Source organism: Tursiops truncatus, chromosome 16 (genome assembly GCF_011762595.2).
Source record: "Tursiops truncatus isolate mTurTru1 chromosome 16, mTurTru1.mat.Y, whole genome shotgun sequence".
Lineage (NCBI taxonomy): Eukaryota > Metazoa > Chordata > Mammalia > Artiodactyla > Delphinidae > Tursiops > Tursiops truncatus.
The window spans coordinates 68,813,542-69,101,899 of NC_047049.1; the positions used below are offsets into that span (position 1 = coordinate 68,813,542).

The 288,358-nt window shown below is 41.9% G+C and overlaps 1 protein-coding gene and 2 long non-coding RNA genes across 7 annotated transcripts; 1 reads left to right on the forward strand and 2 right to left on the reverse strand.

The window, feature by feature from the left end:
* Positions 1-3,307: 3,307 nt before the first annotated feature.
* Positions 3,308-192,933, reverse strand: ARID5B (AT-rich interaction domain 5B). 4 transcript variants are annotated; one of them, XM_019935849.3, is made up of 11 exons: positions 192,847-192,933; positions 192,167-192,421; positions 162,197-162,422; positions 100,896-101,126; positions 48,664-48,776; positions 42,364-42,568; positions 40,357-40,409; positions 30,510-30,607; positions 12,785-12,983; positions 9,206-9,371; positions 3,308-9,034 (listed from the first exon to the last, which is right to left on the reverse strand). In XM_019935849.3, exons 1-11 carry the CDS (start codon positions 192,865-192,867, stop codon positions 7,218-7,220), a joined length of 3,384 nt encoding a protein of 1,127 aa, XP_019791408.1. In that variant the 5' UTR covers positions 192,868-192,933; the 3' UTR covers positions 3,308-7,217. The 4 variants fall into 4 exon arrangements, with proteins under 4 accessions (XP_019791408.1, XP_019791406.1, XP_019791407.1 ...); XM_019935847.3 differs by having other exon boundaries at positions 3,308-9,371; positions 192,847-192,932; XM_019935848.3 differs by lacking the exons at positions 192,167-192,421; positions 192,847-192,933 and adding an exon at positions 190,525-190,659 and having other exon boundaries at positions 3,308-9,371.
* Positions 192,934-222,925: 29,992 nt separating this feature from the next.
* On the reverse strand, positions 222,926-241,637 carry LOC141276689 (uncharacterized). 2 transcript variants are annotated; one of them, XR_012326621.1, is made up of 6 exons: positions 241,501-241,637; positions 232,052-232,609; positions 231,661-231,787; positions 225,273-228,722; positions 224,000-224,083; positions 222,926-223,079 (listed from the first exon to the last, which is right to left on the reverse strand). It is a non-coding gene; the product is annotated as an uncharacterized lncRNA (long non-coding RNA). The 2 variants fall into 2 exon arrangements; XR_012326620.1 differs by having other exon boundaries at positions 224,000-228,722.
* A 23,396-nt stretch (positions 241,638-265,033) lies between these two features.
* Positions 265,034-269,613, forward strand: LOC141276756 (uncharacterized). Its single transcript, XR_012326748.1, has 5 exons — positions 265,034-265,165; positions 265,890-265,970; positions 267,567-267,616; positions 268,692-268,771; positions 269,560-269,613. It is a non-coding gene; the product is annotated as an uncharacterized lncRNA (long non-coding RNA).
* Positions 269,614-288,358: the final 18,745 nt, after the last annotated feature.

Here is a 288,358-nt window from a genome sequence, read left to right on the forward strand (position 1 = left end):
TCTTTCACAGCTCCCTCGCTGGGGCACAGGTCCTGTCCCGATTCCTTCTTTCTCTTTTCCCTTTTGTTCTGCCCGGTTACGGTGGAGGTTTTCTTGTCCTTTCGGAAGTCTGAAGTCCTTCTCCTACCTGCCAGCGTTTAGTAGGTGTTCTGTGTGAATCGTTCCAGTTGTAGATGTTTGTTTTTTGTTTTGTTTTGTTTTGTTTTGCGGTACGCGGGCCTTTTAAGTTGTGGCCTCTCCCGTTGCGGAGCACAGGCTCCGGACGCGCAGGCTCAGTGGCCATGGCTCACGGGCCCAGCCGCTCCGTAGCATGTGGGATCCTCCCGGACTGGTGCACGAACCCGTGTCCCCTGCATCGGCAGGCGGACTCTCAACCACTGCGCCACCAGGGAAGCCCTGTAGATATATTTTTAATGTTTCTGTGGGAGAAGGCGACCTCCATGTCCTACTCCTCCGCCATCTTGATCCCCTCTGTAATCACAGTTTCATTACTTGTGATTGGTCTGTTTATATTTTCTCTTTCTTCCTGGTTCAATCCTGGAACGTTGTACCTTTCTAAGAATATGTCCATTTCTTCTAGGTTGTTCATTTTATTGGCATATGGCCTCCCAATGGTTTGTTCATTAGTAAGTATTTAGATGTTTATGATGTGTAAATCCTGAGTGAAAAATAGCGTTAAATCTGTAGTTACCCCCAATGGATTAATGAAGTTTTGCCCAGAAGAGATACAGTGTTGCCTGCTTTAGTGTCTATGTTAAAATTCATTTGCAGATTTTGTCCCATCTGTACTTGTGTCTGTACGTATGTGCTCACTGGCCAATTTCACATTCTAGGGCTGTGCTGTTGAATATAGTACCCATTAGCCACATGTGGCTATTTAAATTTAAGTGAATAAAAATTAAACAGAATTACAGAATCAGTTCCTCCATCATACTAGGCGTGTTTCAAGAGCTAAGTAGCCACTTTGACTAGTAGCTACGGTATTGGAAAACTCTGCATTGTAAGACATTTCCACCGTTCTAGGAAGTACCATTGGACGGGTCTGTTCTAGAGAGAGTTTCAACAATATTAAAGCAGTAGTAGTTCTTGTATGGATGCCTCAGGGAGCAGATCACCTTGTCCTTACTAGGTTGGCTGAACGCCTGTGGTTAGAGCTAGCATGATTAAAACTGTTCTTTTAAGCAGGTTGAACAAATGCTTTGCAATGTTGTTTATCCCAGGAGGTATCCTGGAGATTCCAAAATTCAGGAATTCTCTATCAGTGGACCCAAATTAGTGTCATTTACTCTACTGTCAAGGTCAACCCTGAAGGCTATGCTTTTTCTTTTACATTATTCCTGGCCAGAGGTCACCCCACCCCCTACCCCACGCCCACCTCCTCCACTTACCTACTTGTTGATGTAAATGATCACCCATTTCCTGGTCACTATCAGCCCTCAAACATTTGTCAACTTTGGCCACTTTCCTAGAATAAATCATTGGGCAGTTTTATTGCTTTTGCACCATGAGTGACATCTTTAGCAAAAGCACCCTCCTTCCCAAAAGTATTAGCCAGCCAGGCCTGGTAAAAATAGATAACTTAGTGATGCTTCCTGTTGTGTATGATTCAAGTATCAGATCTATAAATGCTGAATGTGTTGTAGATGGAAGAACATTCTTTTGATGTACTCATAACAATTCACGTGATATGGTGAAATACACATGAATCAGCATGAGGGCAAGGAGACCACGGGGCTAGGTGTTCTTTCTGTGTTTGGTGTGTTTGGATTAACAAAGGGATGAGAGTCGGGGGGGGAGAGGGGGAGAGCTCTAACATGTTACTGTAACTCCTGCTGGCCTGAGAGGGGTGGGCAGGTCCTTCAGGGAGTCAACCATGATAAGAAAAAGGGTCTTAGGTCTTTTATCAAAACATACTGATATTTGTGGCTTTCTTCCCCCAGAGTTGTGGTGACATGCTGGTTAGCAGTTTACTCTCACCTGTCTATTCAAAGTCCACCCTGACCAGATAAACTAAGACACTCAGCAGAGTCTGTCCACCCTCTCCCCTGCCCCAGTCTCTGGGACCCATTAAGAAGGGAGCACACAGGGTGCTACTTTGTGAATGCCTCACTTCAACTAATATTAAGCTGAGCAAAACCAGGAGGAAGCTTGGAGGCAGTGGACCAAGGGGATGAAAGACCAGAAATCTTTGTCCATGATCACCAGACATCAGAATGTGCTGTTTTCCTAGCTTTTCAATCCTGAATATACATCAGTTGTTCCATTTAACCCATCACTAAGTCTGTTCATCCTTCCTTCCAAGTACTTCTGAAATGTATCCACTCCTCCATTCCACCACCGCAACTGAAATGACCACCATCTTTGCATTAGATTGCTCTCAATATGCCTTCACACAGCAGCCAGAGGGTGATACTGAAAAAGACAAATCTGAACATATCACCTCCCCACTTAAACCTCTTCTTGCTTAGGATAAAGACCAAATGCTCAACCTGGTCTCTTAGGACCTATCTGGCTGACCCCTGCTATACTCTGAACCTCAACTCAACCTCATTCCCTGGACCTTATTAATTATGCTTCTGTCACATAGGCTTATTCGATTCCTGTAATAAGTTAAGCTTGTTCCTGCCTCCCGGCCTTTGCATATGTGTTAGCTTGTGCTTGGATAACTCTTCTCCCAATTCCTTCTCACCTGGTCAACTCACACTCATCCTTCACGTTATAGGTTTAGTCACCACCTCCTCTTCATGTATCACTTTTTCTCCCCTGGAACTAGGTCAGGTTGAACTTTTGTTATTTATGTGGGTGACTATTTGATTAACTCTCTTTCCCATAAGATTTATAAACTCCAGAGACAGTATTTTTTATCTTTTACTCACCATTGTAATCCCAGCTCCTAACACTATGCCTGGCAGTTGAGACATGAAAAAATCTTTGTGGACCAAATAAGCAAGTAGGTAAATGGTGACTTCTGTTACCTGCCAGGAGAGGAGCATGGTATACAAAGGAAGTTGTAGACTTAAGAGCCCTGGGTTCAAATCCTAACTCTGCCAACTTGTTAGCCAGGTGATCTTGGGCAAGTTGATTTACCTAAGCTTCAGTCTTCTCATCAGTAAAATGGGCATAACCACATTTACATGGGGCTGTGAAGAGTAATGCCCAATGGGCACCCAGTAGGTTCTCAACAAACATACACATCATCATCATCATTGTTATCGTTAGTATCCTATTTGGGGACAATGGGGTAGAAAGTACTCTGGTGAGGTCACAGGGCTCCTCAGGAGGAAGTGACAGATGACACCCAAAAGGAAACAGATAGTAACATTTTTTATTAAATATTACAGTGGATCAAAAAGTACAAAATATCTCTTGCCTGCTATGTGATTGGGAAACTATTGGCACGTAATACAGTATCAAAAGCAGTAATAAGTACAATTTGGAAAACATACAAAATTGAGTGTTTATAGTTGGCTCAGCATTCTTCTGGTAGTGTTTAAACTAATGCAAAGGTTACTCAATAACCTCTCCATTGGGAAACTATATAGTATCACTGGGCCATGTTGCTATATACAAATAATCACCTTACAGAAGAGCATAGAGGTTACAGAGCTGGAGTCACCAAAAGTATACAATATTTACAACACAGGAAGGTTTAAAAAAGTATAAACAGCCAAGAGATTATGCTGCTATTCTTCAGACATATTTCAACCATGAGGAGACAAGCAGAATATCAAATACATCAACAGCCAACACTGGAATTTAAGTGCTCAAGATACTCATTGCAATGGTGTGGGTCTCACCAGGGCAGACTTGTTCCCATTTTTCTTTAAAATTGGGACAAGAGTAAAACTAGACCAGATGGGACTTGGCTGACCACGACCAAATGTGACTTGTGGGACAACAAGTGAAGAGAAATAAATGGTTCTCTTTGAAGGCACACTACATAAAATATTTTTGTGGGATCACCTCGAAATTTCCATCAGACACACCAACACAGTGAAATACAGTACTTGAGAATTCATGCACCAGGTCAGAAAGTTGTAAAGTCAATGCTGAGTTTTAACAAACCCTTCTGTATATGCCCTGATAAACAAGTGAACTTAAGAGCTTCTAGCTAGTAAATAAATAAGTCAGTCCTGTGGCAAAGATTACAAGTTCCAATCACTTACTAGAATACTTAATTCTGAAACTTGGTTGGGCTGGGTTTTGTGGGGTTTTTTTTTTTCCTTTAATGTTGAGTTGCCAAAAGTTAAGCCAGAAGTTTTTCAGAAATATTATTTAGAATCTCCAAATCTCCAGTAAATCACGGACTTAGTGCATTTTGAATTGCAACATTTCTTGGAAGCCACACTTCGTAAATAGATTTATGACTCCACTGCCAATTAGATTCCACAGTTTCCTTTACAGAACTACCAATAACAATGGTTTGATTGCACAAAGAAAGGCTTGTGCAATTCCATTCAATAATAAGGCCCCTTGAACTCAAACAATGCAAACAAAGCCCTATTTAAGACTTTTTAAAATGTAGTTCTCAGCCAATGAAGAATTCAATGGTCTTTTTGAAGGATTTCCAAGATCTCTGTTCGGAGTTTTAAAACAACACACTGCTTCTGTTGGGAATGTATACCCCCATTTCTCTTTATTTGTCCTGCTGTTTTGCCAAGGGTATGAGCTTCCTCAGACAGAAACAGTGAATCTCCTCCTCGGAAGAGATGAGAAAAACAAAAGCTGGACTATGTTAACATTGTTTGAAAATGGTGTGATCGAATTCCAACATGATGAAACCAGACTGAAATCATTGCAGTGGGGAAAACAAATGCCCCATATTCAAAATGGATAGGTGAGCTCCACCAGGGACAGATGCCCCCATTTTCTTTGAGAAACGAGCTCAGAGAAACCATGTAGGATCTAGCCCATGTCAGCTGCAGAAACACCGGCGTTTCCTCCTTCTTCCATGTCCTCTGATTCTGTGACTTATTCAGTCTAGTGCAGCTTCCTTCTGTGTGTCCTGGCCAGCATTCTGCCAGCTGGAATTGAGATTTGTTTCCGCCCTCTATCTTGTGCAATAGCAGGATAATCTGCATTCACACATTTATAATCTAAATTCTACTAGTCTATCTATGGTTCTATTAAATATATATATATATATATATTATTCCACAGGAAGGTAAATAATTAATTGAAGCAAATGGAACTCTTAACACTAGATCTCTACATTCTCTTGTTTCCACCTTTGGATATTAAGTATGCTACACTGAATATTTGGCTTCGTATCATAGAGACATTTCAGTACAAATGCATGGCATGCATGGCTTGGTTTAAGAGCCACGGTTTCATTGTTTACCAGTTTTGATCATTTTGCAGTCAGGTTACCTATTTAGAAGTTGAAAATGGTTATCCATTTTCATAGAATTAAATATCTCACAGGTAAAAGACTTGGTTAACTATGGTCCTAATGTCTACCGGTAGTGGTGGGGGCAGGGGAGGGTTGACTGGGGAGTTCATCAAAGCAGTCTTATCAGCAGGGATGGGACCTGGAAGGAAAATCCACTCTCTGTGTCGATCGACTTTTAACACACTTAGAAAATGCATCCACCTTGATGTTACATCTCGGCAGCAAACGAATGAAGTGGCAAGAATGACAGTATACATTCTCTGCATCTTTCGACTGCTTGAACAGCTTGACCATTTCTTCCCAACAGTGAAAGAAATTGTTAAGTGGGCCGTATTGCCAGGTGGTTAAAAACATGACACAAATCACCCTATGTGTGTGCATACACACAGAAGTCATGCCCCATAAACCCAAAGAGGATGGCTTTCTTTTGAACCGGGTAATCAGTTTGCCGGCCACCTCCAAAGATGTGGCCTGTGAGGTTCTTCCTGGGAACAGCGAGAAACCAACTCGATGAAGGCAATGTGACTACCTGTTACTCGAAAGACCACGGCCCTGGGCAGGTATCTGGTGCCTGGGCCTCCCGCTGTGCACTTTCTCCTGGATAGTCAAGCTCTATCTTCTTCCCAGCCCCCCTTCCCAGACTGTTTAAAGGGATCAGTGCCAACACGAATGTAAATCATTTTGGCTTCTATTCTAATTTCTGAAATTCCTAAAATATGTGTGCAGCCCACAGATATGTCCTCTAGACTCTGCTGTTATTCAGCAGCTCGCTGACAGTGAGGTTTTTGTTTTTATGATTCCTCTGGTATGTAGGACAGTTTCACAGCCTAGATAAGGTAAGTACAATGCTCGATATTTTCACATAACCCAACACTTCAAAGCAAAGCATTTGGCCGGGTAAGCAGTGTATAAGCTCTTTCAACTATGCCATTTATGAGGAAAAAAATCCTTAAGTTGCAGATTTGCAAAGGAACGTTCTTTGCACCATTGTGTGCTCAACTGTTTCTTTGATCATTTGTTCCACTAGAATCAGTTGCTTCAATTTGTAAACAATAACATTACCACCCAAAGCTGCTCAAAATGATAAGATGTGGAAAAATTACAAACACACATCAACAACTAAGGACAGTCAGCCTTTAAAACAAAACAAAACAAAACAAAACAGAAACAAGACCTGCAAACAAAAGCGATACTGTTTAATTAAAAAAAAAAAAAAAGGGACAAGAAGGAACTGGGAGAAAATAGGACTACCTGTATATAAATTAGGTGAGCAAACAGTGATACGGGTAGTTTTAAGAAGCAAATATATACAGTCAGTTTAACAGTGTTTACTTCTCTGGATTGTTTAATAGTGTCAAAATGAAAGATCTATTGAAGTTTCACTATACATTGCATTGATTGAACCTTGGAGAGTTTTATGAAGAGAGGGGCATCCCTTGGCATATTTGCCAGTCTTCCTTGCCCCTTCCTCTGAAATATCTGCCCTTTTTTGCCCAGATTGTTTCCTGACCATCAGAACTCAGACGGGGTCCTCTAAGTTCTTCCTGGATACACATGAATCCCCTTCACAAGATCCCCGTGCAAAGTGGACCATCTGAGGTGCGAGGGCATCTGTGTTGGCAGGGGCTCAAGACTGACCAGCCAGGGCTAGAGTCATCCCGGAAATATCAGGTATGTTCACCTCCCCTCTGGGCCCCTTTTGGCCGGGACTGATCTCACCCCGGATTAGAAGAATACTGACTTCTAATTCTACAAGCCGCCACCCCGAGGCTAAGGAGTGAAGCTCTGTTATCCACGCCATTTGGGATGCTGGGCAGAGCCAGGCTTACAGTTTTGTACTGGGGTGTACGGACGACAGCTGAGAAGGTGGGAAGGCGGCTTGAGGATTTAGAGCAGCTAAAGGGTAAATGCTGTTGTGCAAAAGGTCCCCATACGAACTTCCTACAGGTGTGGCTGCAGCCAAGTGTCTGTATAGCTGCTGAGAATTTGTTGGCGACGTAAAAATTCCTCTTTGCATCACAAGTGAGTGGAAAGCCAGGGGCTGCATGAGCGGGGAAAGCACAGTCTGGTTTTTCAAGTACTGCAGAGAATGAGAATACCCAGCCGGGAGCCTGGAGTTGAGGCCCGAGTTACACAGGCTTCCAGAATACAAACCTGGGAAGATGGGGGAGGAGAGGGGCAGCTTGTGGCTTTCGGAGGCGCCCCCGGCATGCCCACCGTGCGTGGCCTTGCTGCCTTCGCTCTCCTGCTCTGAGGCCTTCTCCTTCCCAGAGACCTCCTTGGAGGGGTCCAGAGGAGACACGGCCCGGGCCTTTTTCCCGGCGATCACAAGGTCCAAATCCTCCAGGCTGCGCTTTATGGGACGCGCCGCACCAATGTTCTGGGGGCTCATTTTCCGGTGCAGGATGGGGTGGACCATGCCTTCCATCTTCCTGAAATTCTCCAGTCTCACGGGGTGAGGCTTTCCCGATCTGGAGAGCGATTCAGGGTATTTTTTAGGGGCCGACATGGTCATGGGCGATACCCGACAGGCCTTGGGGTGACAGTCTCGACTCTGGCTGTTTACGACCTGGAACTGGGAGGCGCCCTTGCTCTCCTGAGGCCCGGGCGCCGCGTGGGCCAGGCCCAGGGCCTTGCCTGTGGGTTTGTGGGGGTTCTTGGGAAGGCTCAGGTCGGTTGGCTGCTCGTCTGTGAGGGCTTCCGCCGCAGCCGACTTTTTGTCTTGCAGATGTAGAGACGCCAGGTAATTCACGTGGAGCTTCTCTTGGTGCTTGTGGGAGGGAAAAGCACTGTTTTCCGACTCCCCGTACATGTCCCTGCAAGGGTACTTGCATGTCTGTTCGTTATGCAGGTGGCGCTCAGTGTGCCTGTAGAGGCTGTGGAGATGAGGCGACGAGTAGAAATCGGCCAGGCAGCTGGGCATGTGGGAGTGGGGAGGAGCCCTCCTCTCCAGCAGCTTCTCCTTGCCGTCCTGAGCATCTTGCTTGAGGGCACAGGAGTCGGCAAGGGGGCTAAGGTGATGCTTGGAGAAGCCGCAGCGGTGGGGCTCCGATCGACCCAGCTTGTCGTGCTTCCAAATGTCATTGATGCCCTTTCTCTCCTCTGAGGGCTTGCTTCTGAAACTCTGGACGTGCTGAATCACCGACGGCCGGCTGACTGCCACGTGGTCAGTGCTTTGGCCGTGGTGGGCCTGGGACAAACCCGAACAGCGGTCGTCCCTCACAATCAGTTTCTTTCTGCTGATCAAAGGGGGTGGGGAGCCATAGGGGTAGCTGCTGGAGAGGCCGGCCCCGCTCACTTGGGACAAAAGTTTTTTCTTGGCCAACGGGGACATGATGCCTGGGTTGCCCCTTGAGTAGAGCAGGGGCGTGTAATTAAGTCCATGGTTCTCATTCATGGGCCCAGTCAAGTCTTTGTCTTTGAACATGTCAAATGACTGGACCACAAGGACCTTCGGGGTCTGCTTGAGTGCACTGTGGATGTCGTCACTGCCCAGCTGGTCCACCTTCACGGTGCAGTTGGCGATGTAATCCGCCATTGCGGGGAGTTTGTCATCCTCCATTTCACTCTGGTTTGCCAGTGGTGGCTGCGTGGTGGGGAAGCCGGGGAAGGACGCTTCTTGGAGTTCATTTTCAGGGCTCTCTGTAAAACAGCAGGGCTTGGGTTCTTGTTTTGAGTCCAGGAGAGCCCGGGGAGAGGTGCGCGACTGTTTGCCAGCCCCAGGGATCGGGGCTGGATCCCTTTCGGGGGCCAGAGGGGCACTCGCGAGCGGAGGGGCAGGCCCCTCCTCTCCTGCCTCCTCGTTGCTGGTACCTTGATCTGTGTCGTCGTCCTTTTCTGGGTCTGCTCGGGACACGGGGGGCCTTGCTGCAAAATCCTGGTACCCTTCCACTTTTTTCTTTGTGTCTGCTACTGGGAGAGGCTCAGCGATGCTTTTCTGGTGTAAAGTCTCTTGTTCCTTCTCTTGCTCTGACGAAACCTGATAAAATATTGCAAAAGATAGTCAGAAGGAAGCCAAATGCGTTGACGCTTTATGCTATGAAATAAAATGTTACACACAGCCGTTGTTTGGAAACAGCCTTTTCAGTCAGCTCGTGGAGTCTCTGTAAAGCTTTATTACTCCCCAATCATGGCTCTAAACAAAGAAATATAAATCACAGGAACATTAGGGGAAACATGCATATTCACTCCAGTCCCTTATGAGATACCTATCAAAATAGCAAAGTAGTATGTACTGCCGGTATACAGTCATATCACTCCTTGATTCTAATATATAGTTTAATTCTGAGGTTGTTTTCTTGTCAAATCAGTCAATTATCCAAAAGGGTTTTAAATTACATGTTGCAGTTTACGACACTTTGGAGAAAGATTTTTTTAGAATCTCTCTTTCAAAAATCCAACCCCGTCTCAACAACAAACTTACTAAAACCCCTTGTTTCTTCTTCGAGAGCAAATCCCGTCCTAACGTGTTCAGTATGATGCGTTACATTAGCAATGCTTAAGTGTTAATCATTTCTACCCAGTGCCATATGACATGCAGATAAAGCTAAAATATTGAAAAATTTATGCAGATGCCATGGCAGCCTGTCTACCTGAGGGGCAGAAGGACTCCAGGTCCTTCTAGGCTGCAGCAAACTACATTTCCATTAAAGCTGAAAATGAAATTGTCAAAATTCAAGCAGTGAGTGCCACAACACATACAGCTTTTCTGTTCACTGAAATAAGTTGTAGTCGATGAGATGGATGGTCTCTACGTGTCCCCACTGACAGAAGTTGTGGGCACAGTTCGACTCATTCACTGCATGACGTAGCTGTGCAGACTTTGGCCTTAGAAGGTCATCTTAACTTTCCATCTGTGACCCAGGGGGACTGGCAAGTTCTTTCAAAACTTCTGTCGTTCTGCCCTGATGTGTCTTGGTGGAGAACAGTCACAAAACGGTGATATTGAGATGGTCTTCCCCCACCTCCCCGCAAACTCATCCCTTAAATATTTTTCTTCTTTGTTAAGGAAAGAAGCGTCTACCACTTTAGCATCTTTGGGCAAGATTGAGGATGCTGGTGTAGGGATGCGTAGGAAGAAAAGTTTTAAGGAACCACACCCATTTCATAGATATTTCTCCTTAGACCCACTTCAAGATAGCCCTCTGTTTTAGGGATACTTATCATCATTCTTTTCCTTTCTTTGTTTTTGTACTAATAGCTGCTTTTTCCAGTACAAATATCATTACTTGTTCTACACTAACAGTCATCATTGGTCTCGTGAGCTTATACATTACATGAAAGTATAGAAAAATGACTACGGCTAGGGAAAAAGGCATATTGCATTTAAGTGTTAGTTTCTGATGGCGCTGTGGGGGAGCCTCAGCCCCACTGATGTCTCTATGACCTAGGCCTTCAGGTACATGGAGTTCTAGGTTTTTGGTTGTAAACAGGTTTAGGAGGTCATTGAAAGCTAGGCAGGAAAAAAAAAAAAATAAAGGAGCCTTTTCGTAGGATGGCATTTGATGATTTGCCTTAGTATATTAAATGGTACCTTCCCACCACACAGCTTATAATCTGATTACTTGAAGATAGTGGGTTTGACTAGAAGGGCTTTTTAAGCCCTCCTATCTCCAAATTAAAAACAATGACAATAATAACAACAACAATAAAATTCAACCCCCAAACACACAGTGAGGAGAAATATACTTGCTATGTATAGAAATAGCAATACAAAATATACTATACACAGCAAGTATACACAGCAATATACTTGCTGTGTATACTTGCTATGTATAGTGTATTTCTATATATAGAGAGAGAAATATACTTGTTATATATATATAACATGGGTCTGTGTAGGAGGCGGGGAGCGATTCTGATCTTTGGGTCAACCTTGGAGAGAGGGTGTTGGGATTCCAGGTAGTTTAGATAACATGATCATAATGACCCCGGTCCCTTAGATACCTGCAGTCCCTGAAGGGAACCTGTGGGGGCCTATAGGAAACAGGGAGCCTTAAGGCTTTCAGGATTTCTGTGGACTGCAGGGCACCAGGCTCTACTCCTGACAGCGGTCGCCTCCCAAGCTGACGGGCTCAGGGCAATGGCTTGAGGATTCCTCCCCCAACTCACAAAGCAGCCCTTTCAATTCTCACGCCCAGAGTGGAGCCATTCAAAGGCCAGCTGGCCTCCTGGTCCTCAGTTTGTCCCCTGGTGCTTTGGCAATGCTGTACATATGGTATCTAATAGAACTCACTGATCCCAGGCCCTATGATAAATCACCAGACCAACAGGATAAAGGGAGAATGGAATGTAAGCCTTCACTTGGAATTTCCTTGCTTTTGGCCATTTATGTTGCAAGCTTGCAGATGTTTAGAAATCTCTGCATCATCCCCCCCCCCCTTTTAATTATTAGAGCTTAAAATAATTATGAAACAAAAATTAAAGCAAATTTCTCTTCTTGGTACTAATATTATCTTCTTACACAGGACTCAGTTGGGTAAGTTAATTTCTCGTTAGGTGGCTGGTGTGTGTGTTTTAAGCTGGTGTTTAATTAGAGAGTCTCTTATGTGTTCATTATAAACCTGATTTTTAGGGGGTGTTTAATATCAGCACCAAAGTTCCCTCTGGGGTTGAATCTTAGGACGTGCTGTCTTCAAATGTGGCTGCTAAGTTTTTTTTGGTTTGGTTTTTTTTTTTTTTTTTTAATGGGCGGCAGAGATTTTTTATTATTCATCTTGAAACAGAGCCCAGCTCATCCCCCATGACTGTCTGGACGATGGTAGTAACGGTTTCTACCAGAGAGCTGTTGGGGGCTGTGGGTAGCTGGGGCCTGTTTTAAAAGGTTCAGAAACTACCTGTTAACAAGACAGATAATCATGGCTTCAGAGGAACCATTTCAAAATTCCCCTATAAATAATACGTACTTAAGATGTTTCTAAATTGGTCTTAACCCAAGTCTGGTACACAGAGGTCAATTAATGGAGGCAAACAAGTCTCTGAAGTTTTTAGGACAGTCCTGCAGAGACACAGCAGATCCCACAATGCGTGCTTTAAAGTCACACCAACTCCTCAGACAGGCTGGCTGTGAAATGGCAGAGAAGCCACATCTTTCACATGGGAGTCCCTTGGCTTTCAGAGCTGAAGCTCTGGCTCCTTCTACCTCAAAGTCGGGTCTGCTCTCAGTTTTCTACAGAGTGTTTGCTTCCTTCTAGACCCTACTCTTGGCCTATCCCATCAATCCATGTGCTGCCCCGAAAGGCCCACTCCTCAGGGAATGGTGACGTTTAGGTGATTAGATTTCTTAGCCTGGTGGTGTCTCTGGCAGGGATGCAGCTACGGATGCAGGGCTCCAGAAGACCCCGAGGCAGGACCGACCTCACAGAGGTATTTCTGTGGAGGAGCCCAACTCACCTCTGATGCATCCTGGGGCTTCGGGGCATTCTCTTTTTCTTTCTTGCTCTTAGAGATTTCGTGTTTGATGCGTTTGCCTCCTGATACTTTTGTTTTATTCTCGTTTTCCTGTGAATTGTTCTCCTGTTTTCGAGGTTTGATTGGAGGCAGGGGCTTATCTTCCTCTCCTTTAATAAACCTTTCATACGGCAGGATTAATCTACAAGGGTATCAGAAGAGAGGATCGGTCAGGGCAGGCAGTTCCAGTAGTGTCGATGCTATGGGGGTTTAACTTTCTTGTCTCCCCGGTCAAAACCAGCACCTGGTAGCTTACATCCTGCTTTCTTTGCAAGACCTCTTTCTTGTTGTGCGAAGCTGTACACCGAGGATACCAATGGACACATCCAAAGTCACATCATTATCACTGCCCCTGGGACCTGGCTAAATGCTGATAACCACATCACAATAATAGCAACTATAGTGCTAGCTGCCATTCATTCATTTATCATTCTGCCAGCAGCTGTTTATTGAGCACTAACTATGTGTCAGGCAGTGTTCTAGGCACCAAGATACAGCAGCGAGCAAGATATTCAAGGCCCCTGAGGCTTACGTTCCAGTAAAGTACTAGTATGTGCCAGGTGATGCCCTAGGTACATTATATAGGTTATTTCACGTAATGTCCACAACATCCCTGTGGAGTATTTACTATTATTGTTGTTGTTATTATTATTCCCTTTTCAACAGATGAGGCAACTGAGGCCCAAAAAGGCTAAATAATTTGCCTGAGTCACCCCATTTGTTAGATGTGGAATTTGAACCTAGTTCTGCCTGTCTCCCAAGTTTGCATTCATTCATGTCAAAATACAGACCAGACACTTAAGATAAAGAGGTTACGGGAGGGGAGCGCAGCACAGCGGGAGACGGCTGTCTTACCCAGAGCTCTTAGGGGGGCAGGTGCCTCCCACAGGAGAAGCTCTGTTTTGGGGTGCCAGGTTAAAGAGGGCCCCAGAGAGAAGGCAGGCAGACAGAACGTTCAAGCCACAAAAATCAGAGGGCTGAAAAATTCAAGCATTTTAATTATATAACTTTTTAAACAAAGTACATAAAATTGCTCTAAAAAGAGAAACATCAAACAGCTCTTGTTTTAATCTGTTTTCCCTTTGCGATGTAGCGCTTGATCTGAAAGGGAAAAATAGCTGATGTAATTAAACGGGATGGATTGCATTACAATCTCAGTTTCAACTTCAGTGATTAAAGTTTTTATAATGCATTTGGTATGATTAATGACTCACTGTGGGATTAATACAAGACTCGGCCTTAAAAATATGAACTTTAATACAGCAAACATAATTTGTTTTAAATAAGACAAGTTGACTCAATGAAGAAAATGTACTTGGCTTATAAACAACATAAATCTGTTCAAATATTGGGAACCATAATTATTTTTAAACTAAGACTCCCAGGCAAAAACTTCTTTGGCTTGGATATTCATTAGCTATCCTAAAACTGGTTTCTAACTATGCAATCTGGATCACAACTACTTAAACGTACACAACTGTTCAGGTTTCTGAGTACAGACGTGGGGACATTTGCGATCGTGATATTTCACTCTTTAATAAAATACCAAGTAAATTATGGGAAAGTCAAATCTCAGTGTATAGCAATTAGAAACAAAAGTCATCACTGAGCATGCTCAGGCAAGGTATGTGCAAGAAGGCGTGAATAATAGTTTCGAGCCCTGCGTCTGGCAGTGGGCCAGCCATGAAGATCAACACAGCCCATGGGGAATAGTTATCTTCAGATCCCATTACAAACTGAGTTTAAACATGTTACAGCTGCTAAAACTGGAAACTGTTCTCTCTGTGTAGACTTACTAAAATAATATATGGCTGCCAAATACCTGCTTCCCACTGTAATATTACAGTTAATGTTTATATAATAAAAAGCATAACTAAGCAGAAGAGAGAAAAAAAGCAATCTTGTTCATACTTGAATGTATTCCGTCTCATCTGTAAAGTCCCCAGCATTCCCCCCAGTTGCTTTTATCTGCATGGTTCTGCCAGGGACTTTATCCCCTTCAGCAGTGGCAGGTTGGGGATTTTTGTCCGGGAGCAAAATGCATTGAATATTTTAAATTAGGAAAAATATGTTAAATTGACTTTAATGAAAACATATTTTTATTGTTAGGACAGATAGGTTTGTTTTACTTTTGTTTGGTTGCCATGGGAACCCAAGGAGCATTGAAGTCTGGGGATTCCAATGGTTATTGTTTGTTGGTACCACCCTCCCCCCAACTCCACTCTCTAATTGAGATGGTGGCACCATGAGGGAGGGACTCCCTTCACTAAGGATGACAGCATCACCTCTGAGTGTGGGGAAGGGGGTGAGAGGAAGCAGAGAGCTGGCTGGGAGAGACACCCAAGGTGAGGACCCCTCACCTCAGGTCCGGAGAGTCCTGGGCCAACCCAGCTTTCTAGGTGGGTGCTAAGGAGACTTTAATTTCCTCGCACAATTTTGCAAGTTCAAGAAGCAGGGCAACACTTCTGTTTCATTTCTTTCTTTTTTCCTTTTCCTTCATTTTTTTTTTTTTTTTTTTTTTTTTTTTTCCCTTCCCTTCACTCAGCTCAGCAGCTGGCTGGCTGACAGCAGTAAAAAATACATTTCACTTTGCTGGTCAAAGGCCTAAAGCCAGAAGCAGGAAATCTGGAATTAAATGTTTCTTGTATCTGGAAAGAGGCATGACTAAGGTAAAACTGAATCCAAACACAAACCCTGCTTGTTCAAGGCTTCCAGAGGGAGAGTGTGTGTGAGTGTGTGTGAGAGAGTGAGAGAGAGAGAGAGAGAGAGAGAGAGAGAGAGAGAGAGAGAGAGAGAGAGAGAGAGAGAGAGTGTGTGTGTGTGTGTGTGTGTGTGTGTGTGTGTGTGTGTGTGTGTGTGTGTGTGTGTGTAAAGGTCAAGTGAGTGTTTTTTTTCCCTTCTAAATCACTGAAAGATAATTATAGTGGCTCAGGGAATAAAGGCTCCCGAAATAAAACAAGAAAGGCAGCAGCTAAAAGGAAACAAGTAGAAATATGACCAGCTAAGCCCTGAAGAGCAGAGCTCTTCTCACCCGGCACACAAACAATCGCTGTTCATATAGTGATTTCCGTTTGGTACGATTTTCACTGAATGTTTTTTCAGTTATCCTGTCATGGTACAACACAATTACCCCACAGGATATGATCTTATCATCTGATTATTAGAAGTTTTTACACAGTACAGAGGACGAAAGCTATTATAGGTTTCTGAACATTTAAACGTTTAATGTACATGCGATACCATTGAAAACAGGTTAGCCAACATAAGGTCAACATTGCCCAATGCAGCAAGCGTTGTATAAAGAATTTAGTATAATGCAACATGACTGCACCTTACAACAAAGATTTAATCAGCCTCTAAACTGTGCAGATAAAAGCAAAAATGCACCCCAGCCCCTAAGAACTCATTACACAGGAGAAATATTTCCAATGGGCTGCAACTCTAAGAATGTGGTTTGGGTTTCTGGTGGATGGAAGTAATAGGGAAGAGAAGCAATATATTCATTAGAAAATCCAGAGAAATTCCCCCTCCCACCCCCCCAATCTAATGTAATCCGAGGATTGAAAGCTAGGCAGCTAAATGGGCCTTTACTATTATCGAGATTTCAGATTAGCAAAATGCTTATTTACGATGCCATTAATGGATCTGAAATAGGTAAGCCATCATGTATTAAAAAAATAACATCTTTCCATAGGCATAAGAATTGTAGCAGCATGAGATTTTATTTTTCCCTAGGAATAATACAAGAATAACATTTTCCACCCCAAAGCAGAAACAGTAGGGGAGCCTTTTTCTATCACAGAGATTCTTACTAAATTCAGTCACTGTGAAAAGCAAGATTTTTTTCTCCTTCTTTTTTTTTTCTTAAATAAAGACAACTTAAAACCAACCCAAGTTAAAATGAACAAATCAGTGGCATTATAACCTTGATTTATCAGCGTCTGAGCCACTAAATTATCATCATACAAGAAACTGCTGGTTTGAAAAGATTTCTGCTTTGTTAAATCTCAAGTTAAATAATGGTGCTCAGTATACTAGGTTTTTAGATCTGCCTCATCTGATATTATGAAAAATTCAATACATTTCTCTTCAGCAGAAGTCAAGGGTCAGCAAATCTATTACTGTAATGTAAGTAATCTGGCAACCTGCCAACTCTTTCTCCCTTATTATTTTTTTAAACACGAAGGCAGATAATTTTATATTTACAAATTCTGAAATCCTCCAGGGCCCTGCCTCTCTTTCTCAACAAAAAGCAGCAGCCTCATAGTCAAGAAATGAATATTGCACATGTCCTCATCATTTGCATTTCATACAAAAGAAGAAAAGACCCTTCATCTTTATTAGGCAACATTCCCCTCCCCTCCCCATAGACAGAGGAAAAATAATGTCAAATCTCATCAGAACGAGTAACCACTAATGTCTCCCGTATTGACTAATGCTTTCATGGAATGACTGACTTTTGGGGCCAAAACATTTAGCAAACAGTGCTTAAGACGGGAAATGAGAATCCATGTATTTATAGAGCTCTGAAAAATGATATTAGAAGAATGTCTAGGACTGATTCAGTCTGAAGAGTTAGAAGAAGTGGCAAATCTTTTTTTTTTTAAATTAATTAATTAATTAGTCTTTGGCCGTGTTGGGTCTTTGTTGCTGGGCGTGGGCTTGCTCTAGTTGCAGCGAGCAGGGGCTACTACTCGTCGCGGTACACGGTCTTATCATTGCGGTGGCTTCTCTTGTTGCAGAGCACTGGCCCTAGGCGGGCGGGCTTCATTAGTTGTGGCACGGGGGCTCAGTAGTTGTGGCATGCAGGCTCTAGAGCACAGGCTCAGTAGTTGTGGCGCACGGGCCTAGTTGCTCCACGGCATAGTGGCACATCTTTAGGGTTGTATTTGAACCTCAAACTTACCCTAGTTACTTCATAGGCACTTTGATGCTATCAAACCAGTGAACAATTCCAGGCCCAGATTTCTACTGGTGCCTTTGGAGCAGAATGTTTTAGGGGCAGAGGGGATAAAGTTGGCGTGCATATTAGGGCAAAAATGCTACTACTATTCTTTTAACTATTAGGTTTTATCGTGGCATTAGAAAAGAAATGACATATTGGTTCCACTGGGGCTTCAGACCTGATCTGATCCCAAACGGAGTTATTATACCTCCAAGTTGATTCCAGGGTCGATAAATTCTAAGGTTTGGCCAGACATTTCCCTTCTCAGCCAGAAACTGAAAATATATAACTTCGCTGTGAAGTGCGGGGAAGCACTCTTTCACCAAATATGGAGCCAATAGAAGGTATGTTTTTCTTTTGTGAAGATGAAGTACACACACTTGTTAAGGTTCCAAGAAACATGGAAGGTTCTAATCTCACATACTGTTCACCTCCAGCTCAAGGCACCAGACCATTACTCTAAAAATGTCTAAAGAGCATTTGTTGGGGGCGGGGGGGGGGGATGCGTACCAAAACAAAAGCCAAATACACAAATGTGCTGCTATGTCAACGTGCGGAGCAGCGGGAATGTTTCCTCAGTGGGCACAACGCTGGTTGAGTATAACGGCCATTATGCCGCTTTGTTCCTATTCTTTTAAAAGCCAAACTCCATCTAAGAAAAAATGTGGGCTCCAGATGAAGATCTCCACCAGCTTATGGTATAAGTTTCAGTGGAGCAGAAAAAAGATCAGTCACAAAGAGAGCTGAGAAAGAGGACTTGAGTGTCAGTTTCTGACAGACGAAGATGTGAACTCAAAGCTTTGAGCACCGAACCACGGAGGGAGATGCCATGCTGACATGTAGGCCACGGAGAATAAGCCAGCGGCAGGACCCACCTGAGCCAAGAAGACGGTGGGAGAATGCGACGTGGGTTCTGTGTGAAAGACTTAGCTTGCCCATGAGCTACCAACGGTAAACGGTACAGAGCTCTTTAAAAAGGAAGTAGGTATAAAGAGTACCATTTGCATTCTACTCGAAGATACCTAAAAGGCACGTGGCCCATTATCATCAACGACCATGATCAATGGCCACTCGTCTTCAGAAAACCTCTGCCTTGGGAAAATCATCAGCTCACTAGGGGCTTCATTACCTACTCAAGGGCAAGCAGAAGACGAACAAGAAAACCTTTTGGAGGCACTAATTTTCTCCCTTTGCCCCAGTCGTGGGAGAGTTGTTTCTGAGGCCCATTGATGACCCTTGGCCTTCCCGCAGTCGTGGAGTAACTGTGACCCTAACTAAGCAAAGAGAGGAAAGAAAGGTGCTGGGATCCCTGGCTCGATGGACGGTGGCTTGACTCCCATGAAGGAGGGTCAGCGTGAGAGACGCAGCTCCAGGATGACAGGCCCCTGAACTGAATACATGGGCTGTGGGAGTCAGGGTTAGAGGGGTGGTGGGGGGGGGGGTGGAGAGAAACTTCTGGGTGTTCTTCTGGATCTCTTTCAAGGGCAGATGAACATCCTTTCAAGAATAACAGACAAATACAACTACAGTGTTTTCAACGTGCTGTGCACCCCCAACATGAAGGGTCCATATGTAGAAGCACAAACAACTGTCGCATTCAAGTCCCACGTGAGACACCACACATCCCAGAGCTTCTGAAATGTTCAGCAGTTTCCCCAAAATGTATCACTTTGATCAAACTCTGTAATAACTTGCACAAAACCAAAATGTTCCAAGAGGTTTTCAGTGGAAGAGTTAAGGATATATTTTAATGGTAAACAATTACATTCTTCTGTCATCTGATACTTTTTTTTTCCTTTCTTTTTTGGAAACATGCTTTCTGAATTTTCAATAGTTCCTTTGTGAAGGCATCTGTTACTCACATAATTGAAAAGATGTTTGTGCAGTGGCATGCTTGAGAATACAGTTATTTAATCTTAATGATAAAGCCCTGAGGACAGAAAATCATAAGTAGAAACCTCTTGTTATTTATCAAGAAGAAAAAGGGCTAAGACACCTCATCTATTCTCAAATTTAAATTCAGGCTGGATGAAAACTATCAATAAAACATGGAACCTGCAAAGTTTCTTAAATACTATAGCAAGGTTCAAAGGGGGTTGGGTAGGGGGAGTGGGAAGAAAACAAAAATGAGACAATAAGGGAGCTCGACAAAGAAGAAACTGCTGTTTGGCAAGCCTTTTTTGGGTCAAACAAAGAACTTGCTGTAGTTTACAGCATGACATACACACTTGATTAGTTTGTGCCTGAGGGTGTTTTTACACTCAACAGTGTAAACTCCAACTTCTATTAATTACAACTTGCATTTAGAGGCAAATTTAAGAATTTTTAAATAGAGATTTTTCAAAGGCTGTTGTTTATTTTTTTTTAAACAGAAACCAGTTTTTCTACTCCAGGGCCTGGCTGGGGTTCTGTTTTCCTTTTTAAAAGTTTCTTGAAAAATCCAGGCATTGGAAAGTTATGAGAGCATTTTAGGCATGCTGAGTGATACGGAGGGAGGCTCTCGCTTATGAAATTACCTGACTGTTCTTTGGGGAGACATCCTCTATAGATGAGAAGCTGCTCCGGGCATAGGGTGCTTACATCCACCCAATTCAGGTGCCTTATAAGAACGAGCCTGATGGGGTATCCCTGGAAGAGCAGCAGCAGTACCTTATTGAGTCTGCCTAAATCTCAACACTTTGTGTTAGATTTTGGGGGTTGCTGGTTGCTGATAAGGGCCAGGTGGCCTTCTGTGGGTGTGGGGAAAAGGGAGATGAGAGCGCCTGGGTGGCGGTATTACAGAAGCGTTACCAACAGAGCGCCCGTTGGCCAGAGTCCCCATTACCAAGACAGTGTTTACAAAGGAGATGCAAGTCCATAGATTGGTCGAGCCCACCATGGGTGAGGATGGGGTACGGTCTACCCACTGGACCTCAAGGCAAGAGACTGAACAGACACTGAGAGGATAAACTATAATACCTGCATCCAATTTGGAAATTCAGCCTTAGACCCCTCCTGACTGCCCCTTCTACCAACTCATTCCCTACCTCTTGGTACACATTTCCTAGAGAAAGCTGTCCTTTTGGTTTGGATTTAATTTAATTCATTCAACCCCTAATTCTTGAGTCCCTGGTATGTTCACGACGCAGTACTGGGTGCACTGGTGAGTCTCAAGGGAAGCAATACCACAAGGTCCTTGCCCTCAAATATAATTTCTTTACTGTTTCTGAGTTCTACAACTGAATTATTTTAGGCAGTGTACGATGATCTATCTTAGGTTCTAACCGAATCTCTTTAAGGTCCGGTTCATAAATCGGTACAACCAACTGTGGAGAACAGTATGGACGTTCCTTAAAAAACTAAGAATAGAACTACCATATGACCCAGCAATCCCACTCCCGGGCATAAATCCAGAGAAAACCATAATTCAAAATGATACATGCACCTCATTGTTCACTGCAGCACTATTTACAAGAGCCAAGACATGGAAACAACCTAAGTGCCCATCAACAGAGGAATGGATAAAGAAGATGTGATACATATACACAAAGGAATATCGTATATATATTGCTGTAAGAAAGAACAAAATAATGCCATTTACAGCAACCTGGATGGACCTAGAGACTGTCATACTGAGTGAAGTCAGTCAGAGAAAGACAAATCTAGAACATCACCCACATGTGGAATCTAATTTTAAAAAATGATAAAAAATGAACTTATTCACAAAACAGAAACAGACTTACAGATATCAAAAACCACTTATGGTTACCAAAGGGGAAATATGGCGGGGAGGGATAAATCAGGAGCTTGGGATTAACGTACACACACTACTATACATAAAGTAGATAACCAATGAGGACCCACTGTATAGCACAGGGAACTCTACTCAATATTCTGTGATAATCTATATGAGAAAAAATTGAATATATGTATATGTATAAATGAATCACTTTGCTGTAGACCTGAAACTAACACAACATTGTAAATCAACGATACGCCAATAAAAAAAAATCCAGTTCAAATTCTAGATCCCCCCCCCCCACTGGAAGACTTTGCTTATTCCATTTGGAAATTCTCTCTTCTTTCTCTGATCTCTGTTGAACTTATTATTTGTATCTATTACTTCCTTACCTAAGGTTTTTATAGCCTTAAATATTTAGCTCTCTTTCACGTATGTATGGAGTATGAGTCGGATCACACAAGATAGGGTCACACCCAGCAACCCCACGACTGGGCACATACCCATAGAAAACCATAATTCAAAAAGACACATGCACCCCAGTGTTCACTGCAGCACTATTTACAATAGCCAGGTCATGGAAGCAACCTAAATGCCCACAGACAGACGAATGGATAAAGAAGACGTGGTACATATATACAATGGAATATTACTCAGCCATAAAAAGGAACGAAACTGGATCATTTTCAGAGATATGGATGGACCTAGAGACTTATACAGAAGGAAGTCAGAAAAAGAAAAACAAATATCGTATATTAACGCATATATGTGGAATCCAGAAAAATGGTACGGATGAACGGTTTGCAAGGCAGACATAGAGACACAGAGGTAGAGAACAAACGTATGGACACCAAGGGGGTAAAGCGGGGGTTGTTGGTGGTGGTGGTGGTGGTGGTGGTGGTGGTGGTGGGATGAATTGGGAGATTGGGATTGACATATATACACCAATATGTATAAAATAGATAACTAATAAGAACCTGCTGTATAAAAAAATTAAATTCAAAAAATAAAAATTTTAAAAATAATAAAGCAAATTTTAGAAAAAAAAAAAGATAGGGTCACAGCACCTCCCAGTTCTAATGAGTCGGTAGTAGTGCGTACGGGTGCCATATTGAGAAGAACTGTGAAGCTGAGCCTGGGTTCTCGGGAAGCAGCATCGTGTTCCCTTAGCGGTCTCTGCCATGAATGTGGTAGTATGGGCACCTCCTCATTTTTTGCCAGCCCTATTCTTGATAGACGTTCCAAAAACACCAACTGGCTCTTGAGGGCAGCAGCAAAGGAAGAAGGCAGTGAGTCAAATGGCGCATCTACCCGACCCAAGAAAAAGAAACTGGCCGCCAATTTCAAAAGTAATCTTAGGCTCTGCTGATAGACTGACACTGCCCACATCCCAAGAAATACTATATGCCACATCTGGGATAGCTTTGGGTATTCTAAGTGACACAAACGGGAGGCATTTACATGAGAGCAAGCCAAACTGGTGAAAGTCCATATATCGTGCTCTGAGGCTTGAATGAATGGATTAGGAAGACTTGAAGTGAGAGAGGAGCTTTGCCAAGTGTATGGAGGCCCATCACCGAGAAAAAAGAGCATGTGGAATGAGTCAGCCCCAAAAGGCAAGGTAGAGTCAGTGGGAAGCCACAGGTGTGCTGCTCAGTATGGGAAGAGCGTACAGGTGAAGAGTGCCTTCAACAGTGGTGTTTCTTCGTTGCCTTCCCACTGCAGGGCGATTAAGCAGAGACGAATTATAGCCCGATGCCAGAGACAGTTCAGTCCTCATGGCACATAGCAGCCCACAGGCGTGTTTAGTTTAGTTTACATAAAATATTTTCAGAAACTATTGGAGCCAGTATTTGTAAGTCGGGTGATTTCACATAAAAATTATCTCCAGAACACGGAAGGCGTGGAAGCACGGAGACTATATCCTTCTACGGCAGTAAGTGTCGCTGATCCCACCGGGCCTCTCTCGCGCCCGGCTGTGTGTTTTGCACTTTCCAGCCTGGCCACACCTGTGCTCACCCATGCTACCTGCCCCCATCAACATCTGCGTGTGTGACCACTGCTTCTCCAGTGACCGGGTGAGAGGGACCAGCTTCCTAAATTTCCTGTCTGTTGCTGACTGATACTTTTCTAAAATACCATAAAAAGGAATTAACAGGAAAATGAGAAATTTTAAAAGACATACAAAATGCAAACCCCCATTAAAAAAAAAAGTCAACAGACAAAAAATTATTCTGGCAAACTGCCATGTAAGTGTATCAGTGCTTATGCATAGCTGCCCCATTCACAGAGCACAGATGGGCCAGAAGAACCTCACTTGAGTAACACTGTCTAGAGGATTGCTAAAGGATCCCCGCAATCTGTGAACCCGGCCTGTGGCCTCCTCAACCGTGTGCTGACTAACTGAGTCCCTTAGAACCTGGTGTATGTCTGGCATTTACCTTGCAGCACATACTTATCTTATTTAAAACGTGAACCTCTCACACACCGCCTTCCACCTTCAGAGAAAAAAAGGCCGAAGCTCCATCTGACTATCACTGGGCTTCTGCCCAAACGCATGGGGCTTGGGTGCAGCTCACCCCACGTCACTGCCCAGGAAAACGCCTCAGCCAGGTGGCAGGACAGTCTCACCCCAGGAATGCTTGTGGGAAAAGGGCAGAGGGTAGACTTTGAAATTGGGCATTGAGTACATAAGAAGGTGAGGCATAATTGTTCATTTCCCCCACAAACAAATCCATTTGTTTATGATTTTCTAACTACTCAGAAAAGCACATCATAAAGTACTTTTGCCTTAATGCTCCTTTTAAAATCCCTAGGAACAATTTCATGTGCTCCACAGACACAGACCATGTAATTTATTCAGGAAAATTAAAACCAGTAATCTGGTATTCTGTGTAAAGATTTTTTTCCCCCTTGCATGTGCTTAAAAAACATTAAAAAAAAGAAAAGAAAAGAAAACAAATCTGCATGTGAAAACAGTCTTTAAAGTGAATTACTATTCCAGAAAGATCAAGCTAAGAGAATTCCACTAAAGTACCCATTTTCCTTTTTGTTCCTTTACTGATAAAAGAAAGTTATTCGGGGCATCTTCAACGAAGAGTTGAACGAGAAAGAAAATGTTCCACTGAGAAGTGTCCTGCACAGAAGGAGGTGGGCATTTTCCTTTGCATTATAATCTACAGTAACTTTATCTATAAATCCTGAACAAGAAGTGTCCAGGATAACCACACTTCATAAGCTTTGCTGAGCTGGAGACATCTACATAGCAACAGTCTTTCGATGGGGAAACATTAATGCTTTTTATATTGGTGATCATCTGTAACATGAGCAATTAAGTACAGTACTAATGGACTGTGGCCAGGAGCCTGGTACTAATATTAAAAACTGACAGAGATGAATAGGTTTGGAAGCAAAACCAGGCTGACAAAGACATTTTTATGAAGTGCTTGGACCTATTTGATTTAAACCAATCAGAGGCAAGTTTGGACCCGTCAGGCCTTCAGCGACAATGATGCATTCACAGGCATTGTACCTACCATTCCTGCTATGCCTTAAATAAAAACAACATTGATTCTTTTCAACAACTTGCACTTTCATTATTACACTCATTAATAAACCAAAAGTGCCCAACTAATATATACAAGTAACATTTACTGAGGGAACCGGCTACTTTTTTCTTGTTGGAAAATGAAAACATTTACTGGAAGCATGAACCACACTGCATGAAAAATAAATCAGTGGATAATGCGTAGTAGATCACTCATTGCTTCTTCATCTTCTAGGAAAGCAAAGCTGGTGGTAGGGAGACAGGAAAAGGAGCCAGTCCCTATATTAGAGTGAAAACGAGAGCCCAGGTGAGCCGGCAGCAGAGGGGGAACTCCAGTCATTCTCATCAAGACTGGAGGGGGAACTCCAGTCATTCTCATCAAGGTTTGGAAGGCTTTAAACATTGCCAAGGGCATCTCCAGACTAGATGTTTGCTCACAAAACCCTGGCCCTTTAAAACTCCCTGAACCTTCTGGAAGACAATGGCCTTTCACCATTCTAGTCACCTCTGTTTTCATTGTGTTAGCACAGCCTGTAAGTAGCAAGAATGAGTGAAGTCTGCCAAAATCACTCAACACAGTTGCAGTCAAGAGCTTCAGCCTTTTCTCTGACCAAAGCGTAACTGGTTCAAGTCCCTGGACAGATCTGAGTGTATACTCTTCCCTTCTTCGGTAGAACCATCAAAGAGAAGTAAGACATCTAGCGCAGTCATTCCCAGACATTTCTCCCCACCACAACACACAGGAGTGTGGGTGACTCCTTTAGAGCGTGGTTCAAATGAGTGAGGGTGGCATTACGGTAAGTAGAGTCTGATTTCTTTAAAAAAAATACCAATATTTGCAGATGATTGATTTAACTATTAGAGATTACTAATTATTCATGACATCCCTTGTATCTGACCACACCAATGCAAGAGGGACTTAGATGGCGAAAGGAAATGCCTACTGTAAAACTCTTAGAGGAAAACACAGGCAGAACACTCTTTGACGTAAATCGCAGCAGTATCTTTTTGGACCCACCTCCTAGAGTAATGAAAATTAAAACAAAAATAAACAAATGGGACCTGATTAAACTTAAGAGCTTTTGCACAGCAAAGGAAACCATAAGCAAAATGAAAAGACAACCCTCAGAATGGGAGAAAATATTTGCAAATGATGTGACCGACGAGGGATTAATCTCCAAAATATACAAACAGCTCATGCAGCTCGGTATCAAAACAAAACCAAAAACAACCCAATCAAAAAACAGGCAAAAGACCTAAATAGACATTTCTCCAGAGAAGACATACACGTGGCCAAAAAGCACATGACAAGATGCTTAACATCTCTAATCATTAGAGAAATGCAAATCAACACTACAATGAGGTATCACCTCACACCAGTCAGAATGGCCATCATCAAAAAATCTACAAACAGTAAATGCTGGAGAGGGTGTGGAGTAAGGGGAACCCTCTTGCACTGTTGGTGGGAACGTAAATTGGTGCAACCACTATGGAGAACAGTATGGAGGTTCTTTAGAAAAACTAAAACAGGGCTTCCCTGGTGGCGCAGTGGTTGAGAGTCCGCCTGCCGATGCAGGGGACACGGGTTCGTGCCCCGGTCCGGGAGGATCCCACATGCCGCGGAGCAACTAAGCCCATGAGCCACAGCTACTGAGCCTGTGCTCTAGGGCCCACGAGCCACAACTACTGAGCCTGAGTGCCACAACTAATGAAGCCCGTGCGCCTAGAGCCTGTGCTCCGCAACAAGAGAAGCCACTGCAAAGAGAAGCCTGAGCACCTCAACAAAGAGTAGCCCCCGCTTACTGCAACTAGAGAAAGCCCGCGCACAGCAACGAAGACCCAAAGCAGCCAAAAAAAATAAATAACTTATTAATTAATTAATTTGAAAAACACAGACTCTTTAAAAAAAAAAAAGATGCATGTACCCCAGTATTCACTGCAGCGCTATTTACAATAGCCAAGACATGGAAGCAACCTAAATTTCCATTGACAGAGGAATGGAGAAAGAAAATATGGTACATATGTACAATGGAATATTACTCAGCCATAAAGAAGGACGAAATAATACCATCTGCAGCAACATGGATGGACCTGGAGATTATCATACTAAGTGAAGTAAGTCAGAGAGAGAAAGACACATATTATATGATATCACCCATATGTGGGATCTAGTTTTAAAAAAATATAAAAATGCACTTATTTTACCATACAGAAACAGACTTACAGATATCAGAAACCACTTATGGTTACCAAAGGGGAAATATGGCGGGGAGGGATAAATCAGGAGTTTGGGATTAACGTACACACACTACTATACATAAGGTAGATAACCAACAAGGACCCACTGTATAGCACAAGGAACTCTACTCAATACTCTACAATGGCCTATATGGGAAAAGAATCTGAAAAAGAATGGATACATGTATATCTATAACTGAATCACTTAGTTGTACACCTGAAACAAACAACATTGTAAATCCACTATACTCCACTGTAAAATAAAAATTAAATTAAGACAAAGAAAGGAAATGCAAATGCCAAGAACGGGTTAAGGACCATGCTAATCACCCTGGAACAGCTGTGCTCCAACCTGGGTTTCAGGTTCTGTGCAGGGATTTCTATGTTGGGGGCCCCGTGGGGTGCCCACAGCTGACTACTGTCTCTCAACTCCAGATCGACTCTTCTGTGCTCTGCTTGGTGATGCTGGGACCGGGACAACATAAATTACATGTCTCTCTTGTCAGCTGTCTTCCTATTGGGGTTCTGCAAGTGGGGCCCTAGCAGGCCAGGGGAAGGGAGAAGGGACCACCTTCCCTTTTGCTTGCTGTTCATTTCAGTGCCAACCCAACAGTGACGTAGCAGCAGCAGTTGGTTCCACCCTGTCGCGTCTTTCAACAATCCCTGAGTAGTTTCAGTGCATTTCCTCTGAGGTCTGGCCCCAGCCACAGAGCATGCCTCTTCAGGACTGCGCCCAGCTCCACGGTGCCTCTCCTCTGAGACCCTGAAGGACCAGTACTGGCTGGGCGCCTCTACCTATGAGAGATCTGAACCCCAGTTTGGTGAAGTCCACTCTCCAAACTTCTGGGTGGTGATAACCTACCTTTTCTCTATTCCTTCAACCCTAGGAAACCTATAGTTACTGCCTCCATAGTAGTGGACTGCTTCACACCAACGCTTGTTAAGCAGTTCCCTACAGTAAATTCTCTTTGTTGAATACTTAGTGTGGATTTTTATTTTCCTTCCTGGATCCTGACTGATACACTGACCGAACAAATTCTAGATTTGGAGGAGTAACCGACATAGCTTTTCAAAAAATGTATTCCAGTGGGAGACTAAACCTTTATGAAGTCTGCTCCCAAGAATGAGAGAAGAAAAATCTCTAAAAATCTTTAATAATGTTTTCAGTTGCTAAAGTTGGAGGTATCTCTATTAGAATTTTCCATTTTGACTGACTGAAGGCATGTGGGATTCTACTACTCCAGGAAGAGGTAAATCATAAAACAAAAGTACACAACCTTCAAAAGAACATATCTTGGCATTTCATTTAAGATTGAAGCTATTTTTATCCACACAACTGCTTGAGTAAATTAAACACACAGCCACACACACACACACACACACACACACACACACACACACACACACACACACACACACACACACACACACACACACACACCTAGTACTATGGAATCCAATCCTTTTTCTATCCCAAACCGTATCTGTTTTTTGACCATGTGATGCTTTCTAATACATTTTTCACTCTAACTAGGTGAGCCAGCTCCCAGCTGAGATAACACTCCTTTTTCAAATTTTAATTGCTATCTGGTCCTTTAAGTGTGATGGTTCACATGCTGGGGACGTTGGCACATGGAGCTAAGGGAGGTTCACTATCTGAAAGTAGAGACAGTGTTGCTAATGAAAATGTTTTGATTAAAGCCTTGACTCATAATCAAAACAAGATGACTGTGGTACCTCAGACACTACAGAACACTCATGCCAGGTACCAGTGCCTTTTCATACTAGAACTTCAGTGCTGTTAAGTGTTAGGTACAGTGAGGGTGCGGGCTTTTGTATTAAATACTGCGAGAAATAACACATTTAAAAAATTCGTGCAGTATACTGCAAACAATGCTATGAAAAGTAATAATTTGAATTCCTGTTATCAATTTTTTAAAAATCCTTCTGCATTATAACACTGTCAAGTAAGGCAATCTCTTGGGAATACTTTGTGAGAATTTTTCGTAGGGTACTAAACCCAGCTCAATTTTCTATGATTATACCTATAAAAACATTCCAAGTTTCACTGAATGGCCATGCTAAAAGAGGCTCTGTGTTAAGTGCAATGCAGATAAAAATATAATTGGGCTCAAAAGAAATATGACTAAGAGTTGATGTGTGAGGTGACATTATCTGAAGATGCATTTGTATGATCCAGAGACGGGTGTTAAGCATGTGGGTTGAAGTTGGAATGGGAACTGACTATGTGAAGAGCAACCATCAAATTTAGCACTTGTGTTTTAGTTTTCAAAGGAGGAAGCTAACTGGCCCATTTGCTCAGCTGACCGTGTCTTGACTTCATTCCATCCATGGCCATCATTAAAACACAGACACCTCTACTTGGATCTCACAAGCTCTGAATCTGAAACCGTGAAGCCAAGTCGGTCAACACTACTGCAGGGAAATGCCAGTGATAAGGAACTTGTTATGACCTAAAGAAATTAAGTAGGGGCTGGAAGTACAGAGCAAGGATAACGCGTGATTTATGCTAACTGGTCTCCAGCATTGTGGGTAACACAGTCCTAATGCAAAGGGTAAGAATTCCTGAGGATACAACCCTCATAGGAGGCCAATTTGGCATTATTTCTTGTTTGCATTATCATCACCTTTCTAAGAGAAGCTGAAATTATTAGAAAACCAAACCACACAGAGCTTGGCAAGAAAGGATTTCCTGGGTCGAAAGCATTAGAAGAAGAACACCAAGATGGGAAAAAACAATGGATCTTATCTGGGACCAATTTTCTTATTAAAGAAATGCTTACTTTTCAATATTAATACAGTCAACCTTAACACTTTTCAATATTAATGCAGTTACTTGCCAACCTCATAGTAACACCACAGACCCCAGAATCTCAAAGTTTTCCAGAAGCTGAAAGGTCTCATAGTAAATAAACCTACAGAGTACAGAGAACATATTGAATAATGTACGCTTGCGGGGGGGAGGGGTAAGTATTATCAGGCAGGTGGTCACAGGATAAAACCAAACTAAACGAACTTAATCTAATTTCATCCCTTATAACCAGAGAAAGCCATGTTCCCTAAAAATCACAAGGCAGTATGCAAAGTAAAATGCCAGAGGGATATTTTCTGTTTCCTAAAAGGTCTTATGCTTGACCAATTAACTTCCAATGAACACACTTGTAATTAATCAACGACTTTCCAAGAAAGGGTGCCTTACCTTTCATAATGTCTGCGGGTACAAGTGGCGGCACTGGTGCTCCCAGGATTACCGCCTAATTCATCATAAATATGTTTCCATTGACGGCGGGCTGTTATCTGAAAAAAGTGGCAATGAGAAATTTAATCTTGCATCATAAGAGATTCACAGTGCCAGGATTCAATACATACGCAACAGTCTATTCTGGAAACCCAGAAACAGAGAGTCCACATGAGTACATGGGAGACTTACGGGCTTATAGTAAGATCTCACTTTTAGCATTTTTCTTTACAGTAAAAATGGAATTCTGCTCTGGGCTCTACATTTTGTCACCCGTAGCACATTTTTATCTGAGGCATCTCCCTGGACATTCATGTAGTTATTTGCCCCCAAGGTCCCAAACTTACACTCTGTTCCTTTATGTCATGGGATAAAGCATCAAAATAAAATAAGACTTCAGCTAAAATATATCTTAGTGTACCAGCTGAAATGAATCAGAATTAACGTTACTTGCTTAAGGGATATGGTCGTGGTGGCTGAGTACACAGGTAAAGACAGAGTTTTCATAAAACATGCTTTTGTATCTTCTGGTTTTTCAACTACTGTGATGTGTTGCCTACTTTAAAGACTAAAAAAAAATTCCTACACAAATTAATTAAAATGATCAAGTTGGTTATGAAATGTATGGTCATCTCAGGCTGTATTTTTACGCCAGCTCCTCTAACCATCAGAACAAAACCAAAATCTGAAACTGTCTATGTCACAAGCTGTTTATTTTTCTTCACTTAGGTCAGGAAAATGGGATATCCATCAAATCCTATGAAAATTAACATATTCCAAAGTCAAAATGTAAGCTCTGTATTTTACTGAGTTGGGTGAATAAAAACAAACAGCTTGCAACATACAGAAAGGCATACTATGGTCTTGGTTTTTTTTTTCCTTTAATTTTTATATATAAATTAAGATTTTACAAAATAACAGATGCATGATCTAGCAAATGATTCATTTGGAGAAACCACGTCACTTACTACATCTGAGCAATCTAGTGTTTCCTTGAAACTGGGAAGACCGAGCAAGTTCTGAGATCTTTGTGAACGTTTCTAAACAGGGCTCCAGGAAAAAACTCTGTTAGTGGAATGTGCAGGGGGCAGGGCGTGGCAGAGGTGCCAGTGGCATTTAAACAGTCAGAACAGGAGGCTTCTTTTGAAAAACACCCGCAGAGCTGCCAGCGGAGTTCACTTAGGGGCTAGAGGCAGCAATGCGTGAAAAAAAATCTCAGCGTGCATCCAGGGGCTCTGTGATTGCGATCTAAGGAGGAGAAGGGTGGTTACATATCATAGGGTAAATGGTACCCTTTCCATTTCAAATAAAAAGAACCCCTTCATTTCCATAAACCCTTCTTAACAGACCCAAGTAGGACCTCGAGACAGTGTGAGTTTTGCATTGTTCAATTTCCCATGAAGCATTCTTGGACCAATTTGTTTCAATAGTTCTTGTTAGCCTGAGCCACCTCTTAGATCTACTAGCAGCTATAACTAAAAATCCTCCTGTATTTGTAGCTTGGTTTAGATTATAATAATAAATGTTTTTTCAAGCCCCTTTAAAAATACTGAAAATACATATTTTGGTAATTATTTTATATTTAGTTACAATCTCCCTCCAACCTTTTAAATATTACCGTTTCAGGCTGATCCATTCTAGACCTGTGTATCACAGAAGAATGAACAGGTTCCCCTTCTTCCAAGTATCTACCTTATTCCTCAAAGCCCTTAGAATACTGAGTCCCTTGAAACATATTCCCTTCCCTCAGGTGAGGTGCGGGCCCTGGAAAATAGCCTATGTGTGTTCCTGCAATCACTTCAGAAAGAAACAATCACTCTTGTCATTCTTGTATCTCTTGTGTACACTGTATTTTATATTTTGTAAAGAGTTTTCATATCCATGATATCATTTAATCCTCCTGTCAGCCTGTGAGGCAGATTATAGGAATCTCATTCACAGACCAAGGAAACAAGTCTCAGAGAGGCTGCACGACTTCCCTAAGGACACACAGCAGCAGAGTGGGAATGTCAGGATTCATACCGATGTCTTATGGTCCCAAGAGCAGACTTTTTTCCACTACATCAAAGCAGCCTCCATATCAGAATGACCTGATGAACAGTGTAGCAGGGTGACAATATAGAACTCCAGGGGCCTTTTGCTTCGAAGGAAGGAGATAACTGTGGGACCCATAGCTTCTGCTACAATTTCTCAAATTCTCACTAGTGGGAACATAGCATCGCTACTGCGAGGTCAGCAAGAATGTAAGGGGGTGGGTTGGGTTACCAATGCTCTGAGATATTACTCTCTTAAAGTAAAACCATTAAAACTGTGGTTCCTGCCACCCTGCCCACTTGTGTCTCTAGTTAGAACATAGGTTCACCATTAAATCACGGATAAGTCCCAATTATACCAGAATCCATCCATTCACTCATCCATTCACTCACCAAACATTTATTGAATGTCTCCCATTTGTTGGGTACTGTGCTAGCAGCTGGGTGGCAACAGTAAAAACCCAACACCCAAGATGACTGCATCCTAGTGGCAGATACCCAAAAATAAACAAATGACCAAATATATAAACAGTACTACTGACTGTGAAAAATATAATGAACAAGAGGCCACTGCTGACAGGGATATGTGTGGAAACTGGCCGTGTTCCCTACCCACAACCCATCATCCAGACTAGGGGATGCCCTGTTAAACACATGCCTATGACAGAAATGACAAAACTTCTTGGAGAATAGATAATGAATTATCAAAAGGAAAAACAAAAACTCTTCCTGACGCTAGGACTGAAGCTGCGGCAGCGGGAAGCCGGCATCAGTCACCACTTGGCATTAGTAAACCGTATGCGGCTGGCTAGGGGTCTGTGTCAGCCCCCCGCTAGCAGGTTCTGCTGTTTCAATACAGTTTTTACCAGTGGAGAAAAGACAAGGGCCGGGCCTTCAAGGAAGTGGGTTCTCAACTGTTTACTGAACTTCCACTGGCCAGCCTGGATGAATCAGGCCATTTTGAGATATTTTCTTTCCACAGGAAAGTCATAAAATGTGCTCTTTCCAACTGCTCAACGCCTTTAAGTACACAGTTCTCCTGGGTATACATCTCTTATTTTTTGTGCCCAGATGCGCTTTCAATTCAAACGCTGACCATAGGCTGTACAGCAAAGGAACGTCTAAATCCTCGCCTTGTCCAAACCTACAGGGGGTCTCAGAGCCCTGTGAGGAGAGATAGGAGGACGCAGCTGGGACAGCTCCTGGGCATCATGCCCCCACCTGTGTACATCTGCCTTCTGTACTAACAGGCTTTCGTCGTGCCTAGGCATGCATTGGCTTTGGGTTTTTATTCTGTTGTCCTCTCTGGATGTGTGTAAGCTTTAAACCCAGTCTCAGGCAGAAGCAATGTCTGCCTCCTGGTATCTGGCCCCCAGCCCCATTCAGCTGGAAGGTTTGATCCAGCCATGGGGTTAGCTTGATCAACTCTCTCATAAAGCCTCAGGCTTCCTGGACATGTTCATGTTTCAACCTGGCCTTCTATTATTTTAGGTTTTTAAGGATACAAAGAACTCTGGCTGTCTGTTTCCTAAAGAAAATTCATCCAAGCAGTGGGATTCCTGACATCAACACATCTGCTGCTGCTTACCATTCTAGGACACTACCAGGTACAGAAGCGGAAGGGAGGGTGGAGGGTTGAGGGTGGGGTGATAGCATGAGAAGAAAGAGACGTCACCGCTTTTAAGGGTTCACGATCTAGCAGGATTCATAACGCATACCATTAACCATAAAGCAAGACGGAAAACCGAGTGGACCACACCCAGGTAAAGTAAACCAATGTAGGTGCATATGAAACTTAATCTCACTTTGAAGACACTCGATAGTTACTTCTTTCCCTAGTGTGGATAAGACCCAAGGAACTCTGTGAAAAGCACTCTACACCTATCATGTTCATGAAGTTTTCACTGCTTATGAATACAGTCGCCTCTCTGCATCCACAGACCCCTGCAGATAGCAAAATTTGCGGACGCCTAAGTCCCATATAAAATTTGCATATAACATATGCACGTCCTTCTGTGTATTTTAAATCATCTCCAGATTGGTTATACTACTGAATACAATGTAAATGCTATGTAAATAGTTGCCGGTACTTGGCAAATTCAAGTTTTTCTTTTTGGAACTTTCTGGAATTAAAAAATTTTTTTTTTCCGATCCAAGACTGGTTGAATTTTCAGATGTGGAACCCTCAGATACAGAGGGTAGACTGTACAGTGGTTTTCAAACTGCTTTTTAGAATTCAGGTGGTGTTTTAAAAGGTGGTGTGAAACTAACTCTCAACAATGCTAATCCCTGCCAAGAAAATGGGCCCAGTGAGTGGGAAAGGAATCTGTCCCTCCCATGGTTTTATTTGATGAAAATAGTCTGTCGGGCTTCCCTGGTGGCGCAGTGGTTGAGAGTCCACCTGCCAGTACAGGGGACACGGGTTCGTGCCCCGGTCCGGGAAGATCCCACATGCCGCGGAGAGGCTAGGCCCGTGAGCCATGGCCGCTGAGCCTGCGCGTCCGGAGCCTGTGCTCCGCAACGGGAGAGGCCACAACAGTGAGAGGCCCGCGTACAGCAAAAAAAAAAAAAGTCTGTCACTTTAAAAAAAATTGGAAAACTGTTTAACCCAAGATACAGTCTTGGAGGCTTTATTTTCCTACCTTTGAGGTCACTAGGATGAAATAATTTTGGTATTTTTGTGGACTGGTGAGGAAACAGTCATCAGAAATCTTTTAGGACAACAGTGCTTCCACTATTGTATTAACTGTAAGAATGTGTAGGACCTTATGAAGTCAGGAGAGTTTGCCTGCGAGCAGTGTTGCCCCAGCTGCTGTGAGAAAGCCTTTTTCCTCAGGACACCTTGAGGGTGGACTGAATTCAAGGAAGATGACTTTTTTTTCCTGGTAGTACTCCAGGAACTGGAGCCTTTCAAAGCGATATGACATCATCTTTGGCCTCGAGAATTTTGAATTAAGCGAGAGGCTTTGTCTGTCCAGAGAACTAGGGTTAGATTCAGAGGATGCCTTGAAATGATGTCAAAGCCAGAATCTGATGTCAAAGCCTAATCCTTCCAGCAAGAAGACAAGTGACTTCTTCCAGTTGGGAAATAATGGTCCGGTCTCACCCATGGGGCGAGGCGGGGCTGTGAGCTGACATTCTTAGAAGGCAGCACTTGCATGGTCCTCTGCCTCTAGGATAAGATTTACTCAAGACCCATTTCCCGACTCAACCTCTCTCCAAATATTGCCTCTGGCTTGCCATCAAATGTTTAGCCAAATGGAAATCACTTTAGCAAACCATCATCAACACGCTGCATCCTGGTAATACCCCAAGCTACTCTGCAAGCTTTAACTGCTTCACCAGACACTGAGGTGAAGACCTCCTTAGCTCATCAGCAAAACTTGATTCAGTTCTGCCTCTTCCACTGCAGGTGACCCAGACTCTCAAACGTTTGGAAGGAGAAATTGGATATATGACTGTTAAAGAAGGGTCCTCATTGCCAACCAATCAAAATGCCAGTATACTGTTCTTTAGGAAATCAAATCCATTCAATACATTTATGATCTCTAAACCTAGGGGTGCAGAGATACAATACACATTTCTAGCAGAGGCAGAAGAGGCCAAGAGAACAGAATATAGCCATTAGTTGCATGCTGTAAAGGCTTAAAATAGAACTTGTGCTCTTTTTTTTTTTTAATTCAATTTGAGGGTTGTGAAGGACTAAAATGAAATAATCCGTAATCCTCAATTCGAACCAGAAGGTTTGGAATAGTTTATAACCACAAACAAAAACAAGCCAATTAAGATGGCCTCTTTTTATAACCCGAAGGAATTCCAGAGAGATGTCTTTATCCAATCACAAGCTAACAGCAGAAGAAATATATCTACACATTTTAAACTTGCAATTTTTTACTATTACTGAGTATTTACATCTTCCAGACTTCCTGACCCATCTTCTAAGGTCACACATTTTTTCTCAAGAATCAGAAAATCTCAGCTAATAGTTAGTATATCTGGTAAGGTTCGTATTAAGTACAAAGAAATGACTGAAAGATGCTACCAATGAAGGTAGGTTATTAGATCTTTTTTTTTTCCCCAAAACATCACCCCAAATACATAAAAAGATACATAAGAGACTGCTGGGAATGGAAGGCACAAAGAATTTATAAATCTCTTTCTTCTCAGTGATACCATGGAGGTTGAAGTAATTATGCACAAAATTCTCAGCAATTCAGAATGTGAAGAATGCCACGGTGACCCCATTCAACTCATTTCATCTCCCTGTGCCTCAGTTTCATCTGCAGCAGGGCAAGGATCTTTTTCTGCATAAAGGCCAATTTGCGAAAAATAAAGTTAGGGGGCTACACTTTTCCTTATTCAAAATGAAAATGGCTTATTGAGTCCCAATTTAGATTGCCACTTTACCAAACAGAAAAATATTCGTTGGAAACTTTGTGCTACTTCTGAGCCAAGGAATGTTAATATTCTGGCGTGTTTATTTAGTACTAGCATGAAGACAACATTCTAATCTTTGATACTTGACTTAGATGGGGGCTTCTGAAGCCAGGAGTTGTGAGGTCTAGTAATCACTGTTACCATTAGCTTTGAATTAACATAATCTGGGCAGCTTAAAAAAAAAAAAAAGGATTCTCAAATTCTCAGGCCAGGCCCCACCCCAGAGTTAATATGTCAGAGACTTAGAAAACTACTTACACTTTAAAGTTCCCCATTGAAAATTGGAGCCCCAGTTCTTGAGTAGCCTCTGGGAAGCCTTTAGAATCTTCTTCACTGATCTGGAAGATTCTAAGATCTCTTTTGAGCTCTAAATGCCAAGTCTACACTTGCTTCCGACATCAGATAATCTCACAGATAAGTATCCTCTAGTAAGGCTGCGATGACAAGGTTAAGTCCTCAGACTGTGGATATCATTCATACATCTCCTGGAGTGACTTCAAAACTGAATCCTCACCGAGCATCTCATAGTTTTATTAGTCAAAATATACTAGAGAAAAATGTCTTCTGTACTTCACAGGTTCAAAAGCTTAAAGGTAGAAACAGGAGTGGCAAACTTAAGTGCCTGCAGGGCCAACAGGTAGCATGAGGCATTTTTTTAAAAAGGAGGGAAGGAAGGAGGGAAAGAAGGAAAGAAAGAAGGCAGGAAAAATCCCACCAGTTGGCTTCATTCAGTTCATGGCCCCAAATAGATTTTACAGTGAGATAGCCACGTAGATTCACTGCTTGAGACAAGATGAAAAAATATGGCGTATTGTGAAGAGTGGCAGGGACCCGCCAAAGGATGAAGAAGTTGAAGGGTGAGTGGAGAGGGAAGGAGGAAAAGGGCCACCCCACAGGTCACCTGTCCTCTTTGTGGCTTGGCTGAAGAGACGTGAAACACATAACCAGATGGAAAGCAGATGCCCGTCTGGTCTTGCCACGTTCACCCATCCCAGTCACTCTCTCCTCCACTCCATCCAGCACAACACAGTGCAGGAAGAGTAAGTGGCAAAACATGACACTCAACTTGTTATCGATCTTCATAGCCCCCAGCCCCATCCCTCACTGCCTAGCATCCAAGGGCCTTCTTCCCTCGGGCCCATCCTTCTCTCTGGATTCCCCTTCACGGTCACTTATCCCCACCACCTAGTGACTCTACTTTAAGTTACAAACTCTCTATACCCAACTTTATTCTACCTACATAGTTTGTTTCCCCATCTGATTTTCTCTTCCAAGAAGGCCATGATCTTTCACGTCTAAATTCCATCCATTCTCCAAAATTCTGCTCAACTGGCATCAGAGCCACAAGTCTTTCTTCCCCATCTCTAAACGAGGAAGTACTTTACCTGAACCGGGCGCTGATCTTTTTTTCCACCTTGCTTTATAATTACTGCCTTTCCTGGATGGTAAGCAACTGGAACCCCTGGCCTAGATATTTTTATGTCTCCCAGAGTGTCTAACACAATACCTTCTACACATAAGACACTCAGTAAATATGTGGTCAGGTGATCTGCTGATTGTGTCATTCATTCATTCATTCATTCATTCAACAGAAGAAGAATAATCACTGTTTGTTCAAAGAGTATTGCAAATGCCTTGAGGCTCATCAGAAGTTTCTTTTGTATTTTCAACACCACTTTGCTATTGCATGTTAAAAAAAAAATCCTTGTGCAAATACAGAAGATACAAAAGCAGGAAAAACGGATTCTGTGAAATTTACTGGCACTCTCCCTATCAGTGAATAACAAAAAATTCCTGGGTTTAAAAAGACATTCATAATGTTGTGCAATATCATGTAACTGCCTGCAGTCACGGTCCATGAGAATGTGTATTCCTACTCTGATCTTTAAAGGTTAGGCTTAAAAGTCTAGGCTATGGGGTTGACTCCTAAATTTATGAGACTAACACTGAATAAGTTATCAGCTTTTTCACATGCACAAAAGCTATAATTAGCTCAAGATTTTGCAAAACTATGAGCCACAGTGGGAAGGAGTCAAACTCCCTGTCCTATCAACAGATCCAACCAAGTGAAAAATTACATTATTTATTTTTCAATAGGGCACTTGGTAAAACAAGTATTTTAAGCAAATTCATGTCTATGAAATGCACCTTTAAATGTAGTTCATATGAGTATTCGATTTCCTTATAAAAATCTATGTATGCCCATATATTAAATAAGCATTTTACATGTATATAGACTCACATCAAAGAATTTTTAGTCAGAATTCACAGCAGGTATCTCTACATTAATACCAGATTACATGAGTCACATAACACTTGCTGTCTTTTCCCATCCCAAGCCCCTGACATCACACCCTTACATTAGTTTGTGGAACAATATGCTACATCTGGCAAGAAACACTCATTATTTTGGGTTAAAATGAATTTCATTTTCTTGACTCTGTGTCTCTCACTGTCATTTTACTACGATACAGGGATATACCCCAGGTTACTCTGTGAGGAAAGAAAAAAAACAATTTCTTCTTCAATTGTAGAAGAACCTGCACAACTCAATCTGATCATTGTGTGGAGGAGAAAATCTTTCCAGTGACGACATCTTCCTGTGTCACTTGATTTTATTACAGATGTCATCTCTGCGTGCTGCATTAGTGCAGCTCTCTCTTCTTCTTTCAAGATTTTAATCTGAGTCTGTTGCTCTAACATTTTATCAGTTCAAAATACATGCTGTAAACCTCCCTGGCCATCAGATTTTCCTGTGAGCTAAAAATAACCCGTTCCTGTCAGTTAGAATTAGCTGATAAAGAGTGTCAGAGCCTGTTCTGAATAAGTTTGATAACTTCCTGTTTATGTGGCACTGACCCTTGTCTAATAAAGCTTCTTTGCCCTAGAATGAGAGGAGATTCTGCTGCATTCTATTCCTTAATGGCCAATACTGATTACTTTTGAAAGCCTTTAATACATTTCCCATATTAGACATGAACAGATGTCAGGTATGTTGCCAAGGGAAATTTCTTTTATGCAATCTTGGCTTGTTGTACAATAATAGCCCTTTCTCAACATGGGAAAAAATTACAGACCCAACTAATTTCCCTGACAGGGGAGAGTTACATATGTTTTCCACTTGTAGTTTTTACGACAAGTTTACAATTTTGCCAAACCTGGAACTAATTGGGACTGTTTCCAAAAGCGGCCCAATAAACCCCCAAAAGTGTAGAGCCATTTGAAAAGGTAAGTCAGCGATGGTTTGCTTTTTGCATTTTCTCCATTTTGGTCACAGCAGGGTGCGGGTGGGGGGTTAGATTGCAAAACTATTTCATTTAAGTCGCTTAAACACTTACTGTTTCATATCCTCCCAGTTTTTGAGCAGCTTGAAACATAGTCCAAAGGTTAACTGTTAGAGGGACAATAAGTATTTAGATAAGCATTGCATTAACATATTTCCAAGAAATGTCAATTAAAACATTTTGCTTTGTTTTTTCAATGAGAAAGATAAAAAAAAAAAAAAAAGAAATACTAACAGTAACCCAGAGAGCTAAGTTCTTAGGAAACAATTTGCCAAAGGGTGTTCAACAACAGGATATATTAGTACCACTTAAAATATTTCTTAAAAAAGAAACAGTCACAAATACGGAAACAGTTCTACTTTTAGGATAAAGGACAAACACAATTTTTAGTCCTATTGCCATCAGCAGACCAAGGGAAGCTAAGTTACAGCCTCCTTGGGAAAAGAGGGGGATTTCAAAATGGGGGCTGTTCTTGTAGGACCCTTAGAAAGAAGCCATTGACTAAAGGGTAATATCTAATGCCTCCTTCAGATAAGAACTCTCCATAATCAATAAATAACAGCCACTTTAATATATGATTAGCTTCTTAATAGAATGTCTGATGGCAGCACTATATTAAAAGCTCATAGCATATTTCACTAGCACATGGTACCTTGCACTGAGCAGGGAAATAGATATTTCACCCTTGAGGCTGCAGTGATACAACAGATCAAAGGAAAGGAAGATACTGGTTCACAGAGCAACTGAGTCATTTGTCCACTCAGTCCCCTAACTTGCCTGTGTGATGTTGCACATATGTATTTTTAAAAACAATTTTCTCTTCTCAGGACATGCATGTGTTTATGCTATTAAACATCTACGCCAAATTGCTAGCAACCCTGTTCATTTGTACTAAATACCATGGAATGGGACTGCTACGGATTTGATTCTTTCACAAGAGGGGAAAATTGAACTTCAAGTAATTCCTTGGTAAAGGAAATGAAGAATAAAATTAAAATTTAAAAAAAAAAAAAAGGCTCTTTGACACAACACGTTCGAAAAGCCTCATTGAACCCTGCACTGTTTCAAAGCTATCAAGAGCCCTGCCTCAGCCTTGATTTAATCTGAACCAATGCATAATGCAACAAAGCTGTTCATAGTACATTAATTTTACTTCTATTTCAAGCAACCAGTTTTCAGACAAACATTGTAATCATTCGTAGTTATATAAGTTTATAATAGCTGCAAGTGTTCTCTTGCAATCAGTGCCAGTTGCCATTAGGTATGTAAATTGTTATGTAAAACATACAGGTTTGACATTCTTCATCAAAATGACACATGGTTTTAATCTAGGAAGATACATTTGGAGAAAATACTATTTCAAGCCAGGGGCTCATCGCTTTGTGTGCCACGAAGTCCAGACAGAGGCAGTATATATATTCAGTTGTGAAATCAGGACAGGGTCTGGGTTTCTTCTCTTTTTATAAGGAATTCTGCTCAGCTAAGAGTTCCCTGTTCTACTTTAAAATATATGATGACGCTTACATGTACATGTCAAAGTAATTCAAAATTGGGCCCTCGGTTCAAATTTGTGTATTTCTTGTTTCCTCTGAAGTCATCAGGTTTTTGTTATCTCCTAACAAATTTGGGGCTTAGGAAATATGTTTTCTCTTTGTGGTTGTTTTGTCCATCTTTTAATGTCCTCCTTTTAAAAGCTGTCTCTTCAGGCAACATCTGTGCCTGATAAATCTACGTCATATTATTATCTCAGAAGAAAGGCGTTACAGACACTCAAGACTGACAAAACAGAAAACGAGGAACTTTCAACATGTCTATTTCCAGTCATAATCAGTGGATTCGAGCCTATAAATATCTCACTGCAACTGCCCCAGAAGGGAACAATATCGCGGAAGGAGGCAGGGGGAAAAATTCCTGGCCTGGATGATTTGTCGATTTAGTACAAACAGAGAACATCATCTCCAGAATAGGATTTCAACATAATCCTGAGTCAAAATTCTTTTCCCCCAATTCAATGAATCTGAGCGGTTTTGATATTTCAGAAATGAAAACAAGTATACTTACTCTGTTTAAAACCTAAATACGGTATTCGTTCTATGGGCGTCTTCCTTTCTTTCATGTATTTATAAAGTGCCACCAGGAAGGCCTGCTCATCTGCCCTGCACTCTTCGCCAATTCCAACCTTTGGTTTTTCTTCATTGGAGACTTTTTTACAGTTATTATGGTTATTCTTCGGCTTGGTCAAGGCTGACCTGGCCTCACATTTCACCTGGAAAAGGGAAAAAAATATGCCACATCAAGTCAAGCACCGCTCTGGAACACTTACAAAGACACAGCTAGGACAGGAACCAGTAAACTACCCTTGCCCTGAAATAGCTCTTAGAGGCACCGCTGGATAGGAATCGTCTTAGACCAGGAGATGGTAAATTTCTGTGAAGGGCCGGATGGTAACTATGGTAGGCTTTTGGGCACTATTGTCTTGGTCACAGCTACTCAACCCTAGCACCGAGAGCCATCCCAGACAAAATGTAAATGAATGGATGAGGTTGTGTTCCAATAAAATTTTATTTATAGAAACAGGTGGCCAGTGGGCCATGGTTTGCCAAACTGTGCCAGCCTCTTTTAGACTCCTTACAAGTATGTTGATATGAAACCAGAAACAGTGTTTGCATCTACTAGGACCATTCTCCTGTCTCTTTATACACTTTATTTTCCTAAGGGGCACCATCTGTTACTATCATTCAAGGAACGTTCTTAATAACAGTCCCATGTTTCGCATTTTGTATCAAAATGAAAGGCAAGTGTATTTCTTCATAGTAAACTTATCTTGTTGCCACTCTTCCCAGCAAACTGGAAAAACAGGTCAATGCTGGCAGATGTTGGCATCAGGAATACCAGCAAGGTCTCTGCTATATGTCACCCGAGGGTGATGCCCAGATACACCCTCAGTAGGAAACAAAACACCCCACTCTTTAAGGAGAGTGTCTCGCTTTTCAGTCAGCTCTGAGAATCTCATAGATGTTAAGTTGCCACAAAAGAAAAAGTAGAGGTCAGCTAAAAACCCAAGAAGAGTAAGTGAAAAGCTCCATAATTAATAAATAAATGACAGTACATGGGCCAGATGTTCTTCCCTCCATGCTCCAGGCAAGTACGGAGCCCGCCACACGGAGCGGCCAACCTCATGTTCCCTCCTCGCTGCCACGTTCTACAAGAGGCCTTTGATGGTTGTTAAATGTAACGGCTGAGCTGCTGAGCTATTTTAATTGTCAAAGGGGGAAGTACAAAGGGTCAAGCTGCGAGTTCAAGTGAGCCCATGGGGAATGTGTACATTCCAATATTCGTTACATCTCCCGATCTAACGTCTGAGAGAAGAGGATGACTGCCCAGGAAATGTTACAAATTAAAATGTCCCACACATTCAACAAGGTTTTCCATTTCATATTTCTGACCCCTCTTATTCTTTCCCTTCAGAGTCTCCTTCCCAAGAGCTAAGAACATAAAAGGCCTCACTTATTTACCAAAGGGGAACCTCTCCTCTAAGAACATAAAAGGCTACATTTATCTATTAAAGGGAAACAAACGTCTCCTCTGCAAGGGTCTTCTTTATTGTTTATTCTCTCAAATGCACACACTAGTTTAATATCTTTAGAGTCCTGGAAAAAAAATAAAACTTCCTGCACAGCTCAATCAACTGGGCCTCTAGATAAGATTTTAATTTTTAAAGATCGGTGGAAGTGGGATGAAAACATTTTTCCATATAGGATTTCTTCTTACAGTATTTTCAAACTTTAGTACTTTGTAACATTATATTAAGGCAAGCATCCTGGGAAACTTTATATTGTCATCATTTTTCACTGTCAAATTTCAGATTGTTGAGTCTAAAGTTCTGATGAAATCGATCATTTAACGGCTCTTTAAAATCATAAAATCACTCCAGTTCTAATCTGTCTTGCTCTCTGGCCTTTTTTGAGCGCTTACTATGTAGCCAGGCTCTATTCTAAGCCCTGTGTGGGCCCTATCTCATTTCATGCCCACAACCCTAATGGGGCAGGTTATTACTCTATGAGGGAGGAGGAAACTGAGGTACAGAGAGGATGGGTAACACATCCAAGATCACAAGATCATGTCCAGGTTAGTAAGTGGCGAGTCTGGAATTTGAACCCAGGTAGTCTCACTCGATGGCTTGTGGTTTTTTAAACACTGTATTTTACTGACACTCATAAAAATATTAAATTGATAGTCAAAACATACTTCCAATTAAAGACCATATCTTATCACTAGGCATTACAAAACCTACAGCTTAGAAATGTGATTTATCAAATGAGAAGTTGAAGATAAAACTCGGTGGTTTCCAAAGTGTAAAAGGGCTCCATTCCTTCCATTGTGTGTTGAGCAGAGGGAAGGAAACCAGTATCAATGGAGCAGCGCGCCCTGGGCTTCACACAGCCTACCTAATGTTCACAAGAATCATAAAAGGGACGTTTTGAGCCCCATTTTACAGTCAAGGAAACTGAAGCTCAGCGGTATGTATTTTAGTATGTGGCTAGTGTCGGGTAGAGCTCTGAGTTGAGAACTCAGGTCTCCCACACTCCAAACCCATCTTTTAAAACCAGGAGTAGGTGTCAGTTTTGCATATAAAATAGGCTGAGGTCTTAAATCTGCAGTGATAACGGGCCACTTATTTATATTGTTAGGTCAGAAGCGCCACTGTTACGGGAGTGTGAGGTTTGCCCCTCAGTGTCTAGGGAGCTGCCTCACCCATGCAGAAACACCCAGAAACAGAAGGAAAGCACAGAGGGCGTGCACAACCCCGACCCAAAGTCATTCAGACCCCATGATCACAGGGGAGGCTCCAGGTGATGCTGGGCTGCCACCTACTGAGCTGCATCCTGAAAGTCAGGGGGCTTCCCTTGGGGGCCAGGGGCTTCGTAAGACATTAACAGTGGTTTCTGTCCTCAGACTAGCTCCTACGTTTCTTCACTTAACATAAATGAGCCCTTTAGGGTATTATTCTGTTTCTGGATAGGACCAGGCCAAGTTCCTTTCTACATTTTTTTCACACTTACCGGAAACATTCTCAGCGTTTTAAGCTACTGAAATATGACACGGGAGCTAGTCTTCATGCTGACCTTGAGAAAGCCCAGCCTTTTGATGGTAACAGTTAATTACTAGATCTGTTCCCCCCCACTCCGCTCCCCCCCCCCACCAGACCTGAACACCTTACACTTGTTGAGTTCACTAAGAGCTTTGGGGTTTCCAAAGTGATTGAGGAAGTGCTAATTAAAGAATCCACATTTAACATTTTCAGTGAACCACCATCTATTTGATATTAACCACATCCTTTCACTGGATTGAGTTGTAACTAATTCAGCCTTCAACTGGGGCAGCAAGATGTGCTGAACCAGCAGGAAAGGAACTAGAGTCTTATTTCGATTTGGTCACTAACTTCCTAGGAAACCCTCATTTTCTTCCTCAGGAAAGCAAGAAGGATAATCCCTGGGGTGAATTCTGCGAACCAAATGGGATGAAAAATATTGAAAATAATGGAAGTATCACATTTGTGAAGTATCAAAAGTATGCTTGTGATTTAAAGGGAAGAACCTATTGCAGTTTCCCTTTTTAATGTTCCTTTAAGAATACAAGAATATAAGCCACCTGTTAATGTACTTCTGGCCTTTGGAAAGTGCTTACAGGATGTGAAAAGTCATTTGCCTTTTATCAATGGAGGCCTTTCATTAGAGAGCCAGGCTGAGAAGACTTCTCTTGTATAGGTCGGCATTATGAATGGGCTTTTGCCCCAGACCTGGATTTGTGTTGGACACATTCATGACATCTTCAGAGAACTGGTAGCCTCTTCTCCATGAGACTTTTGCTATTGTTGGAAAGCCATGAAATTCTCTGTCCCTTGGAAAACAGAGTCTTGCAAAGTTAGTTTTCATGTTCTCACTGAAAGAGGGCAACCTTTGGATAGCAACAGGCAAATTACTTGACTTGCGTTTCCAGTCATGCACACAACAAAGTGAGTGGGTTCTTACTCTAAGAGCTCTGCTGTGTGGAGCTGCAGGAAGCTGGTACTGATCCACAGTTAGAAATGGTCTGTTTGAGGCACTTTTGAAAAAAAAACAAACAGTCACACAAGTCTTGGTCATAAAGCCAAACTATCACCTGAAATGTTGCTTCCGGTTCAGCAAATGATCAGATGGTCACAGACTTGTAACCTCTACGGTAGCGTTTCATGAGAAAAGACCACTTTAAGTCACACACGTCTTTTTAACGCTGTCCCGGCCCCAGATGTGGCCTGTCCATTCAGCAGGGATTTTACATCCATTTGTTGGGGCCAACAGATAAGCCCGCCATACTTCATACCTACCAGTCTCTCTCTTCTAGGTGAAGCGGTCTTTCCAGACCCACTGGAAGCAGACAAAGCAGGACTGTAATCCAAGACTCCGAGAGGAGCAGGGCGTTTAAACCAGTCCCCGGGAGCTGACTGCAGCATGACATTCATCAAGTCACCATTGAAACGAATGACGGAAGGATGACCCTCCTTCTGGTAAAGATGCTAAGTGGCAGTGCTGGTGCAAATCAAGTGGAGAAGGTCACTCAGAAAACCCAGGCTTCACTACTGTCCCTTCTGAGAAGGGTAAGTCAGCGAACAGCAAATACAGACTGCAGTTCTCTTCAGTTCTGTGGGTCCGAGTAGGAGTCCTGAGCTGCCTTCCACGGAGGGTGATATTCGAGGTGCTGTTCTTTCAGATCAATTGTATGAGTTCCTGTAAAACTCCCAGAGGCACTCTTTGGTGGTGGCTCCAAATGACATGAGAAGGAGCTTCCTCCTGCTGGGCTCAGGTGCAGAACATGCTGGGATAAACACGTGATGTCACCTTAGAGGTATGGGGCAGGGCGCCAACACAAGACCTTGTCAGGACAAGCTCTGCTGAATGCCACGATCCTAAAACCCTCTCACTGCATTCTGCAGTATCTTGCAAGCCATGTCACAGGGAACAAACTGTTCCCGCTGACATCCTTCAAGACCACAGAAGTCGAAGCCCTAGATAGGTAGTTGTAGGGCCAAGATGTCCGAATTACTAGAAAATTCATTTTTGGTATCCACACAGACTCACTTGGCAGAAGGTTAAAGGAACAGAACAAAAATAACTTTAGGGAAAAACAGATTTGTTTTTAGCCAGAAAACACACATTTCTACTGGGTGGTCTCTTTTTAACCCCTTGCAATCTTGGAAGCATGAAGAAATTTTAACCCATAAGTCCTCAGAACTTCCTGATGAAATAATCCTTGAAGATAAGCTATAGAATGTGAATGTCTGGGATTTGCTTCTTTTCACTGGGAGGAGAAGAGGAGGCCATGGCAGAAAAATAGTAGATGGTCAACAGAGAACTGAATTCATGTTTTCCTACTTTAGGATCTTCCAAATTCACTAATAATGCTCCCATTTTCGTAAGCTAAGTCCTTGGATCTGGAAACGTGGTATCAGTTGAAATCCGGGCTTCAATTCAGGTCCTAAAGGGGCTACTGCTGTCTTTGGCACAGAAACAACACCTAAACGCAAACACCCCGTAAACGGAATCATGGAAACACGATCCAAGCCACAAAAGTAAAAAAAAAAAAAAAAAAAAAAAAAGATAAGCCTAAAAATATGAAGTGACACTTCACCCTTCATGGTGCTAAATACTTCAGGCATGCACTTTCCAGATTCCAAAGACTGCTTAGGCCCCAGGGCCTGAAAAAGAGCCTAGAGTTTGGACTTTCATTCTGCATCAAGAGTGATCTTTAAAAACATGTAAATCTATATATGAGTATATGTATCCACGTAAGTACTGGGCTACGTGTCTTTAATTCTAAGGTAAATTAGAGGTGACTTTGAAAAAAAAGTAACTTGAAAAAAGATTAATTATAGCCATTTCTAATTTCATCCTCTGTTAACCGCTGAAACATATTTAGACGAATACATTCAGAAAGAGGATGGTTCAGCTTGTCTATTTTTGATACAAGCAGAGTAAACTATGTCATTGTGTCATCTACTATGAAATCTCAGCCTCAATGACGTGGGCGCTTAATCATCTGTCCTTTACCCAACAGGCCAAACAGGGAGGTGGGAAGTCTTTCTGCTGACTAATCAAAATGCCTGCACTGCCCCTCCCCCACCCCCACCCCCACCCCCGAGGGAGGGGTGGGGAGGGGAGGGGAGGGGAGGTGGCGGGAACAGGAACAGCAGAGAGCTGTGAATAGCAAAGTCAGACTCTGAATTGAAAACTGCCACCAAGACACAGGAGCAGAGAGAGAAAGAGAAGAGGGGAAAACAAAAAGATGCAGCAAAACGAATACCATGGAGCCGAATGACTGTACCTTGGCAACGGATTTGCCATCGGAATTGTTGTTGGAATCTTTACCACCACTGAATGAATCTCTTCTCTGTGGGCATGGTTTCTTTTTGCGTGGTCTGCCTTTAAGATTTGGCGCTGAAAACAAATGGAGAACAGATGAGATACATTTTCATTTGCGTGGGTTTCCTTATGAAAAACCAAGGATGTTAAAACTCCAGTGGCGCCCTCTAATTGTTCAGAGAAACATACACATCTGTGGTAGCCAAGCCTCCTTTTAGGCGTCTCTCTCTGAAAGGCTGCCTCTTGGTAGACTGTACACTTCTGTCCATGTTCCCCAAAGCTCATCTATTGCACTGGAACGTGTCTAATTAATATAAATAAAACGAAGCCCTCAGCTTTAAAGGGTTAGGATAAGGAAAACGCACTTCCCCACTGTTATCAAAGAAACATGTTGGGCTGAAAGACAGCCCTGAGCCTGGCTCATTCTTTGTTTTTTGTTTTGCATCTTGTTTTCAGAAACCCAAATGATATGCCAGCCCATTACGGTATCATAGTAATGTAACGTTTGAAAACATCTCTCTTCAAAAGTGGAGACATGAGTGTTTTCTCAAAGTATGATACAAATAAGTAAGGAGAGAGCTGTAAAAAAAAAAAAAGAGGCATTCAAAATAACAATCTGAAAAATATTATCCCATGTATTTACTATTAATATCGCGACCAGCATGCTTCAAATCTCAACAGATCTGGCAGATACATTTAAGTCAGCATGTTCTTTTTTCCTTTTCAATATATTTTTTTTATGAAGATCTTGAGGGTTACTTAAAATAACTTCCAAAGATCACACTGGAGTTAGCCTGATTCCGTGGAGATTATACTTTTTAAAAGCCACAGACAAGACACAAATCAAAGTTATATTTCATCTTGGATGCTGAGTTTGAATCCCTTTAAGATCCATACAGAAAGAAGGAGGAAAAAAAAAAAAAAGGCTGCTGTTTATTGAGTGCTACGACTCTCCGGCATCAGCTTTCACATTTAACTTCATCAGTCACCGGAGTCAAGCAAAAATAAAACAAACCAACTAACCGACTAGCCCTTGAAGAATTCCAAACTAACAAATTATACCCCAAGCAATTTCTTTAGGACCTTTCAAGGTACCCACACTTCTTTATTGCTTTAAGGTATGATTATGACCATGGAAAATCTGAACAACTCAAACCCTCTTAACTGTTGTTAATCTTACTCATGTCATGCCACTAACCAGTGCTTTTAGGGCACTGTACACTGGACTCCTCTTAACAAACACAATTAATCCCACTCATTTGATTTTCTACTGTGGATAACAGTCTTGCTGTTGACAAAGCACAATAAAGCAGAGCTGCCTTTACTTTCAGGCAAAAGTTTAAAAAGTGGCTTTGGGGCTCAGACTCCCCCCCTTCCCAAATCCGTTCTCCTCTCATTTCCCCAAAACGTTTGTCTTAAAGTCCATCTCAGAAAGCCAGCCTGGAATCATCAAAGGCAAACAAACTCACAAACAAAAAAATCAAGCAAAGAGAAAGCGGCGATTACCCATTCCAGTCGACAAACATCTGCCTGATGATGTCTGTGCGCGTGAAAGCTACAGCATGTGACTGCTTCCCGGCCCTGTGTCCCTGAAGTCTCGACTTGACTTGGTGTGGATGTCAGCTTCCCTCCGAATGCGAGCTGCGAGGCTCAGCGCTCTGCTTACAACTCCCCTCCCCCGGCAGCTCCATTACTCATGTAAACACACAGCAGTGACTAGCACGGGGGTGTGTGGGATGAGCTCCGAGGACTTGGCTTGAGTTGCCAGACTGGCAGGCAGGGCTTGCCTCTCTCTGAGACTACCACACGGGGTTGGTGATTTCATCCGGCCTGTTTTGTGGATCCTGGCCTCCCGTTCCCCTGTCAGAGCCCGATGCCACCTTCCTTCCAGGCTCGGCCTGGAGCCAGGGCGGGGACCATTTTGGTTTGAGGACGCAGTGTAGCACAGAAGTGTTTCCACAACTGACCCAAGGGCTAAGACTTTAATGACCGCGAGGGAAGGATGTACTTTCAAGTCCCTTATCATAATAATAGCAGAACAGAAAGCTGACAGAAACCCACAGAACTTGGGGTAGGTCTGAGGCATTTCGTTAAAAGGAAGAAAACAATCTTGCCTCTGTTCTAAGACTTGTTACTGTGATCGTTCCTTCCTAACATGTTGGCAAAAAGCATTTAAACCTAAAAGGCATTTATTTCCAGAAAAGCTTTCAAATCCCAAAGGCCTTTTAGATAGAGAGAACTTGCACTGAACAGGCTGTTTTGAATAAAGGCAAAGGTTCCGGGAACTGACAATAAGTCATCCCCAAATCGGGTCTATTTTCTCCATTCTCTGAGCTGCTTTCAGAACCCAGAGAGGCACATGCCCTTCCCCAGCAAATTCTGAGAATTGCAAATTTAGAACAGACTAACACCTAATAGTCTGGTCGCACAAACTTAAACTCTAAGTGGAATCTGATCAAGAGAAAAAGCCTTCTGTCCCTAAGAAAGGCAAGTACACTGATGTTTCAGGCATGGTTAGGTAAATCTCACCAGTCACCAAAGCCTCAAACTCAAATACCTCTTTTAGCCTCCCCTCTGAACTTCTTTTCTGACCTTCTCTGATGGAAGGTATCACTGTATTATTTGTACTTTAGCTGTGTCTCATAGCTTATTATTATACGAAGTTGGAGAGTCCTTAAGGGCAGGACCATGTTAGATTCATTTTTCTCTGCCCCAGTATCCATCCAGGGGCAGCACTGCCTAATATACTGTTGAATAATCAAGTGACTAGTGGAAATACAGGTGCCCACATAGGCCTCCTTGGTGTCAAGAGCTGGGCCCGCCGACCTGACCACATGTATGCCCGTCACACTGGGCACCTGAAAAACGGCACTCACCTTTCCTGCTTACCTGTGAGCTCTGGGAGCACACACCAGTGACTTGAGTTTGCTGTGGGAAATGAGACAGGAAACCTATAGCCTTTGGTTCCTGCTTAGGGTAATTGTATCTGGCATCTCAGTGGGACCACGATTGTCCCACATGCAATGAACAAATGCCCTGAAGAGCGGACGTTCAAAGTCCTGGGGGAATGGAGCGTGCAGGACTCCGTGTATTACTCCCGTAATACAATTGGAGATTTTTTGGATCCACAAGACCCCAGGTGAATCTTTGGGACCGAAAGGCTGGCTTTTGAGGAGAGCAAATATTCTTGTCCCCAGATTACATTTTTTTTTCCTACAGGGTCAAGAAGACAAATCATTTGCTAGGCGGGTGAACGAAAACAAATGCTTTATGGTGTGGTGGGGTCAGGGGGGCGTGGCTCTGGCCTTTAACTCTTCCCCACCTCCTCCTAGCTGCCCCGGACCCACCTAAACCCGCCCTCTTCTTGCCAGCTAAGGGCCGCACACTTCCTGAGAGAACCGGAATCCTAAAACTCCAGACGCACACCAGCTCCCGTGCTTTAGATGAGATCAGTCTCTACCAACAAAGCCATTCTTGGAAGCCAGCAGTACATTTACTGATAGCATACCTGGTGCTGGTGAGTTCTACTTCAAAAAAAAGACATGTAGTGTATTTTAGTGTGAAGCAGGAAATGCACAGTTACTTTGATATGTGTGTATATCCACTGGCCAACCCTGGCCCGGCTCAGAGAGTTCAGTCAAAGCCCTCTGCACGAATGTTTTCAATATTATTCACACATAATAATAATAGCTGATGCTTACGGAGCACTTTTTCTTGCCAGTCAGCACTCTGCATACAGTAACTCATTTAAAACTCAAAACAAGCCAACAGGAAGGCACAAGTATTATCCCCATTTTACAGACCAGGTAACTGAGATAGAGTGAAATTACTTTTGTCTTAGGTCATACCACTGGTTACTGGTAGCAGAAGGCTTCCAGCCCAGGCAGCCGGACATTGTCCAGAGCCCCTGCTTTAAGGAACTTCTCTCTAACAGAGGACATACACACTGTGTCTCATAATGAGGGATCTATATTATTAACTTGGGCTGGCAGTCTCCAGGGCGCTTTCCCCAAATGAAAAAACTCTCAAATACCACACAGCACGAGGGCGCTGCAGCCCATCTCAGGCATCACACGGTATCCTACAGCCCTGAGGGCGAGCAGGGGTCCCCATCAGTTAAGTCACAGGGTTCCAATAAAACTTAGAGCACCAAGTACATTACCCCCTTGCAGTGAGCCACTGACTAACTCTTCTGCCTAATCGTTGAAAGATCTCTGTGGTTTTTTAAAACAAATCTTCCCTCTCAGACTGCCCATCTGTTCCTCTTACTCAGCCCCATGAAATTAACAAGTATTCACCATTGTGACGTCACAGCTATTTCTATAGGTGTTAATCCCAGGAGAATCGGCACCCACCAGTGCCCCAGGCTACTTTGACATCTGACCCATGTGTTTTGTTGTTTTTTTCCTTTTCTTAAAAACTCCTTCAACTATTACTGAATCACAGTCTTTTTTTTTTTTTAAACAGTATAGCAAAACATGCTTTGTGTTTTGTTTTGTTTTTCTTAAAGAGTCTAGAAGCTCAGAGTTGCAGGCGTTCATGTACGTATTTACTTCACTGTGGGTTCAGATAAGTTATGTGTCAGGGCAGCACAGGTGTGGGAAACTTTCATCTTGCAATAATAATAAAAACAAAGGAAATGTAACCAGTTACTGGCAAAGTAAATTGCTTTTGGCTTAAATGTTCCTGTTTTTTTTCCTACTGTGTTCTTCCTGTCATGACCGTCTCTTTTTTTTTTTTTTATAACATTTATGCTCTTGGAAATGCCATGAAGATAAACTGCTATAAAAGCTGGATTGACTCATCAGTTAACAACTCTTTCTTCTCGTTTTGCAGAGAGGATTTTGTTGCCAGCACAGCAACATGTTCTCTCGAGAAATTCTTTGTGAGCTTCCACTCAGAGATAGGACTTGCTTGTTGGTAGGGACTGGAATTAGGGGAATGGAAAACCAGGCATCATTTTCCTAAGAGTTTGACCCCCAGGGTCAATGTCTAGAGGAAGCTGGCAGAGCGTTAACTCAGTTGATTTGCAAGTGTGTGTGTGTGTGTGTGTGTGTGTGTGTGTGTGTGTGTGTGTGTGTGTGTGTGTGTGTGTGTGTGTGTGTGTGTGTGTGTGTGTGTGTAACACTAAACACAAGTCAGAAAACTAAACGACACCGATTGAAGGATTATGGACTGGCAAGCATTGTTCTATGCATAGCGTGCATTACTGATAATACTTTGCATTTCTTCAATGCCTTTCCTCTGAGCATCTCAATTCTTTGGTACATTGTCTTTACAGACAATAATCTTAAAATACTCTGGCAAGTTTCAGCATGGAGCATTGCTCCTGCTGGGGGAAAAAAAAAAACCTATCCTAATTTAGTTATCATTTATTGTGTTCTATTTTCAATGTTTCCCTTTTGACTCCTTAGAAACTTCCTCTTGCACTACAACAAAAATAGGATGAGTGTTTTTAAAGTTATTAACGTAATGAGTAAAAGATTTAGAAACCGAGAATGGCAGAAGAAGGCTTGATCAAAGCCACTCCTGAAATTTATGGGTGTAATAAAAGAAAGGCATTTCACAGATAATCTCTTACAGAATTTCAGTTTTCAAATACTTGGAAAAAAAGAAAAGAAAAACAGAAGCTCTCAGCTCTCATGCTGGCTTTAACTTAAAGCCAACATTTTTACTTTTAAATTCATAAATGATTCCCTGAAATTTTATTTCAAATCCACGGTTACATTCCATATACTCCCCGCTCCACACCTCACAGAGCAAGGCCAGAAAACTGCAGCCGCTGGTACTCAGCATCCGATAATTGGTTGAATCTTTCCATGAATTCACAAAGAATCAATTATATATAGATTTAAGAACATGCAAGTTTACTTTTATTCTGTTCGCCTATAAATAATTTCCCACACCCAGCAGAAATGTTTGAGAAGCAACTGCGCTGTCTGAGAGAAGAACACACCGGGCCATTAACAAGCACAATTCCATCCTGAGGGGCTTGCTAACTTAAATGATGACTTTAAAGCAAACAGGCACAGTTTAAAAAAAGCTGCAAGAGTGTTATCATTTTCTGTCATTGTTCTGACAGTTTCCTATTTAAGAGTAATTTTTTCCCTCAAATAAAGGCATTAAAAAGATGAGTCCAGACTTGCAAGCTGAGACCAGAGCCAGCCTCAAATGCCCTCACTCTCAAATGCCACCAAGACGAGGCAGCCCTGCACAGGGAGCAAGGGGTGTGCCCCAGGGGAGTGGTCACACTCACTACTCTGGATGTCACGGCTGCTTTGAGTTTCCAAGGTTGCTTTAGCCCAAGCCATACCTTGATGTTGCTTCAACCACCGTGCCTATTAACTACAATTTAGCATTTCCAATGAACTATGCTCTCACTGAATCCAGGTCCTCTCCTACCACCTGTAGAAGGGTGCGCGGTAGTGTTATTAGAAAGAGTGTGGGGGAAAAAAAATGAAGCAGGCTTTCTATGAGGTCAAGCCACTTAGGGTCTTTGTCACTGAGATCCCCAAGAGTCACTAATGAGAGTGGAATGTATCACTGCATTTGTCATACCTGGACTGGTCGGGCAACGTAAGTCCAAAACAGCCGTGGACTCCATTGACTGCTCAACAAACCATGTAAGTAAACACTTTTGTAATGCCTTCCAAATATGTCCTGTCTTACTCACTCCTTGTTTCGTACTTGCGAATGCTCCAGCAGTTGTTAATGCCTCTGATCAAAGTCTTAGTAATTTCATAGGCATGTGATTTGCATAGCTATTTCCTGATCCGCCTTCTCTCTGCCCTGGAGGTCTTCATTTCTCAGAAACACTTAACAACACAGATTATTTTACTTCTCCCCTTCCCCCAGCCTATAAATGGAACTTGACTTGCTAGCTCATCTGTATTGCTAATTGGTTTGAAAGCATGTGACTCCATGCATTCTTGCCATTAATACACAATCAAACCTCTCTTTTAGTCAGTTTTTACCAGCAGTGATGGGCAGATCTCTATCTTTATTTCCCCTCTGTGTCTTGAGGAGGGAGACAAATTTAAATGGCCAAATGTTATCTTATATCATTTCAAAATGATGTAGGGAATTCCAAAGGCATTCAGAAATGTTCTAGAAGTCCATGATAGGCCTGTCTAAAAGGGCGCTGGCAAAGAAGAAAGGGATTGTGGTTGCTTTTCACTACCACTTGCGGAGTAAGAGGGGAATCGGGGAGCTAAATTGAGGTCTAGAGTGAGGAGAGATTCTGGGTTTTCAGAGGATTGACTCTTTAAGGAGAGAATTCTGGAAGAGGGGAAGGAGACTGAAGCCAATGCCAGGCCTTTCAAATTTGGGTCTGTTCTGATTACTCACAGCATCCTCCAACCATCATCACAGTATCCTTTCAACCATCTCAGATGAAAGATCCCCTTCAGGACCCTGGTGGCTCACAGCTGCTCTGCAAATGCTTATTCGTCTTTGGGGTAATGAAGTCTATAGGCCATGGCCTCAGGAACCTGCGGAAAGACTTTGGCCTTAGAATTCCAAATATTTTGTGAAGAGACATCAGGGCAGCATGGATGCCTGAAGGCTTAGCTTGGATCTTAAGGTACAGGAGGCAGCACCGTGTAGGTGCTCAAGGCTGCGCACAAAGGGTCAATTTCCTCCCCAGCTGCAAAGTCTTGTGGAGAAGTCACAAACTCAGCCAAAGCAAAAAATGGATTCTAAAATGCTATCGGGGCTCAAACTTCACTTTCACATGTACCTGGCAACTCATTTCTCCTGCTGTTCTTCTCCCCAGATGCCAGGTACCCACCAGTCATTTCCAAGCCCCAGGAGCCTCAATTAATGAAGATCCTGCTGGATGTTGAGAAAAAAAAAACCCGCATCAAAACTCCTACAATTAGAACAAGTGTGTCGTCTCAATGCTCACTATGTACTCTTTCTTAAGATTTTGAAATAACTCATGTTTCCATTTTTTGAAAACTATTCAGTATACACAGATTTCGTTTTTCTTAGTATGATTATCTACAATACCAATAGAACATCAACTTAAGATACTTGTCCTTTTTTTTCTTAGGCTATTTAAGGATCCACTCTGGAAATGATTTTTTAAGGACATTTTGATTTCTGTAATTTATGAAGTTTATAAAGATAGGACTTGGGCTTCCCTGGTGGCGCAGTGTCCGCCTGCCAATGCAGGGGATGGACACGGGTTCGAGCCCTGGTCTGGGAAGATCCCACATGCCGCGGAGCAACTAAGCCCGTGCGCCACAACTACTGAGCCTGCGCTCTAGAGCCCGCGAGCCACAGCTCCTGAGCCCGCTTGCCTAGAGCCCATGCTCCACAACAAAGAGTAGCCCCTGCTCGCCGCAACTAGAGGAAGCCCCCCCGCACAGCAACGAAGACTCAACACAGCCAAAAACAAACAAACAAACAAAAAGATAGGACCTCTTAAACATAGAGAATTAATTTTTGTCTCTTTTTTTGTTATAATCAATAAACCTGTTTATTCTAGTCCATGATTGATATGTTCTATGGTGTTACTATTGTACGTGACAGCACAGAAGTGCAAGCCACATTTTTGTATTGAATAACCTTGCGAAGATCAGTAACTATCAGAGCAGTTCTTAAACTCGTGTATAAATAGAACATTCTTGTTCAGCCATTTCTCCAGGTTTGGAAATGAGATATTCCATTTTCAACATTGAGGATAATTGATTGCTGCATCTCTAAAGAAAATGTTGGAAGTAAGTAAAAGAGACTTTTGTGTGTGTGTGTATATGTGGATTAACATGGAGATATTTAACTTACTACAGACTTGGACTAATATATTATGAGACTTTTCACTTTTTCAAACACATACGGAAAAGTAAAAAGTAAAAGATCATCAAGTAATAGGTTCCCCATTTCTTTTTAAAAAGATCCCAAAAGGAATTTGTACTTAAAGGGGATTTTTCACTCTCTTCATGTTTTTCTACCTTTCAGAAAGAATAATTTAAGAAGTAGGATAATCCCAGGGAATTCCCTGGAGGACCACTGGTTAGGATGCAGTGCTTTCACTGCTGAGGGCGCAGGTTCAACCCCTGGTCAGGGAACTAAGATCCCACAAGCCACGAGGTGCAGCCAAAAAAAAAAAAAGAAGAAGAAGAAGAAGAAGAAGAAGAAGAAGTAGCAGCATAGTCTCTTACTTAGAAGTAAAAAGGTGACGGTTCCTGTTTGTCTGAGACTTTGAGGCATTCTTCTTTGCTCAGGTAAATCCGTTTCTCCTCTATGAGCTGCGAGCCACAATACTGGAAGACAACTTTCAAAGCACTACTGTGGTACCAAGGAACTTACAGGTGGCAGAGAAGAGTGTGTGCTGCAGCAGGGCAGAGTGAAGAAGGTCAGCTCGATATAACCCCAGCAGGGTAAGCTAGGGAGCTCAGCTCCCGGGAGTGTGTCACACTGTGGGGAAACAGCGGACAGATATTGACAGGAATCTCATGATGAAGATACAGAACACACAGAAGATGTTAGAATTTATTCCCACTTATTTCAGTGAAAGCCAAAACATTTATAGGACTGCTTAGAGTTGCTCTGTCCAATATGGCAACCACTAGCCACATGGGGCTCTCGTGCACCTAAAAGATGTCTAGTCCAGGGACTTCCCTGGCAGTCCAGTGGTTGAGAATCTGCCTTCCAATGAAGGGGACGCGTGTTTGATCTCTGGCCGGGGAACTAAGATCCCACATGCCATGCCAGTGCACACCGCAACTACTGAGCCCGCAACACCACTAGAGAGCCCCCGGGGCTCCACAAAGAAGATCCCGCGTGCTGCAACTAAGACCGGACGCAGCCAAATAAATAAATATTAAAAGAAAGAAAGATGTCTAGTCCAAATTGAGATGTGCCGTAAGTGTAAAGCACACACTGGATTTCTAAGACAATACAAAAAATATCAAATAGCTCATTAATAACATGTTATATTGATTACATACTGAAATATTTTGGACATACTGCATTAAATTAAATGTTATTAAAATTAATTCCACCTGTTTCTTTTTACCTTTTAAAATGTGGTTATTGGAAAATTTTAAGTTACACGTGGCTTGCAGTATCTCTCTCTTGGGTGACGCTGGTTTAGTCAACAGTTCAATGTTACGATTATAGATATAGGTCCTTAGAAATGTGTGTTAAAGTGCAGACAGAACAAGGCTAACATCTGAAGCTAAAATAGCAAAAATCATGAGTCAAACTTTCAGTACAATTTAGAGTTTTATTCACTGTTTTGCAGGGTAGTCATCCATAGATGTTAGTATCTGAAAATTCTGCCAAAGTTGAGGTGTCTCCTTTGTAACATTCAAATCTGGTAATCATTGATTCAAAGTAACCACATGGCCCCGATGAAGATGTTATTTCATTAACTTCCTTAACTAAGATGTCAAGGCAAATTTTAAGACTTGACAACAGACTTGGGGAGTTGGGTGGGGGGGTAGGGAAGAAAGTGAGAAAAAGAGCTGTCTCATTTTTTATTTTACTTGTTATTTTCTCCTGCTACCAGCATGGGCTGGGCATAAGGTAAGTCATTTGCGAACTGAATAAGAGAAAATCGATTCTGAGCGATTTTGGCTCACTGGAAAAGTAGAAGCTTCTACACCACAAACTGTTGAATACGTTCATGGTCTGCGTGTGTTTTTCTTTTTGGAGTTTTCATCTGCAAGTAAGTAGAGAGGTTTGATACAGCCGGGCCCAAAGGCAAGGGCACAGTCTTCACAGCTTTGACAAGGTGCCTGAAGTCCTACGGTTTAATATGACATGAAGGGAGGCTGTTCATTGAAGACAGGAGCTCCAGTAAGCCCAGAAAAGCTGACAGAACGAAAAGGTTTGAACTCTAGGGGGCAGGAGAGGAGATATATCCTTTTCCCAATCTTAGCACCAAAAAGGCCAGGGGGCATCACTCTGAGAAGATGGCTGCTCATCGCTCAGTTGGCCCCATGTCTCAACTTCCCAAATAACTTGTCACTGTCGCTGAACCAAAGCCTGTCCCCCTCCACCTCCTCACCTTTTGATTCCTGCGGCAGCAGCAACACAGAAACATACTTAGACATTAAGGGTTCTCCAAATATAACATGCCAATCAAAGGGCTACACGCCTGCCTGGATTCTTTTATGGAACCCCCTTTTTAGGGTTCTCATAAAAATAAAAGAACAGCAATGAGGGCTTCCCTGGTGGCGCAGTGGTTGAGAGTCCGCCTGCCGACTCAGGGGACACGGGTTCGTGCCCCGGTCCGGGAGGATCCCACATGCTGCGGAGCGGCTGGGCCCGTGAGCCATGGCCGCTGAGCCTGCGCGTCGGGAGCCTGTGCTCCGCAACGGGAGAGGCCACGACAGTGAGAGGTCTGCGTACCACAAAAAAACAAAACAAAACAAAAAATAAATAAAAGAACAGCAATGGTAGCAGTAGAAATAAGCTTAGAAAATATTTTCTTAGAAGGCAAGAGTTGCTATAGCGTTTAAGGCAGTTACATGCAGCGAGATTAAGACCAAAACGCCCGCAATGTCAACAGAAACGTGCAATGACTATTATTCATTCTACTGTATAATACTTATAACAATAATTTTTATGAAATTATTTGGCAGGTTCAACCTCCATCCAGAGAAGCAGTCTGCACACCTCTGCTATTCTTCTGATATCTAACTACAGCAGTATTTGTCTTTGTCCTCCAAACTCTTTTATAGCACATGGCATGCATATTTCAGCATCCAACATTATTAACTCATGACCAACTGTCACTTGATGGTTATCTAACACGTGGGGTCTCCACAAAAGGGATCCTTATTTGGGCAAAAGCTCTTGTCTGCACCAGTCTGTCTATATTTTCCCTCAGAAGAACTTTATTTGGATTATTATTCGCTGTTAGTGGAAACTCGGAGGCTGCATGTGTGGCAACTGGAAGGCGGGGAAATAAATCCTTAGCAAGTTAAAACACTTAGCTGATATTAAAACCAGTTCTGGCTTTGTTAGCTGAAAGGAAACTCTCGGTTGCCCTCTTGTGGTCAATCTGTGTGATGTGGTGGGAAGACCATTAAAAACCCAGAAACTAACAAGAGAGTTTAATCAAATACAGGTAGGAACATTCAGCCTCGACAGAAACAGTCACAAATCACAACCTTATGTTGTTTTATATGTTTTAGAATTTACATTGAGCAGCCCTCCTATGTGGAGAGGGATGGGGGAGGGGGGAGGGCTAGTAATATGGAAATTAGAACTCTGTCTTTCTGGAATACAATGACTTCCCTGTATTTACAACCATAACTGTTATATATGTGGCAAACTGATTTTTAGGGGATTTAGAACCTTAAAAAAATCATGCCTACATTTTCAAAGTTTCTTCATAACCAAAAATAGACTGATGTTCCAACTGGTTTGGAATTATAAGAACCAAGGAAAGAAGTCTGAATAATTCCCTAATATGGAAGAAAACCACTTTTTTTTTCTTTTTAAATAAGGAACAGTTTATTTGTTTCTGACAATAGGCAACATATGGAAACGTGGAATTTATAGAAGTTTAAGTACAGAACTTAGCCTTATCGCCTAAAAATAAAATTTTATAAAAATCTGGACTCCAAATCTAATAATTGGTTACCCAATTTGGTATTTAATTTTAAAAAACAGCATTTAAATAAAAATTCTGCTGTAGGCCTTTCAACAATTTCCTGCCTAACAGGCCCATCCCCAAAAAGCAAACAAACCTGGTATTAAAACAGACTGAGGAGCTTAAGAAAAAAAGCTGGGGGCAAAGTACATGAGAACATAAACTATTTTTCATCTTATTACCAGTAAATGTACCATTTTCCTCTTTTATGTGTCTCCTCTTTAGATAAAAGCCGCTCCTCCAACCAGCATTAACAAAAATGCTCTGTATTTTTAATATGAGGTTGGGGGCAGATTAATCTTAACTTGGCTTTTCCACTCACACGTGGAAGTTCAGTGTTGCAACAACAGTTGTTTGGTTTTGTCTTTGAATTTGCAAAGTTCTTAAAGTAATTTTACTACAAAATTAAACAGCTGTGAGTTCTTTAGCAAACATGATGATTCTTGTTCTTTTTTGTACTATTGTGCAAGCTGAAATACCCTTTCTTTCATGTCTTTTTATTCCAAAATGAATTCCCTAGTTAGCCTTGTTTAGCTTTAAAAAATATAATGAAGAAAGGGGGCGGTGTTTGCTGACCTCTGAAATTCATCAGCATTTAAGCACAGGGCGCTTACACAAGGTGCACACTCAAAAGGGCTTTTGTTTAAGTCCCATTATGGAATGAAAAATGATACTCTGCCCCAATTTAATGCCAATCCCTGTGTACAACAAAGCCATTTGCAAATATTTCTGTGGCGCAAGGGATCTTATGCCTATTTTGCAGATGAGAAAACTGATGCAGATGAGAAAACTGAAACATCAAAAAAATGGTGAGGGAGTGAAAAACGAAGACGTTCACAGAGACTGCAATTAAATTTAGAATTTGACTCCTAGCCCAGGACTCTAACCACGTGAGGGCTCTGACTCTTTGGAAGCAACAGAAGGGCAATTTTCAAACATTCTTTTGACATTATTAACCACAGCCCCAGGGCTCCGGGAAGTGGAGGCGGGGCCTGGAAAGGACACGGAGCTGCTAGGTGACAGCCTCTGGCGACACTAATGAAGTGGATTATTTGATCCATGCCACCATATATTCTAGGAATAGTCAGAGGCTTAGCAATTCCCTTTGTACCTTAAAAACTTAAAATCTAGATTTGAGTGCCAGCATAGACGGCCTCCTAAAATATGGAGCCGGAGAATCATGACAAGACGTGAAGTGCAGAAAGTGGTTTGTGGCTTTTCTACTGTACTTGGAACCAAACATCGCTGCTAGGAGCTGTGATGACGGTAGGATTCTTCACTTGAGTAATGTAAAGAATGATGAAATTCCAGAGAGTAAGGAGAACCTCAGACACCATCTAGCCCAAACCCTTATTCTACACATCAGGAACGGGAGGCCCAGAGAGTCTGCCAATTGCCCAGAGTCACACTGGTGTCTGCTGGCTGCACGAGATCAGCAGCAGGGCCTTGGCAGCAGACGGCTTTGCAATGGGCCCCGAGTACCTCCTCTTGGGTCTCTGCAGGGCAAGCTCCGTCATCCCAAGACCACGTAACTAAAACACACTTTCCAAGGAACTGCAATTAATAAAGTCAAATGGGAGCTGACAAGGACATTCCCGCTGTGTTCAAATGCCAAAACACACAACGGAGAAAGCTCACTTGGAGCGCACGGACCGTGGGTCCTTCTGGCGGGACTTCTGTGCACCACACTCCCAGCTGTTTGCTCAGACCAAAATGGGAGGGACTAGGAAAAAATGCTCACGAAGCCGTCGGGGCAACACTTGGCACTCGGCGACGGTGCCTGCCACCTTCTTGCTTTTGCTGGACTGGGCGGAAAACTGAAGGGGCCTCCTCATGTGCGGAAAGGCTTTGGGAATTCAAGACCTCTGGGAGAAATGGACCACTGCCCACCTTGCTTTGGAGCATCCTCGTTACCTTCCAATAGTAACAAATACCCTAGAGGTCTCCCAAGCTCCCCACATGGCTCCACACCTGTGTGCCCGAGCTCCCCGGCGGTCTCTGACGATACCCTTCCTTTTTCACCATTTTCCCTCCTGCCCCAACTTGTAATTGTTCCCCAGACTCGCACTGGGAATTGCATCCCCTAAAAAACTTCCTTATTCTCCCACATCCCCAGCTGGGTGGGTGGGGGGGAACTCTTTGTCTGTAACTTCTGTATAAAGTAGGCTTCTACCCTAGCACCTGTCACCCTGTATTGAAATCATCTGTGAGTCTCTCTCCTCATCAGACTCTAAAGGGATGATGTCTGTCTTAGTCACTGTAGCATCATCATAGTAGGTGAACAATAAAAATTTGAAGGCTCTCTGTATCATGTTTTGAAAGCAGTGTCTGGTACTTAGTGAGAGTCTAGTAAATGTTTATTAAACTGCACTGACTGCTGATTCCACTAGAGAAAAGAAATACCTCTAAAGACGGCAAGGTGGCTGGGCTGTCCTTGGTGGTTCACCTTCCTGTCTGCAGTACCCTCCCTTGGTCACAATTGCCATTAGTAAGGGGGGAAAATACACGTCCACATTTTATTTCCCACTATGTAACTCTGAGACCCAGCAACTGTCCACCAGTTAAATGCTTAACAGAGACCTGCCTTGTCTGTGAATCTATAAATCTGACTTGTTTTGCCAAGACCCTCCAAGCTCATGGGATGATGCTGGCTCTATTGGAGAACCTAAACAAGGGAAAAGGCAGCAACACCTAAGAGAAACAAAGTTCCCTGGGGAAGATGGCAGACTGTCTGATGAGAATTACTTTTTTAAGAAAACCCATCCCTGCAAAGCTACCTAAAAAAATGTTCCTGCAGGCCAAAGTCTGGGCAAATCTATAACGTAGAGATTAAATTTAAATTCTAATAAAGATTTTCAACAAAGATCAATAAAATAGGAGATTGATCTGCAGTTAAAAGTTCCCAGTAATGGGATAGCCTAGAAATTTCATAAATAATGCTTTTATCTGGATTGCAAAATAATCCCCTGCCACAAAAACAAGGCAAATCAAGGTAGGAAGTTGTTCAGCGGGAATTAAAATGTCACACTTTACACAGAATAAAGCATTGCAATCACCAGGGAAACACACATTACAAATGTGTTAACACAAAATTACATACATCACTTAATTATATAAGCGCATAGCTCCTGAGTAACCCATTAGCTAAACATGTCGGGTTGCGGCTGAATATATACATGCAATATTTTTAGCACAGAGGGGATGGAACTATGTCGAGCCTGGCACCATAGAGCCTGAGATGGCAAGTGCTATGAAACTGAGATGCAATCATGTTGAAAGGAAACATTAACAAACGGCAGACAATTGAGAAGAAAATACAGTGAGCTTGTGTTCCACTACACGTGCTTCCAAAACCTTATATAACTATTCATTGTCTATTTCTTCTGGCTTGCATCCCTGGTTTGTTCTATGCGATACTAATTTTATAATAATAATCTGCTACACCAGTTTTATGAAATCACACATGCAGAGAGGTTGCAAGATGACATTACGTCTGATTATCTTCGCCAGCAAAGGACACTGTTCTGAAATTAAACAGTCTCATTCAAAATCACCACCGTCCGCTTTGTTTAAAATGTCCCTTAGAGTTGGCTTCTGAAAAAAAGATACACCTCTCACTCCAGAAGTCTTGTGAAGTTGGTAAAATTGCTGCTGGAGACCCAAGTTTCATAAAGAAGGCAGAGCCTTGGAGAGCAGGTAGTTCTTCATAAAATTCACAAACCCAACAACCGTGGGACCCTGGGCAAGTCCATCTCTCTGGGGTTGAATCTGCCCATTTATCAAAAAGGGATTGAAAGATTATGACTGAGAAAGTCTACGAGTGAGATAAAATGAGACAACATGACTAGCACATTACTTGGTATCTAGAAAACACGGATCAATGGTGGACGCCATTACTATTACTATTATACGCACAGACACATGGAAGTAATACATCAAGCATTTCAAGAGGCCAGCAGTTCTCTCGTGGGTGAGTTATTGACACACTGGAAACACCTGCACCCTCAGCACAGAGGTAAGCACCCGAGAAGAAAGAGTAAGTGCCCTTGAAGCTGGAGGATCGCTTGGGAGCTGGTACACCTCCTTGGAGGCTGACAGCTGTCTACTTGGGCAGAGCCTTCCAATATAGAGCCAACAACCAGAGGTGGTTAAAAGAGGAGAACATGGCTTGGTGATCGCTGATTCTACGTTTGGGGCAACGTTAAATCTCAAAACAAAAAGTGAAGAAAGGAAACTGCCACACAGTAGAGTATCGCCTAAATAGGGTGAAACATTTTTTAAAGAAGAGACTATATGCCAAGCATCTTCATTCTCTAAATTAATCATTGAAATCCCACCCCCACCCCCCGGCCAGCAGCTCATCTGAATCCCCTATGTCTTGAAATCACCATACAGATGCCTCTGCACACTGTAGGAGCTCAATTAATAGACAGAAAGTTGAATGGAATTGGGGACTTCCCTGGCGGTCCAGTGGTTAAAACTCCACCCTTCCACTGCAGCGGGTGTGGGTTCCATCCCTGGTCGGGGAACTGAGATCCCGCATGCCGCATGCCGCGGCCAAAAATTAAAAAATTTTAAAATCTGAATGGAATTGAATATGGTAGGCCAAGAAAACCTATTGTTTGTAGGAGTCCCAATATAAGCAAATCTATGGGAAGGCTGAACCCCAGATAGAATCCAGGGCTTTTCCTTTGGCATTTTCACTAGAACATTCCTATTAATCAAATACCGCCATAAACAAGACACAACCTGGCAAAAGAGCAAGTTCTATCTAAATAGAAGCTAGTGAAGGTGACTTAGAAGGAAAATAAAGTCATTTAAGAGAAAGTATTTAAGATCCTGATTTCTTACTCGCCAAGTCCTGGTCTTGCCTCTAACACCTCATATTTGTTGATTCAATAAATACTTATGGAGTTGCCATCGTATGCCTGACCCTGTGCTAGTCCAGCTGGAAATAAAACAGAGAAGACAGCACCGTTCCTCACTTTAAGGAGTTCACATATTCACTGAATTTGAGTAAGTCTCCTCACTCACCAGGCCTCAGTTCCCTCATCTATAACATTACAGGTTCATTAAACAAGATTGGTTCATGGACTAAATCTGCCTTGGTAGCACAGTTTATTTAGTTTGAAGACTTCTTAAAAATTATTACTGTCATCAGTTAAAAATCATGAGATTTTTCACATAAAAACTGATATGTCTGGCTTTTCTGAAAGAGTTGAGAGATCTGACAACTCTGGGCTCATATTCCTACAACACAACAAAAGACTGTAGCTGAAGAGTAGCTGCCCCTTTTTACAGAGCATGGGTATCTACTGCTTCCTGATTTGTCATAGGCCCTACCGGCCCTCCTCCCTCAAGGTTCTCTGCTGACACCTCTGGGCACCCGTGTTCGTGATCTCTGATCTAGAAGATCCCTTAGGTTCTTTTCATTTAGAATAAGATATGACTGTGAGAGCCAACCATTAGTATAAATCAGTAACCTGAAGAAAAGAGGTTAATTCCTGGATTAACCCACGTTCAACCTAGTGGTCTCAGTCCAAAGGCTGCAAGATTCCCCAGTGGGTTACCAGAGGAGGTGTTATAATAATCCTCCTTCTTAAGTGTTTTCCAAAACCCCATTACCTACACATGCATGTGGGATTAGGTAGGAGGCAGTCCTGCCTGAAAGCAGAGAAGTGCATCAAGCTACACTTAGAGGTTCCTCTTGTATCTACATATTCCCTCTCTGCATGTGTCCAACAGGAACAGGACATTTCAGTGGGTCTCTAAGGATGTCAGATCAGATCTTGTTACTCTTAAGGGATGCGTGGCCTGATTCCTGGGGGATCTGCTTTGAAACTGCTATCAGAAACCTGGTCATCTCAGCTGCAGCTTCAACGTTTTTGCTCTTCATTCATTTTTAGACCCTTTGCACTCCAAAAATGCTTCTTGATGGTTGCTAGGCAACTTTTGTTGAATACATGCAAGAGGTATTAATCGTGTGAATGTTTTCGAAAACAGGGGAAAAAATTGTTTGAAACTGAGGGCGTTGCCACACCTAAAATATAACATTTTCTCCTTAGGCAGCTGTCCAGAATAGGGACACTGCAGGCTGTTGGCTTCTGTATGTCTGGAGGCAAGAAGATTCACCAAACCCGGTAATACATACAATGGATAAACAACAAGGTCCTACTGTAGAGCACAGGGAAAAGTATTCAATACCCTGTGACAGACCATAATGGAAAAGAACATGAAATAGAATGTATATGTATGTATAACTGAGTCACTCTGCTGTACAGCAGCAATGAAAACAACCTTGTAATTCAACTATACTTCAGTAAAAAATAAATTTAAAAAAAAGAAGATTCACCCAAAATCACTCATCCACACTTCTGTCTCTTCTATCATCCGTCATCAGCCCCTGACTCACATAAATAAGTGGTCTCATCTTATAACAAAGTCTCGCTCACGGGATAACTGGGACTTGTCTCATTAAGTATGTTCTGCTCTTCCCGTTGTGCGGTTCCTCACTGACCACATTTTTCCTGACGTGTATTTCACACTTGCATATCCTCAGGGCAGGACAACTTGTGGCTCGTCCATGATTTACATCCAGCGTTGGAACCCAGTAACCTTATCAGAGCCATCATCTCTTTCTCTGACCCAAATGGAAACAGCGAGAACTCTTCTATTTTCCACATCAAAGACTAAGCTTTCTGCTGATGCCAAATGCTCTGTGCTTCTTACCCGTAAACGTAGATTTCATTTCACAGTGTTCTCCCCTCTTCTTCTACTTTTTTTTTGACATTCCAGTGTCATGATCAAGCTACAGAGACATAGACTTCTATAAATTGAGTCAAATGTTTCAACTAAACAAGGGTAGAACTTGTGGCAAGGTGATCTCCTTCTTTTGTTGGATATTAAGTAAAGAAAAATAACTTTCTATCAGGATGGAGTCCTAAGGGCAAAGTAGACTAATTACATACTCTTTCCACTATATGGTTCACACAGGCAACTAGTTTCATCCTCTGTAAAATGGAGAAAATGATTCAGGGCTCAGATGAGTGCCTGGCACATAGTAAACAGCATAGCAGCAGCATCATCACTTCTGGGCCTTAGATCCTACAAATGTCTTCCCATGATTTCTTGGCCACATATTCTCATTTTGTTTAATTCCAATGAAAGATTAGGTCTTCCCTATGAAATGAATTTAGAAAAAATTGAGAATAGACTTAAACAGAAAGAAAAAAGAGGCTGTTACCAGAGATTAAAAATGTGTCAAATAAAGAAATCTGACTTTTGGAGAGCCACCAAGGTAAGTTAGGGTGTGGCACACCTGGAACTGACAGTGGTCTGTACGTGGAGCGCAAGTGCTGGGTGGTGGGACGGAGGGAGAGAATAAAAACAAGAGACAAGAACACTGGGGCTCTGGAATATTCCGGACAGATAAATCCTAGGCCTCTCTGTGTACCCACAAACAGTTCTGGGGAGCAGATGGAGGCTAGGAGATCTCCCTTGATGAAGGCGAACAGTGAGAGATATTGCAGGTCACTAACGAATGTCTCATGCCAGGTGCTGTGCTGAGAGCATTACGTGCAGCCCTTCACTTAATCCTCACGTACAATCAGCCTACCGTAGCTGTGTGCTTTTTGATCCTCAGGTTCAACCAACCGCGGATCAAAAATATATATTAAAAAAAAAAAAAAAAAACTTCAGGGGGCTTCCCTGGTGGCGCAGTGGTTGAGTATCTGCCTGATAATGCAGGGGACACCGGTTCGAGCCCTGGTCTGGGAGGATCCCACATGCCACGGAGCAACTAGGCCCGTGAGCCACAACTACTGAGCCTGTGCGTCTGGAGCCCGTGCTCCGCAACAAGAGAGGCCGTGACAGTGAGAGGCCCGTGCACCGCGATGAAGAGTGGCCCCCGCTTGCCACAACTAGAGAAAGCCCTCGCACAGAAACGAAGACCCAACACAGCAAAAATAAATTAATTAATGAATAAACCCCTACCCCAACGTCTAAAAAAAAAAAAAAAAAAAAAACTTCAGAAAGCTCCAAAAGGCAACACTTGAATTTGCCACCTGCCAGCAACTATTTACATAACATTTACATTGTATTAGGCATTAAAAGTAATCTACAGATGATTCAAAGTATATGAGAGGTTGTTTAGGTTATATGCAAATGATAATTTTATATAAGGGACTGGAGCATCCTCTGATTTTGGTATCAGAGGGAGTCCTGGAACCAACCAATCCCCTGAGCACCCTGAGGGATGATTTTAATATCCCCTTGAGGTGTGTAGCAACATTACTGCCAACTCAAAAATGAGAACACAGAGGCTTAGAGGGGGTAAGTAATTGCCCAGGAGCACAAAGGTGGTGAGTAACCGTGAGTGGAGACTGCAACCCAGATTCATGTACCTTTGGCGTTCAATTCCTTGGCGCCGTGCTACCTGCCTGCACAGAGCAGCCTACTCAAAGACCCTACTGAGGAATAGATTTTGTTCCCTGCGATGAGGGCCAAGGAAAACAGAGGCTGTAAAGCAGAATGCGGCGACAACTGGCACACACTTCACAGGCGAGTGCTCATTCAATACTATAAACTAGTGTTTTTGTGCTTATGTAAGTCCTTCCACTAAGAGAGAAACAGGCCCAAGCTCGTTCATTCCTCTCGCTGTTCCACACATCATTAAAGGAAACTCCTCTCATGCCTAGCTAAGGTAATAACATAATAACAGAATTAAGAATTATTTTCAACAAACATTTCTTGGGCACCACTTAGCCTTACAAGGGTCACCAAAGATTCATGAGACAAGATTCTTGCTTTCTAGGGAAGCAGAACTGAGTTTGTTTGCTGCAAGTCAGAACTGAAACATCCCTTCAACATATGCCGGTTACCGAGGATATGCAGGCTACACACTGGGCACACAGGGGTTCCCACGACATCCCTTGGCCCTCCTCTCACAAAGCTGAGGTTCTGGCGTGAAGAGCAGAGGGAGAGGGTAAAGTGGGTGTGGGTGGGTAGGTGTTATCAACAAGCAAGAGTAGAAGCTCTGAGAACACCACGGGGGTGCTGAACTCATGGAAACATCAGGGAAGACCTGTCTCAGGAAGTGATGCTTAAGCTGAGATCTGCAAGACAGAAGAAGTTGGCCAGTTTGAGGGGTGAGACAATGATGAGAGGTTTTCTTTTCCAGGAAGGACATATGCAGAGGGTTTACAATCAAGGGAGAGAAAAGCAAGGTCAAGAAACTGAAAACAGTCCCATATTACCCAGCTGGACAGAGCACAAGGGAGGGACCATTATCCTCTTCCCCGTCTCCATGAGACAAATGCATCACCGTGGCAGAGACCTTCAATGCTGTAGACCTTCACAAGCCACACAGACGGATCCAAGGAGGCTGGTGCAGGACTTATGGCAGGAAGGGGCTTGAGGGACAGGCAGGATAGGAAAGACAGAGGGAGGAAGAGAGGACACACAGACTCCGTGTCCTTCCCTGCCCTTTCAGTCTGTATTAGGGACACAGCCGGAGATGAAGCTGGCTGCCCACCCTGCCAAGAGCCTCCTTACCCCAGCTCCCCCCGTCTCCGTGACACAACTCTACATTTGTACGTGTCATCCTCGGTGTAAGAGGGCTCAGAGTTACTCCTCTCGTTCCCCGCTAGCCCATGTTCAGCTCCTTCTGCAGGCAGACGATGCCTGTTTTAATATGTGATTCTTCATTTATTCGTTTCCAGCTAGCAAACAATTTTTAATTAGCCTGCTCTTTACTAAGGACATGGAGCAGGTTATTAACTAGGTGCATCTCTGGGTCTTTAAAAAGAGTGGAAAAGACATAATCAATCTGTGTGTGATGTTTAGGGGTTTAATTGGTATTAGTCAACATCTTTAGAACAAATCTCATCAAGTTCCATTTTTAAGCCCTGACTCAACTGACAACCCCACAAGGCAGAAAGGAAGAGTGGGATTAATGTATTCGTCACTTGTAAAACTTGCCAGTCCCTCAATTACATTAGTTCCAGTAAAATATTCAGGGGAATAATCGAAATGAAAAAATAGTACGTATTTTCCTCTCTTCTGCTGAATCTGAGAAGGATTCTCTTAGCTCTATCACAAGCACTTAAATAACGTTTTAAGTGTGTGTTTAATTCAAGGGAGCCTCCACTCGCATGCGTGTGCCTCAAAGGTTAGCACTGTGCTGTGCTGCTCCTTGTACGAGTCCCACAGCCTTACACAGGGCTACATATGATGACAGAGCTGGTTATCAACACGTGTCGGTTGGACATATGGATAAATGAACAAACCGACTGTCCTCGAAAGTACGTGCTAGTACATTATTCAGGAAAGTGCGGGATCAAAAGAACCACGTGAGGGCTTCCCTGGTGGCGCAGTGGTTGAGAGTCCGCCTGCCGATGCAGGGGACGCGGGTTCGTGCCCCGGTCCGGGAAGATCCCACATGCCGCGGAGCGGCTGGGCCCGTGAGCCATGGCCGCTGAGCCTGCGCGTCCGGAGCCTGTGCTCCGCAACCAGTGAGAGGCCGGCGTACCGCAAAAAAAAAAAAAAAAAAAAAAAAAAGAACCACGTGAGCTTCCCATGACAGGGAGGAGAAGGCCTTTAGGTCACCCCATCTGGCAGTCCTGCCCTGGTCGGTTGTTCTTTGTGGTTCTGTTTCTTGCAACAAGGATTGGGTATAACTACCCAGCACGAGTCTGACTTCACTTATGGAAAAGCCATTTGGGATCTGGACCTAATTGAAGGGGATGAAAGGAGGGAAGTGAGTGGTATCACTACCTTATTAGAAAGTTAGCCCTTTCGAAGCTACTCAGATATTTCTTCATTATCCATGCTGAGGCAAAAGTCAGAATTTGCGAGACCAGCATCTTTGTTGTATCTTCACCAGATACAAACACCTCTTGAACCTCCACTTAATGAAAGCCATTTTGGAAAATATTTATCAAAATCTTTTAGAAATCCTTCCAATTTGCCAAAGTTAAAAGTGCAAATATGCTTTTCCTTTGCTTCAATCCCACTGTCCCTCAGTCAGCCTACTTTGGAATTACCTGCTTGATTATACATAAAAAACTTGAAGGATTTATATAAATACAGGCCCCACAACATGGCTGTAAGTTAGCTCCACCTATACTTCTCAACGTGCAGGGACTTGATCAAGAGTGATTTGTATTTAGCAGTTTTGTCTAATTACACCTCTGTTGTAATATCTAGCATCTATCGCAGGAAGTACACAAGCAAACACAGGTCATCTAGCTAATTTCAAGGCAACATATACCAACTGTGGATACAGTAGCAAGACCACAACCTAAGTACAAATGCCCAAGCTTGCTGTAGAGAAATTTTTAACGAGTAAAGGTAGGTAGAAAAATCCAGATTACCTTTCCAAAAAGCATTAGAAATGTCCCCAAATCTTCCCCACTCCAAACTGTCTTTAAAGATACCCGTGTCACTCTGCTCAAAATAATGTCACTAAGTTCTCTGGCCAAAATAAAGAGGTTCCTTTACTGTGATATTTGTTGCAGCAAAAAATAAGGCACAAATGAATCACAAAGATGTTAAGATAAGAACTGTGTGGAAAACACTGTGACAGATGACACATCTCATTAAATATAATTTTATGTGATGGGTTACTGTATTGCCCTGTTTAATTGATTTATATACACTTTAGGAAGCTTTTTACTGTTCAGAATGTAATTATACACTTTATAATTGAGTACATAGTTGACTAATTACGTTTATGGTCGTTTCAATGAAAAGCTGGGTATCAGGCCCATGGTCAGAAACCTACCTTCCTCACCTTTAAAACACTGCTTCTACAAATAATGTTCTATGAAAATGAATTATACTTAACCTGCAAGACTTGCTTACAGCATTGCTTCTAGTAGGGTACTTATACACAGTAATCAAGAAGATATCTTTTCTTGGGGTAACTGTGTGTTCCCAGGTATCTTTGGTACAGGGTCATTCTCAATATTTTGAAAGTTCCTTCCAAACAATTTCAGAACAAGAAAAGAACATCAACACAGATGATAATTTACATCAGTGGGAACTCATTCAATATCTACCCATGAACATCTTTTTTTTGCGTTTTCTACACTTTTGTAGCTTTTGTGCTCTGTAAGAAGAACAATGAGAAGTTAATCTCTCTCCTTAAAGGAAAAAAAAAATCAGAAAACATAATTTTGTCACATCCCTTCAAAGGAGTTTCTTTTCTAGCTGCTTATCTGTTCAAAGCTGCTTAAGATATGGTAGTCAATATCAATCAGGAAACATTCGACCTGAAGAGATAAAGTCTGGAGGTACGAGATCGTTTGATGAATGGTTTGCCCTTATCAGCTTGTAATTGCTATTATAAACTCAACAGAAAGGTTCCCTTCCACTCTCCTTTCTGAAATAAGCCTCAAAGAAAAAGGAGTGGTGGTGTCGCCACTAAAGCTCAGGCACTGAGCATGTGCCACGGCGCTGGCTGCCACAGACAGCAGGTGTTGCGTTGGTCCAAAGTAAGTCTCTGAAGGCCTATGTTTTATAGGCTACGATACATTTTCTCATACATTATTTCATTTAATCTAGACAGCAATCTTTTTGTGTTTGTAGCTCTTATCATGGCCTGTAATTCTGTTATGCGTGCCTGTGTGTGACCATGGATATATCTGCTTACTATTCACATTCTTAGACCCTAGTCTTCAGGAGGCCAGGGGACTTATGTCTGTTTCATTCCTTAAGTTTGGCTCAAGGTCTAATGCAATAATACATAATAAGTTCTCCCTAAATATATTTGTTGAACTGATGAATGGTAACCCCAACCGAAAGAAGAATGGGTGGATGGATGAATAAGGCACTCCGTGTTGAGGGGGGTTATCTCACTCATTTTATTTTATTTTACTTTATCTTTTTGGCCACGCTGCGAGGCTTGCAGGATCTCAGTTCCCCAACCAGGGATCAAACCTGTGCCCCCTGCAGTGGAAGCTCAGAGTCCTAACCCTTGGACCTCCAGGGAAGTCCCTATCTCGCTCATTTCTTTTTTTTTGGCGGTACGCGGGCCTCTCACTGCTGTGGCCTCTCCCGTTGCGGAGCACAGGCTCCGGACACGCAGGCTCAGCGGCCATGGCTCACGGGCCCAGCCGCTCCACGGCATGTGGGATCTTCCCGGACCGGGGCACGAACCTGTGTTCCCTGCATCGGCAGGCGGACGCTCAACCACTGCGCCACCAGGGAAGCCCCCATCTCGCTCATTTTAAAGCTAAAGAAACTGAGGCTTGAACGTGAAGCTGCTTACACAGTGGGGGCACACGCTGAGATCAGTATCCGCCGTATCTTCGTGTGGGTGTTGCTGAGGATGCTAAGGAGTCTCTCGCCTTTATCCAGGACACAAGGGAGATGAAGCAGGAGGGGGCACACCACCAGCTCCAGCTCTGTGTGGTCTTGATCATAACTACTATTGCTCCTATTGAAAAACTACTCTACCAGGAGCACAGTGCTAAACATTTCCCGTACATTACCTCGTCCGATCCTTAGGACAACTATGGAAACAGGTGTTATTCTCGGATATAAGACGAGAAGACTCAGTAAAGTTAAGTAAATTAACAACAACAACAGAATGAACAAGAAAACAGACCAGGCATCTTAAAAAGCTGGGGGTAAATTTCCTAAATACCTATTATCTGTTACCCAAAGGTGAGTAGACATCAACAATCTTGAAGCGACGGCTTCTTTTTAAGGGCCAGGAGAAATATCCCAACACTAGAACACAAGAGTAGCAGCAGTGGCTGAACCAGGAACTGGTTTATTCCAGACTCCTCCATTAACACATTTTATTCCACAAGTTCCAATAATGCTATTTCTTCATTTGTGATAATGGGCTCATATTATTTCCCTTCATCCACTCAAAGGACGCTTGGAGGGACAAACAGAATCACCTTTACCAGCTAAATGCTAGTGTGACAGTTTAGAAGGGAAGTGGGGTCACTGGTGTGAAAAATTACCCATAAAGCCCTCATCATCTCCAACCAAAGGTCTCATCTCTATGAAATTAGTGGCTTTGTATTCTGTAGACTATTTCACCTACAATGCCACCAATCCCGACAGGCTGTAAATACCAGCTGCTCTGACTGCCTTCCCTTAGAGGTGAGATGTAATATCTCATCAGGTTCACCGCTACTGTCAACACAAGTGTGCCAAACAGTGTGAACATACCTAAGCCTCTTTCAGTCCTTCATTCTTCTGGTATAAAAATATGCCTCAATAATGTGGCAATGACCTGCCCATGTGTGTATAAATATGCTATTTGGTCAAGCTGGTGTGAGTAAACTGAAAAGGACTCTATGCACGTATATGTGGAACTCTGCAAGACAGCAGTAGTTCCTTCAGGGCTGGTCAGTTTTACACTCTGAATGATGCCTGAAGGAGGTACTGCGGGGAAGAGATCCCTCCCTTGAATTTAAGGAGCAAACAAAACTATGGACAGTCTGAACTAATGAATACTTTAATAGGTAGTCTGTTACTTTCAAATATTTGTCTATCTGCTAACAAGTACTTTGATGAACACATAAGAGTTGTCCATTGCAAGGGGCATGAGCTGGTCAACATCAATGGGCTAAAATCCTCAAAACAGTCTTCTCTGAGTCATCCACCAGCAGGTGGTCTGCCATACACACTAGGTACTGGGGAAAGGGTGGGAGACTTGCCCCAGTGTGTTGAGAGTCCAGGCAGGGGAAAGAATTAAACACGGAGGCACGTCTGTTTGGCTTGTTTCCAGTATTTCCTTGATCTAGAGACCTCATCGAAACTCTCAAGAAAATAGATGGTAACTAGTGACTCCGGTTCCAGGTCTTTGGCTCAAAACAGAAGACTGTTTTGAGGATTTTAGCCCACTGATGTTGACCAGCTCATGCCCCTTGCAATGGACAACTCTTACGTATTCATCAAAGTACTTGTTAGCAGATAGACAAATATTTGAAAGTAACAAAATACCTATTAAAGTATTCATTAGTTCAGACTGTCCACAGTTTGGTTTGCTCCTTAAATTCAAGGGAGGGATCTCTTCCCCGCAGTACCTCCTTCAGGCATCATTCAGAGTGTAAAATTGACCAGCCCTGAAGGAACTACTGCTGTCTTCAGAGTTCCACATATACATGCATAGAGTCCTTTTCAGTTTACTCACACCCTAGTCAATGAACAAATTTAACCTCGTGCTCCAGTTATAGGAGATCTCTGTGGCTTGTTCACACTGAGGGGTTTTGGGGGGGGTTGTTTTTAGTTTAAATTTTGAGTTAATTTCCTTGCCAGAAGGTTTGCTCTCAGCTCCTTTCTATCATTTCAGTTCATCACAAGCCCCAGGGAATATTTGCCCACGGAAAACACACTGATTTTAATATTCCTCTGATGATGGCCCTTGTATCATATCAAATCCAGAGCCGAAGCCACAAATGAGGGAATCACAGTGGCTCTGAGGCACAAGTAAAGAGACGAGGTTTTCAAAGGACCCCACCCCATGCCCTAGAGGGTTAAAATAAGGCAAGAGTGCCCCTCAGCTGGAAAACCATGAGCTTCCAAAGAACCTCCTCCATAGAACGGGTTTTAGAGTCTCAAGAAAGTGGTGTTTGGAGGATGACAGAGCTCATCCGGTCTAGTCCACTGGACTGTACCAACAAACTTAGTTATATGAGCTCTGTTCATATCACAAAGAATTCTATTTCAGAAAAAGAAGAGGATTAGGGAACACGGGGCAGGAGGAACCGCCCTGAGGCTTTCAAACTACTAAAATGATTACAAAATGTGAAATTTATAAGAATTGAACAGAGCTGTGTAATACTGGGCCTTATTTCTCTTTCTCCCAAAAGGGAAAATTATGAATCATTAAGAACGTCCCTTCTGCGACTCCTCTCTCTGTTGTGTCATTTCCCAATCACCATGACTGTGCTGATGGCGCCAGTTTCTTAAGGGCCCGGCTACAAATCCATGGACTAATTGTTGAACAGAACCAGGGAGCTACCAGCCCTTCTGGCGGTACTCCGTTAGACCTACGCCACGGGGTTTATACAGCTCCGACTCAGGCCTTAAAATGCTGAATTAAACTAACTCCTTTATTTAGACATAAACATCACATCATACCCCAGACAGGGCCAGAATGGACATTTCTGGTGCACACATTCAGTCCAGGGCAAAGAGAGATACTTGCCTATAAATATCGCTAACCACAATCTGAATTCTCTAATTTCAGAAACCCACTCCTCCAACAGAGTAACATTTATAGAAAATGAAATTTGGGTTTTCAGTTATGCCAACTCGCTCTTTCATATTCAAATGTTACATATATTCCAGAACATGTTTACAGAATTTTCCTGTATTTCTAAATAAATACACAAAAGAAGTTCTGAAATACACACATTTTAAAGATGACTTCGCACACACCAAGTTATTCCCAGATGTTTTTACATTCCGAATTTCTCAATAAATGAATAACATGCTAGGAAAGCAAACACGGGCTGACAGTATTTAGTCTAAGTTTTTTAAACGGTATAACATGTGTAGCTAAAAATAATTTTCAATAACTACATTTTACTATCAGCAGTTATTAAAGAATTGAAAATGAGCATTTGTAGGGTTCGCACTGATTCTAATAAATGTGGTCTCTAGGATGATTTCAACTGTTTTGGGTTTCTCACAACCACATGGCAGCAACAACTCTCGCTTTCTATCTTCTGAGTTTTATACATACATATATATATATTCATGTGACAAACCCATGATCCCAGTTCACTGCCACAAGTGCTCATTAACAAGCCTCACAGCCCCACAGTCAGTTCTGCGAGCTCTGAACCAGTTCCAGAACGAGGGCTACAGCAAATGGCAGCCTGGCCTTTTCACTTCTTCCATCTCTTACATCTAAAAAAAATTGCAAAGAACTCCCAATAACTGCTCCTTTCATACCTTTTATCTCCTTTGTAAATTGGTAATATTCACTCATTAAATCTCAAACTTTGCTACATTCTTATGTAATGCTTAATTCTCTTCTTTCTCTGGGGTTGGCTTGTGAAATGTCTTTAATTAAAAAAGCTAAAAGCACTCTAAATCTGGATGGCAGACTCATTTCCAGGGCACTCAGGCATGTTGTCTAATTTTAAAACTCTGACAGGATACATGTAAATTTATGCAAGTTTCATAAAAGTCACAATTTCCTCCTTGAATTCAAGCTAAAGAAAATGCCCCCAAGCTCTTTTCAAAGCTGTTTGTTTTACTGGAAAGCTCATTTTGCCCATTGTGTTGGAGGTGATTATTCTAAAGGCTATCCAGTGTCAGAGTCCCATCAATCCACTGAGAATTACGGAGTTATATTTCCCTACTATTGATCAAATAGGTTCTTTGATCACTATCTTATGGCTCTTAGACACAGATGGGGGAGAGGGAAAAATATTATCATGCAAATTATTTTGGTTGACAGTAATTAAGAAATTATATGTTAAGAAAATCAGTAATTGTTCACATGAGTCATTAATGTGTTTTCATTCTTTGTAAAACTTTCTGGCACGCCCTTCCTTTCTTGCTTTAAATAAGCAAGGACTGGAAAATATGCATAGTATTTGGAACCCAGGGGAGTGACATATTAATTCAAAGTTTGCTTGGAAGTGTAGTTTTGTGGAAACTCAAACATGTTCCCCTCCTTTTTGTTTCTACTACTCTTCACCCAAGACCTCTCTCCAGAATGTTGGGGTGGCCTCTTTGAACAGTGAGGCAGGGCCTTCTCCGGGCTGGGCCCTCCTCATGCCCAGAAGACGCAGTGCTTCAGAAATCTGCAAGAAAACCCACCTAGTGGGGGAATCGAAACCAGCTCGGCTCTGGGCGGTTAACCAGCCTTTGCTAATTCTTTGCTCCCCAGAAGCAAATCTTCACTCTGAATTAAACTTTTGCCAAAGTTTGTTTTGGAAAGGTCTTAAATCCACAGGAAAGAGACTAACAGTGAATGATGGAAGCCCGAGACAGGCTCCCTCCCAAACGGTTGGGACACCTTCGCATGAACTCAGGTTAGCTTACAAATCGCGGATCCCTAAAAGGGCACAAACTAAAATTACATTTGTTTTTATTGAAAGACAGACTCAAGTGCTGACATGTAGTGTATGACATGTGATACATAATAATACTCTTAAACTAGTTCTGACATAATATCTCCGGCGGCCTAATAACCACAAATGATTGCTTTAGTTAAGAACTAGCCAGAAGCAAAACAGATCCATGTAAAAGTAGCTTGAACCATAAATACCTCAACAATATTTTATGTCACTTTGTAAAAGTTAAAGGAGTCTTATAATAATTAACAACAAAAACGCCATGCTCTTTACTGTTGCGTGTTGCTTGTGAAAGGTTATTTCATGGTCCCGAGGCTGCCAGTGCCGTAAATCATGCAGGCACCAAGAAGCATTAAGGAGAAATAATAGCAATTTAAACGAAGGCTGACGTAAGTCATGATAAACAGTCATTGGAAAATATTACAGTGTCGTCTTTTTTGAGTGGGTTTAATCAGAAGAATGTGACCATATTCTAACATAAACCACTTCTCTTTTCCATTGTGCTCGCACTTGGAATGTTGGCACTCACCCTGGCTGCAAGGTTCTTATTCACAATAATTGCTGAATCCGGACCTCTAACACCTCCAGGGAACCTAACAACGTAAATTTGGTATTCTGATTGATGGAAGGAGCTTCCAAGACAAAGCTCAAAAGCTCTGGGCTGCCTGGTGGTCCAAAAGAGGGGCTGAAATTCGAGACGCATGTAGCCAGGATGCCTCAAAGAATACACATCCAAAAGATGGCCAAGTAATGCAAACAATGAAGAATGACTTTATCGTCACATCCAATAGAACCCTGAGATGTGGTATAAATCCAGCAGCTGTTCTGATAAAAGCAAACCTTTGTCACAGATTGTTCTGGGTGAACTGCAAATATAGCAACACATTAAGAAGCAAACACGATGACGGAGACCAAACCTGCCAACTTTCAGTGATGCAAAATATCGCCAGGTCAGGATCACAAGATATGATGGCCAAGCAGATGTTCATATCTGAACCCATAAAAATAATTGTTACCTTTACTATGGGGGGGAGGGGGATTTTGTGTATAAAAAACTGACTGGGGGAAGGTTTGCGGGGGGGGGGGGAAAAAAAAAAAAAGCTCAGGTACATGCCAGCATGGGGACTGGGCAATATTTACCTCTTTGGAATTCACCCAGTCTTTGGGAGTGTAAAGAGAATAATGAATTGAAATATAAATAGGAAAACCTGAAATTCCATGTTTTTCCTGCCCTCACTTTTCCACTTCCTCCCTTCCCTAGGTATAACCACTGTCATTTTGGTGTGCTCAGATCGACTCTCAAACCCTTGGTAATGCTCAAAAATATTATCAGTGATTTTTTGTTGTTGAAACTGTGTTAAAGTTATACATTAAGAAAAACTGTCATCTTATATTGTCTTCCTATTCAAAGACATATTACGTCCATTTAGTTAAGACTTATTTATCTCATTAAAATTTCATAATTTTATTTATATAGGTTCCAAAAAAAGAGAGAAAAATGATATTGCTATCATAACTGCAAAGCCTTCCGAGGCAGAGTTCATTTAAAAGTCTTTAAGCCAACTATTGATTATCCGTGTCACCGAAGGAAGGCGAGGATAAAAGAAAACACAGAAAACCCAATAGCTTATTTTTCCCACTGGTTTTTATTTCATTCATGATCCATTCTTTCCAAAGGCCATGAAGAGCAGCAGAGGTGATTTCATTTTTTCTTCCTCTCCTTTTCTCTGCCAGCCTTCGGGTGGAAGTGCTAATGAGCTGGAATAAACTCAAATGAAGGCAGGGGGGACCTTCCCAGGAAGTCAGGGACTTGGATAATCTACATAGTGAGGGGCCCTGTCCCTGATAATCGAAAATTAATTGCCACCTTCCAGAGATCATTTAAAATCTCCATTAGATAGCAAAACAGACTATTTTTGACTCTGGACCTCTTTTTCCAACTGAGTCTATTTAAATAGCCCCAGAGGTCAAATATCTGGCCACTCCTTCAAAAATATTCTTTCAAAATACGATAAATGGCTTTCTTTGGCATTTAGACTAATAAAAATGTATTTTATCTCCTCTTACCACACAAACCTTACTTTCTCTAAATAGCCCATTGCGAACATTATCAGTGAATTTTGCTCAGTGTACAAATATTTTATGTATTACAATGAGTAGCAGAACGCAAAACTTGCAAATATTTATTTTTAGACATATGGGAAAAAAAGCAATTAGAGCTAAAAATGTGAAGAATGAAGAGCTCACTTAGAAGCAATTACGTTGGACATGCAAACTGTCCTGCCATCAAACTCTGATTCAGATGCTGTAGAGCATATTAAGAAATATCACTTGCACAAGCACACACACAAAAATATTATTTCACAACTGAAAATATCCAATCACTATAAACAACATCTGGGGGCCATTCATAATTTACTCTGCAGCTGAATTAGTCAAATAATAAGTGGCCGGACTCAGAATTCCTACATTCCTATTTTTGAAGAAAAAACAAAACATGACTTATATTTGCAAATACAGATGCTCTCTGGACATTTTCTGTGAGCGTGCAAATGTGTGTAAGCATCATGGGTCACGGGTATACACATAACGAGGGACATGCTGTTCGAGCATTCATCACTACCTCCCCCATTAAGTGGTGTCCTGTTTTTGTTTTGAGGAAGTTGAAAATTGGAATATTGAGTTCCCTCTCCTTGCTCAGAGCCTTGTATGTAATTAGCATATTTTTCAGACTGGTAAGAATCTGACCATAAGCAGCATCTGAGAAGTTTTCCATTCCAAACTACTACAAAGCCTTTTGTACATAGCCTCATAACACACTTTAAGAACAGGCATGCTCTTCAAATATACCAGCCCTAAGATAAAAGAACTAACAAATTTACTGCCACACAAGCCACTGTACTGAAACACCCTAAATATTTATACTAACAGGAGTTGAAAATAGTGTCAGAGAAACAATGCCAAAATATTTCCTCCACTCATTAATAGCAACTGTCTTTGGGAAGACAGATGCCAAAAAGCCAGCACTTTTCTAATTCACTGGGTCCCATGACATGTCTGTTATTACAGGTTTCATAAGGAGTCCACAGACTGGTCGATTTACGGGCAAAGGAAAATAGTCTTTAAGACAATCTGTATTTACATTTTTAAAAAATCTCTCTGAAAAGTACCAAGTTTTGATTCTAAGATGCACAATTCTTTTCACATTTCAGGGTCTCCAGAACTGGTGGTCTCCCAATGGACATGTTACAATTATGCTTTTTTACTTCCTAGCAGCGCACATAAAAATGACGTGTATTACAAACATGTTGTCTTAGATCTGATGAACTACAGTACCTAGTTGTTTGGTCTATATCGGGGTCAGCGGATTCTTCTGTAAAGGGTCGGGGCGTAAATATTTTCAGCTCTGTGGTGCATGCTCCACTCTGCTGCTGCAGCACGAAAACAGCCATGGATAAGACACATAAGCGCGTGAGTGCGGTGTGGTGCTGTTCCAGTAAATCTCTGTAGCATGGCGACAGCCCAGAGGTGGCCCGTGGGCATGGGATGCCCTAAACTAGATGGTCAACAGCACATGATGAGAATGGGCCCAGCGGGGAACGGGGCACACTGACAGAACATCAGGCCTGATGCTATACCTGCTGAAGGCATGGACCTTGTCACACGCTGCGGTCTTCCCGGTCTAACAACTCACCTGCCGCAGGATATCAGTACAGGTCAGATAAGGCTGAGGCCACTGACCACGTTTAAACTCACATGAGTCAATCACTAAATGGTCATTCCCCAGGGTGGGGAAGCAAGGACCGTGCAGGTGAATGAAGAGAATGTGGTTGGCTGCACCCGTAGGAACACTGTTTTTGTCCTTTTTGTCAAAAATTTTGAGTACAAGCTGGATTCTGTAATTATTATTTAAGTAAATCAGAGAAGTCAACAGTTTACTACAAAGAACAGCACGCCCTGTAAGAGTACCCATTCTACAGGACACGGAGCTGGGTTCGAACCCCAGCTCCGCCCCTGGAAGAACTCTATGGAATGACCTCCTTCAACAGCTCTGAGCCTCATTTTTTTCATCTGCAAAACAGGGATAACAACACCTACCTCAAAGTATGGTTGTGAGAATTTAAGGAGATAATGCAGGTAGTTAAGTGTTTCATAAATGGTAAAGTTGGCTTCACCAAGCCTTTCACATGATTCATTAAATGGATATCATTCAGGGACACAAACTGTATTTAGGCACCTCTCTCGATACAATAAAAGGTACGAGCTACTGCTATTATATATACTTTTTCTATTAATTTTTATTGGAGTATAGTTGCTTTGCAGTGTTGTATTACTTTCTGCTGTAGAGCAAAGCGAATCAGCCACAGTATACACACATCCCCTCTTCCTTGGAGTTCCTTCCCATTTAGGTCACCACAGAGCACTGAGGAGAGTTCCCTGTGCTATACAGTAGGTTCTCATTAGTTATCTATTTTATACATATGAGTGTATGTATGTCAATCCCAATATATATATACTTTTAATTAACCAGAATTCTCAGGAAATGAGCTGTCCTAGTTAACAAAAATATAAAGTTTACAGAGAATCATTACAAATCATTATTTCACTGACAGAATGCAAGAATGTGAGAACAAAAGGGGATCTTAAAGATCATGCAGCCTTGGGGTTCTTAATCCAAGGTTTCACACAGTCTGTGAACCTGAAAAATACATGCAGAATTTTCTATATTTGCTTGATATGTTAATTTTTGCTAATAATAATGTTCAGAGCCATGAGGATGATGATGATATCTGCATGCACATTTTTATCAGAAGAAGATTTATAGCTTTCATCAGAGTCTCAAAAGGGGCCGAGATCCCAGAAAGCTCAAAAATCCAGTCCAACCTTCCATTTCACATGTAAGACATGGAAACAAGAAGTCAACTGAGGGGGCTTCCCTGGTGGTGCAGTGGTTAAGAATCCTCCTGCCAATACAGGGGACACGGGTTCGAGCCCTGGTCCGGGAAGATCCCACATGCCGTGGAACAACTAAGCACATGCGCCACAACTACTGAGCCTTCGCTCTAGAGCCCGCGAGCCACAACTACTGAAGCCCGCACGCCTAGAGCCCGTGCTCTGCAACAAGAGAAGCCACCGCAATGAGAAGCCCGCACGCCACAACGAAGAGTAGCCCCCGCTCGCCACAACTAGAGAAAGCCTGGGCGCAGCAACAAAGACCCAACTCAGCCAAAAATAAAGATAAATTAATTAATTTAAAAAAAAAAGAAGTCAACTGAGTTGCTGAAGCTCCCTATTTAGTATGAGGGTCAGATCTGAACCCAGGTCTCCCGACTTCCACCCAAGTGCCCTCTCCTGTGCTTTTTCTTAGTTTCTTGGGAATTGATAGCACTACTGTATCATCTCTCCAACGTCCTGGCTCTGCACTAAAGGCAAGGCCTTCACCTGAGCCCACTGCCTAAGAAACAGACCGCACCTTCTGCTGCTATTTCTTGCCACACTGTACCACTCATGTGGGCACCAGCTACAGCCCAAGGTTCCTCCATCATGCCTGGACAGAAGCAAACAAGGAAGGAGGAGGTGGCGGTAATAGTTACGTTGTCAACTTCCATTCTTCGTTTACCACTGCCACCGACGCCAACTTTAGGCAATCCCATGACACTGAGCCTCAGTCTTAAGTGTGCATGAAATGTAATTAAAACATGGGACATTCCCCACTTAAATTCAGGAGGTCTGAGACTAAAAGTCAAAATTTTAGCAAGTTCTTCAAGAGACTGCTGATGAGGTGAAAATCTTTACCTAAACTCACTTTCTTGCCTAAGCCCAGTATCCACTGAAGAAATTTTTTCCTGTTGTGCTTTAGAGCTGTACAGAAACTCAGGGTCTTCATTCTGAGCACTGGTTCTGTATCTTCAGCCATAGCTGTGGAAGGTTCAGAAGATAAGAGCTGATTGTGAACTCAGCCCATAGCAGGCTCTGATTATCTATCTCTCCACTATTGCTCAGAAGGAAAATAATTTTGGCAATAAGAGATTCCTGGAATTTATCCTAAAGAAATCATCAAAATGCTGATATTTGTATAGATAAAGATGTTCATTACAGTGTTAATTATACATTATACATTAAAGCAACAAAACAAAACTCTGGAGGAAATGATATAAACTTCTAACAGAAAGGGATTATGTAAACTCAGATACATTCATTTTATGTACTATTATGCAACCATTAAAATGGTGTTTATAGGGCTTCCCTGGTGGCGCAGTGGTTGAGTATCTGCCTGATAATGCAGGGGACACGGGTTCAAGCCCTGGTCTGGGAGGATCCCACATGCCGCGGAGCAACTAGGCCCGTGAGCCACAACTACTGAGCCTGCGTGTCTGGAGTCTGTGCTCCGCAACAAGAGAGGCCGTGACAGTGAGAGGCCCGTGCACCGCGATGAAGAGTGGCCCCCGCTTGCCACAACTAGAGATAGCCCTCGCACAGAAACGAAGACCCAACACAGCAAAAATAAATAAATTAATTAATAAACTCCTACCCCCAACATCTTAAAAAAAATGGTGTTTATAAAAATGTTGATAATAATATGAGGAAAGGTTTATTTTGTAATAACTAAAATTTTAAGATACAATTGCATATATAAGATGTTCTCAATAAAAATGCTTTGGAAAAAGACTGGAAGGAAATGGATGAACAATGATGAGATTATTCGTGCTATTTAGGTAGGCAATATCAGAGTGGATGAGAACACCAGCTTTGAAGCCAGACAGACCTGAACTGGAGCCCAGCCTCACCACTTACTAGCTGTGTGGCTTACTTGCTGTAAACTTTCTGAGCGTCTGTTTGTTCCTCTGTGAAGTGATAGCTAATACGAGCCTCCTTATAGGGGTGCTGTAAAGATTTTTTTTTAATAAATTTATTTATTATTTATTTTTGGCTGTGTTGGGTCTTCATTGCTGCACACGGACCCTCTCCAGTTGTGATGGGCGGGGGCCACTCTTCATTGCAGTGCGCGGGCCTCTCACCACGGTGGCCTCTCCTGTTGTGAAGCACGGGCTCTAGGCACGCGGGCTTCAGTAGTTGTGGCACGCGGGCTCAGTAGTTGTGGCTTGCGGGCTCTACAGCGCAGGCTCAGTAGTTGTGGCGCACGGGCCTAGCTGCTCCGCAGCATGTGGGATCTTCCCGGACCAGGGCTTGAACCCATGTCCCATGCATTGGCAGGCAGATTCTTAACCACTGCGCCACCAGGGAAGTCCCGGGGTGCTGTAAAGATTAAGCAAGAAAATGCATGGGAAGGGCTTAGCCTAACGCCTGAAATGTGGTCCATACTCAGAGAAGAGTGGCAATTATTATTATTATTATTATACTTGTATTTTCCATAATGGAAGTAATTTCATGAGAAAATTATTTTGAAAAACATATGAGCTGGGTTTTTTTTTTTTTACTATTTTTTTCCTATTGTACAAAGGGGATGGGGGATGGGGAATATCTGGTTAACTGAAGATTCTGGTTAATTAGAGTTTGCTGCATATAATCTTGCAGCTGTGATGCCATACCCTTCAGCACTGGGTCACACTTGCGGGGGAGAGCATTTAGGCACAGGGTGAGAAGCTGATGCTCGAGTCCTACTGAGGTCCCACCACGACTGCACTAATGTTTAGCCACTGATTTTCCTGATCAGTTCAACTGCCCAGTGGGGCCGGTGACACCTGTCCTCTTGGTTAGATAGAGGTGTTCAGAGGTAAGGCATCAAAGACTGGGGGAAGATCTTTGAAATGTCTGAGGAAGGCTCTTCCAGGAGAAGGACATTCCTCTTGTGAGCTGTGAATGCAGGGCTGAGGACGAAATGAGCAATTACCAGGGCTGGCAGTGGTGAGACCACACTCTACAACTCTGAGGTCACCTCCTCAGCTCGGGATGATGAGGTCAGCAAGTCAACTAAGGCGGGGCTCCACAATACTCCCTGTTTGTTCAAGTCCTCACACATTTCATATCTTCCCTTCTTTCAAGAACTATGGGACAGGGCTTCCCTGGTGGCGCAGTGGTAAAGAATTCGCCTGCCAATACAGGGGACACAGGTTCGAGCCCTGGCCCGGGAAGATCCCACATGCCGTGGTGCAACTAAGCCCGTGCCCCACAACTACTGAGCCTGCGCTCTAGAGCCCACGAGCCACAACTACTGAGCCCATGTGCCACAACTACTGAAGCCCGCGTGCCTAGAGCCCATGCTCCGCAACAAGAGAAGCCACCGCAATGAGAAGCCCGCGCACCGCAACGAAGGGTAGCCCTTGCTCACCGCAACTAGAGAAAGCCCGCGCACAGCAATGAAGACCCAGTGCAGCCAAAAATAAATTAATTAATTTAAAAAAAAAAAAAAGAACTATGGGACAGAACGTGCTCCCTAGAGCATAAGACCTGTCATCGGTGCTATGATAAAAACAAACCTCAGAAGAACCAACTATTACCAACCCCCTCCTCCTCTCTGAAAGCCCACGTGCTGGGGATGGGGCAGTAGTCAGTGCCCTGCGAGAGTACAGTTTCTGGCACTGTGTGTGATATCTTCGTTAAAATATTTTATCTCTTATTTAAAAGACCCACTGCTCATGTCTGGGACTGTGAGGAAGAAAGTGTGACCTGCTAAACCCTGCGTGCGGTGAACCCGCCTCATGCAGGATCCCCTGTGGAACTCTCCTGTGAGCCAGAAGACCTCATCCTCATCCATAAATAACACAGAGCAAGTCAGGGATCCATAAAGTATCCTTGGCCGTACGTGCCATCCACTAAGTAATCTTCGGAATAGTGAACGTTATACTGGCTAAGCCTCTTCCTTCCCAACACTTTCTGATATGATTCCAGCCTGAACTGTAATCTATATATACTATGTTCCTGATCCAGAGAACCCACATTTAATTAGAACTTGCCAGTGTTCTGTATGCTAACGGTCCCTCCACCATTCCCTTTTTTTTTTAAACATCTTTATTGGAGTATAATTGCTTTACAATGGTGTGTTAGTTTCTGCTTTATAACATAGTGAATCAGCTATACGTATACATACATCCCCATATCTCCTCCCTCTTGCGTCTCCCTCACACCCTCCGTATCCCACCCCTCTAGGTGGTCACAAAGCACCGAGCTGATCTCCCTGTGCTATGCGGCTGCTTCCCACTAGCTGTCTATTTTACGTTTGGTAGTGTGTATATGTCCATGCCACTCTCTCACTTCGTCCCAGCTTACCCTTCCCCCTCCCTGTGTCCTCAAGTCCATTCTCTACGTCTGCGTCTTTATTCCTGTCCTGCCCTTAGGTTCTTCAGAACCTTTTTTTAAAGATTCCATATATATGTGTTAGCATATGGTATTTGTTTTACTCTTTCTGACTTACTTCACTCTCTATGACAGACTCTAGGTCCATCCACCTCACTACAAATAACTCAATTTCATTTCTTTTCATGGCTGAGTAATATTCCCTTGTATATATGTGCCACATCTTCTTTATCCATTCATCTGTTTTTAGTTTACATCTATTTTTAGTTTTTTAAGGAACCTCCATACTGTTCTCCATAGTGCCTCTATCAATTTACATTCTCACCAACAGTGCAAGAGGGTTCCCTTTTCTCCACACCCTCTCCAGCATTTATTGTTTGCAGATTTTTCTGATGATGGCCATTCTGACTGGCGTGAGGTGATACCTCATTGTAGCTTTGATTTGCATTTCTCTAATGATTAGTGATGTTGAGCATCCTTTCATGTGTTTGCTGGCAGTCTGTATATCTTCTTTGGAGAAATGTCTATTTAGGTCTTCTGCCCATTTTTGGATTGGGTTATTTGTTTCTTTGATACTGAGCTGCATGAGCCGCTTGTAAAGTTTGGAGATTAATCCTTTGTCAGGTGCTTCATTTGAAAATACTTTCTCCCATTCTGAGGGTTGTCTTTCGTCTTGTTTATGGTCTCTTTTGCTGTGCAAAAGCTTTTAAGTTTCATTAGGTCCCATTTGTTTATCTTTGTTTTTATTTCCATTTCTCTAGGAGGTGGGTCAAAAAGGATCTTGCTGTGATTTATGTCATGCCTATGTTTTCCTCTAAGAGTTTTATAGTGTCTGGCCTTACATTTAGGTCTTTCATCCATTTTGAGTTTATTTTTGTGTATGGTGTTAGGGAGTGCTCTAAATTCATTCTTTTACGTGTAGCTGTCCAGTTTTCCCAGCAACACTTATTGAAGAGGCTGTCTTTTCTACATCTTATACTCTTGCCTCTTTTATCAAAAATAAGGTGACCATATGTGCATGGGTTTATCTCTGAGCTTTCTATCCTGTTCCATTGATCTATATTTCTGGTTTTGTGCCAGCACCATACTGTCTTGATTACTGTAGCTTTGTAGTATAGTCTGAAGCCTGGGAGCCTGATTCCTCCAGCTCTGTTTTTCTTTCTCAAGATTGCTTTGGCTATTTGGGGTCTTTTGTGTTTCCATACAAATTGCAAAATATTTTGTTCTAGTTCTGTGAAATATGCCATTGGTAGTATGATAGGGATTGCATTGAATCTGTAGATTGCTTTGGGTAGTATAGTCATTTTCACAATGTTGATTCTTCCAATCCAAGAACATGGTATATCTCTCCATCTGTTTGTATCATCTTTAATTTCTTTCATCAGTGTCTTATAGTTTTCCGCATTCAGGTCTTTAGTCTCCTTAGGTAAGTTTATTCCTAGGTATTGGTATTTGATTCTTTTTGTTGCAATGGTAAATGGGAGTGTTTCCTTAATTTCTCTTTCAGATTTTCCATCATTAGTTTATAGGAATGCAAGAGATTTCTGTGCATTAATTTTGTATCCTACTACTTTTTGTATCCTGCTACCAAATTCATTGATTAGCTCTAGCAGTTTTCTGGTAACATCTTTAGGATTCTCTATGTATAGTATCATGTCATTTGCAAACACTCACAGCTTTACTTCCTCTTTTCCGATTTGGATTCGTTTTATTTCTTTTTCTTCTCTGATTGCTGTGGCTAAAACTTCCAAAACTATGTTGAATAATAGTGGTGAGAGTGGACAAACTTGTCTTGTTCCTGATCTTAGAGGAAGTGGTTTCAGTTTTTCACCATTGAGAACAATGTTCCGCCACCATTCCTTGATGTCCACAATGAATTCTGATATCTGAACGTGAGAGGTGGGAAAGGTGGATGCACTAATTTCTGGATACAGGCTACCATTTGCCCTAACTTAAGGATGCTCCTCGACTTCCTCAGAAAGAGCGACTTAGAGGCTGTGCAGACTCCAGGGACTGTTAAGCTTCGTAACAAGTGAACAATCTTCAACCAAAGACACTGACCAATTTATGAAGACTGTTCCTCTAGTTTGAAAAGGTGAGTAAATGTTGAGAGAAACCTGGTTGCTTTGAGCTAGACGTGTTCCCTTGAGAATTAAATCAACTGGCGATGAGCTAAAGTTTAAAGATTGAGGTCAAGAAATACTTGACTCTAAGGAAGGTGCTAAGATAGATGATGGAGATTTGAAGCCCTCTGGAACCTAGCAAAGTTTTTATATTATTTCCACAAGCATATGTTGTTACAAAGATGAGTATGGCATGATTCTTACCACCCCCACCCCCCCGCAGGAGCTTAGAATCTAGTGAAGAGAAATGCAGTTGACGCTGGTAACTTTAATACCAAGCAGAAGGAAAAAATAACTTTGGAAAAGTACTGAGTAACACGAAAGGGATAAGGAGCAAAGTGTCCAAGATGATTATTCTGAAGCTACTCGTTCAGCCTAGAAGCAGCCCTTTAAACAGCTAGGAAATCAAGCAGGCACCTCGCTCCTTTACCCGCTGCTGCGAAGCTCGTGCAGCCCTCCCTCTCTTATACACCCAAACATTTCCAATTTAATAAGAGACACACTGATTTTTCCTCCAAGAGGTTTCCTCTGGGTCTTAACCACAACGGGGCCTGTGAGAGAAGGACTCAGGAGCACGTGAGTCCTCAGGGGAAGGTGGCATCTTCTAGGAGGAAAAAAAATGTTCTGCTCGTGGAGGCTGTTTTTTTGTCTATGCTGAAAGCTAAAAATGGCAGAGGAAAGAACCCTCATTCTCTGAGCTTCAAAGTCCATAGTATTTTCCACCTCCTCACCTGAAATAACTTCCTCCTTTTTGAAGCCCTCAAGGTCCAGCTGAAGATCCACTTCCCCTAAGAGGCCTCCCTGACCTCCGCACCCTCTTCTGTACATCTTTTAACTCCAGTGGCACCTAGACTTTGACCTTCTCAGTTCGCCCTTCACAGACTGCCCGGCAGCCTCCATGAGACGGCAGGGCAGAGCTTTCCCATTTGCTAAAGCTCCACGATATCATCTCTCTGAATGCCTAAGTAACTCCAGACTCTTAGCTCCACGCTCCTCTCACGCTGTGGTGGAAAGTGTGCTCACGGAGGTCAGCAGCCCGGGAAGGGGGCGCTACAACTCGCACGTCAGCAGCATGTGAGACCTGTGACCCTGCAGCCACCGTGTGACCCTAAGGTTGCTCATGGGTCAAAGGCAGGATTGTTAAAAGGATCACAGATAACAGTGGCAGTGACCACTGCTCTATGGCTTATCTCAACCACCTTGATCTGTAAGTGTCTTGAGAACAGAGACCAAGATCCCAACAACACCTGGAGCTCTGCGTTCAACAGAGTTGGTGCTCAGTGAATGTGTGGATAAGAACCCAAGAAGCATCAGAACGCACCGCCTTCTTCTGCCCAAGTCCCACGTTCTTTCGTCCTCCAAGATGGCGACCGGATAGCCAGAAAGGCAGTTCAGAGAGGAGTCTTGGGGAGAGAACTTCTAGGCAACTTCCAAAGGGAGCGTAAAGCCCAGATGATGGAATCAAGGCCCACGCCAGCCAGCAGTGAGGAGATTTCCTGAGCAGGCATCACAGCTAGCTCCCTTGCCAAGAGCCTGGCTACTCAGCGTCCTTTGAAAACCCATTTCCAAATCATGGCAAACGAAATTTAATTTTAAAAAGGGAAATGATTTATGTGCTACAGGAATAAAGAAGTGACAGAAGCAGGAAAGCTTGCATACATTTCATTTTTTGAAATTAGACCTATAATTTTTTCATTAAAAACAAGGATGCCAAGTTGGGAAAGCCAGTGCACTCTGAGCAGAAAATTACAGCGAGGTGCGTAAGGAGAGTCCTGTCAGCATCGCAATCCCATGCCTTGAAACGAGTCCGGGAGAACGCAGGCTAGTTTACTACTGCCCCCCTCAACTTCTAAAGAGTTCCAGCTCTTAAAGGGCTGGATACTCACATCTGCGTCTCTGACGGAGTGGGAAGCCACTGGGAGATCTGAGCACGGAAATGGTCATTCCGACTGCTGTCTTGAAAAGAGACCAAAGGACAGCAAGGGCTGAAGCAGGGAGACTGGTATAACATAGACAAGAGAAGACGTTGGCATCAGAGTTTCTTGATCCCAATCCAACGGTTTCCCTATTTTGAATCTTTACCATCAGTCCTTGCTAAACCACTCCAACACACACCAATCCCTCTAAATCCTACGGAACCTATTTCACGTCGATCATCTAGAGACCTGGTGGTCAGTTATCTGTTTCCTGTCAGCCTGATGATCTGCGGAAATCCGACAGCTCTTCCCGAGCAGGGACCAAGGTGGGAGGCACGCAAGTATAACGGTTAAGAGTCACACTGTGGAGGTTCAAGTCCTGGTTTTACCCCTTGCTAGCTGTGTCACGTTGCTGTGCTTAAGCGTCCTCATCTGTAAAATGGCAGAGAGCAATGCTATCGATACGCAGTATACACGTATCCGTTCATTCATGTAACTGATATTTATTATATCCCTACTACGTGCCAGGTATTGTTCTGGTCCCCAGGCACATGGTTGTGAAAAGACAGAAGAGCTCCTTGCTCTTAAAGAGCTTACATATAGTATGGGTGGGGAGGAAGCAGACAGACTAAAACACGTAAAGAGACAGATATAGGAGTTCATTTCCGATAGGGATGAGGGACAGGAAGATAAGGATACACTGGGTGATGGGACAGAGCCAGATCTGTGGAAGAGGGAAGGTCAGAGAAGACTTCTCTGGGGAGGAGACATTTGAGCTGAGGCTGGAATGACGAGAAGAAGCCAGACCCATGATATCTGTGGAAACACATTCCAGGCAGAAGGACAAACAAACAAGTATTTCTGGAATGAATGGATGTCGAATGAGTTTAAGTGGCAAATGATACCTCATTTTCCCTAGGAGCCTGTATAGGTATGAAATGATTTTGTGCATGTTTTTTGAGGCATCACTGTGGACCCCATACGTGGTTAAGGTAGTACTGGGTGGTGCAAGAGGTACAAGAAGATTCTGTGAACCTGAGTACTTAAGCAGTACTTGCCATGTTCCATCTAAGCGCTTTAAGCGATTAACTCATTTAATCTTCACAACAGCCCTGTGAGGTATGGTCTACGCCTAGGAGGTGTGGTCATGGCTATCCCACATTTTGCTAATACCCTTCCCGCATACCACACTGTAAGATCCTTAAGAGTAGGGGATTTTTCCATCTTGTTCACAACTGTGTGCACAGGCACCACTTGCCGCACTGTAGGTATTGAATAGATATTGGTGAAACACAGGAACGGATATGGGCACACTGTGTATCAGACAACGTCCTGGGCCCTAAGCATCCCCAGAGAGCCTCACCCAAAGTCCAAGGAACTTAAATCAATCCAGTTTCCCTGACAGGATAGAATGAAGGAGTTTAGAGAGAATCTTCATTTATCAAGAAGATTTTAAAAATCAAATGAACACAGACTTACTCGGGACCTCATTCCACCAACGCTACCCCTAACCAGCACCTTTGCCTGTGATTTTTCAATGACCTGGCTCCTTCCTGTCGTGTGTGTGGTGTGTGTGTGCGCGCGCGCGTTTTAACTGATGAAAATATCTGTTTCACCCTGGAGAGGAACGTGTTGATCTTGCTAAAGTAATAGGATATAACTTTCTTGCTTTTCTCGATAAAATCCTAGGTGAAATATTAGTCAATATAGACACAAATCCTTTCTTCTGCGGTGAACAGAGTGTATTGAACCCATCAGTCCAAATAGTTTCTAATAACCTATGGAGTCCACTCAGCTACAAAAGGAGGCCAGAGTTATTTTAAAATACATTTTAAGTTCTAAAAACAGAAGAGAAATCCACTCATCCTACCCACTTCATATATCACGACTCTATAAATTAATTTACAGTAGCAACATAAAAATTCTTTTTATTAACCCCCAAAAGGGTTGGCACCCTAGCTTCCAACGCCTCTGCCCAAGGAGGCCTGTTCTCCAGTCCTCTTTGTGTCTCGCTGTCCTGGAAGCCAAAGCCCTATGTCCACCATTCCATGTACTCTAGAGCACATCCCACACACCTCTACCAGCAGACGTATTGCGGTTTGGTTGACTGTGGTATGATGAACTTAACATTCTCTCTGGCCCTGCTTTGGCATAAAGAGCAGGTAACCAGGAGTGGTCGTGGTTAGACCATCCTCTATGATAAACAGAACCTCTAGAAAACTTCCAAGACAAAGCAGTCCTCCAAGCGAGATCTCTGAAGGTGAAGGTCTTCTGCGGAAACAGCAATGTACAAGAAGCACAACTCCTTTGCCACCCGGCTTCAGTTAAAGAGAAACATCTGCCTTGTTATCGTTTGGGAGGTGGGTGGGCACTGTAGGCAGGCAGGCAGGGGAAGCCTGAATGTGGACATGGGCCAGGAACAAAGCCATCAGATCATCGAAATCCACTGAGACCATGAAACCTACTTTGGCAAGAAAAAAATGTTTACTCACTTACAAATTCCCATGATCTTTAACAAAACAACTGCCTTTCATTTCCAGCAAAGCATGTGATGTTTAGAGGGGAAGAGGCAGTGTCGTCCAGCTCGTTCTTTACACTTCAAAATAATTTTATAGGTCCTGAGTTGTCTTTCATAAAATGTCAAGGTTTCATCCCCTCTTCTGTTTCCCTCCCTCCCTTTGCTTTTTCTTCTTTTGTCTATAATGTCATTATTTCACCCCACAGGAAAATGGAAAGTTCAGGGCAGAGTCGGAAAAGCGTCTTTAAAACATACTGTAAAAAGTAGAAAACTATTCTTTTCCATTAAGGTTCCAGTAAGAGCCCCAGAGTCTTAGGAAAACGGTTCCTTTATTATTCAAAGAGGAAGATGGGTTTAGATGACTACGTACAAGTTGTCTGAGGCCTAAGACTCCAACAGAAACAATAGAGAATCTTCATTTATCAAGAGAATTAAAAAAAAAAAAATCAAGCGAATACAAATTTTTTCTGAGCCCAGCAAGTGGGCTGTTACTACTGGATTTTATAGATGGGACAAGTGAGGGGCCTTACGTCACTTGCCCAGAGCACAGCAAATCAGACGGTTGAGGCTTGATTAAACCGGGGCTATGTGCCTATACGCCTAGCACTCTTTTTATTCAATACTATAACATGTTACCCCGCAGCCCCTCAGCAGAGGTTATGTCTTAATATTGATGTAGCCAACTTCTCCCCGGGGATCAGGGTTCACGGTGTTCTCCATAGGGACCAAACGCCAAGATGACGGTCCACCTCATCTCTGTTCTGTTCGGGTGATTTACCACATCCTTCCTTTAAGCTCATCCCACTCCTTGGTCAAGAAGCCCATGCACACACGCACACGTGCACACACCATCTGCCAAGGAACTTAGAAGCATGACTTCTTACGTCTCTCTGCAATTCCAAACTCAAACCAAAATAAACCGTACTTTTATTAATTTTTTAACCAACCATATCTTCATCCATTTAGCCTCACCCACCTTTAAAAACTGATTTCACCTCATTTACATTGGGTCTGCCTCACATCTCTGATAGAAGCCAATACCTTCAAGTTACCCATTTATCTACCATACTGCGGGTGCCTCTGTTTGGATTTAGCTGTGGACACCTCACACATGTGCAATCAATTTGTGTGATATTAATGTAAACATTGTGCATTACAAACTGGTGGACATTTTATTGTTCTAACAGGAAAAACAGACAAAATGTTTGCAGGTGTGTGTTTTCTCTACAGCACAGAGGATAACCCACTATAAATGACGGTACCTGTTTTACAAAAGGATCATGACATTATAAAAAGAGGTAAAAGTAGGGTGGGGGGCTGTCAGAGAAGGTCTTATGCTAGCAGATGCTGACAGGACAGTGGGGGGCAGGAATTATACGCAGGGTAAAGATTTTATGAAAAAAAATTGCCATTCATAATGTCACTTTCCCCTCATTGTTATTATAACCTCATTTCCTAATGGCATGTGCAAGACAACCAGTTTTCCTAATGCTTTAGGGCAGAGTCCATTGCTTTAGTTTTAAAAATAGTCAACTCTCTCGTGCTAAGAAAACAGCACATTGCCTTTCAGAGCATTGTAACTGACAAGATGGAAGAAAGCGGGCAGGATGTTGAGGCTGAAGCTTTTCAATCACCTAACATTAATACGATTCAATTTATGCTTATGTCATAGGTTTAGACATTGTGCTGCACTGTAAGCAAGGAAGGGACTTGAATAAAATACACTGAAGAAAGCAGATGGTATGCTATCAAAACCCTTCAAGCCTAAAATAACCTTTCCCAAGTAAGGAGAATAGTTAATTAAAACCAGGATATATTTACTCTATGCTGAATATCTCAATGTAAATAAAAATCAAAATGACACTACTGTCATGTGGGACTAAATGATGAAATTTCATCTATTCTCTTTTTCTTTCATAGTTTCTAATCAAACTTTTCATTAAACAGCTTCATAAAATTCCATGGAGAATTTATTTACAGGGACTCGCTGCAGACTTAAAAGCCTTACTTTTATTGTTCAATTAAATTTGTTATTCAGTGGACGACATTAAAACAATGGGAAAGGGGTGGGGTGTCTGAGCAGTTGGGCAAGGCTGTCACACGAGCAAAGTCCATTTTCAGAGATGAACCTGGGGAATGGGAGTAAGCTGGATGGCACACAGAGGAAACGAGGGGACATCCCTGCTCGCGAAAGAAAGCCCAGATCCGTTCCAAAGCCATGGCCTGGGTTTGTCCCAGCCCAGGTCCACCGACTCACATTCATGTCCTACTGGTAGAGAGGGCATCAGGCCATTTATACGTCCCACACAGAGAGCACGGGAGCTGAGGGTGATGACTAAGGGCAAACAAATCTAAGAGAGACCAGCAGCTGACCCAGGGCAAAGGCAGCCATTCCTAATGGAGGCTGGACCTGAATTTTAAATGATCTAGGTATTTCCAAAACTTTTCTAATAACCTCTCTACCTATTTTTATTTTTTAAAAATTTTTATTGGAGTAGAGTTGATTTACAATGTGGTGTTAGTTCCAGGCGTACAGCAAAGTGAATCAGTTATGCATATACATGTATCCACTCTTTTTTTTTTTAAGATTCTTTTCCCATATGGGCCATTACAGAGTGTTGAGTAGAGTTCCCTGTGCTATACAGCAGGTTCTTATTAGTTATCTATTTTACATATAGCATTGTGTATATGTCAATCCCAACCTTCCAATTTATCCCTCCCCTTCCCGCCGCTTCTCCCTATTGTGAAAAACCAGATCCAGCTCTGTCTTTTCCATAAGGCTTTCCCTGACCCCTTCACCATGATATGACCATCCTCTCCGGCCAGGCCACCTCCTGCATGCCCGCAGCTCACTGTGAAATGCCTACTGCACGTGCCTTCTACAGCACTCACCCAATACTTCATCACTGACTTTCCTGTAACATGAGTTGACCTTTCAGGTGCGTTAATCCTGTTTTCCCCAATTAGATTTTAAGTCCTCAAAACAAGCAAGGACTGTGTTTTATTTATCTTTGGAACACCCCCCTCCCACCCTCACTCCGTAACCCCATTTAATAAAAGAAAGCAAAAGATATATTAGTTAATAAGATAAACATTATTTAATCGTAGGAAAGCAGACACTGTCCTTTCGAGGAGGGCCTTGGAGGTATTTTATAGCAATTTATGAATTTCATGTGTCAAAGGCGTGGCTGCTAAATGCTGCGCACTCTTGGCCATCAGCTCCACCATTCATCCACCTGGTGATATGGCTAATAAAATTTGATTTTTACAGCCTAGGCATACTGTTACCTAAATTACATCTGACCAATTACTGGAGTCACCAAACGTGTGGTACAGAATATATACTGTGCAGAAAATTCATCTGCGGGCCCCCCGGCACTCGCGGTAATCTGACAGAAGTGTTTCAGTCATCTGGCAGTGTTTAATATTAGGAACATTTGTTTAATGCCAGTCACTAATTAAATTTATGTTCTTCCACCAACTGTTGGTTGGAGAAACCCAACCCCGCGTTTCAACAAACCCTTTAACCCATGTTGATTTCAAATATAACCAGTTGGAGGTTTAAAAGGAATTTCTCTGGAAATTGAGATGTATGACCAGAAGTGCAAGGTGGGGGAGGGATGTTGGTGAACGTGTTCAAATTGGGTCAGAATAAGCTTTTTTTCTGTTCACTTACTAAAATGAAACCCTGTAAGAAGTCCCAACTATCTGAAGTATACACTTAACTAAAAAAATCTGATATTCTAATTTTTTAGACTAGCCATCTAGAAGCTCTTTAAAGGTACCTTCATTCCAAAAGAAAGTTTCCACCTTAAGAGTCTGGAGAAGAAAAACAGCATTAAAATTAGCTATACCAGAAGAAGATTCCGGAAAACATTCAAAAGTCAGATGCTTGTGTTTGTGAGAACATTTAAAACTAATTTAGTAACTCTTAAACAACCATTGTGGTCGTTGTTAAACTGCAACTTCTATTACCAATTCTAGACACAACGGCTTTGAAACTCCATGACTAATAACTCTTAAATTAGCCAAAAAGGTTAAAACATGTTTTCATTATATTACACTGTGAAACTCTAATTTAGAATACTCTTAAATGAGGGAAAGCATTTTTTCAGTTCTATTTTGTTTCAGGAATTTAGACACCTCTTGAGCAGGAAGCAGGACAGAGAAACGCTTTGTCCTGGGAGTAGGGGCTAGAGATGAAAAACTCAAAAGAGAAGTATTGAAAAGGGAAGATTTATAAATGTTGATCTGAAAAGAGAGTATGTTTTAAAAATGTCTTAGATACATTCATCTACTTGAATAAAAAGGTTATTTGAACATTAAGAACGATAAGAAAATCATAACTTGCATAAACACCACTGCTCTCTTATAGACCGAGAAGCCAGAGTTGTGAAAGGCACCTGGAAAAAGTTTGGAACAACCAAAAAAAGTCACGTCTAATAAACTTAGGTCCCCTTCCTCTCTTTTCTCCCTTTGCTCTTGGATCAAGATGAGCCGTCTGGTCACCTTACCCTCATCTGCCCACACACCTACTTACAACACCTCCGCAGCACCTCCAGGGCTGCTGGAGTCGTGAACAATCAGACTGGAGAGGCCACCGTGGACCCCCAAACCACGGTGAGGCCTGTAACGGCTGAGCAGAATAATCTGAACCTGAATAATCCGCAAAATTAGGCATCCTCGGAAAGACATTACCCAACAGGATCAAGGAATGTTCTGCCCCAAGGGACCCCCTCATACTCTCTAAGCCAAGGGTCTCCACTGTGTCTGCACCCAGATACCCACACGGGAGCCAGCGCGGCTCAGTCATCACCCCGCTCACTCTACGGTGGTGATTCCCAGAGAAGGGAGAGGGTGAGAGTTGGGGGTGTCTTTCCCTCTGTAAGTATACGAACTGCCAGGCGACACGTGTACTACGATGACGTGCCCCCTGGGTATTCTGATGTCCCTGCCCAGCCTATTGAGAACCACTGATATGATCCAATCTCTTCAAGAAAGAGATGAGAAAGTGAAGATGTGAGAGAGGTGATTTTATCTTGCCTCCAGTCTTTCACGGCATCATGAAAGGTCTTCTAAACTTAGGATGTGCTGTCTTCTCCTCCTTCCTTTCTATCTACAGAGATCTCATGACCAATCAGCTGAACAGAGATGCAGGTACAGATATGTGAGCACATATCCATCTCTGATGGGCACAGTGTATAAAGATATTTGTATATGACAAAATGAAGGGGCATGGGGATCTATTATCTGTCTATATCTATCTATCTATCTCTATTTACCTTATGATACTGAGGTGTTTAAACTGGTGTGTTTTTTTTAAACTGGTGAACTTTTATAGCTCCTTATACCACTGAAAAGGAAGTGATCAGTTAAATGAAGAAAATCAGTATCTGAATAGCCAAACCCTTTTAAGAAGCAACTAGCATAAAAGCTTCCTGTCCTATAAAGTCCAATTTCAAGGTTGACCAAGCAACTCCAGACTCTGTCTTGAACAACAAATTCTAAAGAATAATCCTGGGCCCTGGTACACACAGGCTGCCAGGTAGGCAATGACGTCTTATGCCGCAATCATTGGGGGGAGGGGAGGGGTGGGTGGCACACTGGGCTTGTCAAAGTAAGCCCCGTTCCGCATCGCTGCTCTTCACAAGAACTGAAAACAGCCAGACACACACGCACAAGTTTCATGTAGGAAAAAAAAAAAAAAAAGACTCACCAAACTCATCGCATATGCTCTCATTTTCTATGAGAGTTGGGTGGTCAAAGGTGTCCCGACAGTACAGGATCTGAGGGTTCTTGCTGACCACTGCAATGCCCCCCAGGGCCAACGCAAACTGGTCCGTGAGAATGGAAGACGGCTTATCCTGGATGCGTTTCAGCATCGAGCGGTAGCGGCAGTACTGAGGGTAGCTGAGAACTATCACGTTCGTTTCTTCCTCGTCCTCCCCTAGACAAACGAGAAAACACTTCCATTACCCTTTTCGCTCCAACAGAGAATTGTCGTGGTCCTGGCATCATTTCAATGACCACCTCTGGTTTTGTACTAAAAATAGAGTCTTCAAAAAGACCCTTGTATCAGTTTATCTTTAGCACAGTTCGGCTGCTGCCAGCATCCTCTCAGCACCATCACCCCTCCAGATCCATGAAAAAACCTCAGGCAGAGAAAAGGAAAAGAGTGGGATGGATAACCCCCCAGACAGATTACGCAATGTTTAGGTCACCGGCAAGCAGCAGAACCAGAAAACCGTCTTGAAAGAATCTGATGTATATATATATTTTAAGCATTAAAGGCATCACCGTAGGAAAAAAATCAGAATTTTGCTGAGCTTCTTTATACTTCTTTCCACAGTTTGGTATTGCTTTTATTTTGGATTATGTCATCTTTCAGCGCTTAAAGCCCCTGTAAAGGTCATCTGGCCCCAGAGCGATGTCTGTGGGTCTAAAGAGCATCATTATCTGCTCTGGTGGTTGTTAGTTTTGCTCAATGAATATTTCTCATTCTCTTTACGGTCCTGTGGAAAGGCCGTACTTCCCTGCCCACTGAGGACAAACGGCTGTGTGACTTGTTCTGGCCAATGAAATATGGCAGCAGTGGGCGGCTACTTTAAGAGCCAGTGGACAATGGACCACACTCTCTCCCTCCCTTCGTTCTGGACATCTGTAACGTTTCAGACAGTGGCTACTCTGCCAGTCTTGGTCTTGAGTGAGGATAACACAGAGCAAAGCCCCTGGTTGGTCCTAAAGGGATGTATAAACGTAAGCACTTGTTCTTTCAAGTGAGACTGTGATTTGGAGGTTGTTTTTGCAGCATGATCCATTTCAATGTGACTGATACATCCACCTTCCCCCCGCCCTCCCCCCAACCCATACCCCCTATCTTCTTCTTTTTTTTTTTTTTTTTTTTGCGGTACGCAGGTCTCTCACTGTTGTGGCCTCTCCCATTGCGGAGCACAGGCTCCGGACGCGCAGGCTCAGCGACCATGGCTCACGGGCCCAGCCGCTCCGCGGCATGTGGGATCTTCCCGGACCGGGGCACGAACCCGCGTCCCCTGCATCGGCAGGCGGACTCTCACACTGCGCCACCAGGGAAGCCCCATACCCCCTTATCTTCTAACGTTTCTCAAATCCATCTGGTAACTTAACACAACGCAGAGGACCACACTGAGAGGACTCCCCAGGCATCTTTGTGAGAGCTCCATCAGAACCAACTTAACTCAGGAGAACGTTTCAGCAACTTTAAGGAAACTCCCTCTTACAATGTGATCTTAATGCTTATTTACACCTCACCATATTAAGTGCTCATTTACAAAACCCAGATTCTGCATGCATGAATCCTTCCTTCATCTTAAGCTTGAGAAATGGCACCCCCTCCCTCTGGTATCCTGCCACCTGCACGACATCAAGCTGGATTTAGGCTCCACGACCCAGTTTGCCATCGCTCTCTATAACCACATCTTCAGGGCATTTGTAAGCAATTCCCAGATATGTCAGTTGCTTATCCAAAGGGAAAACACTCAATATTTCAAGCCTTTACGATGCTGCAGGGAACTGCACAAAACAGTTGTTAAGGATACCAACACTGTCGTGGCCATCTGGTAGCCAGTGGGAGACGAATGAGCAAGGACAGAACGTAATGATGGGACATAACCAGTACCAAAGGAAGGTGTGCATGCGACCTTTTCAGATAGGACGCCATTACCCAGATGTATTTCTCATTACGTTCACTTAGCTCCGCAGGCTGGAGGCTTCTTCGAGAATGGAGACGTTTAGCTGCTTTCCAGATGACGTCTTTTAACGGTTTATGTTGCTTAGACTCCAGCCTGGCTTGTGGGTAGCCACTTCATCAGTTGGCACACTTAATTAAAAGGAAATATGTCTACACTGAAAGCAAGTCCCCAGTGAAAAGTAGTTTTGAGATGCTGATGTATGTCCCAAGACATGCCAATTTGAGATTTTTACAGTAGATCAAGACACTAGTTCGTACTTTGGGTTCAAATCTGTGCTTTCTACAGAGTTAAAGCAAAAAAATGTTTTATTGGAAATATCTACCTAACATCAACAGAACTCCAGAGTGTCTAAGTACTAGTGGAAGAAGCAGCCCATAATGTGTCACTTGCATCATTACACTCTATTTGTCCAGGATGACCAAGATTTGTCTAAGATCGTCCAAGATGAGAGACAGGGGTATACCATGAACCCTCAGGACTTATTTCAGCATGCTCAGCCCCTAATGCCATCTCCTGTACATAGTAAATACTGTTCAAATATCTGTTGATTCCAAATCTCTTGGCTTTCTGTAATGGGTGGGGGGTGGCAGGAAGCCGTACTAGTTTCTCTAAGAATTCTTGAATGAAATGGAGAAAGTCATGATTCTCAGGCTGAATAAAGGTGAAAAAAATGAATGCTTCAGAGTTAGCTTTATAGCAGAAGATGCCATCTGGACTCACGGGACCACCTCACTTCCTTCCTATCCCTTCATTCTCCTTCTGTTTTTCTCTGACCATTTTTCGTGATGATGCCATCTCTAGTTTCTTCTTAATTCTCTATTCTGGATGAAATCAGCCTCTTGGCGATGTTCTGTGCTTAGAAATGACTTTTTTTTTTTTTTAACTCCATCTCATCCTTCAAACAATTATCCCTCTTTCATCAGGCAGTTTCCAAAACACTAACCAACCCATGTGGTCCTGCTCTTTCTGATGGGAAAAAAATAGCAAATTCCCTCTGACCCCAAGTCATGGAAACACATGCTATGATGTCCATTCATTCTGGAGACAGTATCTCTAAGAATGCTCCCAGGACCGCCCGCATCAGAATCACATAGCGGGGTGTAAAGAGGCAGACTCTGGGGCCCCAATGAGAACCTCTGACTCAGAAACCCTAAGGTTGGGGCCCAGAAATTTATATTTTTAACAAGCTCCCATGCACATTAAACTTTGAAAACACTACCTTTTACTTATAGTTATTTATTCAGTTGTGCTTTGATCTCTCTCCTCTCTCTCTCTCTCTATATATATATATACTTTTTTTTTCTTTTTTTCCTGTTTTCAGTTATATGCTTCTATCCAAAACCCCAATGTACCTGAAACAGAATACAGGACCAAATTCCCTTCTCCTTGCCGCTTTCCCAGGACTGTTACAGGTATCACGGAAGACAGCAAATGTAAAAAAGCTCTCTTAACCAAACATATGAGGAACTGAGGAACTGTTTTCTTGTTTAGGAAGCGGAGCAAAAATGCTACTGCAATTTCTGGTGCTAATAATAAAACATTAAAATGTACAAAGGCCTTTCACACATAGCATATCTTTTGTTTGTTTGTTTCTCACAACAACCCTATTAGTAGCATGACAAACTGTTAATTAATATTCCCTGACTTAGAGACGGGAAAGTTGAGGTTCAGACACCCAAGTGACTAGTCCAGGATCTCAAAGAACTAGAAAGTGATGCAGGTGAGACTATAACCCAATCTTTTAACTCCAAGTTTGATGAGCTTTTCATTATGACAAAATGTCACTAATAATAACAACATTCCTTAGGGTAATATCTTGATTTCTTTTCCTATATGGGTGTGGCTGAAATAAAATATTTTTCCTTTGACATATGATTATTATTGTTGTTGTTACTGCTGTGGAAGAGATTTAACTAATTTACAGTATTAGGGACGAGGATGGTGGTCTTTGATCAAGTAAAAGAGGAGACATCCGTTTCATCAAGAACTGTTGAATTCAGCCAGTTATAAGCCAGAATTACTCTACTCTGGTTAAGTTGACGGGTTCTTATTTCGGAACACTGAAATTCCCATTGTAACGATTTAACATTATTGACACACCTTTCATGTTTATCAACTTTCTACTTTCTATCCACATGATAGGAAATAAAGTCAACTCTAGGCTGTGCAAGCCTAGAACCCCTGCCCCTCACTGAGAGGTCAGAGGCACAGCTGGGACCTGGTCTAATGTGGCAGTGCTTAGTGATTCCAAAAAAAAAAAAATTATTATAACTTTGTTGCTTATTAGCAGAACCATCCATTTGGACCAGAATTTTGGCATTGTTTGGACAGAGGCAAATTTCCAACCTTTCAATTAGATATTCCCAGAGGAGCTGCCTTTAATATTTACAAAAGCAGAGAAAATCCTTGAGACCCTCAGGACTCCTGTGAAGAGGTTAACAAACATTCTAGGTGAGAGTCAAGAGAAAATAGAGAGTAAAGGTGAGATCTGGAAGAACCAACGATTCATCTAGGTCAAAGTTTCCCTGAGTGAAGATACCCTGGATCTCTTCTTTGGAGTTTAGGCAGAAGTTTCTTGAACCGAAGAAACTTCTTTTTTTTTTTCAAGACAAAGTGTGGTCACCTTAATATGAAAGGTATGTACAAGAGAGTACAAAACTGAGTTTGGAAGAGCTTTCCAGGTCTAAAATTCTATGATCCTATAACTTCCTTCTAAGCCTTTGCATTAACTTCTTCCTAATACAGCTACAAAGATATTAAATTGTTCAACAGCTGTCATATTTTATTTTGCCCAGTACACTAAGAAACAAATAAAGCCAAACAACCTTTCAAGAATTCTTAAATTCCTCAGCTACTTCTTTCCTCCTATGCCTTTCATACACACACAAACACTCCTATGCAAAGTTACGCATGAAACGAGGGCTGACAGTAAACGCTGTGTAGGACATCTCCCCCTTCCCAATTCATAATAGGTCTAGCAGATAAATCTAAGAATGAATAAAGAGTGGATAAATTGCACATTTGTTTAGCAAGAGACAAACAAAGTGTTCCTGGAACAAAGATTTTCTTTCAGCCACACCCACGTAGGAAAAGAAATCAAAGTATTACCCTAAGGAATCTTTCTAACACACTCTAGTTGGTTGGGTTATATATACATTACTTGATTTCTGTCAACAGAAAATGACCAGCAATAAATTACTGGTACCAAAGACTGAAATTTCAAACCATAATTATGATATTCTATTAAAACGTCATCCTGTTCTTCAAGTCCCCCTCCACCAAAAAAAAAAAGTGTGCCTATTTTAAAATGAAATATTCAAAGGGAATAAGAGTCCCCAAATTACTAAACCTTATTTCAACTTCAGTGAAAAGAACTTTGCCTATTAAAAGTTAATACCTAAAGTACACTGCTTGTAATGCTCAACCAAAATTACTCTAATCCTGCACTTATATCATAATTACACGTTTTGTTAACCTCTCTCAATGTCAATTTTTCACTTATTTATATGTTTTCAAAGTCCAAAACAGAATTCCACTGAGAAACTGTAATTATAACGTGAGACTCCACCCAAGCTTTTCAAACAGTAACTGTATACCATTGCTTTAATCCCCAGCGTTGGGCTGGGAGCGGGGAGAAGGTGGGGGGAGATGGTAAGAGCAGGCATTCATTCTGAATAGCACGTTGCTCAAGTCGTCTTTGTAAAAAGAGAGATGCATGAAATAGCAAACACAATGAATTAATGGAGCATTGACTTTCAAATATCCATAATGCTATTTTTTTAAATAGATAATGGTGGCCAAACGCACAGAAGGCTGAAAACATAAATTCCGGAGGAGAAATTTGCTTTTATCTCTTACACAACAATTTAGAAATGTAACTTTCTTTTTCATTCTGTGGGGAGGGAGGAGGGAAGGCTTGTTTCGGAAACATCACACTATTATGCTTACTGAAAACCACTATAATCTATTTCTAACATCACAGTAAGCTTAAAAAAAAAAAAAAAAAAACTTAAAAAAACCCTCGCACCAGGATTTTATAGAGCCTGGTGGAAAAAGTATGCATGTTCCTTCCTGCACCTAATTACCTCAACTGAAAAATCTGCCAAGTATTTTGCCCTTTAGTTCTCTTAATCGTATTAGGGCAAATGCATTTGGATGCCAATAGAAACAAACATTTAAAGATTTTCACTTAAAAGATTCCAAATATGTATGAAGGTTATGTTTGAGACACAATGTCCCTAGTCCTTCAAAGATGATATACAGTGTTCTTTTTTTTTCCCCAAGCAAATATGAATTTGCTCGTGTTATAAAACTTGATGTCTAGTTTTGAGACAATTTAAGTAAAATAATGTCAATATGAGAGGCTCTTACAATGATTTATGCTTCTTTCTGTTACTTTATTACATTAGACATTCCTTTCTCAAAGCTTTATACTTTTCACTGTGCTCCTAGCAACGACCCAAGGCAAAGCATCAACTTTATATACCTGGCACCATTCCAATTCTTACTGCTATTGACAATTATATTGAAGTTTCCACTTAATTGCTACTCGGCTGTGACACTGAATATTTGTCATAATTAGGCATTTCCTATTTTCCGTCCATTCATTTTTGATTATTACTGAAAATGAAATTTTTTTATTCCAGAAAACCTAAGCATGAAAATTCTACAGATAAGAGTAGCTACAGCTGTTACTATCATTACCAACATTGTAACATGCAGCAAAAAAAAAAAAAAAAGAAAAGAATATAATTTCTCAGAAGGTAATTTTCCTTTCAGTCTAAGTGCTCTTATTCATCTTACAGTTACTCAATGATTTCCTGTTCTAATTACAGGACATTATACAGAAAGACGTTTGTAAAAGGAAAATGCAGCAGTGCATATGACTTAAATGGCCTGAATTGGTTGAAAGTGTTTAAAATTCACAGTTGTACATTAACTTTATCAATTCCTGACTACAATTCTGTGTAAACGTGTAATGTGTCCCTACATCTCTCAAAAGGGAGTCAACCTAGTACCCAAAGTTAGTACACATCAAAGGGGAAAATACAGTTGCAGTTAAACTGATGTTGAAGAGTCGGGGTGGGGGAAGATCAGTTTTTTGGGTTTTTTTCTCACCAAAGCTGTTAAATTGGAGGCATGCCAAGATAAGGAGTGGAAAATACTAATAATAAAAATAAATTGAACGCCTGATTAAAAGGGAGAGAGAACAAGATTCCATCCAGAACAGAAATGAAAATGCCACAAACTATTTCATAAAAACATACTGTGACGTAAATTGCACATCAGTATTGCACTGCTGTGGTTATTTTGAGAAATGGTTTGTACTGTAAGTCAGATGGTGCTGCCCCACCCTTAATGATTTTGTAAGTCTCTACACAGTAAGCAAGTGGGGCAGCCCTGAGATGGCTAAGACAGAAAACAGACCCAGCCAAACAGAACTGACAATAAAAAGATAATGTACTTTTAACATAACAGAACAAGAAGATTGGTTTTATTAACTAAAAAAAACCCCGACTTTAAATGGTCCCCAGCTTGCCATTTGTTTTGATAAATGGAAAGACAGATCTTCCCAGGATAGGCAACAAAAACATCACTGGAGAACTTATAAAAAGAGAATATGGGAAAATATGTCAGTGCATGGTTACAAACAGGACAAAGAATATTTCAAATGTAAAACCCAGGGTTTTAACCAGCTGTTTCCAAGAGCAAGGCACTTCAAATGGATGGACACACAAATATAAAAATACGTGTTAATATGTTAATATCAGCTTTTCCCCTACTACTGCTTCATCACTCAAAAAAAGAAGACAACAGAAAGCTAAACTAAAACCAAGCACTGCTATCACTTGAAGGAACAAATGAACCTACTAGGAGGCAAAGCCAGCTCCACCACCAAGGGTCCCCCAAATGGTCACTGAATTCTACGCTGCATTCAACAGCCATATTAGATTTGTTCTAGAGAATTCTGTGTCTGATTCCCACATGGCTCATCTCAGCCAAATTTAAATGTCATACAAGACAGGGATTATGCAACAGGTGTATCTACTGGTGAGACCACATGGCCAGAATGACGCATAGGTAAAAGTGGTGACCATATTTGGGGTGTGATTCTAAGGGGCCTGACTTACCTAACCTGCTTCCCTTTCACAGGATTAACTGTTAAGCTACTGTCAACCATTCACTTTTAGTATCAATGAGTTTCAGTGTCTGAAGAAGAAAATATAAAGAACCCTTGAGACCCCCTAGGAGCCAGATCTGAGTCAAAATTTCTCCTACTCTAAAATTGTGTCAGAGATTAATTTATCCATTTATTTATTTACTAGTGACCCAGGTAAGACTATTATATTGGATTTGAACTTAGTTCAACTCAACCCTCTCTCGCTTTACAGGAAGCTACTACTAAGATCCAGTTAGCCCCTCTGGTACCATGACAAAGTTGCTATAAGAGAAGGAAACTTGACCATCATTAGCACAACTGGTCTTAATACTCATATTAACTTCTGCCATCTTTCCCCTTAAAATATCTACATAGCTTTATATTCTTTTTTCTGTGTGTGATACGCGGGCCTCTCACCGTTGGGGCCTCTCCCATTGCGGAGCACAGGCTCCGGACGCGCAGGCTCAGTGGCCATGGCTCATGGGCTCAGCCGCTCCGCAGCACGTGGGATCCTCCCAGACCGGGGCACGAACCCGCGTCCCCTGCATCGGCAGGCAGACTCTCAACCACTGTGCCACGAGGGAAGCCCTTTATTCTTATTTTGTAGCTCATGCCTGCCATCATTGCGAGAGTCACAATTCCATTTCTGCAGCAACCATGTAAGCCTTTGACATTTGAGAGACCCTCCTGAACCCCTAAACTCATGAATAAACCTAATTAAGGTGTGATACTGGACAGATCAATAGCTAAATGATTAACTTCCACACATTAGTCTCTCAGCATGTAAGATCTGAATTTGTGCCTTAACAAAATGACATCACTATTTGTCATGACTTTCATGGACATGATTATTTCACTAGTCAACACTGATCAAACTAAATGTCATCATTTCCAACATGGTTTGTATCGGGGGAAATAACCTGTGTGTGGAGAACTAAACACCAAATGATGTAAGACTGATTAATATTGATTACCTAATGCTCAGCATTTTGAAGGCATTCTATACATATATATACACACACACACACACATACATGTGTGTGTGTGTATATATATACACTATATAACAGGATATATATCTGAAAATAATATTATGTCATGGTACGGCTACTTTCATTAAAACTGTGTGGTCATTAAAAATACTAAAATCAAATAACATTTCAGGTCATGCAAAGATGCTTCTGCTATATTCAGTGAAAATAAGAAAGGTAAGAAATAATATATTCAGCCCCTTGTCTTTTGTTTAATAGCATTACTGAGATATAATTCACATACTAGATAATTCATCCATTTAAAATGCACAAGCTTTTAGTATATTCACAGAGTTATGCATCTATCACTACAGTCAAATTTAGAACATTTTCATTATCCCAAAAGAAACCCTAAACCCCCCTCACTCCCACATCTCTTTGCCCCTCATCAGTCCTAGGCAACCACTAATCTACTTTCTGTCTCTATAGATTTGCCTATTCTGGACATTTAATATAAATGGAATCATACAATATGCGGTTCTTTTTGACTGGCTTCTCTCAGGATAACGTTTTCAAGGTTCATACATACTGTAGATTGTATCAGTATTTCATTTCCTTTTACTGCTAAATAATATTCCATTGTATGGACATGCTACATTTTATTTATCCATTCCATCAAGAGATGAGACATCTGGGTTGTTTCCACTTTTTGGCTATGATGGATAATGCTGCTACCAACATTTGAGTAAAAGTTTTTGTGTGGATATATGTTTTCATTTCTCTTGTGCATATACCTAGGAATGGAATTGATGGGTCATATGGTAATTCTGTGTTTGCCCTTTTGAGGAACTGCCAGACTGTTTTCCAACGTGGCTGCAGCATTCTACATTCTCTCCAATAGTGTATGAGGTTTCTGATATCTGCACATCCTCGCTAACACTTGTTATTATTTGTCTTTTTGATAGCCATCCTAGAAGATGTGAAGTGGTATCCCATGTTGTCTTGTTTAATGCTTAAAAATCACTAATAGTGGGGTTCAGCTAGGTTATGAGATTATCTGGGATTCTTATTCTCCTTTGTTTGCCTGCATTTTAACTGTGCAATATTTTTTTAAAGATGTGGACATCTGGCAAATTTATATGGAATTTCAAGAGATCTCAAGTAGTTAATCTTAAGAAAGAACAAAGCTGGAGGACTTACACTTTTCTATTTCAAAACTTACTACAAAGCTACAGTAATCAAAGCAGTGTGGTAATGGCATAAGGGTCAAATGTGATCGACAGAATAGGGAGTCCAGAAATAAACTTTCAAATGTGTCAACAAGGGTGCCAAGATCATTCAATGGGGAAAGGACAGTCTTTTCAATAAATGGTGTCAGGAAAACTAAATATTGATAGGAAAAGAATGCATTGGAACCCTTACCTCACACCACATACAAAAATTAACTTAAAATTGATCAAAGACTCAAATTGAAGAGCTAAAACTACAAAACACAGGAGGAATCTTCATGACCTAGGATTTCACAATGGTTTCTTAAGCATGACACCAAAAGTGCAGGCAACAACAAGAACAAAAAAATAGATAAATTGGACTTCATCAAAATTTGAGGGCTTCCCTGGTGGCGCAGCGGTTGAGAGTCCGCCTGCCGATGCAGGGACATGGGTTCGTGCCCTGGTCCGGGAAGATCCCACATGCCGCGGAGCGGCTGGGCCCGTGAGCCACGGCCACTGAGCCTGCGCGTCCGGAGCTTGTGCTCCGCAACGGGAGAGGCCACAGCAGTGAGAGGCCCACGTACCACAAAAAAAAAAAAAAAAAAAATTGAAACTTTTGTGCACCAAAGGACACTATCAAGAAAGTGAAAAGACAACCCTCAGAATGGGAGCAAATATTTGCAAATCATATATCAAATAAAGGATTAATATCCAGAATATACAAATAGCTCCTACAACAAAAAGACAAACAACCCAACTTAAAAGGACTTGAATAGATATTTCTCCAAAGAAGTTATACAAATGACACATGAAAAAAATGCTCAATATCATTAGTCACTAGGGAAATGCAAATCAAAACCATAATGAGATACTACTTCACACCTACTGGGATGGCTATTAGTTTAAAAATAAATAAAACAAAACCAATAAACTCCAAGTGTTGGTGAGGATGTGGAGAAATTGGAACCCTCATCTATTGTTGGTGAGAATGTAAAATGGTTGTAGCTGCAGTGGAAAACAGTTTGGAAGTTCCTTAAAAAGTTACATATTGAATTATCATATGACCTAGTAATTCCACTCCTAGGTATATACCCCAAAGAATTGAAAACAAGAACTCAAACAGATACCTGTACATCAGTGTAACAGCAGCATTATTCACAAGAGCCAAAAAAGTAGAAACAACTCAAGCGTCCAACAACAGATGAACAAATAAACAATGTGGTTATGCATACAATGGAATATTATTCAGCCATAAAAAGGAATGAAGTTCTGATACATGCTACAATATGGATGAACTCTGAAAACATTATGCTAGTGAAATAAGCCAGACAAAGGACAAATAATGTATGATTCTATTTATATGAAGTATCTAGAATAGGCAAATTCTTACAGAGAGTAGAACAGAGGTTGCCAGGGGCTGGGGCTGAGGACAGAGGCAGGGAATAAGGAGTTATTACTTGATGGGTAAAGAGTTTCTGTTTAGGATGATGAAAAAGCTGGAAATAGATACTGGTAATGGTTACACAAGACTGGGAATGTACTTAATGCCACTGAATTGTAAGCTTAAAAATGGTTACAACAGTAAATGTTACGTACATGTATTTTACACAATTCAAAAAACGAGGGGGCTATCTGGCAAGGGTTATAGTTTCTATGTGGATGCATTCTTAATTGCTTCTTGAAAGAAAAAGAGGTGTCTCTCCAACCTGTAACTAAAATATAAACTCCTAGAGGGCACAGAATCAGTGTCCTAGTTTCTTGTTATCCCTCCTAGACCTTTGAAGGACCACTGACAAATGCAATTGCCTATAGAGAGTATCGTAGTCAACATCTGAACCTTCTGTCAAACAGTAAGAGCAGTCATGTCATTAGTTCACTCTAGGCTCTGGACCAGCAGCTCTTCCCAATAGGCTGAAAGGATGTGGAGAAAGTAATCCACCAAACAGTGCTTTAGTCATTGGCTGGCATTAGATGATGGAGACTGAGGTTAGGCAGTCATCTCATTTTCGTGACTTTTTAAAAAATAACTGCACTGCTTGAGGAGTGTGTGGACCACCCTCAAAGAGCTGAGCCAGCTCCAAACAACAGCATTGACTTCTGGGAGCACACATCCTCGTGTGACAAGAATTGCTTGGATTGCATTGTTTTCTTGCATATTATCATAGGCCTTCTGGAGTGGCTTAACAAGGAGGGCAAAGGCTTCTGTCTTCTACCAGTGGCTCATCATGAATCAGGGGACTTCAAACTGGTGAACCCCTGGACCGAACCTGCATAGGCATGGGACAGATGCTCAACATCTGTGTCACTCACTACTCTACTCATCCGCCTGAGAGTGAGCCTGCACTCAGTACAGCCAATCTCCTTTACCCATCTACTGCCCCTTAGTCGTCTCATGATCACTAAAGAGACCAATCAAAATACTGGTTTTGGAGAAGCCTCCTTTATTGGTATATTAAGGCACCATAAACCATGAGCTTTGATTGTTCTCTTTCTTCACATATTTCCGTTAAAGGAGAAGCTTGGCAGTAGTAACAGAGTACGTTGGCCTGCGTTAAGATGCTCTGAATTCAGAAAAGCCAGAGCAATAAAGGTTAATGATGCTGATCCCTTTAAATGTAGCTGGAATGTTCTGCAAGGTTACCAGATTTTAAAAAATAAACTGCATAAAACCTAAGGATAAAAATTTTACATAATTTATATCAGAACTCTTGTACTTTAATAAATATAGACTCTAACACTTCAGATTTTATCAAATGATATATAATATTTATTCTAATTATAGTCAATCACCATCTTATTTCATTCCATATCATGTTTAACATTTTCTACTGCCTATTAACAAAAAATTCATTCAAATTTATGATAAAAATTTAAATGTCCTCTTAAAATTGGAAAAAGGCAAATATATGGTTTTTGAAAAACCTTTTATAGCAGGATTATTCAATAGAAACAATGTGAGCCAAGTATGTCATTAACATTAAAAAAAGTAAGAAGCAAACAGGTGAAATTAATTTTAATAATCTATTTTATCTTTTTTAGCTCTAGTATTTTACTACTAAAAGTAATAATTCAATGGACATTTTTGTCTCCCTCCTTTAATTGAGATATAATTGACGAGGCTCTTTGGTAGGGTTAATGGTCAACTCTGGGAGGGCTCATGCCAAGAAATGCCAAGTATTTCCCAGAACTTCTGCTGCCGGTGTCCTTGTCCCCGCGGTGAGCCACAGCCACCCCCCGCCCCTGCAGGAGACCCTCCAACACTAGCAGCCGTGTGGCTGACAGGGTCTTGGTGCTTTGGCTGGGTGTAAGGGCTGTGCCTCTGAGGTGGGAGAGCTGAGTTCAGGACACTGGTCCACCAGAGACCTCCCAGCTCCATGTAATATCAAACAGCGAAAGCTCTCCCAGAGATCTCCATCTCAATGCTAAACCCAGCTCAACTCAACGACCAGCAAGCTCCAGTGCTGGACACCCTACGCCAAGCAACTAGCAAGATAGGAACACAACCCCACCCATTAGCAGAGAGGCTGCCTAAAATCATAATAAGATCACAGACACCCCGAAACACACCACCAGATGCAGTCCTACCCACCAGAAAGAAAAGAACAAGCCTCATCCACCACAACACAAGCACCAGTCCCCTCCACCAGGAAGTCTACACAACCCACTGAACCAATCTTAGCCACTGGGGGCAAACACCAAAAACAATGGGAACTACGAACCTGCAGCCTGCAAAAAGGAGATTCCCAAACACAGTAAGTTAAGCAAAATGAGAAGACAGAGAAACATACGGCAGATGAAGGAGCAAGGTAAAAACCCACCAGACCAAACAAATGAAGAGGAAATAGGCAGTCTACCTGAAAACGAATTCAGAGTAATGATAGTAAAGATGATCCAAAATCTGGGAAATAGAATGGAGAAAATACAAAAAAGGTTTAACAAGGGCCTAGAAGAACTAAAGATGATACAAACAATGATGAACAACACAATAAATGAAATTAAAAATTCTCTAGAAGGAATCAATAGTAGAATAACTGAAGCAGAAGAACGGATAAGTGACTTGGAAGATAAGATAGTGGAAATAACTACCACAGAGCAGAATAAAGAAAAAAGAATGAAAAGAATTGAGGACAGTCTCAGAGACCTCTGGGACAACATTAAATGCACCAACATTAGCATTATAGGGGTCCCAGAAGAAGAAGACAAAAAGAAAGGGACTGAGAAAATACTTGAAGAGATTATAGTTGAAAACTTCCCTAACATGGGAAAGGAAATAGTCAATCAAGTCCAGGAAGCACAGAGAGTCCCATACAGGATAAATCCACAAGGAGAAACATGCCAAGACACATATTAATCAAACTATCAAAAATTAAATGCAAAGAAAAAATATTAAAAGCAGCAAGGGAAAACAACAAATAACATATAAGGGAATCCCTATAAGGTTAACAGCTGATCTTTCAGCAGAAACTCTGCAAGCCAGAAGGGAGTGGCAGGACATATTTAAAGTGATGAAAGGGAAAAACCTACAGCCAAACTCACTCTACCCAGCAAGGATCTCATTCAGACTTGACGGATAAATAAAAAACTTTACAGACAAGCAAAAGCTAACAGAATTCAGCACCAACAAAACAGCTTTACAACAAATGCTAAAGGAACTTCTCTAGGCAGGAAACACAAGAGAAGGAAAGGACTTAGAAAAACTAACCCAGAACAATTAAGAAAATGGTAATAGGAACAAACATATCAATAACTACCTTAAATGTAAATGGATTAAATGCTCCAACCAAAAGACACAGACTGGCTGAACAGATACAAAAACAAGACCCATATATACGCTGTCTTGTTACAAGAGACACTTCAGACATAGGGACACATACAGACTGAAAGTGAGGGGATGGAAAAAGATATTCCATGCAAATGGAAATCAAAAGAAAGCTGGAGTAGCAATTCTCATAGCAGACAAAATAGACTTTAAAATAAAGACTATTACAAGAGACAGAGAAGGACACTACATAATGATCAAGGGATCAATCGAAGAAGAAGATGTAACAATTGTAAATATTTATGCACCCAACACAGGAGCACCTCAATACATAAGGCAAATGCTAACAGCCATGAAAGGGGAAATTGACACTAACACAGTCATAGTAGGGGACTTTAACACCTCACTTTCACCAATGGACAGATCATCCAAAATGAAAATAAATAAGGAAACATAAGCTTTAAATGATACATTAAACAAGATGGACTTAATTGATATTTATAGGACATTCCATCCAAAAACAACAGAATACACTTTCTTCTCAGGTGCTCATGGAACATTCTCCAGGATAGATCATATCTTGGGTCTCAAATCAAGCCTTGGTAAGTTTAAGAAAACTGAAATTGTATCAAGTATCTTTTCCAACCACAACACTATGAGACTAGATATCAATTACAGGAAAAAATCTGTAAAACATACAAACACAAGGAGGCTAAACAATACACTACTTAATAACCAAGAGATCACTGAAGAAATCAAAGAGGAAATCAGAAAATACCTAGAAACAAATGACAATGAAAACACAATGACCCAAAACCTATGGGATACAGCGAAAGCAGTTCTAAGAGGAAAGTTTATAGCAATACAGTCCTACCTCAAGGAACAAGAAACATCTCAAATAAACAACCTAACCTTATACCTAAAGCAATTAGAGAAAGAAGAACAAAAAAACCTCAAAGTAAGCAGAAGGAAAGAAATCATAAAGATCAGATCAGAAATAAATGAAAAAGAAATGAAGAAAACAATAGCAAAGGTCAATAAAACTAAAAGCTGGTTCTTTGAGAAGATAAAACTGATAAACCATTAGCCAGACTCATCAAGAAAAAAAGGGAGAAGACTCAAGTCAATAGAATTAGAAATGAAAAAGGAGAACAAACAACTGACACTGCAGAAATACGAAGGATCATGAGAGATTACTACAAGCAACTATATGCCAATAAAATGCACAACCTGGAAGAAATGGACAAATTGTTAGAAAAGCACAACCTTCCAAGACTGAACCAAGAAGAAATAGAATATATAAACAGACCAATCACAAGCACTGAAATTGAGACTATGATTAAAAGTCTTCCAACAAACAAAAGCCCAGGACCAGATGGCTTCACAGGCGAATTCTACCAAACATTTAGAGAAGAGCTAACACCTATCCTTCCCAAACTCTTCCAAAATAGAGCAGAGGGAGGAACACTCCCAAACTCATTCTACGAGGCCACCATCACCCTGATACCAAAACCAGACAAAGATGTAACAAAAAGAGAAAACTATAGCCCAGTATCACTGATGAACACAGATGCAAAAATCCTCAACAAAATACTAGCAAACAGAATCCAACAGCACATTAAAAGGGTCATATACCAGGATCAAGTGGGGTTTACCCCAGGAATGCAAGGATTCTTCAATATACGCATATCGATCAATGTGATACAACATATTAACAACTTGAAGGGGAAAAACCATACGATCATCTCAATAGATGCAGAAAAAGCTTTTGACAAAATTCAACACCCATTTATGATAAAAAATCCTCCAGAAGGTAGGCGTAGAGGGAACTCACCTCAACATAGTAAAGGCCATATATGACAAACCCACATGTAACATCATTCTCAAAGGTGACATACTGAAACCTTTTCCTCCAAGATCAGGAACAAGACAAGGTGTCCACTCTCACCACTATTATTCAACATAGTTTTGGAAGTTTTAGCAACAGCAATCAGAGAAGAAAAAGAAATAAAAGGAATCCAAATCGGAAAAGGAGATTTAAAGCTGTCACTGTTTGCAGATGACATGATACTATACGTAAAGAATCCTAAAGATGCTACCAGAAAACTACTAGAGCTAATCAATGAATTTGGTAGCAGGATACAAAAAGTAGTAGGATACAAAATTAATGCACAGAAATCTCTTGCATTCCTATAAACTAATGATGAAAAATCTGAAAGAGAAATTAAGGAAACACTCCCATTTACCACTGCAACAAAAAGAATCAAATACCAATACCTAGGAATAAACCTACCTAAGGAGACAAAAGACCTGAATGCGGAAAACTATACAACACTGATGAAAGAAATTAAAGATGATACAAACAGATGGAGAGATATACCATGTTCTTGGATTGGAAGAATCAACATTGTGAAAATGACTACACTACCCAAAGAAATCTACAGATTCAATGCAATCCCTATCAAACTAACAATGGCATTTTTCACAGAACTAGAATAAAAAAATTCACAACTTGTATGGAAACACAAAAGACCCCAAATAGCCAAAGCAATCTTGAGAAAGAAAAACGGAGCTGGAGGAATCAGACTCCTGGGCTTCAGACTATACTACAAAGCTACAGTCATCAAGACAGTATGGTACTGGCACAAAAACAGAAATATAGATCAATGGGACAGGATAGAAAGCCCAGAGATAAACCCACGCACATATGGTCACCTTATCTTTGGTAAAGGAGGCAAGAATATACAATGGAGAAAAGACAGCCTCTTCAATAAGTGGTGCTGGGAAAACTGGACAGCTACATGTAAAAGAATGAAATTAGAACACTCCCTAACACCATACACGAAAATAAACTCAAAATGGGTGAAAGACCTAAATGTAAGACCAGACACTATAAAACTCTTAGAGGAAAACATAAGCAGAACACTCTATGACATAAATCACAGCAAGATCCTTTTTGAGCCACCTCCTAGAGAAACGGAAATAAAAACATAAATAAACAAATGGGACCTAATGAAACTTAAAAGCTTTTGCACAGCAAAGGAAACCATAAACGACAAAAAGACAACCTTCAGAATGGGAGAAAATATTTGAAATGAAGCAACTGACAAAGGATTAATCTCGAAAATTTACAAGCAGCTCAATATCAAAGACACAAAAAACCAAATCCAAAAATGAGCAGAAGACCTAAATAGACATTTCTCCAAAGAAGATATACAGATTGCCAACAAACACATGAGAGGATGTTGAACATCACTAATCATTAGAGAAATGCAAATCAAAATTACAATGAGTTATCACCTCACGCCAGTCAGAATGGCCATCATCAAAAAATCTACAAACAATAAATGCTGGAGAGGGTGTGGAGAAAAGGGAACCCTCTGCACTGTTGGTGGGAACGTAAATTGATACAGCCACTATGGAGAACAGTATGGAGGTTCCTTAAAAAACTACAAATAGAACTACCATACGACCCAGCAATCCCACTCCTGGGCATAAACCCTGAGAAAACCATAATTCAAAAAGAGTCATGTACCACAATATTCACTGCAGTTCTATTTACAATAGAACAATGGAAGCAACCTAAGTGTCCATCAATCGATGAATGGATAAAGAAGATGTGGCACATATATACAATGAAATATTACTCAGCCATGAAAAGAAATGAAATTGAGTTACTTGTAGTGAGGTGGATGGACCTAGAGTCTGTCATAGAGAGTGAAGTAAGTCAGAAAGAGTAAAACAAATACTGTATGCTAACACATATATGTGGAATCTAAAAAACAAATGGTTCCGAAGAACCTAGGGGCAGGACAGGAATAAAGACGCAGATGTAGAGAATGGACTTGAGGACACAGGGAGGGGGAAGGGTAAGCTGGGACGAAGTGAGAGAGTGGCATGGACATATATACACTACCAAATGTAAAATAGATGGCTAGTGGGAAGCAGCCGCATAGCACAGGGAGATCAGCTCAGTGCTCTGTGACCACCTAGAGGGGTGGGATAAGGAGGGTGGGAGGGAGGCTCAAGAGGGAGGAGATATGGGGATATATGTATATGTATAGCTGATTCACTTGTTATAGAGCAGAAACTAACATACCACCGTAAAGCAATTATACTCTAATAAAGATGTTTTTTAAAAAAAGCAATAGACTCAGTCAAGAGTCAGAAAAGGAAAAAATAAAATGACTTTTTGTACGGTTTGGTCACTAAAAAAAAGGAAGAGAGAGATACAATTGACATATCACATAATTTAGGGTGTACAACATAATGACGATATACATAGAATGAAAACATTTTGTCTTATGTCATGGCATAAGTGCAAGTGTTTCTCTAGGGTACTTTCTTTTTTAGTTAGTTTATCTAAATACATCATAAACATTATCTCAATGCATGAGCAATATAAAGAATTACTAATGAGATATTTTACATTATTTTTTCATATTAAGTTTTAAAAATCTGTATTTTACATTTACAACATCTCAATTAGTACAAGCCACATTTCAGGGCTTTATAGCCACATGGAGCTCATGGCTGGCATATTGGACGGCATAGCTTTAGAAAGTCCACCGGGAAAGAAATGTGAAGACCACTGTGTCAGACAACTCAGGCCTAAAAAGGCAGCTGGGATGACTGGGGCTGTTCTGGGTACCCGGCGCAGTCCTCACGGTGCCTTTCAGTCCTGGACTCCAGGACACTACCATCTTAAGTAAAAAGGTTCAGAAACCCAGCTAGGAGAAGAGAGCAAAACAGGAGAAAAACCAACTGTTGTGGCTGTTATTTCATTGTTCTAATAACCAAAACCCCAACAAAGGCCAGAGGTAGCAAGCAACCTTGTGTCACTGTTTTAGCAGAGATCCTTGCTTGCCACCTTTGGTTTCTGGTGAATGATAAAAATCAATTCCAAGTTAAAAAATTAAAAGCTTCAACTATAAAAGCTGGTGAGAGCCCTCTCCTCTGGGTTCTATCTATTCTCCTGCTGTAACGAGCTACAAGTTCCCCTGGTGCCATGTCCGCAAACCATCTGTTCTGTTTTCTGTCACAATAGCAGGAGAACATCAGTTGTTCAGAATGGGTATATTTTTAATCTTTTTTTTCCTAGTGTGCACAATACAAAAATTCGTTTAACATCTGAAGGAAAGAGATACTTATTAAACCCAATGGAAACTGAAACCACTATTCAATCTCACAGCAACGCAGTCATATAAAACTCTGGCACCTTCTAATGCGCTCTCACAGCACAGCGTGGGAGCACATCACTGCCAGCCAATGATGCGGATATGCTGTTTTACTTCCTTTTGTACAGTGTTAGCGGTGAGTATGCTGATGTAAGACATCAGGAGGAAGAATCTGGTTTATTCACGTTTCCCATAATACCCATCATCTGCTGAAAATCATTTCCACTGCAAATGTCTTCCTTTCCCCGATCTCTAATATCCAAACCTACTTCCCTTTTCTCATAAAAGACACAATAAACAAATTGCTGGTGACTAATGTATTCATTCCAGTAATAATTCTGCGGTTTCATACCACGAGTTACCAGTGCTACCCATCTCTGTTCTGGGCACCTCTTAAGATATTTCTATGGCATGGTTTATGTTAGAGCACGGATTGGCAAATTATGGGCCAAATTCAGCCTGAAGCCTCTTTTTGTAAATAAAGTTTTATTGCAACACAGCCATGCCTCTTCGTTGATGTACTGTCTATGGCTGCTCCCATGTTATAGCGGTGGAGTTGCGTAGTTGAGACAGAGCCCCGACAGCCCGTAAGTCTGAAATATTTACTCTCTGTCTCTGCTAACCTCCGTTCTGGAGAACAAATGATTGCTTCCAGAAATCTATCTTGGATCACTGATATCAGCTTAATTCCTATAATTCCTAAGATACAGTTACCCTGTGACACTACACTGAACTTTATTTGTTCACGTTGGGCTCCCCTTTCTAGACTGTGGGTTCTCTGAAGGGCAGGAACTGGGTTCCGTGTCTGAATCCCTAACACCATAGATACAAGTGAAGCACATGGTAGGCTTTCAGTTGATGTTAATTTCAATTAATGTTTCAAATTAGTGTTTTCTGGTTATTCACTGTTCCTCCTCCCCTACTTCTACCCTAACCCCGATCCACTTCCTAAGCCTATCTGCCTTGCCGTGTGACCCCTGAAGGTTGTATCATGAGTCTCCCTTGCACTCTGGCTTTCGCTTAGTTCAGCACATGGAAGACACCGGCAAGACAGCAGGTGGTGGGAAAGAGAGAACTTGGGGTATTTCTTCCCTGCTCCCTTCCAACTTCGGCACCACAGCTCTGGCCGTGGCTGCAGCCCCGCACCACTGCAGCTCCCCCGTGACTCCTGCTTCCACGGGAACCCCTCTTGATTCTGCTGTTACAGCCCCTGGGTTACAGCCTCAACGGCCCCTCTTCACTCTAACCAACGTCCATAAATCTTCTCTTCGTTCATGTGTCTCCAACTGAACCCTGAGAGGAAATCTGTTTCTGCCTCAACCTGGAAAGATACTTCTCACTTCAGGTTGCAGATCCCCATACTCAGAGGTTAAATGAAAACCAAGAAATGACACATGTTCTGTGGACAATCACATTAGAACCACCGAGGGATTTGTTGAAATAAAGAGTCCTGGGCCCCCCTCCTGCCATGCTGAACGAGGACGCCTGAGCTGCGTCTCTGATTAGTGCTTTGTAACAGCTACCCCTGTTGTTGTCATGCACCTATTGAAACAGATGAAGACATTCAGCTGTGGGGGGCAGAACGAAAATAAGAAACAGAAAACCAGTTGGAAGCAACTACAGAGTATCTGAAAGGTCCTGAGGTCAGCTGTATAAATATGGAAGTGTTAAGCTAAAAAGGAGGTCAGAGCTCCTTATCAGAAGGTCACAGGGAGTGCTAATGCTAAACACGGCAATTACCCGTTTCTCTTGGTAACACAGGTAAGCCCTTTAAAGGCTCCACATTTCAAAATCACATATTCCATAAGACTGGCTTCAACAGTTTACCTTCTCATGGGTACCAGCACAGTGGTGAGCAGAAAGATCAATTGCTTGGAGACTTTGGAAACCATGAGCCCCATAAGTTCGATCATTTGTAGAAGAATTCAACAACGTAGCAAGTGTGAAAGACAGGGCAGCAGGGCAAGGTGTTTACTAAAGATGTGATCTGGGAAATGACGACCTCTCAGAGCCTTGGTTTCCTAATTCAGAAAAGGGTCCCATAGTATGGAAAACACTGAATTTAACAGTTACACAGACAGTCTCCTTGGGGCCTTTAACAAGCTAAGGGGCATTTTAGCCTACAGGAGGGAATACACTGCCTTTCCTGAATTTATTTTACCATGAAATTCTCTCTCACTTGCTTTCTTACCCACCCACACCTATGCTTTTTTCGGTCATTCATGGCTCACCTCAACAGGCTAGCGTTGAGGTGTCTCTGATGACATTTTGGGGACTACCCACTCAAATGTTGGGACTATGTACCCAAATGTTGCTTATGGCAATTCCCCAGCTCCCTTCACGCCCCTCCAGCACACACACCCTGCTTAACGCTGTATAATTACAAGTAGTTTATTGTGCATAGTATAGTCACTCATTTGTATAACACTTTGGAATGTATAACGTCCCTTTCACGAGCTTAGATTCACTTAATCCTCCCGGAACCCCCCTTGAAGTCTATACGGATACCCCTGTTTTATACAAGAGGACATGGAAACACAACAAGGTGAATGACTGGCTCAAGGTCACCCACCTACTGGCAGGGACAGGTCATCGGGCATTAAATGTCACACCATCCCATCACACCCCACCTGCCTTCTTCTCGGTCCCAAACCTCTGAGAGGGGTTCTGGCAGATTTGTGAGAACCTGAGAGCCTCTCTAAGACCGCCCAGTGGGCTGGTGGCCTTGAGAATCCTCGTGATTTCGTGAACTAATAAGAAGCAAACTTCTCATTTCAGGTTGTACTAATAAAGTAGCCTTTCCGGTCTCATGTCTCCAGTCTCAAAACAATCCCCCAAGTGAAGCTAGATTTTGCCATATTTGGAAGATAATCTCGGAAAGAGACTGCTGTTGTATAAAACACTCCTCTTCATCAGCACACTTCTCCACTTTTAACCCCCCAGGGAGCAAATTTTAGTCTCAGTGAAGCCAACAGTACTATTTTTCTCTATTACCTCCCCTGTTTGGGTCCCAGGACAAAGACCCACAAGCCATTCCACCCTCATCACACACACAGCTCACACAACTGCACCCTCTGCATCACTGAAAAGACAGCATTTGACATCAAAATGGCCATCTGTCCATGGACTGGTCAGACACCACTTCCTGTGGCTTAGGAGGTAGCAAGCGGCAGGAGGACAAAGGTCAAAGAGCTAGGGCTTCCCTGGTGGCACAGTGGTTGAGAGTCCGTCTGCCAATGCAGGGGACACGGGTTCGTGTCCTGGTCTGGGAAGATCCCACATACTGCGGAGCGGCTGGGCCCGTGAGCCATGGCCACTGAGCCTGCGCGTCCAGAGCCTGTGCTCCGCCACGGGAGAGGCCACAACAGTGAGAGGCCCGCGTACTGCAAAAAAAAAAAAAAAAAAAAAAAAAAAAAGATCAAAGAGCTAGTGGCCCTCCCTGAAGGATGTGCAGCCTAGTAGAGGCGGCGGGCATGCGAACAAGCATGCCAGTAAATGCTCTGATGAGAGCCACAGCAGAGGAGGCAGATCCTTGGTACCAAAGGAGTGTCAAGAAGGGCTTCCGAAAGACAGAGCTCGAGCTGAGGTTTGAAGGCTACACAAACACTCTCTAAAGCATATAAAGACACCATCCCTCCCTGAGCCCCTTCTGTGTGGTGGTCATGAACACACCTCTCTCCTCCTCTAGACAACCCTACAGGAAATTATTATTATCCCCATTTTGCAGATAAGGAGACAGACACACAAAAAATATTAAGTGACCCTCAGCCGTCACACTGCTCAAGAGGCTGGAGAACGGATCTGAGCCCAGGTCTGCCTGCCGCTGCAGGCTCAAAAGGACAGAGTGGTGGTGGGTAAAACAGTTCCAAGAAAAGGGGGTTTTAAAAATGCAATTTGGAATCTGACCAGGTTTACACAGAAGAAAACCAGATACATTGGCTATGTTGCCTACAATTTATTTATTTAGTTTCAAATTTATTTATTTGTTTATTTACTTTTGGCTGCATTGGGTCTTCGTTGCTGCGCACAAGCTTTCTCTAGTTGCGGTGCGCAGGCTTCTCACTGCAGTGGCTTCCCTTGTTGCAGAGCACGGGCTCTAGGCACCCGGGCTTCAGTAGTTGTGTCAAGCGGGCTCAGTAGTTGTGGCACGTGGGCTTCAGTAGTTGCAGCACGTGGGCTCAGTAGTTGTGGCCTGCGGGCTCTAGAGCGCAGGCTCAGTTCTTGTGGCGCACGGGCTTAGTTGCTCCGCGGCGTGTGGGATCTTCCCGGACCAGGGTGTGAACCCGTGTCCCCTGCATTGGCAGGTGGATTCTTAACCACTGTGCCACCAGGGGAGTCCCTGTTGCCTACAATTTAAATGCCTCCTTTTTCATTTTTATTTGTGGCACTTGGCTCACCAGCCTTCATCGGGGCAAGCCCTGCACAGTCCATCCACATAAACAGTCGAGATGTCTTTTAATAATGAAGGATATTATTAATATATTTTGCCTCCACTGAAATGCAAACCCAATTTGATTTTTTCCTCAGGTGGGATGTGGACAGAGAACATCCAGGTAATAGGTGCTGTTCGCGAGGCCAAGACAGAGCCAATACTTTGTAGCTAAATGCCATTCACAAAGCACAATTTAACAGCTCCGTTTAGTGACTCTTCAAAATCAAGATGATTTCAACAATCTCTGAACCCCAGCCAAGATGCCACCAAAGTATACTTAAATACCAGCAAATATTACGTAAGAAAAAAATTCCATGTCTGTCTCCTTCTCTGACTTAAGAAAATCACCCCTCTCTCCTACCTCAAGACAAAGCCATTGCAATTCTTCAATTCTCAACGGTAGGAGGAAGGGAAGGCTCGCACGAGGAAACAGAGCTCAGCTTGTGCCGAAAATTAGCATCCATCTTCCACCAACTCTTTTCATTTTTTATTTTTTTTGCGGTACGCGGGCCTCCCACTGTTGTGGCCTCTCCCGTTGCGGAGCACAGGCTCCGGACGCGCAGGCTCAGCGGCCATGGCTCACGGGCCCAGCCGCTCCGCGGCATGTGGGATCTTCCCGGACCGGGGCACGAACCCGCGTCCCCTGCATCGGCAGGCGGACTCTCAACCACTGCGCCACCAGGGAAGCCCCCACCAACTCTTCTTATTGGCTGTTAAGCTTTAAGGTCCTTACTTCAAGTTGAGTGGGACACGCCAAACACCCTTTTCTCGCGCCAGTAACAAATCTTGAAGCTTAGAGGACCTTGGACACCAGTTTAACTACGGACTTAGAGGCGCACGTGAGTAGCGTCTGAAGGAGCCTCGATACTTGAAAGACAAATAGGAAGCCCTGAGACTCATCAGCCCCCCCCACCTTTCCCCAGCCTTCAAATCGATCAGATTATTTAAAGTCATCATGTTCTTTCTGTCTAAAAACATTTCTAGATTAAAAAGCAACATAAGTTACCACCTTGGGTGGTATTTCCTATTATAAGTTTGCTAATGCTTTGAAATCTAGAGGTAAAAATCTCATCCTCCCATGCACAAGAAGAACCAAAATAAGGGGCTTCCAAGGCTGCCCTGTCCCCAGGAGGGCTGCATCTCCTCTCACCTTTCTCTAAGAGAGCAGGACTTCAGAGCTTGGACAAACGTCCTCATGCACAGGTCAGTGAAAGAGATGCTTCCAATATTAATTTCCCATCACGTGATATCTTGGGTTAAGATGCTCTTTTATAAAGTGTTCCTCAATGAGTTACTCCTTTACACGTAACCACGAAGAGACCAGGTTTCTTCGGCCAGAAGAAATGTGTTTCTTTTATCTTTGCTCACACATTCTTTAAAAAAAAAATTGTTTTTAATTTTAGAACGAAAACATAAATAAATCCTTGTAAAAGGTAACGTGAAGACTCCCCTTGACCTCACAAACCCTCCAGCTTTAAGGGAACTTTCCACTTCCACTTCAATAGAGCCTTCTTGAAAACTGGAAAACTGCTGGTCTCAAGACACGAGGGGGCCTGGAGGATGAGGGGGGAGATCCGGGCCAGTGGTTCCGCTTGGTTCGGAGGTGTGTCCGACTCTTTCAAAAATCACGGCGGAATAATAGCTCTCTTGATTCTGCCAGAGTACAATTCACTTAATACAGACCCCGAAAGATCTTCCCTGTATGGCGCACTGAGACAGGCCAGAGCACACGGCGAAACGCCAGCCTGTGTGAGGATCCCCAGCTCCATGTAACCCCAACTCTAGCTGTGAGACCGCTTCTTCCAACACATGGAGAAGTGAGAATGATTACATTTTGTTCAAAGTGTCTCATTACATTGATTTAAATAAGATTTCTAAACCCGCAAAAAGAAAAACATTGTGAAAGGCCATTTGTTTCAAACAAGCCTCTATAAAGATGGTTAGTGAGACCCTTCAGAAACTCAGGCTGCTGGGGACCAAAGTCATCTCCCCTTCTGAGAACGGCTGACAGAAGATAATGGAATTTAGTGACACCCACGTCAGGTGTTTCTTTTCTGCTTAATGTAGAATCTAACAGACAGGTGTTAAGAGACCTGGGCTGAGGAATAGTCAGCCTAGGCTTTGAGGAGATGGTAAACCTGATGAACTTGCTTCATCTCTGACGACATTCAAGTGCGACTGACTTGGAGTCATTTTCTGAGATCTCACACACCTGGACAGGTAAGATACAGTCCGGTTTGCAAAATGCCGAGCACGCTTCCTGATGTTTATTATATTAACACTGCCGTCTTTGCAATGCTTGATGCCAAACTAAAGGAAAATGCAAATGAAAATCCTCAGGCTCCCAGTCAGAATGTTCAGTGATCCAACACCGTCCTCCTGGAGTCCAGCTGCTTCGTATTGAACATACACTATTGACAGGCAAGTGCTAAGCCTTTAATGTGTATTTAATCATTGCAGCAACCCTAGGAGGGTCACGCTTACCTCTTCCATTTTATAGATGAGGAAACTGAGGCTTAGAGAGATTAGGCGGCTTGGTCAAGGTCACTCTGGAACCCAGGTCTGTCTGATTCCATAGCCCCCAGTCATAACCACTTCTTAGGACTTCTGAGAGAAGCCTACACCCAGATAAGCCTGTGACACAAAGGGACCTGCCACTGAAGCAGCGCTGAGAACGGAGCTGTGGGCTATGCACTGGGCAGCGGATACGCACAGAGGAGCAGCCTATTCTCTGAGAGACGATATTTGGGGTCCAGGAATCATATAGAGATGGAGGGCTGGCATCGCCGTCCTGGGAAGCCTCGAGCCTCCCCTTCAACGTTCAGGGTCAGGGTCAGCACAGAACCTGCCACCTCGGAGGACCCATTCTGGTTCTGCAGTTATAATTCCTTCACTGCCCACTAAGTGGAGGCAGGTGTTTACTGAGTGGGAGATACTATTATTTTAAGAGAGGCCTCTGGAACCAGGAAGCTCCATGAATTTATGAGATCAGCTGCTCTTTTTCCAAGACGGGTATAATACAATTCATTTCATTTGCAGCTGGTTTAACATGAAACATTGTTTAAGAGAGACAAATAAACAACAATTCACATTCAGTTGGGCTTCTCTCCTCCCCACCTCTCCCAGTTGTTCCACAGGAAATTTTTTACTGATTAAAGTACAATTACATTACGGTGAGGAAAAACCAACCCTGGAATACATCGTTTTAAGAAGAAATCTCCCTGATGTCTGAGGGGAAAGCAGCCTCCGCAGGGGAGCAGCGCGCCACGCACTGGCTCTGGAATCCTGGGCCAACTCCTGCCCTTCTCTGGGCTTCGTCTCTCCTCCTTGAGATGATGGGGGCTCTGCCTTCCAAGGAAGGTGGGATCAGGTGAGGCAGCGCTGCATGGTGACTTGCCTCGGCCCCCTCCTCCACAGGGAAATACTGAAACTTGTATTTTAGGACCACACTGGTATAAAGATGAATAAATATTATACATTAAAACATTTTCTTCCACTGAAAAGGTCACTGCATTTTCCTCTGATCTTGAAACGATTGGAAACATTCTTGCGGGCCCCCCAAAGTACTGGGGGCGCTAGGCACTGTGCCAGCTATGGCCACTGGATAAGCCGGCCCTGGATGAAGACCTAGCCTCCGGTTTGCTGAGGGCCTGGAGACGGGAAGGTACATTTGGAGCAGCTGGGCCTGAGCAAGGTTGCTGTGCGCAAGAAGGACTCGGTGTGGGAGAAGGGTGGAGAGGGGAGCTCGTACTGCCGGTGGCCAGGTCACGAGACAGGAGGAGAGAGGTGTCAGGTGCAATGGATAACGCTGGATGATACATGGAGCAGGGGGTGGAAACTGGCCCCTCTGCCACCCCTCCCATCGACTCGGAGAAACCCTTAGTCAGATCTCCACGGCTCAACCAGGAACACTGAATTTTAAAAATAAAAATAAAACAGGGAGATTGGATTCCATGATGTCTAAAGGCTCTCTGTTCCCACTCTAATATTAGACTTCTCACCACAAGTATTTAAATACTGTTCCACAATGCCAAAAGCTGCTTCATCTCCCAGAGGAAACTCACTAGCATAGGAACCAAGAATGGACTTTGAGGCACCCGATCGTTTGCAAAGATGCCTCACGGTCTGCAGAGGCTTGGCCACAGCACCTCCAGTGAGCAGGCCCAGGGCACCCTGGCCGCACACCGCCTTCTCCCAGCGATTTGCGTGTTCAGGTCTCGGATGGCTGCATTTCACACCCAGTACCATTGGATTTTTCTGCTCCACGGATAGGAATGAATTCTGGTTAACTCAAAATGAAAATGTGAAGTGTTACATTTTCTCTGTGAGACAGGGAGTTCTTTGCTCTGTAGTTCAATGTTCATAAAGCCTGCACTTTTTCTTTAATTTTTAAATTTTTTGGGGTGCGCTGCAGGGCATGTGGCATCCTAGTTCCCTGACCAGGGATCGAACCCGTGCCCCTGGCAGTGGAAGCGCAGAGTCTCAACCACTGGACTGCCAGGGACGTCTCCATAGATCCTACACTTATGACTATTGGGCACCGATGCCCCCAAACTGCCTTCGCGCACCCGTTGGCTCGGCTGGGGCTTCCCGCCGCCAGCCGTCCCGTGTCAGCACTGTCACCACAGGCCTGCTCACCAGAGGCTGGGCCCTGTATGAGCATTTTATTCATTTTCCTCATCAATACGTACCAATTCCCTGCTTCAACAACATATACACGAAAAAGCGATTTATCCGTTTTGTCCACGGACACTCTCCAAATAACCAGTTCCTTTGAGCTTTGGGATTGTGTCTCATTCAAGAGAACAGAGACATGGGTAATTTAGTCTCCATGCCGATTACAAAATATTTAGGTTAACTTCCCAACCTGGCAGTTAACCTGGCAAGTCTTTCCTCTGGAGCTGCTAGCCACATGTGCCTATTTAAAGGTGAACGAATTCAAATCAAATCCAATCTAGACATTTTAAAATTCAGTTTCTCAGTTACACTAGCCGTATTTCAGGTGGTCAACAGTCACATGTGGCTGGTGAGCCCTTTATTGGAAGACACGGATATGGAACAGGTCCATCATCACAGAAAGTTCTACTGGAAACTGCTGTCTGAGGCTTGGACACTTGCAAAGGCAAAGAACTATATCCCTTTCACCACTGTGTCCCTGATGCTTAACACAGGCTCTGTCTGACATGCAGTAAAAACTCTAATAAATGCTTAAGGAACCAAGATCCTTCATCTCTGAACACAGAAATAAAACGTGATCCCTAAGAAATGTTGAATTCGACGAGGAAGAGGTAAAAGAAATACAAAGAAAGGGCTATCTTGGGGAAACTGTTTCCACAAATGAAAACTAGAATTCTAGTGTTAGCACGAAAAACAACACAAAACAACCCGATTCCTAGACCCCTCCCTTATAGAAGCTAAAAGTGAGTAAGACTGTTGCTCGAAATTTACATCCGTGAGCCACTCACAATATTAATAGGCAGGAAAAATGACCAAAGCCAATATATTACTAACACAATGGCAACAGTAGTAGCAATAATAATAGTGATGGTGATAATGATACTCATGCACAACAGGGCCCTAAGCATTTACAAAACCCCTTCACGTCTAGTCTCACTCGAATCTCATAACCATTTTGTGAGGTTGGAATTCTTCTACCCATTCTATTGGTGGGGAAAAAAAGAGTTCTGGAGACTCAGTGACTTGTCTAGGATGACCCACCTGGTGTATCAGATACCTGGTAAGAGATGGTTGAGTTCAGGCTTTCTGACTCCAGACCTTCCTGCTCTATCACAGCTGCTCCACTTTGCCCAGAAATTACCTTCCTACTTTCTACCTGTGCCATTAAATGAACTGAGATCCCTTAACAAAAACAGACGTATCCTTCCAGTGCCCCGGAAGGCCAACTCATCGATTGTCTTCCTTAACCATAATTTTTGGCTTCTGCCATCTCGAAGGGCTACTCTTTGGTAACCAGAGGCTCCAGAAAACGTTAATTTATCATCCAAGAAACCACGTGTTCTGTGGAGTATCCATCTCAAACAGTGGTTCTGAAGCACAAGCATGGTACACTATGCTCTGGGTTGCACAGCTGCTTTGCATTTTGAATTCTTTATTTATAGAACAAGTCAAATTAATAACTCAAAAATGTTGTTTCAGGCAAAGTAATGGACACACAATAAAACTATTCATTTCCTAAAAGGTCACTCCAGGAGACGCATACATTGTTTAAAAGCCTACCAACAATGCTATTATTCCTTCGAAAACTGAAAATGTATAATAAGCAGTTAGAGTACATATCTGCCCCTGAGACCCCAGGCTAATTTAAAGTACAATCACAAGGCAATCAATCATACTCCAAAATTACTTCATTTTCCAAACTGTTTACACTTTTTAAGTTACAAGCCCACTTTCTGCTATTTCAACTCACGATTTACAACTACAGAGTTAGACCGCTTGGCAGGCAGCCAAGCACTAGTCATGAGGGAACTAATGATATGAACAGATCAGTGTTTTATGGAGGAGAAAAGCGCATGTAAATTTCCAGTGTGTCTGCAAGTAATCAAGGCACTGCTGACTATAAATGAGACCGTCTCAAATTTATTTTAGGAGAAATATCTTAAAGCTGCACTTTTTATCCTGGCCAAAAAAAGCCTTTAGGAGGAACTCTGAGATTACTCAAATTATTGTAAATAAACGGTTATGTGAACAATATGGAAAGAATAGTGAAATAAGCGACTTATTTCAATAAGCGACTTATTTCAACATTCCTGTCCCACATGCCTTTATCATGATTTCTGGAATGCTAGCGTTAATGGAAAGAGAGGGAAAGATCTGCCAATCTCTCTCTCTCTCCCTCTCTCTCCCTCTCGCCCCACCCCCGCCCCCAATTGCTGTTGTTAACCATAGCAGCAAATCATGTTTGTTTTAGTAGCCAAAAATGCTCTGAATAAAAAAAGAAGACCCTGTGGGATACTGTTTTAAATATGATCTTTATTGTTTCATTACAACGGCACAGCCAAATAATCACTTTGTGTTATTTGTACAAATAACGTAGGATGCTCGTTTTCTTGCGGAAATAATTAGTCTATCATATCCTGCTCGTCGTCAAAACCTCCCCCTTTGCTGTCACCAAGCATGTGCATTAGCCTCAAGAGGCTAAATTTAGCCAAAGTTTCATGTGTTCTTACATGTTAAAGAGTACAGCCAAGTAAGCATATTCAGCTGTGAGGATGCCTTGAAGAGAGACGCTCAGAATAGCCTCACAGTATATACACTGTAAAAGTCCATTCACCATGATTGATATTTCAGTTGGAGAATCATTACATGACTAAACTCAATTTTATAATTGGATAAGGCCAGATACAATAAACCAGCACTGCACTGTTAAAAGTATCCTACATCTTCAAACTATCTGTAATCATAAATCAACCTAATTATGTGAAATACTGTCATGAAATGGAAAAGTAAAGAAATTAAAATAAACTAGCTGCTTGAATATCTCATTTTATTTTCTAAGGACCAAACCTTTTTATTGGCCTTAAAGCCCAGCCCCACAATGGCTGGTAAACCATAGTCTTTAGATAAAACTGTACACACAGAAAATCAATAACAGAGATTAAAAGCTTCCCCCTCCCCTTTCTTACACCAGCAGGTGTGTGTGTGTGTGTGTGTGTGTGTGTGTGTGTGTGTGTGTGTGTGTGTGTGTGTTAATTTCACTGTACTCAAAATAATGATCTTCAGGAACCTGGAGCAAGACACATAGCCCTATTTTATTAAAACTTCAATTTATCCTTGTTTTTGTCACACTCAAAAAAGCCACTAAGAGTAGAATGAATGTTTCCAGTTCTGAGTAATTTCATAATAAACTCCCTGGAGCCTCTGATCTCACCACTGTGACATCATCAGGGTCAGTGTTCATTGGCCGCAAGTCTTTTAGGTTAACCCTTTCACAGAAGTCCCAGCCTATCAACTGGCTAGTTCTCCAACCCCAGTCCCCTATATTCACCTGTGAGAGCACAGACACACACATAGCATGGACCTAGAACATTCTAAAAGGCAGGGAGTGTGTCTCTTCCACAGGAAGGCTTGGTGCAAATCAAATACAGGCCCCCAGAGGGGCAATGTGGGAAGTTCTGGCAGGTGGAGACGGAACCAGTCAGGAACTCTCTTAGAGCTGGGTTATCTTTCCTAATCACAGTGTGAGAGTTGGAGAGAGAATTCTAGGTATAGAAACATGTTCTACACACAAAGTACAAGTCTATCCAAGATTGGCTATATCTAAATTTGCCCAATTTCTCTTGAAACTTGGTAACATATTTTTCAGTTTACATTGGCTTCAGCGACGCCAAGCACTGAAGGATTTTTAATATATATATCCTAATTCTACTTTTCTTTACCATTTATATTTGTTCTTTACAATTTTTTTTTTTTTTTTTTTACAATTTAACGAATACCTAGCAAAAGCCTCAGAATTCTGCTCTGATCTCTGACCTCACAAGTTCCACTTCTAGGAATTTATTCTAAGAAAATAATCAAGAATACAAAGAATGATATCGCTTCAACAATGTTCCTGAGAGAAGCATTCATAATAGACAAAAGCTAGAAAAGAACTCCGAAGTCCAAGAACAGGAGAACAGCCAGATAAATTACAGCACTTCTGTACAATGGAATACAGTGGAGTCCATTACTAAAAATGATACTACATGTGAATATCTGTTGTGCATAAAAGAGCATATTAAGTTAAAAGTGTTGTAATACTGAAGCTATACTATGAATAATTTTAAAAACTCACATATAATAGGCAGAGAAAAAAGACTGGAATGATAGACAATAAATATCAATACTAGTTATTTCAGCATGGTGATATTATGGGCAATTAAAATTTTTTCTTTCTATTTCTTTGTATTGTCCCAACATGATAAACATGCATTTTTTTTTTTAAACATCTTTACTGGAGTATAATTGTTTTACAATGGTGTGTTAGCTTCTGCTTTATAACAAAGTGTATCAGCTATACATATACTGCGTTACTTTTATTGTAAGAAAATAAGCACAATTAAAAGAGATGAAGAAAAAATGTGTACATAGAAAAAGAAAATGACCCCATATAAATTCTCTAATGGTGGACAGTCCAAGTGCCTGATCAGACCTTTTTGAAATAATATACCCAACTTCTACGTTTTTGTAACTCTGATAAATCTCCCTCAACACACCTAGTAAGGGAATGACAATCCAATAAATATATTGAGTTGATAAGAGTGACAAAAATAGCTGCACCAAATTAAGGGGAAAAAATGGATGTTGGTTTTCATACCACTTACAAATCTTTTTAAAAATTATTTTGGGGCTTCCCTGGTGGCGCAGTGGTTGAGAGTCCACCTGCCGATGCAGGGGACACGGGTTCGTGCCCCGGCCCGGGAAGATCCCACATGCCATGGAGCGGCTGGGCCTGTGAGCCATGGCCGCTGAGCCTGCGCGTCCGGAGCCTGTGCTCCGCAACGGGAGAGGCCACAACAGTGAGAGGCCCGTGTACCGCAAAAAAAAAAAAAAAAAAATTATTTTGCTACTGGTATCTTCATGCAAAACATATAATATCTTGCACTAGTATGGTACATTTATATCAAGTGATGAATCAATACTGATACATTATTATTAATCATATCCATAGTTTCCATTAGGGCTCACTCTCTGTTGTACATTTTGAGTTTTGCCAAATGCATAATGTCACGCATCTACCATGAGAGTATCGTACAGACTACTTTCACGGGCAATCTATTTTTTTTAAATGAGAGTGAAAACTTCCTTCTAATAACACACATTGACCTCGAGTTATTAGAATGGGCACAAACATATCAACAACCCTCAGCATGGTCCAAGGTACAAAGACAGCTCCACAGTCTTAGCAAAATTAATCATTTTTGGTGCCATTTCGAAGGGTGGCTGTGGAAACAGATAAAACTTTGGGATCAGCTAGTCCCTTTCGCTGAAACAGTGGAGGACGAGGGGGAGGGGACCCACTTTCATTTCCTTCTCCTCCAGCTCTGAATTCAGAATTACTATTCAATTATAAGACAGAATGTCAAGATGTAATAAACCGAACTGAAAAAGGGGAAAGAAAACATGCTCTTTTTTTCCTACAAATGAGGTTCAGAGCTTTTGCCCATGAAAGTAAACCAAATATGTTTCTCTCAAAAATTCCAGCCAAAAGGCAGGATGCCAAACACACTTAACAGATAAATCACTGTTTCAGGGTCTCTCTTTTACTCTTTCCCCTTTTTTTTCTTTCTTTTGCTATACACACACACACACACACACACACACACACACACACACACTCACACACATTTTAAAAGCAAATAGAACACCCCTCCCGCCTTCTCAATCTACTTACAGAAAAATAACCAAAGGAAACAATCACTTTTGTTGAAGAAGGCATTGTTTAAGGGAAAAGGCACATTAAAATAACTTCTACCTCCATTGGAGATTAGCATTTCATATCTTGGGATCAAGCTATTGTCCTGCACACTATGTATAACTTATTGTAGTTAATTTATCACTAAGGTCATTGTAAACTAGGAGGGAGTTTGTAAACAAAAATGAATCACAGGTTTCATTTTTGTATCCTTTTCAAACTGGAAGACCTAACAGTTTCCTGTTCCAACATACAAAGTAGTATTGCTTCTATCGACCTCCTCAGCGCTCTTGCCAGCACTTTCCATTTAATTAAACTGACAGCAAAACAGGGCCTTTCGCTAATGGGATCCAGACCATTTTTCCTTCAATGTAAATTCTCAGGCATGAAATTACATCTGAAACAGACACAATAATCCTTCTATATCTTCAACATACATTTAATCTATAATAACAATTCCTTTCTCTATATTACAGTGTGTTTTAGATTTCAGTCAACCTTGTTTTAACTGGAATTCTCAAGTGTTACCGAGTCTGAATTCACCTTAGCATTCCTACAAGGCCCTGCCTATATCTAGCCATAGATTATGGTTAAAGACCAGATGCCAGAGGCTAATGTCCACAGCAGGGAGGAAAAATGATAAAATGAATGAATAATGTTTCTGTTGGCATCCTTGTTCTCAATTTATTTAAGTAAGAGCCTTTTCATCAATTGTTGACTCTGAGTAAATAAAAGCTATCAGCATTTATAAGTATGTCTGAATTTCACATTACAAGTCAGAGTTTCAAGTATTTCAATATGGCTAATCAAGGCAGAATACATTAAGTGCAGCTTGGAGACCTGTTCATATTAACATAATTAGTGGACTGGCTAGCCATTTTTCTCTGCTTGGATGTTAGTCACTTTTCTGGTATTGCAAGCCATAATACGTGCTTGAAACTTGACTTTTTCCAGTTCTTTAGGCATAATTATGAAAAAAAATCTCTTTATTGGATGTATTGGTTGAAAAGAGAGAGTCTTTTCATGTAACTTAGCATGGAAATCAAGAACTTCAGGGCAAAAAAAAAAAAAACCCAAAAGAATCCTAAGACTATTTCTAAACAAAATTAAAGCACCTACTAAATTGAGCAGTGAAAACATCATTTTATTCTGATTGTGAGACAAAAGAACATGATGATTCCTAAGTGAAAATTGGTTGGGTCAAGTGTCATTAAAAAAACAGAGCGTCTTTCACACTCAGGGCAGGTCTAGAGCTGAGCAATGCAGGGTGTAGGAGAACATAAATAATTCGAAAATGCTAAGCCCAGGGTCAAGAAGGCTGACTGATAAACTCAACTCGTTCTCTTTAGCACCCTAACCAAATGGCAGTTCCCTTGGTACGGTCTGTCCAGCTATCAAGAAAAGACCCATCTATTTCAACAAAGGAAGGGAGATTTGTTGTAGATATTCACTGGCCTGACCGCCCAACCCCACCCCAAAAAGAGATAATAGTTTGCATGCATGCAATATTTTAGGTTCAATTCTTGCTCCATTTCCAAAGGGCCACTGTTCTGTTTGACCATGCCATAAAACTGGCAATGCTTGGTAGTCAGTGAATCAAAGAAGCAAATCCTATGAGCAACTTCATGAAACAAAGAAACCGCTATAAAATAAGCATTTTAGGACTTGCTGAAAGTCGCATCTTCCAATATAAGAAATAATGCCATTGTTCTCTTGGAAAATACAAAGCAAAGCACTTTATTTTCGGGGTGGGGGGGCCGGGTGCGGAGCAGTGAAGGAACTGTCTGCAGAATATCCTGACAGTCTCTTTGAAAATGAAACATTTCATTTATACAGCAGAAGACAGTTGTGGCAAGATTAGAAATCATCTCAAATCTCCCAGGCAATCAAAATACAGTCTTTTCATGTGGATGGAAGGGCTCTTGTTTTACAGAAAATGCTAAATAAACAATTCTATGGGCAGAAATGTGAAAGCAATTTATTATTGTTCTATTCACGTTGGTTAAAACTTTAGAAACCACACGAAGCCTATAAATAGAAGCTTTTCTTTGTCTTTGGGATGTTGAAAGCAGTTTCTCTAAGGTCCAAGGCGAAAAGGCAGGAAATTATTGATCTCACCGAGGAGTAACATACCAATTCAGACAATGCTTAAAAGATGGATTCTGTAAAATCACTGTATATGGGAAGAACAGCAACCCTGTCCTCATGTTTTGAAAAATCAAGCATCGTGTCATAAATGGACTATATTGTGAGGTTTTCTTTTTATTTTGGACATGGGCAACTTAATTACTTATGACAATACTTTATATTAGATTACCAAAAAGGGCACAGAACTGTACTAGTGATGGTGCCTTAGAAATAGGATACCTTGGGACTTCCCTGGTGGCGCAGTGGTTAAGAATCCGCCTGCCAATGCAGGGGACACAGGTTCGAGCCCTGGTCCAGGAAGATCCCACATGCCACGGAGCAGCTAAGCCCGTGCGCCACAACTACGGAGCCCGCGAGCCACAACTGCTGAAGTCCGCACGCTCTAGGGCCCGTGTGCCGCAACTACTGAACCCGCATGCTGCAACTACTGAAGCCCACACACCTAGAGCCCATGCTCCGCAATGAGAAGCCTGCGTACCACAACAAAGAGTAGCCCCGGCTCACTGCAACTAGAGAAAGCCCGTAGGCAGCAACAAAGACCCAATGCAGCCAAAAAGAAAAAAAATAAAAAGAAATAGGATACCTTGGAAGGGTTCACTTTTAGACTTTGGGAAAAAAACACAAGTTCTGTAGGGACTGTTATAGGGTTGGGAGAACCTAAGTAACAGTTGGCCACATTCACATCCATAAACACTTAGTTAAGTTTGGAAATAGTGTGCTTAACCAGAAAGAAGACATCATGCAAAATGATTACTTCTAGGTCAGTGTTTTTTAAACTGAGGTTTGCAGCCCATTAGTAGGATTACGAAACCTCTTAGGTGGGTTGTAACCAGCATTTTTTTTTAATGAAATTGAATATAATAAAAAAGAAAATGCTAGTGTATCATTCATAGTAAAGTTTGCTGGAACTGCTGGTTTAAATATATCTGCATCTACACACACACACACACACACACACACATATATATATGGACACATACATATATATAAAATACAGATATTTGTGTATGTGTATACTGGTTCACCATGTTAAATTTATCATTATTATTATTATTGGATATTAGATTGGATATATTTGTATACCAACAAAATTCTTACCTAGGTAATTTTCATGAAATGATCCATCCCCAATACTGCCATACAATAAGAAAATTAATATTTTCAAGAATCCTTCTAAAAGCTGAAGTCTAATGGAGCCTGAGCATAATATGCCCTTAAGTGTTTACTGAATAAATCAATGAATGAATAAACAAATATAAGAATATACAAACAGATGATTATCTACATGAATACAACAAGCATATCCAAACCAGAAGGTTACATGAACTACTTCATGGGCCTGGGTAGCTTCCCTTGATTACAATAAGCTATATTTCTAACACTTTGTCAAAATAAAAGGCCAGGATCATTCTTCTGTTATAAATGGCACACATATTAACAGAAACATTAACATTCACAGGCCAGAAAGGTATCTGTGGAGGCTGTGTCTATATTCTAGCAAAGCATCTGCTTGAAAAGGGGAAAACTGAGTTAAACAGGCAGTCTGTCTACACAGTATAAATCTCAATCTGAAAGATGAGCATTTCTCCATCAACCAGCTCTGTTTATCGTCCTGTAAGAAAACACTCAGATGAAAGAAGAGGACTTGTTTTGTGTTAGGATACATGACACTGTGTGAACCATCTCTACCTAGGTCCACTGCATGGTCTATTTCTCCTTGGTTCATGTACCAAGAATTGTAGGGGTGGCCAAAGATCTTCACATGACTCATGAAGAGCCAATGGATCCATCAGAAATTGACTCTGAACTAGGAGCTCTGGACAATATAAATATTGACCAGTAAGACCAGCTTTTTCCTGTAAGACACTTGGAGTCAAGTTAGGGAGATATACCTTAAAAAGAAATGCAAGTAGGAATACGGTCATATCCAAACAGCAATAATGGTTTGCGTTTATTTGGTGGGGGCTTGTTTTAATCACTACTTGAGTAAAGATATAGAAGATTTCTCACACTTGCAGATGACACAGTTGGAAGATATGCTCCAAATGTATGAGAGTCAAGAGCAAAAAGCTCTTAAAAAGGCTGAAAATTGGCTGGAAGCAAAATATGCTAAATATAATAAAGAAAAATGTAGTCTTACACTTAGTTTTAAAAAAGAAAAAAATTATTGTACAAGAACTGGATGGCGGTGGTCCATCTTAACATTTCATGTAAAAAAAAAAAAAAAAAAAGACCCAGTTTTCTAGCTAGCCATGATTTCCATATGACTCAAAAGAAAGTATTGCTTGGGAGAAACAATAGAACATGGACAGAATTCATGGAAATATAGGTGCAGGATGAAGAAAGTAATGGTCTTATTATATGCCACCTTGGTTAGACAACATATACAGTCTGCAGATGCTATTTTTAAATGAGCAGTGATTAACCAAAACACACCAACACAAGTATAAGAATACTCTAGGTTGAAAGCACCAGGCACAGTTAACCTAGAAATTCAAAGATGTCAGAAGAACCAGGAAGACTTCGGGAGCTCTTGAAAGGAATGTGAAAACTGCTTTTAAAGTATCAAAAGGACTTTTATGTGGGAGAAGAGTCTAGACCCTTGTCTTATGGGACTTATTAAGGGAACTGGTCCCAGTGGGTAAATGTGGCAGAGCCATAAAACTTAGAGCCACTAAGTTTTATATTTAGTCCAATATAAAAACAAAAACTTTCTAAAATTCAGAGCATATAAAAAAAAATCCAGGGCTGTATAAGGTAATAAACCCAATATCACTGGGAAAACAGTAGAAGGATTACTCTGATAGATGTAAAATGGAATTAAATTGAATAGTTGAGGTTCCTTCCATTTCTTAGAGTCTTGGACTAGGGCAGGATTCCCGGTGAGCTGAGAACCCAGGGAGTAATACACCTTCGAGGAGAAGAAGGGCCAGAGCTGGACCTTTAAAAATCAATTCTAAAATGCACTCCCTGGCCCCCTTCACCACTTTGTAATTTTCTGAAATCAGTATGTATCTAAAAATTATGTCTATATATGGAATGAAATTGTTTCTTGTTCCCTAAAAGCTGTTGTGAAATCAATGATGCGTCTTTACAACCAGTGGCTCTTAGAATCAAGAACATACAGTACATTGGAATTAAAAACTGTTAACAGAGGTAGCCTCTGGGTAGTGGGACTATGAATGATTTTTATTTTTTCTTTTTGCATATTTTTACTTTCTGCAATAAAAAACTTGTTACATTCATAATGGGAAAAAACATTTTAAAAGAATGATTTGGAATTAGATTTTTATCTAGAAAAGTCCCACTGGTGAAAAATGAAAGTGGTGTTTAAATTATGACATTTCAGTGTTTCCCAGAGAAATCTACGTAGTTTTCATCCAGCCAAGGCACTTACTTTCCTAGACGGTGAAGAACAACCCACGGCCTCAAATCTAATTTCAACATCGATTCGATGACTGAAAAGTTGCCTTTCTGTTACTGTTCCTCAAACATACCCACATGTTAACATTTTAGTGGGCAATGTTCTACTGACATTCTTTATTTACTGAAGTAGTTAATCTAAGATGTAAAACTAGAGCCCCCAGGGACTCAAAAAAAAGCCATTTTTGTTTTAAGTAAGGAAAAAAATGCAACCCGTTAAGAATTTTACTTTTCTGAACTGGATTATGTTCACAAAAGCTTTTCACTTTGGACAAGGATATATCTTGACTTTACTGTAGCAATAATATACTAAATGCTAACTTACCCACCTGACAGAACAAGGGTACTACCCTTACTTTTCAGGATGGGTGGGACAGGGGGAGGGTGAACATTTATCATTATATCCCACTCTGTGGGTTCATAAGCCAGATTTTTAAAAATAATTGTGTTCCTCTTCTTTAATATAATGTTAAAACCAGTATACATTTAAAATTCTCCTCCCCCTACAGCATATAAATAACTGTGGAGAATTATTTGCTATGATCTTTATTTATTTTGCTATGATCTTTAAAGAAGGATGTTCAAAGGAGGTGTAAGTTTGAAATATATAACTCTGAATATACAATGTTCTTTCAATAAAGGCTGGGCAAGGGTCATAAAACTATAAAAAAAAAAATACCCTGCCCCTTTGGACTATAACAGCTAATCATTAGCCATCCATTCGTAATGTTTACCTTTTAGTGTGTCATTTTCACATTTTTCTTCATGGGGACTAACCATTAGTATCCCCCTAAGACTAACAAAAGTACATTCATTGCCTGCTGGCAAACGATTTCCGGCCCCAAAGCATTTACTGGTAGAAAAAGTTAAAGTATATCTAGCCTTATATTTCTATTATTCTTGGGCATTGGCAGCAGCATAAATTTTTCTTCCCGAGAACTTCATTCTAACTGGCTTCACATATGATGGTAAAGATTCACACACACTATTCACATGTTTGTGAATCAAATTTTGGAAAACAGAAAAAGTTAAACAGTAGATGTCTCAGAAATCTCTTCCTAAATGGACATATTTTAAATCCATTCTCTATTCAACCCCTCCTTCTCTACCTGCCCCTACACAGAAAGACCACCCCAAGGCCCCATGAACTCCCAAATTAATATTCTTCTGCTTTTTAAAAAGGGAGCTTGTTTGCATTTAAACATGCCTATGTAAACAAGGTGTTTGAGGGAAATTTTCTTCTCAGAGTATTCAAAGAGCTGGAGTGAAGCTATTTAAAGAATGGAGTATTCAATTTCTTAGGCCAGATGCTAGTATAAATATGAAACTATGTTCACGCTGCAGATGAAACTATTTTTAGTCCGTGCATTTTGAAGAGCACTGTTCAGTTAAGCATTGTAGGGAGGGCTTTCACTAAGCTACAAACAGAATCTAGATGATTCTTGCCCCTGTGTTAACACACTGACACCAGGACTACGGGGGGTTGGGGGGGCTGCCCTTCCGCTGGTACACACCACGACGGTCTTGCCAGGTCAAAATATCGAAGACTTTCATGCAGGTTAGTAAACAGCCATTGCCCCCAACCCCTCTCTTCAGCGCTCCCTGCCACCTCCCTGTATCCCTGGATCCTCCCTTGGGAGATCCAAGACCCTCCCCGCCTCCACACCGCAGCCACTGTGGAGTTAGTTCCTGGCAACACCAGGGGTCCTGGTTTCTCCCTCAGCCCTGAGGTGTGTGTCCACTTTGCCTGGTACCTGCATCAGCCCTACAGCTGTCAATGTGCTGATTTCCACCGTTCACCTCTATCTGATTATCCAGTAAGTTGGACTCTGTTATTCGATTCCAGACTTCAGAATCAAGGAAGGTGCAAATCTAAAAAGGGATTTGAGGACCACAGAAATGTGAAAACATAGAATTATTCTGGGACAAATCCCAGCCATGTTTTTCACACCAGGCACATGTGTTCCTGTGTGTAAACTTGGTTAACTAACAGTTGCTAATGATGCTAGTGTAGGTGTGTTGACTGTGCAGGTCACTTCTTTCCCAGTGCCTTGCACATACTAGACACAATTATAGCAAATGCACACAGAAGGGGCTCAAGAAAGGCCACAGACAAGGATGATAGGAGTCTCCTAAACCCAGGATACAGGTATAGAAACCAAGAGTGCAGCTAAGACACAGCAAGCAACTTTCAACATCCACCAGCACAGGGCATGCATCATTTTCCTTGGAACTTTCTGTGGGACTGATGGACTTTACAAAGAATGGTCTTCCTCCTTGCTCAAATATAAGCTGCTCCGCCAGGCCAGTCCTGCCAGGCAGTGACACTGGCCTATAGATCAGCGGTTGGGCTGGATCTTCAACTAATTCGCTGCCATGATGTTACCAGGCTGTGGTTCTGGACACCGTCTAGCTCTCCCTGTCCCACTGACAGGCTGTCCTTCCTGTGGCTGTGAGTGAAGCCGGGAGGCAGGTGGGGCTCGGTACCCCTTTCCACGTCTCCACCGTTAGCAGACTGGCAGGTAACAACAAGGTAGGGAAACAAAGCCCGGGGCCAGAGTGATGAATGCTTTACTTTTCAGAATCTGAAACAAAAGATAACCCAGCCAAGAAGCTGAGAGGCCTGGGACCTTTCTGCTCTTGTCTTTTTTCGCTTATACAAAACTCATTCGAAGGAAAGAAACCAGAAATGAGGGAACTAAGAGAGGGAGAAACAGGAGGGAATATTTTATTTTTTCCTTAAGTATATGTTCTGTTTGTTAAAAGATTCATGCATCATACAAACCAAGGGCTTAATCTCCTTTTGATAACTGGTATACTCCCACTGACCCTAATGAAAAAGAGGTTACACATTTTTTGATACAACACTAGTTGCTGTTCCCCTCACCCCCAATTAAAAACAACAACAACAACAACAACAACAACAACTGTGGTGCTGAGAACACGGCTTTAAATATTTCTCAACGTTCCACTAACACTAGAAACCACTCTAGCTTCTCTCATGGTTTATTATGATATCACCAAATCCCTGCTATGTATTTACAGCCTGCTAAGTCCTAATTACCATTTACTTTAAGATCATAAATGTTTTTTTGGCGACTTAAATGGACAACTAATATTACCGGTTGATGGACTGAGGTGCTGCTCATGGATGGTAAAATGTATTCTTGCCCAAACTTCAGTTCATTTGTCAGATATTTTATGCTACTATCCTTTCAATGATTCATGTACCTTTAATAATATCTGTAATTCAGAATTGTGCTGTTGATAGCCAACAGCACAATGCTTGGCTGCATTATCTCTTTCTTTCACAGCACAACAGAGAAGAGCGCAGTCCAACTGAGGATGGTCTTCAGGACGCTGTTGGAATCAGACTGTCTGGCAAACACATCCAGAGCTGTTTCTCAAACCACGTGACATGTTCTCACTGCCACCGTGCCTGCAGCGTCATTCACGAGCATCCCAAAACGCGCTGTACACATTTAAATGGTAAGGACAGTAGTTTGGACAATGAGCCTTTTTCCAATGGTGCTTCAGCTTTTATCAGTTATGCAACACAACACGGACCTGAGCCTTCACCTTTGCTTTTTTTTGCGCACCGCTGGTGTACACTCCCTTTTAGAGCAGTGTTTATTTCCTTTTGCTTAGCTTAAACCCAAGGCTAGGGCAGGTTGTTCTAATCTAGACAACCTGAAGGATTCTATCTCAGCCAATCACCTTCACCTCGGCAAATTTCTAAAGACTAGTTTTACCCAGGACTCAGTTTGCCAGGTTACTTCATCACTGTGTTGGGCCAGTTGGTAGTAATAACAATTACCCCTTTCCTCACCCGACTGGGATCTGTGTTTAGAAACTGTCCCGTGTCCTCACCCCCAAATGGGAGCTGGGGATGAATCCAATCATGTGAGTGCAGGCATCTCAAAGGTAAGAGTCATGTCTTTATTCTACTGTTCGTACAGCATCTAATCTATTGGTGCTTAATTAACTCTGTAATGGACACACAAAAGGGGCAGGTGCACGGTGGGTTATTTTCAGACTTCGCATCTGTGTGGCAGTTATACTTCTGAGTCTATAGGTTAATTCAGTGCAACTGGTTCCAACCCTCCCTGGCCTGCTGTTGACATGAGGCTTGCCATAGTCCGGGCAGGTCTCACTGCTCTCAATAACCTAGGCTGGGCTGTTGCCCAGGAGAAAAGCCTCAAAGGAAATGACTTTAGTGTGGTCTACACTAGGAGTACCCAACTCAATTTTAGGTGATACACGGATAAACATTTTTTTTAATTTTAAGAACTATGTATTTATCTTCACTGTTATTTATAGCAAGTGATATAGGTTTTCTATTTGCAGTAGTGATATAAAATTTCCTATTAAAGTTGGTTAAGTTAAAAAAAAGCAGTTAAAGAAAAAATATTAACTAAATTATAAAATAGGGAGTTATCGACATGAGAAAAATTTTGACATCGGTTTACAAATGGCTAAAGTCTAAGATATCCTAATTTAAGGCCTAAGACTTTAATAATGCTCCATTTATCAAGTGCTTTATTGTGCCAGACACTGTCTTAAGTACCTGGAATTCAATATGTTATTAAATCCTACAACATCTCTGTGAGGTAGAAATTATTATATGGATTTTTTTAAATGAGCAACCCAGGTTCAAGTTTAGGTCTGCCAGACTCCTACCATTACATTATTCTGCCACCAGGTACAAGATTTAAAGCCTCATCATGCAGTCATTCACCCAGTGTATGTATTGAGCACCTACTACATGCCGGACGATATTTTAGAATAAAAATTGGGGTGAGGGAGGGATCCTCATTCCCTTCCCAGTAAGTAGTTTAGTCTAGCAAACGGCAGATGGGGTCTTGATCAGCATAAAAAATAAAATATTTCTCATCTTGGGCTTCAACTCAGGCTCCCAGGAAATAGGCCAAATTTAGACCATAAACAATATGCAGAGCTCCCTTAGTAAAAGACAAAAAGCCATTATTTTATAAATATTTAGAATACTGAACATGAGATTGATTCACATAAGAAACAAATTGTCGTTAGAAGTGGCCACTGGGGACTTCCCTGATGGTCCAGTGGTTAAGACTCCGTGCTTCCACTGCAGGGGGTGCAGGGTCGATCCCTGGTCAAGGAGCTAAGGTCCCACATGCCGTGTGGCCAAAAAAAAAAAATGTGGCCACAGGGTTGATGTGATAAAAAGGCTTTCAGAAAAATCCTTAGGCAGGCCTCATTTTATGAAACGCGATATATAAAAATTAAGCCATAGAGAACGTATTTACATTACAACAGGGGGCTCTACTTCACCACGAGGAGTTTTCAGAGGGCTTCCTAAACAGGAAGTAACTACTAAAGTTATAATGTATACACAGCATATCTCAATCATCCAGACAGGAGCAAATAAGAATTACCCAGTGCCCATTCCTGCTGTCAAAATTAATAATTTGAAAATAAAAAAATACATGACATGAGAGAGGCATGCTCGTTCTTGCCACACATGCATGAACACCGAAAATCCTTGTACCTGAAAGCAAAAACCCCATCAACCTTGTGGGGTGGACACATATCATTTTCATTTTTCTTCATAGCACAACAATTCCATACTCTTTAACGAGAATCAACCAGCAGTCTTTAACCAAGAGTTCAAAGACCGGTTTCAGGAAGGGGTCCATGAGTGTCATTCGAATGTCATTCCAATTTTGCGGATGTATTTTCTGGGTGGGGAGTCCATAGCGTTCTCTAGATTCTCAAAGTTTTCTGTGCCACATGCCCAAAGGTTAAGCACCATCAGAAGAGGCCCATCCAATCACCTCTCCTCCCTGTCACATATGCACGGGCTTCTACGAAAATGCAATAAATAAAACTTGGTGGTAATCCCTGATGGGTGGCTTTTTGGGCAGAGTGATAAGTAATAGGCACTGGAAAAGTATTTCCTAACCCTTTTGATCATCATAGACTCCTTTCAGAATCAGATGAATGTTATGTATGGGCTTCTGAGAAAATGTGTGCTTATATCCAGAATTATGCATGAAGATTTGGGGGTTTAGGCACCCCACAAAAATGTATCTATCAGTCCTTAATTAAGAATTAATGACTCAGATGATTCCCCAGCAGAATATTCAGGCATATGACTGATCGCCTAAGGCTATAGTTTTTGTGTGTGTGGGGGCAGCTGGGGGTAGTTGACGATTATCCGTAAACCTCCTGTCAAACCGTGAACCTGCAATCTATGATCCTATACCCTCCCGATCTCCACTCTTAGATTCAACCGGAGAAGTTGTATTCAGCTAGAAAGCTCTGCCCGGGGTAAATTCTCAGATTTTGTGAGATCCATTCTAACACTGCCTTTGGGAGAAACTGTTTTCTATGAATTGATCTGATTAACCACACTAGCCCCATTTGCAACCATGAACAATGTAACCACGTAGAAAGCTGACGTTTTCATGGAAAAGTTTCGTCATCTGCAATCTAAAATTGCTAACTTTTTTCGTAGCTTGTAGGTAACACAAGCTAAGAATACGTCATCAAAATATTGCTTTGATGCATCAAGGACACCCAATGAGAGGGTAAAGACTTAACATCTTGAGTTTCAACTGATATCCCTGTATCGCCAGAGCACGCATCGGTAGGTATGAAGTCTCCATAGTTATGAAACAAGTGACACCATAAAGCCAAAGAAATCAAGAAAGAGCCTTAAGTTTAATTATCTTCCCTTCAGCATCTCCGAACACTTTCTGGGTGGAGGTGCTAAAGCTTTGGCAAAATACTAGGGATTTCAATGAGGGATATGTAGAGTATGTATTTCTTGTGCTAACCAGATGAGCTTGATATGAACCACTAGGTATTTATTAGAGCCAATGAAAGGTCAGCATCTAACATCAAGCACAGGAATTCTATCTAGAAAGCCAACTTTGCACCAAATCCAAGCTCGTAGTGGGATAAGTAGGCCCTCCAAAAAGAAGATCTAAGCCAAAAATGACCGCGATCGTCTTCAAGCCTAGTAATATCCTGGAAGACCAGTGATCACATGGGATGGGCATCTCCTCATTTATTTAACAATCAGACGAGACGACTACCAAAGGAACAGCGGTCATCATCCCTGCTCTTTAAGCACTTACAAGTTTGCTCACACGCAAGACCCACTCAGGAACCTTCTTCCATACTGCCAGTGCCCTCTGCTTACACCTTCACCTAGGCACTGGCTAAACACTACCTTATCACCTAGCTGTGCTGTCCACCCCGCTACACCATGAGTTCCTAAGGGCAGGGACTAGGTCTCTTTCATCTTCATCTTCCTTCTACAGCAAATACCAGACACATACTTTAGAAGGTTTGGCTAAACATCACAGCTGTCCAAATCTCTCTAGATCAGCACTGTCCAATATAAATATAATGTGCACCATATATATAATTTAAAATTTTCTAGTAGCCACATTAAAAAAATAAAGGAAAAGGTAAAATTAATTACAATAATCTATTTTATTTAACCCAACATATCAAAATATTATTTCAACGTGACCAATATAAAAATTATTGATACGTTCTTTTTTAAGCTAAGTTTTTGAAACCAGGTGTCTATTTTACATTTACAGCACATCCAATTTGCAGGCTAAATATTCAATAAAGTGATGTAGTCCTACCAAAGCAATAAAGTTATGTTTAACCAAAAAATATTTTACACTGCTTTAGTTTTTAATTTTATACTGAAATTAATTAAAATTAAATAACATTAAAAACTCAGTCTCTCTGTTAAAGTAGCCACATTTCAAGGGCTCAGTAGCTACGTGTGTGGGACTTTCCTGGTGGCACAGTGGTTGGGAATCCACCTGCCAGTGCAGGGGACACGGGTTTGATCCCTGGTCCGGAGGATCCCATATGCGGCGGAGCAACTGAGCCCATGTGCCACAACTACTGAGCCTGTGCTCTAGAGCCCGCGAGCCACAACTACTGAGCCTGTGTGCCACAACTACTGAGCCTGCACTCTAGAGCCTGTGTTCCGCAACAAGAGAAGCCACCGCAATGAGAAGCCCATGCACTGCAACGAAGAGTAGCCCCTGCTCACAGCAACTAGAGAAAGCCCGTGTGCAACCAAAAATAAATAAATAAATATTTTTAAAAAATAGCTATATGTGATTAGTGGCTACCATGCTGGACAGCACAGTTCTAGGCTACTTAACAGCAGTTGATAAAGCAACTTGCTAAATACTGTACACGGCGTAAGATCTTATTTTTAAAGCAAAACAATTTACACACATACACACACAGATAACTGGAGGAATAACTACCAATCATTAGCAGTGTGTTAATTCTGGGAGGAGTGGAATCAGAGAGCAGGTGAAGAAGTACTTTTGCTTCTGAAAGGTTTAAATTTTTTTGTATAAAAAGTAAAATTAAGGCCGGAAACCAGATTGAAGTATCGCCTTTTCTTTAAATAGAAAACATAGATAGTTACACACGGAGAGCAACAGGGACAACTTAGATGTCTTTAGATAAGAGCTACCAGACAGGTGGGAAAGTCAGCAGTCACGCTGTGTAAGGAATGTGGATTGAGACTATTGGTGTTTGACCTGGAGAATGGAGCACTGGAGGCGGGGGCAGTTTTTTTCAAATACTTGAAATGCTGTCAAGAACAAAAATTTGATTTGTTCTCTGCTGTCTCGAGAATAGAACTAATAACAATAGTACATCATTAATACAGTCGTTTGTACTATAAACCAGACTTTTGTGATTTAATTCCTCCGAAGAAAGAATGTCTAGCACAGGGATGGATCAAAGATGGAATGGAACTGTAAAGTCATGCGTTTCCTCAATCACTGAAAGCATTGAACAGTCAACTATTTTCAGCAGAGGACATTTAAGAAGTAGTAAGTTCAGGAAAAGATGTCATAACTAGAGTTTTGTAACTAGATTATCAACCCTGAGATTTTATTATTGTATGAGATTTACCAGTATCCAAAGGGCGCGTGTGAGATTATTACAGATTATTACAGATGTTCACCCAACATCCAACTTTCCTCTCCTTCCAAGAATGCTGTATGATTGTATATACTCACCTCTTGGAAGGAAAACATGACCATGGAATTAATCACTTTGTTGATTAATGAAATACGAGTAGAAGCCCATGCCTGTTACTTCATGTTATTATATTTAGGTTGCAACTGTCCACTTTACTTTCTTGGGGAAGAAAATAGCACTTTGCAAGGTTTACTTTTCTAAAGGAAAGAAGAAAGAAAACCAATGTTCTTGACTAAATGCTCCCCCATATGTAATCTAATCTAATCTTTCCCAGTCCTCTGAGACAGGTATTAACGCCGTTTTACAGATAAACAAACAAAGCAGAATTAAAAAATTTAAGGTGATACAGCTTACGGAGCAAGGATTTGAATTCAAGTCTGTCTTACTTTAAAGTTCATGACACAAACGTTTAGTACAGTCGTCAAAGAGAAGCCACCCGAATATGGTAGGTTCTGTGTTTGCTCATTCTTCTAAATCTTTGATTGAAAACATTAATACAAAACAATGGCAACTAAATGAGCATTCTCAATTTAAAAAAAAAAAGAGAAAGAAACCCACACAGAGGCTGCACATGTGAAAGCCTGTATTTACACACAGCCATCATGTGATGGGTAATTAGCCAGGTAACTATAGGTTTTTCTCTGCTAGAAAAGTATACGTTTCATCATGCTTTGAAATCTGCCTTATTATCAGCGCTGCTATGAAAACAGTGTTTTATTTCTTATTGAGTGAATAGGCCAGGCATAAAGCATTGTTTTTGTAGAGCCTAACAGAATACTTCCCTTGTGAACCAAAGAAGTAGAATGAGTAGTTGGAAGATGGGGAATATCCTCCACCATGATTAGCGAGTAACCATTTTAAGGGAGGTGAGGATTAAAACAGTACAATTGTCTAGAATAAGAAGTATCAGATGTCTTGCTAAAACCATCTCCTTAATCCCCTGTCACCTAAAGAAGACCGATTACAAACAAGCTGATGATAATAAAAAGATAAGCGAGAGCAAGTCCAGTCTGGATTTGTTTACTTCCCTGCACATTTTTGTCACTGCTATAATCCTGACACATGAAAAAGATTCCCTTGAGGAGGAGAGGAATTAACGAGTGCCAGTATTAATATGTAAATGTCCACACACAACAAACTCCTACACCACCACCAAAAATCCCTAGGCTGGCAAGCTAGCTTTGAGCATGTTCAAAAGCTCTCTTAGTAAGTTTCCTCGAATGAGTCTATAATGGAGGATTACAAATGAAGCCCAAAATAGTTAGAAACTAAATACCACAAGTACAGTCGTCCCTCAGTATCCGTGGGGGAATGGTTCCAGAAACCCCGCCAGGATCCCAAAATCTGAGGATGCTCCAATCCCTTATATAGAATGGTATAACATGCGCATATAACCTACACACATCCTCCCTTATACATCTGACCCTGGAACAATACGGATTGCAACTGCATGGGTCCACTTACGTAGGGATTTTTTTCAATAGTAACTACAGCACTACATGATCCAAGGTTGGCTAGATCCACGGATATGCAGAACTGGGAAAACAGAGGAATCACAGATGTGGAGGAACGACTATAAGTTATACCCAGAGTTTCCACTGTGCAGAGGGTTGGCACCCCAACCCCCTCATGGTTCAAGGGTCAACTGCACTTTAAATCATCCCTAGATTACTTATAATACCTAATATGACATAAATGCTAAGTATATAGTTGCCAAAATGCAGCAAATTCAAGGTTTGCTTTTCGGAACTATCTGAAGGGTTTTTTTCTTTTCTTTTCTGAGTATTTTCCATCCAAGGTTGGTTGAATCCACGGATGCAGAACCTGCAGACATGGAGCGCCAACTGTACGTTGCTTCTCTTTCCAGGTACCAATGGGAAAGCCCCTCCACTAGAGGGTGTCCTAGGAAGTGCTAGACAAGAACTCAAGTCAACCACTGAATCCACACAGGTGTCCTGACCATGCAGAGCAGAGAACGCCAGAAATTTCAGAGGAGGTTGATCATAAAAGTCGCATGTTGACTTAACCTACTAAATATAGCTGTGAAGTCAGAATGCCTACAGGATAGTTAGGACTGTTGCTGGGAAGATAAGACAAGCATATATATAGAAAAAAAGAGACTGCATTATATTGCTAGTTATAGCGTAAGGTACTCAATCAGGTGGTAGAGACACTGAGTGTGATAAGAGCTCCAGAAGCAGGGAAAATCCTTTGGGCAAGATGCCAAACAAGGGCTTCAGGGGCTTCAACTGAAACTTAAAGGAAAGAGATTTCCTTCAGGTAAGAGTCCTGGAAGGGGCATTCCAAGAATGAGTAAAGGCATGAGCCATACAAAACTCACGGGAGGGCTGGGGAGCCGGGTGTGGGTGCACGCGGTTAAAGAGAAAGAAGACCAAGCAGTTAGACGAGTTAGGCTAAAGCGAGAGGTTTACATAAGCGATAGGAGATAAGAGAGAGAGATAGGCTGTCTTCACATTCTGTGTGCACTTTGAGCTGCCAATTCCACCTCTACAAACGTATGAGGAAAGAGTCATGGACATGGGCAGAGTTACAAGAATTTCAGAGTTTGTGGGAAAACAGAAGCAAATGAAATGTCCAAACAGAAACACCTCTCTCATGAAACATTATGGCAGGCAGAAAGAAACAGAGTATTTTATAATATGGAGACACTGTCATAATACACCTGTACAAATTTAAATGGGGGGAAGGATATGCATATGAATTTCATACCTATACACTCATTCATATACCTTGGCATACTGATATTAAAAATGCTAACAGCAGTTACTTCTGGGTGGGAGGAAAAGAAGCAACTTAAATTTTTCCACATTTTGTATCGCCTACATTTTCTAATATGAACACGGATAACACTGGCACTCAGAAAAACAACAACAATGAAAGATCTTTAATAAAAAAGAAAAAAACTGGAGGCTGGGACTGAACAGTTCACTGGATGCTTGCCTACAACATTTGTATCTTATCCAGGAGGCATGAGGGTATCGAAGAAAGGGGAGCTACTGGCTGAAAGCCAATATTTTTAAAGGGTCAGAAGTGTAAAAGATGTTAGAAATGATTAAAAAATTAAAAAGCAAGTGGAGAGGTCCAAAGAAAGAGGCCAGGCACATTTGGGAGAACAAAGAGAGGCCACTTCATCCCAGCATACTAACTGAAAACACACAGGGCAAAGCAACTAGGAAAACCCCAAATCGACAGCACTGTTTGCTCAGCCCCTACTGTGCATGAAGCACTTGTAAAGCTTCTGAAACCCCACTATTATTCCAATCTGTCCTAAATAAATATATTCATTAAAATGGGGTAGAAGTCCAAACCTCAGCTTTCCTCAACAGTGGACCTGTACAAACTACAGACTTAAACACATAATGTTAGAGGAGAGAAGAGGGGTGGATCTTTGACATTTAGGAAAATTAGTGTTTTGCAATAAAACCTCACATTTCAAGTACTCTAAAAGACAAATGAGGGGCTTCCCTGGTGGCGCAGTGGTTAAGAATCCGCCCGCCAATGCAGGGGACACGGGTTCGAGCCCTGGTCCAGGAAGATCCCACATGCCATGGAGCAACTAAGCCCGTGAGCCACAACTACTGAGCCCATGTGCCACAACTACTGAAGCCTGCGCGCCTAGAGCCCACACTCGGCAACAAGAGAAGCCACTGCAATGAGAAGCCTGCATACCGCAACGAAGAGTAGCCCCCACTCACTGCAACTAGAGAAAGCCTGCGCGCAGCAACAAAGACCCAACGCAGCCAAAAATAAATGAATAAATAAATAAAAGTTAAAAAAAAAAGACGAATGAGCAGTTGGGAAGAATCAGCATCAGTACTAAAGAGAATTAAGCCTAGATGCCCAAATCAAACACCTGCTCACAAAACCCTCTGGAAAAGCCCCATCAATTCACATGTTGGATGTACGTGCTTTTGGGTTCCAAGGTGATGCCATCGTGATAACAGCTATAATAATGGCCTACAGTCAGTAATCATGCAGTGGCTAAAGAGATGAGAGCTGGAAAGTAAAGAAAAATATTTTAGAGGTACAACAAAAGGAGAAAAGAATTTTACATTTCCAACGGAAGGGGAAATGTTGAATCAAGCTTCATTTTTAAAGCACATTTGAGGCGCGATGTTGCACTGTTCAAGGATGCTTAACAGACCACGTGGACCAATCAGGTTTGTTCCTCACAGTAGACTCCTACCACCAAATACAAATGGAAGTATTGCTCCAAGTGTGCCTATCTATCTATAATACCAGATATTTATGAGCTTGCAAGAAGCCAAGGATGCCTAGAAGACTTTTTCCAAAAGACCCTGGGTATGTAACCAGAAACTAAAGGGGACATATATATTAGCAAGGGACTCAGACCGCAGCTGAATTTCTTTCATCTTTGGTAATCTTCCCATCAGATGGTGACTACCACAGCTTTTTCACTGTGATATTCACATTTTTATTAATGAGACTGAAACAAAAGTATGGGTTGGTTGCCTTCTCCATCATGGTCTTTTTTTATCAAAGGTATGGCCATACACCAGAAAACAGAGAATGAAAAAAAGCAAGAACAGCTAGAGTCCAGGAGGATGATAATGAACTAAACTAACACATATGATAATTTAGGGAAGACGTGTGTGCTGGTCTTTTATCTTATTTGATCAGAGCAGCTTAAACAAAGCTGGACACCAAGCTGGTATTCAACTGTGGATCTTTATTGAGGCAATAATACTACAGTCCTACCCTAAATGCTACAATATACAACTATAGGAATTGCAGAAACTTGAAAGGCACGGCAATGATATTGAGCCACAAAACCTCCTGCCACGTTAGTTGACAACGATGTTCATTAGATAATAGTCTACATTTAACACTACTGTTTAAAAAAAAACACAAGCAAAAACAGAGGTAACTAAAATTCAGGAGGTATAGTGGTTGAATAACATCTTTTCCCTCCTTTTTGCCCTAAGGAGTAGAAAAGTCAAGGCCATACAGCTTCAGGGAAGAGATTCCGAGAGTTTTGCCCGTGTCATTCCTACCCGGAGGGTGCCAAGCCTGACGCATGTGCCATGGCTCTCTTCCAACAATGGGTAAGTTGGTATAAAAGAACCACCAAAGTGTGTCCTGAGATGAGTGACCAGGATGGGGAAGGATTCTGAAACCACATCCTGGTGGAAAATTGAAAAAATTGGGATTTGGCTAAAACAAGGCAAATAAGGACAGAACTGAGGACTATTTCAAGGAAAGGGGGAGAGGAAGTATCAACTGTACCAGTGTCCAGCCTGACAATTCTATGAAGCGCTCCCCAAAAAGCATGAGTTTCTTACCTTGTTCAAACATTGTATCCAGGAGGTGAATACTGGTAACCTGAATACTTAAAAATAGCACTTAAGTTCCAATTGCACTTTTTTCTTACTTCTGCCCCAACATCTCCAATTCTAAAAGTAAGAATAAAGTCTTATATTCTATGGACTTCTCTTCAGTTGACTATCTAACCTTCAGTCCATTATTAAAAGATCTGAATTTGGTGTCCTAGAAAGTGTTCATCACTCTAGGAAACACTAGAAGATCTGCAAGTCAATAGAAATTCCAAATGGAAGGGTTTTAACTTGGAATGAGCCTTCCTGAGTGATGGCAGTATGATATCTAGACAGCAGTATCAATGACCAGCTGTTGACTGGTTCACACGTGGTTAGGTTTCACAGACTTCCCTTCCAGCAGGTGTAGCCGAGATGGCTGAGTGCAGACAACACACATCGTTGTTTACTCAAGACACTTTTTACATGTTCATTCTACCATTATTTTAGGACAGTCTTCAACTACTTGATTACATGGCCAAGCTGAATTTTAACTTTGAAATGAAATGGAATAACCTCCTGCCTATGTTCCCAGATCCTTAGAAAATGGCCTGTCACTAAGTTGTTCTAAAGCTTTGGATGTCTCGGGTACAGACTCTTGGAAGTGTGAACTTGCTCCTGTCAAAGGTTCTCTGGGCTGTCACTTTACAATGAAATGAAGCAGCCTCTTGAAGAAACAGCCACGTTGGCACGTGGACAGCATGCTTCTCCTGTGTTCACTGTGCTAGAATTAGATTCTTTAAAGAATGCATGGTTCACACCACAATATTGTCAGAGGAGCTTGTGAGAAAATCCTTTGGAAATTATCTTTACAAATTTTTGATAAGCCTCAAGTGTAACTGATTTCTATTTTGAACTCAAGGAGGCCAAATCTGTTTCAGTGAAGAGGCCCTTCTGTAGGGATTCCTCATGATATCCACGAACAGAATAATTCAACAATATATCATCCCCAAAATTTCCCAAGTTTCTATTTTAAGAAAAAAATAGTATAGCTAGCTCGGCAATGGAAGTTAAAATATAAACAACAAATACCCTGAGAAGACTGTTTAATATATACATACAAAATTTACATCTAGGAAGGAAGGAAGGAAAGAAGAGAAGGATTGGCTTAGTGAGAAGCATGTCTTCCATCTTAAGAAGTTCATCAGATGTCTCTGGTGAAAAATACTTCCTATGACAAACTGTCAGCACCTTAGCGTACTTCTTATTAGAGACATTTATACTGTTCTCTTCAACACAAATCGAGAATCCTTCCCGTATCCACATCCCAGGAAGCAGCTTGACATATCAAACTCAAAACGAAGTTGAAACAACCATTTGAAATACAAGGCCTCCAGAATTTCCAAGCGAAGACTATAGTCAATTTCTAACTAAAAGTACTGGAGAAGACATTTACACCACTGGCCACTTGTGGCCCAGCTTATTTTGACAGAATGTAAGGGGAGAAACTTTATATAAAATATAAATACATATCTCTATATAAACATATAAAATATATATTTATATTCTTTCTCCATATAGTTGTATATATAATATATACAAATATATACATATAATAGATATACAAATAAAAGAACCTGAAGGATTTTAATAACAGCCTTCTACTGAGGCAGACAGTAAGAGTGTAAACCCTGCCCCAAATAACTAGAACATGTGATGAGGGAAATTCACAAGAGACAAATTAGCTCATTTTATACCACCTAGCTCCCTATGATATGGAATCGCCTTCTTGTAATAATAATGATAATACCATCTTAGACGTCAGTACCACAGATGCTTCCACGGATATTGATCTTTTTTCTCCATTGACCTTCTCAGAAATCCAGCGAGATAAACAAAGTACACACTATGACCCATTTCACACACGAGGAACCCGAAGGTGTAAACACACAGTGACTTGTGCCGTGAGTGACAGACCTTCAGGACAGGCAGAGGCAAGATTCTCCTGACCTCCCAGCCACTGCTCCTTCACCACCACCATGCTGTCTATTCCCCAAAGTACAGTAAAAGTCCCAGCAGCAGAAGGGACAGGGGAAGGCACTCTTTCTCCATCTGACGGGACTTTAGAAACAGAAACTGAACTGAGGGAACCTGAGGGAACCCCCAGCATTAAATTCACCCACACCCACATCTTTTGGTCTCTTTTCTTGATTTCAGCTCACACTCCCCTATCTTTTCTTTTTCTAGAGACATATTTGGAGATGAAACCATTCAAAACTGCCCATCCACAGACAGTTTGTGGCAGCGTAATTGACAATGCGTCTGCTGCAAAAAAATGAAAATGCTGTTTTAATAACCTTGGCCTAAAATACATTCTATTGTATGCCTCAAAGGGTTTCAATAAAAAGTCAACCTGTAGAGACATATTTTCTTGGCTTAAACAACAATCCAAAGCATATAAATGTAGTCCAACTATAATGACATATTTATAGGCCAATAAAGCTTACACTGCAGCTTTCATACTTCACTTAAAGGAACTCTGTAAGAAGCAGTGTTATATAAAATAATTTGATTTCTTTTCAAACTATAGCCCAAGGAATAAAAAATGCAAGTATGCTATGTTTAACTGATAGTGTTTATATTCCTTAGCTGTTAAAAGTTTTGTAAAATGAAATAATTCTTCATTTGACTAGTTCCAACTGCCATACCAAATATGGGTATCAGGTCCACTTTATAACAAAAGCTAAGTACTGTAATTCTGAAGACAAAAATAAATAACTAGAGGCTTGTGTAGTGAATGATTTAATCAACCCGATTCTTCTGGAAAAACAGGTTCCTGTGTTCGTTATGCTTATGAATAATACATTCCTTAACCCTTCTATTTTAACATAGTTATTTTTTCTTTCTTCCTTTTCTATAAACGTCAGTATGAAACTGTCTGAAAAAAGGTAAAATGTCTCACTGAGTAAAGTCACAATCTGAATCGGTTTCATACTGAACTTTCTTTCTGTGAAAAGGACAAAGGGGAGGGAAGGGGATGAATGTACTCTCACACATCTCAGAAGTGTTTTTTAAAGATTGTTAGTTTCCCCACTATCTAGAGCTGCAGTTTCAGTCACCATTTACCATCTTAAATGAAAACGCCATAGGTTTTTAAAAAGCAAACATGACCTCCGCAAATATTGTCCTTGAAGGGGAAAGGGATAAAAAAAATGAAAGAGTTGTGATTTGAGTCACAGCAGTTATTGGAAGCTGCCATTTGGGGCAGAGTTTCTCTTTGTGGAGTATTAATTTGTTGGCAGACACACATTTGTGAGAACATTCTTGTTTTTTTACTATTCAGAGAGACAGGAAGTGACACAAACTGGGATTAAAGGGAACTTATTCTACCTAAACACTCAGCAAGAAGAGTTCTTTGATTAGCTTTTAGATGGTAAAATCCCTTCTTTAAGAGTCAACCGAATTATTTTGTTATTATTGATGTTTTAACATGATGAAATAATTCAGTTAAAAAAGATAACATATTGCAGTTTTACTTTATCCACAGAAAGGTGAGATGGCTCCATTCTTTGCTTACTTCCACTAGAAAAAAAGAGGGAGGGTCTTAAGTAATCTCAGAGTTCATCTTCTTGCCCTGGTAGGAACAATGAGGAGTTGGAAGGGTTTTACAGAAGGAAAAACCTAATAAGTGTGTGAACTTCCATTAACAATGTGGTACTGGAAGTGGTTTCAGTGTGGCCAAGAGAAAGGGAGATAAGAAAACCACTGTGTAGAAAGAAAAGTACAGACAACAAATATTTTGATGTTGCAGACAGAGAAAGGAAGGGGTTGAAGAGAAAGTTGCTGGGACAGGAATGCACACAGCAAATGACATCCCCTATATCCCCAATATAAATCCTCACAATGTAGGCTTGTAAACCTTAGATCAAGCAGATAATGGAAACTCATTACATTAAGGAAAGTTTTTGTTTCTCTTTCCACATTATTACAACACAGTGTGCATTCCAATTACAAAAGCTATTTGTCTCAAATTCCCCACAGTTCATACCAACTGAGTAGAATTTCAAGGCTCCAAATTCTATCCTTAAAGGGGTATTTTACATTAAAAAAAAAGAAAAGAAAAAAAAATACATGGTGTTTCTTATTCACCAGAGAGCTTCCCAATCAAATCTCCAGTTGCTTATTTTCCCTTCCTCTGCCCTGATCACTCACAGAGCTGTCTCCCAAATGAGACCCAAAGGGGAAAAAAAAAAAAAAAAAAAAATCTGAATCACCTAGAGGTCCTTTTATCAGCACACGTTCTTTGGCCTTGCCTCAATCCTACTGAAAGAAGAATCTGGGGAAGCTGTACTCAGCAATCAGTATTATTTAAAAAATTTTCCTAAGTGAGTCTAATGAACAACAAGATTTAAAAACCACTAAGTACTTTGAATGTTCACTATAAACCAAATTCTTCTGGAATCAATTATTAAAAAGTTCGATTATGGACATTTTTAGAATTCAGGAAGATCAAAACCTCTAAATCTTTTGATGAAATTAAGAGGTTGGGTTTCTTTTCATTCATTAATAAACTATCAATTTTAAATACAAAACAACTCTTCTATAAATACTCTTGTTTATATGCACGACATCAAGCTTAACCATCTACACATCCTTTTGTTCCCCCATGGGTTTCCTGTTTAGTTTTTTATTAGTAACAGTATATTTCATAACTAAAAAAAAAAATCAAACAAACAGAAGAAAGGTTTTAATGTTAAGGAAAACATAAGACAATAGCAATACAACTTAGATCATATATTAGGCAAGTAATACAACAGCTGTATTACTCAGCATTACCACATGTCAGAAGGCTAGTCATGGTGTGTTCACAAAATTGGCCATGTTAACAGCCTGTATAGGAAGATGATTAAAAAAAAATTCTTTAATTTTGAAATGAAAACCACTAGATTAATAATTTTCTCTAAATGGGCACATGACAATCAGGCCACCATGACCCAAATATTACTGCCTGACATCTACCAAAAGATGCCAGGAAACTGTTGATTGTTAAACTAAAAGAAAATATTAATGCTATTCCCAAAACACAGCACAGCTCATCACAAACCAGAATCACATGAAAGACAAGTCAGTTACGGGTGTTACTCAGTCTCTTTATGCCAATTAAAATAAAAAGTCTAGGTTTGTTGTAGTAGTTAAAATCTAGGTTAAAAAAAAACCCAACAGGAAGTTGTTACATTAAGGCATAAAACTGGGCTATGAAAATCAGCATTGTGCTAGAACGAAAGAAAAAGATGCCTTAATATGTTAAAAGTGAAGTTCCTCTTTGCCTAAAGAGGAAATAAGTAGTCTAAATCAGAGGTCAACAACTGTGGTCTTGAGCAATGCTAGGAAAGTAAGTCAGTGAATGCCACAAGGAGTTACAAAGGAAAAAAAACAAGCAGGAAAGGACACAAAAAAGTCACTGGAGAAGAGAGTGTTGAGAAAAAGCAACAGAATTAATTATGGCGCTCCTCTCCATACACCAATATACACCAGTCACTGTGCTACCCCCTTTGTAGCTTACATCTCCCAGTGACCCTGAAAAGTTTCCAGGTTTTCCAGATGGGGAAGCTGCGGCTTGGAGGTTAAATTATTTGCCCAAGGCCACACAGCTAAGTAAGCAACAGAGTCAGGATTCAAACACTAAACGGAATAACTACTCCAAATCCCAAACCTATAGTGGAAGAAGGGAAGGAAGGAAAGAAAAAACCATATGGTTGATGGTAACCACTACACCCTGAAAACTCTGGGGAACCTATGCCGTGAGCTGTGAACCAGTAGTTCCCCTGCTCTGAAACTCTTCTCCTGCTCCACGTGAAGCAGCGCAATCTCTCTTCCTCACTTTGCCTTCCTTCCAACATAAAACAGGAAATTCTGATGTGGTGTTAAAAAATGTCATAGTATCTACTCAGAACAAATATTTAAACTCTCCACTAATTCAACTTTTGGTGCCTCGATTAAGTCTTATGCCTTGACAGCAACTGGAAGCTGCTAAACGCTGAGTGTTATTATATCACCCAGTTCCCAGCACAGGGTTCCACACAGACAAGGTCCTGTGATTCAACAGGTAACATCCATCCCTTCCACCCCCAGTCATCTGTCCGTCCATATTCCCAGGTCCCTCTGAGGTTAAAGAAATTATATATGTCATATATGAATGACAGGGTTTCCAGAAAAACCTACAATAAAAAAAGTAGGTTACTGTATACGCCCACACATTAGATTTAGAAGTACAAACGATAATTACCAAGGTCAGCCTTTTCCTTGAGAACGTCTTTGAAGTTGAGTCCACTGTTCAAGGTTGACTGCCGGTACTTCAGCAGAGCTTCCTTCTGTCCATTCCTTCCCAGGGACTCCATTTTCACTGACCCAGCTTGAAGGCCACATCTCCACTTGGAGAAATCAGAATGTACCCACTTGACCAGGTCTTCAAGCTTCACAATCACCTTTTCGGAAACAGCAATGACTTCATCCTATAAGAGGTAGTGGCGGGAGAACAAAAAACATTATTGGTGGTTCTGAAGTAAATGATACGTTTTCAATAAAACCCATCTGAAACACCATTTGAGCGGCTGAACCTAATGTAAGCAGACAACGTGTTTTATTGGTGACAGAGAACCTTCAGAAACTCACTTCACTTCAATGGTTTTTCGCTGCTTGTGGTCTACTTGAGGAATAATTTATAGGATTTATTTGTTATGTGCTTAGAAAATGTCCAAAAATTGGACAGTAATTCTAATAGCCATGCTATTTGCCAAAGCTCACTCTCCCTACTTTGACCACATGGGCAAAAGCTAATTTTCAGGTGCCATTAATTTTACAAAAGTAAAAAAGTGAGAACTAGATGACTAATGGTTAGTCTGTCTCTATATAAATGGTCTAAGTAAATCTGGGATTCTTGGAACTCTGACTCACCCCCAAATTCCTATGTTTATGGTACATTTTCCCTTGGCTTATACACAAATATTGAATTTAACTTTTGTCCTAAAATTAAATAAAACTGTGATGTAATCCCCAAAGAAATACTTCATAAATGTTATGTGCTTCCCACTGAAAGAAACTTACACATTCTCATGTTTCTTAAAAACTTTGTAAGTTGAGAAATGAACTGATTTTTTTCTTTTAATACGTATGGGGTAAGAGGCAAAGAGGGCAAGTGAGGAGAAAGCCTTTGAATCTGAGAAAAGTAGTTGAAACTTAAGTTTCTCCTACGGATCATAAATTTCAATTTCAAGCACCTTTAATTGCTTCCAGGAAACGACCAACTTTTCTGACTCAGAATTAATCCAGCAAGATATTTAATAGATATCCGTACACGGAGCAAAGGAGGGCCTCTCTTTCCCGAAGATTCTTTGGAAAAGGCTTAAGAAGATCATCTCACTGGGTTTTAAGTTAAATTATTTGAAGCATTTGACATTTCAACTTGAACTGACTTCTTCCATTTCTTCTACTTCACATTTCTGAAGAAAGCTGAGCTGTGAAAACCCCTAAGCTTACAAAATCTTAGAAATATTTTTGACAAACAACAACAGGAAGATGTCTCTGAGCTATTAAACAAAGGGAATTCACAAGTGATTTGGGCTAATTTTGCTGTAAAACATGACTCTTTCCTCCTTCTCTCCCACCTACACACACACACACACACACACACACACACACACACACACACACACACACACACTCTACTCCAAAGCAAACAAAAAAGGGTTTATTAAGATAAGCTTCACACAATAAGAAGCCCCGGATTCAGTTTTTAAAAAATGTTTTAAGGTAGGATCTAAAATTTCACTTTTCCCCATCCAGTTCCAAGCTGCCTCTGAGAAGAGTTTGTTAGGCAGCAGCAAAATAACAAATACTCTATCAAAAATGAAAAGTAAAACTTTTGTAACGGAATCCTTTCTCTTATCATGATTAAATATGAACTTCCACTAAATGGGAGACAAAGTAGAAACTGTTTTTATTCTCTGCTCAAGAAAAAAAAAATGTTAATACTTTATATAAGCAACGGGGCATATTACAAAGTACCATTTCGATGGATGATTTCACTCAGATTCACTACACCATCCTCTCGAAATAAAAGATCTATAGTTGTCACGCATTTTATAGCTATTACATGGTGATTATTAAATGTCAGAATAAAAATTCAGGCTGGGTATTGTTTCACCAAATATGGTTCCCTAGAAGAGACAAGTTTGGAGATGAGTGTTATTTTCAAATAGCTCTAACTATGATCAAATGATTATCATTTCAATTACCAGTTGCTTCAGAACTTTTCCAAGAAATGGCATGACTAGCTCTGGCTGGCTTCCAGTACCCGCCGAACAAATAGTTTATTAACCGAGAGAAAATACAATCCTCATGATGTCATTGATGAATAAACCCATCTTTCAAGATCCAGTCTACAGGTTTAGTCCTCCCTCCTTCCTCTCTCTCTCTGAAACAGACCTTCTGAATATATACACAATGCATAAAAACAAATGCAGGAATTCAAATAAACATGTAGAAGCCGTAAACCCAAGTTTGGCTCAACTGTGAAACCCCCAGTATGTTTCACTGTGGATTCACAGAGAAACTGGCCCTGCAACATTGTCCAACGCCAGGATTTAGAAGGAAATCTGATAAGCGGAGGAGGGGGAAGCAAAAAACCAACCCCCAAACCAAAATAGCCAACATATATATAGAAAATGTCTCAGGAAACATTACTTTGTACACACAATGGCATAAATCACATGTTCGTATTTACTATTCTGAGGCAGTTGCTGACTAAAGTTCCTAATACTCACCATTCTTGGGCAAGTCTCTATGTCTAAGAAAAGAATTTCAATAAGCTCATCTCATGATTACATTAGCGCTCTGCAAACCGAGAATTAGCTCTAATGCAACCCAAAAGGAACACAAAGAAATACACCTTGTTATTCTATTAATGCACTTTGGCTTTTCAATTAACCCAGAGCCTAATCAATATTTATGTAGGCTGCGTTGGGATACTTTCTAAGTCCATATCCCCTTTCATCATTGTTTCAAACTGCCCATTTCTGTTGTTTGGATTTTGTTTCTCCCACTGCATAATAACAGCGTACTCAATCACAGACTCCTCTAAGTCAGAGGAGATCCTCTGGTCAAGAAGTCATGTATCAGCCAGCCTATGTGTATGGCTGGCCTCTCCAAGTGTTGTAAGTCCCAAGGGAAACTTGGGACTCCCCTGGTGGCGCAGTGGTTAAGAATCCGCCTGCCAGTGCAGGGGACACGGGTTCGACCCCTGGTCCAGGAAGATCCCACATGCCACAAAGCAACTAAGCCCATGCACCACAACTACTGAGCCTGCACTCTAGAGCACGCGAGCCACAACTACTGAGCCCACGAGCCACAACTACTGAGCCCACATGCCACAACTACTGAAGCCCACATGCCTAGAGCCCGTGCTCCGCAACAAGAGAAGCCACCACAATAAGAAGCCTGTGCACTGCGACAACGAGCAGCCCCTGCTCGCCGCAACTAGAGAAAGCCCGTGCCCAGCAACGAAGACCCAATGCAGCCAAAAATTAATTAATTACTTTTTAAAAAACCAATTGGGAAACTTTACACAAAGTCTCCTGACTTCTATCTTCTCTTATAAAATAAAATAAAGGGTTATCTGGGGAAAAAAAGAGAACAAAAAAACCCCTCAAAACAAAAAAAGTTGAAACTGAGTAGAGGTTGCTTTCTTTAGATGAGATGCAAGTTCTCTAGTCTGCCACTGACCCCACCGTTCCTATCTCCTTACACTCAGTCCACCGTTCCTTTACCTGCCTGGACCCTCCGGCAGGCACCCACCATTTAAATAAACGTCCACACCCTAATTTATCCCACCTCCCTCACTTTAATGATGAGGACAGTAAGGTTCAGTGACATGTCCGACTGCCAACTTCAGGCAGAACTTGGACAGGAATCCAGGTTTCCTACTGGCCAACACAGCATTCATCCTGGACTCTGGAGCCAGACTGCCTGGGTTCAAATCCCAGCCCTGCCATTTACTCCCTGTGGAATACTGGGCAACTTCTTTAACTTCCCTGTGCTTCCATTTTTTTAAACGTTATGTTTTTAAAAAATGTTAATGATACTGTCTATCTCTGACAGCAATGGTGAGGATTAAATGTGTTAACATGATTGAAGTGGTACATCGGATTTAGCTGTCATCACTGTCATTGCTTCTCTGAATTAGTGTTTTCCAAAGAGTGCCACACAGAGGATAAACCTTTTAATATTTAATGTAAGTTACTCATTGCTTATTTATTTTTGTGGTAACTTTCCACTTATGGGGAAGTGGTACTGGTTTCCCATTTATAGGAGATATAGAAGTTTCCTCTTTAAATAAATTTTAGTTAAAAAACAATGGATCGGTTTGAACAAAGCCATTAAATAAACCCAGTAGATGTGGGTATGGCAAAAAAAAAAAAAAAAAAAGTCAAGATGCTATGAAAATGGCTGAAATTTGGGACAGTACATTATATATCAGTGGTTCTCAAAGTGTGGCTCAGGAACCCTGGGGAATCCCCAAGACTATTTCAGGTGGTCCACAGGGCAAAACAATGATCATAATAATACTAAGAAATTATTTGCTTTTTTCACTCTTATTCTATTTCAAGTGTATAGTGGGGTTTTCCAACGACTACAAGACAGATGGTATGGCAAAAGAGTGAATACAGAAGGAGATACGAGAATACAGCTGTCTCTATTAAGCTCGACAGTAAAGAAATTTACAAAAATGTGAAACAATGCCACTGTTTTTACTAATTTTCTTTCTTTTTGAAAATAAGGTTAATTTTCATAAAAATGTGTTACATTTACATGATGGCTTTATATTCCCATTTTCATTGTAGTAATATTTTTTAAAATTAATTTACAGTAAATTTTCCTTTTCTTATGTACAGTTCTATGTATACCATAGTACACATGGCAACTACTGATCTGTGCTTGGTATAGTTTTCTCTTTTACAAAATGTCATATAAATTAAATCTCACAGTATGAAATCTTTTAAGGCTGCTTCTTTCACTTAGCATAATGCCTTTGAGAGCCACCCATGCTGCTGCCTATATCAACAGCTTGTTCCTTTTTTTCTGCTGAGTAGTACCTCATGTTATGGATCTGTCCCACTGACAGACACTGGGTTGTTTCCAATTTTGGCGATTACAAATAGAGCTGCTATAAATATTCATGTACAAGTTTTCGTGTGAACATACATTTTCAGTTCTCTAGAGTAAATACCTAGGAGAGGGATTGTTGAGTCATATATTAAGTACATATTTAATTTTGCAGAAGCTGGACAACTGTTTTCCAGAGTGGCTGTAACATTTTGCATTCCAACCAGCAAAATGAGAGTTTTTAGGAGAGTTCCAGTTGTCCCCCATCCTTACCAGCACTTGATACTGTCACTGTTAATTTATTATTGCCACTTTAATATGTACGTAGTGATTTCTGATCATGCTTTTAATTTTCATTTCCCTAATGGCTGAAGATGTTGAACATCTTTTCAGGTGCTAATTTGCCATCCGTATATCCTTTCTGATGAAGTGTGTGTTTAAGTCTTTTGCCCATTTTTAAACATTGGGTTGTCTGTTTTCTTACCGTTGAGTTTTGAGAGTTCTTGTACCCTCTTGATACAGGTCTTTTACCAGATATGGGGTTTGAAAATATTTTCTCCTGTTCTATAGCTTGTCTTTTTATTCTTTCAACAGCGTGTTTCACAAAATGAAAGTTTCATACTTTGATCAAGTCCAATTGGTCAGTGTTTTTCTTCTATGAATTGTGGTCTTACTGTTATATCTATGAAGTCTTTGCCTAATTCCTGGTCATGAAGAATTTCTACTTTGTTTTCTTCCCAAAGTTTTATAGTTTTACATTGAGAAGTATAATCCATTTTGACTTAGTTTTATACAAAGTGTGAGGGTCAGCTTGACATTCATTTTTTTGGCATATAAATGTCACTTTATTTTTAAATAAATTAGTAAGCATTTAAAATCATTTTAAGTTTTAATTTCTAATACCAGTAGATATAACCCACATAAATCAAAGCTCCTTTGCAGTCCTAGATAATTTGAGTATAAAGGGTCTTGAGTCCCAAAACTTTGAAAACCCTATATCACTAACCAAGGCCGTTCTTATTCTTAACTTTGCTTAATGTCTTAGTAACAATTTAATAATGAACAACTCTATCTTTGACTTGAAACCCTCCCTCTTGTTAAGAACTGTGAAGAATCTGAGATTTTACTCTACTTTCAAACTTATAAGTTAGCTTGTCACAGTTTCATGGATGCTTGCAGAGGACACAGACTCCTGGTCAGAGACAAACGATGGTTTATAGCTCACAGAAACAGCTGTAGTCAAAGTATCAGCATTTGTGTTGGATCTTTGATACCCAATTCCCAAAAAGAGATACCAAGAGGGCTAGAGGATATATGTCTACAGAGTGGGGTGCATTTCAGGAGAAGAACCTCAAGCATAGGCAACCCAAATCTTTTAATACTGATCAGTAAGTATGTCTGCCCTTTGTTCTGGAGGAAGGCACTAGCTCCATCTTCCAGGGCCGTTCACTAGACAAACATCCTTGAAAAGACAGTTGGAACAAAGAGCCAGTGGCTTTGCTCACAAGCGTACAGATACTCAGTGGCCCATGAAACATACCTACCCAACGCCGAACACCTCTACGTTCCTTTGCTTTGTTCAACTTCTCTCCTTCCTCATTCTATTTCCCTACAGGAAAAATGTAGGATACATTTATCTTTATATGCTGTCTGGGTCCAGTCTTCCTTCTCTGCATATCACTCCTTGAAGTCATTCTCCATGGAGATTCCAATGTTACTCTCTAAGGCCATGACTATGTTCTGTAGTTTGGTTCCAACTAGTTGGTTCAAACCTTCATCCAGACTCCAGTCCTTGGTCCAGTCCTCAATTTAGACGTCTCAAGAGTCAACTCAAATTCAGCGGAACTGTACTACCAACTTGGCTTATGTGTAAGAAAAGAGCTTAGTTGACACAAGAAGAATTTAATACTCCCCAACTGTGGTTAACTTTTTGCCCACATCTATTCTTCCTTTCATCTTTAGTAACAGACTGCTAATTTGCTTGGCACAGAAACAGACACCACTTCCCTGCTTCCCTTACAGCCAGATGCGGCCATGTGACCAAGTTTTGACCAACGGGATGTATCCGTGATGTGCGCAACTTCCAGGTCAGGCTCTCAGAGGGGATGGATATGCCTTTGGATCATACAAATAAAGGCACATCTCTCAGGAGAAAACGCTAGAGGGAGTCAGGTCTCTAGACGACTTCGTAGAACCCAGCCATCATACTAACCCTGAAACACTTACTCATAGGCTGTGACATGAGAGATTTTGAACTCCCAACTTATTTAAGCAGCTTTAATTCTGGATCTCTGTTAAACAGAGCTAAACCGATGTATATATATTTTATTAATATATCATTCCTCAGGAGAGAAGACATGAACGGAACCTTCCCTATAGCACCACGTGGTACCCAACAGACCATTGCTGAGGACAGCCATGTTCAGCTATGTTAATGGAGCCCAAAGGACAATAAACATACGTGTATTATCAGAGGGGTTGGCGAGCGGGGGGCGGGCGTAGAATGAAAACAGGAAAACACGGCATATTCACTTTAATTGTCCCCAAACATCCTGGGGTTTTGCACCAATGGACTCAGGCCAGGGGAAGAAAGTGCCCTGTTGGGCCTGGCTGCATTGGCCACTTCCATTGCTTGCAAGCCTCCCTCAGATACCTGATATTCAAGGTACCATCTGCCCCATGACTCTCCCTGTTACACATTAGTATGTTCTGCTAACAGGACATCTACAAAGTGAGTAAAAGGTTTCACTCTGCAGGCACGTGGTTGCCAATCAGAGGTCCAAGAAGGTCCGGCAAAAGAGAATGGTAATGTGGGTCAACAAGATGAAGCTTTCACTGGTCAGTGGTGAAATGAGAAAAATGAAGACAACACAGTGAGTATTTCAAGAAGCTAAATATGCTAGATTTTAAGGACTACCCTCGTATCAGCCAGGATCCCAACAGGAAAGACATGGAACAGTTGAGTAATGATAATCCAAGGAGGGTTTTACAAAGGGACTAATGACAAAGATGTTGGTGGGATATAAAAGAACCCTAAGAGAGCGGTAGTGCAGGAACCTGGACTAACAGCATCTCAGCCATCACCACTCCTGGGTGAAATCGTCAAAAACGCGGGGGATGGTTACCAGCAGATCCTTCTACCAGTGGCTGTGACTCTTCCTTAGAGGGACACCAACAGCCTGGGGGAACCTCCCAGGTAAGGACAGGGAATAAACACCTGCCTTCATTCTCCTTCCTCCCTCCCTCTTCTGTGGAGGAACGGCACTCGAAGCCCCCGGTCCCAGGAGCTCTGTTCCTGGAGCCACACAGGGGGCCTCCAGGACAGAGAGAAGGGTGCAGCGCTGATCCAGAGAGGCTCCCTGCACACCTGCTGTTTAGGACTTCGCCTCTCCTCCTTTCAACTGCTGTTACAATAATCTTTTTTTCCTCTAAAATGAGGATGGTAATGGATGCTGATAGCTGCTTTTTAACGTCCTTACTCGGCAAAATAAAATGGTATCAACACTAACTTGGTCCCCGAACTGGGAATTACTGTGTTTATTACCTGTGACATAATGTTAAATCTTTGTTAGGTGTCAGTGTTTGATTCTGAATTGCATAATTCTCTCTCCTACAATAAACACCAGAACTGCAGAGACTTTTGAACGGCGAGGACGTTTAACTTTTACTTCTCTTGTGCCTCCCAAGGAGCCATGAACTGTGCTGGGCCCAAAGCATACAACAAGTATTTATTTTAATGGTCCCCCCTGTCTGGATGTCCCACGCTGGGGGAAACTGAGAGCTGAGGAAGCACTGGCTTCTGAGTCTCATGGACTCGGCTTCAAAGGTGGCTCTAATGTGTTTAATGTCAATGTTAATCTTGGGACGTGACATTATCTCACCAAGGTCTCATTTAAAAAAAAGGGCGGGGGGAATCAGGTAAAAGAACCCACCTCCCAGGGTAACTAGGCTGTTGGAGTAGTTCTAGTACAACTGTCAACACAGGCATCTAAGAAATGACGGCTATCACTGTTATTACATAACATCACTTTAAGTGAAAATGAGGGAAGGAGGGTGAGCGATCTTCAGATGTCACCTGCAAGGAACTGTGCATGTTCTCTACTCCTCTTAATTCTTTGTCTGGGGACAATAATATCCCTGGAGCTCCTGCTGGGTACCTCCAAGGCCAAGGGTGGGCCGGAAAGCAATTAAGAATGTCTGGGCTTCTCCTTAACCTTCAAGGATACAGCGGTGGCAAACTCTGAGGTGCTTTACTCTACCCAGACGTTCATCTATGAATTTAACAGACATCATCTTATCTAATCCCCATGAGGACTCGCTGAGGTAGGTCTCCTCAGGCCCATTTCAGAGATGACAAAACTGAAGTAGAACCAGAAACCAGCTTGCTAAGCCTATCATTTCTCTGGGAAATTGGTCTCTAAGCCTTTAGAGTAGTAACACTCCAACCTACTCCTATCCTGGGATAAGTGAACCTTCCCCATCTCCCAGCAATTTCCTGGGGTGGCTGGGACTCAAGGTCATTTTGGGACAAAAAGATTTGTAAGTTTTTCATGTGTATTTTGGTTTTGCCCCCAAAGTAAGACTACACGCACTAGTTAAAAATGTGAAGACTTTCCTGTTGTCTGAGTGACGCAGGAATCCTCTCAAGTTTGCTAAGGGTTAATGGGACTCCCTTCACACGATGAAATGGATTTGCCACGGAGGCTGATTAGTGTATTGGGTTCCAATTTCCCAAGCCAGCCCCTTCTCTTCCAACCTCTTCCCTCCCCCTCACCAGACACTGGGGTGATGCCTGTGGCTCGGTGAATTTTGGAAATCCATCCTGGTGCAATTACAGGGAGTAAGCAAACAGAAGACTGCTCTGAGCAGCGATTTGTCAAACGTAATGTGACCATCCTTCCTGGCACAGCCAAAGGCATTTGAGTATCAAATAAGTAATTCAAAAACCCTGAGTATTTTAATATTCCTAAAAACATTTTTAATCCTCGCTAATCTAAAACCTGTTAAGATGCAGCCTGCTCCCATGACCAGAAGGCCCTCTCTAAAGAAAGCCCCAGTAACATCCTCTCATTAATTCCCAGTTCCATTTCTTTCCTTTTGGATTTACTATGCATGCATCTTCTTTCCTCCCTAAGATTAAAAGTAAATTTACCCGGAAATCAAGAAAATGCATCCCAGCATCCTCTCTAAACAGGCAAGCATGTGATATGTAGAGAAGATGCCTTAAGTCAATGGTTGAGCCAGCCTACCCTTCCTTTAGCCAAATTAATAGGGTGTTAACATCACAGTCTATTTTTTAACTACTTTCAGGTCGCCATAATAAAAACTAGCTTGGCCCCCACATACTTAGCTCTGGCCATTAAAACAGAAACAAAAGAAGATAAATGAGGCCAATTCCAGGGTTAACGCACAGCTGAGTTACCTATGAGAACATTCTCTAAAAGCAAAAACAGTAACCATAAAACCCAAACTCAACCACCACCCAACCGAGATGTTCTAATATGGTGAGTGGCTTCAAACCATTACTTTTACATCTGCTGACCTTCTTTCCACCTAGTTTTACAGGCATACGGCACACTGCCCAGGTACGAAGTTCAGCAGGGCCCGTATTCAGTCAAGACCCTAAAAGGAAGAAGGAAATTCTTTGCCCCTGTTGGTCTATGAAAATCATGGTGGGAGCCGACTGAAGAGTCAAGGTTATTGGTGATCGTGCACAGCACCTTGGTATACTGCTGTCATTAACGAGAAGAGCAGTCTTCAGAGAGTCAGCGAAAGCCTTACGCCTGTGTAGAAACCAAGTAAATCTTCCTGTTTTCTGTAGCCTTTATTTAAACATAAACATATGATTTAGACATGCTCCCTCTTGTTACACATTTTTTTTCACTTTGTTCACTTAGCACAGTTCACATTATTACCCTCACATGTACGAGGGCAGTGGAATAATTTGAGACCCACGGCTTTATTTAATAATGTAATTATCCTATATTGGATTACTTAAAAGGGGCTTTGTATTTTACAGTTCTAGCTTTTCCCATACCAGTGATATGCTCTGACACAGTAACTGATTCAGGCTTCAGTCAAAAGCTCTAAACTCAGTTTGGAAAAATATTGAGTGTTTCTGAATAAGCCAGGATTAACATAAGAGCCAATTTGCAACCACAGTTGGTGACCTTTCTACTCCTGTTCAAAGACTGTGGTGTGGAGGCCAACACAGAGGACAGACACGAGCAACTATGGCTGCCTGAGTCCAACTCCCTGCCACCTCAGAGAGGCGGTATAAACCAGAGAATAAAGCCCGAGTTTCCCTCAAGGTAAGCTTTCTGAAGGCGGGGCTGTAACTTGCCTTCCACGTCTTCTGATAGTCCGTAGACACCAGGAGGAGCTGAATGCGTGAATGAACGAATGAGTGAATGAATGCTACTGGGCATTCCGACAAAACAGTTGCAAAAGGGAATCCAGAAGGAGCTATCACAAGCTGAGCTTCATCCGGTGCTACTGTCAGGAGGGATTTTGCTTGCGCTTTTCCCCCAACTCAACTCAATCTGATCCAATTAACCTGCACTGACTCTGCTCTGTGCCAGGCATTGGACTGGGAACCAGCCATGGAGAGAGAAGGATGAAGAAGACACGGGTGCTGCCCTTCAGAAATGGGCAGTGCCCAGGGCTCCTGTTCCTTGCCTAGAAGTGAAGGTTACTCTCTCTCTAGTCTCCTTTGCCAGAGAATCCATTCATTCTTTCACTTTCAATGTCCGGAACATCTACTCTGAGCTGCGCAAGGCACTAGGAACAGCAGGGGGCTGGGGAAGAACCGCAGTCTAGCGGGGGTGGGGGACACAGGACACACAGTAAAGCACAGTCCTCAGCTAAGTGTGATTTATACAATGAGAAACTGTCATAAGTGAGCTCATTCATTCAACGAATATTTATTGAGCACTAACTATATGTCAGGCACTGGGATCATAGTCAGAAATTAAAACAGATAAAAATCCGTACCTTCCTGGAGCCTACAGTTGTGTGTGGGGTTAGGGTACGTCGTGTGTGTGTGTTGGCAGAGAGGGGAGTGGGGGGGCCAGATAATAAAATCTGCACGGAGAGGGAACAGGATACGAAGGCACTGGGAGGGACGCCGTATGTTGTCAAATTCAAGGTGAAAGAAAAAGCACACAGCATACATATATCCTATAGCTGATACATCTTCTAAATTTGAATCCGGACTCCTTTTCTCTAAGTTTCTGGCAGGTTTCGCATGGAAGCTACCCCCATAAATCAATTTCCATTATTAAAAACTGACCAGAATCTGGGAATTCCCCGGCAGCCCAGTGGTTAGGATTCCGCACTTCCACTACAGGGGGCACGGGTTCGATCCCTGGTCAGGGAACTAAGATCCCGCATGCCGCGTGGCATGGCCAAATAAATAAATAAATAAAAAGTGAAAAGAAAATCAACAGACTGGGAAAAGATATTAAAAAATAATTGACCAGAATCTGCTTAATGCCACCCTTTTCTCAAACCTTTAATGCCTACATAGGTGTGTTTTAAGCACTTTATCTAAAACCAAGTTGCATCTTCCCTGAAAGAGGAACAGTGGAGTTTTCCTGTGAAACAGATAATTTCCACAGAATTTAAAAGATGGAAGGCCAGCTGCTCCCTGACATACGCACAGAGTTGAAGAGTGGCTGAGAGATCCTTGTTTCCTATAGGTTCACCTGTTAGAAACACAAACTGGGACAACAATCCCTTTCATTTGGATGTTTAGGACTTAGTTACATGGACATATGCCAACCTGATTTAATGCCCCTCCTCAACCACTGTGCATGAAACATACCTATGTTTTTATGCATTTAGGAGCCTGTTTAATTATACCAGCGACAGCGTCCTCATTCCCCTTCTCTCTGCAGACTCATCATCACACCAGACGCAATGTCCTTTCCACCAAAACCCCCCAAATTCACTGATCAAGACATTAGGTTTGGGACTTCCCTGGTGGTCCACTGGCAAAAGAATCCACCTTCCACTGCAGGGGTATGGGTTCGATCCCTGGTCGGGGAACTAAGATTCCCACATGCCGTAGGGCAACTGAGACCTGACGCAGCCAAAAATAAAATAAAATAAAATAACTAAATAAATTTTTATATATGTATGACATTAGGTTTTAGAAAGACCCAATATAAGTTGTTGACATGCTCTAAGACTAACAAATATTTGAAGGATTAAAGCAGTCTGCTATCTATTATGTACATCATCTATAATTAAATGCCCAGCAGAGTGGGGAGGTATTTGGAAGAACCACTCAAGGAGAATACATAATAACAACACAAGGAGAAAAAAAGAGCGAGACAGGGTAAGAAGACTATCTTCCAATCCACATCAGACTAGCTTATACTAAGGTGATTGGTTCCACCGCTGATTGTAGCGGGCAGCCTCTAAAAGGACACCCAATGATCCCCACCTCCTTGTATTCATGCCCTTGTGTGATCCCCTTCCCTTGAATATGGGCTGGACATAATGTCCCAGATCTAACAAACAGACCTAGGCAAAAGTGATGGGATTTCAACTCTGAGATTAGTTTACCAAAGGACTGTGGCTCCCGGCTGGCTCACACACGATGAGGGAAGTCAACTGCCACACTGGAGCTGGCCTGTGGAGAAGCCCATGCAGCTCGGCAAGGAACCAGGGAGGTCAAGGTCAACGGCTAACAAGGAAGGAGGCTGTCAGCCCAACAGCCCAGGAGCAGAGAAGTGAGCTCAGAAGTAGATTCTAGCCCTAGAGAGCTTTGAGATGACTCAGGGCCCGCCGGGCACCCTGACTGCAGCTTTGAGAGACCCCGAGCCAGACACACCTAGCTAAGTCTTACCCAGACTCCTGACCTACAGAAACTGTGAATGAGAAATGCTTTAAGATGGGAAGTTTGGGGTAATTCGTTACACAACAATAGAGAGCTAGTACACTCATCTTTGAACGTGGAATACGTTGACATATTTTTGTGTGACAATGAAATAAAGCCTGTGAAACAAGGTGCTAAATACCAGTTTTTAACTGTGCCTGGAAATTAGATTAATTTCTGCTGAGAGGTTGACAAGCCAATGGAAGAATGCTTTATGCAACTGCCTAAATCCTGAAATAACTGCGTGTAAAAGAGATCTTTTCTTTTTGGGGGTTATCCATAGAAATCTCCAAGAATACTACAGAACAGTATAAGCATCCCTTTCAGGACGGAAGGGGCAGAATAAAATATAAGCTTGTCCAGTAAGGCTGACTTTCTGTTCTCTCTCCTCTAAGCAACTAGAGGGAGAAAGGCCAATCTTACTCATCTCTTTATCACCTCCACGGTACCTTGTGTGTACTAATAAATATTGGTTGAAGTGAACTGAATAAAAGTTTGCCGTCAAAAGGCCTCTATTTAAAAATAGAAATGTTAAGAGCAAGATTATATTATGTCCTCTGCTGCTGCAGAAGAATTCCAAGCCTCACGTCTCTTGTCCTCCTCTCACCTTCTCAAGGGTCTTGGCACAGCTGACCAGTTAGACAACGGTGCTGCCTACATGTACAATCTACAGGTCCTGTACATACACAATCCTCTAGCCCTCATGGCCAAGATCAAAGCAAGGCTTCTCTTTCCTTAAAAAGAGAGAAAAAAGGCAGAAAATAGCCTTTAAAAATTAAGGCCAAAAAAAAAAAAAAAGAATTAAGGCAACTGAGGTACCTCAATATTCTGTCATGCTGAGAATGTTTTCAGTCCACTACTTCGAGGGGTCATTGAAGGAATTCTGGGGGTCAGAAGTGATTTGAACACCTGCTTGGCTGTCTATTGAATTACTGATCTAGTAACATCCAAAATGTGGAGAAACAGGACCTATAACTGTAAAGGAAAAAAACAGAGCCTACTGATAATTTTAAAAGACACTACCATGTGTGTGATTCGTATCATTTGCATTAGAAAAAACATCTTCCGCCTTTTTACTAGAACCTCCTTCTTGCCTGCGCAGATAGTTGGGGATGCGTATTTCACAACCCAATGCATTGTTGCTGAATACACATTCAGCCCCCAGGAGCACAGAACACAATTAGACTATTACGGAGAATGCGCACAAGAAACAGAATGGAACCCATTATCTCACTTAAGACAGACAGAATTGAATTATTTTCTGTATCTATAACCCATGTACACTAGATTTTGGAATAATCTGGCGAGGAGCCTGGGTACTACAGCAGTGTTTTCATCTGAATCCTAGTCATCTGATAAACACTGTGGGATTAACCCAAAGCAAAAGGATTTAATGGCCCAGCAGGCAGTCTCTTTTTTGAAGATCCTTCTTCTAAGATTCCCCAGCCATTGTGGCTGGGACTCTAGCCCTTTACAAACTTCTTCCTGCTGATGCCTTCTGCTTTTTGAAAGAACCTGGCATCACACATCTCAAAGGAGTTGGTCTGGAATTACACTCCTTACCACCACTGAAAGAGGAAAAGGAGGAGAGGACAAGGGGGTGAAACCCAGTTCCAGATTAGGGGTGTTTTGAAAAATAAGAACTAGGAGAGGCTATTTTTAAATGGCGGGAAAGGGAAGGTATTTACAATAAATTCAATGCTGTGCACATTCAGCACATCAACACCAGGTTTCCCAGAGGTTGCATCATGAAAGGGGAGGGACCTGGGAAGCACCAGATCTGCACTTTCTTCGGCACACTGAGATGGGACATCTGGAATGCAAGTTTGGTCTCTTGACTCCCATCTCTTTTTATTTTGTTGTGGCTGATGGAAGAAATGCCCCCTGAGGGTCCTTTAAGACCCAAATAGAACAGAGCAGAATGGGCTGCAGGGTGACTCCTTCACAGTGACTGGAAACTTCAAACATGAATCAAAAACTCTGAACCTAAACACAAGAAAAATCTCTCAGGACAGATGGAGAACCAGGAAGTTTAACTCAATTTAAATTGATAATTTTCTTAGTTATTGTTTTTTCAAACAATAGTAACCCAATGATTCAACCAATAAATTACTTAGTAAGGGGCTATTAACAGTTTTAGCACCATGACAGACTTCATGGAGACAATAAAGTTCGGATTTGGTCCCGGACCAGAAAGGACAGGGTCGATGACTAGCATCTGCTAAAGGCCTGGGTCTTCTATTAGCCAGGTCAGGGTTTGAGACTTTATGCCCATACAAGTCTCATTTGATAATCACAGCCCAGCAAGATTAGCCTACTTCACAGATAAGCAAACAGAGACCCCAGAAAAATTAAGTAACGGACCAAGATGACGTGCAGCTACTACCAGTCAGAGTACATACGCACATGTGGTTCTACCAAGCTTTGAGACTAAGAGTTTACATTCTAAACAGAAGGAAAAAACACACACGTGAAATTATTAATCAGCACTGCCTCTAGGTTCAAGTCCAACCTGACCAGCTAGACAACCCGAGGTCTGGCTTCAGTCTACCCCACTGTCCACCACAGCCCCGCTCCTTTGCCGAACACAGACCACATCCAACATTGCAAAGTCCTGCCTTCCTGCCTATGGCTTCATCTGCCAAGGATTTCCCCTTCTGTCATTCTCACTCCCAAAAATCCCCACCCATGAGAGGCCGAAGTATTTTCAAGGGTCTGCTCACAACCCACTTCGGCAGGGCGCCTTCAGCGTGGCTCCAGGCCACCTCCCCACTCACACACTTCTTTCTTCCCACTTTTTTTTTTTTTTTTTTTTGCGGTACGCGGGCCTCTCACTGTTGTGGCCTCTCCCGTTGCGGAGCACAGGCTCCGGACGCGCAGGCTCAGCGGCCATGGCTCACGGGCCCAGCCGCTCTGCGGCACGTGGGATCTTCCCGGACCGGGGCACGAACCCGTGTCCCCTGCATCGGCAGGCGGACTCCCAACCACTGCGCCACCAGGGAAGCCCTTCTTCCCACATCTTAATCCCTGTGCCCTTCCTGACTTCCCCAGCTTGCACGTCCGTCCATTCCTTCCATCCCTCCAGACTCTGGAGCTTCGGCTGGAGAAAATAGTGAGGGCTTTGCCCACCGGGCTGCCTGGCCTCCTCCCTTTGCTGCCCCTTTAGGACTAACAGGTTCCTTTTGCTTCATGACAGAAAACGGGCCAAATGTGAGAAAGTTTTCAAAACTGTAATATTCCAAAGCTTTCCTCCAGAGAGTGCAAGGTGGCAGCCCGTGGGCCACATCTAGACTGAATACATGTTGCGTTTGGCCCACAGTGTTTTCTTAAAAATTGTATGGAACTGCCAACTAAAACCACACAAAAATCTGGCTTTCTGGCACGTCTCTTGAAAAAATGGAAAGATATGGCAACATCAAATGACACTGCTGCCCGCATGCAACGTTCGACAGGACCCGAGGGGCAACGTCCAGACGAGTCACACGCTCCCCGGTTCTGTCTCCCAGCCTGGCTCCATCCACTTCGGCCTCCCTGCCCGGCCCACACCTGTGCCTCTGCTCCAGGCTCCTTTCTCTCCTCGTCAGTGGAAGACATCATAGAGGAGGTGGTTTTTGAACAGGATACAGCAGTTGTGCTATTTTACTTCACAGAGAAAAACCTCAGCAAATTTTACACCCCTCTTCGGATACAACCCCCAATTCCTCGACCTGTCGGCAGGACAGCACGAGGCGTCTGCCGCCTGTGTTCTGGAATCAAGACAGCTCGAGCTCCCATTCAGTCTCTCTCATTTACCTGATGAGTGAACTTAGAAACCTGGACGGGTTACCTAGCCTCTCGGGTTGCCCGCCTGCAGAACGACATGGCCCTAGAGCCTCCCTCATAGTACTGTGGCTGTTAAGAGTAAACAGAATGTCCATGTAAAGCTGTCGGCACCTAGTTTTACTACTAACTTTATTAATGTCGTATCAGACCAGGGGCCAGGCAAACATTTACCGTAAAAGGTCAGATGGTAAACACGTGAGGCTCTGTGCGTCACTCGCAACTACTCAGCTCTGCCACGATAGTGTGAAAGCTGCCAGAGACCACTTGTAAACAGGTGGCTGTGTGCCAATAAAACTTTATTGACAAAACAGGCAGTGGGTCAGATTTGGCCTATAGGCCTTAGTTTGCGGCTCCGTTTTCTACTTCTCCACAGCCAGCCAGCCAATGTAAATCAGTTCTGAAAATGCTACGCAGGTGTCTCAATGGGATCTAAAATAGTAGGTGCCTCCAGTGGGCTTCAGTGGGCGTCTCCAACCTGTTTCCTGGGTTCACCAAGATTCGGCTCAGCCCAGAAATCATGCCAAAGGGAGAACGCTCCCCCCTCCACATCCTACCAAGAAACCTTTTCCCAATCGTCACTGGAATCTCTTTAGCCCTGAGTTCAAACACTACTTCTTGCAAAATGCCTCCAGAGACCTTCCTAACAAGATCAGGTACGCCATCATAGGTCGCTGTATTTTCCCTTCTCCATGCTGACCGCACCACAAAATCACCCATTTATTTAGGATTGTTTGCTTAATCGTGCCTGTGCTCCCCACCCAGTGAGAAGCCCCACGAAGGCAGGATCTGCCTGGTTTCCTACCTGTCTCTCCAGGGCCCAGCACGGCCTGCACACAGACGCCGCTCAGGAGGGAGGTGCCTGGCTCCTCCCGTGGGCTTGTGGGATTTAAAGAGCCCGTGCAAACACTTTACTGAGCAGGTGCGCGGTATTATTACCAAATACTCGCGGATCAGTCAACAGCCAATTTGAATGCAAGTTCCCAGACAGCAGGATAGAAGCTTTCAAGAACCATATGCTAAATAAATAGATGAAGGACCAAAAGAAACTATTCATAAAGGCTCAGATAAAGAATAGGTCAGTATAAAATGAAAATATATATAATATATTTCTCAATATATTCTAAATAGGGGGATATGAAGATCACCTGGCAGAATCGAGAATCCGGTGTTTTCAATCTTGCCTCTCAGTCTCACTTAGATGTGACCTTGGGCAAGTTACTTAACACCTCTTTTGGTCTCAGTTGCCTAGTCTATAAAGTGTGGAAATGTCACAATACTACCAACCTTAGAGAATTTCTTTGAGAACTAAATGAGTATTTAATTTATATGTTAATTTATTTGCAATGCCTGACACATAATAGCTACTCAATAGAAAAAAAATGTAACTTCATTGAAAACACTGTGGGTGAAACTTTTGCAAATGGTTTTGGAAAACAGCAAGTTGGGACGTTTCCTCTGGGTTGTGCACCTGGAAGAAGGAAGTGTGAATGTGGTTCTAAGACTACAGTGTCTGGTGATGGGTTTCCTCCATTTTGGATAAATCAATGAACTCACCTTTTCCTTCTTCCTTTAGACAGTGAGTAACATAAGAACAGAAATCTTTATCTGGGTATTAGTCACTGTGTTAACTGTTATATCCCAGTGCAGAGAACCAGCACATAACAGGCACACAATAAAAATTTCTGAATGGAAGAAACCATCCATGAATATCAGACGGTAGCAGAAATGCCAATTCTGTTTATCACCAAGAATGCTTTTCTTGAGTCAATATAAATATCCCTATCAGAGGGCCCTCCTGGCTCCAGGAAAGAATTTGGAAATGAGGGTAATAAAGGTGAAATCCAGAGGGGATCCTGAATATCAAAGCCTGGTTTCTGTGTAATCACTCACCCTTTGGTAAGTATCTCATCATTAGAATAAAAACCATACACTCCATTAGTGACTTTATAAAAGTGATCTCCCACAGAGGCACCAACTACTGGTGTAAGACAGGGCACTGGAACGACCCACCTGAACACGCCCATGGGAAACACTTGCCTCCTTGCCTCAGACGGTAACCTCAAGAGAGCAGCCCTTCCCCAAAGCAGCAGACCACTGTGCTTGAGGGACTGGGTTCTGGTTAGTCTGTGCATCTATTAAATAGAGGGGGCTGGACTTGTTCTCTTGAATATCCTGTGAGTCTATTAAAACGTCCATGGCACATCAGCCAGGAGGCTTTTTCTGAGATAAGCATGGCAAGTCTTCCTGGTCATCGTGATCAACAGCGCCAAGAGCTGTCTGGCCAGTCCTGCCTACAAGCACACATGTCTGATGGCAGAGGCAGAGGGACCGGCTGCACCCATGGACAGGCTATCGTTCATGCCAGGAGAAGGTCTCAGAACATCAGAACAACCTATTCTGCATCGGATGGCTTCACTGCACGTCAGAGGCCCTCATTGCACAAGGCAAATTTCCAATCAGAACGTCGCCAAAGTTGGGTCGTTACAGAATAGAAACCACTAAACCTGGGCCCATCACTGAGGAAAGTGTGAGGACAAGGTAATGAATGAGAACATTTTTATTCCCTGGTACAGTATCTGGCTAGTTTGCTTTTTTCCCAATGGTACTCGGAGCTGAGCTCAAAATAGATGACGGCAAGCAAAGCTAGGACTAAAGGGAAAACAGTATTCTGTCAACATGATTTCCATCTCCAATGTTCCACAGGGAGCTTTGAGCAGGCCTAGTGACAAGTAACTGGATGGTAACTTGGCCTGTTATCTCTGTAGTATGCAAGGCTTCCTTTGTGAGAATAACACACACACACACACACACACACACACACACACCCCTCCATATATACATATCTGTATATACATACACACACACACTTTGATATGTACAAATATGTACATATTTTTAAACATATTCGTCCTTTAAGAAGAACACACAGAATTATCAAGATTAGATTATTCGCACTTACTTCTTTGTCTCCAGTAATACCGTGTTCTTTTGTGCTGGTAAAACAACATGTGCTTTAATTAGCAAATATCTGTAAATAATTTATTTGCTTTCAAATACAACAGAACAATGGGGTCGATTTTCACATACATTTGCCCAGCACACATGCTGGGTCTTAAGCCAGACTCTCCCATTGTTCAATAACTACATCAAGCTGTCCAACTCTTGCCGCCCTCCGTGGTGGAGGGGTGGGATAGGGGGCTAGAAACCCAAGTTCCTTCCAGAAGCCACATCCCATTTTGCATGACCCTAGAAGGCAAGCACATAGCACTGTCCAGTCCAAGCTACAACAAACTCTTATGATCTCCAACCCTGGAGCCTTCTGTGAGGAACACGGAAGAGTGCCAGAGCGAAGGGCACTGGAGTAATGGTTGCTGGATGCAGGCGCTCTGCTGCCCCCCAACAGTGTGAACCCCAAAACATAAGGCACAAAGTGTGAGGCCCATGAATCACAAAACCTCATCTAGGCTCTGCAGGGTTAAAACTGGGCGCTGCGCGTGCAGTGCAAAGAAAGATGTTAAATCGAATGAGAATGACTGCTCTAGGACTGGAGGCACTATTATTTTGAATAAGATTGAAAAGGCCAGAAAAAGCAATTCAAAAACATTTCAATTATGTATTTCCCAGAACTACATCTTTGAGCAACTAATGCAAACGTTACCACCACAGTAAAACTTCTTCCCACATAAAAGCATATAAAACAGGTTAAACAGCATATACTTTATATATCATATGCATACTTTTGACTATTAATAAAAAATTCAAAACCTATGTATGCTTTACTCTCCTAAGCAATACAGTAATTATGATTAAAGGACACAGGCAGCACAAAAAGAGCCAATTTATCTTACTCGTGCCCAGGAATACTATTGGGTAACTAAGCAACTAAAGACAAAATATGGTCTAATTAATTCAATCCTATGCTTATTTAAAAGACACAATTAGAACATTTTTATTTTCCAGCCTGCACAGTAGCTCAACATGCTTGAGGGCGTACAAAGCAAAGCCTATTATTCTCAAAGACAAGAGTTTAATGTTAAGTGCCACTGATCCGGCTTGGAACTCAACTCTGGGGAGGAGGGATGCGCATCCCAGCCCAGGTGCGCTGGAGTCATGAGAAAGGAAAGGTGGGGAGAGGGGAGATGGTTATGGGGCCACCAGATTGACCAGCAACACGTGGTTTCTACCCCCAGTTTTTCTCTCTGTTCAAGGATGGAGATGGGACCCGGAACTTGATGTTCATGTGTGTAAGGACACCCACCACTGTGCGTCGATTCATACAGCCACAAAGATCCTACAGAAAATTCACGCAGTTAAACCACACGTCCTAGTCTGTGTGACAAATGTCACATATCCATCTTGAACGCTGTTAACAATGCGTCTGATTTTAAAAGCAGAATTAATGTAGGCAAGTGTGTACTGGAGACTTGATGCCATTAGCATGAGTCTAAAGCACCCTTTCAATCATCAGCATCATCTGCACGTTGGAAACGTGTCGTCAGTACGGGTGCTCACAGTACAGGATGCGAGCCATGCTCTTCAAAGGCCAAGGCCTAGGTTCTAATCTCCAGGAGGCCAGCAAGGACCATGGTGCGGCTAGAAAAAGCCATCCTCGTGCGAGGGCGCAGGAGCAGATTTTTCAAGAAATGCAGGAATCCATGACCACATTTCTGAGAGGCGAATGAATCCTTAAGCAACAATCAATAAATTTATTTCAAATTTATTTAAAAGCCAAGCCAACGGGTAATCACTAGCTACAATATTATTCTGAGTAGAAGATGGCAGATATCCAACCACCCTGGCTATAAAAAATGACAAGCAAATCCATTTGATTCCAGCAATTATATTCTGGATATTGGTTAAAACTAGACTTTGATAAATGAGCCTGAGTCATGTATCACTAGATGCCACTATGAACAATGGCATGCTTTATTAATAACTAACAGCGAAGTATTTACATGTATGGACTCGTGCACTCCATAAAAATAACATTCCTTAGTATGTGCCTGACACTCTAAATGTCAAGACAGGTTTTAATTGATTACGGTTTTGACTTGCTATCAAACACGTGGCCTCGTCAAGACCATCAGTCTGGAAAACATGCTAGTTCGCCGGAACTGCCAACCAACACTCAGGTGAGAAGTGACTCCCCTTCCCTGAAGTCCCATCTTTCCGCAGACTGCCACCCCAGAGCCCTGACTTTTTTTTTTTTAAACAACCTTTATTTATTTTTAATACATTTTTTTTTTTTTGCCACCGTGTGCCGCTTGTGGGATCCTAGTTCCCCAACCAGGGATTGAACCCAGGCCCTTGGCAGTGAAAGCTCAGAGTCCAAACCGCTGGACTGCCAGGGAATTCCCCCAAAACCCTGACTTTCTATAGGCTGATGGCTGAAGACTGGAAACATGCTCAAAAAGATGGAGATGCTGGGGCTTCCCTGGTGGCGCAGTGGTTGGGAGTCCGCCTGCCGATTCAGGGGACAGGGGTTCGTGCCCCGGTCCGGGAAGATCCCACATGCCGCGGAGCGGCTGGGCCCGTGAGCCATGGCCGCTGAGCCTGCGCATCCAGAGCCTGTGCTCCGCAACGGGAGAGGCCACAACAGTGAGAGGCCCGCGTACCGCAAAAAACCAAAACAAAACAAAACAAAAAAAAGATGGAGATGCTGGCTCTCGCCTGATCATTCAGTTCCAAATAGTCACTAATTTCTTTGGCGAGTTCTACCAAAAAAAAAAAAACCTTTGCCCATTTTCACAGCCTATGGTGCAAAATGATATGGATTTTAGAAGAGAAAGAAGTGTGAGGTGGGCTGCTGGAGCTGGCCCACAGGTGAATGACCCTCTGCCAGAAAGAAAGAAATTGGGCCAAGCTTAAAGAAAGCAGGCTGTGGGGAAGCATTCATTTTAATCATGACATTTAGTCATTCAGTAGATACTTGATGAATGCACTGACTGCTGTGGGGAGACCCAGAGGTAAGTAAGACACAACCCTCTGCTTCTGAGAACAGCACTGCAGTGGGGAGGGAGAAGAGGGCGTGACAAGCACAGGAAAAGCACACAGATAACCATTCCAGGAAGCACCATGTAAAAACTACCTGGGAGATTAAAACCAAACACTGGACTGTAAGTCCCCTGAGGGCAGGGGTACTTGTCTGTCTTGTTCAATGCTGGATGTCGGGGCCTAGAATAGGCTCTGGCACAAAATGGGTGCTCTATAAATATGCATGGAGTGAATAAGACCTCAAAGGTGAAGACAGTACTTCATAGTTTCCAGAAAGATTGCGAAAGGCTACAAATAAATAGTGACCTTAGTTAATCTCCACTTTAACTAAGGGATGCAGATAAGAGTCTGACAGCTTTTCTGGGACCAGTGTCTGTCTATGGGGGTAGACTAAGAGTTTTTTGAGGGCTGGGCCATTCTCCTGTATCTCAGTACACCACTGTCCAGCACCTAGTAGGTCTTCAATCAGCAGCTGAGGAGTTGAACACATGCGTTTTCCAAAAACATATAGATAGTGACCCTTCCTTTGAAAACGTATTGCATTTACTGTCAGAACAATTCACCAATGTGTTACATCTTACATTGCTTTTACATTTTTTAAAAACGTGTGCTGATCTCATCTCTCTATCAAGATTGATAAGCTTCTTGAGAAAAAAAGCCACATCATGAATTGTTTCACATCCGTCTCTGTACCTAGCAAAGCACGGAGCACATAGCACTCAGCAAGCAGCTTTCATTAACTCAAGATAGATGAAACCAGCATTGGCTGGAATTGGGAACTTAACCATCCAAAATACAACTTAGTATACATTCTACTGATTCTCAAATTTTAACATCCTAGGCTCAATGCTAAAACAGAATTTTGTACATATAAAGGTTTTTGACATATTAATGTTAAGGTATTTCTTCTATTACTGGATCTTGCTCCAAAGCCAAGTAAGAAAGACTAAAAGGTACACAGTCACATTCCTTATTTCAGATCAACTCCACAGGGCAGGGGTCAGCAAACTTTTTCTGTAAAGGGCCAAAGAGTAAATATTTTCCACTGTGTGGGCCATATGGTCACTGTCACAACCATTCAACTCTGACACTGTAGTCTGAGAGCAGCTATAAACGATACATAAACAGTCTATGTTCCAGTAAAACTTTATTTACAAAAGCAGACAGTGGGCCAGATTTGGCCCTTTGGCCTTAGTTTGCTGATACTTGTCACAGTCCAGTAAACTCTGTCCATGTAATTCATTAGTTCTCACCCTAGTTCTAAAGGGCCTGCTAGGGAGAGAGTAAAGATATTCCTTCTCTTAGCTTAAGATCATTACTAAAAATAAACGATAACTATTATAACAGCATCCATCATTTGCTGAGCTCGCATGTATAGGTACGAGGCTAGTTGCCAGGACCTTTTCATTATTATTACTAATTCTCTTGGCAAAGTAGAAACCATTAAATCCATTTGACAGATGAAGAAACTGAGGCTTAGAAAAGTTAAAGAAATTCTGCAAGGCTAGTGAGGACACTGAAGAGATCTCAGAAACTTCTAAAAAAAGAAATCAGCTCATGGAAACAGACCAGAGACCCAGTGAGTGGCCACCCACAGGCAGAGCAAGGCCAGTTCAGCACCTCCTGAATTTCAGAATGTGTCTGTGATGTGATCAGGTGATCTTCTAAAAACTCCTGCTGATCCAGTTGACAGCATATTTCGATACTAAAACGTAAATCCTTAAGGAGCCTTTTATAATGGCAACACAGCTAAAACCACCATATGGATGAAAGCCAGCCTGATCTGGGGGGACCTGAATTGGCTATATGTTCTAGTAAACTAACCTAAATGCCGCCCTCTCATAGAGAAAAGCTTTCTTTAGGAAGGTCCATGGTAGTGGTCTCAAACTCTAACGAGAACAATGATACTAATATTAATGATAATAATAATGAGTCAGCCGTTACTGGAGACTCTGCTATGTGCCCACCTCAGTTGTAAGCACTTCACATGTATTAACTCCTCTAATCCTTAAAATAATCCTGGGAAGTAGGTACCATATTTCCATTTTACAGATGAGAAAACCGAGGCACAGAGTTTAAAACTCGCCCAAGATCCACACAGCTAGAGCAAGACTATTTAAAATGCAGAATCCTGGATCCCAATTCCAGAGATTCTAAATAAATTAATTCCAGTAGGGGCTTGTGAATATGGATTTTTAACAATTTTTGACTGGATAGTGAGGCTGGTCATAGTCAAACCACTGATAGATACCCTGGCTGCATGCTAAAATCTGTAGTGCCCAGATATGCTTGATACTGACTCCCTGGCATCACTGACTTACTCATCCACACTCACTGTTGCAGGGGACCAGCAAGCTTTCTTGTAGAATCCAGCCCATGATCCGTCAGGCTGAAATCCAACCTTGTACATCCACCTATTTTTTTTTTTTTTTTTTTTTTTTTTTGCGGTACGCGGGCCTCTCACTGCTGTGGCCTCTCCCGTCGCGGAGCACAGGCTCTGGACGCGCAGGCTCAGCAGCCATGGCTCACGGGCCCAGCCGCTCGGCGGCATGTGGGATCTTCCCAGACCGGGGCACGAACCCGTGTCCCCTGCATTGGCAGGCGGACTCTCAACCACGGCTCCACCAGGGAAGCCCTCTTTTCTATTTATTTAATTTACAGTTATAAAGTAATTTTGCCCATAATAATGTCTCTTGATATTTATAACAATCCCCAGTCAGCTTTACTATTGTTCCCATTTTGCAGATGAAGAAACTGAGGTTCAGAGTGTTTACAGTTATCCAAGGGCAAACAAATAGTTAGTTGTAGAATCAAGATGTGAGTCTCTGGAATGCTTTTCCTCCACACCAGCTGCCAGCACTGTTAAGTATGCGTAGGCAGCAGTGATGTAAGCAGGCCAGACATTATCCTCATTACTTAAACCAGTAATAAATTGTTAATGATTATTAATAATGGTATTACAATGTAACTGTTATTGTTCTATGACACTGGCTAGGATTAACTGAACTTTATAGAATAAGAATGATTCTGCTACCTAAATAACTGGTGATATAGTTCTAAAATGTACAAGGAACTGCCCACATTTAGTACACACTTCTGGAATATAATATGATGTATTCAAGCTCTAGTTCCAAGGGTAGGTTTCAGCGGGAAAATAAAGCAACCCTAAAGCTTAAGAAGGCCTAGGTTCTAGCCGGCGACCTTTGACAAGCCACATAAACTCTTCAAGCCTCTGTCTCCATCTATAAAATGGGCATACACATCCCTGCCTTATCTAGCCTGATACAATTAATGCAAAGATCAATAAGAAAATTTCCCTCCCCCACCAAAAAAAAAAAAAAATTGTCCTCTGCAGATCGTAGCAAACCACACAGGGACGCTATTTCTAATCTCGCACAATGATAATTTCCCTGTTTTTAGAACTGATGTCTTTATATTTCAAGAAATCATAAAAAGACAGAATGATGTTCTTGAGCCAAAAAAGCATACGGAGTCCTGGCTGTCCTTTTGAAATGGATGCTGATGTCAGCTCAATCAAGACATTATTAACCTCCATTTGGTTACTTTAAATAAACTGTACTGGCTGATTTAAATGTGCTGAACATTTTCTCCAAGGCACAGTGCACGTCACCAGGAAACCTTTCTCTTTCAGTTATGCATTGCAAATGGCAAATGCATCATTCAAAACTATTTAAAATCAATAATAAAATCATTTCGCTGTACATAAACAAGTTAACAGAGTAAGAGAAAACAAAGCAAATGTCTTAATGAGAGGGCCCTGTTGCCCCCTCTAGGTGCCAGCAGTAAATGCTGGTATCTGCAGGCTCTCCTCCAGAGGAGCCTGCTGCTGCCATTCTGCTAATGAATGACCGACTATCTTAGGCCAGGGGGGAAATGACATCACCAGGGTGGAAAACCGATCTGCACTGGGAAACTTTCTACCTGCTTTACATTTGTCATAATTATTTTGCACAATGTAGCCTGTATTTGCATAATTTTGAGGCGTGTCATTATCTCAACTGAAAATTGTTTTAATATGGCTGAATAATTCACAAGGACATCATCCAAAGTCCTAATGAAATATACAACTATAATCATACAGCTAATTACCAGCCGTGTTAGCATTAAAAAACAAATCATGCATAATATTAGACGATGTATATGCAGCTGAGGAATATAAATAGAGCCATCTCCCTCTCCAAACCCCCTAGAGTTTACTTTTAAATGGCAAGATTAATTTTCTCAGGTATGGCTCATATAGCAGCGACGAAACGCAAAGATCATTAAAATGGTTCGCTTACATTTCCCCATAATGAATAATGTCTTTTAAAAAATCGTGTATTTAAAAATATACCTATTCACTATCATTAGTACTACCAGATGCAACCTTCGACTAATATTTCTTTTATTCTTAAATCAGAATTTACTATTTAATTACACAACAGAAATTAAAACTGGACCAAGTGGGGTCAATTCGAGGTCTTTAAAAAATATTCCGCTTTCAATTGAAAAAAAAAAAAAAAAGAGCGTGGCCACAAAATATCCCATAAAACACTGAATAATTTCCTTCTGGGTTCAGTCAGAAGTCTATTAGGCACCAGCTCTTTTCTGGATATTTAATCCTTCCCTTTTCCAGATCACAGGCCATGTTGAAGTAATAAATTTGAAAAGCAAATAATAAGAAATCAGGAGGGGGAGGGGAAGGCAGACAGCTGCGCAGGAAAGTTGGGTCGGGGGAGGGGGCCGAGCCAAACCTTGGGCGGTGCAAAGAGCTCAACCTGTTGGTAGGCTGCAGGATTTTTCACAGCATTTCCAAACAACACCTTTGTAAAATTGCCGGCAGACGTCGGGAAAGGTGAACGTTTAAAACCCATAGCTGGCCGGGAGGGCGGAGGGGAGGGCGTGTGGGTTGGGAGAGGTGTTCGGAGAGGAGGGAGGGGCTTATTTCCGAAGAGGCTGAAACGAGGGCGAACGTTTTGACGAACTCCGGTAATTAACCGGCATAGACTACTGACGGGTAACTCGATCTCGGCGAGAAGGACCGAACTGGAGGTGCCAAAAGTACAATCAACTCCACCAGACCAAGGAATTCTGGAAGGACTGGCAGGCAGCTTCGAGCTCCGGGATGAGTTAAACGGGGAACCATTCACTTAACAAAAAGGTCCTTACACCTACCTCGACAGCTCGAAAGCCTGGCACAGAGCTAGCTGCCCTCAGAAGTCTGAGTTTGATTGCCCTGCTCCCGCTTGGGCAACACAAAGCCTTGACAGGCGGCCGCGCGCCCTCCCGCCCCGCCGCGCCGCAGGCACAGCCTCCCCAAAACAGTTCCCCCGGTAGGTACCAGGGTGCTGAGGTCGGTCAGCTGACGAGGGGAGCCCGCAGAAATGCGGCCACACATGAAATGACAGAGCCGAATAGGGGCGGCCGCCCCGGCGACCGGTGACAGCGGGCTCACCTCGGGCGTCCTGCCGGGAGCGCCGGCGAGCGCCCCCGCGGCCGCCCAGAAACGTGCCGGGGAGGCTCTGTCCCTCTCCACCCTCCCCAGGAGCGCCGTCTGGGCACGGAGGACTCCGGACCCGCAGGGCCAGGGGGTGAGCACACACCCCTCTGCCCTTCCCTCCCCCGTCCGCGTCCCACACATCCCCAAAGATCGCGCTGGAAGGCGTCCACTTTGCGTGGAGTAATTGAAAACTAGAACATCAAATGGCTTGTCCGGGGGGAGGGGGTGGGGACGAGAGATAGTTGTTAATGCTTAACGTGTTTGTGCCGGTTACACGACCGCTTTGAAATCCGCCCGGGCAGATCTGCAAGTTATTTGAATGTATTATTCCAGTACCTGTCATTTATCACTTTATTCAACACGTCTTTGCCAACTCAATAGCTTTTGATCTCACTCTGCCTCCATTTCGTAATTTCCGCCCTCTTAAACATATCAAATACTTACTTTAAAAAAAAAAAGAAAAGAAAAACGGGAACAATATCGAAACCCACCGAAAGAAATCCACCCATCCCCTACCGAGCCAGACGCGAAGGTAAATTTTCAAAAGGCAAAAAATATAAAAAGCATGTGATGTTCAAGCGGCAATAGCAGGATCACACACACACACACACACACACACACACACACACACACATATCCTTGAACAAAACCCTTCTCGAACAAGTTATTTGATCTTGACTAAAATCAGCAGTTGGATCTTCTTTGTAAAGCTGACAGCCAAACTCTGACAATGGCAAAATACTCGAGCCCCAGCTAGTGGCGCTACCCCTTTAAAAAAGAAGTCGATTCTGTTCGCCTGCAGAAGTGAATACAGTATTTTCAAGCTTGCCCTGTAATAAGCATTACTACGGGAAAAAATAATAAAGAAAGAAGAGAGGGAGATATAAGTTTACCACCTCGCCATGGTCGCTATTTCTGCCCTGGGGAGTGTCTTCTGGGAGGAAATAAAGTTTAGAGCTGGATAAAAGTTGCCGGCTGGTCCTCTCTTCCCACAACAGCTGGAGCTCCGCTATGCAAATCGGATCCTTTGGCGTACATCTTACAAAGAAAAAGTCGCCAAGGGACAAAATTCTTGGTTTGCCTTCAAGGTGGAATTGAAAAGCCTTGTAGAAAATGTAAGGTCCGTGCAAGCCACACGGTGAGCCGACCCACTGCAGGGGAAAAAAAGCACCAAATAAATAATGTAGCCATCAGAGCACAAACGTCTATTCCCAGACACATTTACACACAGACATCCACACTCTTAATACAGAAGAGCCAACAGATATAAAGCTGGGTGGAAAAAATAATAGAGCCCACACAAATTTTCTGCCTCCCTTAAAAAAAAAAAAAAAAAAGACTCCGGGCCCCCCACCTCTCCCTACCTCTCCATCTGAGGCGGTAGAATTACATTATGTATGTATGATCACTGCAGGGATTTTTTTAAACAATAAAAATGATTTGGGGGGATGCAGAGGGTAAAAGTTTGGTGAAAAGTTTGTGGGGGGTGTGGGTGGGTGCAGAGGTGTGGGTGAGCCGGGGGGCTGGGGGGTGCCGGGGGGTGCCGGGATCGGAGGAGCGGAGGAGAGCGAAATACCTGGAGTGAGTTGGGCTCCATCTCGACGTTCTGAATTGATTGAACTCAACATTCTCTCCAAACTTGTTGGCTTGAATGGATTGCATCAGGTCCTGGCAGGGAAAAACATTCTCTGCCTTCAGCCGGCGTAATGTCTCAATATAAAACTAAGCTCTCGCCTCCCCTTCGGCACCAAAATGATTGAAAATGTGACCTAATATTTCTCTGACGACTCAATTTTCAGCTCCTGTCAAAAATGTGTAGGTTTCCTTCCAACCGTGGGTTGATCAAATTCATAATCGGCAGAAAGGCTCCGTCCGATCTCGGCGGGAAGAGGATGGATCAAGGCAAAAATTACATAGGAAGGTCTGTAAAAATAAATTCTGCCCTAAAAGTGTGTGAAGATGAGATCTACCTCTTCCCAATCTCCCTTGTCTAGCGGTTTCATTTGATGAGATTTTTGGAGGAGACGAGAGCTAGCGAGCTCCGCTGTGCATCTGACAGGACCTGCTTGTATATGTCTAATATAAAGAACATTTCCTGCAGAGATTCCGGGGCGCTGCTCCTCTTTCTAATGCTCCTTAGCAGATTTGCTGTTATTAGACATGTAGATTTGTTTGATAGTTAAATTACGCTTCCTCACTGCCATGTTTTCGAGAACTAATCTGTTAAATTATCTTTTGATGCCTATTTACATCGAAGGGAAAAGTGGGTTATCGATTATATAAACATATAAATATTAATGCATTTGTTCGCTTCGCAAAAAAAATACTCAGCAAAAAAAAAAACAAAACAGAAAGACAAGTGAGCAGCGCACACACATCTCAAGATTTTGCAAACAATATTGAACGGACAGCGACTGCATTTAGGGACTGGAACAATAAACGATGCATGATAAATCAATAAATGCGAGCAGCGAGTCTGCTCGGAATATGAATTCAGGCTCCCGGTTCTGCGTGTGCATTCTTCAATTTTGAAGTATATACACTAGTACGTGTTTACAATGCTGATGGACGCCAAGGGCGCTCTCAAATGATAATGTGTTTATATAACCCAGCGCTACAGGAATAATATACCGGCTACTCCCCCACCCCCAACCCCTCCCCCCGCCAAAAAGGGAGAGGAGCTTCCTCAATAATAGTTTGAAACTGAAAAAAATCCATTTGCAAACTAGTTACATACAACCAGAAATTAAGCTGTTGAAAACCGGGGGCATGAACCGTAAGACAATAAAGGCTTTAAATGTGTATATTTATTGTTCTGGAGCCCTGGAGCATTGCGAGGTTTGCATGCATGGCTATTATGCAAACACAGAGAAACTTAAGAGCGACAGAACAAGAAACAGGCAGAGACTGCAAAGCCCTCGCTCGCTCCGACCCAGCTGCCGGTCCTCCGCCAGGCTAGACTGCATTTTCGCAGTGTGGATGTAAAATGGTGTACTCGCTTCCCCCACGCTCCCCCATCCCCTTCCCCGCCCTCCTCCCACTCCTTTCAGTGTTACACCCACCCCCCCCCCCCCTCCGATTTTAGTATATTGGCACCAATCTTTCTAAAGTGGGTCTGGCATGCTAAAAAAGTAAACATGTACTATATGGGGAATAAGGTCTGTATAGTATGACAGTTGAAACTTGATCTGTGATAAAATTACAGGATGTTGAAATTACTAGTAAGCTATTTTTAACGCTTTCGCAACGTTTCACCTCTAGTCACAGCATCTAGTTGAAACAGGATTACTTTAATGAAAATTATATTCACATGGCTGAAGTTAATACACCCGGCAGAGCACAAATGCCTCATATTCAGTGACTTGAGGTGGAAAGACCCTCTGTGTGTATTTTTATGCCTTTTCAAAACGTCTGCGTCCACTGCAGTAAGAATTAGGACACTTAACATTATCTAAACCACATTTTTGATTCAGAACATGGGGAAGTAATAAAAGGCAAGACCTAGCTCGTTTCTATACACACAGAGATAAACGAAAGAAAATGGCAGATCCTCCAATTACAATAAGTAATAAAAGCCCATGCCAAAGAGCCGGTATTCTGAAAGATGTCGAAAACTATTTTAATAATTTAAAGTAATATCACAACTCTGCACCGTGGAAGACAATGTAACAATTCGCAGTCTCCCATCTCTTGCATTAGCCAATTATGACTTGCACATCACTCTTTAATTATCTTCCTTGAAATTTCATCTGATCTTTCTATTTTATAAGCATGGGTTACAAAGAGAAATTACAGCTCTCTGGTGCTTTCTGTCTCTTTTTAAGTTTATGATGCATACTGCAGACGTTTGATTAGAATAACCCATTTTGTTCATTTTTTTACATATGAATGGACTTGACTGAAGGGCATTTTACATAATTTTTTAAAAATACATGAGAGACGCCTAAGGCTGCAGTTAGTCTCTGTCCTGTTCGTGTAAATATATACATTCAGTTCAAGAAATACTATATTAAAAAACTTGAGTTGCAGTATTTTGACAAGATCATATTTGAGATCGACTGTGAGTCAGTTTCCTGTATGACCAATGCAGCAGCATTTATGCAGGAAACCTCAACAGAATGCCTGAGGGTATCCCTCGATTGTATATTAAATCTCTCTCTTTAAAAATACACATCTCTTTAGAGCATCTAAGCAACTTCTGCTGGTTTTGTTGCTGTAAGTCTTTAAGGGTCTGTAAGGAACTTCACCTAATTAGAAACCCTGTTTCTATGTCTGTACAAGGTTAGGTGCTGAACTAGGCTGCACGCTGCCTGATATCTCTGTCTTCTGGAAAACTCCGGATAAGGTTTTTGAGATGTTAACAATTGCAGGGATCTAGGTCTGAATATTTCTGAATATCTGCAGTCTTATAGTCAGATGTCAAAACTGAATCACAGGGGCATCTTTCCGCTCTTTTTACAGGAGCAGCACCCCCATGAACCTAATAAAATCCAAAAAATCAAACCTCAGGTCCAATCCTGTGAATGACTTTTAAAATTATAGGTCACAGTGGTGTGTTTACAAACAAAACAAAAAACAACCCCCTCTATTTTACTTCTTTAATATGATGCTTGATGGGCACCTGTAAATTATCTCTGTAGCAAATATCCATACAAAGAAAGTTTCAATTAAGATAAGGAGATTGTATTGAAGCAGTTCTTTGAAGTAATGTAGTTAATAGCCTGTTTGATTTCTGCTTGTAAGAGAGTAATAACGTGGATTCAAGGTTCCATCAATCACAGAGCAGATGTAAGACTTGAGACACCCGACACCCAGGGGAATAGAGGCAAACTCCTGCAGTGCAGGGTCCTTGGGCTAATGTAAAGTAAATACTCATAAACAGATTGAATGTTGTAAGAAGACAATCCATTCTGGACAGTTAGAATCATGAAAGCAAGTGCTTTATCTATAAAAAAGCTTGTAGCTGGGACTCACAGTGTATAAAAGAAGAGTGGGGAAAAAGCAATATATGTTTATATCACACATTATTTTTGGGCTCTTTCTTATACTGCAACACAGGAACCTATACCCACACATCTATATTCCGGCTGCTTTGCTAAGCCAAAACCCAACTCTCTGTTTTAAGTTATTTGGTTTACTTAAAAGGTTAAAAAATTAAAAATCATTCTCACCCCTCAAGGGAGTGGGGAAGCAGTAGACACATTTTTCAGTGTCTGTGAATAAAGGATCAGGGGGGTTAAGTTAGTTGCGAAACCTAGCAGTGACATAATTAGGCAGCTTGGACTATAATAAATAGGATCATTTAAAAAAATTTTTTTAAGTACAGTTGAAGAAAGAAGGCGACCATTTCAAAAATTCAACCCTCTCTGCGCACCTCTGGGCCTCCCCCTCCCCCCCAAATTGTAAAAGACAAATGAAACATTTTTGACCTTGGCTATAATAATACTTCATGTTTTAGCACTTTAGTCAGCATTTTATCTACTAATTGCTACACACTACCGCATGTGGCTCGAAGCTGCCACTGCAGCTTTCTTTCACTGGTGAGCGAACTGCTTCATAAAGACTGGGAATTCAACCTGGCTGTTTCCTTCCTTGCTCCCCCGACCACGTTTTTTTTTTGTTTTTTTTTTTTTCCTTTCCTTTTCCACGTAGAAGCCGCTATATTTTTCCAGAAAATACCAGAACAGGGACGGTGAATGGTCCCCTAATCTCCTTCCACCGGTCAAACTCAGGCCACTTTGGCGATCGGGAGGCAAAGGGGGAAGGTGAAAGGGGGCAGGAGGAACGAGTGGGGCGAAGCTGGGGGAGCGGGCAGGGGGGGGATCCTGGCCTGCTGTTGGACCTGCTAAGTGATTCTACACGTTGGTCCCCTGACTAGTCCATAGCTGGTTAGAAGTCCGGGAGACTCCGCGCTGCCCACCTGGGGACCTCGAGTTAGAGGCTCTCTCCCGTCTTGCTTGGTCAAGAAGTGGGGCTCGAAGAGGGTAGCCCCGGAGTCTGCGGACTGATTCGTGGATTGAAAAGCCAGCCCTGTCCGAGGGTCAGCCACTGCCTAGTCCCCTCCCCCCTTCCAAGCCTGGCGCCATCGCGAGCGGTGGGGGTGGGTGGCGTTATTAATAAGGCGGCCTCCAGCAGAGCAGACTCGCGAAGTCTGAGCTCAACGTCTATGGGTTTAAGGAGGGTAAATAGGGTTATACGGGTCATTGCTTTCCAGGAGACCTCTAGTGGTCAAAGGTTGAGCTACATCTTAAATTTGGGCCTCCTATTTGTCGCCTGTCTCCTGGGCTGTAGTGGGGAGACACACTGACCCTCTTAACTCAGTTCCAGGCAGTAAAGGCCGGTAGCTCGGGACAGATTTCTCACGGACTTGAAGGCAGAGCCAAGAGAGAAGCGGGGAACTCCGAGAAAGGGACCCCTCCGCCCGCCCCCTCCCGCCCCGCCCCGGGAGGGGTCATGTGATGCCCTTTGTGGGCACTGGAAGCCCCAAGGTCCTCTGCCCTTAGTACAGACAGAGACTTCCTATCTTATCTTGATTTTCCTCCGCGTTGGGAGGCTAATCAAGTATTTTCAGGGAAGTTGGATTAAATTTGCCCAAGCCATTTCCAGTTACAATAGAAATGCTGAGTCTGTTTTATTCTGACTTGTTTGTAAATCAAAGCCAAGTCCCACTCCCTCACCCCAATCACATATACACCCAAACACCCCTTAATTTTAACAATTCATTGCCTTCAAGTGCCCTTGACATTTCTGGGTTATTTAGTTTAGAAATAACTAAGCTCCGTTTTTCTCTTCTTTTTAAAATTGTATGCACTGCAGTGGAGTATGTATGACTTTTGACTAAATTGTGACCTTGTCCCTCTAACCGAAATGCCACACCATTCCATCTCAGGTGGCCACGTCCTAGGGGAGAGGGTGGTGGTGACTTATAGGCTCCTTGTTCTTCAGACTCATTTGTGATCCACATACTAATAAAGAATTTGATTAAATTGACCCCCAGCATGGTATTAAAGGCACTGCTGGGAACAGCTATCTTAGATCATACCAAAAACAGAGGTCCCAGCCATCTGAGGTTATTAAAACATCTTGCCATACCTGATTTTTAAAAACGAAGACAAGAAAGTGTACAGACATGGGGACATGGGGTATTGGCTCCACTGGGGGACTCAAATACCACCTACTCAGAATTTCTCTGTGCAGTTTCAAATGGACGTTCATGATGCCTTGTATTTAGTGATTTACAACTTAAAAATACTTGACAAGCATTAAAAACAGAGTGGGCATGGTAGGTAAATCACTAAACTGCAGGTCAAGGGGCCACTCTTCACTGATTTTCTGTGTCTCCCTGTCCATGGCTATAATTGTCTGTAGGACTCAAATCCTAACTCCGGCTTTGTCAGAATTTCTCAGATAACTGTGGTAAAATGATGCAGACTGGTCATCTGTATAGTGGCAGCCCCCTGTGCGAGGCCATCAGCCAAACCCATGGGAGCACCAGCAAGTCCCTGGGCTGTCTCCACCTACATTTTGCCATGGCCACAGACTGATAATTTTATGACTTGTCATTTCAGGTTGAAATATGTAAACGTAGTAATTCACTAAGGGTGTAAAGAGATCTGAGTACTTCAGAGGAAAAGTGATACCAAGAAGAATAGTGAGATGGTTTCTGTTCTCATCTTCAGTAAGCTGTGGCCAAAATGACATTGGGCAGGGTTTTCACAGAGATGGGAAGGGACTAGAGGAGCCTCAAACGAAGTTTACACAACGCCGTTCTCAGGGCGTTCTGGAACCACCTGTTATGGACTCACCACAGCTAATTGTTGCATTTTCAGGAATTCTGCAAGCTGGCTATTAAACATGTCTATTATTAAATATTAAATTGTATGTATATATATATTTATATCAACTATACTTCAATAAAAAATATAAATTCACAATAAATTGTATTAAAAACAAAGGTAGTACATACTGAAAACTCATCACTTTCTAATTATTTTACTACATTTTACTATTATCTCTACTCTTGAGGTTAATTATACCTTTTGTATTGTGATGACTGCAATACTATACCACAGTATGTTACCATATCTCTTCCCAACCCATGCCCATTGGCATTATGTTGGTAGCTTGAAATTGGCTGTGGTGGGAGTATTTTAGAGCATGGAACTCAGCAAACATTACCAATCAGGGCTTGATTCATTGTACTGTTGATTGTTTAGACTTAAGAAAGGAATGGAGAAAATGTAAATATTGCAGATTGTGATGATTAATTTTATAGGTCAACTTGACTGGGTCATGGGGTACGCAGATATTTGGTCAAACATTATCCTAGATGTGTCTATGAGGATGTTTTTGGATGAGATAAACATTTGAATAAGTAGACTGAGTAAAGCAGATCACCCCCAACCCCACGTGGGTGAGCCTCACCTCATCAGTTGAAGGCCTGAATAGAACAAAAAAGTCTGAGTAAGAGAGAACTCCTGTCTGATTAGTTGAGCTGGGGCATGGGTCTTTTCCAGCCTTTGGACTTGGACTGAAACACTGACTCTTCATGGGTCTCAAGCCTGCCGATTTTTGGACTGGAACTTATACCATTGCCTGTCCTAGTTCTTAGGCCTTTGGACTCACACTGCAACTAAAGGTCAGTTCTCCTGGGTCTCCAGCTTGCTGACTATAGATCTTGAGACTTCTCAGCCTCCACAAACTATGATATATATATATATATATATATGTATCAAACTATGATACATATATCTCCTATTGGTTCTGTTTCTTTGAAGAGCCCTGACTAATACATGGATTAAACTTAAACGTGTGTCAAGGACTTCTCTGGTGGCCCAGTAGATAAGAATCTGCCTGACAATGCAGGGGGCATGGGTTCGATCCCTGGTCTGGGAAGATCCCACACGCCACAGAGCAACAAAGCCCATGCGCCACAACTACTGAGCCTGAGCTTAGAGCCCGTGAGCCACAACTACTGAGCCCGCGTGCCACAACTACTGAAGCCTGCGTGCCTAGAGCCCATGCTCCAGAATAAGAGAAGCCACCGCAGTGAGAAGCCCGTGCACTGCAACGAAGAGTAGCCCCCGTTTGCCACAACTAGAGAAAGCCCGCATGCAGCAACGAAGACCCAACACAGCCAAAACTAAATAAACAAAATAAAAATTAAAAAAAAAAGAACTTACTGTTTAACGAGGCTTAAAATCACATTTTTTTAAAAAAGTGTGTCAAGTCTGTAGCCAATAATATAGTGAATAGCACAGACAAATAAGGAAATTTTTGAAAGCTGTATAATTCAGCACAGAAGTTGCTCATGTCATTGGTGAAAGAGTGAGATTTTTGGATACATCTTTGTTTTCTCACTTTTATTTTACTCCTCAATTTAAATGAAAATTTCAAACAATATTCAGGTTGGAACTACACTCATTTGCTAATTCAATTATAGGTTAGCTATGGATATAAGAGTTCAGCAAATAGTTAACAAAAGCATTCTCTGAGAATAGATGGGCTCTATGGAATTTACAGTGAAGAGTGTGGCATATTTTATTATTTGTACATTTGTGCTACACTTCCTGTGTATCAGCAAAATGTGTAATGAACTTATACACCTACATATATATCTAAATCATATATGTATACCATATGTACATATCTGTATCTACATCTAGATCTAGATATATAAAAACTAACACAGACATACCTCTTTTGGGTTAGGGAGCTAGTTAAATATTTAGAAGCACACCTCTGTCTACAGGTAGCCTTCAGCCTGACATGCAACTCAAACTTCTAGAGCAGGGGTTGGCAAACTGCAGCCTACTACCTGTTTTTGTACAACCCACGAGCTAAGAATGTGTTTTACATTTTTAAATGGTTGAAAATAATCACTAGAAAAATATTTTGTGACAAATAAAAATTGTATGCAATTCAAATTTCAGTGTCCATAAATAAATTTTGTTGGAACTCAGCCATGCTCATTCATTTATGTATTGTCCATGGCATCTATCACTAAAACAGCAGAGTTGAGTAGTTACGACAGAGACCGTATGGCCCTCAAAGCCTAAAATATTTACTATCTTGCCTTTTGTAGTAGAAGTTTGTAATTGTAATTGCCTGTTCTAGAATATGTAGGTATGTGCCTTGGCTGGCAGCAGTATACACAACCAAATGAACTTTTGAAGTCTTTTCTTGTCATTGGTCCTGGAAATACTTCCTCAGTAAACAGAGAAAATGGAATACCCAGAGTTGTGAGGGATTCAAGTTGCTGACTCAAGGTCAAAGACAGAGCCAATGCCATCAAAAAAGTAGGAGTGGAGCATGAGATTCCCCACTCCTCAGTTTGTGTTCCACCAATGGATGACAGTACCTTTCTTCCTGACTGCTTGTCCTAAAGCACTGTATAATTTTGTTGGGCGCTGTTAAGTATTTATTGAGTTTTCTTGTCCAATGTGGTTCGGTTACTGTGTGTCTGTGTGTGTGATGGGATCCTTCAGGATTAAAGGTTCTATGTAAATCGAGGATTATTTTATGACTTGTTATTGAAGGTTGAAATATGTAAATGTGGTAATTCACTAACGTTATATCAGTGCATATATCTGGGAAACAAGAATGCATTATCCTTCCTTTTGAGTCTAACATCATTTACATCCTTTAAAAAAAAAACACCCAATCAATTTTTTTTTTTTAATGAGGAAATGCAGTGGAGGAAAAAAAAATTCCTTTAATGCAATACTTCAGCTGAAAGTTTAATGATACAAAAGGCAGGCAATTCAAAGTTACAGTTCCCACAGCAACTGTAACTCTGTTATATAGCACATTTAGGCATAGATTTCACAGCATGTACTGCAATACAAAATACTCCACACTGGGCATGCAAGGGGGCAGAGTTATGGTTGCTATGGGTACCATGACTTTGAATTTCCAGATTTTTTGAGAGTTTAAATTCTCAACCAGAACATCACATTAATAGTTCATTTTTTTTTTGCATTGAAAATAATAAAGATTGTATCACTGTTTCCACTGTCAAACCTATCTCCAGTTCAGTCCACTGCTTAGTATAAATACCTACCCAAACGTATTCACCCTACTTGCTAAAATTAAACACATGACCTCAGTCCAGGGAGTATTTTGCAAATTTATATGCGATGACTTTCACTGGATTAACTAAATCTGCTCCCTCCTCCTTTCCAAAAATCACCAATAGATTCAGGTTAAATCTTTCAGCCTTTTAGCATACTTTATCTGTTATTCATGGGCTGAGAGGATATGGTAATCATATTCGTTGTGTATGAATGTGTTATGTATATATTTATAATTTACACTCTACTCCTAAAAGAACTGGAGGCAGCTAACTGCACGTCTTCATTTATTCATTTATTCCTTGAACACGCCATGCAACTTTATGCCTTTATGCTACTGGTCTGAGGAACCTTTTCACTTTTAAAAATTCCTGAGGCCCTCAAAGAGCTTTTGTTTATGGTGGTTTTATATAAATATATAAATATAAATATATACATGTATGTATTTACCACATTAGAAATTATAATTGAAATATTTTAAATATTCATTAACTCATTTAAAAATAATAATAATAAACACATTACATGTTGACATACGTGTATTTAAAAAGTAACTCTAACTTAGTGAAAAGAGAGGGCATTGTTCTACATTTTCATAAATCTCTTTAATAGAAGACAGCTGGATTCTCATAGCTGCTTTTACATTTAATCTGTTGAATATCACAAGCCATGTAGCTTCTGGAAAATGCCACTATACTTTTGTGAGAGTATGCGAGTGAAAAAAGCAAACCATGTCTTAGTATTATGATGATTGTTATTTTAACCACCTGAAGTGGTCTCAGGGATTCCCGTGGATTCCCAGACTGCACTCCGAGAACAAGTGCTCTATGCATTTGCTTATGCTCTTCTTTCAAGCATCTGCCTCTTCCTTGTCCACAGGAAAACTCCTATTCATGCTTCAAGGCACTAGGAAAAATTAATTGCTCCCTTACTTATATTCTCATAGAATTTTATAATATGCCGATCTTTGCACTTATTTTGTATCCTTATGATTGAGTGTTTAAACGTCTGGGGTTTTTTTTGCTGTTGTTAGACTACGAGTTGCTCAAAGGGGAAACCATGTCTTATACATTTTTTTCTCATTTTCTAGCATGGTACCTGGCATTCCATATGTATGGGATGTAAGAATTCAATTCAACAAACAAGTAATAAAATAGCTCCCACTCACTGAGCAACATAATATATGTTAGGAACTATGTCTGAATTATCTCAAATGTAACCCTCATAATAATGCTATGAAGGTACTATTATTACCAGTATTTTTTAAATGAGGAAACTAAGGTTTGCCCAGAGTTGAACAGCCATGGGTCATACACCATGCCAAGAAATATGAAGGTTAGTAAAAAGCAGGAATCAGAATCTTTGCCTTAAAGGCATTTACAATCTACTTTCAGAGACAAGACAAAATGCACAGATGAAAGGCAAATAACAGCATAAAATTAGCTAGCAACAGACCACAAAGACTATAATTAAAGAAAATGGCTACTTACCCAATGAATTATTTAGATTCAAACTTTTGGAGGATGTACTTCTATCAGAAAACCCTTGTTTTAGAATGCACACCAGATACGTGTATATTTGTTGATAAAATATATATTTACCTCTGCACTAATCTGTTACAAATGTACTAATATATACTAATATACTCAAAATATAAATTATAAAGAATTTTAAAAGAATGAGATAAAAAATATATAAGAAGACATTCTATAACTTTTTTCAGCATTTTGATGAAGTATGTATCCCACTTTGGAGTCAGTTCATCTACACTGGCAGTCAGCTGTGGCCGCACACTAGGCTCATCTGCGGAGTTTTTAAGATATGACACTGGGATCACACCCCCAGGTTAATTAAATCAAAATTTCTGAGGGTAAGTACATGGATCGTATGAATTTTTTACCCCCTTCCCTCCCCCAGACAAGGAATTCTAATGTGCAACCAGAGATGAGAATCACGGGTCCAGCCACTAAGGACCGTGGTACCATGGAGAGAGGGCAGGAATTGCAGCCATTTGGGAAGACATCACAGGAAAGATGGTATTAAAATCAGCTTTGAAATTTTTCCTTGGAAGTATTGAAAAGTTATGTTTGTAGAGTTGTATTTGCCAGGTAAGCTGATCTTTTAAACTGCCCTTCCCTAAGTTAGGACCCATGTTTTTATTTTTGGAAGCAGTGCCCATTTTGAGTGTACCTGGCTTGTCAAGGTATGGAAGTGAGGGGCCCTGAGTTGTTTTCTGTGTCTGGCTAAAAATCTGTGTGGACCTCTTGAGCTGTTTTTCAATAACAGTAATTGTGGAGATGGTGATTTCTGTTGTCATAAAGTATTTTGTTTCAGGAAAGTACATTCTTTGAGTCAATATATAGGCCCTTAAATGGAGTCATGACATGTTTGTTCTGGAAGGCATCTTTTAGGAGAGCACCCTTGTTTTACACAGGAGGAAGCTGAGACCCAGAGATGGGAAGTGGTGTTGGGTGACTTACGGAAGGCAAAGCTCTGAGGAGAGAAGTTTGGGATGTTGGTGGGGGGAGGAAGAGAAATGATCGTCCTTAGACAAATGGTTCTCAAATACATGCTATGAAATTCCACCTTCATAAAGTGCCTCAGGTCATTCTGGGACAGGACGTATGAGCAGAATGGACGAGAGTAACTGTGGCTCCTCCATCTTTAGCTAATCCCACCAACACTGGGGTTGGTTTAAACATTTTAAAACAAATTACATGGAAGGCTCCTAAACTCCAAAAGTTAGGAAGCACCCTGAGCTCTCTGCTTTCCTATTCTTGGATCTGTTGTGACTATAGTGATCCAGAACCTTCCTTGTGAATGAAGAGGTTCAACTAGATGAGCTCTGAGGTTCCTTTTGACCCTCCATGAAAGCTCTGGGACTGTGTGCATTTCTAGATAGTGCTCGAATCTGAGGACAATAGTAGAGTACAAAACTGGGTTCTAAAAACCCCTCTTTGTGCTTTGTAACAGGGAGAGGAGAGGAATTCTTAGATAATTTGAATTTTGAGATCCAGAGGCTGGGGCCCCTAGACTTCTGGGACAAATGTAGCTGTACTTCATCAGGCCTGCTCAACATGGGTCATTATAGGTGAAAGACAGCACAGCCTGGGAGCTGCTTGACCTGGGGGACAGTGTCATGCATAGACCAAGAAAATTCCATGTTGTCACGGCTTCTGTTCATTTGGGTTAAACTGGGTTTCACAAAGTGGATAACAATGCATGAAACCATTCCTGTTCTTCACTCTTTAAAACACATGAAAATACTGGAAAGGTTCAAATGTAGGAGCTAGCATGCCACTTCATGTTTCTTTATGCATTCTGTTTACCTTGTTGCTTCTTTGTATCCTCCACTTTGCCTTCTTCACCATGTCCACCTAAAGAAGTCCAAAACACCAAGTGAAAAATGGGCAAACAGTAACAGTAGCTCATTGTCCGAAATGCCTGCGTGTACTTAACTTTATATGGTAAGCACTAGTATTAGCCACTAGTTTTAAACGAAGACACTGAGGCACACTCAGAGAGGATAAGTAACTTGCCTAAGGTCACACAGCTAGGAAGAGATTCAATATGGATTCAAATTCAGGTAATCAGTCTAGAGTCTGTGCTTTTGGCAACACATTTTGCCATCTCTTTGTTGAAACTGTCAGGGACGTCACGGAAGAAAAAAATCCAAATGTTCGGTGAATGTATTAAGTTTTCGTCATTACTTTTGATAAAAAATTTTTCATCATTACTTTTCATTATCACTTTTGATAAAAATTTTTAATTAAAAAATGAAATTAGGTCTATACCCATCAACTTGGCAAATATTTTAAATAGTAGCCAGTGTTGGGTCGGAAATGAGAGCATGGAATTTGCCCCATTGGGGAGACTGCCAATTTTGCACAGTTCTTCTGAAAGACAATTCGGCAGTATATATATAATACGTCCTTTAAATACAGCATTCCCTCAAACCCAGAAATTTCACTCTTATGAATTTATGCTAAATAACATTTGGACAAGTTCACAAAAGGAATATAAAATTTACCCCAGAACATTGTTCAAAATAACAAAAAGTTGGAAGCAACATAAGTAATTGAAATAGAGGGTCGGTTAAATAAATCATGGTGCAACACTAATAAAGGAAAATATGCACATATTAAGAATGTAATAGAAACATGTTTATTGACCTGGAAAGATATTAAAAATACTCTTGTTTTTAAAAGGAAATATTTTTAACTTAAAACATACAAGTTGATGTTGATAGTAGAATTAAGGCAATTATGTTTCTTTATTTGTACTTTCTGGTAGTTTCAAAATTTTCTACAATGTATTACTTATAAGATATTATAGAAAGAAAAAGTACTAGAACTTCCTTGCCTTAGCCACTGGAAAACGTTTTGCAGATGTGCAAAACAACCAATGACTGTAACCAGAGAATGTTCAAAGTGAAATTAATAGCTAACATTTATTGAGTACTCATTATGTGCTAGGAGCGCTATTAAATACTTTGAATTATTTCTTTTAATCCTTACAACTCTTATGATATAAGCACTCTCAGTAGTCCTTTTTAGCAGTTGAAGCATGAAGAGATTAAATAACTTGCCCAAATTTACTGAGGAGGAAGCGTCTAAGGGGACGTGAATAATTTGTAGGATTTAGAAATAAAGGAATAAAATTGACCCTCGGGTGTTAAGGCACCATCTCCTGGGAAAGGAACATTTGCTAGTTAATCAAAGAAGATAAATTTATCTGGTTAAAAAGAAAACCATCTACTATGGGAGATTGAGCCCTGAGGGGACCCGAAATGGGTAAATAACTATATTGTGTGATTTTTGATGGAGTAGTTGACTTTTCTGCCAGATAGGAAGTGCTTTACTGGTAGATGGTTTTTTGTTTTGTTTTTTTTTTAATTGGGTGCCATGCAAAGGGTATGTGATCTGAGAAGCAGTCTAGGAGTAAATTAATTGAACTCATTTTGATAACTTGGGGATTTTGCTTGGCTTTGCACCCAATCCCTCGCTTCCCAATACCTCACTCAATAAACATTGATCTGTTCATCTACACCCTCAAGGGTCTCCTCCTTTGGTATCTTGCTCTTCCACATTATTTTGTAGTTGGGAAATAAGAGACACAGAAGTCCCAACTGCTCTACCAACTCTAGAACTTAAACTGTAGGGCCCTAGGGGTGGTAGTACAGTTGGAGATAGGTGTCTGAGGATTTTCTTCAGGTTGTGTTTGCATACACTTAGCATAAGAATGAAAAGACATCAGTTGTGTGAATCAAAGAATGGGCCACCGATAAGCAACTTAGTCCCAAGAACAAGTAATGCAATTTCTTTGCAAACCAGTTTGCAAAGAAAATGTGCCTAGTGCCCTAACATCTGGCTGTCTCTTGAAGCTCAGGGATGCCTTCAGACAAAGAGGAATTGCTTTCACTACTGCCTTTGATAATCTTTAATATTCTATCTAAATAGTGGGAGACAGGATCTTGAAAGGACAGAAAAAACTTCATTACTGTCATGTTTTTGTCTATGACATTCATGTTCCTCGAATGCCTCTACTCAACCTTCCCTTCCTCAGCATTCATTGAAACCCAGCTCAAGGGTCTCTCTTCTATAAAGAATTCTCTGGTGCTAGAGAATTATCTCAATATTCCTGGAACTGAGAATTATCTCAATATTCCTGGAACTCCATGACTTTTTAAAAAAAATTAATACATTCATTTATTTTTGGCTGCGTTAGGTCTTTGTTGCTGCACGCGGGCTTCCTCTAGTTACAGAGAGTGGGGGCTACTCTTCGTTGCGGTGCGCAGGCTTCTCATGTTGCAGAGCACGAGCTCTAGGCGCGTGGGCTTCAGTAGTTGTGGCACACGGGCTCAGTAGTTGTGGCTCGCGGGCTCTAGAGCACAGGCTCAGTAGTTGTGGCGCACGGGCTTAGCTGATCCGTGGCATGTGGGATCTTCCCGGACCAGGGCTCGAACCCGTGTCCCCTGCATTGGCAGGCGGATTCTTAACCACTGCGCCACCAGGGGAGTCCCTCCATGACTTTTTGAATAAGTTTTGTAGTTGCATTGCTCTTCCCCAGAGGGACAGGAATGCTGCTAGATAACAACAATGGTAAATGAACAGCCATGACTAGAGTGGTGTCAGCCTATTTAATAGAGAGAAACCTAGTGGTTTAAAGTTAGACGTCACCTACCAGCCTAAGCCCTCAGTGCACCAGGCTTCAAATGATTTAAAAAGTCCAGTGTATTGAGAGCCCTTGTGCAAGGGTTTAATGGGCTTCTAGCTGAAGACTGAAAGGTAGGAGATACCAGTTAGAGGCTTGGTTCCATCATCACTTACACATATTCTCAGTTACTTCACTTCCCAGTAGGACAGATGACACAGACACTCATACCTGATAAACTATTGTGAGAACAAAATAAAATCACAGATGTGAGAAAGCCTTTATCCAAGGCACTGTTGTAAACTACAAACCAAATCCTATGTCACAGAGGAGACTGTGATTATAAGGGTGGGTGGTCAATACCTAGAATTCACATATGCCCAACGAGACCAACTATCTGGAAATGACATGCACCAAGAAAAAGCCTGAGTGGCTGAAGAGGTCATAGGGAGAGAGGGATAGCTCGTGTCCAATCAAGGGAGAATATTAACATGCTGAAAAATAGAACTTTGGCAAGTTTTCCTAAAGTGCTGAATAAACTTTGATCCACGAAACAGGTTTTTTTCAGGAAGAAAAATGGGTTATATAAATTTGAGTGAGACAAAATCAGATAGAATTTTTACCCGCAGCCTTTAGAACGCGGACGTGACTCTTCAAGAGGAAGGTAGGCAGCTCTCATCTTCTCAAGGGCAGGCACCTGGTCAAAGCTGAAACTCAACCCCTTGTATTAGGATCTGACAGAAGAAAGAAGGTGTTTATGATCTGCTTGAAGTTTCTGAAATAAGAAGCCAAAGAAGACGACTCAGGTGCTCTTCGGCCAGCATTGTAAAGGAGGAGACTTCGATTTTGGCACTTACAGGAACATCAGTCCTTGGAAAGCTGGATTCTATTATGAGGGAAAGCGTTATTACTCAGGCACGCCTGGGTCTGGGATAACTCTTTCCTCTAGATGGCTGCTACCTTGGCCCCAATTCCACGCTCATCCACCAGCCTTCCTTCTCGCTCAGCTTCCAGGCCCTTTGATCATGGGGAACAATCTAAATGACAGGCAGAAGCGTCCTGTGCCCAGGAAAAAAAGACTGTGAATTAAAAACTATTACATCAGAGTTCAATTTTTCTTATTAATGATTAATTATAAAATTAAGTAAATTTAAATTCACTTAAAATTTCAAATAGAAGAAATATGGACTAAGGGGACATTCCTTTCTCACCTATCCCCGTGCCACTCACTGACACACAGTAGAGATACACCACAGGAAAGAACAAAATGCTGCATGATATCCCACAACTATTGAACCTTTTCTTTATTTCTGGATATCTAGGTAGTTTACAATTTTCCATGACGTGTTGCAGTGAACTTGAACATATATTTTTGTGCATTTTCTGTGAGATAGATACACAGAAGTGGAATGCCATGACAAAGTGTAAATACATTTAGAATATGGCTATGCGCTACTAAAATGGCCCATAAAAGATGGCACCAATTTACATTTCCAACAGAAGCATGAGAGAGTTGTCTATGAGTTTGATCAGTTGGGTTAGTTGCTTGGGCCAGATTATGCCTGCAGCAATGACAAAATTGGTTCTCTGTATTGCAAAATCTCTAGAACTTGGTGATGAAAATTGTCACTTCTGTGTAGGGTCTTGTCTAAGGGTCAGCAGATGGCTCCAAACAACACTGACCTCATGTCTCTCTTCAGCTTAAACTGTAGCACCTTGTGGCTCCTGGCGTGTATTAGACTGAACATTAATTTCCTGTGAAAACCCTAATCAATTGCTCTTTTGAGGGGTTTTGAGGGACTCAGTAAGTATCACCTTTCTCTTAAGCCCCAGGTCTCAATTTTAACTGGGCAAAAGACTAAGACAGAGAGAGTCAAACATTACATTTGTTATTTTTAAAGTTGAAATTGGAGAACATGTACACACAACTATATATATAATAATAATCAACAAGGACCTACTGTATAGCACAGGGAACTCAACTCAATACTCTGTAATAACTAATACAGGAAAAGAATCTGAAAAAGAATAGATATATGTATATATATAACTAAATCACTTTGCTGTATACCTGAGACTAACACAACATTTTAAATCAACTATACTTCAATATAAAATAAAAAAATTTTTTTATGTTAAAATTGGAGAATGTGAGTTATATCTGCTGTGCAAGTCGGTTTCCCCATCCTTACCTCTGGCATTAAAGAAATAACACCTGTCTTGGACTTCCCCGGTGGCAGAGTGATTAAGAATCCAGCTGTCAATGCAGGGGACACGGGTTTGAGCCCTAGTCCGGGAAGATCCCACATGCCACGGAGCAACTGAGCCCGTGCGCCACAACTACTGAGCCTGCACTCTAGAGCCCGTGAGCCACAATTACTGAGCCCATGTGCCACAACTGCTTGAAGCCCGCGCGCCTAGAAACCGTGCTCCTCAACAAGAGAAGCCACTGCAATGAGAAGCCCGCGCACCGCAACGAAGAGTAGCCCCCGCCCGCCGCAACTAGAGAAAGCCCACGTGCAGCAACGAAAACCTAACGCAGCCAAAAATAAATAAATAATTTATTTTAAAAAAAAAAAAGAAACAACACCTGTCTTAGGCAGCACTGGGTCACCGCAAATCTCGCCCAAGGCCAAGGCTTTCACTGATACATTCATTAGCTGACAGAGAAAAGTCAGGAGTATACACTCTCTGGGTGGGTATGCTTAGCAACCCATGGCTACTGTTTCTTTCAAAGCTCGCGAATCAGATTATGTCTCTTTCCTTCCCTGAGGAAGAAACAGTGAGGAAATAGTGTGAAGCCAGAAGTGTTACACTAAAGGTGCTCCCTCTACAAGAAAGAAACATCAGGAATAGGGGAGATTCTTGTCCTTTCTGGCCCGCCTTCTCCAGCCCCATTCTAACAGGAAAGAGTTGCATGATTGATTAGTAATGCCTGCCATAGTCTGGGTGGAGGAAGTTACGGCATATTTGGCATGTATTTCTAATCCTGCAATAATTTTATAATGAGTAATATGTGGTTAGTATAAAAGTTAGATGCAATTGTGTCTTCTGAGTTATGAAAGATTTCACTACACATCAAGTACCCCTGCAGACTTTGTCTCTATTCTCTGCACGTTCTGAGTCTCTGTTCCACGGTAGGGTGGAGAGATAGTCTGCTCCCAATAATTTGCAACAGTCTAGGCCTTGATAGCTCTTGGTGCTATTCCCAGCACAGAGCTGGTATTTTTCTTGTAAGTGTTCATAATTCAGGACTCATATATCCAAATACCCAGCTTCTGCACTGGGGTAACAAGAGGCAGAAAAGAAAAAAAAGTCACTTTGCCAAGTGGCCGAGGATTAAATTGGTAGTGGAAAAAAAATTAAGATTTTCAAGCTATTAAGAATTTATTACAAACAATGGAGCAATAAAACAAAGCTGATGTCTTTCTAAGCACTTGGTGTTTTCTACTTTGTACTCTAGTTGATGTTCTCTTCTAGAGAAGGAATCTTTATTTCTTTATTTTATTCTTTGTAGATAGTTTCCATTTACTCTACTGAGGAGAGGAGAACATTTCTACTTGAGTTGAGTGATTTTAGGGCTCAAGAGAGATGCCAGATACGTCAGGGACCAATTAAGCCGGATTTTAAAATGCATGAGCTTCCTAATAGAAAAATAATAGGTGCTGGGTGGGGTGAAGCTGGGGAATAGGACAGAGGTGTACTGAGGAGGAAATGAGGAAAAACACTGAGAAGACAAAAAAGAGAGCTGTTCCTTGATGAACATGCTGCCCTGTTGACACTTCATTATTTCTGGCCCTTCTCCCTATTCAGGCAACAAGACTGCTGCTCCCTGAAGGACTTTAATTGACTTGTATATAGAGCCAGCCCCTCCCAAGAGCCCTGACCACATCCCTCCTCCTTCAGACCAGTGTTCCTCCAACTTCAGACATTAGCAGGTTGTGTTTCTGACTTTTGCCTTATCAACTTGCCACCTGCACTGTTTCCCACCTGGTTGTAATTTATTTATTTATACTGACTCGTTTTCAAAACTTTTTATGACTAAAAGAAAAATCAGTGTCACTTGCAGTAAACAGAAGGTAATCATAAAAATAAGTACAATGGAAACAAAAACGTTGTTTAAAAGTTTAAAAAAAAAATGAAAAGCCAATAATGAAAAATAATTATTGATGAACCTGGGAGCTTTACAAATTTCTAAACCTAAAATCAGTTCCTCAATGAGAAGAATGTATGTATTTACTAACAGTCAGTAATGCAGGAGTAGTCAACTCTTTAGTGCTTACTTCCACCTAAAATCACCTAATGGCTACAATTTGGAAAACATACTTTTCTAGGAGGCCAAAAGGTATAGTGGGAAAAGCTTGGGATTTCTCATCAGACCACACTGAGTTCCAGCTCTTACTGGTCTCTCACAGTGAAGTAGGGTGACAATAAGTATGTCACAGGGCTCCTGTGACACCAGAATGTAATCATATTGAAAAGCACTGAGAGCATATTTAGGAAATTTCAATTTTATTCTTTTCTACAAATATGATATTTATAGAATATCTTGTTTTAGAGTATTTTGTTCTGGGTGGGGAAAGGCATAACAAAATACAGAATCACAGAATTTGAGAAATGGAAGGGATTACTCAGAAAAAAATAAACAAAATTTATGGGCTCTATTTATTTTCCTTTCAAAATAAAAATAGCTTTATTGAGTCCCACGGGAAAAATGTACTGTCTTACTTACACTGTCTACTTCATTGACTAGAAGAATGTCAGTGAGAAAAGTGTTAAGAGTTTACAGACATTCAGTTAATATCTGGGCGTATTTGAGAAGTAGCCACACAGGTAGCATTCTAATCCTATAGCTTTACATTCAAATGAGGCCGGTGGGTTGCATGGAACCTCTGGGTCTCATGGCCCCTTGATCAGCAGCCCACTCCCCTCATTACTGATGAGGAAGCTGAGACTCAGAGCATCAAGTGTCCCCATGATCTTAAAAAATAAATCATAGGGACTTCCCTGGTAGTCCAGTGGTTAAGACCCCAAGCTCCCAAGGCAGGGGGCCCAGGTTCAATCTCTGGTCAGGGAACTAAATCCCGCGTGCCACAACTAAAGATCCCGAGTGCTGCAACTAAGACCCGGCATGGCCAAATAAATAAAATAAAAATAAAATCATAGATAGTAACAACACAACATTTTACCCAATGTCGACTCTCATTAAATGCTTAGTAGTGACCTAATAGCAACTGACAGTATTTTATATAATTCCAGAATAATAGAATGCTTATTACAGGAGGAATTTCAGAGCTCACCTAGTTCAGGGGTCAGCACTAAGGAATGAAGTGGGTCTGGGGGCACGGGGAGAACCAGAGAGATCAAACTATCTGGAATGGGCACAGTCCCCCACTGCTCTTCTGTGGCTTTGAACCCAGTGTTGCCAGAGCTGACTTCTAAAGAGAAGACAGAAATTTGGATTTCTGGATGCTTATGTGAAAATGTCTTTATCTTTTGGCAACTAAGCAACTGAACTCCCCTACCTCCTCTCCCACCTCCTACCACACACAGGAACAAAAAACCAAAACCCTCTGTGTTGGTCACATAAGACGTGTCTATGGTTTCCATCCACTCTTGAGTGTTGCCATATTGGTGCCTCTGATCTGGCCCAACTGCCTTGTCTCCGAGATGAGGAAATGGAGGCCCAGAAAGGAGAAGTGACTCAACCAAGGTCACATCAGAAGACTCTCTTCTAAAACCTCCTGTGACAAGCAGACAGATCATTCATTTTTAAAAAGTATGAGGAAATGAAACTGGAATTGGATAATCTAGAGAGCAATAATTCTGAGCACAGCTCTTTGTGTAATTGTCTGTAACCTATATTATCCAAGCTGGTGAACACATGAAGTTAAGAAAGTGAGCCACTGCAGGGACTTGCCTGGCGGTCCAGTGGTTAAGACTTCACCTTCCAATGCAGGGGGTGTGGGTTTGATCCCTTGTCTGGGAGCTAAGATCCCACATGCCTCACGGCCAGAAAACCAAAACATAAAACAGAAGCAATATTGTAACAAATTCAATAAAGACTTTAAAAATGGTTCATGTCAAAAAAAAAAAACAAAAGAAAAAAAAGTGAGCCACTGCAATAAAGAGTTGGTATGGAGGGTTTGAAAATTAAGTGGAAGTATTTGTTGGTGCAGGATGTTCCCAGAGGTGAGTTCCTACTCCGAAATCATGGACCAGCAGTTAAAGTAGCATGGGAATATGCTTCCCCCAGGTCTCAGAGAAAACACTGAGTGAGATAATATCATTTGCAGTTCCGTGGAAGGAAAACCCATGCATATTTTGCATCAGTCTTTGAGATGGATAAATGAATTGATGCTTCATTTATTAATGCCACCCTTTACTGTGAACTAGTCATGGTTCAGGCACTGGGGACACAGCATGAATAGGAAAAAAATTCCCTGCCCTAATGTGACTTATGTCTTAACGGGTTAAATGAGCTGCTTAGGCAGTTCTCAACTGGCTGAATAATGGATCAGCTCTTCCATCCTTCATGCCGACAAGAACAAGAAAGTTGATGGTGGCACTGAGACAAGAAGTTGGCTCTCCAGCTCCTAGGCCAATATTCTATTGCCATGGTAATGATATGGTCGCTGGTCTGGATTATGGCATAGGCTTTTATATGTTGAACCAAAGCTCTAAAAATACCAGGACGCAAAAGATGCTATTAACGGGACAAGGCAGGGGAACTGATATCAATTTACTTCTTTGTTGCCCATGCCTCACTTAAAAAAATATCCGAAACCCAGCACAAGCAGGGCGTGTACCTAAATTAAGCCTTTGGTCAGCTTTGCTGGGGAGAGATGACACATTTCCGTAAGTGATTCGTCTTCAGCCCTGTTGGCTCTGGCAGATTTATAGGGGTTATATTTTCATACACAAATTGTCCTTGAACAATTTCTCCACTACCTGGAACACTGCTCTCTCCTCCCTGCCCCCTGTCAGATGTGCCCATCTGCTGTCTCCCTCCCAGATTTTTCTTTAGTAACAAAGTAATTGTTGACATTGTAAGAAAAATCCAATTCTTGGTTGACGTTTACGTTCCAGAGGGTCTCTCTTTGGGGAGAAAATCAGCAGCAGATAGAGTTGCACATTCCTGACATTGGGGCCAGCTCCCTCGAAAGCCTGTATTACCGCAAGACAACTGCACTGCCCTTTCCAGCTGGTTCTCTTTTCTTTCTTGGGAGGGATCAAGAAAGACTAATGCTTTTTGTCCTTTACCCTCCCTCTATATGCCAGGGCTGCTGCATGGAGCGATGTCAGAAGACGGTCAAGGGGAAGATGGTCCATGAGCCTAATAGTCCCTGAGTTAAACTTCCATGCTCACTTCCCATGTGCCGGGTGATATTGTGACCTTGCACAGGTCGTTTCTTAAACGTATCAGTTCCCTGACAATAATGGGAACTTGGAAGTCGTCGTGAGCATCAAACCTCCCCTGGCATCCACAGATGATGACACCCAGCCAGGCTGAAGGGTGGCCACTGTCTTCTAGGAACCGTGCCAGCTGATGGTGTGAAGACTGACCCTCTTACCAAATTTCATCGTAGCAAAGTCCCTACTAAATTGTCCTAACTGGATTAAAGTCAATCTTAATTAAGAGACAAAAGAGAAAAATGGTCAAGAGAAAGGGCTTTAGAATCAGGTAATCCTTGGTTTGTAACCCTGCTCTAGCACCTTCTAGCTTCAGGACACTGGACAAGTTAATTAAACTCTGAGCCTGGCTTTCCTCTTGGTAAAAATAATCTCCTCTGCAATACATCATGGAGTTGTCATGTTGGCATCTAGGTTAAATGAGATGATGTGTGAAAACACTTAAAACAGTGGCCTAACATCAAGGAGGACTCAATAAAAGGTAATTTTCATTCTTGGTATAAATTCTAAGTTAGAGAATATTTTCACCAATACATTTTTAATTAAGGAAACTCAGTTAACAAAAGCTTTGTGAGTAGGCCCTTACGGCACTTGCCATAACAAAGAGGGAAGAATATTTCAGAATTGCTATATTACTTATTTATAGGAAGAGGTTGCTTTGAAATAACTTTAAAAGTTCTGAGCAAAATGCTTTGATGACTAACTCGAGAGTAGGGTCTACACTCCCCTTGAAGCCTTGTTTACACATTAAGTCCTTATTTCATCATTGGTGCAAAGGTACGTTTTAGTTCCCTCCAAGGGGTGATAATATTCTGAATTTGCAGTATCTGGATTTCTGAGACTTTACTACCATCCAAAGTCTTAATTTCAGAGAGATCCTGCATACTTTAAACCTGAAATAATCTAGTCTTATATCCAGTACAGTTGACCTAGAAGATACCCTGTTGATGACATGATTTTGAGGCTCAGGTCTTGGTGCTGGTCTTCAGGAATACAGTGATAAAGAAAGTAATAGTAATACCTCCTGCATCTGTGGAAATGATTTCATTTATGCTCACAACAATCGCTTGTGGCAGAAAGAAAGACAAATTATTTCCCATATTTTACAGTTGAGGAAATTGAGGATTGGAGAGTAAATCACTTGCCTCATGACGTGTGCTTCAGTGGTTTACGAACCTTTATGGAGCTATTTAGTTGCAGAATTCTTTCAGAAACTGAAATGTTTTCTGTAAGAGAAAAAAAAAAAAGAACCAGAGAACAGCCTACCAGCCTCGCCCTCCTTCCTGTCCTGACATTCAATGATCCCAAATCTGTGGTGGGAAACAGCTTCCTTTGACAATGACCATGGTAGCCCTGGCAGGTGGTAATGAGAGAGTAGAGCTCTTTGATTCTAGATTTCTACATGCCCTTGAAATCTACTGAGAATTACGGAGATGAGACCTGCTTCCCTAATACTGATGGAGCTGCCTTGGTGGTTGAAACGCTGACCGTGAAGGTGATCTGGCACGGCGCAGCAGACTGATGGGCTCTGCTCCCTGCTCACCACTGGCTGCAGTTCTGCTTCTTGCCTATTCGACGTACTGGGGAAATAGGAGAGTCTGTAAAAAGAGGAAGAGCCCCAGTGTTGGTGATGCTAGCACATAAGGATGGGGAGGGGAACGAAACCAGTGTCTCTAGGTGAGGAAATTGCAAAGTAGCCAGTGGGATATGGGGGGCAATTTTACAAAATCCTTTTTTGCAGTCTCCAAGATCGACTGCAATCCTTTGGTTATGATGATAGTGCACATTCACAGCTCTCTTACTGGTTTCAAACACAGACACACATTAACAGGAACGCAGCTAGCTAGAGAGATATAGAGACAGCATCGTCAGCCATTGGTGAGTGCTTCATGGCTTACAAAGCCCCTCCAGATATACACGCTCATTTCATGTTGGCATTGCAACCAATTTGGTGCTTCAGCAATGTCAGTTAAATGAATAAACAAACATCATTGGCTGAAAAGTAGGTATCTTTATTCATATTTTACAAGTGAGGAAATTGAGATATTAGGTGATGTGCCTGAAGTCATGCAGATGCAATAAGGTTATCTGACTCTGAATCTGGTGACCTTTCCATTACATCAATGCATGCTCTCATTGACACCTTTGTCACTGCATCACAGAAGCAGACTTGTTATGCTACAAAGAGGCTTAGGCCTCCTGTCTATTCCATGCTTTTCTTTGTCTATAAAGGAAAAGGGGCCCAAAGGAGTTTAGAGTAAAATTCTATGTGGAAACACGATCTCTTCCTCTAAAGAGACTTGGATTTTATCTTCTTATCTCTTCTCCAGAGATCATACAATTTATGATGTTCAAAAGATCAGAGATGTACAAAAAGTTCCTAGGAAGATGCAAAGGTATTCAAGAAATGGAAATGTGAGGTGGCTGTAACAGAGAAAGAGATCTTTGTTGGTTACGTTTGTAAGAGCTGCCGTAACAAATTCTAAAATGTTAGAGGTTTAACATCATCAAATGTTCTCATTCGTGGGACAGTCCTGCGCAGATGTTCCTCATTAGTTAGGGTGGGTGGATGCTCTGTGCCATCACTCAGGTGTCCAGGTGAATGGAGGCGCTGCCATCCTCGACATGTGGTTTCTCACCGCAGGTCATGCTGGGCAAGCAAAAGGGAGAGGAGAATGGGGGATTGAACAGCAGAGTTCTTTATGGGCCAGGCCTGCGGCACATCATTACTTTCCACAGGTCATTGTTAGAATGCAGCCATGTGGCTTATCTGATGCAAAGGCGCCTGGGAAACGTAGCTGTGTTTACGAGGAGAAGAGGAAACGCTGGCGACCAGCCAGCAATCTCCGCCACAGGATCCAAAGGCAGGATGGTCATTACGGGGAAGTGGCAACCTCCTCAGGTTGAAAAAATGCCCATAGGTCTGTCCTTTATTTTAGATGGAGTTCTCAGAAGATCTTGATTCCAAACTATAGCTTTGACAGGAAGGGTGAGTGCATGGAGAAAGGAACGTCCAAATTATGTTCACCTTTACTACCAAGATGATGAAGTTTTCCTGGTCAGCTAAGCTAGAAGTCATTGTTTTCTCCCCTGGATTCCCACATTACTCCATTTCTTCACCTCCCATGCACTCTTCAGCCTTGATAATCAGGCTCCCACCTTTTCTTTTCTTCCCTCCGTAACCTCTGAAGTAGAGAGTGATTTCCGGGGCTGTACAATTTCGTTCCACATCATTCCACCTTTACTTACTTGTGACTGTGGGCAGGTGACCTAGCTTCTCCCTATCTCAATTTCTTCAACTACAAAATAGAACCCACTTGCTGGGACTGCTGTGAGTGTAAATTGAGAGGGTGTGTGTGGAGGACTGAACAATGGTTGGTACCTAGTAAGCATCAGATATTAGCACTAGTTACTAGCATTTTGATGTTGTAGACATGTTTCTGAAACCTCTTCCCTTGCTTTCCATGACATGGCCCTCTCATACGGCTTTTTCTTCTTCTCAATCTCTCGTAGGCTCTCATTTCACCACTGATAACTAATTTAGAGTTCTAAGAATGTACTTTTCTAAGTCTTCATCTCTTCCTCGTACACCCTGGGAGAGCTCATCCACTCACATGGCTCCATCCGCAATCCACACGGAGACGACTCTAGAACTGTATCTCAGCACAGTTATTGTCTCTCAAATCCAAGTTTGAAACCAGGTGCCAAACAGGTATTCCTATTCAGAGATTTCACAGCCATGAATAACTCAACATGTTCAGAATGGAATCCATAATCTTTGTCTTCATCACTGGGCTCCTCTGCCTAAACTTCTGGGCTGGAGTGGTGGCATCACGATGTGCTCTACTCCCCAAACTAGAAACATGGGCCTCCAGTCTTTCATTCCTAATATTCACATTGTAACTGTAGAGGACAGCAGAATTACTTTTTCTTTTCCAAAGTATTTCCTACCCTTTTTACTGCTCCCATCTTTGTAGAATCTCTTCCTCTACAGGACCTCCCCCTCCATGGCAGGAACATATTCCAACTTCACTGGCTGCAGCCTTTGCCATGTGAATTGCTTTGGCCAGTGGAACGTGAGAACCAGGGTAATATTCGCAATGTCTGAGTAGAAGCTTGAAGAACCACTGTTTTGTTTTCCTTCTGCCATGAGAATGAAATGTCCCAAATAGGGGCTGATCCCTGAGCCTGGGTGCTTGAATAGAGAAGACTCATAGAGCAGAGCTGCAGCTGTCCTGCAGCTGACATGTAATATGAATGAGAAATAAACCTTTATCATCATAAGCCATGAGAATGTTATGGTCATTTCTTATTGAAGTATAGCCAAACTACGTGCTGTTTGGGGCTGGGTAATGAGCAACTAATTATTACTGGAGGACGGAAAGATGGCAACCCATGTTATATGAAGGTAAAATAATACAATACTCAGGGGTAAAAAATGTCATCTGTGATTACTTGGAAGTATGGGAGTTTGGGAAACGGAATAATGCTGCTATGCCTTGGTTCTACTGGCTGCATTTGACAAGAACGAGCAGAGCTTGAAAATGAACTAGCAGGTTGACAAGCAAAATCAAAAGGGCATACTTAAGCCTCCAAATTGCAGGACTTAGGGAAAATGAAAGCATTTGTCACCTACGCTGATAAAACACAAAACCGGGAAGGCAAACCTGAGTGACAAAATCGAACTGAAACTTCCTTTCTTACAACACTACAACTTGTATGATTACTGAATGGTTATTTTGTAGTCGTGCTTACTGGGCAATTGCTTTCTTTTAAATTTTAAAATTAAATAATTAAAAAAATTTTATTGCAGTATAATTGAAGGGCGGTTGCTTTTGACCAACCATCTCCTTTCTCTTTTATTTCTTTATAAATTTTTATTTGAAAATAGAACTCTGCCCTTAGATATTCTTGATAATCTGTTTTATTCATAAATGGTAGGGATTCTAACATGACTTATTTATTTATTCAACACATGTTAATTAAGCACTTGCTATGAGTGAGGCATTGTGTTAGGGAACCAGGATGCATTAATGAACAAAATACAAAAACTTCTGTTGTTATAAAGCTTGCAACCTGGGGTAGGTGAAAGGCTAATAAAATTTAGCAAAAAGAAAATAGACTTTGGGAATTGGTGGACGAGTAGGAGGGGTGGTTAGATTGGAGCTGACTAAAGAGGCAACAGCATCTGCTGACACTTTTCAAGAAATTTAAAACATGGGAGTAGAAAGGTATTAACATTATGAAGATGTTGGGGTACTGGGTGATTGAGGCTTTTTGTTTCTTGATTGTTTGGTTCATTTGTTTTAAAGATGGGAGATAATAAAACATATATATATATATATATATTTATTTTAGTGCTCAAGGAATAATCTACAGAGAAGGAGAGATGGGAGATGCAAGAAAAAAAGGGGTAACTGAGGAAGCTTTGCCATTTACTTCACAGTATGTCGTTGGGCAAATCATTTCCATTCTGAGTCTTGGCTTCCCTATTTTTAAAATAAGGAGGTTGGACTAGCTCAGTGGTTTTAAAACCATATTCAGGGGTTTTGCAACCATTTAATTTGAGTTTTATTTTAAAGTACATTTCTATTCAATTTTAAGAATTGCAATAACAAAAAATTATATTCCCCCAAATTCTATATGTTAAAGTCTGTCAATCCTTCTACATATGTGGCCAGGTTACCTTTTTTTGTGAAGATCTTGGAATACAGTGTCTTCTGACATTTGAAATTGTAAAATTAAGTTTCCTGATTCCATTAAAAAAACCCACAAAAAACTGTTACACTACTTATTTCTGTGAGAAATGATGTTCTCAACAGCAGCAAACCAGATGCTGAGGCAGGTATAAGGCTCTTAACTATCATTCATAATCCCAAATTTCAATATTTTGGATTTATCAAATCAGTCTTTTCATTCTAACTTGTTGACTTTATAAACGATAAATGTTAAAATTAGGACTATTTCTTGCTTGCTGTTTAAATAAATTTATACTAGTGAAATACTCTTAAAACCTAATTTATACGCTGGAGTTCTACGTATGATTTCATTAACAAAATATTTAAAGTTTGAAAGCTGTGGAATAGGATAATCTCTAAAATTCCTTTAAGCTCCATCAAATCTACAATTTTGTTGACCTAACAACATAACCCGGATTTATAGGATAACTGCCAACTTCCCACTTTACTTTGTACTTGGAGCAAGTTTTTGAAGCAAGAAGAAGATGGAAAAAAATGGCTGAGTGTGGAGGAGGGAAAATTCAGCTGCACTTACTTGAAACCAACACAGCCCTTCTAGAGAATACACTAAAGAACCAGTGGCCAGCTTTAATTACCATTTCCTACAGTGAATTAGGAAATGGATTCCTCTTAGTGGGCCGTATCTGTCTCTTGTAAAGAACTCTAATTCAGATGGTCACATGGAAATAAAATGGCATCCAGGGGCTGTTTTGAACTGTACCAAACTAAATTCTACTGTTATCAAACCCAAGCCCTAAATTTCAAACTGTCAGTGTATAAGTATATGCTTTTTGTTTCCTTTGAATTTGCATAAACTCTAGTAATTTTTTTTTTTTTGGTTGGTAACAGTGTTTGTGTTAAAATCACACCTTCTTTTGATTTCTTGCATGCATATAGGCTTTCTCCTGCTTGTGGACATAAGTGCTTTTATCTCACTCTGCAATCAGTCACAAGCCAGGGTGGAGGCAGGGAATGTTTGGTACAATATTTCCTATATAAACAGTTTTGCTGTAAAAGGAACAATATGGCTCTAATTTTGATGTATGATCAGTTTAGAAATGTGCAAACGCATTTGAATATACATCCTGTACATGACAACAGCAATGTGAAATTGATACACAAAAAGATTTTTTTTTGGCTCTAGTGATTTCCCTAGCCCTCCCCCAACCAGATAATATCAGCTTCATTTGTAAGCTTTTAAGTGAAAATGTCTGCTTTGATAGCTTTCCCAAATTGATAAAAATATATGCAGTCAAATAGAATTTCTTTTAATGGTCAAGTTGTCCCCTGGCATACACACTCTATCTTAGTCTGAATACAAATAAAAGCAGCCCAAATTGAAGAGGATTTAAAATTTTCCAATGTAGCTTGAAGTAAAATTGGAAGTGGCAGTGGTAGAGACACAGCTCAGGGATATTCCAGATGTATTTGTTCTGTGTGAGAAAAAAGCACTGGGTTATTAGGTCCTATTTGACTGGGCCAGGTGGGAGGAGCAGCTTTTTCCCTCTGGCTGGTTACAAGCGGCCCAGGTGCGGGTTAGCCTTGACCCGGCAGCCTAGTGGTGGTAGTGGTGCCTTTGCTCTTCGCTCTCTTTCCCACAGTACAACTCTGGGGTTGAACAATAGCAACTCAGTGAATGCAGTTGTAACTTGGCCACTGGAAGTTTCTATTATTGAACATTGATCCTTTCTTAAAAGGTACAAGTATCACCATAATCCTACCACCTAATTACAGTACTATTTACTGTGAATTTACTAAAGACCAGAATGTACGGATACCAGCTAAACCAACCTCTGAAGTTGATACTACTATTAATATCCCTATTTTTCTGAAAAGGAAACTAAGGCTTAGAGACACTATGTAATTTAGCTAAGACAATATATTTAGGAAGTGGCCTAGCTGGGATTAAAGCCCAGTTTAAGAGCTAATGTTCTTAATTTCAAACTGTATCTCAGCCCTAATGCATGAAAATTATTTTTCCATGTTTTTGTCTTTGTACATACATATGCATAAATTTTCTTATGTGAAATTGGAGGGAACACACACACAGATACTGTAATACAGCAAATTGAAATATTGGAATATTTGAAATATTTTAAAATTATCTTAAGAATATTTTGCTATTGCTTGTATAGTCTCCATTACTATGATTCTGTCATTTCTAATGGCCGCAAAGTTCATATTAAAAGTGTATTTACTGTGTGATTTCAAACTCTATGGCAGGCATTTCGTTATTACGTACACTAGGCATTTTGTTCTTCCCCCACCAAAAAAGGAAATTATTAGATGTATGTATCATCATCTCCATTTTACAGATATGGAAGTTGAGGGTCATCAGATTTGAGTAACTTACCCAAGATCACGCATCTGGTCAGGGTCTGGGCTGACTCCATAACCCGGCTCTTTTCACGATCCCGTAGCTGACTTCAGAAACCAGCTAATCAGAAATCAGAAGTTAACAGATCAAAATGTCCAACACTTGGGGCACGGATAGGTATCATGTCCTTTGTGGGCAATAAATTTACTATGTTGATAGCAGCTGAATGTAAAAATGAGCACTGATTTTCTTCCCGATGAAAGAAAGCTTATCCTGTGGACTACAATGATAGGAGCTGTGCTTGGGTGGGTGATCCAGTGGATCACAATGGATTTGGGCAGATCTATCCAGGCCCAGCAATCTGTCAAGCAGTATAAGTTTACAGGGTCTGGGTGTCAGGTCTCCTGGGGTCTGCTCTGGGGAGAGAAGGCCATGAGACGGGGAAGGAGGCCGCTTCATTTGCGGTGTGTGTGTGTGTGTGTGTGTGTGCGCACGCACACACGGATGGGAAGTCCCCATCGCCACCAGACACAACTTGGAGATTCTTTTTCTACAAATGCCAAGTACTAGCCATCTTTTTCTCATCCCTTCCCCTTTCCAGTTTCTTCTCTATCTTAAGGCAGGCGTCTTCATCAGGGCAGGCTATTAGAAGAAAAATACCACAGATTGGGCAGTTTAAATAGCAAAAATTTATTTCTCACAGTTCTGGAGGCTGAGAAGTTCAAGATCAAGGGGCTGGTAGATTCGGTGTCTGGTGGGAGCCTGCCACCTGCTTCATAGACAGACAGCTGGTCCTCATCTGGCAGAGAGCAGAAAGCCAGAGCAAGCTCTCCTGTCTCTTCTTCCAAGGGCACTAATCTCATCCATGAGAGCTCCACACTCATGACCCAATTATCTCCCAAAGGCTCCACCTCCTACACCATCACACGGGGCATTAGGATTTCAACATGTGGCTCTGGGGAGGGGGAACACATTTAGTCCACAACAGCAGGGTTTCCCACCATGTGCTGCGGCAATGACTGATGGTATACCTGAGGTAATTTTTAGGGATGCCCAGGTGAAACATTTAAAAAATTTTAATCGTCATGTACTTAATTTATATATATTTGAAAATATATATAGAAGCACATTAAACAGTGACTTCAACCAGTATTATTGCTGAGGATGAATCTAAATTAAAATAAAAAAGTGAATCATTTAAAGAAAAATGTTAGAAAAAAAAATATGGGTGGTACTAGGATGTGCAAGAATCCTGAAGGTGGTTGATGAGGGAGGGAAGTGTGGGGCAATACTGCTTAAAACATGTTACCTCCTTCCCTCTCTTCTCATGCTGCACTGCGGGCCTAGTCTGTTACTCCAGCACTATGCTTTCGTGATCTTTCTGGCTGGAACCCCGTCTCTCTTGCCCTTCGAATCCACCACTCCTCTGCCTCAGCACCTGGCGCAGTGCTCAGCACAGAGTAGGAAGTTCAGCTGGGACCCTCAGTCTCTCTGCTTGTCACATGTCTGTCCAGCAGCTCAACCTCTGGCCAGCCCCTGGGCTCTACCTTCCAGCAGCCAGTTCTGAGATTCAGGGCTCTCGAAGTCTGATCTTCTGCTAAGAGAAGGGAACAAGGGACAGAAATAGAACAAGATATCTTGAACACAGATAAAAGGCTTTTTGATATTTGCATGAGATATGCTTCTTAAAGAGGAACTATTTTTATAGTATTATCTATAAGACATTATAGGCAAAAATTAATTTTCTAAGTCTTTATAGTTAAAACAGTCTGTGCACAGAAGGAATTTAAATTCCTCTTTTAATAAAAAACCATGCATTGTCCTGCAGGCAAGGGGCTAGGCTGTTTTTTTTTTTTTAAATGTGATTATTTTGTGATTTCTGATACCAGGAGAAATTTGTAAAATGCTATAAAGACTGCTGCGCTTACCTCACTGCATTCCACACTGTGTCCATGCTTCTTCATAAAGGATTATTTGGGGGGCGGGGAAAATGGCAGAAATATTACAATATAGCAATTCAATAAAGCATTGTAAAACCATAAACTACAGCAAGGATAGGAACTAAAGCTTTTTAGGTGGAGGAATTAAAAATAGGCAAGGCAGGATGAACTGCCTGAGCTAAATGAACAGGAGGCCAATAATTGAGCTTAGAACTAAGGGTTGAACCAAAGGCATTTGAAGTGTTAATTTATTAAATAACCCTTTGCTTTCATGGCTTACAATAAAAAATATTTGTGGTCAGGAAAGTTAGGAGACAGGAAGTTGAAGTCTTCTAAACCCATTTCTATGCTTGGAATGAAACCAAACCTTTATCCAATCATAAACCTTACATGTTTATGTGCCCGGGAATGGAGAGGGGGAGAGAGGGGAGCAGCATTTGATTTAAGGAACCTCTTTTCGCCCTGGGTTTCGGTCCTAGCGGGGTGTCCTCACGCAGCTTGGAGGAGACGGCTGTCTCCCCTGCCTCTCCCCTGCCTCGGTCCACAGCACCCACCCCCTGAGCTGGTGGGCACGTACTGGCTCAGTTTCCCCGCTTTGGTGAAAACTGACAGGGAAGTAGGGAACGGCTTAATGATCACAGCTGAACTGGATCTTTATGAAAAGGATCCTTTCCATCCTAGAAATCTGAGCCATTGAAAATAGTTTCGATCCAAGAGGGTGACTACCCAACTGTCCACACAGGCCGGCTCGAAAGGAGACTGGGTCAGATGACTTAACATTACCTGTCTTGAACACGATGCCTTGAAAACAGAGGGCTTGAGAGCAAGCCATTGCCCTTAGGCTCTTTTTACCGGTGCGGCATCCTGGTCTAGTCTCCGTGAAAAATGTGATGGGAAATACCCTTAAGGGCCAGGACAAAAATATGAATTTCTTACACAGCTGGATATTTCTAATATCTTTATTTGATGGATGAAGAAACCGAGACCTTAGGTAGTAAAATGATTTGCTGCGGTGTGTATCCACTGAGGAAGGAGACTCTCTGAGTCCTCGTTGAGAGCAGAGTGATTTTGAGAAAGTGATTTAACCTCTCGAAACCTCAGTTTCCCCATCCTTAAAGTGGGGTTAACGATAGTTTGCACTTCCATGGATTGTTTATAAATATCTGAGTTTTCAATTCCCAGTCCAGGGCTGAATGTGGTATAATTCTTCCTTCTTCACAAGGTGCTACCTCTTTTTCCAAAGCTTAGAAAAGGAGTGTTTATAGGTTTGGCATGATCTGCTCACTCTTCACCCAGTGACCCGGGGCAAGGTTGGCCAGAGGTGATACAGGAATAAAAGGGGAGAGTTAAGGAACTTAAATCTGCAAAGTGAGTACTCTGTATCAGGCACTTTACATGCATCGTCTTATTTATTTTCTGAAAAAACAAAAAGAACATTTAGGAGATGGGGCTTATGATTCTCATTCTCAGTTAGAGATACTGAACTTCCAATAGGTTATGTGATATAACTGAGGCGGCATAGTCGGGGCACACCAGGTCCCAAACCAGGCTGCTCTTGTCTCCAAGGTCTAGGCTTTTCCACCTGTACTGCATCACCTTTGGTGGTAGAATGGAGGTGCTGGTGGTGGAGGGAGAGAAGGTGCAAGAGGGGACCAGGAGGGAGTACCCGTGGGCATCAGGCACTGCCCCAGTGGCCTGAGATTTCGTCTCCATTAGCTACCAAGAAAGGTACCTTGTGAGTCAGACCTCCTGACATACAAGGATCATTTGGATTCCATGTTCAGGTCCTGGGGGTGACGCCCTGGAGGCTACAGGAGTCTATACACATGTGGGGATTTATGGAGCACCACCTGGAGGCCTGGTTTAGATGTTTTATGAACACGGCTCTATTTAGCTCTCACACTGGCCCAGTGAGGTAGGCATATGGCAAATTGACATTTAGACGTTAAGTGGCTTGCAGTGCCAAGACTCAAGGTGGTGTTTCAGTTACTTCATCCCATTACCTCCACACAGTGTGAGGGAAGAGCTCATGGTGGGAATGAGACAGCACAGTGCTCAGGAGGTCCATGTTGTGAGTTTGGTCTTTTGGGCGAACTGGATTGGCCTAGAGGGAAACTCCTTTTAATGCTTATAGGCGTCTTCTCCCTTTTGCTGGAACACAGCACATCAGCCATGGACCGGGGACATTTAAGAGAGTGGGGAGGTTTGGGCAGGACTTGGTGACAGTCGCCATGGCTGTGTAGCGAGGGGGCTTTGGAATCAGTCATTCCTGGCTTGAGTCCTGACCTCTGCCTAAATCTACATGCTGGGTGTGATTTACTTAGTGGTTCTAAGCCTGTATCCTCTATGGTAAACGGTAATCATGATAATACTCATTTACCTCATGGGGTTGTTTTAAAGATTAAATGAGAACTTGTTCGTAAGGAAGTAGCAAACTAGGGGCAGGATGTAGCCCATGGGTGGAACACCTTGCAAGGTGTTCAAAAATGTTTTAAGTCGTTGCCAACTGAAAAAAATTTTGAGATATCACCAAAATATCTATCTATGTATCTATCTATCATCTATGTTCATCATTTCCTTCCCCAAATATGAAATTCATGATGCAAAGATTTCTATGAAAATTCAGAAGATCTGGCAGCAAAGGACGCTTGTTCCCACGAGGTAACAATGAAATCGAGGTGAACAGCAGCCACTACCTTAGAAAGAACAGGTATTTTCTGGTTTTCCTCAACGGACTGCACGCCCTACAGTCCGCTTTGCTCATCTGGTCCCTGCGGACTTCACAGTATAGAAGCTGGCAGATAGTAGCAGTGTTGTGCCTGGTGGAGAGGGACATACAGAAAGCAGCAGAGTCAGCATTTGAACCCTGGCAGTCTGACCCCAGGGCCAGCAGGATCACTCACTTTGCGCTACGGCCTCACTATTCAAGTGTGGTCCACAGACCAGAGTCCAGCATCACCTGGAGCTGTGAGACAGGCAGTGTCTTGCCACCACACCCCCGACCCTGCCCCGCCCCACCGCTAAAGCTACTGAATCCGAATCTGCATTTTAATGAGCTCCCTGTGTGACTCATATGCACGTGCAAGTTTGAGAAACGCTGCTCTGTAGTTCTTATTATTGACTGAACATTCGGACATTCAGCTTTATAGGTAAAGGCTACTATGTAGTAAATGGAACACGGGCCTGGGAATTGAGAATGGAATTCAGGTATATTTGCCTTGTGACTTTGATCAAGTCTACTCTGGGCCTCATCATCTTTCTCTGTAAAATGAAAGGACGGAGCAATATTTATATTCTGCATTTCACAAAAACGCTTCTGAACGGTATGGCTTCTGGTCAAGTGCCTCCAATACAGTGCTGGATGCTGAGGCTACACAGTCCGATGAGGTCTAGGCAGCTCAGGCCTGCCCTCTGGGGCCCCTCTGTTCGGTCCACCAGAGAGACAAGCAAATTAACAATTAAAGCACAAGCCCAGGTCGTACCCGATGCTAATACTCTGTGATACCCAAACAGCATCTAAGATGCACTAAATGGTCCCCAGCGTCATGACCCAGGTAAAAGAGTCTGCACGTGTGTCAGAGCAACTCCCCAGCACAAGACACACACTCAGTGAAGAAATGGGCCAGCCGTGTTTATAGCTCGGTGGCTGGGTGCAGCTCCCGGGGGAAAAACGTATGTTGGACCAACACTCAGTAAAGAATGTAGATCCTACAGACCTTTATTTATTAACATTTCTCCTGAGGGGAGAATGCCTTTCAATTTCATTAAAAAAAAAAAAAAAAAGACCTCTGAGCTAGCACTGAATTATAGATACTGCTAATTTGGTTCAATTATTTTGCTCATTATGGGCAAAAACACAAGTGACATTACAGACCCAGGACTGAGGAATCAGGTCCCAGATTACTCTTGTGAAAATACAAGTGGGATTTAAAAATGTATCAAATAACTAGCTGTCACACCTGATTAATACCACCCAATCTAAGAGAAGCGGCTGTTCTATCTTCTAAAACGTCATTAAAATATCAAAAATAAAGAGTTCACGTAATTAAAGAAACATTATTTTGTTCACACAGCCTGAAAAAATGTGATTAGGCAGCAGTTCTGAAATGGAGATATGCAATCAGGTAGGCGTGTGTATACCAGCTCAGAGCTGATACTGCTGGTTGTGTAAAATGTTGCCTCGTAATGGGCTGCGTTAGGGCAGACGCTGGGGAAAGAAAGAGATGGAGGTGGGGACGCATGGTTCATTTGCTCTGAAGTCGCAAGGGTGGAGTTTTTTTGTTTCAAAGCCAAAATAGCCCCGTTTTATCAAATAAGCTATCTGGGTTACATTTCCTGTCAGCAAAGCGACAGGATCTGCATTGACGCTTGGGTTCCAAATAAGACTGATTTAGTTATTCTGTCACTAAACACAAGCTAAATTTCCATTCAACAAAAACAAGAATAATTGGTTTGGTTTCAGAAAGACAAGCAATCATTTTTCATTAGCATGTGCGGGAATGAAGCATGCTGTTGGTCGTTAATGCATGTGCACAATGATGCCAGGGGATGGACACGCAAACAACACTTAGCAATCATTTTCTGGGAAATACTTTTCTTAAAGTTAGGGGCTCTGTATATAACTGACTCTCTTAACCCACATATCTCTGTTGGCTTAGGTCATTGGGCAAAAATAAGTTCCTATTTGTTGTGTCTTGTTCAAGGTAGGCACTCAATAAATGCTGGCTGAATTAATTTGCAGGCGTATGAGTAGAAACTGGTGTGAGGAAACACCGTTTTCTTGGAGTTCATGGGCTGTACAATTTAGCCTTGGAAATAGAGAGTGACAAGATATACTGATGCTTCATAATTGAAGGCCTGGTTGGAGTGTGCAGCCAGCCTTGTCCAGGTAATGAATTTCTGGAGAGAAGGCACTGAGATTTTTCTCAGTCCTTGAGTTTTCTGGCACTGGTCAATAACCAGCTATTTTTGGTATGTGAGTGAGACATTTCATGAGGAATATTCACTCAAGCAGTGTGTCTACCCAATGCCAAAGCAAATGGTTGAAAAGTGAAAACTCAGTCAGTCACATGACTGATTTGATCCTGGTTGCACTGATTTCACAAGTGGTTTGTAGGAGTCTGCAAATCCCAGACAGGATCTGTGATGGTGGCCAGGCATTGATTGGTGGCTCCCTAAACAGGAATAAGAAATATTCCACCCAGCCCTAGCTCCAGAGGGAAGGTCAAATCTTGACAGTGCCTAAAGGGAGCTGGAACTCAAGTTAGGGCAGTACTTGGACAATGGAAACCCAGCCCACTGGACTAGTGGTCTCCAAAGAGGGATGTGGGAAGGAAATATTAGAACTCTTCATATTAAGTTTTGGTCTCATTCTTTTTGCTTTCTGGTTGTATATATGTGTGTGTGTGTGTCTGTGTGTACTTTCAACTACACATATCTGAAAGTGCAGCAAGTATAAAATTTACAAACAAGTAAATATACATTTATTAGGGACGCATCAAGAGTTTTTCTAATAATGGAGTGAAACAACAGAAACAGTTTAGAGGTACTGTACTTGGTCAAGCCCCGTGAGGGCAGGGGTGATTACAGTTTTATTTATCTCTGTATACTGTTTCCAGCACCACACACAGAAGGCATTTTTTACACCATAAGCTCCCTGAAAGCAGGCTCTCTCGTTGTTGCTTTATATCATTCCCCAAGAACCTGAGTCCTTAGAATTTAGTAGGTGGTCAAAAAAAAATTTTTTTAAGTGAATACCTGCAAGATAAGTCAATTGTCCCCATAGAAGATTTTATCAAGTTTTTCTTAAACAGTTGAGGATCTCTACCCTGTGAGATCTTTGGAGGCATTTTGCATATTTTGAATGATCTATTTGTCCAAACACCTGAAACAGTAAAAAAATGCTGTTGTTTTTTTTTACATATGATCTGCATGTTGTCAGCATTCCCTTTCTCTTTAAACTGTAAACCAGATTTATTTTTAGGCAATCCTGATTGATCGATGCCCAGATTTAAATTATGGCACTAATTTACTTTTGACATTAAGATTCTTCACTTTGAAGAAGAAGGAGCACCATAAAATCCCTTTGAATAAAGAATATATATCTATACAATAAAGTCTGACTAATAAAAAGTAAATAAGTACTCACATTTTCAGGAATATTCTTCTGTATTGTGTGAGGCAGACCTTCAGAGTTCTCTAGTGTAATAGTATACCTTGATTGGAGAGAGAAGCAGAAAGACTCACAGAGATCACTTAAAATCTCATGGTACGGTTTAGAGACTTGTGCATGCGTGTGTTGGTGTGTATTTCCCCTTATCCACATTGTAAACAGGTTAATCTCATGACTACTGAGAACAGCAAAGTATAGAGTTAGGAAATCCCAAATTCTAATCTTAGCTGTGCTGTTTATTAGCTATAATTTGCCTAAAGTAATATTATGGAGTCTTAATTTACAGTAATTATTTCCAATAATACCTCCTTAATAGGCATATGGATTAAGACTCTCTTAGTTTGTAAAAAAAAGGAGTTGATTTGCTCATGTGAGTGACAAGTCCAGATCAGTGGCTTCAAGCCCCGGTGTGTCTGCAGCTTCTCCAACGTCACGACGCATGTCTCCCCTCTCTTAGCTCTGCCTTCCTCTTCCTTGGCATCGTTGGGAGGCTCAGGTGGGCAAATGGTTGTAGTGGTTCTGGCAGTACATTTCCTGGGGAAGAGAATGTACATCTATCTTAGCAGCCCAGCTACGTTTTTCTTTGCCTCTCACTGGCTCATTTGGTCATGTGCTCATCTCTGAAGCAACTGCTGTGTCTTGGGCAATGTGAGATGGCTTCAGTCTTGGTGAGATGCCCATTCACTGCTATGTGCTATTAGCAGCGCTTACTCCACCCAAATCACTTGGTCTTGGTGTAAGGGGTGGGTGGCTCTACAAAGAATAACTGGAGTAAGGTTATAAGATGAAAGAAGAATGAATGCTAGTAGGAGGCAAAATACCGACTGTCTACCATGGCCAGTTTGTGGGAAGGTCAAATGAGGTCACATATGTAAAATGCATAGCATGTAGACAATCAGTAAATGATTACAAGTGGATGATCAGATGAAGTCAATCTCAAGAAATGAGACTCCGAAGCAGGACAGGTTTGAGATCAAGCACACAAGGAACCTTACTTACCTGGAATAAATTAGTTGAGTGCACTAAACAGGGGGGAGAGGTGGGAGGGCCTGACCTGGAGGGGGAGAAGACAGAGGGCAAGAAGGAAGGAGTTAAGGCAGCAAGACTAAGGGACTGCTCAGATGTATGGAATTAGGGATAGGGAAACAAGTCAAGTGTATGACAAATATTGGGGTGCATGTGAACCTGTTCCTTTAGCAACAAAGTTAAGAGGAAAAGAAAACAAGTGAAACTGGCTAGTGCCATCAAAAAGGGAATAGCTGACTATACAATGTTGTTTCCATATGGCAGGCTAAACTTACTCTGAAGAAGCAAACATAATATTTTGATAAATATTTAATGGTTGGGAACACGCTCCTGATATAGGAAGTGAAAAAAGCAGGCTATAAGACAGAAGAGCATTATTGATCCCCATGTATGTAGAGTTAGTTATGGAAACATTTGTATTATATAGTTCCAGATGACTTATCGCACAGTGTTAACCATGTTTATCTTTGAACTGAGGGAGTGTTTTCCATTTTTAAAAACAACAAATTTGTAATACTTTTCAAAATTAGAGGGAAATAAATGGTACATTATAAAAGAAAACCAAAACATCTGTTTCTGATAGACATTGACCTTCCGGGGAAGACGTTCCCAGTGAAGATGAGCAACTGGGCTGGGGGCTTGGATCAGAGCGTCGGGAAGGAGTGTCCACTTCTGGTCTAAGACACTGGTGGGTGAGAACGGTCATTCATACCACGGCTTTTGAAGACGGGCCACTGGGAAAGACTAATGCCTGAAGTATCTAGCCCACTGAAGCCTGATGTCCGCCACTTGCTTTTGGTTAAGCAAGAAGCTCCCAAATACTCAAAGGCCCCGAAGTCAAAAGACGTGGATGTGAAGCTTCGTTCACTCTGTGGTTTACAAGCAGTGGGACTGCGGGAAAATCACTTATCTTCTCCAAACCTCAGTTTCCTCATTTCTAGAACGGGGTGAATACCACCTGCCCTGCCTAACTCATGAGGTTGCTGCAGGATTCAGGAGATGATGTGAAAGGGCTTCCTTAAGGGTAAAATGTTGTCCACCTCTGAGCTACCTTTACCTCTGTCTTGTGACATTTTACATAGCTCAGTACCACTTTCTCTCCCCAAGATGGTCTCCTACCCATGGTGGGTACTCGTAAGCTCATTTCATGTAAATAAGTTTACAAATAAATCTATGAATGCACTCACCCACATCCCTCACTCACTCCCCACACCAATATTGACAGAGTGTATCACATATTCCTACTGAGAAGCATGGAAAACTGTGTTTTTCTTCTTTCCCCCAGTGATACCTGCTGGCCTACACCTCACATTTGGTTTAATGCACCAGAGATTATAAAATTCAAAAGGTCACGTGACGGCAAACAAAAAGAGGCACCTTTAGATGAGCTTTGTTTCTCCTCAAGTTCTCCCCATCTCAGTAAATGTCACCATCACCCACTCAGTTTCTCAGAACCTTGAGGTCTTTCTTGTCTCTTCAATCTTCCTTCACACTTTACATCCACCCATCAGCATTGGCTCTCCATCCTGAATCTGACCACTTTTTCTCATCTCCGCTAGTTCTGCCCAAGTTCAAACCATTATCGTCTCTTTCCTAGAACACTGGGTTAACCTCCTAAGAGTTTTCTCAATTCTATTTTTAATCCCTGACAGTCTGCTATCACACAGCAGCCAGAGTGATGTTTAGAAAAACATTCCCCTCTCAGAACCCTCTACTGACTGTACCTCAGGATAACCAAGTATGGATGAGAAAGTTTCTCTTTATAAAAGTATTTCTTTTACTAAATAAAGAAGCAATGATAGGATTAGAAAAGTACCACTTAAAAACTCTCTAGTGAAAAAACATGTCTAGGTAACAATCATCAATGGCTGCTAAGATCAGACAAAAAAGAGACAACCTTACATCATGTGTGGATGTACATACTACCACCTATGAAGTTTTCCTCCCAAAATATTAAACCTGAATCAAATTTAGCTTCTACAGCTCACTGCCAATTTATAAGAAATACAAGGGATAGAGGTACACGTTACATGACACAACGAGAAAGCGTTTAGCAGACAATGGGAAATGCTACAGGACAAATAACGTGGCTACTTCAGTAAATAAATAAGCAAGGGTGGAAGAAAGAGGGGGACAAACTTGCACCTGTTTGTCCAGGACTTTCCTGGTTTTAGTACTCAAAGTCTAGCATCCTGGAAACCCCCCCAGTCCTACGCAAACTGGGATGTTTGCTCACCCTCTGCACTGGTGGAGGGAGTGGGGGTGAAGGACCCTAGAGATTAAGAGTCTTATGAGACAGATATATGGACTTTATATGGATCTTACTTAAATGAAAATCGTGGAGGGAGAAACTTGATGAATATTTGATGATATTAAGGAATTATTTTTGTGTTTTAGGTATGATTATGATATTATGATCATGCTTTGTTTTTTTAAAAAAAGAGCTATCTTTTAGAGATATATGCTGAAACATTTATATATAAAATGACATGATACCTAGGATTTCTTTTTGTATAATATCGGGGTTTGGGACATAGGTTTATATGGAATTAGGCCATCTGAGTTCACGATTGTTACAGCTGGGTAATGAGAATATGGGGATTTTTTAGGCTCTTTTCTCTAGTTTTGTAAATGTTTGAAATTTTTTATAATGAGACATCAACATGCAAACCAGCAAACCCAAAATCCCCTCCAATGGCTTCCCTCCACATTCAGAAGACAGGTCGCACTCTCTCGCGTGACGGTCAGAGCTCTGAGTGGTCCGACTCCTTCATCCTCTCCCTCACACACTCCCCTCCCCCAACACTGGCCCTCCAGACTTGTTCCCTGTAGCCTTTGGTGTTGGCTCTTCTCTTTGTCTACGGCTCCTCCCCAGAGTTCACCTCCTACATGCCTTTGCTCAATTCCTACTTCTTCCCTGGGCAGTCGACAGAGGAAAGGAAATTGCCTTTCCCTAATTGTATTAATCATGCCTTTTATTTTCTGTATTTTAAAATGCCTTTGATATGCAGGCCAACCAACCCGAGTCAGATCCCCACCCACCTCCTTTTGTCAAGTTCCTATCCTCTCAGACACTATCCCCTGCCCTAAGTCACCCAGGGCCAGGTAGTAGAGCACCCCTATAGGCCAGAGCCCACCAAAATTATTCAAACTATGCAACCCCAAAACTGCTCAGTTGCTTATCCTGCCTCACACGTTCCTTCCCGCTAAAATCACAAAGAAGTCTTTTGCCACTCTTTCCCCTTGCTGCGTCTGCCTCCTGACTGAGGCTGGAGCTTCTCTGCGTGGCCTTCCATGGTGTGGTGTGCCCCTTCCTCTTGGAAACTGTGAGTGGCAAACTACCTTTTCAATGACAACCATATCCTGATTTGTTGGCCTCACCATACCTGAATAATAACAAAATCCTGGGTACATCGCAAATACCAACCCCTGTCCTCTTTCTCCTTACTCTGCTTTACTCTTCTCTAGAGCATGTATCACTTCCCAAAAGCATTACTAGATGTTTATTTATTTATTATTTATCTCTGTAGGTACTTGAGAGTAGAAACCTAGGCTGTTCTGTTAATCCCTTGATCCCCAGAACCTAGAATGGTACCTGTTCCATAGTATTTACTCAGTAAATATTTGTGAGGCAAATAAGTAAGAGAAGAAACCCCATTTGCTGCTTAAGTAAATGGAGGTTTGGGAAGGGGGAGAATGCTTTGCAGGGAGTTTGAGGCACTTCCCCCTTAATGAATATCATGGATGTTTTTCTTTTTCCCAGTGTCAGGACAGAGAAGGTATGATCTCTGATTGACGGCACTTGACGCAGAGCAGACCTTGACCTCGGGAGATAGCAAACCTTTAAGTTTTTAAGTTCTGAATCCCAGTTTCAGTACTTACTAGCTATATAACTAGTTTTCTCATATTGAAAGTGGAAATATAATTGAGAATGAGGGAGTTAAGGCCAGGAAAGTTCTTGACAGAGGGCCTCGCACATGGTAGGTGCTTAATGGGTGGTAGTTTTTATTACTAGGAATGTTATCTGCTACCCTGCTTGTTCTCTTCTTTTTTTGTTTTGTTTTGTTGTTGTTTTTTTTTTAGTTTTTTTGTTTTGTTTTGTTTTTTTGTTGTTTTGTGGTTTTTTTTGTTTTGTTTTTTGTTTTTGTTTTTTGTTCTCTTCTTGGGTCATAAAAAAAAAAAAAGTAGGAAAACGACTTCAGGAAAAGGCAGGCCTAGCAATTCTCTTTATTGGTCAGAACACAATTGGAATATGGTCTCCTTAATCTATTTGTTGACGTGGATCCAGGGCAGGGCCTTCTGGATGGCAGGCAGTCTAGAAACCGTATCACGTGAGAGAGATGGTGGACATATTGGGAGGGCTCAGCCCCCCCAAAATAAGACCTCAAGGAGCTATTACAGATGACTTTTAGCAGATGATACATGATCGTGTAGAAGAGATATATTTTGGGGAGATCCTCCAAGGGGAGGCCAGGGCTCATAACTTACCTGAGCTCACACCTGGAGCTGCCCTGTTACAGAAGGGGCAGCCTCCAGCAGACTGCAGCTCTCTGAGGCAGGGTCATGTCTGTCTGAACCTCTACTGCACCCCCAGGGTCCAACATTGATCCCTGTTATAATGGCACTGAATGAGTATTTGTCTCATAAAGGAGTGAAGCAGACACTGGACAACCACTTAATGATTCCAAGGTCTTTTGCAACCCAGCCGTAACTTTCTGTGGTTCTACCCCAACCCAGCCAGCTTTAGATTATGTTCAACTCTCTAGCTCTCAGTTAATGACCTGTTTTAGCTCATCGTATTTTTTTGTTAAAAGAATCCGATAAATATGGGTTTCTCTTAGATAAACATCACTAACAATGTACTCCTATGCATTGTCTTCAAACTACAAACACAGAGATACCTCTTAAATTGTCTACTGATATTTGGGATTCATGAGGCTTTGTCTCACGTAAGTAATTGTCAAGGAACAAATGGAAATACAAGCCTGTCAGAACTGCAAGGGATTTATATGGTCATTAGTTCAGCTTCATATGATACTTGAATCCCTTCTATAATATCCCTGCCAAGTGGGTGTTCAGTCTGTGTTTGAACATCTTTAGTGATGGGAAATGCACCTCCCTTGAAAAGAGGTATAGCATTGGGTTTGAGGCCATGGACTTTGAGGTAATCCAGACCCTAGGTTCAAATCCCAGTGCCATACTTACTAGCTCTGTGTCCTTTGGAAGTTATTTGGGCCTTTGTTTTCTCATTTGTGAAGCACGAAAATAATGTTGCCTATGTCACAGAGTGATTGTGAACTTTAAGTGAGATATAAAATGGTTGCGACGTTGCTTGGCACATGGCAAACACCCAATAAATGGTAGTTCTTTTGTTTTTTGAGGCAGAACTATTTATTAGATTGACTATACGAAAAATTTCCCTTCTATAGGTGAAGTTTGTCTTCCTTCTTCTGGAAGGTCAAATAGGTGTACAGTCTAACGCCATCTTTAACTGACTGATAGTGGCTTTCTGGAGACCAATGCTTAAAATACTCTAAGGCTTTCTCCAATAGGAAAGAAAGACAAGATGACTTAGTGATGCCAGCCACGGTGCAAGAATTGGGAAATGTTGGAGGGGGAGAGGTAGAGATTTTGTGAGTGAAAACATTTGGGCAGTTCACGGGACAGGTCTGTCTTTCTTCCCCCTTGGAATCCTACAGAATGTTTCTGTTATCTCACGTCCCAACTCTTCTCATCCCATGAGCCCTGCACCCAATACTTACATTTTTCCTGTTCTGTTGCTGACTGGCTGTTCTCACATAAGTGATGCCCTTCTTACTTAGAGAGCAGAAACAAGTGCCAAGAAGCTGTCAGAAAGCCCTTGCTTTTTAACCAGTTCATCAAAGTCAACAATGACTTACTGAAAGCACAATATGAATAAGGAGAGGCCTGGTCTCACTTTTTGATGTAACAGAGTGACAATTAAACTTTGAATAAGGGAACATAAAGCTCTAGAACAAGACTCAAGCACTGAAACACAGAAACCTGCAGGCCTTCTGGTGTGGAGGCCAACAGCTCTACTTGCTTCAATGGCCCTCAAGGGCTTCATTATGTGATATCAGAGAACAATAACTGACACACAGAAGGTTGCCTAAGTCATCAGGAAAACAATACATTATAATCATTGTACTCTGTTTGAGGAAGCAGGGAAGTCTACAATGCTCTTTACAAAGGTTATCAACAATTAATTAAAACAAGGAAATACTATTGCTGAAAAGAAGCTTCTGAAAATTTTATTATGTGAAATACCCCATTCTCTGAAGATACTGCATAATTATACATGTTTTAACACCAACCACATTTAGATGGCATGTAGCATTTAAAAGCAGAAACTATTCAGTGCTGTAGAGATATTATAAATTAGACAGGAAATAAATATTGGGGGAAATAAAAAGTTCATTAGGAGAGATAGTAGATATTGATTTTATTTTCTTTCTACAAGCATTTACCAAGTGCTTTTCATAAGCCAAACGCTGTACTGGGTCCCAGGGGTGCTAATGGAATGAGATGTGGTCACTTGCTCAGAGAGTTCTTAGTCTAGCAGGAGAGACCAACATGTTAAAAATAACTGTAGCACAAATGAAGGAAAATAACTCTGCCCAGCAAAGGATGACAGGTATGGCAGGGAAAGCTAAAAGGAGACATAATACTTGAGTAGCGTATTGAAGGATAAGCAGGAATTTGCTATTTTCCAGATGTGCAAAGGGGAAGGCATCCCCAGAAATCACAGTTTTTTCTGTTGTTTAGCATCACCCTCAGCCATATCATCATAAAAGGAATAAAGACCCTGAAGAGTTTTGCTGGGAAAAAAATGGTATTGGGGAATGCTTATAGGAAGGAAGGAAATATTGGAAGTGAGTCTGAACCAAAAGGACAGAGAAAACCTAAAAATGTTTAAATACAAGAAAAGGCTAGAGAGGAAGCTGAATTTACATGGTAGAGTAAAGTATGTGTGTAGACCAAGTCAGGAGAACCACATTTTAGTGTGGTTCTAGCCCTGACCACTACGCTCTGATCTTGGATATGAGCTTTACAATATGCTGCAAGTCAGGGCCACCTAACTGCTTCTTCAGGCTTTTCATAAGGGGCTGAACCAGCTTGCAATTGAGTTCCTTCCACATCCCAAACGCCCCAATGCCCTATAAGACTCGAGAGCTTGGACAGAGACAGCACCTGGAACACAGTAGGTGCTCCAGTAAATTCAAAGGAATGACTTACACGGCCTTTAAGAGTTGGAGGCAACTTGTGCAGTCTTGTGAAAAGAATTGGAATGGCATTAGACAAATGTCTGATTTTGCGAGTGGCTGGTATTCTATAAACGGACTGGGGTTTGGAACTCAGAGGTGACTGGCAATGAGATGATGACACTAATGATAAGGCAAAAGGGAAATATCTGAGGATTTACTGACCTAGGAATGGCAAGAAGGAAGAGATCAAATATCGGTAGGAATGTCAACATTTGCGAACGTAAGGGGACTTAAGGAAGCGGCTTAACCTGCAGTACAGTGTTTAATTCTCTGTACTGACACTGTGGTCCTCATCCATGTCCCTGGGGGGTCGGGCTAGATTGGCCTCATATGGGACGATCAAGGGCTCTGTACACATTCAAGGAGGATGAGGAACCACATATCCACCTTGTCCTGCAGAACATTTACAGGACTTAGAGGGGAAGCGGGAGGCAGGCTATCATGCGCCTAATGGAGAGCATTAAACTTAACGCCAGCCACTAGCCCTTCCTACGCTTCTGATTATGTTTTACATTCTTCTTAACAATTTCTGCAACACCTTGGTAAGAACCTCATTTGACTGGTCCATGGGGATCGGCGGCAGTGTGTCACGGGGAGAGTCCCAGGAAACCAGCAACGATTTACGGATTTACAGTTTCGCAACACCACGCAGCACCCCATCCTCGGAAGCTCCCGCAGTTTTGAGAGGCAACAATTTTGTCAGGAATGGGTTCCCAGAGACCTGAGCAGAAAGAAGCCGTGGTACAGAAAGGTACCTCAGTGCAAGGAAAGGGGTGCCTTGAGGAACTGCTCATCTTACTATCATCACAGAGGCTTTGAGGGCATAGAAGTTAAATAAGGGTGCAAATACCAAGGTGGAAGTGAGTAACAATTACCCTCGAGCGCGACGCTTTCCCGTAAGTACCTGTAAAGAGTTTATGAACAAGGAATTTGATTAATTCATGTCAAGCTCTTTGACAAACGATATTGTCTCAACTGGTGCTAATAACGTAGGGTTTTTTTTTGCGGGGGGTGTTATATTGAAAACCAAAAAAGAGTTAAAACTACTCATATTGTCACCACTTTCTATTAACAATAATATGAAATTAAAAATGATGTTTCCATTCCACTTACCAAAAATAACGTCTCCACATTTTGCAGTGCATCTTTTCTGAGCTGTCCCTCTTCTCTCTCTCTCATTTCAACCAGTGCCTTACTAGTGGACATGTGTTTATTTATAAAAATTCTGTTGTAAACATTGCTGCAACAAAAATCCATGTGTATGATATGTATGCTTTCATTTCTGTAGGCTGGTTCCTAAAAAAGGAATTATGAAGTCAAAGGCTATGCACATTAAAAACTTTACTTTCCAAAAGGAGCTGGGTCAGTTAAATGCTCAATACCAGTATGTGAGAGCATCTATTTTTGCTACCTCTGGCACCACTTAAACAGTAACTCTCAAATTTTTCCATTTTTGCTGAATTGAAGGCTGAAAACCAGTACCTCGTTAGCGATTCAGTTTGTAATTCTCTGACAGCTAGAAGGTTGAACACTTTTCTGTGTTTATTGTACATCTGTATTTTCTTTTCTTCTAATTGCCTATTCAAATATTTTGCTCATATTTCTAGTATTTGTATTTTGAATTACTTTTTAGGAACTCATTCTATGTTCCATATTAACCCTTTATGAATTTTTTCTTCCAAAGACAAGTGACTTTCAAAGAAATGTTTAAGTAGCAAAACCTCTTATTCAAAGGAACTCTCATGCCAAAGCTCAATAAAAGCAATGAAGTGGGGCTGCAGAATGTGGTCTTTGAATACTATTGCTCACCAAAAATAAACGAGAGTTCTCTGGAAAACCGGTTAGTTCCAGATCTGGGGCAGAAAAGAAGCACCTAGGACATCTTGACATACTAGAGAAAACTTATCAAAGACTACAAATGTCCAAGAGCCAATCTGAGTCAGCTCCCACTGGACAAAGATGTGAAAATGTGAGAATCAAGAAGGACATTAACTGCAATGAATTAAAACGCATCGAATTGTTCGAATCCACGGGTTTATAAATATACTTTAAAAAGTTTTGATTGGGTCTTCCCTGGTGGCGCAGTGGTTGAGAGTCCGCCTGCTGGTGCAGGGGATGCGGGTTCGTGCCCCGGTCCGGGAAGATCCCACATGCCGCGGAGCGGCTGGGCCCGTGAGCCGTGGCCGCTGGGCCTGCGCGTCCGGAGCCTGTGCTCTGCAACGGGAGAGCCCACAACAGTGAGAGGCCCGCGTACCGCAAAAAAAAAAAAAAAAAGTTTTGATTGGGGGGCTTCCCTAGTGGCGCAGTGGTTGAGAATCTGCCTGTCAATGCAGGGGACACGGGTTCAAGCCCTGGTCTGGGAAGCTCCCACATGACGTGGAGCAACTAGGCCCGCTCGCCACAACTACTGAGCCTGCGCGTCTGCAGCCCGTGCTCCACAACGAGAGGCCGCAACAGTGAGAGGCCCGCGCACCGCGATGAAGAGCAGCCCCCGCTCGCCACAACTAGAGAAAGCCCTCGCACAGAAACGAAGACCCAACACAGCCAAAAATAAATAAATAAATAAATAAATATTAAAGGCAAAGAAGGGGAAATTGTAGATAGAGTAAGGATCTAGTTTTTGTTAAAAAAAAAAGTTTTGATTGGTGCAAAGAAACCAACTAATTTTGAAAACTGATAAAGAAATCAATCATTCATCCTGCCTCTCCTGTACCTCAGGGTAACCAGAAAACTGATGAGAAGGGTTCAGCTGACAAAGTTATCAAGATTAGAATATTACCAACTGAATAAGGAATCTAACGCAATGATTCTGATGAATTCTCTTAGCGGTTCACAAATCTTTCATGAACCCCTAATGAAATAGTGATCGAGGCAATGACCATGCATGGCCGCTAACATCACAAAGAGCTCAATATCAACCAGATATTAAACACCTCCCGATAAACCTCTGAAATACTCTTGCCAAAAAAATCAAAACTAACTCTGAACAAAACTCTCACTATAATGACCACATTACAGGAAACACAGGGGACAGAGGAGGAACATGTAAAATGATACCGTGGGGAATGCAATCAGCAAAATCCAGACTGTATAGAATAAAAGCCATGGTCACTGCAGCAAATTTCAAGACCAAAAGGAGATGAAGAGGGAGAGGGAGAAAGGAAATGATGCTTTAGAGCAAAAGACACTGAAGCGACATATCAACTAATTTCAATATATGGACCTTATTTTGATCCTGATTTGAATGAATACACTTAATATGAGACAGTTGGGGGAATGCCAACACTGACTGTAAATTTAATGATATTACAAAATTAATGGTAGCTTTTTAGGTAGGATCATGGTATGTTGTTATTTTTTAAAAAGACTATCTGCATCTTAGAGATACCCGCTGACAATATTTACCCATGAAATGATATGTTGTCTGGGATTTGCTTCAAAATTATCTGGGCGATGAGGGTGAAAGTGAGTATGAAAGAAAACTGGCCATGAACTGACAATTGTTGAAGCAAGGTGAGAGGTATATGGGGGTTCATTATACTACTGTCTCCACTTTCACATGTGCTTTAACATTTCTATAATAATAGCATGGCTGTGCTGTTAAAAGAGAGCTGGGGTGTGCAAGGCTCCCCTGTCTCAGTCCTCACCCTCGCATGCACTGAGACACCTGGAAAATCTCTGAGGCGCCACTAGGACAAAGCTCCCAGAGAGCAGGGAATTTCGTTCCTTTTCATCCCTGAAGAATCCTCAGCGTTTACAACAGTGCCTGGCACACAGTAGGTCCTCTGCATTTTGTGGCATGGAAGAACACTTCTAATGTGACGGATACTAGGCTAGTTTCATCAGACTCTCTGGGGGCACATGTTACATCCCAGAGGCCTGGCCAGAAGCCTCCGAGACTTTGTGCACCTCGGGCCCATTTGCCGTCTAGAGACTATGGTTGCAAAGGAATAAGCTCGTGGCTTAGCTACAAAACTAGAATGCCAGAGAGCTGTTTCACATCGCGAGCTCAGGGCCTCAGCAGCCCCGTGGCCCACGTGGCAAGGCTAGCCTAGCCCACCAGGTCCGCAGGGGTCTCCACATCGGCAGCCACCTGGGGGGTATGTTAAAAATACAGGTACCTGAGCCTCACCTTCAGAAATGCAGATTCCTCTGTGCAGGCATAGGACGCAGGCAGGCGATTACAAAACAAGACCCCGCAGGTGATTCTCAGGACTATAAGTACCGTCATCCACATAATCTCCTCCGCCCCTTCTCGGCCACGGCCCTCGGAGCCATGGTCCAATAACAACACTCCTACAGGGTCTCCCTCTTGGCAGGAGGCCGAGTGGCCTCGTCCCCTGGACACTGAGAAGTGTACTGTGCACACACGGATGGCGTCGCAGGCCCCTCACCATCCTCCTCCTGGCTTCTCAGCTCAGCTCAGTATTTGTTTTCTGAAGTTGAAACATTTTGCTTTTATGGGGCCGTCACTCCATATTCTCAGTAGGCAGCCCTCCGGCCCTAGAGCCGAATTGTCCCGCTTCTTTGTTTTTAACTAGCATTTTAAACTAGTTTCTGGAAGTGGGGCTCCCTGCGGCTGCAGTTCCTCTCTGGCCTAGTGCTGCCAACTGATACTCTCCCTGCAAGTTGCCGCAGAGATAAAGAGTCCTCCTTGGCTGCGAAGTCTGGCTGATGCTTTCCCGGCCTCAACCGACTTTTGCTTTCCTATTCTATAACCTTATTGATTAATCAAAACTATTGCTCACAGCTGCTGCTTAATGGATGATGGCTCTGAAGTTTTTCTGAATACAATTATTTATTGCTTTATTGATGTGCTACTTATTACTCTGTTAAGTACCATAGGGTGTTTAATTATGTGAAAGGGAAGTGCAAAGGCAGCTGCTGAAAGCTGGAGTTAAAGAGGCCCGATACCTGAGTTCCTGACAATGTGTCATAAAACAGCTTTAAAACACATGCACACACAAAGGACAAACCCCATTCCAAAGTTTAATGAGCTTGGAAGCAGAATGGGCTTGGGGAACTGCCCTGCCACTTTGTGGTCTGATATTAGCCACAGCACAAAGCAATGAAATCTCGACGCTTAAAATGAAAAGACGACTTTTTTTGGTGGGGGGGGGGGGCTTTCATGCCTTTTCTATTTACTGCTGGTGATTGAAGTGGAACCCGTGCTAAAGGACACAGCAAGAAGGGTAGCTGAGAGAACTGAAAGACGGCTTCTGTTAAAATGGGGTAGGGGCCCTACATGCCCACAGGTTCCATGAAATGGAACCTTTTTGGTCTGTAGTCAACTCCTGCCATTCCCCTGGCAGCCCTATCACCCCAGGAGAAGTTTTTGAAAGAAATGCAAGGAGTGGACTGCTGGAACACTTACGGCATTTTGCATCTTGTCCTGTCCCTGACAACAGGGTGAATTCCCTGGCATGGTGTCAATGAGTTTAATGCCTCAGAGACCTTGGTGAAGCGGGATTTGTGCCATGTTTGAGTAAACTGCTTACTGCTAAGTCTGAGCCCTGACCTCACAAATAAGGAGAAAGTTCAATAATTTAATTCTTTAGGTTGGAGGTTTTCAAGTTATACTCTGAGTCATCCTAGGATTCCTTATTTCAAAGACGGGCAACCTCACTTACCATGTGCTAAGCTGAGGCAGCAAGACGTTTGGGCATAACATCTGGGTTGGGGACCTGGTGGACAGCCTCTCTGGATCCCAGCACCTCTTCCCTCCTCCTGCAAGCCCAGGTCTTCCCCACTTACAGATACCTCTGCCCTAGGAATGTCGCCCATTGTGGGAAGGCTCCACAGTTTTGATTTAGGGAGGGGAAAATACCTTTCTTCTTCTAGTCCCCTGGAAAATCAGGAACATACCATAAATTAATATCTCGGGAAACGATTGTGTCACAGAGACATGTATGGATGCCAAATAAATAATTTGTACGATGGGTTGCACTGTGTCACAAAGAGCTCTCAGCCCGGAGCAAGAAAGTGTTGAAATCATACTTCTGCCACTTTTCAGCTGAATAACTGTGGAACAGCCACTTAATTTCTCTGAAACTTGCTTCCTTATTAACAAAATGGACAAAACGAAAGGTACACACAAGCTTGTGGTAGGTATTAGTTGAGACGTAATAGATGTAAAAAACCCAGTCTCGTCCCTGATACATGGTGAAATGAGCAAATATTAATGTTCATTTTTTCCTGATAATACATGTAACATTTGTTTTTAGATAAGAAAAAATAGAGACCACATTTTGGCTTTTAATGTATTCCTTCTTAGAATTTTTTCCCATGTTGAATATCATAGAGATTGTATACTCCTAAAGTAAGGTTAAGTAACAGTTCAGGATTATAACCTTGTGTATAAAATACAATGTTTTCTGAAAGTATTATAAACATGTATTTACTAAAAGTTTTAAAAAATATTTATGAAATTGGGATCATATATTGTATGCAATTGTATATCCTACTTTTTAAATACAATTACATCATGACAGGCTCATTTGGGGAAGATATGTCTTGTTTTGGAACTTAAACTCTGTTCTCAAGAATTCCCAGGAACTAAGTTTGCTCAAGTACATTTAGAAAAAAAAGTTGTTTACAATACTTAAAAGCCCATATCTGTCCTATGTAATAGAGAATGTCTAAATGAAAATGGATACTTTTTCATCACCAGGATCCAAGACTCTAGAGATAGCACAGCACTGGGGGTGAATGTATCAGTCCTAGAATCAGGCAGTCAGGATTTGAATCGTTCTTCCACTTACTAGGTTTCACTTGACCTTGGAAAAGCTCTTCAACCTCTCTGAGCTTCAGTTTTCACATCCGTAAAAGGGGAAGCTAACGGCACATAACCTAGAAGGATGCTGAGGAATAGAGGATATGACCTAGATGAGGCATTTAGCCCAGTGCCTGGCACAGAGTAAGTGCTCAGTAAATGAACAGTATGCTAGCAATCATTATTTTATTCTTAGATTCTCTTCAGGTGAGCTCACTGAGATGCAATGAAGGGAACTAATCACAAATAGGACTAACTACTTAAACTTATTCTTGTTGATTTGGCCGAATTCTTGTGGAAGGCTTAGCAATACCACAAGGTAAGAGAGCAGTGGAGAGTGGTAGTCATGACCTGGTCTTCTCTTGTAAAGTATGTTCATGATTCAGATGCTCAGTCCAGTGACTGTCAATGCTTTGTTGTAAAATATTTCTCCTCAGGATACTAAAAGTTAAAAAATACATATTACCAATTGGATTTTATTTTGCTTTTCTCTATTATAGTTATATTTTGAATGGTATCAAAATATTATGATGTCACAGAAAGTCAGTTTTATACAGCGGTTTAAAACCCTCTCTTTGGCACCAGGAGACCCGGGCTACAGTTTTCCATAACATGGGCAAATATCAAAGTCTCAGTTTCATCAACTGTGAAGCAGGGATAATAAAAGGGCACTCATCTTTGTATCTGCTATCATCCCTGGCACATAATTAGTGCTCAGACATGCTGACGGAGTCATCCCCAGACTAAGTTTTAGGCACCTGTCTCCTGGTGTGGTGTGCAGGAGACTCACCTTGCCTGCTCCTTCTAGACAGGCCCACTCTGATCCCTGGCTACATGACTTCATTGGTTCAACGGTTCCAGGATAAATTCTACTCTTGGTTCATCTAGAATCTTTATAAACACGCCACCCTGAACATGAGTCTACAAGATGCACTTGGGCATGTCTCTGCTGGACACTCTCATGCCCACCCTGACTGCTCGGCCAAGCACTGATGAGTCAAACCCCATTTCCTCTACGTGTAGCTCCTATAAGTCTCCAGACCATTTCATAATCTACAACCTAATCCAAACATAAATCAGATTTGGGGGCATTTGGAGAAATGGAGAGGCACTCCCCTGAACTAGAAGGATGATTTGTAATTTCAAAATCCTTTCCTGCTCAGAAATGAGATGACATACATAAAAAGGCTGTGTAAACAGTAAAGGGCTCAGTAAGTAAGACAGTCCTCTTATGATATCCTCTTAGGACCTCACTCTCTGGGGAATGAGCAGCAGGAAATTTGTGTCTCCACTTTCAAGATGGGGAAGTGCTGCACCAGGGAGGCTAAATGACTTGCTTGAAGGTCTATGAATAGTTGGTGGCACAAGTGGGATTTGCAGTCAGAGAACTGACTCATTATAGTAGCACTGAGTACTTACCATGTGTCAATTACTGTACCCAGCCTTCTATCACTTACTTCTCCAGTTTTATATCATTTAATACTATGAAATAGGCATTTTATAAATGGAGCAATGGAGACTCAGAGAAGTAATTTGCTCAAGCTTTTACAATTAGAAAGTGATAGAAGTGATATTTAAACTTTTGTCTGTCTGATACCAAGCCTGAGCCCATATTGTATAGCTTCCAAAGAAAAGTTTAAACTCTTCAGTGTTAAATAGTGCAAAAACCATATATGTGGAGCTTTAAAAAAAATTCACTAACTGATGTCTTACTCTGTCCTTCCTTTCTTCATTCAACAAATACTAATTAAGCCCCTATGATGATAGCCACTATACTGGACACAACAAAGAACTGCAGTTAAACTTCTCAGACGTTATTGCTGAATATTTAGACACTCCACCAAAGGGCCTCTTAGGGTCCTGTCCATAGTCCCTCACTCTGATGACATTAGAGCATGTCGGCCTGCTTTCCAATTCCCAGCTTCTGCATTTTTTTTTTTGCTTGAGAGCTTCCTTTGGCCACCAAAACCTGCTTTGCCTGCCTACGTAGTCAGCTGCAAGTGCCCTAGAATTAATGCCTCTCAGGAACAACCTCATCCAAAGACTGATGGCAGATGGTGTATAAATACCCCAGCTCCATCTCTCTGGTGGGATAATTCTGAGATGGGTGTTCTACACTGGCAGAACTCCCAGAGTTTTTTCCATGGAGATTAAACTCCAGGTGCCGACTTGTAGCTGCCGTGTTAATACATCTCGCATCAGCTGGCCTCCCCATCCTGTCTTGTTTTCCTTCTCCCTATTTGGTGTTTCTTTTGCCTCCCAAATCAGCTTCTTGCATTCAAATCCTTGTCTCAGGGTCTACTTTTGAGGCAACCCAAAAGAAGACAGGGCTTCTAAGGGTTCTTGTGTTCGTTCTATCATGACTGGATGTTTTAAAGATAGGCAGCCACATTTAAATTGTCTTAGGAGTTAACTCTTGGTCTAGTAGTGGTTTAACTCATTTTTACCACTCAGCCTCCCCATAACTTACATGGGATTATTGAGAGCTGTCACCTACGATATCCTAGACACTTAGTAGATATTAAAAAGAAAAGCAACGTACCAAACTTTCTCCTGAGAGAAAACATTCTTACCTTGCAGGAATTTACTTTGTGAACCCCCCTGGGGCAAAGGATACTTAGAGAACAAGTACTTGAATACGGTATTATTTTCCTTTCCCTGAATCTTACTGTTTCAAAGGAAGGGCTTATTGCTCTTGTTGAGAAGGGAGTACGTCCACACTCATGCTGGGTTTTAGTAAGCTTTACCCGACAAATCTGAATGGGTAAACCTGGGAGCCATCCTTATCTCCTTAGAGGGCATTTTCATTTTGTGGCCCAACAAAAATTTATTGAACCTTTATGGGGTTGAGCCTCAGGCTAAGCAAAATGGAATATACACAAACACACAAAATGGATAAAAGGCACAGTTCCATCTAAGGATCATAGGTCTGGGAACAGCAATGGAAATGCCCCACCCCCGCCCTTCAGGGCTCATTTGGGTGGTAATACATTGCATCCTGGAGAACAATCAGAAAATCAAATTGCCTTGGTAAATTTGCTTGATTTAAAAAATATAATCTCAGGGGGGGAAATAGCCTGTCTACGGAGACAAATGGTTACCAATCTTAAAATAGTTTTTCCTTTATTTTTACCCAGCCAACAAACATTCTCTTTTAGAGTCTTAACCTAATTTCCCAGAGTTGCCTGGCCTATCTTTCTCCTTTAATTTTAATGTTCTACTCAAGTCTTTAAGGTCTCAGTTAGTTAATGTTTAATGCGCTCCACGACCGGTGTTTGATGTTTACACTTTATTGTAAACTAAATTTGTACAGCAAATTAAAAGCGTGCGGGTCGTTGGCAAGCCGCGTTGAGGTATGTGTTGCTCAGAAGCCATCCCCCCTTGTTCAATACTGCATGCCCCAAATAGTTTCAATTAACCATTCTCCTTTCCTGGCAATATCTGCAGTTCTCTGCATTGCTTTGGGGGAGCTATTACTTCCTAGATTTACAAATGTCACAGCCTCATACCCTTCTACTTCCAGAAAGCAAGTCACAGCAGACAGCTCCACTTCCACGTGAAGTGAGAGTGTCAGCAACAGGTAACCTATTAAACCAGATTGACCAAAGACCATAAAAACGTGCACATGACAGGGAGCAGGGCAAGCTGGGAGGGGAGGATTCATGGTGGGGGCGGGGAGGGGGTGGAGGGAGTTAGAATTGAAGAGTTGGTATTTTTGTTAAAACAAAAACACACGTATTCAAAGAAGTCATACAAGTGTGATAACACACAGATTAGGTGAAGACCCATTACTACAATCACCTGAAGAAATGTTATTATTTCTCTTACCCATGGGTTTAATTTCAGTCTCTTTTTTGAACAAACTGAATGAGCAGTGTGGTATCGCACGATGGACAGGGTTAGGGAAACCAAAGCTTGGGTTCTGCATCCAGCTAGCTCAGGTCTCCTGTTGTGATGTTGTCTTTAACTTTGCTGGCATCGTCCACACCAGAACAGAGTTGGTTATGACGGCTGGAGTGTCTTCCAGTTCAGGTATTTTGGGATATGATCCCCTCTTTAGTCCCACTTTGGCTCATAAAATGCCTGGGGAGTGGGACCAGGGGCTTACACCACCAATCTTCTTAAAGGACACAAGTTTCACAAATAACTGTCCAATAGACAACAACTTTAATTTTCTTCAAAGAGTGCCTTGATGGTGGCTGGCTATTAGCAATTTTTTTCTCCATCTTGTTAAGCCAATATTGTCTTTCAGCTTTGCTGACAGACGCCAGTTTTGACACAGTGTGAGAAGATGTTAAGACAGTTCTGGGATATAATCAGTAGATGAAAATGAGGAATCTCCAAAATGCAGGGTCATTGATGGACTTGGGGGCTCAGGTTTCCCAGGGGGTCAGATTTCCTCTGTCCCCTCAAGGCTACAGAGAGAGTCAGGCCAGGTCCAGAGTGATAGCTGCTTTCCTGGCGCGTCAGCAGTGACTGAACACTAATGTGTTTAACAGTGGGACTTATTTTTAATCTACTGTATTAGGAGCACAAATTTAATCAAGAACAAAATGTTACCAATGTTGGTTTTTTGTTCCTGCTTTTGCATATATCCTTAACACTGTTTTGCATTCCCTTGTGCTACAAAGCTCTCCATCTGACATCTGACTTATTTCATAACATCAGTTGTTTTTTTTTTTTTAAGTGCAAATATATGTGGAGAAAAAAGAGAAACAAGGAGCTGAATTTCCACTCATGCAGCCCCCCTGCTTAAAGAAATCACTGCAGTACAGATTTTAACAATTAACATTCCTGCAGTGGATGTCGTTATGGATGGAGCTAATAAATGTTTTCAAACACTCCTCGGCTCAAATACACGTTCAGCTTATTTTCTGTCATTTGATGGCATGGGTGGGTTGAGACATTCCTCTAAGCATTTTTTTTTTTTTCCTCCAAGTCAGAGAAAGAGATCTTATCTCCCTACGCACCCTAACTCACCCCCTTCCTCTGCCCTCCCTGCTCAGTGCCTACTTTACTGAAACCTGACTTGCAGGTCAGCAGGCTGGTAACAGATTAATTTTACTCTGTGAGGGGCACCAAGCATTTTGGCCAGGAAACATGAGAACCCTGTTATAATATTACCGTTTTTCTAAATTAAATATTAGGAAAAATTAAACCAAATTGTGGCACAAAGTGCAATGGAAAATATTTCTCTTCCAAACACTCCTCTGTGATAAATGCCTGTGTAAGTGAAAGCACAATAAATATGCACTACATTAAAAACCTAGATTATTCAGGTTTTAAGACTTATAGCTAAAAGCGGTTTAATGTTTCATGCCTAATAATAGATTACTCCTATCACATTTCTAACCTTTATTTCTCCTAGCTTTGAAGTCCAGCCATATAAAGGTTGTTTGTAGAACCACACGAAAGTTAAAGCAAATATTACTTAGAATGATTCATACCAGCAAGAATTTGCAATGAAGGCAGAGACTTTTTTTTTTTTTGGTGTGTATGTGTGCCTGAATCAAAGGAAATGAAATGTTTGTAATATTTTTTGGTTGATAAATTTATTAAAACATTTTAGAGGCTTGTAGTAGAGACACAGCTGACATAAACAGACTGACTGGAAACAGATTATATTCTGCTCTGTGGGGGAGGCGGAATTTAAAGGGGGAAAAATTCCCTGGATTTCAAAAATTGCCACCAGGTCACCGCAATACTTAATTAACTGAAGACATTAAGGGAAGGCTATAACATAGATGCTAAAAAAAAAGGGGGTGGGGGGAGCAGTCAAGTTCATTTAATCCTCTGTTCTTGCTTACAGATTAGCCTTTCAGAAGGAGCAATCTGATTTTTTTTTTTTGAAGGATCCATTTACCTTCCAGAGCTTTTCATAGCAAAACATTTTGCATGGTTGCAAAAGAAATTAATTTGTTGCCAGTTGCTCCATACTGGCAGGAATTCTGAATAAAGAATGTAAGCAATCTATCTTTGTTTGCAAGATATAATTAATCTGGCAGTTAAAATTCTTTGGAAACATTCTGATGACTTATGTGGAAAAGTAGCACAGCATTTTCAAAGAAAACTCAGAACTGTATGCAAGGGAAGATAAAAGATATATGAAGTGTTTGTTCTAAGCGATACTATTCATTTAAAGATCATAATGTAACCCCACCCTAGCAATTATTGTGAAAAACAAGACAAATCTCTGTCTATAGCTTTCTGACACAGTCTTGATTTGAGAAACAAAATAAGCACATTACTGTTATAGCCTAATAGACTGCAAGCTGTTTTATTAGAGTCAGCTGAATCCTGTTTTGCATAAAGAAGAACTCTGTTTGCTATCAAGAACACATTTACATTAATATGACTTTGACAAAGTAAAATAAAATCGCATTAAGATGATGTAAGTAGATAAGACAATGAAATCTCTGTGAGAGAGTTTTGGCATACACTAATTACAGTCAAGTCCCTGCAGGAAAAGAACATATTTTTACACCAACTATCCATGTGTTTGAAAATGTAGAGAGCCCAAAATGCAATCCTTGGTTTAGGTATTTCCTGAATACATTGTGTTTCTGAGGTAGATTTTTTTTTTTTTTTTTTTAAAGGAGACTGCCTGATAAATAACACTTTCATTTACTATAATACAAGCAAGTTTCTTTCTGAATACCAGCCTGTAATCATCCTGATTATTTTAAGGGACTTTCCAATATAGGGCAGCTGAAAACAAGGTTTTAGATTACATGGTAATTTAGGAATGCATGAAAAGCTAAGCAGTTACCATAATAGGGTTCTGGATAAACTTCATGGTTTTTAGAGCAAAACATAACATATGTTTTGTGATTTGTTTCAATGATTTTTCTATATATATATATTTTTTTGTTCAGGTTCTATCAAAATATTTGGAGGCCTCATCTTGCATACAGCATTTTTATAACCTTATTTTGAAAACTTTGATGTCTCTCTTTTTAGTTCAGTCATGAAAAGAAAGGCAATGATGGATGATGATAATGCTGTGGATTTTATGACTAATCAGCTCTTGGCAGCGGCCATATTTCTTCCGTAGCGGAACTTTAATATTCCTTTGGCCTTGTTATAGGCTTAAAAAAATCTCTTTTTGGAACTGTGCTACACCAGCTACTTATTAAGTATTACCAAACAGTTACTGCACAAAAGTTAGCACTCCGATTTAAAACCTGACAAAATGAAGCAATCGGGAAAGAGTACTTCTCCTTCCGGGCTCCTCACAAATTGTGGGTGCCTTGCCATTGTGTTTTGCTCCAAGTTTTAAAGGCAAGAATGTGGAGAAAAACTACCCACATGGTAGAAAATTTGAGAGGGAAGAAAGTCTCACAGGGGTGAGATGGGCTACCATCTGCATTTCCTCTCCTCAAAGTGTCTTTGTGACTATGCAATTTTTATGAGGAGCCTGACTTTCTGCCTGGAATCTTTGATGTATTGTTCTTGAAGTTGCAACAACAAACACCAGGTGTCTCCACTTAGCTGAGCTAAATGTTCTGCAAAGGAAGGCCGCTTTGCCAGGAAAAGTTGAAGCAGCCTTCCTTTCCCTAGTGCTCTCAGCTGCTGCCTGATGAGCCCAGAGGGGCTGGCTAGGGGTTGGGGGGTGGGGGGAGTTCGTTTTTGGCTGAGGGTGCAGGTAGAGCCTACTTACTCAGGTCACGTCTGTAAGGGAGCCAGAATTTTGTGTGGAAGTCACGAAGACCAGCACCCCTGGTACGAGGGGCAGGGAGTCCAGTGAACCAGGTGGCGGTGGCCCAGGGCGCATTCTTGGTCTACTTTGACAGGGACTCGCCACCCTGGAAGGCAAGAGACCAGTACTAGGTGGATGGGAGCCTTCTTCTTGTGGCAGGGCCTGCTCCATGGGGACTTTTTCTTTGGAGACAACTAGACTGAAGACCCAGCAGCTGATGTGTTGGCTTCTTCTACCAATGGATGGTGCTTCGATCACAACTTCCAAGTTGTTATTTCCATAAACATATATTCATTTCTTCAACAAATAACCGTTTAATCTCTAGTGTGTGCCAGGTACTGTCTGAGCAGTGAAAAAAACTAGACAAAACCTGCTGTCTCATAGAGCTTGAATGAAGATATGACCCTTCCATTTGATGCCAAGGGTAACAATTGAGGCCAGCGTTTTCCAAAATGTGTTTCATGACATTCCAAATACGGTTATTGTGCTGAGAAAAGATTTCGTATCTCATTACACTCTGGAACTGCTGGGCAAGCAGGTATCTAGATGAAAACTTCTTAGTAGCCTTTATATACTAATTTGCATCGTCTCTTTAGAATTTATTTTTATTTTTGGCTGCGTTGGGTCTGTTGCTGCGTGCAGGCTTTCTCTAGTTGCGGCGAGCAAGGCCTACTCTTCTTTGCGGTGCATGGGCTTCTCTTTGAGGTGGCTTCTCTTGTTGTGGAGCACGAGCTCTAGGCGCACGGGCTCAGCAGTTGTGGCTCACAGGCTCTAGAGCGCAGGCTCAGTAGTTGTGGCACATGGGCTTAGTTGCTCCATGGCTTGTGGGATCTTCCCGGACCAGGGATTGAACCTGTGTGCCCTGCATTGGCAGGCGGATTCTTAACCACTGTGCCACCAGGGAAGCCCTGCATTGTTTCTTTCCAAGAGATGTCCTATTTCTTAAATGTATTTGGCTAAGGAATCTTCTTTTTTTTCCAACCTAGATATTACCCTAGATAGAAGTGAATATTCTGAGGAACATACTTCAGGGAAAATTGTTTTGAGTGGTGGACACTCAGAATCTTTCTCCTTCCTGAGGCAGACACGAGGTTAGACTGGAATGTGGAAGGAGGCACAAAACCCAGAACTTGAAGGCCACCTGTCTGAGGAAGGAGAGCTCTGCCCCAGAGAATGTGACTGCAGAAGAAGTACTGATCTCATTACAGAGGAAAGGTCTGTTCCCCATCTGGTTCTGAGTAGCCTTCAAATGACACGGGGAGAAGGGGAAGCTAAGCTGTGGGTTCTGGTCCCAGCTCTGCCTCTAAGCTGCTGTGTAATCTTGAGTATTTTGCCCACCCTTTTTGATCTTAATTTCTCATTCCTAATAATCAGCCCTGAAGCTGTATTAAGTCATTTAAACATCAAAACAACTTTATGAGGTAGGTCATGTTACTGCCTCTATTTTATAGGTAAGGAATCTGATTAACAGATACTTTAAGAAACTCATCCAAGGTCACACAGCTAGAAGGTGATGGTGCCAAGAATATTAAATGACAGTCTTGGAGCAGATGCTCCCTTCTTCAAGATCTAACATTCTGATTTTACAAGAGTAATTTTTGCTTTGTCTTGTATCTATTGTGACTGGGCAGTCAATCCTCTAAGTGAAAATCATTCATCTGTCAACAGATTTATTGAGTATATACTCTGTGCCAGAATTAGCCAAGGGCCTGGGGAACCCACAGGGAACAAGGCAAAGTCCCTGCCCTCAGGACCTTACAGTCTAGTGGGGATGGGGGTGGGCACAAGTAAATAGGCAGTCCATCTATGTAACAAAAATATTAATTATCACTAACGCTTCTATATTGAGTCTTATTATTAAAATATTATGGCAGACTGTTCAAAAAAGACAAAAGGTAGAAGCAACCCAAATGCCCATCAACTGATGAATGAAATAAACAAAATGTGGTATATTCACACAATGGAATAATATGCAGCCATAAAAAGAAATGAAAAATTGATATATGCTACAACATGGATGAACCCCAAAACATCATGTTAAGTGAAAGAAGCCAGATACCAAGGCCACATATTATATGATTCAATTTATACAAAATGCCCAGAAGAGGCAAACCCATAGAGAGAGAAAACAGATTAAGTGCTTGCCAGGACTTAAAGGAAGGGGAGAATGGGGAGTGACTACTTGATGGGGACAGAGTTTCTTTTTGTAGTGATGAAATATTCCGTGATGTTGCACAGCAGTGTAAATGTAATAAACGTCACTAATGGTAAATTTTATGCTATGTGCATTTTACCGCAATAAAAAAATAGTGATGATAGATAAGGCCAGACTTATTGTTCCCATTTCAAGTTAATAAATTCCTATTCATCACCTGCGCTAAGACAAAATGGGCTCAGCACCGTTGTGGATGTAAAGGCGAATAAGATGTAGTCCATGTCCTGACAGATTTTAGGACCTACTTATTGGAATGACAGAAGATCAACAATGAATTGTAATGAGGCACAATTACATCAGCATCACAGTGGCAGAACAGGCAAAATGATGACGAATACTTGGGAGAAGGAAACAATTCATCACCAAGGCACCGAAGACACCATCAACGTAAGCCCGTCACAAAACCAAAAGAACCTTCTGTGTCACAATGGTGACATAAAACAGTGGTTGGCACACAGCCACACAGCTGTCATAGGCCACGATGGCCAAGAAGTAGCAGGCAATGGAACCAAAGAAGGTGAAGAGCAAGAAACAAGCAACACAGTGAGAGCAGGATAACGCTTCCCTGTGCTCCAGCAACACGGCCACCATCTGAGGCACAGTGACTGACAGGTGGCAGGTGTCCATGAAAGAGAGGTGACTCGGGGAGGGAAAAAAAGAAACAATTCATTTTCAACTGAGGTCACTGGAAAATCCTCATGGAGGAAGTGGTGGTTCATGTGTCTTGAAGGTTGAACAGCAATTCAGCAGATGGAGAGGAGGAAGCCAACGGGGAGGATAAGTAACTTGCTGGATGTCACACAGCAGTGATGGAGCAAAAACTGCATCATAGGCTCCTCACCCTAGTTGAATATACTGTACATTCGGTCTTCCTTATTTGTGGATTGTGAATTTGCAAATTTTCCTACTCATTAAAATTTATTTGTAACTCCAGACCAAAAGTTGGGGCATTTTCGCAGGCTTTCGTGGACCTGTGCAGGGTGGTGAAAAATTCGAGTCACTGGACAGGCATGTGCCCAGCTGAGGTCAAACAAGGTGGTGCTCTGCCTTCCTGTTTCCTCTCATGCTGTAAACAAGTGTCCTTTTCACAGTGTGTTAAGTGCCATGTTTTCACATTTTGGTGCTTTTTGGTGGATGATTTCACTGTGTAAAAATGTCCCCAAGCATCGTGCTAAGGTGCTCACTAGACAAGTGTTCCTAAGTGCAAAAAAGCTGTCATGTGCCTTTATGTGCCTATAAGCTTTGTTCAGCCTTGAGTTTCAGTGCTGTTGGCTGTGAGTTTGATGTTAATGAATCAACAACATATATTAAATAAGGTGTCTTCAAACAAACCTATAAAAGTAGGTTGTAGGGACTTCCCTGGCGGTCCAATGGTTAAGACTTCGCCTTCCAATGCAGGGGGTGTGGGTTCGATCCCTGGTCATGGAGCTAAGATCCCACATGCCTCGGGGCCAAAACCCAAAACATAAAACAGAAGCAGTATTGTAACAAATTCAATAAAGGCTTTAAAAATGGTCCATGAAAAAATAAACTTTAATTTTTAAAAAATTTTAAAAAAAGTAGGTTGTATATTGATAAGTAGAAGAAAATGTTGTGATCAGAGGCTCACAGAAACCTAACCCCTAAGAGCAATGGCTCAGTATTCACTAATTCAGTGTTGGCGGCAACTTTATTGAACACAAGACTGCAAAAAACAAGAACTGATGGTACTTATTATTGTCTATTCCTAGGTTTCAAATTGGACCATTCCTGCTCTACTCATCACTCACCATCAACTGCCTCCCCCTGGCTAAACACACACACATACACAGGTGTGCATGTAGGCAGGCATGTGCACACACACAGCAACACACTCACATGTGTGCGTGCACACACACACACACACATACACACAAACACACACAGGCTTCTCCCCAGAGCTGCTTACATCATTTTTAGAATTCAGAGCAATACGAAAATGCAAGGTCTCTTGTTCAATCATTATGAAGAACTGAAAGCGGCAGGAACAGAGCACTGAACCAACTGCTGGGGTCTGAGCACACACTGCACACCTGCGAGGGTGGCCCTCCTTCTCCCTCCACCTAATCCTCACTTCCATGTGTGTTTCTTTTTTCTCTGGGACAAAAAAAATCTGATCACTGTTCACCCTACATCACTTGAGATAAGTTTACCAAGCCATTTGCGCTTACCAAATGTCTGCAGGGAAGAGGGTAATAGTCTCTGAGACACACAGTCTGTGATGACTTGATGGCTGAAGGGCTGGCTTGGGCTTTGGCCTCCTGGAGTCAAGGGACTTGGAGGGGATTTCATTTTCTCACCGACAACCAGCCAGAGCCACATGGGCTTGCGTGTCAGAGCATAACAGAGCTGCAGGGCTCCACCTGGCCTCTCACCCATCCCCTGGGCCACGTTCCCTGCAAGAAGTCTCCTTAATGAGTTGATACGTCCCAGTTTAGCCTGCCTGAGGTTCCTGGACATTGCTTGGGTCTTGGCAGCCTCTCTCAGGCGGCCTCCGTTCAAGGACTGCGGACTCTCCAGTTAGATGTCCAGACTTCCAGGACAGAAGCAGGGGGAGGGTGGCCGCTGCACTCCTGAAGTGGATTTGCTTGGCTCCGAGCTTGCTCTTTACAAAAGCTGTGGCTTAAGTCTTCAGTGAGGAAAGAAAGGGACAGGGAGAGTAGACATTCCAAAGCAACTCAGCGCAGGCAGATCCCTGGGCTGCAAAACTTCATCTGGGCTTTCCTCACCCCTGCTCTCCCACTGACCCAGCGGGAGTGAGGTGAAGTCTGGAGAGCCTCCTTGCAGGCTGGTGAGGAAGGGGGCTGGGCTTCCTTCTGGAGGGGCGGACCCAGCCAGGTGAGCCGGGCTCACTGATCGAGACCTGCCGTCCGCAGCTGTCTTCGCTTCTCTCGCTGTGCGGCCACACATCACAGGGCCTTCAGAATCATTTTCTTCCAGAAAACCTTCTGAGCCTCAGGCAGGGAGGAGCCTGTATTAGTTTGCTATGGCTGCCCTAACAAAGTGGCAGAGACTGGGTGGCTTAAGCAATAGAAATTTATTGTTCCACAGTCCTGGAGTCCGGAAGTCCAAGACCAGGTTGTTGGCGGATGTGATTCCTGCTGAGGGCTTTGAGCGAGAACCTGTTCCACACCTCTCTCTTTGCTTCTAGTGGTTTTCTGGCCACTTCTGGTGTCCCTTGGCTTGTAGATGCATCTATGCCTTCATCTTCACATGGTGTTTTTTTCCCTGTGTCTCTGGTTCCAAATTTGCCCCTTTTTATAAAAGTACTTATAAGGCCCACCCTTCTCCAGTGTGATCTCCTCCTAACTAATTACATCTGTTTCTAATAAGGTCATATAAGGTATTGGGGGTCCAGACTTCAATGGATGAATTTTGGGGGACTCAATTCAATCCAGAGCAGAGGCTTGGTGGGAGTGTAGAACAGAGGTGGGATTTAGCAAGGTGATGCTAGCAGAGATGGGCCAGACCAGAGTGCTCAGTGGAGAAGGGGAAAAGGTGGGGCTTGAAGTTTCACAGGTACTGTGGAGCCAGACTGTGGGCTGTTTTAAAAGCCAGGCAGAGTAAATTGAGACTCGGTGTAGATGGCAAGTGGGAGTCACCTTAGACTCTTTGAGCTGGGCTGTAATACTGTTAAAATGGCATTTTAGGACAATGGCTCAGGCAGTGGTGTAGAGGATGGACTGCAGAGTACGTCAGAGGCAGGGGGACTAACTGGCATCAAGGATAACAGTGGGAGAGGAGTGGAAAGGCTGTGAGAGTTTTTAAAGGAAAAGAAGATGGTAGGCTTTGATTAATTAACTGGGTTCAGAAGATGGGAGCGTTGATGATAGGGACCTGAACGGATGGTGAAGTTGAGAAGGGAAAGGTGTGCACACAGGTGTGCATGAAAGCAGCGGTCCCCAACCTTTCTGGCACCAGGGACCGGTTTCGTGGAAGACAATTTTTCCACAGCCAGGGTTGGGGGATTGTTCAGGCAGTAATGTGAGCGATGGGGAGCCAAAGATGAAGCTTCGCTGGCTCACCTCCTGCTGTGCGGCTCAGTTCCTAACAGGCCATGGACGGGTACTGGTCTGTGGACCAGGGGTTGGGGACCCCTGCATGAAAGCAAATGCTTAGATGAAAATCTTAGCTTGGGATGTCTTGCATTTGAAATGATGTTTAGTATCTGAGAGGACATGTGCTCTATTCAGAGGTCAGCAAACTTTTCCTGTAAAGGGCCAGAAGTAAATATTTTAGTCTTTGTGGGCCAACTGCTCTGTTGTAACTACTCAAGTCTGCTGTTTTATCAGGAGAGCAGCCGTAGGCAATATGTAAATGATGGGTGTGGCTTTACTCCAATAAACCTTTACAAAAAGAACGAGCAGCAAGCTGGATTTGGTTTAAGAGCTGTAGTTTGCCAACTTCTGCTCTAGATAATTGGATATGTGATACAACCATTTGTTAAAAGGAGAGAGAGCATATATGCCCTTTAAAGGCTGATTTTGTTTTGTCTTTCGGAATGATGAATGTTCAATATTCAGTGGAAATTTATGCTATCAACTGAAACCTATTTATTTATTCACGCATGCAACATTTTATCGAGAACCAGCGAGGTGCAAAGTATGTTCACATATTATTATGACAATCACTCTCCACTGGCAACTTTGTGAGTTGGGCGACTCTTATTCCCATTTTACAAATGAGGAAACTGAGGAACCCCTCATAGGGCAATTTGGAGCTGTTAAACTTTCTTTCTTACAAGGAAGTTTAATCAATCTCTGGGTGGAGGCCTTCTACTCAAGGCAAGAATATTGCCTAGGCCTGCGAGTTTGCACGAGACAATGACAAATTTAACATTTGCTTACATGTTGTCAAAGTTTTAAATTTGCTTTCAATTAACAGTCTTCAGGATACTTGGACTCCGTGTTCTTGCTACAGAGGAAGGTCTGGAAATTGAGTGTTATCTACAACCTGTCAAGATCATGGAAGGGAAAAAGACTGAGGGAAGATAATTTAAGGCTGGTGTAATTTGCCTTTTTCTCTAGATTACCTACATTTTTTCCTTTGATCAAGTTGACTGCTGAGTCACTTACAGAATCTACCTCGTATAATTCCAGACATGATCTGGATCTCTTTGCTAGATGTGCTACAAAAAAATTGCGTAAATTTTGCTCCTGACTTAGCTGAGAGTTGTTATTGAAAATATTGTTTATTACATTCCTCCATCTATTGCTTCCTACGAGAAAAATACCTCAGAATCTGACATAAGAAAAATCGTCTTCTGAGAAAATATGATTCTGCTCCTCAGCTAAAGAGAACCCTGCAACTAACTGTGCTTCCCTTTATGATTGGGTTTCCAGGAAGCTCAGAGTGCGTTTAAAGACAACAACTATTGTCACTTACTACCAAACGTTTTCAAGGCTGTATCTCCTTTTGCTACTATTTTATTAACTTTATTTTTCCTCCCATAAGCTGTTTCAAATACTCCTTGGAGTGAGATAAGTGTTAAAAAAATTTTTTTTAATTGAATTGATTCAGAATCAAAGTAGAGTCTTTCAGCCACTCAAAATAATAACCTAAGTTCCATTAGACTCAGGAAAAAATGTTGAAAAAGACTTTATGGTTAAGGACAGATATTTGCTTTGGTAACTCTTAGAGGATGCATGTGTTTGCTCTATGATGACCAGTGACTGCACGTCTGCTAAGTGACTTACTGCTCCTCAATAAGTCTCACTCTTCTAGCAAGACTCTAAGCATCTGGGTGTCAGGAGCTATATGCAGGCTTGGTCCTGTGTCTGTGCCGAGCATATCAATATCTATGCATAGATATATTCATTGAGTTATACAAACTACATCATTTCAAATGTATTTAAGGTAGTTTACAAAGATGAATACAAGAAAAAGATGAAATAAATTTAGACTAAATAAAAAACAGTTGTACACAGAGGGGAAAAAATAATTAAGACTAGAAACATGAGAAGGTGCACAGATAGGCAGGTAGGTAGGTAGAAGGTAGGCACCTGTTTAATGAAACCCCAGCATCCATCTGCCTGCAGGGAGCACATTTGGTTTTTGCACAAACACAAATTGCCTTGGAAACTGAAGCAAATGGAATAAAAGTGTGAAGAAATCTCTTTGTCTTAAATTTAACCCATGCATAATGGAAACAAAGCACGTACTGATTGGGTGTTAAAAGTCAGTTGCTGAGTCACTGATCTATAAAGGTGCTTACTGGATGTGGTAAATGGAAATTCCTCCAGTCCAAAAGGGCAGTATGGAAGTTCAGTAGATTTGCCACAATGGAACAAGAAGAAGAGAGATCTCGTTTCGTGTTTCACTGGGAAAAAGTTTTGGCTCCTGATGGCTGACCGTGGCTCCCACAGAATGGGGAGCCTCTCCGACAGCAAAGCAGAGAGTAGCAGGGAAAGTAAAAAACAAGAATGAAGCAGGTTGACACTGTTGGTGGGAATGTAAATTGATACAGCCACTAGGGAGAACAGTATGGAGGTTCCTTAAAAAACTAAAAATAGAACTACCATACGATGCAGCAATCCCACTACTGGGCATACACCCTGGGAAAACCATGATCAGAAAGAGTCATGTACCACAATGTTCATTGCAGCTCAACTTAACAATAGCCAGGTCATGGAAGCAACCTAAGTGTCTATCGACAGATGAATGGATAAAGAAGGCGTGGCACAAATATACAATGGAATATTAGCCATAAAAAGAAATGAAATTGAGTTATTTGTAGTGAGATGGATGGACCTAGAGTCTGTCATACAGAGTGAAGTAAGTCAGAAAGAGAAAAACAAATACCGTATGCTAACACATATATATGGAATCTAAAAAAAAAAAAAAAAAGGTCCTGAAGAACCTAGGGGCAGGACAGGAATAAAGACACAGATGTAGAGAATGGACTTGAGTACACAGGGAGGGGGAAGGGTAAGCTGGGACGAAGTGAGAGAGTAGCACTGACATATATGTTACCGAATGTAAAACAGATAGCTAGTGGGAAGCAGCTACATCGCACAGGGAGATCAGCTCGGTGCTCTGTGACCACCTAGAGGGGTGGGATAGGGAGGGTGGGAGGGAGACACAAGAGGGAAGAGATATGGGGATATACGTACGCATATAGCTGATTTACTTTGTTATACAGCAGAAACTAACACAACATTGTAAAGCAATTATACTCCAGTAAAGATGTTAAAAAAAAAAAATGAAGCAGATTGAGGGAATTCAGCAAACAGCACTTCTTATGAAATTAGTGAGTAATAAGACAACAGAGGACCCATTCCTCTTTATGGGAAATATTCTCTGGTGAGCTCTTCAAATGGAAAATTCTCAAATACTGTAAAGCACTGATATGAAAGATTTATGTTGCGAGAAGCCAGAACAGATAGCAGAAGAAATTTGGAACTATGAAGGCTGGCAGTCCTGCCATTAATACTTCATTCATTTAACAAATATTTATAGAGTCATTACCATGTACCAGATACTATGCCAATCACTTGAGGGAATGGGGGCAAGGGAGAAAATAATGAGTAATTCATCTAATCTGTCTTTCAGAAGCATACGTCCTAATGGGGGAGCTGGCATAAAAGAAATCTTATTAATGCATTAAAGGTATTTATTGAGCACTTACTATGTTCCAAGTCTAGTGCCAGGTGAGGTATACAGTGCAATGAACTAAAATGAACACAATCTGTTGTGAAATATTAAGTTAGAAATCTGTAACTCAGAAGGTTTTTTTGTTGTTGTTGTTTTGTCTCAACAGAGGATTAACACAAAGACCACAGAGAACCGAAGGGATTAAATGGAATTAGACAGGGTCCAAGTAAATATGTAATAAAGCAATAGGAAGAGAAACAGGCCAGAACTTAGAGATTTGTTTTCTTTCTTGAGCTATTTCTTAGTATACTTATTACGAATAACTATTCAATTTTCCATAAAGGATAAGGTTTTCTTAGTTCTGAAGACTGAGATTGTTGGCTACCTAAAATAGTGATCTCACACCTTATCTATTGGCAGAGCCTGGATGAATGATATGAATCTCCAGGAGAAGAGAATCTAGAGATAGAAGATATATAGAGTATGTTGCCAAACCTTCTGTCCCATGTCCAAGGCAGACATTACTAATAGACCACAGCACTTTTCCCTGCTATGCCAGGTGATCAGGGGTCGTCTTGGCACATAAGGATGAAGTTTTTTTGCCCTCTGAATGCCCTTGGCCCTTGGGATCTGCCCCAACCCTTCACACTATGAGAAACAACTGAATACTTCAACTTTCTTTTGCGCTCGCGCTCGCGCGCTCTCTCTCTCTCTCTCTCCCCCCTCCCTCCCTCCCTCCCTCTCTCTCTCTCTCTCTCACACCCACACACTGTACTATGTGCTTACATACATATTTTATTTAATCCTAACAGTAATCCATTAGGTAGGTGCTATTATTGTCTCCTGAATCTAACTTGCCTGAGGTCCCACCAGTAGTAAGTAGTGGAAACTGGATTCAAATACTCCCAGGAAGTAGGGCTGTTCTTCTCAATGGAAACTTCACTCTCTTATATCTAAACCTGAAGGCATCATCTGTATTTCCAAGAGAAAGGATAGATTTGGATGACTCCTCAAGCTCACATTCCATCTTCTTAATCAGACAGAGGAAGAAACAAGATGTGGCAGTCCAAGTGTCTGTACCTGCATCCAACCCCCAACCCAACCTCCAATGTCTGTGACCATGACACGGAGGCATGATATAGAATAGCTGGCCTGGAGGAAAGGGATTAAGTGCTTGGAACACTAATTTCTTTTTCTTTTTCCAGGGATGTTAATTAGCTGATCTGAATTCCATTTCTCATTCTGCCCTGTACTCATTTTTTTGGTAAAACAGACAAGAGGACAAGGTAGGCACTAGAAAAGAGAAGCAAGAGACATGGACTTAGAGTATCATAATTCCCCCCAAATCAGGAGTTGATTCTTAAGGGAAAAACCTCATTTTCTGAGCAAATATTCACAGAACTAAGGAGCAGATTGAATGAGAAGAATAGGAAATAAAACAATAATACTATTTATTGAGCTCTCACTATGTGGTAGATACTTTAAGTGCTTTTCATGGGTTAAAAACTTTGTATAACCTATAAGGTTGATATTATTTTTTTCTCTTTTATAGTGGGGGAAAGTGAGGATCAGAGAACTTAAGACACTTGCCTAAGATGCCACAGCTATAAATGGTCAACCCAGGAGCCAAACCATGGTTTCTTAACCCCTAAGGCATCTTAAATTTAGTACATCTGACCTACGTGAAAATGGTTTAAACCATTTTAATTTAGTACATCTGATCTACGTGAAAATGGTTTAAACCATCAAGCACCAAACCCCAAATTTACCATGAAGCTAATGAAGCTTAAGCTTCAGGGGTCCTTTCTAAGACCCTGGGAAAGGCCCCAGGAGTTTTTAATTCCTAATTTTATATTCACTTACTTAAAGAGGCTGCCCTCAAATACATAAGCTTTGGGCCCCACAAAACCTGAATCTGCATGGAAAGCACCATATCATTCTAGACTAGATCATCACATCATCCTTCCATTCTTATCTCCCACCAGCCCACAGAAAATCTAGTAGAGCCTTATCTTCTTTTGGGTATTATTCATCATCCACTTCCCAGTGTTTTCTTTTTCTGAAATCTCATTTTTTTAGACATCAACTTGTGTTGGGTGCCGACAGCTTCCAGCCACTCAATAAAAAGTATTAATCTTTTCTCTAGCATCTCACATATGACATTGCCAATGGTGTGTGTGGAACTCCTTGTGAGAACAAGGGCCAGTCTTCTAATTACAGTAAATGTAGTCAAGGAAAAGGGCCCAGATTTTAAACAAACATCCATGAATTCAGCATTTGCATGTCACGCTCTGAAATCACCTTTTTCTGAGTCACGGATTATCTATTTAGATCAAGCCACGAAAAGCACCGTGTTTTGTTCGTTTGGGGCCTTAGGGAAGGGTAAAAGAATTCTAGTTAACTAGCTTAAGACATGCTGTACTCTTCAAAGTAAAACATCTTGGTAAATCATTGATAGTTCTTGAGTGACTACACGTTTAGGACAAGAATATATTCCTGCTGAGTGAACTACATTTCCAGAACTGCGACTATGTAGAATGTACAATTACTGGAAGATTCAGTGAGCACTGGAGAACACTGAACTACTGTAAAACTTAATTTGGAAGCTAATTTGGACCATGTGCTTCTTGGGACAAGACTTATAAAAATATTTATTTCTTACTATGCATGATAACAAACCCAGGTATGTGTAAGGGAGAATTAGTTTAGACAAGAGCAATGTTACTAACAACCTGTGTGACCTCACACAGTGGTGGTGGTGATGATGACAATGATAAAAGTTAGCATGACTGATTATTCACTATGTCAGGTATTGTGCTGAGCACCTAACACCCTTTATCCCATTTAATCCCCACATCTCTATCGCTGTCACCATTTTCCAGATGAGGACACTGAGACCCAGAAAGGTCAAGTGGCTTGTCAAGGTCATTTGGTAAGTTGTGGACCTGGGATTTGAGCAAGGTCTGTCTTATAGCAGAACCCAAGCTCTTATCTGCTCTTAATGCTACTTTGCCTTTTGGGGTTCAGTTTTCCAATGTGCAAAATGAGGGGCTTGGCCTCCCTAATCTCTGCTGTTTCTTCTAGCTCTAAAGCTCGAGGATGCTATGATTTCAAGCTGTAATCCTCTAGCAGCAAAAGAGTACTTGTTTTTTTTTTACTAATATGTTTGTTTTTCAAATTGATCTCTACCAGCTCAGGGTAATTAAAACCCCACAGCTCTTACATTCGCCAAATAAACACAGGCGTGCACATTCAGCAACCCTCATAGCACCGCACATGGCACCTAAGATAAAAACCAAGTGTATGCTGGAAAGTAGCAAGCTGTGCGAACGGAGGAATAAATGTGTACGCACCCCAGCCCAATGTACTGGAAGTTTCTGCTTACTACTGACAGCACCAAGTGCTGACCTGATCCAGGGCTCCCAGCCAGCTCAGAACTTCTGTTGGTAAAGAGCACTTTATATTCATGTTAACTCTGCAGGGGAGTGGTGGGTTTAGAAATGCAGAATATCATTCAGCAGCTTGCAATCCAGGTAACCATTTATTATGACCAGAGTAACAGAATTAACAATACGAGAAAATGCTCGGCTTTTCCAGATTAAGATACTATCATGGCAGAGCTCTTGCTGCACAACCTTAGTTACCATGGGAATCGTGATGTAGATTCTGAGTTCCTGTCATCTCTGGATTGAGAGTGTTTATTTACCTTTTGTGTGAGGTTATGTTCCTGAATGGAGGCAGAAACAGAACAGGATTTCCTGTAAGGAGCGTGGAGGATGGTTCTCTTAGTACAATCTATTAGGACAAGGGAGAGGACCCTCTGTCCATTTCATAAGGAGTCACTAAGTATTTCCTTTTCTGGCTTACCCCTTGGCACTATTAAGATAAAGTATGTTAAGCCTTGCCCTCAGGAGCTCGAGGCATGGGTGAGAAGATGTGCATAAAAATCTCTTTGTATGCTTACACAGTACACACTTCTTTCTCTATCTTGTCTTACATTCACAAAGAAGATGGCATTGGATCTAGGACTTAAAGGAGAATAATTTGAACATATAGACGTTGGGATGAGAGTGGAGCGAATGAAAAGGTAGGGGGAGGGGTTAGGTGAGGCAAGATAAGGAACAGACTGGGCCTAGGACAAGCCTGTCTGTACCTTTCTACTGTAGCATCATTATAGCCGTCATCGTGTTATTATTTGCTGACTGTCTCCCCCAACTGGAGTGTAAGCTCCTTGAAAGCAGGGGCCAGGAACGAGGTCTGTTTTATTCACTGACACATCTTAGTGCCTTTGACCCTGTATGATAATTAGAAGGGGCTCAGTAGATATGTGTCCCAGATAGAGAGGAAGGCAAGTTTGTAATGGGACTGGCCCAGAGTGGAGGCATATGCAGAACCTTGGGATCAAAGACATGTAGTAATTCAGTTGTCCAGACCACCAGATAAGCCTTTTTAAAAAGTCAGAGCCTTGCTTTGGCATGGTCATAATGCTGGCTAGGCAGAGAGCAAGAATTAAGAAAAAAAAGAAAACAAGCAGACATTAAGCCTAGGAACAGGGATCAGAATGGGGGGCAACTGAATTCAAATATGTGCCAACCATGAGCCAAGTATTATGGAGGTCAAGATGAACTTCAACAGTGTTTCAAAGGAAGGAAGATTATGTCCTTTAGGTAAATAATAGCTTCACAGAACAGGCAATGTTTCAAGTAGAACTTGAATAATGGGTAGGATTTTTTTCTAGAATGGAAATGGAGAGAAGGGCATTCCAAAAAAGTAAAAATTAGAGCTGAGAAGAGAGATAGCATTTATGAAGAATCAAACTGTGCGTCAAGTATTTAATATGTGCTTTACTTAAATCATCTTATTTATTCTTTGCAGAACCAAATAGGATAAGATTAAAGCTGAGGAAACTGATGTTCTCAGTAGAGCTGTGACTTGAATGTCTTTCTGACTTAAATCTGGTAAATGATAATCATAATAGGTAACATTTAGTGAGCTATCTTCTTCCTTACCCTTTTGGGAAACCCCATCTTTGATAAGTCAGGCCAAGCATCACTTCCCTGATAATTTTACCTGCAAACCTCTGCACTGAGGGCTCTGTAGATACCTGAATTATAGTAGTTATCTCACTGTATTGCAACTGTCCAATGACATCTAATGAAAACACAGGAGATCAAGAACTTGATGAGGAGAGGGCCTGGATGTATCAGTATCTGCCACCGGGTATAGACAAGCTCCAGGTGGCACTTCTTTATGTAACCAAATTTTGAATTCATCATCAGGTGAGCAGAGTCTAAAATAAATGGCTGTGTCCTAGCTGCAAGGGAGGCTGGTAAAGTGAGCTTCTGGCATCAATTTTGTGGTGAGATGGACCAAGAAGGTGGAGAATCTCCCAACATACGTGTGGTGTTCAGATGAGCTAAACATTCAAAAAGAAATACAAAAGTCTACCAGAGAAGGCAAAGTTGTTAAACCATTCCCTGAAGCACCTTTGAATTAAAAAAATTAACCCTGGTTTGGGTATGAGTTATGGATAAAGAAAGAATGGGAGAAAGGACAGAAGAATGACCATCCTCATCAAGACCCAGGTGAGTGGAACTGATGGGGGCAGCAGATTGCAGAGTTTACCTCCCGAGCTCTGTGTGTGCATCACTGGTGGGACACAAGTGATTTTACGGGTTCATGAATGCCCTTAAAAATTTTTAAATAGTTATTTATTGTAATGTATATCAGACAAAATAATTAGCACTTCAAAGCTGTGAGTTCACAGATGTTATTGCTTAGAAAAAATGGTTAAGTTAGGTTCAGTTTAAAAGGAACAATTCAACATTAAAAGCATTAGGAAAGAATACAGTAAGTGGCATAGAGCTGTGGCGTGATTTCTGAAGGTAGCAGAGGAACTGCTGGAGTCTGGGAAAGCTCCTACACAGAGGTAGGAGAACAGGGCTTCACTCAATGCCTACCTGTCTTTATCTCAATGGGCCTCAACCTCATACTTTAAAGGGGTATGAAAACCCCTGAAACCAGGGCCAAGACGAGACTACTTGTGGTGTCTTCAATTGGTTTGCCATGCTTGCCAAGATGGCGTGTGAATTTTGGAGAATCTAATCTATTCATCTTCCCTAGTCAGCCATGTCTGGGAAATGTCGGACCCCCAAGTTATCCATCTTTAAATGTGGATCTGCGTCTGAGTGGCCTTTGGGGGAGGGATCTTCATGGGTGGGTGTATTTTTGCATTTGATAAATGATTTAAACTCAAATTTTGATTTGCTCTAGCTATGGGTCTGCTCCCTGGCTCAGTGTGGCATCCTCCAGCTTTCCCATCCATAAATCCTTCCCTTGAGTTCCTGGCCACTCACGTTCAGGCTGTGAGCTGACTGACTTGTGCACAGGCCCAGAGTTCAGCTGTCAGTCTAGCTCACCATAGGTCCATGGTGGAGGTAGAAACAAAGACCCTGAGAGTGGACATAAGTCTGCTTATGGAAGTTCAGCTCGCAGGAAATTGCATTAATTTTTTATATGTCTCCTCCTACAAATCATTTAGTAATTTATTCTTTGGGATTTTTATGTTTCAGTAAGACTTGCTACTTCAGGAAGCAAAGGAAGAAAGAAATGTAGACAGGAAGAACAATGTGGATGGGTACTGCAGAGCACTTGGCATTGGTTAAAATGCTGGGGTAGCTTCAGAGTGGGGAGACTGGCTGAAAACTAAGTCATAGCAGTGAGGATGGCCTAGACTCACTGTGCTGAGCATTTGTGAAATATGGTAGCTGAAGTTTTCTCATACTTGTATCTGTATATAAGAGAAATCTGGATAGTTGCCTTAAATGTAGGATCTATTTAGATACTACATTTGGACTGCACTGGCTTTTGACCCTACTAGTTAAGCTGGGTCAACTCTTAAAGAAAGTGGGGCTAAAGATTATACCCTTAGTAAGTTAGTAATAACTGTATGGCTGATAGTATTACTGCTAACCAAATATTCCATTTTCCTCGTGGTACCTTTTCTGCAGGGCAGTCATACATTTCTACTTGGAAATATGCGAGGGGCCGTATGATGCTTTAGCCAATGAAACATGGGCCAAAATGATGTACAACTCCTAGGCAAAAGCTTTAAGAGCCAGCAGTGTTTTTTCTCTCTTTTTCCTCTGCCCCAGTAGTCAGCAATGTTCCAGCTTGGGTCCCAGAGAAAAAATGACTTGGAGAAAAGACACAGCAGACCTTCAATAGATAGTGAATTCAAGAAATAAATCTTTGTTACTGTAAATCACTGAGATTTTTTGGTGTTGTTTGTTAATGGCAGTACATTCTAGCCCGTCCTGGCTGATGAATTAGTAATGATAATAACCTCAGCAATAAGAAAATTGCCCTATTTGAGAACATACTAAGAGTCAAACCCCATGCTAAGCATTTTACAGACTCTATCTCTTTTAAGTTGGTAACAACCTTGTAAGGGAGATATATTTCCTCAATTTACAGATGAGGAAGTTCAAATTCAAGCAGGTTGAAGAGGTTTCTTATGGGTGCACTACGAGTGTGTGATCAGGATTTGATCTGACCCTTGCTCTTAGCTGCTTCACTTTACTGTACAAACAGATCCCAGTAACTGTTGTTAGGCTATCGTCCCATGTAAGGGCCAAGGCTTCAGATTCTCAGATCCCTTGGATATGGGTCCCTGTAGGCAAAAAACTTACAAAAGCAAGGCATGGTCTCCCATAATCTGGGGGACAAAATATGAAAATGTAGCTGATCTATTATCATTTATAAAAACATTATTTATAATATAAGAGAAGACAAGAGTCATATATACAATGATTTCTCAATATAAAACAATGACCTACACCTATAGAAATAACCCAATAATTGTATTACACTAACTTGATAGTATGTTGGAAGTTATACAAAGAGCACAAATATTTATCACCAAAAGAAAATGCCACTGTATAAGCAAACGTGGGGGGAATATTTAATACATAAACATATTACATATGTATGTTTACAAAAATTTTTAATTATATATTGATATATAATATATATTTATAAACATACATATATGTGTATATACCTGTATCTATATCTAATCTCCTTTAGAAATAATGGTCTGGATGATTCATATTTGAACCACAACATGCATATGCCTTAAAGCCTTGTTATTAGATAATTATAGGCCAAAAATACTCTTGGTACAAGTATGCACCATTACACACAGTAGGGTTCAACAAAGAACTGACAACAAACTAAATTAATAATGATACAACAAAAACACAGTCACTTGTAATTAAATAACAAGAATAGCAGCAATTTCAAAACCACAACCAACCCACCCACGACAACATGGATAATACACTGACAACAAAGGATCCTTCCCGACACTTGTGGGAATTCCAGCTGAGTGAACATGAGCTTGTGCTGGAGCTTGCAATGCTGGCAAGCATTGTGTGGGAGCCAGAATTGTTAGCAGAGCAATGAATTAGCGGCCTCAATAAACTTATAATGTGCTAACATGAATTTATGAAGACTAAAATTTAGTGACCCCTAATGTCTGTGAATTAAATCAGGATCCGTTTTCATCCACTGAAATGGCAGCCAATCCATGGGTCTCACCGGTCGTAGTTTGATAATCACTGTTCTAAAATGTCTGGTGAACCAGAGTGCCCAACTTTTCCTACTGAGACCCTCTCTTTGGACAGATCTTCTGGCAAATACCTCTGTACTTGAGATCCCAGGCACTAGGCATCTGCTTCCTACACATTTTCAAAAAGGTCTTTGGGGACCTACTGCTCCCCTCTGAGAAGGCATTTGTTTTGCCAGGTGCCTTAGTACAGAGAGAGAAGTGCCTTGTATCGAGGGCTTGCATGGTTCATCCTGACCCAGTGGTTAGCATCACGTTTCCTAAGGCTGGGACGATGCCAGCCCATTCGTGGACCAATAGAACAGCACGACCAACCTGCTTCATAGATACAGGGCCAAGAGAGGAAAGGGCGCTTCAGAACCTGGAGAAATGCTTTTTGGATCCTTAGCTGGGACAGCCTGGCTAAAAGCCTTTGTGTGACTTTTCCCCAGGGCCCCTGTCTGGACCACTATCCAGGTAATTTTGCTGGGCTCCCTCTCTATTCCCTCACCCCCAGTCTTGCACCCCCTTGACCCCAAGCAGAGGTGAGGGTAATGGGTGACCTGGTTCGTGTTCCAACGAACACTAAACAACTGAAGATCTCATTTTCTAAGGTTCTAGATTGATCATTCTCAGTCTGAATCCTGCTGGTACAGCTGCCTGTGTATTTTCTCATCATATATATTACTACTTAGGATACTCTGTGTTATGTGTTGAATCGTGTCCCCCAGAACAAATATATTGAAGCCCTAACTCCCCAGGACCTCAGGTTGTGATCTTATTTGGAGATAGGGTCTTTACAGAGGTGATCATGTTAAATGAGGTCACTAGGATAGGCTCTAGTCCAATACAACTGATGTACTTATACAAGGAGGAAGTTTGCACCTGGAGACAGACATGCACAGAGGGAAGACTACTGAAGACACAGGGAGGGCACCACCTACAAGTCAAGGAATGCCTGAGGCCACCGGACGCCAGGGGACAGGCAAGGAGCAGATTCCCCCTCATACCCCTAGGAAGGAATTGACCCTGACAGTACCTTGATTTGGAACTTTTAGCCTCCAGAACTGTGAGACAATACATTTCTGTTGGTTAAGCCACCCAGTTACAGCAGCCCCAGGAAACTAATACACCACGTAACTCTGGCAGTGGTATTAATTCAATAAAATTTAATTCAATTCAACAAGTGCTTGTAAATGAATTCAGGCAGAGGTGGTGATATCTGATAATGGCTTAATGTGTTTCTCCCTCCTCAAGCTCTCCAAGTCTCCTCTTCCCCTCTGGGACCTACACTCCACTTATTCTCCCATCCTCTCACTGTCCCTAAATCCCCTCCGTGTCCTCAGTTCACTCTACCAGCTTAGAATCCCTGGCCATCATTAGAAGCATTTTCTTGCATTCCATCAGCTACCTGACCCTCTCTCCCCTCATTATTCTTCTGGAAAACCTCAACCTTGATTAAATCCCACTCTGCCTCTACCCATACAATTAAATGTGGCCAGGAAAAACACACATGTTGAACAGTAACACTTTTTTTAAAAAGCTTTTTAAAAAAAATTAATTTATTTTATTTTATTTAGCTTTGGCTGTGTTGGGTCTTCACTGCTGTGCGTGGGCTTTCTCTAGTTGCGGCGAGCAGGGGCTACTCTTCATTGTGGTGCACGGGCTTCTCATTGCAGTGGCTTCTCTTGTTGCGGAGTACGGGCTCTAGGCGTGCGGGCTTCAGTAGTTGTGGCTCGCGGGCTCTAGAGTGCAGGCTCAGTAGTTGTGGCGCACAGGCTTAGTTGCTCCGCAGCATGTGGGATCTTCCCAGACCAGGGGTTGAACCCGTGTCCCCTGCATTGGCAGGCAGATTCTTAACCACTGTGCCACCAGGGAAGCCCGAACAATAACACTTTAATTAATAGCCACTAACCTGAACTACCTGGTCTAGTCCTTCCCTCCCTCTACAAAGGATTATTTAACTTCTTCTCCCTCATCAAAATTCTGGTATCCCCTCCTCTCCTGTTCCACTCTTCACTCTCAGCAAATGACCCTGCTGCTTGTTTCACAGTGAAGCAATGAAAAGAAGACGTCTAAACACTCCAATTTCCATGTCTACCTGAACCTGTGCTAGTGCCCTGACTAGCCTCCTTGAACTGTGGATGGGCCGTCCACACACCTGTCTAAGGCCGGCCCCTCCTCCTGGGCGCCAGACCTCAGCTCTTCTCCCTGCCATTGCCTTCTTCTCTCCCTGCATCCTCAGTGTTCCCTGTTTATTCATCTACCAGGTATTTCCCATCAGCATACAAACATACTGTGAGTTTTCACATTTTTTAAAAAAAGAACCTCTCCTGACACATACTTCTTCCAGCTGCCTCTCCATTTCTCAGATCTTATTTACAGAAAAGCCAGCTGAACAAATTGTCTTTAGGTTTTTCTCCAATTTCTGTCCTTTCATTCTCTCTTGAAGTCACTCCAATCAGTCTTTTTGCCCCAGCACTCCACCAAGACTAATCCTGTGAAGGTCCAAAGACCTCCAAGCTGGTAAGTCCATCAGTCAATTCTCAGTCCTCATCATACGTGAGTTATCAGAAGTACCTGTTACAATGATTACTTCCTTCTCGTTGAAATATTATCTTTCTTTGGCTCCCAGACTCCTTAATCACCTGCTTTATTCCCTATCTCCATAGCCATTCCTTCTCCATGTCCTCTGATGCTTTCTCCTCATTTCCCAAACGTCTAAGTATTGGCACATCCCAGGACAGTCCTTGGAATTCTTATCTTCTACATCTGCTCTCATTCTCTAGGTGATACCATTCTATCTCATGGTTCAAATATCTAAATGTTGGGGCTTCCCTGGTGGCACGGTGGTTGAGAGTCCACCTGCCGATGCAGGGGACACGGGTTCGTACCCCAGTCCGGGAAGATCCCACATGCCACGGAGTGGCTAGGCCCGTGAGCCATGGCCGCTGAGTCTGCGCGTCCGGAGCCTGTGCTCCACAACGGGAGAGGCCACAAAAGTGAGAGGCCCGCGTACCGCAAAAAAAAAAAAAAAAAAAAAGAAAATCTAAATGTTGATCATCCTGACTTAATTTTCAGTTTCTCTTTCTCCCCTGAATGCCAGACTGAGATGCCCACTCAACACTTCCACCTAGATGTCTAATAGGGTCTCAAGTTTAACATAACCAAAACTAACTTGTAACTTCTTCTTCCAGCAACTCCCCCTTCACAGTACATGGCAACTCCCCCATCAGTTGCTCATTCCCCAAAACTGACATTCAACCAAACTCATATTTCATATTTAACCTATCAGAAATAAAGGATATTGCCTCTTCCTTTAGGAAATGTCAATGACTTCTCCCACGTTTACCATTCACTCTTTGGTTCAAGCCACCATCATCTCATACTTGGTTTTTGCAATAACCTTCAAATTGATTTCGATGTTTCTGCCCTTGTCACTATACAGTTCTACCCAAGCAGCCCTGATGATAGACTGAACTTACTTTTATAAGAGTCTACTTGAGATATTATTCACATACTGTATTTAAAGTGTATAATCTAATGTTTTTTAGTATATTTACAGAGTTGTGCACCTGTCAGCACAATAAACTTTGGAACATTTTCACTGCCCCCAAAAGAAACCCCATGCCCATTAATAATCACTTCTGATTTCATCCTAACTTCCCCTGCCAACCCCCCATCCTTAAGCAAATGCTAATCTAGTTTCTGTTTCTACAGATTTGCCTATTTTGGACATTTCATATAAACAGTATCATACAATACGTGACCCTTTGTAACTGGGTTCTTTCACTTAATGTGTTCAGGGTTCATCCATGTTATAGCATGTATCAGTATTTCATTGCTTTTTTTTATTACCAAATAATGTTCTGTTATGTAGATATATTACATTTTGTTCATTTATTCATCAGTTAATGGGCACTTGTGTTGTTTCCACTTTTGATTATGAGTAATGCTGCTATGAACATCTGTGCACATGCTCATAATGGACAGAACACTTTCATTTCTCTTGGGTATATAAGGAGGAGCAGAATTGCTGAGTCATATGGCAACTCTATGTTTAACCTTTTGAGGAACTGCCAGAGTGTTTTCCAAAGCGACTGCATCATTTTACATTCCTACCAGCAATGTATGAGGTTCCAATTTTTCCACATCTTTGCCAACATTTGTTATTATCTGACATTTTGTTTATAGCCATCCTAGTGAGTGTGAAGTGATTTCTCATTATATAAACTGTTCCTTTCAAAATGTAAGTAAAATTATGTCACTCCCCTTTTCTAAGTGCCCCGATGGCACATCACTCATAGTATCAATAAAATCCAAAGTCCTTACAATGGCTTTTAAGGTCCTAGTATAAGGCCCTGATTTGCTCCCCACCCTTCCCAGCCCAACTCTTTTACCTGCCTCTTTGCCTTTTTCTCTTTCTGCTCATTTTGGCCACATAGCCTTTGTAGTTACTGTTCCCTCTGCCTAGAGCGTGTTTCCTTCAGATACCCACCTGGCTTGTTCCCTCACCTGCTCTGGGTCTCTGTTCAATTGCCACCTTGTCAGTGAGGTCCTCCATGAGCACCATTAACTCAGATCCCTCCCTCGCACCTCTCCCTTACACACCACAGCCAGCAAATGCAAGTACTCGGGGAGGGAGACCTTTAAGTAGGTACCCCAAGCCACATGAATTCAGCAGTCTATACCTCCTGATAAGGTCTACACCACCTAGGGCCCTGACAGACTAGCTACTTAAAAAAAATTTTGTTTTTAAATTTTAGGTCTCAGATCTCTTTTTTTAAAAACTTTATTTACCTTTTTTGGTTGTGCTGTGCAGCTTGTGGGACTGTAGTTCCCTGACCAGGGATTGAAACCGGGCCCTCAGCAGTGAGAGCACAGAGTCCTAACCACTGGACCTCCAGGGAATTCCCCTTAAAATTTTTTTTAATGTGGGTTTTTTGTTTTTTTTTTTTTGCTATGAATTTTTTTGTTCTTTCAGGATAAAGGAACATGAGGTGGAGTGCAAGCGGCTATTGGGTAGGCCGTTAACATATAACCTATAACACTGCCAGAGGAGAGTCAGCATTAGAGATTTGGCTCCATTTATTTCCTGTGGCCCCAAAGATGGCGCCTTGTTGCTATCTGGAATAACAGAAGATGAAAGACATGTGCGTGCATATGTATGTGTGGGGTACCCATAAGCCCTGTCACTAAGTTGCTGTGTGACTCTGGGTAAATCACTTAACCTTCCTGGGTATATTTTCCCTATTTGTAAAACAAGGGGGGTTGGACTACATGATCTTTGATGTCCCCTCTAGCTCTGACATTCTATATTCTGTCATTCTTTTCACCTAATGAGATACTAACTCTGGCTTGGTTTTAGGCCTTGAGGTCCTGGGAACTGGCAGCTATCAGCAAAAGATCTCCAAATGCAATCTGAACCCAGTGGAGCTTAATGTATTTTTGTATCTGGGTTTCAGGAGATCAAGCTTTGAGTTGGCAATATGGGGAATTCAGTTACTATTTTTGACAAGCCGTTGGATTTATTGAATGATACATTGCATCTGGCAGCATTACTGATGAAGCACGGAACAAGGACAGAGTTAAGAATTTCAAAATAGTTGAAGGGCTTTAAAAGATTGACCCTAATGAGGACAGTAGCTTCTTTTAAGAACCACAGGGTTTGCCTTGCAAAACTCTCATTATGTAGCATGAGCTGCTTAAAGACAGAGAGGGAGGTGGTATGAGGGGAAAAGGGTTAGGAGGGGAGACTGTGGGAGGGACAGGGCTCAGGTGGGCGAGGCAGGGGGCCTGTTACTCTTGCTCTTAATAGGTTAGTTGATTTCTTATTCACGTGTGTCTGTTGGGAGGGGAGGAGAGTGATGTTCATGAAATTGTGAGGGTAGGAAAGGTTGGGGGTGGTTGGTCTCTATGTTGCTTATAGAAATAAAAGATTTCGCTCCTGTAAAACAAAAGACCTATTAAGAACAAGTAAGGATGAGAGCTAATTTGCACTAGTGTGATGACACATTCTAAAACTGGCTTTCCCTGTGATAGCCTCACCCTGTGTGATTGATTGACATGCCCTAGGGCCACCTCTACAGAGGAGTTCCATAGAGGACCAGGTTAGGGATGGATGGGGCTGGAGCCTGAACTCATGGATGAGATCCCTGCCCCTAGCCTGGTAAGAGGCAGAAAGGATGAAGGGCATTGGAAAAACTAGTGACACAGTCTGAAACTTCTGCCTCAGTAGCGGAGTGTCCTCAGAGTCTGCTGATGCTATGTGCTCCTAGGACATCTGTACGTAAGAGTCACTGGGGCTACATTGTCTTGTGATTCTCTGTACACGGCTCTGAGCGTGCAATCATATCCTGGGGATGCAAGAAGGGACCTTTTAGTCCAGAGGGGGCCTGCAGGTTTCATGTTGACTATCAACATTGATTCATTAGTAGTGAGTTCCTGGAACACTTTGTTGAGAAGGACTCTAAGTTTCTTATCTAGGCTCAGGAGAAGAGAGTACTTCACGGATTAGCAATGTCTCCAATGAGTGAGAAGGGTCAAGGGTGTGCAAGCTATGTATTTGCCTGATTTTAGAGAGGAAGGTGAGGTTACAAGAGGAAGTGACCTGCCGATGTCACACAGCTCGCTAGGCAGCTGGGAAGAAACCCAGGTCTCCTTTCTCTGACTCCTAAAGTAATGACACCTTGCCACGCTGGGAGCTACTTTCAAAGGGCCTCTGTTCCAGAGGATATTCACAAAGTGTGTAGACAAACCTGAAGCTGGGAATGACTGGCATGTGACGACACACAAACACCCCACTTTGAGTCACATCATAAACTTTCTTTTGCTTTTGTTTCAGCAGGGATGGAAATAACACCTATCTGCTTTAATTGTCCGTGAAAGCTGCACTACGACAGAGGCCATGGAAACACTCTTCTTGGAGCTATGAACCTTTTTAAAGGAAAGTTCACTATTCTACAGAGACACATCAAGTATTCATATTTCTTTCAAATATTTCCCCTCATAACTTAGGATCTGGACCTTTTATCCTTTGGAATTCTCAGTACCTGTTTTCCTCCTAAAGGTGAAGTTGCTAACCTAGCCTTACTGAAGGTTTTCATTTTATTACGAGGGTTTGTGTCTAATGGGCTCTATAGGGGCTATGGATCCCTGGTTCCTGCCCCCTTGATGCTGGCAGTATAGGCTGCTCTTCAGGAATTGCCTTTGGTGGAAGGGAGCTGTCTTGCCCGTGGTATGTCCCCACTCCAAGGACAGTCTGTACTCAGGGACTGTCTGTACAGGGGTGCAAGAGAAATCCTGAAGGGCTACGCCAGCTCTAGTTCTTCCCATGGGATCAGTGGAGGCCTCTATTGCAACTGCATCCGTGGAACATCTCCCTAAGCTCAATTCTACATTCCCCACCTTCTTAGAGGCATTGTTCCTGAGAGCACACCACAACAAACATCCTGGGTGCAAATCTCTGTCTCAGAGCTTATGTGACAGCGAATACCACCCAAGACAGACTGGATTTTGAGGGTGTTGAACCACCGGATGGAATAAAAAGCTGAATAAGGGAGAGTTTACTGAAATGAGAACACTTTCCCCGGACACAGGATTTAACACACTGGCAAGGACTCCTGGGGACAGTGCTAGGATGGCGTTTGGAACCTTGGAGAATGCCCACACCAAATGAAGTAGAAATGTCAGAACTGCCCAGGCAGATGGTAGAGGAAGTGATGGGAGGGCTCAGAGAAATGAGTCTGCTGGAATGGATATACTACATAAGGCCAGAAAACCCAATTAGCTGACGATTTTCCATGGAAGGGTCAGGCGAACACTCTTTTACCCAAGCAGTAAGGAATGTGCTCGTGAGGTAAGCACAGGCATCACTGAGAAGTTCAGTGGTGTTAGCCCTCTGTAGCCAGGACTGACAGTAAGAGATGCTGTTACAGAACTGGGCTCCCTAGTAGTAACAAGGAGGCCACGTGGTGATGCTTAACACCAGGAGCGAGGCAGGTGCAGTTACTGTAAAGAGTAGAAAGATCAGAGCGGCCACTGGGGGATCTGGCTTGCAGAGAGCTTTGGAGACATTAAATAGAATATGGTGTTCTTTGGACGTATGGATACGAGGGGGTGAAGGGGGGGTGGGATGAACTGGGAGATTGGGATTGACATATATACACTACTATGTATGAAATGGATAACTAATGAGAACCAACTGTACAGCACAGGGAACTCTACTCAATGCTCTGTGGTGACCTAATGGGAAGGAAATTTAAGAAAGAGGGGATATATGTATACGTGTAACTGATTCACTCTGCTGTACAGCAGAAACTAATACAACATTATAAAGCAACTACACTCCAATAAAAGTTAATTAAAAAAAAAGAATATGGTGTTCTTGTAAGTCAACTACACTTCAGTTAAAAAAAAAAGAATATGGTGTTCTTTAGGGACAAGATAGGCAGGGAACCAACAGGGTATTACTTAATTTATACAATAAAAGAAATAAAGGATAGATGGAGAGGAAGCGGAAGGCAGCCACCACAGGGGAAAAAAAAAGGTCATGATTCTTTACCTACTTTCTTGACTTGATCTGGTTCTTAGACCTGAAGCCCACTGACTAAAGGAGAGGTCTGGTCTCCTTGAGGAAGAAGCCTATGACATCACAGTAAGATCATGCAGTACTAATTCTTTCAGTTCTTTGAGGGTACACTGAGGTAAGGGGATGGCCCAGGCATTTTGAGGAATGTTGGACCTAAGGGTTGGAATTGATGCTGATGGCCAGGGTCACAAAATGTCATCTTGGTCTCCTTATTAGAGTGAGAGAGTTTGGGAGGCAAGTAATAAATGGAATCCTATTTCTGTCTGGTTCATAGCGGGTCCAGTGGCTCTACCCAGTGGTCATTTCCCTGGACCTTGACTATAGAAGGCTTGACTTCCGGACTCCTACTGCCGCGGACCTCGAGCACTGGCTCAGGTGGAGTTCACAGGCCAGCGCTGCCTAAGTTTATACCACTGGCTGATGGAAGTACATGGCCACATTTTCATTCCCAACACTGAAAATGACCCAAACTCCTCTTAGGTGAATCGTGTTGCACTTCGCCCAGTAGTTTGTGCCAGCGTGTTTGCTGAATACTTGAGCAAGTGCTGGGCTTCTATTTACTGCATGATTTAACTAGGTTTTACTGGTTGGGTTGAACTCCAAGAATCAAAGTAAATAACAAGGTCCATTAGGCCTTCTTTTGTAGGTTCGTTCACTGCTATAGCCACATGCATTCTGCATTTCTGACGGAGGGGGTTGATCCCACATAGGATGCTAGGAGAGTCACTGCTTGGCTAATATTAGGAATTTGGCCTTTTCTAATGTGGATGTGTATGAAATATTCTTATCCAGCAGTTTATTTTGCTCCTCCTTTTTCCTCTGGCAATATATTATCAGCTTCTCCTTTGCTCTTGGTTTCAGGAAAGGTTATATGTTGTTTCAATCGTATGTGTACATAATGCCCATTAGTACTAATGGGATGTAGTCTTTCATCGGGACATAATTGCCAGTAGTATGCAAATCAGCACATTCGTTCTTCTTCAGCTTTTGCTGAAGGCTCCATTCTTGGGCAACATATGGTCTCTAGTCACCTCCTCACTCTGCTCTAAAAATTTTCCATTACATATCTTAATCATCAATTTTTTTTTGCCCTCTGCTTAAGAAATGAATTAAGGCAGGAAAAATTGAGATGACAACCAATTTTAGATTGAAAAGAACCTCTTCTCCTTACTGCCAAAACCCACTGTTGTATTTTTACATTTCTCTTTCTCTCTCTCTCTCTTTTTTTTTTTACGTCACCAATTAGCGCCTCAAAGTGATTTTTGCGTCTGGCATGCATGGAGTGTGAACTATAAAAATTCTAGCTTCAAAGCTTCTTTTGCTCTATTCTGTGGAAAAAAATTCCCTTTAACAAGAAATTGCTCAGGCACAAGGGATAATAGTTTAAGATGCATCACTAACGGCATTTGTCCAGACAAAGTAATTTTAGAAAATGTGTGGTTCTGATAAAAGTCAATTTGATGAATACCCAGAAAGAAGAAATCATGAAAGAGCACCTACTGTGTGTCAGGCGCCATGTTTGCCTTGTATCATTTAGTTTCCTTAGTAGACAAGGCAACTAAAGTAATTTGCCCAAGTTCATTCATTCATTTGACCATGCATTCTTTTACCAAAAAATTATTTAATGAGCACTGGTTTTTTGTACGCATTGTGCTAGGCACTTAGGGTAGCACGCTGAATGTGATACAGGTGACCCCTGCCTTTGTGGGGCTTGCCATATAATTAGGAGGACAGAAAAAATATAACCAAAGAAATAAATCAATGAAAAATAAATAGTGGTAAGTGCTCCAAAGGCAATAAATAGGGGGTTAAGAGAGAGAGAAGAACTGGTGGTGCAGGGTGGGTGGAACTTCCTTGACCTTGGATGGCGCAATGCAAGTAGGGACCAGAGCCTTGATTCAAACCCAAGTTAGTCTGGCCCCGAAGCTGTTCCTTCCATTACATCTGTATCAACTGGGCAACTCCCTTCTGAGTTTTCATCATGACTATGATGGCTAACATTTCCTGAGTCCCTACTATGTGCCAGGCCCTATTCAATTTTATGTGTTTCTTTAGCTACCTCATGAAGTAGGAGTCGTTTTCCCCCCATTTTGCAGATGAGGAACCTGAGACACAAGAGAAGTTTGAGACTTGCCCCAGGTGACACAGTACAGTTTCTCTTCAGCCCCCAGTGTGCATGTCCCTAGCAGCGAGATTTTATAGCTGATCTTTCTTCCCAGAGCCTGAGGGGTTGTGCTCTCCTTGGGAACAGAGGCTTAGGTAATGTGGATGGGCTGATGGGACATTCTGTCTTTCTCTATCTCTGAAAAAGGAGTAGGAGGAGGAGGAGGATAAAACATCCATGACTGGACCCTGGGAGTCAAGAATAACAGGGATTTTGAATGGTGTTTTACTTCTTTAAAAATATCACATGTCTTTCAGATTTAAAAAGTGATCTGTGCTCATTATAGGCAATTTGGGAAAAAGAAAGGATAGAGAAACATAAAGACAAGAATAAAAATCACTTATAGTTCTATCACCCAGAAAGTACAGTATTTTTTCAATATATAATAACAAAGGTAACTGACACTTTCATAGCACTTATGATGTGCCAGGTGTATTTCCACATAACTTACATTGTGTTAACTGATTTAATCATCACAGTAACCCTACATGGAAGGTACTATTATTATCACTATATTATAGACAAGGAAAGTGAGGTAAAAAATGGTTAAGTAACATTCTTAAGACCACAAAATCAAACCCACCCAGGCAGCCTGGCTCTGGAGACCACACTACCCATCATCCTGCTATTCCCTCTCGCTATAAAAAGAGATGTATATATTCTTTTATAAACCTGGGATCACATTTTACATACAATTTTAGATTCTGCTTTTTAAGTGAACATTATTTCATGGGCATTTTTCCACATCCTTACATGTTCTTCAAAATATTTTTAACGGCCGTATGGATATATTTTATATAACCACCTCCCACTGTTACACACTTGTTTCCATCTTTTTTGTAATTATAAAAAAATGACGCAGTGAATGTCTGTATACATAAACCTTTGATCTGCTTTCTGATTATTTCCTCAGGACAGATTCCTGAAAGAGAATGACTTGGTCAGAATTTTTGGCATTTCTTCAAACCTATGGTGGTTATTAAAGAAGGTGTTCAGATGTGTGGCACATATTTAAATAACAAAAACTCAGGAAAGGTAGAGATCTGTGTGGGCTGAGCAAAACCAAAAACAATCAGGGAAGACTTCCTTAAGGAGGTGGGCGGAGCCCGAGCCAGCCGCGGACAATGAGAGGCCGGAGCCTGAGCAGGCAGAGCTTCTCTAAGGCTCTGGGCATCGACCTTCTGGAAGTCTTGGGCAGGGTCAAGGTGAGAGAAGGTTTCACAGAGCAGGGTCTTAAAGGATGAAAGGAATTCCCAAGGGCAGACAAGGGCTGTGAGGAGAGGAAGTAAGTGGGTCTTTTAGGCAGTGGGAAGAATATAGGCAGGTCCAGAGATGTGAGAGAACATGAAGGGCTTTTAGTTGATGCAGGAAAGATGTGGGAGATGAGCTGAGAAGAGGTAGGCAGGGCCTAGATCATGAAAGAGGCTCGTACATCACACTAAGGAAGACTGCTTTTCTTATGTAGGCAACAGAGTTGTTGAAGAGTTTGAGCTTAAAAAGAGATGTGGTCACGTTTTCCTTTTTGATAGCACTGTGGTGCCAGGCAGTAGGTGGGACGGAAGCGGGTAAGGGCAGGGGAAGACCTGCTTGGGAGGATGTTTGGGGACCCCAACACAGTCTTGATTCCAGTAGCTTTGCCCACAGCGGGGACCGTGGCCCTATCTGTCATTCTTCATGCCTTGCCAACAGGAGGACAGAGCAAATATAAACACTGACATGGAAATGAAAAAGCTGCAGAAACAAAGAGCACAAACACTTCCTCTATGTTGTTGAGAGTTAACATCCACAAGAAATATGCACGTACGTCAGAGCAGAAAATAATGAGGCAGTGTATGTCCTTGAACGGATTCAGCCCATCACTGCTGGGGCCCCAGCAGAAGGGGGGGCCTGTTGGGGGGCTCCTTCCATTGTCAGCATTGGCTGCCCCTTGCCAAGCAGACAGGTCACTCAGTGCTTTCTTCCAGGCAATTATTTTCAGGATGACTGGAGATTTCGATCAACCAATCAAGCTTTTATAGAAGCCACTTGCCTTGATTATGTCCGCGATCTTTAACTCAGGGAGAGATTTTCTTCAGTATGGCTTGACAGCCTCAGCTTTTCAATTAATTTCTCTCTCCCCACTTTCTGCATCTTGCTTTTGCTTTCAGCTGGGGAACTGTAGTGTTCATAGGCTCGCATGAACTTCCCGTGCAGTTGTGTGTGTGTTTTAAAGGCATCTGAAGCCTCTTTCTGGCCTTCTCTCAATGAGGAATGTCCCATGAAAGAGCAGAAAGCTGACTGGACAGGAAGAACCGAGAAGATGTACGGATGGTTGTAGGGGTTTCTGATTCCTGGATTTAGGACCAGCCCCAAGGGTTTTTAGAATCAGTGTTTCAAAAGCAGGAGGTGTATTTCTGCTCCAAAACACATTGATGAATATTTTGAATTTTAATGGACACACGTCTATTTCAGTGTGATTTATTTCATGGAAATGATCGCCTTTCTTTTAAAATAAAATTATTTGCATAATATATAAATGACTTAAATAAGAATGTTAGGTAAATATTGGTTCAGCTGTTATGTGGAAGTTGGCAAATCTCTCGAAGGTGGCGCCTGAACGTCTTAATATTAGGAGACACTGGAATGAATTTTGGGATCAGAGCGACATGGATAAAATTCAAGCTCTAACTCTTTGTAAACGTGTGCCAGTGGGAAAATTACTTAATATCTCTGCACCTGTTTTTTTATCTGTGAAATGGGCATATAAAACCACCTTTCAGCATTGTTGTGGGGTTTAGAGATTCATTTGTTCATTCATGTCTTTATTCAGTCATTAAGTATCTATTAAGTGTTGGCTAAGTGCCTCTCACTGTCTGCGCACAGGGAATACAGCAGTGAACCAAGGTCTCTGACTTCATGGAGCTCCCATTCTACTGGGGGGTGGACCCAGGCACCAAATGCATAGATCTATATGGAAGAAACTCAAATGCTAAGAAAAATACAGCCGATAAGGGGGAGGTTAGAGCAAAACTTCTGAGACACGAATGTGTCAGGTGTGTCTGAGGAAAAGCAAGGCAGTCACTGTGTGGTGGAAGTGGATGGAGGGAGAGGGAAAAAGGAGGAAATGATTGGAACAGGAAGTCAGATGCTGGGGTAGAGAGTGCCTAGTAGGGTACAGTAAACACCTTGGGTTTTATTTTAACTGTGACAGGATGAGGAGTGATCAGTACATTGTATATATTCATAATGACCAGTTCAATTAATATTTGAATACTGACTGACCTAGTAAATCTGGTTACCTAGTTACGAGTCCATGTTACCTAGTAACATGTGTCCAGCACTACATTAGCCTCCCAGGTTTTGGCAATACCTTAAAGATAAGCTGCACAGATGGGTTCAAATTCTTGTTAGAGAAACAGAAGTCTAATTAATACCTAATATTCACCATGTGCTTGCTATGTGCCAGGCATATTTACAAGTGTTTTCTTTTAATGCAGTAGCTCATGTAATTCTTACAAAAGTGTATAATCAGTTATTATCCCCATTTTGCAGATGAGGAAGCTGGGGGCACAGCTTACCACCTCTCACCTCTGAAAAAAAGGAGAATGAAATAAATGTGCTCCCTTTGAGGTTCAAAGTGCAGAGCGCACGCAACAAGGAGAACGCAGCCATGGGATTCGCTCTGGAGGGACGCTGCCACCTACTCTCTGTGACGGCGGCCACACTGCCTCTGCTCCTTGTGCTTCCGTTTCCTCATCCCTGAAATGGGGTCAGGAGGGGCATCCCTCCCATAGGATAGTCCTGAGGATAACAGTGTCTGGGAAATGCTTTTGCACAGAGCCTGGCACTTGACAAATCTCTCAAGTCTTAGCGATACACCCACAGAGGTTAGGAAAATGTGTCATGAACTGGCCGTCCTGGCCCTGGGCCTTGAGGGCAGAGTGGCAGGAAGCAAAGGTAGATACGTTAATTTTAGGTTGACAGAGAACCTCTCAGGAAATTAAACAGTGTTGAAAGCTCATGGTATGGCTGGATGGGTGGTGGGTGAGAGTGTAGTGGACAGTTCTTTTAATTCTGTTAACCTGTGACATTGAGGAGACCTTGACGGCCATCCTAAGCACAGGGAACTGCTTTTTTTTTAAAGAGGCCCTGGGAAGCTTTGATCCTTTGAGCGCTGGGAGCCTGTGATCTGACCTGTGCTTTTCACAGACGTGCCCAGCAGCCACACGAGAAGAATACCATGGTCCGGATGACCCAGCACAGGAAAGGGTGGACAGGGGAGGTGAGGGACAGAGACAGAGCAGAGGTGGAATCTACAGGGCTTCAAGCCTGA

Bases quoted from the DNA above. Each gene is read 5' to 3' on its own strand.
- ARID5B (XM_019935847.3), bottom strand. From the start codon at position 192,867: ATGGAGCCCAACTCACTCCAG. The intron at 162,423-192,166 runs GTGGTAAACTTA...TACCTCTTATAG, and splicing joins GAAATAGCGACCATGGCGAG to GATGAAGTCATTGCTGTTTC. The intron at 12,984-30,509 runs GTAAGGCACCCT...ATACCCTTGTAG, and splicing joins ACCCGCAGACATTATGAAAG to ATTAATCCTGCCGTATGAAA.